The sequence below is a fragment of the Xiphophorus couchianus genome, chromosome 7 (assembly GCF_001444195.1).
Source record: "Xiphophorus couchianus chromosome 7, X_couchianus-1.0, whole genome shotgun sequence".
In the NCBI taxonomy this organism is placed as follows: Eukaryota; Metazoa; Chordata; class Actinopteri; order Cyprinodontiformes; family Poeciliidae; genus Xiphophorus; species Xiphophorus couchianus.
In genome coordinates, this window is record NC_040234.1 from 29,297,372 (window position 1) to 29,581,771 (window position 284,400).

Below are 284,400 nucleotides of genomic sequence, written 5' to 3' on the forward strand. Positions count from 1 at the left end.
AACTGCAGCTGTGAGTCATTAGAGGTAGTGTCACTGCCACTAATGCACATCAAGAGATTTAGGTTTTTGATAAACCTTCCTCATAAAATGTCTTAGGCCAAGTCAAATTGGATGGAGAACATCTGCAAACATCAGTCTTAAAGCAGAATATAGCTGATTATTTAGCATCGTTCTACTAGAAGGTCAACCTATGGCCTGCTCTCAAGTCTTTTCCACCCTCCAGCAGGTTTTCTTTAGTTCTGTCAATCTTCCCACATATGTTTTACTTTGCCCAGCTTCCCTGTACCTGTTGAAGAAAAGCATCGCCACCAAGTTTCACGTGGTGCGTTCAGGTTTATGTGCAGTTGGGCCACCACTTCTTCAAACTCCTGCCCTCAGGGACAAACGGACTAGAAACAGTTTCTACCCAAGAGTTGTTGTTGCCCTGAACACAACTGATCCATCTTAAACATTTATGTATTTATTTATTTATTTAGTCTTAACATCCCACTTGCTCTGTTTCTTCGAGACCTGCTATTTTTTTACATTTTGTTGTGTTTTACTTGTGCACAATGACAAAAGAAATTCCAATTCTGAATCTGATTCTGAATCTGAACAGTATTTTGAGTTTGACTAACCAAACTCTCTTCTTTCGCTAGTTTTCTGTCTCCCCTAAATGCTTTGTAGAAAACTGCAGAACATACTTTTTATGGTTTCATTTCAACAATACTTTCTCCCTGCCTCTTTTCCGCTTTAATATTTAATATTCTACCACCTTTGGTAAATATCTCTGCAGCTCCTCCAGAATTTTGTAAAAATTTTTAAAAGCGCTGTGCGATGCCACTTGAGGTGTGTTGATCATGTAACATTGACCTAAATAACTTAGTAAATAAACTCAGTGAAACCGTTGATATTCTTGGACTGATGCTGTAAAAACAAGGACAATTTTCAATATTTTTCTAACTCGTTCCTGGGTTGGACCTTGAACATATTCATCTTCAAAATCTATTTTAGTTGTGGTCATTGCTACATTGAAAATGCTTCTGTGTTTTAATGAACTGAAGCTTAAATTCTTGTTTTTGCTTAATATTTTACACAGCCTATTCACATAATAGCTTTACGCTGCCTTAGAGTCTTCCATTTATATGAAAATAAATAGACCATTTCAGGTCAGATAGTGCACTTTATGATGAAATGGAAGGAAGTGACAATATGCTGTGCCACGTTTTCTTATTTGTTGAGCTGTTAACACAAATCTCAAATCCTAAATTTGATCACCTTTAAGCCCCAGTAGGCAGTAATTTTTTTTGCCTGTCACATTTCTTCTGGTTTATGAATAATGAATCAGTGGACAAGTTGAGAATTGTCCGCTCTGGAGAGAAGTCATGAATGTGCAGCTTGCGTGATCTGTGCTGAACACCATCTGTCTTCTGTCACTGAGCTCCATGTTTTCAGCTAGAGAGCCAACATGAGGGAGGTGGCTGTCATGGAGCGCGCAGCTAGGGTTAACATAGCTGTTGCCCCAAACAGTGCTGCTTTCAGGAGATGACGGACTTATCGTTTTTCTTCTTTTTGATCATCTCACAGTTGCATTTAACTGTGCTGAACACGAAGCACTTAACATAAATATGCAAACACGTTTGAAAGATACTGCCAGAGATGTTGGTCAGGGAATAGTTTGAGAAAGTGATTTTTGGTGTTTCTGGTCTGTCATTGTTGGAATTAACTATGCGCCGTGAGTCAAGAAATTTTGCTCGGGAATAGCTACTGATATTCACCCATATAAGTTACATAATGTAAGCATGACTCATGGAGCCACAGCAATATCACTGGGATATGAACCAGGTTGTTACACAGAATTTATCAAACATCTCAGCGTTCATTCAGTGGCCAGGCAATAACAGCAACACGAATGTCAGCGCAACAATCAGCTATGATTAGTATATTTACAGACGTTGGTCTTCTTGCAGCTTCTTGCTTTGTGTTAGAGATTTCTTTCACAAGCAAAAATTTAAATGTAATTCATGAAGCAGTTTCTCACCTTTAGCTTCCAACTTAAGCATTTGGTATTAGACGTGTGAAAAAGCACATTTAAGGAAAAACACAGCTAATAATAAAAAATTAAAAATAAAGACTTTTTATATAATAAAGGTTGTAAAGTTTTTAATTATAAATTAGCAATATATGTAACAATATAGCGTGAGTATTCTAAGGGGCTGGGAGCTACAAATACTAAATCAACTTTTAAAATACTATTTTCTCTCAATAAGGTGCTAATAAGTTTCTATTTCCTAAAATGTGCTTTAAAAATCTATATTCCATAAACTGATACTAGGAACATCCTGATCAATCTCTTAGCTTCCCAGATTCCAGAAATTTAAGGTTAGATTTGCTTACACTGGGCCCACCACTAATATTACATTAACTTGAATGAAATCAGTGTCCTTTACAGTGTGCTCATAAGCATGTCCTGCAAAATTTACTGACACAGCTTTTGTCAGCTTTGTTTGGAGTAAAACCTTTCCTCCAGTATTTTCTCATAACTTGCTGGACTCTTCCTGTCATGCATTCTTACTAAAACCTCTCTGGGAACTTTATAGCACACATATTCCCAAGGCTTTAGCGATCCACCTCCATGTTTCACAGTAAAGTTTCACTCCTCTCTTAGTGTAAATATAATGATCGAGGGCATACATTTAAATTTTAATGCTGTTTTACATAGTGAACAAACATCTTTATGGCATTTGTACAACACCGGCTTTCATCTGGCGAACTGACCTTACAGCCCATTTTTTATTCAAGTGCCTCTCATTGTCCATTTTGAAACAGCCACAATTCTCTTTTCAAAGTTCTCTAATTCTGCTTAAGATATTTGAAGGTCTTTCTTTCTCTTCATTGCAAAAAGTTTTAACTAGAAGATGTGACTCCATTTCTTTGGTCTACCTGACCTGAATGTGGCTCGGCGTTTAACAGATTCTCTCATTGTAACTCAATTTAATTTCATTTTACTAAGTAAAGGGTGGAAATTGTTATTTGGCATTTTCAATTCCTTGAACAAAAACTGTTTTGTGCTTTTCATTTATATTCTCAGAAAAAATTCTGATAAATTACAGATTCTGCTAGGCCAGGTCCATTAGTCAGGTTCAATAAATGATGTGTTCCGGTGAGGATTGTTTGTACGTTTTGAAAATAACGTCTAGCCTTCTAAGAAATTAAATGTCATGTTTTTATTAGATCAGCATTATAATAATTCTAATTAACAGAACCATATGCTCTAAAACGATAGCGTGTGTGTAATTGAGCCTGACAACGTGTCTTAATGACTTACGAAAATAAGTGTGCTCATTAATAACATTCTAACTTGACAATCCATCCATCATTTTGAGATAGAGGAAAATGACAGACTACCAATCAACAGCATTACATGATCTACATTCATACTGTGATGGTGTCCCACTGAACACACTCACGTTCTGGATGTGGATGTGTCCATTTTGTTGACAGTGACGGATATTCTGTCACAACTAGGAGCTTCTGCAAGTCAGCCTCAAAATTCTGATCCGACGTGACATTAACTTAGCTCAGGAAGCAACAAACATGACAAAACATTATTTAGCTTATATGGGATTTTTATTTGTTTAAAAACATGAAGCTGCCATCTTCATAAAATATGCAGCTCTGGAAAAAACTAAGAGCCCACTGCATTGACCCCATTGAAAACCTCCTGGTTATTCCACCAATTATTGATTTCTGAACTCTTCCTGAGTTAAAACATTAGTGTTGTTGTTTCTAAATGAATATGAACTTGTTTTCTTTGCATTATTTGAGCCATCATATACTAAAGTAAATAAAAATATGCATTGCTCTTGTTTTCTGACGTTGTGTACACTAAAGACAATCCAAAGGTTAAAAAAAAAGAAATGAAAATAAAAGAAGCTGCCGGTCGTTTTTTGCAGAAAAAAAAAAGAAGAAGACGGATTAGATGATGTCTGCATATGAGCAAAAAGCCATACATTTTTTTCTGCTACTTTGACCAATAAATACTAAATCTTTGCTTAGAATTTCAGAGACATGTTGTCAGTAGTTCATAAAATAAAAGAACAATGTTCAGTTTACCCAAACATATACCTATAAAAAGTAAAATCTGAGAAACTGATCATTTAAAGTGGTCTCTTAATTATTTCCAGAGCTGCATGTTGTTTCTGCTTTTATATTGCTAATTAATCATTTGGCTCATAAAGTATTATAATGCAGTTCCATTTAATTATGGATAGACAAAACTTTTTTTTAAAATGTCGTGCATGTTTTAGATGTGTCCCTGCTCTCACGCAAATGAATAATTAATTCCCTCCTCAGCTTGACATCACATTCTGCAGAGGCCTGGCAGCGAAAGATTCATCTGATGCAATGGGTACTGAACAAGGAAAAGATCTAAAACATGCAGACCAGAAGCCTCGAGATCTTACTTCGGACACAGCAGATTTAAGGCTGTGGTTTAAGGGAAAGAGAAGTTGTTTGTCAATGGGAAGGTTAAGAGTTTAGTTCAGGGCTTCCTGCTTCACTTTGATTTCTCCTAAATCTTTATTGATGTATTACTGAAGAAAGACTGGTGTCTGGTAAGACGACACCAGCACTGGCAGACAGTTTAAATGTGTGTGAAAGTTGAATTTGATGTGTAGTTTAAGAGAGCCCTGAGCGCTCCATGAAAAAAAAAGAGCAATACTGATGCAGGCCATTTAACAGATGCTCTACAGGGTTTATGAGGTTGAGAAAAGAAGACTGATATGCACAGATATGTTTGTAGGAATAACAGGAAAGAGGTGTATCAGTAAGAAAGATGGTTATATTCAATAACCAGTCAGTGTTGGATGCAGAATACCACAGGTTTGTGGTTCTTAAACATTTAATATTTGGTAAATATGAAGTTTTCCACCAAAATATTGTTAGTTGCATTTCAAAATTTCACTGGATCCAGCAGCAGATTGTTTTTGAATTTGTTGTTTGTTTTACAGCATTCTTATCTTTGAAATGGCACCAGAAATACAAGAGAAAAGGCAAAGCTTTTTCACCTACCCCAGGCTGAAAATCAAATATGGCTGCTGTCTGTCAAAAACACAACAATAGCTGCAGCAGTACAGCTTATTTGCACGTCAGGCAGTTTAAATCAAAATAAACCTTTCCTAAATATAAATACATGTGAAACATACGTCTGTCAACATGTTCCTTAAATGTAGGAATTTATAAAATTCAGAGACAGGCTTTGCTTTGAGCTTTAAAAACAGTATTTGACCGAAGCAACACGGATTTTCTGACGTCCAGAAAATCAGACTTCAGTTGAGGGTCACCCAGTTACCCCCACTTTAGGGGCAATTGGGTAACTAAAATTCCTGAAAGGTAAACAGGATTACATTGGGTGGTTTAAAAGACGGCACCCAGACTGGTGCCATCTTTTAAAGACTCGTGTCTCCTGCTCAGCACATTAATCCAGGTGGTTCGACGGATTTTCAAAGCAAGATGTCTGAAAAATGAAATGGAACTGCATGAGTGATATTGATAGATAGCCAAGTTCATGGGTGAGTTACTCACTGTCACTGCAGTGTCTGTGTAAATCAAATTAGACATGAACCATTTTTTCCTTCTTATCTGGCAAGCTCTATCCTGTCTGTCTGTAAATATAAGGATTAGTTGCTTCATTACAGGTGAATTTGATAGACTAGACTTCAGATTATAACAGACTAAAGAAAAAAAAAGTTGAAAATGCCACAATGTACATTGATTGACATTTCTTAATAAAATTGGCCCATTTTCAAAACACATGTCACATGCTTGACAATGGTGAGCACAGTGAGATTTTTTAGGCTTTGATTATTCATCCCGGTGCCAATTTAAATCTCAAACCGCAGCGCATTATCTACAAGGCGCACGGAGTGGAACATCTGATCTCTTACCTCTGTGGTTTCTTTTGTCTTTCCTGAGAGAAAGCGCCCTGCTGAGCTTTGAATGTGAACTTGCTGAAATGCAGTGCAACTAATACACATGATTTTCATCTGCTGTTGTTTCCTTTGCAGAAACTTCCTGAACTGTAACAAGGCTTGAAGCGTATTTTAAGTTATTTAAACTGATACACTGACAGATACATTACTTCCTTCTGGTTTCCTTCTGATGCAAGACTTCAGCGCTCGCTCACTTTGTGACGCTCTTGTGGTTAATCCATTCCCAGTCTAGTTTATGATACAGAGTTTTACATCCCAATTGTGGCAAGAATTACATCTCATGTCTGGTTTAATAGCATGTTGGTGTAACATTGCCTCTGCAGCACATTAAGTATATTTATTATCACCCTTTTCTTCAGGAAATAGCCTTGGCAGGGTGAAGTAGCGCCAGGAAGGGCACGTCCTGAAATTTAAGTCTGCGATTTATAATTCAGCATCTTCAGAATCAGGTGCCACATTTGTAATCTTACAACACCTCAGCGCCTTGGCTCAGGTACAGATGCCAAGTCCAGCTTAACGTCTTTTCATTGTGATCTATTATTGCTAATGGTGAGTGCTGTCAGGTGCAAAACAAGAGACCTGAAGCAGATGCTGTAATAAACCCTTTTCTTAGAGCTTCAATGAATTTGCTAATTTCATGGTACATCATGTAAGACTGTGTTATATTAGGTTTGCATATAAATGATGCTTTTAGCCATTTTTTCTTTGATAATATCAAAGTTTCTATTAAATTTTCATGGTAAAATGCCATACCTATAAAGTCTCCAGTGTTTGGTTAATTTTCATTCATTTTAAAGGTATGAAGGAATTCATGTAAGGTATTTCTGCAACAGTCAGGCAATAACGATGAAACCTTAAATAAAACTAATCTTTAAAAAAAAAAAACACTATATGGGGATACCTCAGTTATTGTAGAAAGCCAGATGGCAGCTGGAAGGAAGATCGTTGCCCTATGTGCAAAGCGTACCTAAAGACAGCAGAGATCAGGGAAGGCAACACATAGAACATAACACATCTGGAGGAGCAGGAACATTTAGCGTCTGGCTTTAGTGAAACAGATATTAGCATGTTACTGGTCACAACTTGCCTGCATGACTGTTTTGGAGTTGTTGGAATGAGCATTTGATTCATTTTAAGTGAAAGGCAAAAGCACAGAGGAACTTTACCTGATGATGTCATGACTTATGTGTGTGAAGTCCCTCATCACCGGTCAGTCAGCTCTGCAGAGGCCTGGTAGCGAGAGCTTCATCTGATTCAGGTATGTTGAAGAAGGAATTAATAAACGTTTCAGGACAGTAGCTGTTCAGGACTGGACTTCAACCAAGTGTTCAAATACACTTAAGATAAACTTTTAAAAAAACGATTACAGTAATTTTTTCCATGGTTTAGTGTTTAATGCTAAAAAGGCAGAAACATTGCTAATGTTACTAATTCAACCCTATAATTGTGGTAAAAGGTAACCTCACTGAACATTACAGTTACAAAGTAATATTCTTGAATGACATACAAATGATTGTTATAGCTAATATTTAAAACTCTACAAAATTCCCTTTAAAAGTACAATTTATATGTGGACATCTGGCTTCACCCAGCAGCCTGTTGAAAAAGTCGGTCATATTTATCCTGTATTTCAAACATCTGTTCAGCAGGAACTCATGCGATCTCACACGGTCAACTAGATTGCTTTGTTTCCATGTGAGCTCTTAGTTTCATATTTGACGCTTGCCCCAGTGTGTCTTATTCTCCACACCATGATATCATACCTTGTTCCCTTGTTATATTTTTTTCCTATTTTCACACGTCAGTCTTTCTTCCAGGCACACATTAACTAGCTGCTCAGATAGTGAATACTGCAGTGGTGCACAACCTTATAGGGAACGTATCAGAAATGAAATGGGACAATAAGTTGTCCAGAAACTGTCAAGGGAAAAGGATCTGCCGATATGGCCGATGTTCTTCAGGGACATTGATTAAAGCAATATATTTTTTTCAAGACAGAGCGCAGAGCGTGGAGTAACATCAAACATCCACTGAGTGGGGAAAGCTTGTTGTGTGGAGGGCTTGGAATAAAACAATCGCATTTTCATTGCAGCATGTGGTTACATTTAGTCACAACTTAAAGCTGTAATGCTTCCATTTTTGTTCTTAGTTCTTCACATGCTGCACTCCAATTTGCAATTTGCAAGAAAGTTACATAAAAACAGAATGCAATGATGTTCTTTTCATTCAAGTTCTGAATTTACAGAAAGTATGAAAGCTGTGCTTGACGGTCCACTCAGGCAAACGGTATAAATTGCTTTATGACATGTCTTATCATGATATTTCCTGATTATCATTATTTTATGTTTTGGATAAAACAATAAACTTGAATATTTCAATTAAATACCAAAGGGATAAAACAGAACTTTCTGGCCTTCTCTGCGGATCAGGATAAATTCAGTTACCCGAATTGTGTCTCTTTCAAGCTTAGTGGTTATTATTTGAGTTAATAGGTAAATTTAATGTATAATAGTGTTTTGCCAATGTACTAACATGTACAACATATACACGCACAAAAATTTTTTATTTAGCAACGTTTTTTCTGTTTGTTGTTTTTTTTTTACCAAATCAGTCATGATTCAAATATGAAACATAATTATTAGGATTTTGAGACTGTATTTTAAAAATCTTGAAATATTGCAAGTCCATATTAACTTTGTCATAAGGTGCGGTGTGAGGTGGTGAGGCAGACACGGTAGACCCAGGTATAATGAGAAATAGAGATTTAATTATGAATAATGCTACAAAAACAGTCCAAATCCCTGGCAGCACTGCTGAGCGGAAGCTGAGGCTCAACACAGGTAGCAACAGAGAGCACGAATGGACTAACCGGACACAGGGCAGAACAGAAGCCAAAATGAGACGAGGACCCGACAACGACACAGATGCACAGGTGATACTAAATACACAGGAGATAATCAGGGAACGAGACACACCTGGGAACTAATCAAAGGGAGACAGGACAACACGGAGACACAGATACACAGAAACTCGAACTAAATACACAGAAAAACACGGATCATGACAAACCTTCTGACCAAATCTTTGATCAAAGTGTATTTTTTTTTAATACAGCAAGTGTCCAGTTCTAACTATAAAGGTGCGTCTTACTGCTACATTTTAAAAGCTGACTTCAGTGAACTTATTCGTTATGTGCTGTGTGTGAATGAGTCGTCTTCAATGGCTTTGAACGTTTTGAAGCAAATGAGAAGTGACAAATACTAGGCTGATCCCACATGAACTCCTCTAAAAAAGGATTTGGTTGCTTTTGCTGTCTTCTTTGTGCACCAGATGAGCTTAACACTTACATTTCTCTTTCCTCTGTTTTATTAGTTGTTATTTATCACTTTTCCAACACAAATCTTGTAGCAACACATACACTGAAGAAGCCCAAGTTGGCAAAAGCTCAAAGTATGAAATGCTTAGTAATGGGGAGCAGGCGAGTAGGTGGCAGAGGAGGAAAAGTCACACTGTAATTCTTGATGAAGGTACTGTAAATATTTAATAACAAAGGGGAGCTCTAAATGTACAACATTTTAAATGGGAAGAATCAAAGAAAATTCCTGCAGGAAATTGCATGTTCAGCTCAAGACGACTTTCTCGGGAAGTCGTCTTTGTCTACAGTTTCACTTTGAGCTCCGGCTGACAGGACAAATTAGGCTGCAAATGTGAATGTCTTGCTGATTCATGGTAAAAAGACTATCACATTCTTTCATTTCTGAGGCTTCAGCATACAAATAATACCATCTTAAGTGCTCTGAAAGTAATTCCAATTTGACTTTAAGCACAGAAAGCCATAGCACTCATTTTGTGATTATTTACAAGATAAATTACTACCTTACTTCATTGCATACTTTAGGATGTATATATCTATTTCACAGCTGTATTTCTTTTGCACTTTTTCATGTTATTCTTAATAATTGCATTGTAATATGTGCATTTCATTGTGGTTTAATTTCCTATAACTTTGGTGCCACATAATGTAGATTTCCACATGTAGAAACTTGTTTTCCTGCCCTAATAAATTTTAAATAGCCTTCAGGTGAATAGCATGTAGCTCTCCATTAAAAATTTCTGCTTAGTCATATAGGGTTTTAAGACAAAACCACTGAAACCTTCTCGTTTGATTTTAAGGGGACTGAGACCATATTCTGTAATTTTTTAAAGAAACACTAATTCTCTCAATAAAAGGAAGGACATTTTGATTCTGAGGCGCTCATGCTCGTCAGACATAGCGAGTATTTAATACAAACAATTTTCTGGTACATTGCATTAATTGGAGTGCCTGGAGATTGTTTGCTGTAAACACATTTGTAATCATTCACACTCAGGAAACAGATATCTGGGTCTTAGGCTGTAAACTACAGCCCACTGAGACTGAAAGCAAATGCAAACCCCTGCTGCTTTGAGGATCTTTGAAAACTACCCATTGATGGTCCAGGGTCTCCTGAAGGGTTCAGACGTAAGCTATACCACATGAGGATATGGAGGTTTGCCATTGTAGAGGGCAAGGAAAGACATTAGAAAGCATTGAGGAAAGCTGTGAAAATAAAAAGGCTGTAGCTATTTGTCTTTTGCAATTATTTTTATTTACCAACACACAGAAATTTAAAGACAGTGGGCATCCAAACTTTATTGTTATTTTGTCTGTCATTTGGGCAATAATTGGTTGCAACATTTTGAATATTCATACAGAATTTCTAAATTATGAAAGCCTTTGTATTTAGTGCACTATGACTGAAAATTCATAAGGGACATTCATATCATGTGGGCAACATGGATGGAGCATTCCAGGCTCAGACAGAGGAGTAAATCGCTGTTTTTACTCCACACTCTTTTTCCAACTGCTGCAAAGAGAGGGAGAAACAGAGAGAGAGAGAGAGACTGCATAATATTTTAAAAAGTCCTCTGGATTGACGAGGAGTAGAAGAAGTAGACTTAGGACAAGAGCACGAAACACCATAAAAAATGCAAAGAAGAAAAGCTGCAACACATTTTACTGTACCTTCGGATAGAATCTTTTTAAGGTTTTATAAACTCTTATAATTTTTATGACTGGCTTTTTTTGACTCTTCCTGGATAAGAAGCATCTATTAATCCTGGATGTACCTCCAGGTGACCACTGACTTCTAATATATGTTGGAATATGAAATGGAATATAAAAAATATTAAATAAATTTGGCATCAGAAAACCTCATTTCTAGCATTGACATACAAAAAATGAATTTCCATTTTGAAAAATGAAACAGACGAGGATGACAACATACATCTTTCATCTAAAGGTAAAGATTTATGATAAAGATTAAAAGCAATCTGGTTTATAATGTGATGTCATTGCATCTGAAATGATTATTGATGATTCTCTCCATTGTACTTGTAAAAATGTAAAAGCAGGTATTTATAATGATGGATTGCTTGCATCAGCACCACAATCTATGCAAGATGCTTCTAATATGTCTCTGAAAACAATGAGAAAAGGTGTTAAGGTAACTAAATTAAACATTTAACTGTTTTTTTTTTGTTTGTTTGTTTGTTTTACTAAGTTCACTGCTGTGCAGTACACCGTCCTGGACCTCAGCTTATCACTCATGTGACTCTGTCTGTCAACAGAACATTAACAGACAGTTAAGTCTTTCAAGAGGAAGTGAGTGTACGGCATCTGAGAATGGCTAATCTAAATGTAAATAGGAGCAGCATTTCTGGGTGAGCTTATCCTTTTCCCAATACTCTCAGCTGTAGTGGATAAGACGGCCAAACCTTCAATTACTCACTGTCTCTTGCCAGCACTGCTTTCATTACACCCTTAGAGCAAGCCCCCAAAATGAAATGAAATAAAATAAAAGCAGTGCTGTTTACGCTGCTGATTTGATACCCTTTTTGACATTCCAGCAGCAAACTGGAGGCCTAGGGGCCTACGACTGGTGTTAGGGTGCCCAGATGCATTTACTAACTTATATAAGACTAATTTAGTTGGTTTAGTTATGATGACATTTATAAATGTGTTTTCTCTATTGACTTTAAACGTCTCAAAGCTGCACAGGAATTTGGCAGGCTTTACCTTCTTATCAGTTCTGGGGCATCATATATATCTCATTTAGAGAAAGTTTATTTTGAGATTCCACTGTTGTTGTTCAAACATAAACGTAGGCAATCAAGGCAGTAAGAAGAGCATAAGAAGCTGCTGCCTCTCGCACTGTACAACATTACTGGGTTAAAAATAACCTAATTTAGGTAATGTTGCTAACCCAGTAAAATATGGACCAACCCAGCCTGGGTTGACTGATGACAGCAGGATGTGGCTGTTGCTTTCACCCAATTTAAAGTAACTAATGTCTAACGCAGGTAGACATTGTGCGGATGTGGAGTGAAATGTTAATGTAATGACAAGGGTGACCAGCAGGTGGCACTGTATTTTGGAGAAGCTGATGGTTGCCAGCATGGGTAACATGGCAGAGATGTCAAATTCATTTTTGTTTTGGGCCAAATCAAGATCATGAATGCTTTTAAAGGGCTGGTTGTGCCAGAATGTATTGATAAAACCTGTTCACAAACTGTTAAAGTATCAATGAATTCTTAAAATTAGATAATATTATTGCACATCTTTTCTGGGATTTCGTAATACTTTTTGTGACTTTTTTTTTAGCAATGAAAATCAAAGTGTTTGTGGTACTAATTTGGAAATATTTGTGATTATTTATGTCGGCAAAATGTGACTTTTTATTGCTCTCTGTATAGATTATGGACTATAATATAACATAATTTAAGGCTGAGGCAGCTGTTTAGTACAAGTAAGAAAGTCTTTGATAATTTTTGAGAAAAATCTACAATAAATTCCTAATTATTTTCCAAAAGTTATGTGCAAAAAAGTGCGGGGATTTGTTGATTTTGCATGAATTTCCACAATAATTTGCAAGAAACAGGAGGAACTCATTGATATAATTTGTCAGTAAACAGATAAAAACTGCATTGATTTGATTGATGAAATAATATTTAAGCACATTTAGTGTTTAGTCTTGAACTTAGAGGGCCACATAAAAAGCTACGGCGGGCCGGATTTGGCCCACTGGCCTCGAGTTTAACACATATGGTGTTGAACAATAAAGTTTGGAGTTGTTCTCATGGGTTAGACGTGTATCTTGTGTTACTTTTAACAAGTACTACAAGAACATACTGTATATACCAAGAATAAAACAGACTGCAATCACTAATTGTGTTTATCATGGAGAGCATAAAGCCTTCAGATGGACTAAAACCAGTGTTGAATGTGGACAACTGGCAGCAGTTTGAGCTGTATAAGTAACAAGTGTTGTCTGGGCAACCATGCTATGCAATATAAGACATTTAGTGGCAAAACTTAGAATTTGGGTAATGAGATTCAAGCCTATAATAAGATACTTTATGAAATATTACCCATTTATATTGATTTGAACATGGAACACAGCTTGTGACAGGAGAGGCCAGCTATCTTTTACATACGGTGCCCATATGCTTCAGAAATATGCTGGAAAAAAGGGGTCATAATGGTATTTTCAACAAATTACATCATTATTCTTATGCATCTCAAATGCCATCTAAACCCAGCTAAAATGCAAGATTTTGTGATTTATACAGATACAAAAATTATGAATTATTTCAAGATGTATCTTTTTACATTGAATAATATATATAATGTCTTGAAAGACATATAAGTCTGTTTAAAAGGAAAACTACAGAAAAATAAAAAAGCTGCAAAACCCATAGTGGCATACGTGTGCACACTCTTCAACCAATACATTGTGAAACTCTTTTAGGATTCTGTCTTTTTTAATTAACATCTACCATCAATTGTAAATAATCTGACAAACCAAAAATGAAGTTTAGCTGTCATGGTTGGATTTTCTGAACATTTTCTTACTTTAGCCAAAACCATAGTTTGCAGTGAGGTGATCATTTGTTCTAGGGTCAAACATTTTACCAAGATATCATTTAGGAATAAAATATGAAGACTTGGCAGCAATACATAAAACTCCGGAATAGTAAAAACAGTAATTAATGAATCCTGAAAATATGGGACAATAGTAATATTACAGAAACTGGAAGAGCTGCAGGGGTTTTATTTCACCAAATTCTTTGGGATTCATGTCACAAAATGTCCTCTATTCTCCATTTGTTTTGAATAAAGAGTAGGGATGCAAAACAGGAGCATTGTGTTGCACGTTAAGCATCCACGCCTGGTTAAAATGTGCCAAAGAAAAGATTTGTTATGGTCTGATGAAACCAAACTAGAAATGTTGAGCCACAAATCCAAACGACAAACAAACACTAAAAGCAAATCATGCCCAAAGTGAAATGCAGGATCAGCAGTGTCATTCTCTGGTGTCTCCTAGCTTAAGATCAAGATCTGTGAAATCATGAGCAACTCCAAACACCAGTTATCTTGACTCAAAACCTTCAGGTTTATCAAGGTGAGTCTCAGCTTAAATCTATATCAACAAAATAATTGATCAAGTTAGTAAATCTAGTAAAATCAAGACGTGCAATGTTGACTACTACCAAAACACGCAAGAAAGTGAATCGGAATCAAAGGGTGGTTTAACAAAGTATTCGTTTAAATTTGTGTAGTTTTTCCTGCTAAAAAAATCTTTTGGTTTTATAAATATCACATTACTAGTTTGAAAAACTAGTTCAGGGAAGATCAACCAGGTCGTTGTTCAAAATGACACCTATTAAAAAATTATGATGTTCTAGTCTTTTCTTTTGCCCAACAAATTAGTTTATAATTTTTAACCCTGTGTTAGCTCAAACTCTAATGTCTCTCTCTAAAGAAGAAAATTACATTAAACAAAAGCAGGGGAAAAGTGTCTGTGTGGGAAACACATGATAACTGTCTTTTAGCAGAAACTGTTTGACCTACACAAGATGTACTCCATACTGAAGGCTCAGAGGAAACCTTTTGCTGACTTCTGTTCACTCGCTTTTCAGGAAGTAGGACAAAAATAGTGATAATCTGGGTCACAAGAGTTTTACTTCAGAGACAGGATCTAAGCAGTGCCACCCCTTGTCACCTTCCATTTGGTTCACTGACATACATTTTTGAGTGCCTGTTACTTTAAGGACATCCTGAATGGCTAGCAGTATTTAACACATGGGTCTAATAGGAAGCAATTCCAGTGTGAGGCATTTACTCTTGTCTGACTTTCCTGTAAAACAAGCAATAAACCCTATCATTTCCACCGCTGTCACTGTTCTTTGGTGGTTTTTTGTGGCATTTAACTGACATTCCCTAAGTTACTGTTGTCTTTATGTTTTAACTTTGAAAGTGCTCTTCATAAAGATGGGTTTTCTCAGGGGAACATTACTTGTACTTTGGAAACAACCTGAAATTTCACAATAAACAACTAAAAAGGTTATCAAGAAGAGTTGAAAGACAGTACATGCCTGTTACCTTTCAGACCATCCTGCAAACCTATAATGGCTGAAGCTGTATGAATCATGTTTTAACAAATATTTGAGATAAATCTATCCATTGTCTACACCTGCTTATCCTCAAGCAAGTGTAGGTGGCAATTATTTTCCAGGGAGGTTTGGGTCCCGGTATTGGATGAGAGGCAGCGTGCAACCCAGACAGGTCACCAATCCATCCCAGGGCAGCGCAAAGACACATAGCAAGTAAGAATTAATAGAATTTTTAAACTATGGGAGGAAACCAAAGTACCTTGAGAGACATTCAAGCTTGAAGAAGAAATACCTGAGATTCAAACCTGAGCATCAGCTGACCACAGTTTGGAGAAATTGTGAATTTTTATTAATCTGGAATTAAGAGTTGTAGCCCAAATTGGGTGCTCGATATGTTGGCTAGCAAACATTCAAGTCGTTAAAGCTACTGTGCCTCTGCTGAAACATGAAGCTCAACAATTCCTATTACTCAGTGCTGCACCAAAATAACTTTTCCCCTGATGTGTAATCTTTACCTTTCTGCTCATAATCATCACAAAACACTTCTAATCAGACTACAGCAAACTGTTGTGAAGAAGCGTTCACAATGTTTAAATCTCCTCAGCAAAATGGAGATCAAATTAGTTTCCTTGACAAGCCGCACTAATTACAGTACCCTACTTTTACAATATCCTGCAGAGTGCAATTATTTTCCAATCGTATAAAAAACTCTCCAAACTTGCCTGTAATCCTGGTAAAGATGTGTAAAAAGCCTGAAAATATATTCTGCACTAACTACTTATATACTATCACTGAATTTGTTTCATTATTTTATTTCAATACATTTCATTCATTCTTCATTGCAGAAGAAAATTTCAATGTTTAGAAATTACTTTCTAGCTAACTAAAAACAATTGCTACCATTTGTTGCCTCCCTAATAATCCCTAAAAAAATAAAATAAAAAACACTAGCTGAAGCTGTCTGATCAAAACGTTTTTGATATTGACCAGGAGGGTTCAATTTGTGAACTCTCCTGGTTCACAAATTAAACCCACAAAACTCTCTGTTTCATGCAGGCCTGTCTGACTGCACTCTTCAAAATGGGAAAGACAAGAAAACATGCTATCTAGGTAAGGCAGATTCCTCTGAATAAGATAGTAAGGCAGTACAAAAATATTGGCCTAAACTTGTGCATGATCTGCAATTAGAGCAATGATAATTTTTTGCTAACATTGAACATTAACGAGAGGGCAGGAATTAGAAAGTTTGGTACATTTTCCAAGGTTGTAGCATTATTTTTGGTTTGATGTTATGGTAGTGCAATAAAAGTTTATTTCTGCTTCCAGCAAAGGAACTGAAATATCATCATGTCTTGTTTACGAGTAAGAGTACGAAGGACTGGAAGATGAATGAACGGTTTAGGAACTTTGACTTGAAAATACCTTGGGACTCCCTGAATGAGCTGGAGGGATGTTTGAGTTTCTCTAAATGGTAGATAGATGGACAGATGGGTAAAATACCATCTTAAACCATAACGCATTGGTTTGCGTCGTAAAACGCCATCAGTGCTGTATTAGTCAACACCGTATGAAAAATCTTCCCAGGCCATTCCTGAGGAGGAAGTTTTTAAACCTCACTAAACAGAAACAGTGTGAGTTGGGGGGAAGAGACAGAGGCAGGAGTGATGTTCATAGTGCGAATGAAGCCACACAAGTTCAAGCAAGGTGCTCTACTTACTTAGTAAAGCTATGGAGTTATTTGATGTGTTAATCTTAAGGATCACATGTAACATTTTTTTATTTATTTTTTATTGCTAAAGGGGAAGGTAATCTAATTTTTGCAGCTTTTTTACTTACAACCTAGCTTGGACTTAATTTTGCCTGCAAATGTCAAGGGCTGGGTGATATGTTCTACTTTATAAGTAGACAAGCTATCTCTGATGAACTATTTCGTTTCACAAAGAGACTGATAGCGAGGAGTTCCCATAGTGCCTAATGTGATAAGTGAATTTAACCACTGCCATTTAAAGATATGGAGAATTGTGCCTTTGGCTGACATTGACATTTGAGGGTAAACGCTTCTGAGCCAAAACAGACAGGCTACCTGATGAAAGAACCTGATTGGGAGTTGGAAAGAACAGCTTTAAATAAGATGCATAGTCAGATAGCAAGCTGCAGCCAGCCAGCCGTCGTACTTTGTGTGTTTCCATGGAAAGAAAAGAGCATCCCCAGGCGGAGATGCAATGAGTCAGCTATCAGCTCCGACAGCACTGGGTGTTTTTGAATTTACTGTCAGGATTAATGCCATCACCAGATTTCCATTTGGTATGTGTCTGTTCAATTTGTGACTGAGGATGTTGTACTGTTTGTACAGCAATGGGAGTTCTCTCAGTGCGCCCTTTTCAAAGGGAAAACCTCAAGAACAGGAATGACTTGAACTCACAAAGCCTAGTCACTCGTGAAGCTCAAAGTGAAATTCTTAATGATAACAAATGAGATGGGATGACACTGGAGGACGGCTCTGATTTTTCCAATCACCGCTAGAGGAAGATGGTCTTGCTCTGTTGTTCTTTCCAGTTCATAAATAAGCAATCTTCCTTTCTGAGGGAGTGAAGTATTTTGTACCCCATGCACTCACACAGTAGAAAGGCTCTTTAGCTGTCAAATTAATTGAAATTATTCTGTTCTTAAAAACTTGGTTCTAAAGTGTTACGGGTCAGCTGTTATGTGGCTCTTGTCAAATGGAGGTTTCCTGTTTCCAAAGAGTGGGGGGAGTTGACAGAGAGCACAAAAAAAGAATCTCAATTATTCTAGTTAGATTTCCATTTTAGTCGAGGGACATGATGGTACAAATCATGTCAGGGCAGAATGACAAGAACGCCAAAGGCTTATTATCAACACAGCCAATTACCTTCCACAGGGTCAGAGAGAAAATGAAGGGTCAAACCAATGGGAGTCTTTAAAAAACTCAGTTACAGAGTAAATGCCACAGGAATATAAGCTTGTTCTCAAAACAGTGATATAAAATAAACATTTACAACTAATGTAAGTATCGTAACAGAATACATTGAAGAAGAAATCCGACTACTGATTACTGATCCTTAAAAAAACTACCTTTGTTACTCTACTGAGTCCAAAATACCCCGTCCCCACACTCACCTTTTGTCAAAACTGAATTAGATTATAAATTACTTCTTTAGCTACATCCAGCAGCTACTGCCTCAACCTAAAAAATAACAACATATCTTGCCAATACTCACTTTATTGTTTTTAACAATATTTCTGTTGACATTTCAAGTTCAAGTTTAAAACTGTTTCCTGAAGAAAATATGTTTTTATAAAAAAATAAAATAAAGATTGTCTTTCTTGATTTAAGATGACATCATTACTTCTTTTCATAGATAAGTACAAAATACACTAACTGGTTTAGGACCAAAGTCCAGATTTTGTCGTTTTAGGGTGGAGGGCCTCTGGTATTAGTCTCAGCTTTTTGATTTGCACCACCTGGTGGATCTCTTTTTGATTGCCTGTGCCGTAGCGAAGGATCAAGCTCAAAATCATCGGTTCTAACAGCCGATTCAAAAGAGTCCCGCTTTTTTCCCCTTTTTCTGCTCAGCTCTCACTCTCAGTGGCTCCGCCCTGCTCAGGACTGATTGTCAGCAAATAGGGCAAATAACCAGGAACTGCACCGGGGACATCGATTGGTCATGGAGTTTGGTCCTGTTTCTGTTATGGTTCTGTTCAGTACATTTCTCATCAGTGTTTTGCTCATTTGTGTTTGTGTGAAATAAAAATTAAAAGTGAAATCAAAATTTTACACAAATGTAAGAATGCCTGATTTTGTAACAAAACAAATACATAAAATTCGGCAAGTATAAAGCTTCTCATAAAACCACTAAATCCAAAAGGATTTACTAACATACAAAACCTTCACATTTGCCAATTTAAGCTAAAATATGAGACTTTTTCTCATATTTTAGCTTTTCTATGCCTTTTTCTCACCCTTGTTTTGTATACATTCATTGACCATTCCACTTTATTAGGCTACATTTAATGTACGGAGTAAGTTTAATGGATTTCTTTATATGTGTGCATTGGTTTGGTTTTTCATGTTTTGTGAATTTATGTAAATAATCTGTGTTAGCATACTCAGTTTGTTCATAGTGTGACAAAAACTAAAGTTTAAAAATGAACAGAAATGAAATCTTGTAATTCATTGTAGTGTTTCTATTAAGTCCATTTTAATTTGACTTTTTTATAAAATTACTAAAATGGATTAACTTTTTGATGCTTTTTGCAATATACAAAGATGTCATGCTGCTCACTTGCATCATAACTTATTGACTACATGCATGATTTTTATTTTGTCTTACATAAGAAACACATTGTTCTCCAGAATATCTTTCAATAATAGTCAATGTGTGAGTAGGCGACATATTACTCATAATTACTGATTTTATTCAGTGATGCCACTTGAAACAATAAATTGATTTATACCAGGTTATTTATCAAATTTTGCCTCCCACACGTTTGAGACAGCAGCTAAACATTGATGATGGGTGAGGCTAAGCAATTTACCGTACACCTAATAGGTGGTCAGAAGTTCATGGAACTTTGAAGTAAACAAATAAATAGACAGAATAATTCAACATAGTATCATCAAAGATAATTACATGGCCTTTTGAAAGAAAAATTAATACCCCGCCCCCACACTCACCTTTTGTCAAAACTGAATTTCATTATCATCTATAGTGGCTAAAAATGTTCTGTATTGGTTAAAAATTCTCCATAGACATTTTCTTGGTTTGCAATCTTTTGGAAAAGGCTGGAAATATCTTATAAAACAAGACAAAATTGGAGGGGAAAGCGATTTTTAGCTGAAACACAACTACACTTTCTCCAACAATAGTGGAAAATGTCAATGCCCCTATGGAGGATCCCCTCAGAGAATAAATAGATGTCACCATGTCAAAAAGCTGAAAGAGGAAAGTGAGGACAAAGGCTTGACGGAGACTTTCTTTTTAGACTGTGCAGAAGAAGAGGTAAAAAGAAAAACAGGATTGTGAGTTTGTGCATGCATTTGCATACCTATATGCTGTAGGAAATGAGGAGTGGGTGTGCTCTCTTGGAGACAGAGGGGATGGCTTATTAGGAAATCATACCTCTTAGCCAATGGTTTTAAAGAGGGAGGCAGATGTCATTTGCCTGAGCTGCAACACCTCCCAGAGCCAGCACATCCCCTTCAGAGTGTCGGTGCGCTGTGTGAGAGCACTGCTATCACTGCTCTCTCCACTCAGTCTGCGCTCCTCTCTTGTTGTTCACGGGCTCTCTCTTGCCGTCTCTCAGATTTTTCTCGCCTCATCTTTTTTTTTGCTGTCCACCTCCACCCCTCCTGCTCCTCTTTTCTCCTTCTGTGATTCTGCCCCACAGGGAGAGAGATAGGATCTGTTACACACCGCAGCTGTTACACATCAAGAGCACAGGTAAGTCTCTCTTGTGTTATTTGTACACTTCAAATTGGGGGGCTGTAACACTGGAAAACAAACACAAGTAACCTTGATTGCTTGCTTTCCACTGTGCACAAATTGATTTCTCCACATTTGTAGTTTCTCCTCGCTCAGTTTTTTTTTTTTTTTTTTTTTTTTTTTGCAGTGATGAATTTGAAGTGCAGCTCTGACTGTTTTAAAGCAGAGCAGTGGGTGCTAACTTGTTTCATATGTTTGTTGCACTTATATCAGATTTTTATAAGCACTCTCTCATTTCTGCAAAGTTTATGCACTAGCAGCTAGGAAGAATTAGGCTTAAATTGCAAGGTTGTTACTGATACATGCTTTGGAGGCTCTAGTCTTAATTTAAAAAAAAAAGGAGACACTCTAGAATATTGTAATTTAGGAAAGATAAATAGAGGTAAGCAGATGTGCTTTGTTTCTGTGGTCAAGGCTGGTGGCAGAAAGTAAGTGAAGAGTTGCACCATGAGCTTGAGCTCAAGTGTTCACACATCAGAAGGGGACAAGCGGACTCTCTATTGATCCGAAGATGGCATGCTCCCAGAAGTAAGCTGAGGGGAAATCCAGAGAGACTGATGGAAGATATTTATCTAGGCTCTCTCTCTTTCTTGCCTTCTCTCTCTCTCTACATACAGCATATATAACTTTTTTTTTTTTTTTTTAAAGTCTATATTTTTATTGTATTACATAAACTATTTGTAAGATTTTTTCCAAATTTTAATTAAATTATCAGCATTTTGCATATTATTTACAGAAAATAATGGGACTATGAGCATTTTTTTTCCATTTACTGATTCTCCTGTTTGGAGTTACTCCTCTGCTTCTTTACTTGGTGCTCAGAATTTGTTTATATTTCTTTTTTTTTTTTCTTTAAATCCCCTGTGTTCACTTAGTTTGTTTTTATCCTCTGCCATGTTTATATAGCTTTACTCAGTTCATGGTCCCCCCTCAGCTGTAGCAGATTCCCTTAATTGGACTCACCCGTTCATTGTTCCACAGTCCAATCCTCCCAGTGTATAAGATGTCTTTATCATTCACTCCTTGCTGGATTCTTCGGTTGTCATCTCCATGTTTCTGTGCTCTTGGACCCTTGCATGTCTTTTGAATGGCATGGATCTGTATTTCCTTTTGTTAAATTACACTTTTCCTGCTACAAAAGGGTCCTACACAACTCCAATATACAGCCATGTTTTTAAACTTTAAAAAACACAAAAACGTTCATTTTCAGACAACACTATGTAGTTTAAACTTAAACATTCAGAAATCTGTACTTCAATAAGCAACCGTTTTTTCAGTCACAGCTCTCATGGATTGTGGCATATTCTCGTCCAGACTTTGACATTGTTGTTGGGTTCAGGTGAATAACCCTTTAATTTTCACCATTAATGTTTACATCTACAACTATTTTATAGTGCATAGCGTAAATCTAAGGTACCAATGCAGATTATTTGCTAAACTGCTATTACGTATTCATTACTCACTTCAAACTTCAAGCTTTCTATTTCTTCCCTCATTTCTAGAAATTAGCGATGAGTCTCATGACCAAATTATGCATCTCCTTTAACTGTTTAATAAACAAATAGGACAATGTAAATTCACATTTGCAATTCAACAGCAAGCACATTACTGTCACTTGGATCATGTCTCTTGGTGGCTTTGACTATTTTACAGAGACGCTTTGCAAGATGGCTTTTACTACAGTGATTGATGTTTAATTATTGCACAGTTGAAAGGTGGTCCAGGCTGATAAGTAATCTCTGGAGTTCATCTTTAGCTAATATTTTTCTCAAGGACCAATGCCCCACTGGCTGTGGTCTGTGGTGTAAGAATAATCATCACGCTGATGAATTTAAATGAAATCTGAAAATAGCTCTGAGCAAAAGTTGCGTTAGGTCTCATAAGTAATACAGCGGTGTGCTTATATTTCATTCATGACATAGTTTGCTGCACTCTCTTGGGCTGCGGAGAGAAATGAGAGAAATAGCTTTGTGATGTGAAAAGACACTGGTTGTTGAGGTGAGAGAACATCCAGACTCACTGCAGTGGAAACACTAACAGCAAGAGCTGAAACAGCACTTTAATGGTGAGGATCCACACAGAAAACTTTCTCATTTTACCTGACAGGCGACAGTCCATAGAGTCGCGGGATTTATGTCACTCGGTGGGTGTTGCATCCCACTCTGCACGCAGCTCTGAGACTAAGGAACAGTCACTGGACGCCTAGTAACGACACATTCTTTACTTTGAGCTGCAAAATAACATCAGGGAAGATAAGTGTTGCTTTCTTCATGCTTTGTGGCGTATGCACCGTCAGAGACGCTGTGCACAATGTCTCCATATAAGACAAAGCCTGATCTTATCCATAGCAATAAAAGAAGCTGCTTTAGCGACTTGCCTGACAGGCTCTGTCATTAACCCACCACTCAGTCGGAGACCTGCAAAAATATCTGCAATTTGAGGAAATTAGAGCCCGAGAAATGGGAGACCTGGTGCCTTTTCAGTCCACTGAGGCTTCTGTGCTGACAGCTACACTCCGTCTTTTTTCTCTCCCTTTCCCTCCGCCCGGCTGTGAGCTGCCCCAGGTGTGACAGGCAGCCGGAGTAATGGGGGACATTTGACAGATGCATATTTCCAGCCTTGAAAGGTTCGTATAAAGAAGATAGACGGCACGGATTCAGACCGAGGTTGGGACAAACTGTTGGGCTGTAAATCACCTCAATGAGTGTACCACCTTCTCCTTCAATTGATCCGTCACGTGACTCCCGCGATCCCTCCAACTTGCTAATTGCAACCCAACCTGATTATTGATTGAAATATGAGGGCAGCATATTGGATGCCATGTTATGCTCCATTCAGCAGCTGGTAAAGTTCTACCCAGCATGACCTGGGAGTGTGAGTAATCAGTACTTCAAGAAATTAATATTTTTTTAGTGAGAACAATGCCTTTTGTGGAATATGTATGCATCTTACTGTGTGTTAAAGTTATTTTGAAGACTTATTGATGTGATTAATCTTTTAAAAGGTTATCTGGGCACATAACCTCAAGCCAAAGCAAAAGGATTACATTGCAGTTTGTACAGTAGGGTGCAGTATTTCTTGGCAAATAGACTCTGCCAGACTGTTCAGGAAAAGACAGTAGACAAATGAACTTTTCCGTTTATTATAATCTCTTTTGTATGATGTCTGATTCATGCAGATATCATCTAAAATGTCTGCATGAATTTAAAGCTTGTTAAGTATTATGGTGCTCAGATGTTTATCTGTGAATAAAAGGGGTTTTCCTGTTTAGCAGGTGAAATGTTCTCAGCTTAGTTAAATGGAAATAAACCACATGTACCTTATGCTTTTGAGCATGCCGCCCTGTTTTTCTTAGAATAAAAGCATAATGTGACAAGTTAACATCCTTTCACAACTTTTCAAAATTGGAAAACACAAAAACATGGCCAGTCCAGGAAGTTCTGAAAACTGCTGTTCAACTTATTTGACCATATCTACATGTACAACACCAAATAAAATTTAAAGACATGTACTTGTAGCTAATAAGACTGGATGTAGATATGGTTTTCTTCTGATCACACATAGTGAGGAGGATGGTAACCGGTATTTTGGAGCTCTCAAAGAAGTATCTTAAGAATTTCATTTTTGAAGTTACAGATTGCGATCGCTTTGCCAATTAGTACCCACGTTTTGTAGCAAACCATTGCTGTTGGGACTGAGAGCTGGCAAAGTTGATCCCAGACAGTGTTTGACTGCGGTTCTCTGTGTCTGACTTCTCTTCTCTCTTCTGCAGAAGAGTAACTTGTGTTCTTGGTTGATTCCTTGCAGGTTGGGAGCCAAAATAGACCCAACAATTGCCACAACTTCTCTTGAGTATTTTGATAGAAAACCAAGATAAATAAAATGCTCAAATTCCATTTATGATTTGTTTAATGTTAAATTATCTTCTGGAGATTTTTTTTTTTCACTTTTAGATAAATATGGTTTTAATTTGGACAATCAGACCCTCTATAATACAGGAAATTTTGATTTATGACAAAACCAAATTAACATCGTTTGACTTTCTGTAGGTAGATTTTAAGTACTAGTCACATAATTGGTTTTTGGAAACATGTACAAAATGTCCCAAAGGTGGTGATGAACTGACGATACTAACCGTCCTGTAGAGGATGGCTTATTTTCTTGCTGAACAAAGACAGGTACGACAAGACCACAACTACAATATTGAGAAACGCTGAGGGGTAACAATGTGCTGCACCCTTCAATTATTCATTTAAAGTCATGTCTGTTATGAAGTGTTATGATTTTACAAAATAATTCTAACTTGAAATAGAAAGTCAGTTCCTCAACTTTGTTTTCAATTCTATTATTGCAGTGTGTGCAAAAAAGGTAGCTGTTCAGATTTGACAAGCTTAACAAGTGATTTATGAAACTACATAAATTTACAACTAAATTGCTAAAATAGGTAGAATAAAATATGACATGAAAAGTAGTAATAATGTAAAAAGTGCAAAACCATTTAGCACTCTATGATAAACTCATTTTCAGCTTACATAGATTTTATTTTGCCTTTGGCATTCAGCAGCAGTATCACAATATTTGCAGTCTAATTTATGCAGTATCACTGGATCAATCATCAGCAGATTTTCCGATTACAACTTTCCTGGAATCAATCTTTGCATTATTGAAATGAGAAAAGTTTTTGTAGGCATTTCAAAGAACACTCAATCTTTAGATTTTAGTGACAGTTTGTGTGATTTGAAAGCAGTTGCTGCCTGATTCGTCATGAACTGTTGGCAGGTGGTCTTGCCAACAGAAAATAAAGTTTAAAGTTTCTAACCACCTCCTTTGTTTACACAACATCTTATATCTTAAATGAAAGAAAAAAATGACTAAGGGATAAATGCTGATTCTTTGCACGTTTAATAGTAGGAGCTTTCATATTTTTATTCCGACTGAATCCTCTGAAAGTACAAAACAAATAGGAAGCAATTTGTCAATGACATTTCTCTTCCAAAATGATGAGTTGCAAATGATAAGCTACTCAAAGCATTCCATATGGTAAATATGTTTGTCAAAGCATAATAAATGGATAAAAACACATCTTGGCAAGTGAAATGTCAAACAATTTCTCTTATAATTGCCTATGATGTGTTTGTCAGGTTGTCCGATTTCGTATGGCTTCCTAATGTTTGTGCGAACGACAGATTTAGTTGAAACACTTGTTGCATTTTTGTGAAGCTAAATAGTTTTGAAGTTCAAAATAATCCGTTTTTTTAGCTTCTTAATTCTTATTTATAAGCTTCTTTGGTCAAAATTATATGCCAGGCGATGTAATTATTGGGCTCTTTGTCCAATGAGTACAGCTCAGATAAAAAAAAAGTGCTTAGATATAAAAATGGGATGTTATGTTTCTCATTTACGTTTTTATTAAGAGTTTGGATTAATATTCCCCATCTGTTCAATGCATCAAATTTCAAACTCACTTTTAGCTTCTGAACATAAATTCCTAGTTCAAAAGCTAAAACGTTGGTTTCACATCAATACTAAAACAGTTTGTCAACTGTGGAAAGGGAACTGGAATCCTGCTGGATGTGCTCATGGTGCTGGTAGCTAACTTCCTTTTTTGCAGATGATGAAAATTTTTGAAAAAAAATATTAAGTCCCTCAGCAGTTTACCTTTTCATAGCAAACAATCTGGATGGTGTGCTTAATGATCTATGGATACTGGGGGATTGGGGACAATGGAGCTTCTTCTCAATAATATGACATGTATAATATATATTAAAAGGATTATTCCATTGTACATGTACAGTGGAATAGTCCACTGTGTGTGTGTGTGTGTGTGTAAGGCACTATGTACTTCCATAACCCTCTAAATTTATTAAAGTTTGTTAAAGTTAAATAAGAAACATTTTAAGCTCCTTCAATGCTACAAATTTATCCTTTCATCAGTTTAAAAGCCATATATCATCTATGAAATTCATAAGTTATGTCAAAGTAGCAGCAATAAGCCATGCATTTTTCTAGCAAAGATCTGTCCAAAAACAATGATATTTTCAAACTATAAGCTACCAAAGTTGCAGTAATTAACATTCCACATACCAGTCTACTTGTTTCCACAAATGTTATTGGCAACTTATCAGGTGAGTCATCTTTTTGTATCTGTGACTAATACATGACTACCATAATAATATTCCTCTAATCACTGCCTGTTAGATCTCTGTATGAATCCTCATTGCTTTCTGAATTACCGTCACAGGAGATGTAGTTAAGAGGTTTCTGAAAAACACGTCTGACACTCACAAGCATCATCTACATAATCTTTTATTCACATTCTGGAGCTAAACTTAAACTACAACTTATCTCCATCATGTCTAGATGGCTAAATGGAATAAGTTTTTGTCATTTGGTTAGGTGATTAGCTTTTGAACAGGTTTACACTAAAAAGTGACCAGTGAGTATTCTACATGGTTGCATGATGGCGGGACTGATAATACCCAGTCACACAAAAACTGGCATCTTTTAAAACATGTCAATCAATGAGGACATGTATCTTCTTTATGTGCACATTCTTTACATCTTTTAAGATTGCATCTCAAACTACTTGCAAACTGGCATCATCCCAGAATAAGCACTTCATATATTTTCATTTAAAAAGGTTCAACTAACAAATGAAGACTGTTACCTTCAGGAATATAATTTTCCTCCAGTTAGACTTTTCTTTCTTTAAAAATAGCTTTGGAAACAATGAAAGGTTACACCTGGAACTGAACCAAGGAATGTTTTCATGTTTCATTTCCACTGAGGAAAGATCCTCTCATCATATGGGAATCATACTGTGTAAATACACTGCCTAGAAAGACTCTGAATTACATCACTGCTTTAATATTCAGCTCATCCATCCAGCCTCGCATGGTTTAGGATTAGTGAAATGTTCAGTATAATAGTGCTGGAATAAATCTGTTAATTTTATTAGCAACAGCTCTTTTGATTTTCACATCTATTTGCCCTTGCGGTACTAAAATCTGAGTGAACATCAAGTCCCGCCACACAAATTTTAATGACCGTGGAGCTTAGCACACTAATAATAGTCATCAATGAAAATGTGGTTTTGTTTCAGGCTGAAATCTACTTTAAGAGTCAGCTCACCAAGTGATTAACCATGATAGAAGCGACCTGGGATTGCTTGATCTCATTACCTCTACTTGACACAGGGCAGTAAAACATCCAGCTGACAGCTGAAGAAGGTCAATATTCTCTATAGAGAGCTTCAGTCATGCCCTTTTTGAAGGATTTTTGCTATCCTGTTAATTTATCCACGTTTCAAACAGTTTTGAATATTTTTCTATGCCTGCTAGTAGACTGGCAGGGTAATAATAAAGATTTGTGACAAAATATGTTTATATGATGTGAAAATTCTGCACAATGTTATGTAACATTTGGTAAAAGCTGGAGTATTAGACTCAAAATTGTGTTCTTATCCCATTACTGTGAGGAGTCGCCAAGATTTTTTTGGCTGTCTAAAGGAAAGAGGAAGACTCCTCCCATTAAAGCGACTGGCTAGAAGTATTTATGTTGTCAGAAAAATTTCTTTTTTCAGTTTACCTTTTTAAGGATCTGAATGAAATAAAATATTAGCAATTGACCAGACATGTAGTGTATAATACTGCTCTGAACAAAACATTATTTAAAATGTTTAAATAAGATTTATGGATTTGTGGATCATCTATTCAATTAGCCGCCCCTTCCCCACCCAAAAAAACTCTTCTTGGACTAAGACTAGCTCAAATTGAGACAATTATGAAAAATTCTGCAAAATATTGTTGAAATTGCCTTTTGTCTTGCTCCTGTGGACTCAACACTTATACGTTTTGTGTTTTTATTATATTTTATTACACTTGTTTGCCAAAATATTAATTATTAAATTCTACATTATTAAAATTTGTGATTATCACAAATTAATGTTATTTTAGCAGCAGCAGTACTCATTCTTGTCCTTTGTTCTGTTTCAAATGAAAGCAGAAATACGATTAATTTAATTAAGAAACAACAAAAGACAGTCCAAAGACCAGCTGAAGTAGTTTCAGCTTCGTCCCGTGCAGCTTCCGCTGAGCTGAATCCACTTAGAGAAATTTTCCTCTTTTAGCGTGGCATTATCATCGACATGGTTTGTGGCCATGATTTCACGCTCCTATATCCCGCTTTACGTGGGTCTAATGGAGAACAGGATGGAAGCAGTTATTTGGGGAGGAGAATCATAATGCTGAGCTGGGCTATTGCCGCTCCATATCGCAACTCAGAACACAAAACACTTATTCTTTTTCTAAAGTCTATTAAATTTGCCGACCCCAACACCCCACCAGTTTTCAATTACATTAGCCCCTACCCCACACCCCACTTGGAATACAAATGCAGGAGCTTGAGCAAGGCTTATCTTGAGGGTCTCTGTCAAGTATCCAGCTTATTTGTCCATTGCGCTTTCCAACTCGCCACACAGGTTGTTCTTTGAGTGCTATCCAGCTGTCAGGCAGCTGAAGGAGGCTGTCAAGGAACCTGGTCAACCTCTTGATTGCCCACTGGCCTTTTAGCTCAAATCCCCTGCCTCCATCACCCCTATTATCTTTGGATCACTGGCTGTATTCTCCAAATCATCCTTGCACATAATGGAATTAGTGCAGCAATACAATTCCCTCCTAATGGCCAAACGTGTGTGTTTTTGTCCACCTGCCGTACAGACCTTCTGTCTCAGTTGGCATTTCTTTGGTATTCTCCTGGTGTGTTTGAAGTGTCAGCAGTAATTACGTCTAATGAGAGAAAGGAAAGGAGTTGTTCACCTGAAGCGAACAACATTATCTATAGCGAAAATGTGTTACTGCCATCATGCTGATGAAAACGTACAGCTGCAGTCAATAAAATCTGATGCACTGCCACTTTGATTGTTCAGGGTTGGCAGCAGTGTTGAAATTCAAGCTCTTGTTTGTGTCTATTGGATTTAGAAACAGAAAACATCACACATAAAGGGATGTCACAAGTATTGACCGGCAGGTGAAAAGGTATGTGACTCAGGACTTAGTGATGTGTACTTGGGGGGTGAGAGGTCAGAGTGATATCCGTGGAGGTGCTTTATGGTGGTTTTCTACGAAAAGCAGCCGTCTTCCAGGAAAGACATCCGAACTAGATTAGCAAATGTCAAAAATAAATCTTAATGGATTCATAGAATATGCCGTTAATACTTTAGCATTATGTGTAATGGCTTTCACATTATGTGGTGAGCCAGAAGGGTTTAGATAAGTGTTTGCCACACAGTTAAGCTTTCTGTTGCCTTTTCTGCAGACCACCAACTATGAAATCAATGGAAGGCCCAATTCAATCATGCGAGAGGCGTAAATATGTGGAACAATAGGCAGTACAATCTATTAGTGGTTAGCACAGTTGGCTTACAGCAGTAAGGTCCTGAGTTCAAACTGGGCACAGTTTGACCAGCATTTGACAAGCAGCTATTTAGGGTGCATCTAGCATCGAGTCTTCTGAAACCCTGAACATATGAAAAATAAATAAATGAGTTCACAATCTACTATCAGAAACCAGGAACAGTTTAGAAACTGTACTGTACTGGTCAAGGGGAAAAAAACTATAGAGGAATTGGTCCAAACTACATATATACGTGCTTTGTAAGAGGTTCAATACACTGATGTTGCAATGGAGCCCATATTCACCAAAATCATTTAAATGGGAGAAAACATTGGTTCAGGACATTGCAAATTGAGGACGAACCAGCTGATTGGTCAAAATGTGTGTGGGTGTTTTTATTTTAGCCCATAAATAAAGCGTCTCAACACTGATGTTCAGCTGCCCTGATGGCCAATTTGGCAGTGAAACGTCAGACTGGGTTAGTCTAAAATTTTGTACACTGAGGACATATGAGCGGCCCCTCCCAATTTGAAAAATTAAAGAAAGAAAGAGGATAAGGTTAAATTAGCCAACGTGCCAAAAGGAAAAGAGACGAGTGGGGCTGAAAAACATGGGGGTAGGGGAGTGAAACCAACACTATACCAAGCAGCATGACTGCATCATTTTACCTACAAGGCTCTAACATCCCATTCCAGACTTGGCACACAGATAGTGTGACTGTATTTTTGGATGTGTTCAGGGTACAGACGACATATAAGGAAACCTATCAGCAATGCTACACCATGGGTGCATAAATAATTAACGTGCTTGATAAATTAAAATAAATCCTTAGGTCGATGCTGAGGGTCAGGAGAAGGAGAGTGGTGAAGAAACCACAAAAAAAAGTACAGATGCAGAAATCAGATTAGGTTGGCATTACATCTTTCCCTAATATCATATTAACCTCTTAAGATCAAAGGGTTGTAGTTCAAACCTCGGCTTTATGAAATCTGAAAACAATCTAAAAAATTAATTTCCTTTCATGAAGAAATAGGTCAGTATCATTGGGGGTTGTTTTTTGTTCCTTAAAATGTGCTTTGATTCTTACAAGCTGCTTATTGAATCTTGTTGAGCTAACCTTTGTTGACCAATTTTTATTTTATAATTGTAAACAGGAGGCTAAGGCCATGTAGAAATATATATATATATTTAAGCTTGAAATCATGATATAATGTTATTTCGTCATCAAAAACATACCCAGACTGGTGCTTCGATTCTTTCATGCACGTTTTAGGACAAGGGAAATTACCATCCCATTACCAAACATTGTGTTGGTGCATCTTTTTATAAACAGACTGAAGAGATGATGTGATGGAGGAACCGTCACAGAGCTGGGACTTAATTAGAGAGTCCGTGTCAGCATGCGAGCACGCCCGCACACACAGACACACAAATACATACACAATCGCTAACTTACTTTTTGTTGCAGCTTAAACTGATGCGGTTCATCGTGGGTGCACACGCGGTGTTCCTGCTTCAGTTAACATTCAGCCTAACCTGTTATTTTCAGCATCAAACATTTTCCCGGTTCTGTTTTCAAGTAGGGTTGTTTCCGGATTGTGGTGTGCCGGGAGGAAGTCACATGATGTCATCAGATTCTTACCTTAACCTCAACATTTCCAAATACTGTTTGTTTTATGACAAAGTGGGGAAAAAAGAAATAAAGAATATAACAGAGTAATACCACCTTTCATCTTTCATGCAATCTGATGATCTCTTGTTCTCTCTTTTAAAGTAGTATCATTTGAATACCTTCTTCCACATTTCCTATTTCCTCTGCTTTATTTTCTAATACCTTTGTGAACATAGCTAATGGTATTCGTTCCTCCCATAGCAACAACTTTTCAACCAAAATGTGTGAGTATTTAGTGTTCCTTAGTAAAGGCTAGTAAAGATGAAAATTGTCTGACTGTGGTCACCATCTCCTGTGAAGATCACATTAAGGTATGCTATCTTTCAGGGAGCACTACAATCTATTTACCATTTTCTAGAGTTCTTTCCCTCCAGCCAAGTCTGAGAAGTCAGACATTTCAGTCTCGCAAAGCATGACATTTTGACATGGAAGATGTGCAGGAATGTTGAATTTTTCACCGAAAGGAGCATGTTGATGGCATTAAGCAAGAGGGTTAATGTTTTATTTTTTTAAAAGCTACTGTGGAAGTAAGGTTTCTGTTCCAATTAATCATTCACAGTTAAATACAATCCACATATTCTCATATGCAACTAAGTGTATGCACAACCTCACACTTACGTATACTGAATTTAATTAACAACCCTTACATTTTCTGACTATGAAAACACCTTTTGTATGTAGCACAAGGTGATAATCAGAAAATGGTTTTGAAAAAATATAAAGGTACTGTTATAACTTCATAACAGTAAAGTTATAAAGGCTCTTATATAAGTAAAATATGGCAATTTGTTCTGTCCCCTGTTCTATTAATATTTTGTTGCACTTTGTCTCCATTAACCTTGTCTGTGTCTTTATACATGAATTGTACATTAGTTTATATCTAACTGGGCTTAAAAACAGCAACTCCCAACTCCAAGCTGCTCAACTTTGATCCTCCAGGATGGAAAAAGACTCCTGTATACATGTAGAAACGTCTTCAGAAAAAACTGAGCAAAAGTCTGGTTGCCTTCCATTTAAACCTGTTATAACCTTATATGAATATGAAAGCATGTCATAATTTTTTCTAACAATCCTTCATTTTAAGAAGTGCAGGATAGAAGTTTACAAATTAATTAAAACCCTGAAAATATTAATTCACTTAATGATTAATTTTAACTATTGTGAAAGGGTCACACAACATGTAACTTCAATAATTTTTAAAAACAGCAGTTGGAATACACCACTACCATTGGCAGTGAAAGAGACCCTCAAGAGGAGCACCAAATGTTTGGCATTTTGTTCAGTGTTCTCTAATTTAAGCCTTCCAAAACCACTTTTAAATTATTCTGCCTGAAAACCCAGTCTTTTGTACGTTTCAGTCATCCAATGGCCACTGTCACATCTGAAACTGGTCACGAACTTTAAGAAAAACTCAGCAACCGCCCAGATTCGAGCAGATCATAAACTGAATATGCTAAAACTTCAGGAACACTGTCCACAGCACTGATCATAAACGTAGGTTGAGAGGGAGTAAACTACCAAAGAAAAACTGCTGAAAATGTCTTTGGGAGGTATGTTTTATGGTCATATGGCACAGTTAATGAGCTACCACCATCCAACTGTAGATAGGAAGGCAACATGGCAGAATGACGTGGAGAGCTACAGAGAAACAAAAGAAAAACACAAATCAAGTGGTGAGGAAATGTATAGAACAGGTTTTAGGGAGAAAACCTGGAACAAACAGAAAGATGTGACAAAGGAAAGACTAAGAGGGAGTAATATACAGTGGAGTAGTGATTACTGGCATGTGACTAACACACACACACACACGTGTGAGTGAGAGAGAGTATTGAGGGCAGCAATATCTTTCAAATGCTTTGAAGTCTTGTAAAATCCTCATTTTCTGGTTTAGCAATTTTGATATTTAAACAATATAAAATCCTCTTTAATCTGCTGGCGAAACTGATGAGAAACTACAGATTTCTTCAAAAAGCAAGAACAGTGAAGACTGAGGATTTTATAGTTCTTAAGCAAAGTCTTCGCCACCTGACTGACAAACAAAATTAAAACACGCAGAATGTGGTGGTCGAGTTCATTGTTTAGTGTGCTGTGAAATACTGAGACTCTCATAAAATGCAAATAAATCGGTTATTGTGACATTCTGTCAAAGTAGAAATCAGGTCTTGCTTTGAAGACACTGAAATAATGCCTCCTGAGAAGCCTCGTATAGAGAGTTAACTCAGAATCAGATTAACATCCTCTCATCCTTTGAAGAGCATGATGCTTTTATTTACTACCACTTTCTGTTTATTGCTGCTTTGGCCCTGTAAGGATGTGCGGATGAGCTGCCGTAAGGATCAATGTTTATTGATCATTTTTCAGCCTCATGTCTTGACACCCAGAACACAAGAATCAGTCTTTTTTGTGATGGCCTTTTGCTCTCCACAGTGGGTGATAGTTTTAAAAGGCTGCCTGCTCATGTGACTCACGTTTTACAGGAGTAGAGCCTGCGATGCTTCGTTATTACACTACTATCGAACCAGCAACAGCAGCTCCTGAGATGGATTTTCTCTACCCTCATCTTCAGAGCCACTGTATACAATTTTCCTTCTCTTCTGCATTTAATTAGGACAGGCTGTGTTTCTCTAAACAAACAATGAGATAATGAGTGGCGCTGGCGGGTTCTGTTATGATGGCTGCCTCCTGGCCAAGCACCAGAGCCTTGAAGTAGGAATCACTCCTTAAGTAAAATGTAATACAGCTAAGAGTGCCAGGTCCTGTATCAGCAAATTGGTTATGGATATTAACTTATAGATGTGTAGGTACTTTGTGTTGCCTGGTCCTTCAACTGTTAAATACTTCCCCAAGACTCTCTACATTAAATAAATGTTGCCAAAAAAATAAAATATTAGGTCTGGCAATGCACCACTCCCATGTTAATGAATTTTACCAATTATTTTCTACTTTTGATTCAAGAAATGGCTGAAAGTTTTTTTTGTTACCTGTTGGACATTTTTCTTTTTAATTTCATCACAGATAAAACACAAAAAAACACATGCAGTAATTTTGACTTATTTTATATTTATTTCTGCTTGAGACACCATCGGGCAGCAGTTTTTAGAGAAGAATTATGTTCTATTGTATGTCAGTCAGTGAATGAATCTTTAAAAAAAAAAAAAACAGCCCATGTCAAAGAATTATTTAACTTCATATGAAGCCAAATCCTAATTTATTGTGTCAGCAATCTGCAGACTGTCACAGCCAACCTCTGTAACTCATATGGAGATGTGAGGATTAGACTCTCTCTCAGATATGGAGCCCTGTGGTTTCTTCCTCAAATAGCTGTGTACTCCCTGGAGCAAGTCTTTTCAAAGGTTCATAAATCCTTTATTTTTTCAATCCAATATTTAGATAACTCTGACAGACATTTGAAAACTAAACTGTTCTGGTCTCCCGGAAATTCAGTGCATATAATTCTGTCTGTAGCACACAGAAGAAAACCTTTTCAAACAGGGATCAGTGCTGCCCCTTTAGATAGAGCGCCTTGCAAAAAGGAACTTTCTACCTTTTAATGTCACAGTGTATTTTATTTGGATTTTTGTGGCATAAAAAAAAACAAAGCAATTCACGTTTATGGTCTAAAAGGAAGGGGATACACAGTTTTCAAAGACTGAAAAATGAAATCTAAAGTGTGCTGGGTATTTGTTTACAGCCTCCCTGAGTCAATGCCCATTTATGGTACTATCGCAGCTGCAAGTTTTTTGGGGTATGTTTCTACCAGCTCTGCACATATAAAGACTGACATTTTTCCCCTTTTTCTTTGCAAAACTAGTCTAACTCAGTCAGGTTGGAGTCAAGTGAAGTGATTTTGTCGTCTCCAATGTGAAGTTACCTATTACACAAAGAAATCCCTGTTCTTTGAGTAAGATTGGAGATCATCTGTGATAATAAATGTATAAGTCTCTCCACAAATCCTGAACTGGTTAGATCTGGGCTTTTTTTAACAGATCAATCTGACCCACAGAGTCACAACTCCAGTGTAAGTGGAGCTGCACTCCATGGGTTCAGTGTGTACCCATTAAATTAATGGCTGAAAGACCAACTCAGAATGATTTTATGTTCTTCATAGGGCCAGGCAATAAACCATTAATTTGACGCAGTCGTGTTTAGCCGTTTGAGCATTTTAACCATGAAGACACCTTATCCTCAAGACTGGGGAAGGACAACCCTGACTGAAAAATTTATTTTATAGCTCAGGCTGTATATTAAGGCTCAGAGCCTTGCTGACTGATCAGCTTTCCAGTCTGATGAAAAACTGGTCCCTATAAGTTTTTTTTTGGAAAGCTACAAATTTGGCCTTTGTGGATTGCTCAAAGAAAGTTTTCCTGTACTCCAGACTTTCCCTCCTGAGCTGTGTGTCTTTGCATCCCAAGAGTTATAATTTGCCTTCTTTCTGCTTATCTGAATAATGCTTGGCTTTCCTGGCACATCAGTCTAAAGCAGTCTTTCTCACCACCAGTGGTCCAGGGTCCACAGTTTGAGAAAGACGGCTCTAGATGGATATTCATGTCTTGGTAGATTTGTGTGCATTGATCAGGGCTCTGTGAAATGTTCCAAACTAGGATTATTATTTTACAATCAAACTTTTAACGATTCTACCACTTTATCACCGACTCTTTTGTAGTGTTCCTTGTTGTTCTTTATTCTGGATGTCCATTAAAGTTTGCTAACAGAAGTCTGAAGCATTCACAGAACAGCCTTATTATTACTGAAATCATAATAAACACATATGGACTCTACTTACTAATTAAGTGAACAAAAATATAATCACACAATCATGATTAATATTACTTTTCTTATCTCATGCAACAACAATAGGAGATGCTGAATTTAATATGTATATATATATATATATATATATATATATATATATATATATATATATACAGTATATATAGTCTTGTTACATGCCATCTCTCGAAATGTTGTCTTCAAACCTATTTGGTTTGTCATTTGGTTTACACAGTATTTTGTCTTATCGGTCGATTATGCTTAGATTGATTATGATTATTTTTAATGCAACAAATCTAGCAAGTGTAGAGATAATACTAGTGGCATCAATCAGGAAGCTGCTTACGCTCTGCAAACAGAGAAAGGAGGACTTCTCACCTGTCGATTTCCTGATGTGTTCATGAGTACAAACCATGTGCTCAAATTTCATAGCTGATAGTCTTCCATACTGCCTGATAATTTGTCAGAAGTGGTCGATATTTTGCCTTTACTCCAGTCATTTTATCACTAATTAATCATTTTTGGGTGATAAATAAGCCCTTTACTGTTATGAGGTTGGTCTTTATGTTTCAGCAGCGCTCATCTTGTCCAGCTCTACCACAGAGTCACTCAACCTGTGAAGTTGTGAGATGTCAAAGACCTAGTGGTGAATTGTTTGTTTTATTCTCCACGCTGCAACCAACATTAATCTGAACCTAACCATCTTTACAAATGGTTGCTGCTGATTTCATCACCTGCTGAAGCAGCAGGTTGGAATTTAGCCAAATGATTACCAGGTGTATGACAGCAACCATCTCCAGTACAGAAGCACCAGGGATTCCAGCTGCTGGAAGGGTGACCCTTTTCTTTGATGTGAACGTGGTTGTTCTGTTAGAGAAGAAATTTCTATTTCAAGTGAGTATATGGAGTTACTCTTTCAGCACTGAAGTACTCTTAGTGGACTAAAGATGTCATGGTTGTGTCAGCCTACTGCTCCCTCAAGTCACAATCGCCTCCACTGCTGCAATCACTGTGATTTCACTCATCTCTGATCAAAAAAGCTCTGTCATCAAAAAAGAGGAGTAAAAGTGGCCAGATGACTTCAACACTGGAGTTAAAGTCAACTTGCTACTTTTAAAATGTTGTAGTGCCTTGTTTTGCCAGTAGGTGAGATCAGAATTTCAAAAGACAATCCAGAGCGTAGCCAAAGCAATGCTGAGTCAAATATTGAAATTCAGACAAATATTCTTAACTAACTATAGTTTTGCTTTGGAGACTGTCCATAATCTTTCTCTCAATCCAAAACCTCTACAATACTTTCGACTTCCATTTGAAGTTTGATAGAAAGAAGCAAGACACAGTAAGTAAAACCATAATACTGCTCCACTGTTATTTCCAGCTCAAAATCAGATGAACTGCATGGGTAAGCATCCCTCTACAAAATTGTTTTTAACAATATTTGGCTGTTGTGCAACAGTGATAGCATTGTTACAAAGAACACAAGATAGTTGTTGTTGTTGCTGTTGTTAATTTTATTGCCGAGTGCTTTTACACGGTTAAACTGTAAATAAAGTAAGAAAAAACAAAACATCAATACTTAGTATTGCAGAATTCAATCAACACAAACTTAAACATAGATTTATTAGCTAGGTTTGACTAGCCAGTTATAAGGCAGTTTACTCTTAGAACACTTCGTCATATAATAAACATCGGCATTCAACTAAAAGTGCAGCAAACACAGCTAGCATTGGGCTAATTAGCGCTAGCAAGTTCAGCAAGCTCAAGCTTAGAACAGATAACAAAAAACTCATCTCCCCACAGTTTACAGCATTAATAACTCACCACGTCGGGCAACACTCGTGAACGCCAGTAGAATATGATTTTATTGTAGCTTCAGCTTGTTAGCTTCAGCTAACGGCAGTCTCGGTGCATTACTGGCCTGCCGTAAGTTTCTTCTCTTGTTTCACCTCCCCTCCACTACCAATGCAAAACAACTACAGAGCCCCCTAGCGGAATGGGAGGAGTGAATCCAACAAGCATCAATGTTTGTCTTATGTAACTGTTAGTAATTGTTATTACTATTTTATTATTCATAAAATTATTAATACAGTTGAAGTTTCTTTTAGTAAAGAAAAAAAAGTTGGGACACCACCAGGGACTCCAGAATCAGTAGCCAATAGATGAGTCAGACAGGATCAGTCGCTCATGAAGGAATGGATTCAACCCTGTTGACAGTAAACACTGCACTACACACACACCAGAACAAGCACAAACAACTTCTGTTTGAAAGGATGATAATTCAGTGACAAAAATAGATCAACCTTACAGCCATAATATTAAGAAAATAACCCCTTTATCAGAACTAGTAAAGAAAATAGCAGGACCAGTTTGAAGTCTTAGTGCAATAATTCAAACTCTGCTCTTGGATGCATTCATTTCAACATATGGCAAAAGTAACAGCAACAATGGGAAAAAATAGAAAAGAATAATCACACAATATTAAATCATCAACTCTTCAGAAAGCAGTTGGTATAGCCAGTCAAAAAAAACCTCAACATGTGAGGTGATCAGTCTCAGCGTTAAAATAGGACACATTGCTCAAACAACTAGATGAGCTCTCTGGATGAGCTGTTGGTGCAGTGATTGGATTACCATCCAAGAAGAACCTTGAGTTGAATGGACAGAAGCAGTTTCCAGGAAAACTTCTGCAATGCACTGGCCACAGTGGATGTTTCCCCACAGGTCATAGTTCAACCATAAAAAAGAACATGGAGTGGAGGTTTTAAGGTTTCTCCATCCTGCAGGCTAGGAAAGAACAGTTGATGTGGGCATGCAGGAGTTTCTCTGTTCAGACCATTTACCTCTGCAATGTGGTCATATTTGTAAAGTGTGTGATGTCAGCAAGATGGCCTCCAGCACTCTGGGTGCTGGTAGATGCAGTTTGATTGGTCTGCTTTGGAATATGGGGTCCAACATGGTGATCCCTTCCACACCAATGAATCTTGGTGTGTTTGCATGTGAATGGGAGGTACAAATGCTGCTGACATTTTTTATTTAGCAAAACATTGGTTTAAGTGTTTTTGCAAAAACTCTGTTGAATTTAACTTAACCATACATCCCAGTTTAACCACAATAAGTTCAACTGCATTATGCAGTTGCATATGCATTAAAAGTTTCTAGTCAACAAGGCAGTTTTGTTTCAAATCTTAAACATTATTTGTATAGGTAATCTCTGGGTTTTAGTAAGGGTTGAATTCCAAGAGGTAACGTGAAGATAATTATGCATGAAGTGTTCTGCGACTTCACTGTTTTTATTTGCTTACTGGTTTGTGTGCCTGTCTGGATGCTCATTACACATCTGCTGTCATTTAAAAAAAATCCATAACCATTCATGCAAACTGTTGACACCAAAATAAAGCTTTGCTAGAAGTACTTTACATTTGCTATAATCTCAATTACATCTTTCTCATAAACAAAAACAATGGAGCAATATACTATCATAGCCTTTAAGCAAAACAAGGAGTAGGTCAAATGAAGGCCCTCTCGGTTCTTTGCCACCCAGTGTGGACTCAAGGAAAAATGTTTTTACACATTAACAAAAACGTATACACATTTATTTGTGAAGTAGTATGGTTATTTTATCGTTTTTGATAGCATAAATGCTAAATCCTGCACAGAAACAATCTTTTGAGGAGAAAATACCTCTATTTTAGAAATGATTATGAAGCCCATAATGTTGCATTCTGTCTCCTGTCTCCTCTTGCTGAAAAAATTGTGTTTGTTTTAGTAACCCAAACCTCTGATTGCATTTACAGAAGTCAGGCTCTTTTTGGTCTTTTAACAGATCTTTAATAATCTTTTAGACATTCAAAGAATCTAGTTGATAATAAAACTCTTACATGACATCCCAGCCAAAACTATTGTGTGACATTCCGCAAGGAAAAATGGATTTTATGTTACCATAAAGGGAATAAAAGTGAGAGTTGTGTTGCAAGCAATTTGCCTTGCAGGAATGATGAAAATATTTTTGATTTATAATGTTTCAAACCATAAGGAAAGAGACAGAGAATTGAGAGACATTACTTGGTTTGATGCTACTTTGATTACTGGTGCTCTTTATTTTTCCACCAGCTCAGTATTTCCTCAGGAACCTCTTTAACTGTAAGCTCGCTTTCTAAATTGAAGGTGAGCGGTAACTAGACGATGACAGATTGAAGCTGTCACCTTCCAAAATATTTGATTGGATTTCGCCACTGTGAGGTCTCTGCTTCTGAGCCTTCCCGGCATTCTCCACAGAGACAAAATGTTCAATAAAGTCCCACTTTCGGCCTTTTCTTTCTCCTCCCTCTCTTATCTGGGAAGTGTGACCAGATAAGTGCCTCATCCAGCAGAGAGGATAGAGCACTCACACTGCGAGTCCATTTGTCATACTGTGTCTTTTTACCCAGGAGTTGATAGAGCAACAATTAGACTGAAGTGTGGGAGGTTAAATAATCTTTTAATTGTTATCAATAGCTAATACAGTCCTGAGGGCTTTCTATCAGTGCCTCAATGTCCACTTGTGCCTCAAACATTTCAATAATCTAGTAGATTTTCTCTTTTTTTGTGGATGCATTAATTCAGTTGAACAATTTCTGTATTATCAGCGTACTTCTGAATAGATTTTTCTTTGAAGCTGAAAGAAAGATTTAATATTTCATACATCTTAACTGAAATATTAAAACAGAATGCTAAAGAGGATCCTTCAGTGGGACAGCAAGGCAATTCTCTTCACTGAAATGAATTGGGAATATTGAGGCTCAATTGGTGTGTTTTTTGCAGTGTGCAGTGGCTGGATCTGTATATTTAGACTGGGTCACTGAGTGTGATGTTATCTTTTCAGATCAGTTCACAAATAACATCAAAGAGTATAGACATTATTAAGCACTCTTTGATTCTCATGTCTCATTTCTTCTTCTAAAAGCTGCTCAAAGACATCACTCATAAAGAGGTAAACAGCTAATCTAGGCACACAGAGCAGAACTATTCTCTGAGAGGCTCATATTTAATGAATGTCAGCACTGCTCACTATAATTTGCATGTTTATATGGAAATGTAATTTCTGTCACACCAAACTGCAACCTCTTGATCTTTTGCAACTTTTTTGTGAAACTGTGAAAGAACCCATAACCTTTGGTAGCTTTTTTCTAGTCCTAACAGTAGTTCAGAGTAAGAAATTAATTCTTCTAAGGAAGGCCCTTCTTACATTAGAATAAAACAGCACCACAAGGACAAATATTAGCCAGAACATGTATGATGTCTCCAAAAGTGTGGCCTCTTCCGGATGCATCAAGTAGTCAGTGAACCAAAAATGAAGAGCCCACTGCACTGAACCCCACTGAAAACCTCTTGATTATTGCACCAAATATTGATTTCTGAACTCTCCCTGAGTTAAAATATCAGTATTGTTGTTTCTAAATCAATATAAACTTGTATTCTTTGCGGTCTGAAATCACTGCATCTTTTTGTTATTTTGACCATTTCTCATTTTCTGCAAATAAATACTAAATTTTTCCTTGTAATTTCCAAGACAGGTTGTCAATGGTTCATAGAATAAAAGAGCAATGTTCATTTTACTCAACATACCTAAAAAAAAAGTTAAATCAGAGAAACTGATAATTTAAAGTGGTCTCTTAATTTTTTCCAGAGCTGTATAAGTGTGCAGATGTAGGATAGTTTGCAAAGACTACACTTGTAGTTCTGAGTACTACAAATGTATTTTTGCCTTATTGCTCCTCACACTGAATCGGGACAAAAAGAAACAGGTATTGTGAGTCCCACTAAAGAGCTGATTTATTCAGGGCAGAGCTTAAAATCTTTTTAGTAATAAAACTCCAATAGAACATTTCACAAGAAAGATTTTTTTTTTCATCTTTGAATTCTGATTCTTGTCTTTTACAATATGTTACAATCTGCAATTCTTACACAGTTTTGCTTGTAGCTTAATTTGATTTTACTCAAAAGTTATAAAAAATTATAGAAAGTAAATTATCTACCAAAACTTGACAGCATTTCATTTTAATTAGCAACTTTTATTACATTCTAATGAAGAATGCAACATTGCAAATGGCAGCATAAATCATTTTTATTGCTGCTGATTTACAGTGCCTGTATTTTAGACCTGTGTGTGCTGTATTGATAGCCGTGTTACTTGTCAAGATTTCAATTACTACCTAATTCACAACAGGCACTGCCCTCCTCTACTCCGTCTCACATGTCTGAGCCACATTGTTTTTATGAGGTATGCATTATTCAGTGCAGCAGTGACTGTCTGCTGTGTGTTGATCCAAGACTCCATTTCCTGTTTCAGATGTGATTATTTAAATTTGACAGTTGTTAAGAAGTCGTCTTGACGATCTGCCACTGAAGGTCCTGAATACATTACAGTTCCTGAAGAGACAGAGATGTATCTTTCCTGTGTGGCACAATGACGAGACGGAGACAAGCTGCATGCTGTTAGCGTCCTACAAACCCTGTTTTCTCTGAGCTTTCATTTACAGGCTAAATCATCCACCTTTTCTGGAATTAATTTGTTGCTTGAAATTCATTTTAAAATTTGTTGCTTATTCAAGATTTGTAATTGGACACTTTTTTTTTTTGTTTGCTTGGAAGCTGTGCGGACTGGGATGTTCTGCATCAATGTGTGTGAAAGTGTGAATATGATAGACTAGTTTTAAGTTGGCAGCACATTGCCTGCAGTAGACAGCAGTACGAGCAATCACATGCTGGAGAATCAGGGAGGCATTTTCATGGGGAAATACACAAATGATGCACATTTTAGAAATATATAGGATCGTTTTAAAGAGTGACACACATTGACAGTACATTTCAAAACGTGCCACAAGTTTTTTGGCAAAGAGCAACAAAACAGAATTACTTATGTTAACGTTTAGCACAAAGCATTTAAATATGAATCTAAAAACGATGTGGCAAGGGCACAAACATAAAACAGTCTTCCTTATTATGTTTTCTAAATAACAATTTAAAGAACATCAAGATGAGCTCCAAAAATTTCTGCTTTGAAACGCAAATTGTGAAAAAGAACGTAATTGTAATCGGGAAAAGAGCAGATAGGAAAAACAAAGAAGAAAGTTTCTTCTTTTAATCTGCCATCTGAACAAATTCTGCAAAGTTTGCATTCGAAGGAAATTGTTTGTTTACAACCTAAGCGCTACTGTGCTTTAGAATGCAACATTATATCTTTACTAACAGTAAAACTAACTGTCAAGACTGGGGAGTTATTTCCAGCACTAATGGGATCTGGACACTTTTATCTGGAGCTTTAATCAGTTGATTAACTAATGCATTGTTCTTGGTTGCCATGTAGGGAGTTGTTGCAGTCACCCCAGGTTGAAGAGGTCAAGCCAAGGTGAGATTAAATCAGGCCAGTAGCGCTGTGCCAGGCTGGAGGAGGCTGGTGTAATTACACTCTCCAAGCATCCTGGTGAAGCTACAGATAAGGTGTGGCATTGTTAGGCGCTTCGGGAAACCTTGTCTGTACAATCGTACTGTTTCACATTTTTCATGTTAATTACGTTGTCAAGATTTGGTGTAGCTTTGCATCAATGAGCATGAGGTTTCAAGGTGACTTTTTGGACTACAAAATATAGGTTTTAAAGTCAGGTGTGATAAATCTTCATAACTTGTGTTTAATACTTTGCTGAGTCTATATATTTTAATAATTACACGCACTGATAAAGCATCATGCAATAATACCTCATAACATCTATCTTAATGACAGGCAATGGCATTGTTAAGGGTTATGAAATAATTAGCCTTTGTAGCTTTACTATGCAGATGAAAACTCCCAAATTGCTCATTGCTAATGAATTAGTTGTGTAATTTATTTCTATCTATAAATAATAAATAAATAATTAAGCACAATGAAATATTGCCAATAATGCAAAGGTAATAATATTTCTCCTGGTCACAATGACGCACAAAAACAAAAATGATTTGTAACGTTTTAATTAGAAAGTTTATTTTCCTTTAGTGCACCTCAAACATGGAAATGCTATGGCAGCTACTGCTTGGTATAAATACCTGTTTATCTTGGCAGTGGGCTGGTGTTCAATCCATCGCAGGGCAACACAGAAACACACAGGACAAACAAGCATGTGCACACAAACTCACTCACACCTAAGGACAATTTAGAAAGATGAATTAGCCTGACAGCCATTTTTGGACTGTGGGAGGAAGCTGGAGATCCCAGACAGAACCCATACATGGAAAGGGAGAACATGCACATTTCATGCAGAAACACCCAAGGCCCGTATTTGAGCCCGGTACTTTCTTGCTGCAAGGCAACAGTTCTACCAACTGCATTCCTAAACCTTGCTTTAATGATCCATTTAATTAATGAAATAATTTAAGTCATCTAGCCATTCTCCCCCAAAAGCCTGTAATATTATTTACTATCCAGTATTTATATCTGTATGCAAGCAGATGCAAATACTGCTTGCATGCAGTATTTGCATCTGTTCTTCAAACCGCATGCTCCTCCTGTCCCATTTCATTCAATTATTTCCAGACTGAATAAATCATATTGCAGTGGTAAAAGTAGATGGATCAGAGTGTGTTAAAGAATTAGATTATAGTCAGCAATTCCTCCATCAATGATAGAGAATCCCTGTGAAGCTAACATGAACTGTTAGGATCCATTAGGTAAGCACATAGCCACTAATCAGGTTTTTTTGTGGCATGTGGAATTAAATTACTTTTACCGTGTAGCTCAGCATATTTCCTATGCGATCCTGTACACTGTTGGAGTATCTTAGTGCCTGTGCCATACTTTTCATACTTCCCTCTAAAAGCTTATAGTGCAGCAGAGTAAATTTGTTTCCCCTTGTGTGTAGGTGTGTCTGATTGGTAGATCAAGTTTTATGTCCCCCTGTCTGTAGCTCTCATTGAATTACCACCATGTGGGCTGCACAGCTGTTCCTTCTGGTCGCAGCAGGATGCTGTCGTTAATTGAAGTGTAATGGGCTCAACAGCAGGGAAGGTCAGATGGAGCACTCTGTTGATGCACAGCCCGTGTGTTTCTATATACAATATACTTAGACATTTTTCAGCTCCTCTCTGAGGTTACGCTCCAAGGCTGAAACTGATTTCACAGAGCTCTTATGCAAAATGTTCACATTTCAAAGGTTTGGGTTGGTTTAAAACAGGATGCTCTATCTCTAATTTGCAAGAATTAGCATTAGAAATGTAATGCAAAAACAAGTCTCATGGTGGTTTCTTGGATATACCGGTATGTTAAACTAACAGTTGATATATCCACATATCCCTTTTATGTTGGGTTAATCCTTTTTAAGGTGACTGGGGGGCTAGTGTTGACATTTTACTTTCTGTACAGAGCAGAATTTCTGGTTTCAATTAGAGCAAGTACCCTGTCTATCGCCCAATGGTTGTTGGAGATAGTCACCAACCCCTAGTCACCCTGCAGGGATAAATGGGTGGGAACAAAGAATGGATAGGTCTGGAGCATGCCCTTTAGGTCCTAAAGACACAAAGTAGACCACTGCCAAAAACATACATGGAGAGTCAGAGGTAATGATTTAACAAGGAAGGAACTTATATTTTAGCATCAGGTTGGTTTGAATAGCTTTTGTTCACTTAATTAGCAAAATATTAAAAGGGTGGAGGGTATTATGTATTTTCCAGATACATAGTCCCATTTTATAGCATAATAACTACCTTACCTTCAGTTGTTATAAAAATGCAGCATATATCAAAAACAACTTTAAAGAAACTGGATTTAGCATTTTTAAGTCTTGAACTCTTTAAGAAGCTCCTACTCTTTCTGATAGTCCACCTTCAGCACATTTCTACAACAGTGGTCCTCCAAGATGCCATTAACAACCGTTCTTAGGAGCGTTAGATACATCAGCAGATGTTTGCTAGCCGCTAGTCTAGTGGATTTGAGTGGGGAAGGCGTCGGCTTGGAGATTTCAGCTCCAAGGAGGAACATTATTTAAATAGACAGGACATTGTATGAGCAAGGGTCTATAGATTGGAGATCCATGAAAGAATCAAAGCAAATCTCCAAGTGTGTTTTTGTTGTGGGAAAGCCATTATAAAATGACAAACGTACATAGTACCCTCCTTCTTTTAACTTAATCTGGTTACTTTTAATAGTAAAAATTGTTTTATGTTTTGAAATATGTGGGTTTTACCAAAATACAAAATCTGAAGTAATTTGTATGACTGCATAGACTGTTTCACACTTCCTTTTTGGCAATGCTCTCTCTCAACCTGCATTAGTGCCAACCTGATTAATGAGTAGAACCTAATTTCTTTTTTCTAGGAGGTCTAACTTATTCATTGAAGAACTTGAATCTTACTGCATGGGCATAATGAGTTTTTGGTTAATATGAAATTTAGATCACTAAACCCAAAAGATTCAACATTCAAAAACCACGAGGAGGATTCTATGCTTTCAAAAACCTCCCAAGGTACACCACTGCACAGTTTCTCTCCAGCTGCTTTGGCAGATGAATTCCACTTTATTGAACAACATTTCCTGATGCATTGAATGAGCTACATTTTAATTTCTTATCAGACATCTGGACTATTGCAAATTTTATTGTTTACATTTGTTGCTCTTCAGCTCTTGTTGCATAAGAAGCTTTGAAACATACTTTGACCATGTTGTATGAGCAGGATGTAAAAACTGGTCTTGCAGAGCTTAAGTGTGCATACTTTTAATTATTCCTGTCTTAATATAATTGCAACAAAGTCTTTTTGTTGTCTTAGAATAAAGAACTAATGTCATGAATCATGCTACCAAAATTCAGTGCTTAACCTTTAACAATGGGGTGATGTCATTAATAAGAAATACAGTCTGATGTTGACATTGTTCTGTATGTTTACTGAGAAAGACTTTAAGACATAAATTGCCATTGACACCTCCTAACCTCAGGCAACTCTGTACAAATCACTTATATTTTTGAATCTTAGATACCTTCAGCAAACTCTGTCTTTGTCTCCTTTTTCACTGCAAGGATGGTTTGTTCACCTTCTGTGAAAGTTAGCTGTCAAGTTTCAGTCCAGTCTGGCTAGTTTGGCAGAGTAAATCTGCCCAACTGTGCAGACTGCTGCAGGGAGACAAGGGTGTTTTTACCTTCTGTGATAAATTACAGACTACAGGGACAGACTAGAGAAAAGCCATATTGAGAGCTGTTCACTCCAAGCATCCATCTAGCTGTCTGGTGATCCTTTAATGTGTGTGATTGATGCTTATGCTACATTTGCTTCGGTTAAAATTCAGGAAAATATGATGGTACAATTTTAGTCTTCAATTCAGCAGCAATGGTCACAAGTTTAAAAGTTAGTTGATAGTAATGTAGTCTAAACATTTCCAAAACTGAACAGATGGTTATGCAGTTAAAAGTGGTCAGGGTGTGTTGTGATAATAGGGAATATTCAGATCAGAAAATCTTTTGGTCTGCTGGATTGGTCCGGACAAAAAGTGAATTTTATTTTATTTTATTTTTTGTTTAGTGTGGTTTGCTTTCACATTGTAGTTTTGTGCAAGCAGATAATATTTAGTAAACAAAACCACATGGATAATGATTATTGTTCCATTGAACAGAAATGACAAGTTTGAACTGATGATGCTGAAAATTGCCTGATTCCAGTTGAAGTACATCTAAAGAAAGACTGACTTGTATAAACTAGTGGCTTAACAGCTTGCAGGGGATCATCATAAACAGTACAATGATCACAATCTTTGGGATTTAGGCTTGCAGTAGGATTCAACAAATTAGACTATTATTACAAAGTTAACTTATTTCAGTAACTCAATGCATTAACTGAAACTTTATATAGATTAATTACACACAGACTGAGGTTTTTAAAGAGGAGGTATTATCTAAAATCAACTTTTTTGAGCTTTATACCATGTTGTCATATTATTCCCTTATTAAAACGTACCTGAATCCCTGACTCTCCCCTGGCAGCAATTCAGTGGTGCCTAAATGTTTGTTCTCACCACTTATTTCTGCAAAAGTCATGTTTTGTGTAAATAGGCTGCAGCCGCAGCTGACCTTCTGTCTCACAGTTCACCCTTCCCCCACGTCTTCCCCATTAAACTCCACCATACTAGCAGCAGCAGCAATTAGGAAACACCTAGCGGAATTGCAAGGTAACGCTGTTACTTCATTGTGCTATAAAATGAGACTATATTCCAAGAAAATACATAATACCACCCTTTAAACCTTTCTTTATTAATTATGATGATTTTCTGCCATGTAAGATTAGAACATTACATGAAACCAACAATACACATTTCTAATACAGACATGTGGGCCTAATGAAAGCTATATTTAACACCTGCTTAAAGTTGTTATCTTCAAAACATTCTTTTAATCTGACAAGAAAAGGCTCATCCGATCATATATTGAACATGAGTGTAATAAAGAGCGCTGATGCCAATAACTAAATTAATGCTTGATCAGGATCCAATGCTTGGGACCAGATAAGGACATTCTCATTAAGTACAAAGCATTACGCAGCATCAGCCTGGGATTTGATCCTTTAAAACAACATCGGCTCTGTCAGAGTAAAGACATCTGTTGGTCTAATTGAGAAATTTTATGTTTTTCTTCAACACTACACCCAACAATAACAAGCAGTAAAACAAGTCAGGCCTCACATTTTTTGGAAAGTATGTTTATAGTAGATAGTTTAGAGAATAAGATCAGAGCTGAGGCTGTTGGAAGGTTGGCAGTAAAAGATGGCACAGCAACAAAAATGACTGCTAGATCAGCACAATGGACACCACTATAGATTTATCAGTGTACAACCCAGTTAGGGTATTGATATTTCAGCACTAAGTGTGAAACCATAGATTCTGCCATGGCATGCAGGGAGGCAAGAGTGTTTTTACCGTCTGGTTAAAAACACCCTTAAGTCATACAGAGTCAATGAGTCATATTGCAAAACCATTTAACCCCTGAATCTTTTCTTGTATATCTACATGGGAATGGGAGGTCAATGAAGGGAACTGCACCTTTATCCCTCTCCTTTGTTTTGTTTTCCAGCAAAATTGAATGTCAGAAGCTTGTGGATGTATAAATGAACAAATTAAATGAATGAGTCAATGAATCTATCAACCAATGCTTTATTTCAAATATACGAGCTTATAAACACAAACAAACAGTGAAGCCATCATGTTAGTGTGACAAAAGAAGCTATATCATCAAAATATATCATCAGTTATGATCTATAAATTATATAATATTTAAAAAAAGAAATCATAAGACTGATCTTTTTCTTTTTCAAGGAGTGTAAAAGGAAGTAAATGGACATTAGTTCCTGTTTATTTTTAATTCCTCCTGAACTCTCAAAGGTATGAAGTTAACACTTCCTTTAAATGTGGATAACTGCATAACTATCTCATCACATAGACACATAATAGGTTCACAGTCTACACTATAAACATTTGTTTAAATATTTGCAATTAAATGGTTAACAATTTAACCACATCAAAACAGGGTTTTCAGTGTTGTGTGTGATAACTGTAAACAACCGCAGAAGCCTGTCAAATCCTTCTTATGTGTGGTAGCACATTGCTATGGGATGAAATCTATTCTTCAACCAGCATTTTCGACTTGTGAGTTATTGAGATTATGTTGGTCACAATCACAACAACATAAAATCTGACAGTTGTCCAATGGGGTAGAAGACAGGACAGCTATTTTTGTGGAAAATATATCATATATCATATGTCATATTTAATCATTATCAATGTGAACCAAAGAGTGAGCAACCAATACACAAATAATTGTGCAGATTTATTTGTTTTTTATGCCAGATTTTCATTTTTACATCTCCTTCAGATATTCACTTCACTGACTGCCATGCACATTCTTGGATGTATTTTTATTTTTCCAATTTGTCGAGTATTTGACCAGTTTAACTTTTCATTGAAGCCATATATTGGAGAATATTTGTTTTTTAAGTTATTAATTTGTGTGCTCCTGACATTTAACTATCTTTCTGTGTGTATGTGTGTGTGTGTGTGTGTGTGTGTGTGTGCGTGTGTGTGTGTGTGTGTGTGTGTGTGTGTGTGTGTGTGTGTGGGTGTGTGTGTGTGTGGGTGTGTGTGTGTGTGTGTGTGTATAACATGGTTGTGTAGCTTCAAAGGAGATACTTAAGCATTGATGATCTGACACAATTCTTTCTTTCAAAAATGTGCTTGGAACTTAATTTTTATTCTTCCACCAGATACTTTTACAGATTTGTATTTATAAACTCTTTTGAACAATATCACATTTATCACATTTTATTATCACATTTCCAGCACCTGCACTATAGCACAATTTTTCATCTTAATGCTCACACCTTAAAGAGTTGTGAATTATCCTCCAATTTTTACTTCCAGTTGGGGGATCCAAGATTTTCTGGTTTACTGGCAGGAGATCAGAAAGTCATTCTCATGAATCAGAAAACCACGTTGCTTCTGAACACAATAAACCCAGTGCTGACATTGTTTGGCTTGCTGAAACAGATTTTGTCTTCTATAACCGGCATCACAAGCATTTCTCTATACAAAGACTTGCTTTCGTAAAAAAGATCAGTTGAAAATCTGGTTTATCCTGAGAGCGAAGCGATGTTAAAGAATTATGATGTTGCGGATCACCCCCAATGAGTGCTGAATTAGAGATGTAGATTATGCGTGCTTGTTCCATATTTTGCTGTATTCCATGCTGTTGGATCACCATGATGTCATATCCAAGTCTGATGTAGGAGTCCTACTTTTCCCATCAGCCTGAATACTTAGTATGATTTTAGAAGCATGAGGAACATGACCCAGCTTAAAAATTTATGTCAACAGAATTAAATTATATGTAAGACATCTTCTGCCAATGCCCTCCTGGCTCTTTATCACAAGGAAATATATTGCCAGCAAATGGCACAAGCATTCTTAAAAGCCAGGTGTGACATACTTTAGTATTAGGGTTACCACACTGATATGTATGATATTCAGAGTTTGAGAAAACTTTTGAGCTACATCATCTGCCGGTTTGGCAGAAAACATGTAGCTCAAAAGTAGATACTATTGCACTGACCTCAAACATTTAAATATTTTACAAGGTTTGTACATAACAAAATGTATGCATAAAGAATTTACAGCTGCTGCATTGTAAATGGACTGAACTTATTTAGTTCTTTTCCAGTCATTTTGACCACTCAAAGCACTTTACACTAGAGTCACATTCATCCATTCGGACACACATTTATGCACCAATATGCACAACTTAGGGTCAAGTGCCTTGAACAGGGCATGTGACAAGAGGAAGCTGAAGTTAAAACTATGGTTGCCCCAGTTTTATAGTTTTATATTTAAAACTTCTAAAGAGGACAGTGATTTGCCAGATGGCAGGGGTTTCTGAATGGTAAGAAAACAATAAAACATTTATCTTTTCCAGCACCAGTTGTACAGCGCTTACAGCTGTAAAACCAGCTGACCCAAAGTGCTTGGAGAGCTGTTCTTGGGTTGCTAGGTGAGGAGCTGGGCTCGGTTTTCATTGCTAGGTGACGGGCAGTGCCCGCTGATCAAAAGATTAGAGGAGAAGCATTTATTGTTCGGCTGTGGTAACACTGATACAAAATTATTATTGACACATTGAATTTAAAAGAATTTGGAAACCGAACATATGTACAATTAAAACCATTTTTAAACCATTACTTAATACAAATAGTTTAATATATGGTTAGAAATTAAGTTAATAATTATGTGCATTGTCCTGGCGGCAGAATAGAGTGGGTTGGATAAGTCACATTCGTGTGCGCAGTGGCGGCTTGTCCATAGGGGGCGCTGCGGCGCGGCCCTCCCGGATGTGGAGAGGGAGAAAAAGTAACCGCCTGTGATAAAGTTGATAATGGCGACGACGGTGGTCGAGGGATTTCACATACGATCGGTAAGCTATAGCTTTTGTTCCTCCGCGTGTTTCGTTAAGTTTTAGCTAACATATTTCTCTGCTCGTGTTTTACCTTGTTTAGTTTATCTACTTATCACTGCCGTCATTTGTTTTTCGCTGATAATCAGTATGAACGTTGCTGTGGTTTATTTGATACTTATATTGCTCTGGTTAGCATGATGCTGCTCTGGATAAATGTTCCTAAAATGTACATTTTACATTTGTACATAACTAAAATGTACAAATAAAAAAAATCTATATGTTTTTTTTATTGTTGTTAATAATTATGATGCTAATTGTTTGTTGCCTAATTTGAGTTTCTGTTGCAACGTTAATGTTTGCTTGATATCATGATGTTTGCGAGGTCAAATGGCCAATTGGCCATTCTGATGTGGTGTTGTAGGAGCTGAAGTCCTGTTTTCTGACTCAGATCTATGGACAGTCATATTTGAAGATTTTGTTGAGCTTCTAATAGTCAGATAAATCCAGGGCATTACTTGGTGTTGTGGTTCCAGCAGAACTTGGTTAAGTCTTTTGGATTTCTGCAATAAATGTTATTTCATCCTATGCCAATGTGTTAGTTATTTTAGGTTATTTAGGCACCTGAAATAACAAACTGATTTAGTTTGATTCAGTGTTGGCTGTTTGCACCTATTAAATGATAAAATACTGGATATTTTGCAAGCTATTACATATATTTTACTTTTAGCTCATCTAACCCTTTGTTATTTTGCTATATGAAATTTGTTATATTTTTGTGGAATTGTAGTCATTTTTCTACTGTATATTTGGTCCAATTTTCCACCACAGTCTTTACACCAGACTATTGGCACATCAATCCAGGCAAGATTTATTTTTCACCAAATGTTACAAAAGCATTCCTAGCAGCATTACTAATTTCAGACATGTTGTTCTTAAAACATTTTTTAAGCCTTATCAGGTCAGCTAATGTTATTTTAATCTTAAAATAATCTTTTTGACAACTTGACTGCATCTGGTGTTTGTGGCTGAATACAGAATTGTAACCTAATGCAAAATTCAATTCAGTTCATTTTTTTACAGATCACTTTAAGAAGGATGTATGGAAAAGTGGTATGTTTCTCCCCCAGCAGCCTAAACCTATATATAACTACAGAGTTAGCTCAGGATAACCCAACTCCTTAGAATGAGGCATGAGAAAGGCAGAGCCTAAAGTAGGTGACAGTTGTTCTGATCTGCTGAATTAATGCTATGTTTGCATCAGCATTTAATTTGTGATGTCCTGCTTGGTGAATAATGCAAAACAGTTGTGAAATATGGATTTCTTTTGTTCACGCAATACATAAACACACTTGTTAGGACAGCAGGCCACTAGTAGGCCACTCTAATTGCAACTTAGATTATGTGCGTCTGTCCTAGGTTCTTTTAAAAACTAAACCATGTTTGCACATTTAGTAGATAGGGGATGAGCACCTAAAAGAGAAAAGATTTCTGTACTAAGGTAAAAGTCTACCAATGCTGTTACTGACAGACAGAAGAAAAAACTCTTGTCTCCTGTATGACAGTTGTTCTGAATTTAAACTCAACCTAAACGCCTATTTGTGTCCATTTTTGACAACGAGATAGCATAGAATTTGAAACTTTTGCACAGTACTCTGTGAATGAAAGAAAAAAAATTACAAATGTAATGAAGAAGGTGAGGATGAGAAATGTCTGTTGGCGGCCTGGCACACCCCAGGCCATAGATCAATAGATTACATTTGAAGACAGTGTTGGAGATTTTGTTCTTGTCTCAGAGTAATTTAATGTGACTGGCCTCATTGTTTTTTTTTTTTTCTTTTCTGACTAGAGTTCTATCTTCTTTCAAAATCTGAATAACACTAAAAGAGTAACAAGACAGTGAACCTCAATCAATGTAATACCCTTCCAACATTTGACTGAATAGGAGAATGATAGGCTCAGTTTGTTTTCTTGATTTAATATGTTGACTTTCACTCCAATAACCTCTGGTATTTCCTTTGATTTTGCCTTAATTTTGTCGTTCAGTTTTTGGGACTTGCTCAAATGCAGGGGAAGGGTGCATTTGACCGTCACATCCGGACCAAAATGTACAAAGCACAACGAATAAATTCTGACCAGCTTTTTTTAGAGGCAACTTTATACAGCATTTCCTAGCTTCACTTTAACATGATGCATCTGAAAATTTTCAGTCTGCAAATGCATTAGAGAACAACCCCAATAGTCTTGCAGCTGTTATTGCAGATAAAGGTGTTTCTACAGTTTTGATTCAGCTTGATTGATTAAAAATTTATGATTTTCTCACACATCACAGTTATGAGTTACCAACTGTTAATCTATCCCATAAAATCTTAGATTTTATTTTATAATGAATTTGTAAGAGACAACTGATATGGTAGAATTACCAACACACATTGTAAACCGTTACCTTAGTGACAATATAAATAAAAACTCTTAATTACAATATATAAAGTTGATTAGTGTAGTAAAAACTAGTTCTAGTCCTGAGGAACTGATATAAAAAAATCTTTATCAGCATCACAATCTCATTTTCTTAGGAAGAATTTCTTCATAATGTGCTAAAGTGGGTGTAGCCGGCTTTTGTTTTTTAAGTCATGTAAGACATGAAGATTTTGATGCAATCACTACAAACTTCTCAAATTATTGTGTTTTCTTCTAATATGTTTGAGAAACGAATACAGCTCGGTGGATTTTGATCACACAGAAAAGAGCCTAATTGTCTTTGCCAAACAGAGTACTTATTCTCTTTCTTGCTACGCCTCTACATAAACACCCATAGCGAGTGACAAATTGGTTTCTATCTTCTCCATTTCCTGCTCATCAGCATTGGATGATACTGACACTCTTGAGTGATGAGCAACTTGCAGTGATGTCTTTTTTTTTTCTTTTCTTGTAGAGCATATCAACATCCGGGTCAGACACTGCTTTTAAAATAATTTCTATTTAAATTCACTGTGGTACCCGGCAAATCATTTGTGCTATTTCAGGATTTGTCATTATTTTAAAGAAATCATCTCATTTTATCTGCATTTAGTGGGAAATATAAGTGTGTAACTCCTAGTTAAGTCTCTCTTCCTGACACATATTAAACCTTTCTGAAGTATTTATTCTCTTAAAGTGAGCTGGCTCAATGAGGCATTCATCAGTCAATACAGGAAGTTGTTTATCTCAGTGCTCTTTCTGCCTGAAACCATAGTTCCCAGTAAAATGAGCTAAACAGGCTTTCTTCTACATATTCATGGATATACTATCATAATCTTTGAAACAACAAACTTATCATCCAGTCTCTCAGATGGTGCACGGCTCCTTCAGTGCTGAGAGATCTTATCTCTTAGCAGAATTATATATCAAGCCCTCCTTAAAACACAGCTCCACTGTGCTTCCGCTAATTCCCTCAAATTGTGAACTGGAGAGCTTTAGACTCATCTTTTAAGGTGGAAATGTCAAACATTGATTGTCTGCGTGAATTAAACTGATGTTCAGTCAAAAGTTTTTTTTTTGGTTTCCTTTAATGATGATTTGATGGTTTCCTTTAACTTTTCTCAAATAGTCACAGTGATTAATGCGCTTGTTGGATAGTGCAAAGAATTTTTTTTTTTTTTATTAACTGGAGAAATTAGAGATCCTCTGATAAATTGTAGTTTAGTTTAAGTGAGAATGAGCTGTATTTTTTCCCACCATCTTGCAGTTTGATTCATCCATGTCAGGATGTACTCAATGGTTCTTTGGAGTTACTCTAGAGGTTAACTTGCCCCTTTGTAACTATAGTTAGTTTCAACGAATTGCCATTGAACCCCATGTACTTAAATTATTGTCTATTAATTTTATTTGTAGTTATGTAATTCATAAGTTATTAGGATAAATAAAATGTCTAAATCTCACACATAGTTTCATTTTAGTACGTATCTTCTGTTCACCTGATTTTCTCTGATTATTGTTCTGAACTTGTTGAGGATAACTCAACTCTTATGAGATATTAGCGATTATGACCCCCGACCAACCAAATGAGCTCTTAAATGACCTTTTGTGGGTAGATACAATCGATTGGAGTCACATAGCCGCATTTCCTGACAGTAAAGAAGTAGCGTATAGAAAATTTGATTAGATCATTGAAATTTGGTTGCATCGCCTAAGTTATTATGGTCTTATTGAAGTACTTTTTACTTGTAAACCTTTTTTCAACTTCTCTTTCATTTTCTAAATTAAATATATATTTTACACCACAACAAATTTTTTCTATGTATATTCCAAAGTAAACAACTATTCTTTTTGCAAAAGAAAATCTCTATATTTCATCATGTGAAAGTGCATGTTGAGGACAACTCAACAAGTGCAATAAGTACAGTTTGCACTCAACAAGTGCAAACTGTACAAGTACAAATTGACCACTTGACATACAGTTCAGCTAAGGTATTTCTAAATGTAAAATTATAGGAGGCTTGACGTAACAATATAAATGTCATAAAAAAACTAAGTTACAGCACACTCTTTAAATAAAATATTAAGTCAGGGATTCATTTCCCCTATGTGCATGTAACATTGTCTTGCTCCGACATGGTGGAACCTGGGTTGAAAACAACAGAGTTTCTTGCTTTTGAATAAATAAAGAGACTGCACATCACAACTACTTATCACTTGCATCAGGGTTTTAATTTCACCATTCATTCCCTTCTTGCTCACAATTTTTTCCCTCTGCATATTGACTTTTTTCAGGATTCAGTCATCTCTGGATAGCCTCTTCGGGCTAAGCAAGTATCAGCTCCTCCTCCAGCCCACCCACACACGTATGCGAGTACACACACACACACACACACACACACACACACACAAACACACCCCTATACGTGAATACACATCACCACCACCACCCACGGTGCATTAACAGATATTTTCCAGAGGGACACCCGTTGCTTCAGGGTCCAGGTGTCTCTGAGACTACTGACCCATGTTATCTGCCAGCCTCAGCAAGCAGGCCTCCTCAAAAATTAATCCTGAAGCTGTCATGCTGCTCCTCTTTGCTCACAGTGGTGGCTCCCTTTCTGGGCAACAATCCCTTCTGGATCTAAGGCACTTGGGACTTAAATATGGTTACCCGAATACTCTAGCTGATAGGAGAAGAGCCTATCAGTTAGAAAAATGGAGATAGAGTCACCAGGATTACAGCTTGTACTGTGGTAATTATAAGTTTTTTTTTTTAATGAGAGGGGAGGTTGGAGCAGTGAAGCCTTGTGAAACAGCTGCACAACACAGATCTGATTAAATGGGACTGGACTTGATTCTCTCTCAAGTTGTCATTTTCTACATTCTCTTCTACTTTGTTCACTAATTTTGTAGCACTGTTACCTTTGCCATTCCTTATATCCTGTCTATCTAGTATGTCTGGTATCATGAAGGTGGAAGCTAAATAGATTTTCAGTTTTATGTCTTATTTAAAATATAATGATAAAACATTTATTTGATACTGCAAAAACAGATTTTAAATATATTTTTTGTCATAAACCAACATAAAGTAGAACATAATTGTAAAGTAGAAGGAAATGTTGTTTTTTTGCTATCAAATATCTCAATACCATGGCTTGCATTTATATTCTTGTACCTCTACATAATATTAGATGTAATCAATATCCTTTAAAAGTAAACTAATGAGTAGAGTTCCCTGATGTATGCTTTTGCCTTTTGGATCTAAACAAAATAAATAATTGCCCAAAAATAGATATTTTTCATAATTAAGTACAATGATTTATCTCAGCATGTTGCATTTTTGCAATGAATGGTTAAAATATGTTTAACAATATATTTACTTGATATAGCACATTTTTTAGAAAAGTAAAATCTTTATTAAGGAGGCAGAAATAAAAAAGCGCTGGTATTAAAGTGATATGTTTGCCTTTATAGAATGCCACTGTTATATGAAGAATTTTTTAGGTTTGCTTCTGACTCTCTGGGTTTCTTCAGAACATTATTGAACAAAAGGCATCATGAATATCAAAGATCACACATGATATATAAGAGATAAAGCTGTGGAGAAGTTTAAAGTAATGTTAGAATGAACAGCGTCCCAAAGAATTGAGAAAAATATGAACCAAATGAAAACCTTTCAAGATGTTCTGAATACAATCACAAAACACCAAATCAATGTATACAAGTTTGTTAAAACAAAAAAAGTTCAAGGGGGATTTATTCTTCTGCGAGGGAGTGTATTCCTCAAAACAGATAAATATTTTTTATTGTGGCGCTTTAGTGCTCCAATTGTTCCACACTGCTTTAACATCCCATATTTTTTCCCACATATCTTTGATGAAAAATTTATGGTGGGAAAAAATATTCAGAGAGAATTATGGCACTAACGAGACAGTGCTCTCTGACTTTGTTTTAGGCATTGCATCAATTAGCGTCAGATTTCCCCAAGGGCCATTGAATCATGTGCCTACATTGAGTGGGGAAAGTGTGTACAAGAGTAAATGGTGTATGACTGTCTAGCTGTGTAATTTAACACCTTTTCACATGCCTGAAGCAGCCTTGGTGCACCAAGGTGTTTTTCTCTTTTAAACATCCATGTCTGTTAACATTGAAGTACATCCACATATCTTTAAAATGCATGGCTGCTTCTGACTCTCTGGGCTTCTTCAGTATTTTATTTTTTTTAAGATATGAAGCTGAGCTGCGATCAGTCACTCTGGGCAATTATTCCTTTCTTTTTCTCATCCGAATGCCGTGTAGCAGAAGGGATAGAATTTTAATACAGCTTTGCTTGATTTATTTGTCTCTACCTCAAGTGAAACACTAACCAAGACTGAACAAGAATTTGTAAGACTTATTAAAACATGTATTAAGGCATCATGGCATAAATATTTTCTTTGTGCTACTATATTTGATGTGACTAATGTGATCAGTTTCACCGTTCATCTTCAGAGGACATGGGCCAGGACATTCATGTGATATAACAGTGAGCAAAAATGACACAAAGTTATACAAAATCCATCTCAAGAGCTTCCTTATTTAATTTAAAACAGAAAAGTATTCATTACTTGATGCTGCTGACATAACATATTGATTATTAGATGAATTGTTTTATTGATTCTCAGTACATTTAGTAAACATGTTGATTAATGCTTGCAATTTTTGTTCTTGTCTTATAGTGTAAGGCAGTTATGACAAGCTGATATTAGCTGGTTAATCAGTCAGATTATTTGCACAGGTTGCCAGTCTGTGGTTGGCAGGTTAGCAGACATACTGATAGTAGCTTGAAAACTGTAGTTTAAATTAATCTTATCATGCAGGTCATCTTTAATTTTTAGCTCAACCAATGTAAAATATGCTTATTTTACATAGTATAGCTACTATGTAAAATAAGCATTTCTGATGCAAACTGGGCTCGTATTTTGTGAAAAAAGTGAGCGATGTATTTCAATACCAGCCTACAATTGCCTCCAAACTGTTTGGGAAGTAAAATAACATAGATGTATTGTATACTGCACTTGTTTACAATGGAAATTACCAAGAAAAGTATCTAAGCCTAAACTAAGTGCAGATGTTATTGACAACATCTGGTGATGATATGAAGAAAATACAGTACCTAAATCCTAAGGGAGCTATAAAAATTATCTGTAATATTTCAATAGTGATTTGTTTAAAACATAAGGCAGAAAGTAGGGCATTCTGATTTAAATACTGAAATTGTGGTATAATTAAGAACTGAAGTACTCTTGCTGCTTCAACATTATGAGTTTCTGACCCTCCTGGAACTCGCGAGTTTATGCTGCAGCTGGGATCAGTCCTTACCGCTGTAGTGCTTTCTGCAGTTTCCCTCTCCTTACTTCTAGTCCAGGTTTCCATTTCTCACTCTTCTGAAGCGGAACTAAAGCTGGCACCCTTTATTTATCCATCTCTTTCTCACTATAAGTATGGAAAGTACCTAGAAGCAAAGACCTTTTTTTTTTTTTTATCTTTCGCTGCTTTTTGTGTTTCTATTATGGCAGTTATAACATTTGATTTTTTATTATGGGAATCTCGGTTCTTTAATGGTTTCAAGCTAACAAATATCTTATCCAACGTATCTCTCCTAAAGCGCAGGATGGTTCTTTAGAGTCTGAAATTACTTATTTTAAGTGTGAGTCATTTGATATTAAACTAAGCAGCCCAGAGGAAAACATAATTGTATGGTAGATATAGTAGCATATGTATATTATTGTTCATAGTTATTCTTTGCCTAAGGCATATGTACTTAGCAGAGGACATCTTGTGAGACAGCAGTTTCAAAATGCAATACCATTTTCTTTGGAGAGATGAGACAGTCTTGTATTATCTAGTTGTAGTCTCTGTGAATATTATGAGGTCTGGATGTTGAAGGCAGTCTTTTACATTTGACACATGTCCAAGTTTGGTACTCTTATTTAAAACCATAAAAGAAACAGTTGACTTTTCAAAATAGAAAAAGGAAAAAGAAGCTTCCCTGTAATGTAATGTTTGCAACCCAGAAATCATTCTTCCATTTTTTTTAATAATAAACAGAAACTTATTTGATAAATTTGCATTTATCTTTCAGGGTGCACACCCTGCTTGTAATGACACTCTGCTGTATCATTGCTGGGTATTTATGTAGGAAATAAAAGATGGCACCTTTAAAATATGAGCCATTTAACCTTATTCAGCCTGATTTTGTGTTTCATTTCATTTAATTGATATTTGTGGTTGGTGAGCCTGCAGGTGTGGAACATTTTAAAAATTCTTCTCCTGGCATCAGTCCTGCTCTTCTGTCTGCTTCTTTAATAGCAATACCCCTGCACCTGCAGCACAGGGAGACAGGATGAAAGAAGCATAGTATGTTTAAAAAAAGTGATAAACATGCAGCTGATTGAGTTGATAACCTCAGTTCCAGGAGCAGCTGCCTTCGGAAGGCGGACTTTTTGAGACTGGTAGGGCGGAGAGACCTACCCTTTTCAGATAGTGCCACGTGCAACATCTCAACAGCCTAGAAAAATTATTTTTGCTCTCAGAAAGAACTCCAAAAAGGGCCTGCAGTAACTATATGTGTTTTTTTGATAAAGCATTGCAACTAAGTCTTATGTGTGGTCTTGTAAAAATAAAAAAAGAGATAAGTTTAATGAAGAATTCAGAATTTCAAATATCATCTTTTACATACTGTATGTATAATACTCCTTAACTACTGTAAAACATAAAATTATTTTCTTCCATATCAAAACTGAAAATTCAGGAATATGGCAATCTTTATATAAGGTTTCCCCCAGAAAACTTGCTAAGCCCGGTGCTAGGGCAGACAGTCATCCAGCGGCCCGTCGTGTTTTTGAGTTAAATTTTTTTTTAAAGTTGACAGGAAATTTAAAAATATCACTTGATAATTATGTGTTTTTAAAAGATTTGAAGATTAATACCTGAACACCAACTATATAGTCTTAAAAAATGCAAACATTTTAAAAAGACTTAAATAAATAAGCATTACTTAGTCTGGTGGGAGCACAAGTAAAGCCTGGTCACCCACCAGGCTTATAATACTCTGGGGCAAACCCTGCTTGATATCAGTGCAATGAAGATTGCAATGATGCTTTTTGAATTCTGTGTTACTATTGTGTTCTTAATTCAGCAGCATATGTAGGTCTTCATTTCCCAGCGTGGTGCAGGTTACAGGAATATATCAGCTTCACTTTTCAGTCTGTCTTTACAGCTTGTCATATTCAAAACTAAAGATCTAACCTTTGCAGTGGGAATATTTTGTCAGCTTCTTGTTTACTAAGTTGGAAATTGAAACTAAAACAGAATTAATAATTTGCAACAGCATCACACGTGAAGTGAAAGATACCTTCAGAAAATGACGGGCGACATTGAAAACATGCACACGGTGTGATGAAACAGAAAACAACAAAGATACTGCAAAGCAAAAGCTCTGTTATTAAATAAAGCCAGCTTTTAACTCTCAGACTTCAGACTACAAGATGAAGCCACAGCAGTTAAACAGAAGCCATTCATATAATTATAGTAGAAATGTTCCAACGATGCTTTTTTGAGTTCCAGTCTGAATCTGGTGTCCGCTGGAATGGGTATGTTCCCACTGAGAATGCTTTTGCTTAAACGTCTGTTTTTGCTCAAGATATGCATGCTAAAATAAACCAAACCGACACAATGTGCAGTACTGCTATAATTCTTACATCTTCAGCTGCATTTATAATTACACGATTTACAATTAAAACAAAGTGTCATAATTATCTTTTGATGCTTATATTTACATTCTTCTCAGCTGCAGAGCTGCTAACTCTGAATACAGACTGTTAAGATGGAGTGGTAAGGCTTGAAAAAATGGGAACGTTATTTAACAAGTGTAAGGTTATGCATTTCTAAATTTTTTTTTAGACTCAAAACAACACATGGTCAGATGCAGTCATTATTCAAAACAAAACAATTAAAAAGCCCTTTAAATCTAGCATCAGTAATCAAATACATTTTGGTATGCTTTATACTGATATTAGCTTAGACTTATTTTATTTATTTTAATAGCAAACGGATAGATTAGAAATATTTTGTGATATATATCATAACATTAATACCCACAATTACTTTTGAAGCAAAGCTGTGATAGTGCCATATAACTTAAAGTATAAATCATCACTCTTTCAGTATAAGTAAATGACTGCAGTATTTGTATGTGCAAAGACTGCACATACAAAGTAGCAAACAGAAACTAGATTTTTGTCTTTGCTTCAATTTTTACAAATGTATTATTAGCAAGAGACCGATAGAGTTTCATGGTAATACACAGATTTACATTAAATTAACTATTTGTCCACAGCTGAAATTGGTTTGTTTTCATCTGATTGCTCCATCCTCAATAGTAGCTTGCATTCATCCTGTTTGTTAGCCATCTGTAAGCTGTGAAGTGCAGCTGCAGAAACAAGCTAATTTGAACAACAATAGAATGGCAAAGAAAATGCCCTTAAAAGCTTTAAGTAATAAGTTCTGGGTCAATGGGATCTGGGGACCTGAGGGCCATGAACAGTCAGGTCAGTTAGAGAGCAGACTGCAGAGCTTCTCAAAGTACTAGGGAGTGGATGGGACCTAAAGGCAAAGAATGTTAATAGAATCAGTTTCTTGTGGGTGAGCTCGATGAACAGCCTTGGCTACAGGACTGACAGTTAATCACTGAATAGCAAAGAGCAAAACCCCCAAAGCTTCAACTCTTGTCTTTGATATCAGAATGTGTTTTAAGAAATAAATAAGAGACTCTTCCTTATGCTGTTTCAGAAAAGATTCATAACCAACACCCAGAGCTTCATTAAAATGATGCTCAAGGGGCATGATTTGTCTCCTGTAGTGCTGCAGTAAATCTGAAACCTGAAAACATAATATTAATACTTATTTTCATGCGCAAACTCTGTGTTCATTGCACTAGACTGAAGCGTTATATTGGATGAGTGAATTGCAAATAGTCTTAGTTTTATTCCAGTTTCTGCTGATGGTGTACAAAATAAAAAAAAAAAGACACTGAACTCAGGGGTCATGATCATCTACAATCCACTTTTCATTCTTTTTTTCGACATTTGTAGCTTTGCAGCTATCCTGAAACAAGTTTATATCAACCATTTGCTAGTCTCTGGTCAGATGTTTATATCTGTTTTATTTTTCTCTGTTTTTGTTCTCCTCAGACTCTTTACAGCTGCCCATGCTTGTTGGACCATCCCCAAACGGTACTTGAGTGAGTGGGCGCTTGACAGAGTTAGCACCTCGAAGGTGCTCGCTGCTGCAGGAGGTGTGACATAGTCCCAGCCTACCACACATTCATTTGTAGCAGATTAAGCTATTTCATGATGCTGCAAGCAGAAGGCCTGGCACAGGCGATTTACCATCCCTGCCAGACTTAACATCTTCAGACGCCTCCTCTCTGCTCGGCTAACATCTTCTCGGGAAGGACTATTCAGAGTCATCTGCAACTCTACTAACAATATCACCCAAAGGGATGACTGGAGGTCACCTTGCACAGGTGGGTTTCATATATCATGCATTATTCCAAAATAGGACTGTGCCTATCTCCACCACTGGACAAGAGGCATTATGCATAGTGAAAATCAAAAATTTGATGCATTAAACATTTTCATTTGGACTTACAGTGTTTTAAAAGGTTAGAAAAGATTTGTGTTTTTCTGATCCCATCGATATCCTGATCTCATCCTTTTTTTAAATGAAAGTCAAGAGGGAAAAAAAAGCCCCTAATAAGTAAACAGTAGCTTTTTTATCCTCCTACTAAATTTAAGTTCACAATCATCTAGAAACCCATTAAATCTTTTTTATTTTATTATTATTATTATTTTTTTTAGCTTTTTCTTAGTCTACATTGTAAATATAGTAGCTTATGGATAAAGTAGAGATAGACAATATTTGTATATAGCAGGGTTTACAAAAGAAACTAGATGACCCAGCAATCAGTTCAAACTTTGATTTAACAGTAGATGATATTTGTACTTTATCCAATTCTCCTTTAACCTTGAATATCTTGGGTTTCAAACATCATGCTGCTGAGACAGAAAGAACAATAAAAGCAGAGAGATATAACTGCAAAATAATAAAAGGAACACAAAAACTTCAAAATCATTGAATTCAAAACAAAACCTAAAGCTCACCAAAGTCCAAAAGAAAACAAAAAGACATCGCAGTTTGCATCATAGTTGTTTCTCTGCTTCATGGTCATTCATGCATCTGTGAAGGAGAGATGAGGGATGGAGTGGGATGGGTTGCCGTGTTTTTATTGCTAGCAATCAAAAGCAATTACATGCACAACAATGTGGAAAAAATACTTACAGCCTTGTCAACCAGACCGTATTGAATGCAGACCAGAAAGACAAGATAGGAACAGAAGCGTGAATATCAACACAGAATGTAAAGACAGAAAGACCTGGTTGGCTAAATAATTTTGTGGAAATCCAGTGATGAAGGTTGCATCTCGGGCTGTAGTCAAATGTGTTTGTTTCCGCTTGAATTCAGCAGAGTGTTTGGCTTATTTAAAGAGAGCCTGGAGGATCACATGTTGATTCTTTAGAGCCTTGGCAAACCAAATGAGCTTTTTTCTTTTATTTGGAAACATCTCATCAAGTCTTAATTGTTATGACCACCTGTGAAACGGAGGGTTGCGGAGTTCTGCGCATCTGTTTCCTTATGATAACTGCAGGATTTTCGCTGACTGAGTCCAGTGAGTGGGCACCAAACCAGGACCACAGGAGACAGGGCGACAGATTGCATTCCATCAGATCATGTAGCTTCCAACGCGATACGCAGCATCATCCTGGCCATGCTGCTGATCTCCAGGTTTTTTCCATCCAATGAGAGCCTGGCATGGTGCCTTTGACCTAGATATTTAGCTGCTTTAAGCGCTGGTCTTTTCCAAAAAAGAAATTTAATCCACTTTAGCCGGTGTTTCTCTTTATAGTGCCTTGGACATTATCTGTATCCCTGGAACCTTCTCTTTTACCTTTTTTTTTTTGTTTGTTTTTTTAGCATTTTATCACACAATTAATGTTAGGATCTTAGGTCGTTTTGTAGTTTGATTTGATTCTAGTTTAATTATTATTTGTTAGTTTTTTATTTTGGTTAGACCAGTCTTGTTGCTGTTTTTTTTTAGTTCAGTCTTTTCTCAGTGATTCTAGTTTATTATGCTAATTTATTGTGTATAGTTATTCTTAGTTACCCGAGTTTATTATTTTTAATTTGCTTTACTGTAAGATCCCTGGTGTACTCTTCCTTACCACCTGTGTCACTTTGTCTCTCTCTCTCCCACTCCTCAGTCTGCCTTCTGCTCTTTCCACTCACACCTACAATCAGTTAACCAGTCAGTCCAGGTCCATTGTTTCAGCATTTTACCTCCCAGTACTAAAGTACCTCTTTCTCAATCACTCCTTGCTGGTTCCTCCCATCAATTCCTTGCTGTCATTTTTTCTCCTGGATTCCTGTTTTTATTTTGTCTCTGGCTTCATGTGATTCCTGTGGTTTTTGTAATTTTTTTCATAATTTTTTCATTAAGTAATTCTTTACCTACAACCTGCCTCTGGCTCTCTGCATTTGGGTTGTTCATTAACCAGCCTACAACATGACCCGTAAAACTCTTTTAGGAAGGATTTTAGTATAGAATAAGATAGAAAGTGGTCTGCAGTTTAGAAATAGAAAACAAAACAAAAAAAAAACAAGCTTTCAATTTCTTTGACAAATGAAGTGTAGTGCGTAATTGCACTCACCCTCCTTCAATCTAATACCCCCAAAGTAAAACTCTGAGCAAGCAAGAAAGCATTAAATTGAGGAACAGCCAAGTGATTCGTTGCAACTCTGGAGAAACCAAGGAGATTCACAGTGCATGCCGAAGAATCTGTTGATACGAGAACTGTTAGTCATGCATTACAAGGATGTAAAATTGATCAAAAAAAGGCTAAAAGAAAGCTATTGTTAAAATAATCTTCTGATAAGTCCCATAAGCAGTTTACAATAAAGCCAGTTAGGGACACTGCAAACATCCGAAAGGAGGTTCTCTGTTCAAATCAGAGAAAAATGAAGCATTCTATTCTGTATGCACAATGTTATATGCGGCAGAAAACTAATACTGAACATCCCCATTGACACACCATTTCTACCGTGAAACATGGTAACTGCATTATTTTATGGGGATGCTTTTCTTCAGCAGGGACAGGGAAGCTGGTTAGAGTTGATGGGAAGATGGATGGAGCTGAAAAAGGCTGTCCTGGAGAAAAACTCAATAGAAAATGCGAAAGATTTGAGACTGGGGAGAATGATTGCATTCCTACAAGACAATGACCCGAAACATACACCAGAGCTATGATAGGATAGTATAGAATGGTTTAGATCAAAGCACCTTTATGTGTTAGAAAAGCTTAAGACTGATTACTCTTAATTAGTTTAAGACCAGGCCTCAAACTAATTGCAAATACTGTTAAGACACAGTCTGACTGAGCTTGAGGAACTTGTTCAAGGAGCAGTAAGTGGGATACTTTGATTGAATGCATCTGTGCCTGAACTTTATGTGAAAAAGTTTGCAGCTAAATTTCTCCAAAAAAAAAAAAAAAAAATCTGACCCTGGGATTAAATTAAATGTCCATTTTAAAATAAAGTCTGGCATTCTTCCTGGACATGCATGTTTTTATAGGCTGTTTCTGTTCCAGATCTTGTTTCCTAATTAGTCCTAATGTGCTCTCTTAGCCTTAAAGAGAGAACTGCTTGTCCTGCGAATAGTCAAATTAGACAGACTGGAGGGAGGATGTAATCTAGGATCAGTCAGGTATGCTTTCCAAACTGTGCCGCAAGAGAGAAAGGGTTGTAATCAGCAGCTAGACGTGTGTAATTGGCATATGGGTGTGCAAGCGTCAGGGTGGGTTGTTCAGTCAACCGAACAAAGAGTACATTCTGGTGATAGAAATGTGAGAGAAAGGCAGCAGTAAGAAGAAATAGAAATTACTTCAATTACATGTAATATAGATGAAATCTTTAAAATACAGATCTGCAGAGCTGGTGGAAGGGTGAAGGCTGGCAGCTTCATATTGCTGCTAATAAGTTTGCTGGATTGCCAAATGTTGAGATTTGTGTGTACACTGAATCTATTTTAAAAATGACTTTGGAATAAAATGCCAAAGCTCGAACAAAATTAGACCGTCCATCAATAACTGTGCATCTGGGTCCCCACGTCCAGGCACCACGCCATCCTTTTCTCTACATATTTTTTCATTAAACAAAATTCAGCACCATGAAAACACAGAAAAATCACCAAAGCCAGACATTTAATCTCTCCAAACAAGATCAAGCAACAGTAATTCAAAGCTTTGGACTGCCACAGAAACACCATGTAAAAAAAAAAATCAAAAATATCAAATGCAGAATTATTTTTTGGCAGTTAATCCATCATTAGATCCTCTTCATGATTTCTAATCATTAAGAAAAAGCTTAGTAAACTCATTATTTTAATTTGATCTGCAAAATTGAAAACAAATACCATTTAAGCGGACATCCATGTTGTAAAGATGTATTTTATTATTATGCTCAGTAAGATAAAATGATTTTTTTGAATTAATATATACAGATATCACCATTAATAAATGATAAACATTAAGCTTTAGATGAAAGGATACTTTAATCTTTGTAAACACTAACGTTAATGTCTTTGTCAATGTTTATGAGGAAAGAGTTTCTTCTGTTGAGCACATAAAGCGCTTTTATGTTGGACTTCTGAACAGCAAAGTGAGAAGAAAAAACTGCTGGGAGAGCTCTTGCTGAAAAGCTCATCAACAATAGCAAATTCTTCAATAACCATGTGCTACAGTGCAACAAAATGTTCTTAGACAGTGAGTCAGTGACATGGATATCTCAGGTATCCCAGTAAAATCCCAAATAAATTGAGAATTAAAAGTAGCCGGAGAAACAACAAATTGCAAGTGAAACATGCAAATGTTTTGTTACTTTGTAAACTTAAATCTTTCTATAGGCCTGTCCATCTTGCTGTTCATGATATGCCTGCTTGATTTGTGTTGTCCGTTTAGCAGAAGAAGCTTGCATATTCCCCTACATGCATACTGTATGTAGTAAACTGAAATTGGAAATAAACTGTTTCCGTTGGGTGGAACAGTGTGCCTCATTTTGAATGGTGGCACTGCATATTATGTTTCTGAACTCAAAGTTCTTGGTTTTATTTCCATACAGCAGATAGTCTCAGTGACATTCTCGTCTTTTCCCTTATGATCAGTCCCTTCCCACCTCTGGTTATTCTGGCCCAGGTTTCTGGATATATTTCTTATTAAGATAGTGATGAATTTCATTTTATCCTCACAGGAGTAAGAGAGGCAGCAATGGGCTGGACTATGACTCTGAAAGATGACTTTGGGGTCAGCGCCTGGACACGGCACACTGGGAACTTCCTCAGCCTTTTCCTTCTCATCTCGTCTCTCTTTTCCATTCCAGCCCACTTGGACATTGTTCTTTCCAAAGCCCATCATTTTTCATGGAAAGCAGGTAAAATATTTTATGATTGGCCATTGCTGCTTTAACACTTATGATAACTTTTTTCTGTAAAGGAAAATTGGCTCAGTCAATTAAAAGTATTAACATTTAGAAAGTGAAATGTGTTGTATTTATTCCACAATGATGTTTTTCCACATTTTCTCAAATAAAACATAGAATAGGATGTATCTCATTGGAAATAAATGTCAACTTTTCGACCAGCTTCCCTGTCCTTGCAAAAGCAAAGTGACCTAACAGCATAATGCTTCTCGTGGGTTTATTTGGTTTTTTAGTGTCAGTTTTCTGCAACACAGGGTTTATCATGTAGGCAGAAAAAAGGTTTTGATCTCATTTGACCATAGCACTTGTTCCCTAAATGTTTGCTCTGTTGTTGCTATGCATGTTTTATAGCCTAGTTCTGCTCTAAACTCCTCCTGAACTTGATTCCCGCTCCTATTTCCTGATTTCTAACAGTTCCTGGGTTGCACCAGGCACAGACCTTGCATCATTTCTCCATTCAGTGGGCCACTGCTTCTGCACCAGATCCACTTATTTAAGCAGTTTTTTGAGAAAGCTAAGTTTCACAATAATTTTCACAAACCCAACATTTGTTTTTGAAGAATGAGGCCACATGATGCTATCCACCAAGTGGAAACTACTTACCCCTAAGCGTTTTTTTTAAAGGTAACTGGTTGTTCTACATTTTATTTAGGGGTATCAAAACCTTTCAGTCCTAATGATAGAAAGAAATTGAAAATTATACATCATTTTCCTCCCATTTCACAAGTAAGCACTACTTTAGTTTGGTCTTCTATACAAGATCTCAAAAAAATATATAAAAGATTGTGGTTATGGAATGACAATATACTAGCAGGACACTTTATATTGGCTGTCCTATATCTAGTGGGATTAAGTTACGATATAGTCAAATATACTTTAAATACTAGGATACCTCACTAGTCTTTACTAGTAGTAGTCTGAGTATTTATAAAACTCAATAAAACACATTTTTCTTTGAGTCTAGCATGTCTCATAAAAAGTGTCAAGTTGCATATTTGAACGTGCACACCCACCTATGCTTAGGTATGTTGCCTAAAGTGTAAGAGTCATTAACATATTTAGAAAACAAAGAAGCAAGCACTAAGCAAACAGAAAAAATACTTTTATTTTCAGAGAAACCCACTCTTTTTTCTTACCGACACAGGGAGCATAAATCTTAGTCTGCTTGACATCATCAAGCCTGCCGGTCTGTATGCCTCGATGGTTAGCATAATAATACTTTTTTCTGAGTGACTGTTCACCAACACTCCCATGTGTGACAAGCGGATTAGAAATAACAATGTATATAAAGCAGTTAAACTTCAGACTCATCTGTGCGCACAAATTTCGTCTGCTGAAATGGGTTGAGAAGAAATTCTACCCTGTTTAAATTTTTATTAAGAAATGTGTCAATACAAAAAGTACATGTACATTTTAGATTCCCTGGTTTTATTACAAGTGTGGAAGCTATAGGTTTTTGTTTATATGCAAAAATATATATTTTCTGAGAATCATATTCCAAGACACTTCCATGTTTCAATTTTCTTCACAAAGAATTTTGAACAAGTTCTGAATTTAGTCTCTCCTCGCCTCAAAAACTCAATTGAACACGCATTTGCAAGGCTGCCAGAGCGGGAAAACTTGGCCTTTCCACACAAAGGCCCCACTTGCTGTGCGATTAGCACTTTCATTTCTCACTCTGTGGTTGGGTAATGACACTGCCCGTGTGATAAAGAGATTGATTAATTTCACTTGAAAGCGCTTATGTTCAAAAGGGATGTAACCAGGACACTAAGCGTTAGGATTTGACACCCTTGCAGAGCTAAAATGGCTTATGAGTTGTTTCTTGACTGGAAAAAGGAAATCAATTCATAATCGAGAAAGAAAAAGTCAGTATCCAACTTATGTCTGTTTGCCTGCAGTGAATCAGTGAGAATAGAACAAATGGTACTGAAATGTCTTGAAGTTAAATCCTAAAACAAACTTCAGTCAGATGGTGCAATGTGGGTCGCTGGTGTGTGGTGTTGCAATAGGATGCAATGTTAGACTGAATAAAATTCCACAAAAGTTGCTCAAATTGACAAGGTTTGGTTTTTTTAATGAACGAAGCGTTTACTTGAGCTTCAGATTTTCTTAAAAAGGAAATGACTTTGCACCAGTTCTAGATTTTACATGATGTAAGCAATTGTTAATTGAACTTCAAATGTATCTTGATTAAAAAAGTGAAATGAGTTATGCACTTTCTTTATTTTCTGAAATAATAAAATATAAAAGGTTTTTGTTGCAAAAAACAAAGTGACTTTCTTATCAAGATTTTTCTCCCGAATACAGATTCAACCTATTTAAGACTAAATACTCCTAATTCAATGGCTGCATTAGGACAAATGTAAACACTACAAATTATGACTTGTTTTTAGGAAGTCATCAGTCGTCTTCCTGGCTCTTGGTAATTGTACTGCTGTATAAACCACTTGGATTCTCTGGTAGAGAACAGACACCTGGTACCATCAACTCAAGGTATCCACAGACTAAGAAAACAAAGCAGCCCATATTATCACATTAGCGCCATCGTGTTTAACAGCCAGCGTAATAATGCTACTTCTAAAATGCTCCATAAGTTTCAATTGTCTTCTCAGTGCATAGGACACTTCCAGTCATCTCACAATATTTGTAATGAAACAGATAACGGTGACATTGGATGACACCTTACAGCTGACAATGGCACACTTTCTTATCCCCCTTGGGTAGCACTATGTTGATTATGAAGTGTTGAGAAGGAGAAATGTACTGTGGCTCAGGCAACAACAAGAACACAATTTGGACATATTTTGTATAAATGAAATTATGTAATTCCTGGAAGCAAAGCTGTAAAGACGAGAAAAAAATAGGCAAAAAGCTCATTTGATTCCAAAAACAATATTGAAATCCAATATTACCATGACAACTACATTGTACTCGGCACATTTGAATTCTAAATTTGGCTCATAAGCAGCCTTTTTTTAAATGTGCAATAGCCTAAAGTTTGATCTGCTCTAAATTAGCACAGCCACACTATTGTGTTTGGTGTGCCTATCTAGGCCAGCAGCATTGTTGGCGGACTCTTTTGTGTGAGCCAGTTCCCAGAGCTGTAGCTAAGCTCAGAGTCTACGGCTCAAACAGGGAGCAGCAGCCATTTATGCTTGACCTTCATCGATGCCTTTAAGAACAGAATACAGCACTGAAACAGTGTGCCTAATGGACCTATTATTTAACTCTTTAAGATAACTGCTCACAGATATTCTCTTGCAAACAGCCTCACTAGCCTATTTTCAGTGCTGAGTAACACATTTACCACAAAATGACAGCGCGGAAAGTATTACAAGATAGAAACAAAAACACCAAGGTTGCCTGTTAGGGAATATGTGCTACTTTACAAAGGATAACAGTTTTCTATTGATTTCCGATTTAACATTACTGCTGAGAGGACATTATAAGGGCTATCGCTTGGAAACTTAAAAGCTGCACTTCACACCAGTGGTGCCACCTACACAGCACAGGGTTATCTATGCTCACCTGCATGTTGTGTGATTAATACGGTTACAGTCATGTTGTCTTAGGTGTATCTCGTCAAAGGAGTGTTGGCTCCTGATAAACATGATAAAAACAATCTATACTCCTTCCTTGTGTCATTCCATGATGATGGAATGACCTACCAAGCATGACCAGGACAGTGTTTTATATCATTAACAAACCCTTGCAGACCCTGCTCTTCTGAGAGCGTCTCTACCCTGACCTACTCCTTTACTGCAGCCTGTTTGTACAGTGTCACCTCTGACAGAACTTGACTATTGGTCATCCTTTAAAGTGGCTTGTGCTAGTTTGCATTGTCATATTCTCATGTATAAAGGCGAGGCAGTTTATTTGTACTACACATTTTCAGCATCTGGGCAATTCTAAGTACTTTAAATGATTAAAACCACAAAAGATGAGATGAAGAGGAAAACAAGGAGAGATTGAAAAATAGACAACAGTTCATGATGTTCCAGTTGTTACTAATCAACGAAAACGCTAAGCAAATGGGGTTTTAGTCTTCATTTAGAGGAACTCGGTGTTTCTGCATTTTTGCAGTTTTCTGAATGTTGGTACCAGATTAGAGGAGCATAGAAACTGAATGCTGCTTCTTCATATTTGGGTCTGATCGTAGGGACTCAAAGTATCCCTAAAATACTGAGCGTTCTAAAAGGTTGATACAGTGACATCACATCTTCATTGTATTCTGGTGCTAAGCCAACCAGTTGGTTTGGATAAAAGTGACTACCAAATGTATTGGCATAAATATAACTTCCAAAAAAAGTATTAGTTTCTTGTGAATCACAATTGTTTTGTCTCTAGATATTTCCAGTTTCAAAGACAGTCATAGAGATTATGATCTTTTTCCGGAGGGGATTTATATTTGATGCTTCATATAGGGACTCGTAAGCATAAACTGTCTTGTCAGTGGTAGAGGGTGGGAGGTGGGGAGCAAATGTCCAGATAGCACCCCCTAACCAGTCAGCCACCGGAGATGTTGCTTAAATAGTTTTGCACATCAAGCATACTCCTCATGCAAATTCTTGTTGAATTTGCATGAAGAGTTTGACAAAAAAGCTAAAGGCAAGGCCGTGTTGTTCTTTAGATGTCAATACAATTAATTGACATTGCTTAGCCTTCTCTCCTCACCTCTAAATCTGGAAAAGTCACAACTTCAGACACAATAGGATATATCAACATGGCCTTTTATGGGTTTCACTTCTCAGAACTAGGTCATATTTGTATTCCAAAGTTCAGTTTAGAGAGCAGGAAAAGAATTGCTTTTATACCTATATTTCAAGGCCTTTCTTTTTTTTCCAAAGAGCTTTATTCATTGTTATTTTTCTTTCTTTTTTTGCTGCAAAACAATAATCCAAATGCTGCAAGCTTCCTTCATGGCTTTTAAAATTCACTGAAAATTGTGTAGAAAAGTAAACAATATCATTAAAAGCATGCTTTTTAAATATATAAATAGTTTTCCTTTTAGTTTTCCTTTACAGGTTGCCTTGTTTGACTATAAAAAAAAATCTAATTTTATTTCTTCTGGCCAGATGTCCTGTAAGCTTTAGCTGAGTGAAGATAATTTGCACAAGATTGAGAAATCAATACAAGTTTTCCTTAATTAGGGGCCTCTCAGTGTCTGGTGGATTATTTAGAGATCTTCTGAAAGTTACCCACACTCAGTACTTTACTGTATGTAATTTATAATGCATTCACTAATGAAATCTTCTCTGCTGTCTTGAAAAACTGACCTAAATAGTATCATTTTATCTAATTTGTTCAGATTACTGTTAGTTAAAAACAAAAGTAAAGTAATGAATGAATAGGCCTTTCTTTGTGGAGTTTGCATGTTCTTACTCTTACGTTCTCACACCTGGAGGTATTAAAGTAAATCTGTTATATGCAAGGCTGCTCCCATGTTCAAGCTTATTATCATGATGTGAAAATGATTAAGACTGTTCTTTGAAAAACAAAATATATAAATTGCACAAAACATTGTAATTTCATTGTTTTGGTAAAATAAGATGTTCCAATTCTAACATGTAAAGGTGCTATTAAAAAAAATCTTTTGAATGAGTCAGGCAAAATATTCACAATGCGTTTCAGCGCCAGTGTATTTATTTGAAATATCGCCTCACTGTTGCGCCATCAAAGCTGAAATCAAATACAAGTGCTGCTTCAGTTTGTCTTGTTCCTTGAATAAGCTTGACGGAAGGCAGTGTGCAAGCCTAGGAGAAATTCAGTTTTAACCAAATACCACTGAATAATTTACAGAGGGATTTGTTTTAAATTTATGGTGACAAAGAAAAAAAAATCACATTAGTCAAATCTTCTCACAGAAGAAGCTGTTGGAGACATATAATATTAAATTACATTAATAAAGTTATTGTTCTATTGCATATATCTTTGAGTTAACACTCTGTTGTAAATGTATACCTTCTAATAACATTATAGTTTTATAACGTGAATTGAGATGTAACTGAGAGCAAGAAATGTATTAATTTGCTAAATATTTCTGATATATAACATGCTACAATAAAATATATACAACACATCTCAAAGCTCTTCCCATTTATGACAGAGATATAACTTCTAGTGCAACAAGCTTATGAAATATTTCTTATTTCTCTTATCAACCACTGCAGATGGTTGTAACATAAATATTGTTCAACATTGCCGCTGTTCCAGCTCTTTCAAACATCTTGGTTATTTCTCTGATATGCTCAATTTTTTCATGTTAGTTTTTCATTTCCTGCCTTGTGAGGAGTAAAGAAGGAGAAAGCTTCACATGCAGTGTCAGATACACTGCTCCAATCTATGCCTATTCCTTTAATTGTACAAGATCACCCACTACTTAGAGAACCTTTGAAGATAGATAGATCTTGATAGATATTGAACCTTTGAACCTTAGAACAACTGGCTTTATTTGGTGTAAATGGATGTTAAAACGATCTATCAAGTTGTAACTTCAAGTGGCACTACTTGCTTAATTTGATAGGCTTTTTGTGCAGGAATTGGCCAACAATTGTTCACGTGCATAGACAAAATTATACAGCATGTGTATATGAGAGATTAACAGAAAGAAAACTTTTACCTGTAATTACAGTTCTTAATGTCCAGAGTATGAGGCTCATCATTTGCTATATCAGAATGATTCAATTTTGAATTAACTAAATGTTATGTGTTGGTAAATAAATTTTTTCAACACTGACTAACTTAAAACAATAAGCAAATTTCAGTAATATTTTTGTTATATTTAATTTAGATCATTTGTTATGCGTGCTAATAACTGTAGTATTAGCCATTGTTTTCTATATTTTTAACTTATAATAAATGTATAACTAATATTTTATATATAGTTAATAAATATATAATGTATAAAATATATTCAGATTTATTTATATATATATATAAATAAATAAAATCATAATTACATAAGTACCCAAATTTAAGGTAAGATTTTCTACATTTTCCAGCATGAGATTATTCAATTGACAAAAAGATACATTTATTTTTAATGTTTTCTTTTTACCAGGTGGGCCAATGAATGTTGGATGCTGCATTTAGTTGGTTTAAAGCACCTCTGGAAAGAATTCTAAACTGTAAAAAACAAAGGAAGGATATTAAAAACAACCCGCCTCATTTTGTTAAAAATCAGGAAATCTGCTTATGTGACCCTGGCTACTTCCGTAGCCTGACTTCAGATTCAGGGTGTCAAAATGCTTGCAGAGAAAATATTAAAGGGACCTTCTCTTTGACCTTCAAAAACTGCATATTCAGTAAATTTAAAAATCTTTAACTCGGTTTGACATTGGATTTAAAAGTTTATGATACAGATTTTTGCCTTTCTACACTAAAGTGAAAATTTGATACTACTCCCTTAATGAGCTTTGTCATTTGAATTGCCTCAAGTGTAACATTTTTCTCATTATTTCATTCTTCGCTGTATCCTTGACTTCTTTAAACTCAAAACACGGTTTGATTCTGAGCATTACTGAACATACTAAAGACAACCACATGTAAAGGTCATATGCTAATAAAAGCAATGTGGTTCCTAATTAGGGCTCCAGCAGTCAGGTTGATGGAAAGTGGATAGCTTTCTTTGACAGCTTAAGGATGGGTTCTGGGTTGTGAGTTTGGTGGCAAGACTTTTAGCAGTTTATATAAACTAATAAGATACCAGACCAAAAAACAGTCTTCTTTCATAAATTTTTATTATTTAAATAAATTGTATTGACAAGTAGCTGAACCAAATATGTTATAAAATTATGTGGATTAGTTGTGAGGGAAAACAAAATTAATAGAGCCAATTAGCCATGACTGGCAGTACTGACCACAGAGAAAGAGGAATTTTGAAATTGGTGTCAACTTTTAAATGAATATTTTTTTAATTATGAAACAAACTTGTAATCCTAACATCCTCATCCATTTCCTGTAAACTCATTTGTTACTTGTAGGACTTTCAATTTTCAGTAAAACTGAATCAGCTCAGTTTTTGTAAGACAACTTTAATATGCTTTTAAAGAGCTCCTATGATGTCCTGACAGGTCTTCACCTGTAAGATTCAAAGCTTTATCATTTGTGTGTGACTTCACACATGACACAGCAGACAATACAATCTCCCTCTGAGCATTATTATAAATTGTGATAAACAATTGTTTTCGATGCAAACCCAAATATGGAGAACATGCGTACCTTGCTCAAAGACTTGAAGCCATCCACAAAAATCAGGATTTGATTTTTTTCAGGTACTTTACTGCATTCTTTTTCTTCTATTTTTCAGTGTGGCTATACACACCAAACTATCTTCTCTCAATCACAGAGAAGCATCTTTTTTTCATATCACCTTGAGTAAAACACCTAAAACATACATTCCCTCACAAACTCGTATTGTGTTAAATGTTATTCAACAGTTCGAATAAAAAATTCTTGCAGCATTACATAATATTTGTGCTTGCTAAAATGTGGAATGTTTGCTCTACTAAAATTCTGGTGCTCTCTGGTGCTGTTTTCATTCCTTCACATACTAAAATAATACAATAACACCTTGTTACATAGCACACACAGAACCTTTCAGAAATTGTGCACAGGCTCGATGCCATGCTTCTTCAGCAATGTAAGTTGACCCAAATAGGGTATAATGGACAAAACTGCCGTAAAGAGATACTCAGTGCATTTCACTTTTTTTATTTTGGCATACATGCCGTAGTTCTCTTTCCTAACCATAGGGGTTGGTACAAAAGTGTAGCTTTGATCTAAGAATAAGGGGGAAAAAAGACCATATAGAGCCCAAAGATATATTAAATTTAAGATTCATGTTTCATCTGAACTGATCAGGTTTTGTGAAGTTAACCTTTAAAAACTAATGTATGAAGATTAACTGATGCACTCTCTGGCTGTGGAAAGCCTAATGATACTCTCTTTTTGATCATTTAGGCAGCTTTTTATAACTGTTTAGAAAAAAATGATTAAATCTATTTTGTTGCACTTTAAAATAAATTTTTTGGCATGTTTATATGCATCTCTTTTGGACATGCCAAGCTACCCCACTATTAACATCACGTTTCAATATTTACTGTTACAAAAAGCCTAAATCAATAAGAGAATTTCCAAGAGAAATTTCTCCTATGGGAGACTAATAAAAATGATCTTATCTTCGCCTTCAAACCGCTCTGTGGTTTGTTCTCCCAAACCTGTATCCTTGAAACTGAAAACAGATTTAGTCTATTATGAGAGCTACTGGACAGGAATGCTAAAATTTTTATCCAACTGAAAAGTTAACGTTAAAGGTTAGTGCTCTATCATGAGAAGTTCCTTTCAAACAGCAGAGGCCTTTCACATCACCATTTTGCAAAATGTTTCATTTCGGGACAATTCTCACATTTTTTATTTTTTTTTATGAGCGGATTGCAGAAGGAATCGGAAATGAAATGGGACTACTTTGTAATTGGAGACAGAGTTAATTACAATCACCTCTTGTGACTACTGACATTATTCCGCTAGCAGTTCCTTTGTGTAACTGAAGGAAGTCCAAAGTAGGAGGTAATTTTGTTACTGAATGGCTCCTAGAGCTCCAATTAATACTGAGGCTAAAATACTTGAAAGGCAGCTCTGGATTTTTTGCCTGATTGGAGCCACATGGTAGCAGATTGTAGCTAACTCAACAGTATTTGTGGAGACAAAGTAAGTTTTGTAGCTTGTTGCTTTAAGCTAATGGTCTAAAGCAGGGGTGTCCAAACTTTTTGCAAAGAGGGCCAGTTTTGATCAAGTGAAGATGCCCGGGGGCCAATAGTTTGTTCGGACATTTTTTGATTTTTTTTTTTTACCCCTCCAGGGGGTCTTTTGTGGGCTCTAGTGTCCCTTATGTGACAGCAGGCTGACAGGAAACAGGGAAGGAGAGGGGGGAAGACATGCGGCAAATGTCATCGGGTCCGGGAATCGAACCTGCGACGGCCGCGTCGAGGACTCAAGGCTTCCAAATACGGGTCGCCCTACGCCACCACGGCACGCCCTGGATATTTTTTAACTACAAAAGTTTCATGCAAATACACAATTTTCATTGTCACAATTATCTTTATTTTTCAAATGACAAAAAAAACAAATATAAGCCACTCAGGCAAATGAGAACAACTCTAAAAACCCAAATTCTGCCTTTCTTTCATATCTGGAGAGTCAGATAACATTGAACAAACTGTATGAAATACCTTAAATTTACATGAGTTTAAAAATATCTTTGCCTCAAGAACATTTTAAACAGGAGTTATAAGTAATGCAAAGTTGTCTGTTATTATTAAATCTTAAAACAAGTGAATTTTGCTCGTCATTTACTATATCTACAGGTTCATAACCAAATCTTACTCAAGAGTTTAATAAAAATAAGTGCCATAAATCCAGGTGCATAAATGTTCTTTTGGCTCTTCACTGCTGATAGTGACAGACGTTGCCGTTCAAAACACTCAGTTTCATGTCCTCAACTCTCAGTGCCACACTGTTACTGCCAGGCAAACATTTTTCTCAAATTCTTGCTTCTTCTCAGGGCAAAATGTTCTCCACCATTTTCATAACACAGTTTTGATAAATGTACCTTCAGTAAAAGGTTTGCCATGTTTAGCTATTAACATTAACATCGTAGCTTGCTTTGGTGGTATTTTCTTTTGACTCACAGGCCCGCGTGAAGAATCGCTGTTGTGATGCCAGTGCAGCTTGGCGTTGCTTCACTTTTTCAGCACGGTCACTTCCTGTTAGCTTGTTGTATGTGTTAGCATGTTTAGTCTGGTAGTGTCCTTTTACGTTGAAATCCTTAAACAAGGCAACCGTCTCACAAATTAGACAAGCACAATTGCCTTGATTTTCAGAAAAGAAGTATTGTAATTCCCATATCTCTTGAAAGCGGCGGCCCTCACTGTCAACTTTCCTCGTTTTCTTTGCAGTGGCCATGGCAGAAATGAACGGAGAGCGGTTCGCTGCACGGAGGCAGACTGGTAGTATTAAAGTGGTGCTGCCACCATTTGGTGAAAGGAGGAATTACAGTTTCAAGTTTTATGATTTATTTATTCTGTTTCACAGTGCAGGCGGGCCATAAATAATACATTATAAAACCGAAGCTGCGGGCCGTATGAAATCTGACCGCGGGCCGTGATTGGCCCCCGGGCCGGACTTTGGACATGCCTGGTCTAAAGCAAATCTGTAATTGCTGTTTTTCATGACAAAAGTTGCAAAAAAAAGGAAGTGCTTGCTTCTAGAGAAATATTGACAAACGGTTTTATTGTGGCAGACAACTCAGATTCTGAGAACTCAGGCAGAACCACAAAATAAAAGCAAAAATAAAGGCAAACACAGAACTAGTTGCCAAAGTAAATTTTGAGTACACGGTACAACTGCATCACAAGAATGAGAGTCACAAATGATCCAATCAGATGTTTGAAGTCATCGTGGATATTGATGTCACAAGAACTATGGAGTTTAAAGGCTGTATTTGGACTACTCATTTTCCGGGGTGAAATGATAAGTAACCAGAATTACAAAATGGACACCTTCATTTGTAGCATGTGTAACCCACAATTAGCAAAGGACTTTTATTTTTGCGGGCCCACTTCCTGTGTTGCCCGAACGCTGCTAACTTATTTAAAGCCACGCCTCCAGTGCGCAGTAAAAGATCCTCACCTGTTCCACTGTGATTGTGGCTTGCTGTTGGCGTCTTCCTTAGGAATTCCTCAAAAAATCTTTGAACATATTGATTTGATTGCTGGGTGAGTTTATTTGTTAACAGTGTTATTTGTTCTATGTGGTACTTCTGCTCAATTGCTCATTGGAGCGTTGTTTTATTAGAATCACTGGCATTGTTTACCTGGACCGTCACCAGGATTCTGTTAGTGCTGATTGTGGCTAAGTACGCCCCACTCTCTTCAAAAAGGTAACTTGTTGCTGAAGTTTGTGCGTATTCTGACACCTTTACATTGATGCCGAGGCACTGAAGTTTAAACTAAAATTGATCAGAACAGAATGTAGCTACACTTAAATTGATATTGCGCAGTATATTTATTTATTTATTTATTTATTTATTTTTCTTCCCTCACTCTGCTTGAGTATTTGACAATTAATTTATTTTATTTTTCTTGATTGATATTTTGGAAGTGCACTTTAACTTTAGCACTTTAAGTTTAAATTGATTAGTTGAAATATGATAGTTTTGTTTTATTTAAATTATGGTTAGTTTAACCTGATTGAAATGTCTGTTTAATTATTAGGAATCTAATTATTGCATTTGCATTTAGTATGCATAAACTAGATGTTTAAATTTAATAATTATTTCCTTTGTATTATATTTGTTTCTGATAAAACACTTAATGGGTTTTCTGACCTTTTAGGTCGGGTTTTTTTTTTCCACCTGTCGGATCAGATCCTCATCTGGATCGAAAGATGGCGAGCTAGGAATGGACTATGGACTTTATGATTTGGACAATCAATTTATTCTGAGTCAATTCTCATGTGTCTCATTGTGTTATTGTAATTGTATGTTTTTTTATTCAAATCACTTAATATATATTCACCAAAACTAAAAGCACTGCCTCCTGTGTTTTTTCACACCTCAGGCTCCTTAAAAGGCCACTCTTCCGATGCTGCTTATGTAGCCGCAGTTAGCTGCCTAGCCCATAACTGTTACACATGGAGAAGCCAAACACACATTGGTTAAAAAAAAGAGAGCTGATAACATGGCTTAATGGTTCAAGCACCTGAAACCTGTTTAAATTCTGTAGAATTTGTGAAAACACATGCAAACATGTAATTGACTAAAAATTAATGGTCCCATAATGATTAATTAAAGTAACATGTATTCCATTCAATTGACTAATAACCTTCTTTCAACGTTGTAGTGTGGCCGCCATTCAGAAGAAGGAGCCGCCGGTCATCCTAAAGCAGAGTCTGTTGATAGTTGTAAGAGAAATAATCATTCCAGAACAGGAAAGTTAAACGATCCAAACATATATTGGTGTGGGATGCCAAATGCACCATATGTGGTTCTGTTTTTAAATATAAACATTTGACAAACTCCCTAAGTTTCACCTTATCAATTAATCATTAGCTGATAAGATCAATCAACTTTAGATCAACTAATTAATGGATTACTTGCATCCCTACTATTCTACCAGCTCTAAAACAAGCGGCTTGTGAACATCTGATTGGAAAAGTGACTTTGGTCAGACATCTCGAGATGTTTTAATGCAAATGAAGTAAACCTGCTGACAAGAGGTTTTTCCGTTCCACTGCTGAAAACTTGCTGAAGCTTCAAGTATTCCGTAAATCCACAGTAGGATGGGAGTACATCCTTCTTTTTTTTTGATGCCTTACGAGAACAGGAAAGAATTAAGTTCTCAGACCAATGTAGCTGTCCTTGTGCTTTGGGTGTTCAACGTCTGAAAAGGTCAAACACATAAAAAGAACATAAAAGCAAATTGTCTCTGCAAGAAATGAACAGATAGAGCCAACGACATTGTCTATTCCACAATGCAAAAATAAATTAAGCTTCAGCATCATTACACCTGCATCATACTCCTTTTTTTGCCAGGGCTTTTATGCTCTATAAATGCTCTTTAGTGAGGAAAGCTTCATGTATTTCAGGAAGCTACTTGCACCCTTTCTTACTCTGCATGCATGTTGTATTTGTAATTGTTTTAATTAGACAAACTCTTCTCAGCTTTGTAAAAAAAAAAAAAAAAACTCTGAACATGCAAACTTGATTGAAGCAGCATTAGCCCAGGGATAGACATTGGTATACACAAGGGAACTGAAAGCCTCATCTTTCCTTGGTGTTCATATTCTTCATGACACAAATTAAACATGAATATATGAAACATATGAAATTTGTTGCAAATTTCATGTTTTCTATTTTTTTCAATTAATGCCAATAATCTTTTAAATAGGCCCTGTCATTTCCGTGAACAGATCTTTTGCTTATTATGGAGGAAAGGAACTCTGTAAATATGCAGTATGTATGGTAAGAGGAAGAAAAGAAGTTAATTATGTTCTTTGTATTTGAAAGGAGGCCTCTTCAGAGACGGGTTAAAATAGCTTACTCTGTTTACTGCTCAGTCGACCCAACAGGAAACACCTGGAGAGACTGTCAGGTGAAAGCCAAAGGGATTTATTTCACTCTACCCTGAAAAATTCTCCACTATGAGTCATTTTTTGATAGCAGAGCACAGTCTATCAGAACGCTTGTTTTATTCCTCCTTTGAATCAGTGGCAAAGCAGAAACAGTGGTGAAAGCAACGGATCTACAATTAGAAAACGAAAGGATTTGTTGGTGGATAAGCTTAGTGAAAAGATAAACACTTAAAAAAAATAATGGCATACATCACTCAGTTGCACTATTTTGAGGTTACCTTGGTAATGCAGAGCTTTAAATATTTTTGTCTCTGACACGACAGGTTGTTAATGAATTCATTCCTTTAGATGTTTCTTTCCTTTAGATATTCAATGTCAAATGTGAAAGTTTTATGTTATAGAAGATAAAACGTATTTTTCCCTCCTCAAAGATTTTTTTTTTTTTGATGTTGCAAACTGTGTCTTCAAAAATTGTTATGAAGGTCACATCTGACGATGGTCAAAGAGGTGAAAATTCACTTTAGCTTTACTCAAAGACCTGATGGTTGACTTGGGCTCCATAGACTCTGAACTTGACTCAAATTTTGGCACTGAGGACTTGATTCACACCCGGCTTTGTAAACTCTATGCAGATGTTGTTTCTCTCTCACTGCACTGAACGTTAAACCTTTTTTTGTAACATTCAGCATGCATGTTTAATATTTAACAAAGGCTTTTATTACAATTCCACTTCCATTATGCATTTACATTTAATAGCTTATGAAATAACCCTGATTCTACTGACTATAAAAATCTGAAATGGGGGTAATAACACTTATAAGGTGTTGTCTAATTAGCAAGAAACTTCTGTTTGAACAACTTTTGTTTGTCTCTGCAGCATGTCATTTGTTTTCATTCATTTGTATTCCTCCTGTCTGGAGACAAGCGGCTATATAATTATTTGTTGTTGAAAGCAGTGAAAGAGCTGCATCCACTTATTGATTCGCTGGGTACAAGTAAGCAATTTAATTAGATCTAATTTCTTTCCCTTTTCGGAAAGGATAAAGGGTAACTGCTCAATCACAAGACTAAAATTAAGGTTTAACCAAACATTTTACGAAATTTAATGATTAGTATAAAATATATGTTTGCCCACGTCACTTACATTAAAAAAATCTGTGTTTTGATAAAAAATAGTAAGAGATTTTAGGCTAATTGTAACCACATCTGGAAATGGTAATGGAGCTGCCATCAACAGATAGCATAGTTTATTTATGATTTTAGTGCAATAGTTTCAGTTTTGGAATAGAAAAAGCAATCTAGTATCAAGATTCTACTATTAGCTATACAAGATTCATGGGTCCATGTAGGAACACCAGCCAAGCACTTTGGCTAAGAGTTGTCCAATGTTCAGCCAGAAATATTTAAAATCTCAGAAGGTTATTCATGTATGAATAAAACAACTGGGTAAGGTAAATTACAGCAATAGCAAGGTATATATATATTTTGTGGGCATGTATCATATTGAAATGCTTGGATCAAAAATGTAATCAATAAGCAGAAATTTTATGAAAATATTTTTTTATTCATTGCCGTTTAAACTTTTAAATTGATTTCCAAGATGAAAAAAAACAATAGAATAAATGCATCAATAATATCTCAAAAGAAAAAAGGCATTTATGACTGTGAGTGTGTAAACTTCGAAGTACAGTAGTAGTAGTACAGTACCTCTCTGCTCAAAAATTATACACTCATGAGGTAAAACATTTGGATCATATGTGTTTATATATCAGTAACAATACATAATTCAAACTGTACTTACATGAAAGTGAAATTATGCAAGCGCACATAATTATTTGTATTTCTGAACTGGGAATTGGGGGGGGGGGGGGAATTAAATTACATGATATAATCTCCAGAAGGTACTAAGGGGATTTTGTGCACATTTAGTACCAAATAATAAATACCAAAATAAGTGGCTTACACCAGGACTACATCCCCCCCCAGCCATCAATTTACAGATAATAGTAACCATATAGAAATATAGAAAGCACTCAAGAGGAATTTAAATGAGACATCTGCATAGAGGCATTTCAATAAGACGTAACACATGGAGAAAACAAACGCACAGTGAGAAAAAGACAATGATGGGAAAAGGGGGCTGTTGGGTTTTGCTGTAGGGGAGCTTGGGGGGGTTTCCTTGATCAGGAAGGATTTTCTGTCAGAGAGACTTTTATTTGGCTTTACGAGACCTGTGCATGAGAAGAAACTTAATGACAAACTAGGTATTTTTAAATATGCTCCCTTTTCTAAATGAAATGATTTACTAATAGTCTGTTGAGGTAGAAACTTATGAGCAAAAAATAAACTCATATTCTAACTTTTGCGCTCATGTTTTGCCAGATGGACAATAATCTCAATGGTCTTGTTTTGCAGCTCAACATGGCTGTCACTGTAATGTATGGGCAGTACAAGCTTCAGTTTAAGTCTTTTGTTCAAAGAGATGGTCATTTTAACGAAAACATATGTTTTGATGTTGGTTCTGTTGTTGTATATTATGTAAACTTGAACAAACAGTGTGTATGATACAAACAGTATCATACTCACTAGTAAGAGACACTAACAATGGCCCATAAGAGTAAATCTACGCTAATGCGTTACAGTTTTTCATAGCAGTCCCTGTTTCACAGCTGGGTTAAATATTGTGAGACAAGAAGAGACAAAACAAAAGAGAGTTAGGATGGGAAGCTATGATCCAAAGAGCAGAGTGGGACTTGTGAAGGAGGTCGGCTTCAACACTGACCAGCTGCTTTTAGCTTACTCTGGAGAAGTCAGTGGTGATTTTAGGTTATGTATACGAGTGACCAGCATGGTTTTAAAGTTACAGCACACAGTTTGATTTGTTTAGACGCTCATTTCCTAATTTAAGTCGGGCTTAACATCGAGTGAAGCACAACAAATGTGTGTAAATAAAATTCTGTGGTCAGTTTGGTCAGTCACAATTTTGCGTGATTGTGTCAGTAACAGATAAGAATCATATTTACTGTTCTTATCAAATTTATCATTTGAATAATTCAGTCTGTTCAGTCACTGTGACTTTTGGGCTCTTTTAGGGAAATCATGTGCTCACCCAGTGGTAAACATGACCTATGTTGACTGATGAAAGTGCTTTACATAGGCAGGCTTTTCTAATTTGCACAAAGCTTGGTTCTTCCAAAGTGGACAGGATCATTTGTTGTTGTGTAAAGTCCAAAGCAAGAAGGTAGATTTTGGTAAGTTTAGTTTTAAAACTAAACTCTTGCCACTGTTACCTTAAATTATTTTGTCTATTTGTTGGATACGTGTTCATTTTTTCCAGATTTTTATTTGTATGTACTTTGTTTTTGCTTTTTCCCCAACCATACATGTTTCAGGTCCCCCAGAAATTTTAACATCAGAAAAAGACATGAGTAAAAGCAAAGTCATTATTTAAAACGGCCGTTTTCAAGTAATTATTCCAGTTATTAATGGTACAATGCTATCGATGTGGGAAAGCTAATGGAGAAAACGCAAAACACTGTTGAAACTTTCTTTGAGATGATCAAAGCTACACTTACTGACTCACAGTGCAATCTAACAATGAGAAAATGATGAGAAAAATAGAAATAAAGTCAGAAATATGCAAATGTTTCATTTGAATTCTTACTTGAAGCTCCATTCTGATCACCTTTAAATCAACCAGTGTTTAAGGTCATTTTGACATTGAACACTGCCAATCTAAATTCATTGACATTAATGGATCCTTGAGTCAAGCAGCATTTTACAAGGCCAATTAAAAACTGACCTAACTCTCCACATGCTGAAGATGCAATGTCAAGTTGCAACAAATAAGAACCCTTTGTAATCAAAGTTGATATGAGAGAAGACTGTTTTTGTTTTTCACTCATCGTTGATTTTGCACAAGTTAATGAGACAGGTTTCAAAATACACAAACCTTAATTTATATCTAAGACAGTGATAATATTTAAAGACCTAAAAAGAACATTTTAACATTTGTCATGTAGTTAAATTCTGCTATGGCCTGCAGTCATAGCTGTAATTATGTTTGCGTCAGATAACCATCTTATTAAGCACAGCACTTAGAAAACAGACTATACTAATACTTACAGAGTTTGACTCCATGTCCCTGAATCCTTGTAATTAGATGACCATGTAGATACACAATGCATCAGAGCAACAAGCTAAGCTCATTATAAAACTAAAACGAAGGACCTTGTTAAATTCTCAGTTTCTTTTCAGCATCCAATAAGATAACAATTGTTGTGGAAATACATGAGGCAGCATAAGGACAGCTAGAACAGAAAAGCAGATCTTCTGTTTTTGCTTGTTTGCTAAACTTTAAATTTTCACATCTACAAATTATTATTTATTGTTTTCAGACAAAGATAACTTGAGAAAATATAAAGTGGCGTTTTTTAAGTGAGGATTTCAATTAGCAATTAGCATTCCTTTATAAACTACATAACTTGTGCCACCCTTTACTGCAGTAACCACTATGAAATCACATAATGCCATTTTCTTGACAGCCTTTATTCAATCAAAAATGAAATCATAAATTGAAATCTGCATTTTGAATTTGCACATTTACATTGTAATATAATGCATATTCGTAATTAGCACTAATTAGCACATATTGTTTTACTGTTTGAATTTTTGTTGGTACTTCACTTTGAAAGTTGGGTCGAAGCTAAGGTGTTGCTGGATGAAATTCTGATAGACCTAGCTAGTAATTAAAATAGTTGGATATGCCATGCATCATTTCCGTGCCTGAAACTCCCAGCGCTTAATCATCATGATAGAAGCCAGGTCAACTTTTAATTAGGATCTGTGGAGTGATGTTTGATCTTTTATTATCCCAGAGTAATTTGATTGCTTCTGACTTTCTGCGAATGTCAAACTTTGAATGTACATATTACTGAAAGGGGTCTTGCCTGCTAAACCCGATGCCTTCACCTGGAGGCCAACCAAATTATAACCATCCATGCTTTACATATTTTCTTGACAGTGAAACAAAGAGATTCAGAGAATTTTTCTGTCCATTTTCAGTTTATTTATTTCCAGAAGAAGGTTTTGTACCTGTTTTTATAAATAACTAATATTTTTAAAATGTTTCTTTTTTTAAGTAATACCAGTGGATTGCCTACTATTAAAGCAAATGTTAGTAAAGTCTTTCCTGTTTTTTTTAAAACAGGACAGTGACTTTTTATCATTAATTTCTTCAAACAGGTTTGTTTTGACAGGCTCCAACAAAGTGCAGGGACTCTAAACACTCATTTCAGTTTGTAAAGCTCACTGAAATGCAAAGGATTTTAGAAAATCCTTTGTTAATTTACTAACCTGGAAATGTTCCTGATTAATGTTTAGTCTACCCTAAAATGTCAACAGGAAGAACAGATTTCTTTAAAATTAGTGTTAGTTTGACAGGTTAAACGATGTATCTTTGCGATCAGATAAGCTGGCCAGACTAATCCTGACTAATGCATAATTTGCTCACTGTTGATCAGAAAAACTGTAGTAATTTCAAAAGTTTACTTTCTGATAGGGTACAAGTGTGTTATATTATGCTGTCTATAAAATATTTTTTTTGTTTTTGCAGGTTTTTATTTTAATAAATCGCTCCATGGACTTTAGAACCTTTATTTTAAATTCTAGCACTAATTTAAGGGCTTTAAATGAGACGGTTGCACCTACAATATATGTCAAAACCAGTGACTATGAACTGAACTGATTGCTTATATAGAATATAAAAATACCTTATATATATCATTATTATGCATATGGCATGACATAGGGATATAAGGACTAAACCCGTTTGCCTCTCTAATGAGCTCAGCTCATTATTGGAAGCAGAGAAGAATGTACATATGCCTCCTGGTGTTGGCAACTGTTTTACACAGCTGATTTATTAGATGTTAGTGTAAAAGGATATGGAAAATTTACTTTTAAATATGAGAAATAACCACCTAAATAACTTATACTTCATAAGTTGCCTGTTTATGAATATTCTCCCAGTTTTGCATCCTCTAAACAGTTTTTTTCCAGGATTGTCCTGTATTTAGATCCATCTAACCTTCCAGCAGCTCTTACCAAAGTCATGTTCCAAAAAAATAGAGGATAAAATAAAATCACTACACCATGGTGCTGCCATTTTGACAGGTTTGGAGTCTTTCTTTAAAAACCTTGGACGCTCTCACAGGACATCTGTGCTAAATTACGCAGAGTTGGAGTCTTCAAATGCTAAGTGGCCAGCATTTGTACCACATTTTATCAAGTCTAGGGACTCCACAACACCTTAATCTCCTATCTCCAACTTGCCTTTCATCTCTAAAATTCTTGAGAAGATAGTAGCATCGCAACTTCACACTTATTTATCCAACAATAACCTGTATGAACTGTTTCAGTCTGGTTTTCGTCCCCTCCATAGTACAGAAACAGCTCTCATAAAAATCACTAATGATCTCCTTATGGCAGCTGACTCTGGCTTGCTGTCTATTCTTATCCTACTTGATTTGAGTGCAGCGTTTGACACTATTTGTCATGTCACCCTGCTTAATAGACTGTCTTCCATTGGTATCACTCAGACTCCTCTAAACTGGTTTAAATCATATCTTTCTTGCCGCACTCAGTTCGTTCGGATCAAAACCTTTTCTTCCCAGCCTTCCTCTGTTACATCAGGAGTTCCCCAGGGCTCTGTCTTAGGGCCCCTTCTTTTTATTATTTATCTCCTTCCCCTGGGTAATATTTTTCGTAAATATAACATTGATTTTCACTGTTATGCGGATGACACCCAGCTTTATGTTTCCTGTAAGCCCGCCTCCAACCTTCCACCATCCTCGCTTACTGACTGTTTGACTGAAATTAAATCCTGGTTTTCCTCTAATCTACTTAAGCTTAATAGTGATAAAACGGAGGTCCTTCTCATTGGTACTAAATCTAATCTGGCCAAAATCAAAAACTTTAGGCTTGAAATTGATAACTGTTCTGTTTTCCCCTCCCCTCAGGTAAAGAGTTTGGGTGTTATTCTTGACAGCACCCTTTCTTTCCAGTCTCATATTAACAATATTACCCGCTCAGCTTATTTTCATCTACGCAACATCAACCGTCTTCGCCCCTCCCTTACTTCCCATTCCGCTGCCATTCTTGTTCACTGTCTTGTGACATCACGCCTGGACTATTGCAATTCCCTTCTGTTTGGTCTCACCCAGAAATCTCTTCATAAGCTTCAACTGGTCCAGAACTCAGCTGCTCGTATCATTACTAAAACCCCATCCATGCACCACATCACTCCTATCTTGCAAAGACGTCATTGGCTGCCTACCAAGTTCCGCATAGAATACAAAATTCTTCTGTATACTTTTAAGGCTCTTTACAATATTTCCCCACTATATCTTTCCAATCTTATTCATATTGCCACTCCCTCTCGTTCCCTCAGATCATCCTCCTCCATCCATTTGTCTGTCCCCTCTGTCCGTCTCACTACCATGGGGAGCAGAGCTTTCAGTCGCTCTGCTCCCCAACTCTGGAACTCATTACCACCTCACCTTAGAAACATAAAGTCATTCCCTAAATTTAAAACCGAACTTAAAACACACCTTTTTAGATCTGCCTTTTCAATATGACACAATTGGTTTGCTTGATTTTTATATAGATTTTTTTTTACATAGATTTATATATAGATTCCATATAGATACATTGTTGTGTATTTATTCTATCTATTTTTAATTGCTACATTTTATTGTTTCTGTTACTTTTGCTCTTTGTACGGTGTCCTTGAGTGCCAGAAAGGCGCCTTTGAAATAAAATGTATTATTATTATTATTATTATTATTATTATTAAGTACATTCAGTCATTTTCCCATTCATCATTACCTCATGCCACTGTTACCTAATCAAATTAGGTTATTTCTGAAGGCAACTGCTTATGCTGGACTTTATTTAGAGGTATGATAATAAAGTAAGTGAAATAAAAATGCACATCACAATTTGTGGTTGTAATGTTACAAAATGCATTTAAAACATTGGCTTGATTTTATTGACGAGAAGATCCAATGTATTCATTTGACCTTGTGCCTTGTTGTTTCTTGTTCCTTTTTCCTGAGTTCAGACTAAAATAAGAACATATTTTTTTCTGCTGTGAAACTAAAACACTAAAACATAATCTTTCTGTGATGCATATAAATGTACAGCAGTTAGTGTTTTTAAAGATTGCATTTTAACAACATTAGATATAAATATAAAGCAACAAATAACCTCAGTTATGATTGATTATTTTATTTATGCATGTACAACATAATCCATTCATCCATCTGTCTGTTTGTTCATTCATTCATTCATTCATCCATCTCAAAAATGGATATTGCTTAACCAACTTTATATCATTTATTTTCCTTCCTAATTTGCAGATTCTGAGAATCCAAAAATTACCTTTATGCATACATGAATAAATACTTAAAATGAACAAATCCTTAAAATGTTTTTTTCTGAACATATTTTAAAACCATATCAGACCTAAATCTTTACCCAAGTATTGTCTTTATCAAGTATATATCAAGTATTGTCTAATGGAAATGACCAGTTTCCTATTGTCATACATTATGTAACCAAATTATTAAGGATTTATAGAGTCATTGCTTGGCACACTTTACAAAAAATGTGCAATGCCTCATTTTTTAACACTTTACAAAAACGATCAGTATAATATGAAGTTAGATTAGATTGCCACAGTTTTGAGTGGAACTATATGAACCTCACATTAAAGGAAGTGTTTGAGTCTGCACTCCTCCATCATCCTCTTTGACAGCAACAACACAAACTCATAGTTTTGCTTTGATCCTTTATAAATACAGATCAAGTATTGTTTAGCTGTCTTTTATGGCAGAGTACTTTTCCACAGTAAAGTAGCTTTAAAGAGTCTTCCAAAACCTTCCAGGATCCCATAGGGAGTCATTATTTTGTTCTGCGGTGTGGCAGAAAAAGCAATGAGATGTGTTGCTTTGAATAACTCTGCAACGTTCACTCGACCTGTAATAGATGTAAACAAAAATGATAGCTATTCAAGACATTTTTAAATTTGACCTCCTGCAGATCACCATTAAAAGAGCAAGTGACTGATTAATTACTGAGGGACAAAGGGAACGCCAGTGACAGATGGAGAACTGGTAAAGTATTTATCCTCTTTAGGTTTGACTCTGCAGGCTCCCCGACTGGAGTAATCACTCTGCCCGGGGAGCCCTCCTGTCTTCAGGTCCTGTAGGGCTGGATTTCTGGCCTTTGATCACTTCACAGATGCCTCCTGGAGCATAACAAATTACTCCAATGCAACTTTGTACCAAGATTCTCAATTAATTTGTTAGTGCAAATAAATCACAAATATTAAATAACAATGAGGAACAGTAGGACAAGAAGAAAAGTGCTTTCATCTACACTTTGCACAAAATCTTAAACTGGAAAAGGTGACAATTAGACACAATGAACAACATTTAGACAAACTGAACATATTCAGTGTATTAAATAGTCCACTAAAAGGCATTTGTAACCCAGCTGAGTACAGCCATCTAAAAACAGAATATTGACATATTATGTTTCTACTCCTGTGTTTCACATTACAATTTGCCTACTTCAAGGATGCGTTGCCTTGTCGGTTTTTTTTTATTCAGGCAATTGCCGAGTGGTTTTATTTCCATGAGAATATGACCCTGTGTATGTTTTGCAGACTGAATAACTTTAACCACAATTTCACTGGTGAAAATATCTTAGATCTATCAGCTGCCCTTCATTGGAATCTGTTTCTTCCCCAACTTTCTGTTTTTTTTTCTTCACAAAAATCTAATTTATTTTCCACTAAAAGTTTTTTGCCACTGTATATTTTAACACTCAAAGAACAGTACAGTTAAAGAGCCTTGCAAAAAAATTCATACCAGATCAACTTTTGCATACTTTGTCACATTAAAATGACAGACTTGGATGGAGGAAGTGGAAGGAAATGCAATGCCACAAAGTGCACTCACAAGTGACATGATTAGCAATTTACCAATGTGTAATTTAGTATCAACATTATTATAGCTTCTATGTGAAGACTTCAGAGACTTGTTAAGGAATTGTATAATGAAAATATCAGCTTAAATTGTGGAGAAGTTGGAAAACAGTATTCCAAGAAATTGGTCACCATTTTCTCAAAAAATGAAAAGAGAAGGGCACAAAATGTAGCTATAGCAAAATATAGCCATCCACTTAATGCCTAGTTCAGAATAAATATGCTGATTTTTGACCTGATTTTTCCTTGCTGACAATCTTAATGATGATAGGATTATAACGGTGGCTCAAAACTTAATCTTAGGTTAAATTCAGGAGATAACAGATCAACTGGAATATCCCAGGAGAAAAAAAAATTTTACTGGTGTGTTAAGAGAGATCGAGTCCATTTGGAAGGACGTGGGGTGTTTCTGGAGTACAAACAAGCATGTAGTCTGGTGAATGTGACGTTAAGTTTTCAGAAAGTGATGGAAACACAGAGAGAAATCAAAAATACAGGCAAAACTGCCAGAAAGTCCAGTGAACATATTGTGTACAATTGTGTTCCAGTAAACACAATGTCCATTGTGTTCACCGAACATTGAATGCATTAAAATGCACTTTCTGGACTTCCTTTTTGGTGTTTTTTTTTTTTTTTTAATCTGTTAAAAACTGACTATTGCTTCTTTGTCAGCCATGTTTATTTACTCTGAACTCGTGTTTGATCTCTGGCGAGATTCTCCATCTGACATCTGAATGTTTGAGAGTGAAATCTGTTGGTTTGTTGTGTTGAATTTGTTGTGTGGCTGTACACTACACACTGTAGGACCTGTTTATATCTATGACTTTTTTTCTTTTCAAATCAACTAAGAATTTTAATCCTGCCGTGTGAACTACACATAACCTGTAGGGAAAGAAAAGCATTGATCAGAGAAGCAGCCAAGATTCACAACTCAATTTGGAGAAATCTTTGTCAGAATAACCATTTGTCTTACAATCTGCAAATTTAGCCTGTACGGAAGAGAAGGCGAATTCAGCAATTATCAAATTGCTGAAGTGAGATGGCAAACATATGAAGGAAAAAGCTCTGATCAGATGAGATCAAAGCAGAACTTTTGTGCAGAAATGAAAAATATTCTGTTTGGTAGATGCAAGAACTTAACATGCAGCTCCCAACAGTAAACATGGTGGCGGCACCATTGGTCTGCGGGATCATTTTCTCATCAGTACTAAAAAGTAGTTAAAACGTATAGGAAGATGGATGGAACTAAATACAAGATTATTGATAGTTTTGGCAGATAATCTGGATCTGTTATTAAAAAGCCAATAAAACATAATAAAAAAAATTAATCTGTTATGTTAAGCAAAGAAGTGAGTGTTTTACACATAACCTCCCTTTGGGTATGAATTTAGACAGTTGGCATGAACTCAACATTGAATTTGAAAACTATTTTCAGAATAATAAATATATTGCACTCTTCATGTTGTACTTTCACTTTGTCTCTGTCCGGTAATGGCCCGGTCGCCTGCAAAATCATAACACCAGGGTCTTCCCCCTCAAGTTGCTGCTTACAGGTATGGCCATTAGTTCAGCTCCTGTGCTTAGAGAAGTGAACTCCCAGGTCAGCAAAAGGCAGTGAAACACAGGAGTGAATGACATCCCATCCAATTACTTGTCACCCCTGCACATACCAGTGTAGGGACTCGAGAAGACCACATGAGACACGCAGTTACACTGAAAAAAGATTCTGATCACTGCAGAGCCATATCACACAACTGACTGCTCCTCGCTAACTTTTTATGTCTTAGAATTACACACAGTGTGCACTGTTTTAAAATTTTTTTTTAATTCCTGAAAGGTTTTTGCCAACATACATTCGAAGTTGGGCTAATGTATCTGAATAGAACCTAAAAGGCCATCCAATCCATGCTTAGCATTAATGCAATGGCACAGAAGGGGAAAAACAATATATATTTTTTTCAATGTATTCACCATTGTTTGAGCTTATTCTAAATTTCACCATGAGAATATTTCAAGCTAAAAAAGTGTAAAAAAAACGTTCAATAACTGCTTGAGTATAAAAGAAGCTAACTCCTTGATTATATAATTTTGCACATAACTAAGTTATTGATAATTTTTTTCATTGCTTTAAGAATTATGTTTTTGTGCTTTGATAAAATTAAAAACGTTAGGAAGCTCACAGGAGAAAAAAATTGAACGGACACAAATTTTTAACCAGCTATTTTCAGTTAGAGGTTTGCATAAATGCCATTTTAATTTTGGGGATTTTAATGATTTATTTGACCACTTCTTTTTAATATTGACTTGAAAAACAACATAAACTTTTAATAGTTTTTCTAAAAACAGGGTTATAGTGGAGTAAGAATTTATCACTGATGTTTAGTAGACCATGTTTTGTCAAGCCTTTACATACAGATTTATGTACAAAACATATTTAGATTCCCACCCCCGCTAATATTTGGTCAAATGTCTCTGTAAATTATAGAGAAACCATGTGGCTTCAGAAATGTGCAGTCAAGTCCTGCACATTTTTGACTGAATATTTCTCTTTCACAATAGGTCATTTAAGTTGGTTGGTTGCTGGTACAACTTTTGAGCACAGTCCATACATTTTTAATAGGGATGAAGTAGGGGCCATTCAGAAGCTTAATGTCATCTTACTTTATCTTTTGAAAAATTACCTGGTAATTATGGTGGCATAATTGCTTTAGCTGTGGCCGACCTTAGTCTTTGATCATAAAATACATTTTAAAAAATTTACTTGAACTTGTGAGGAGCTGCATGTTTAAGTGGAGCTTGAAGGTGTCGATTTTGGATCTGACCAAATGCTGTTCATTGACCTTTGTGTCCCAGCAGGTTCCGGCTTGTTATAATCTTGATGGTTCCTGGATCGTTCTTGAACATCGTAAGCTTTCCGTTTATGTCTCTTTGAGTAAAAGACAAATGGACTGAATTTATATTTGGCTTTTCTAGCTATTCTAACAATGCAAGGTGCTTTACACTGGAGTCAACTTCACCCAGCCATATGCATATTTTTGTCCATAGACAGAACTGCAGGCAACTTAGGGTTAAGTGTCTTGTTTAAGCTTTGTGAGAGGAAATAAGATAAGATAAGATAAATCTTTATTGTCATTGTCACAAGGACAACAAAATTCAAAGGGTGCCATCAGTCAGTGCACATGCCCAAATACTCATGTGGCACAAGAAAGCTGGAATAAAACCTTTAAGTATTCATTTGCAAGACAACTTCTCTACCCACTGAGTCACTGTCGACTGAACGTTTGAAACTTGGACACAGTTGGGTGTTTCACTGGCTTCCACTAGTTCCAATAACTCAAAATGTATGTTTTTTTTTAAAGCAAGCTATTATGACTCTTCTGGATTGGTCCTTTGGAATCAAATAAATCATAAACATCTAAAAATTAATATGACATTCATACCACTGGTGAGAGAATGTAAATTTTGGACTGTGTCTATATTTGAGTTCTAGTCCTCTCTAATTATTATGAATAAATTAGTTTTAAAGTAAATCTTTGGCAAAAACCATCTGAGAGCACTGAAATATTGCCCTTATGATGAACAGTCTGGCTCACTCATTAAAATTCAAGGAGTCGGCTACCCAGGAGTGAGTTAGTCCAAGATGTTTGTCACAGAACCCTGGGAAAATAATGTTCATGCCTACTGCCGAAACATTTTTACACCTGCCTTCGCTCGTTTGTTTTGTTGACTTAACAAAAATGAACCTGTGTTTCCAGCAGTCTCCATCTGAAACCTTTCTGACGGCCCACTGCTGGGGCAAAAGTTACACGGACAGAGTAAATACCCAAAGAAAAACAGAACTTAAGGAAAGTCAAGTTGAAAAATGTCCAGCAAAACAAGAGATTTCATTTAAAAGGGTCACTTTTAAATGCAGTGCAAATTATAATTTGAAAGAAATCAAAACCTTCTGATGCTGCAGGAACATGACTCATGAGGTTCTGTTCAATTCATAATAAATTAATGTTACATAAGGATCAATTAGTGCAGTACAGATTATTTTAAGAATACAAAGGCAATCCTAATAGATGCATACCAGTAAAATAAAATAAAACAAGAAACTATTTTGTTTATTTGTTACTTTCTTAAGAGTCTTATTTTACAAGAAAGAGTCAAATATCGTAAGTAAGTAAGGCCCCTGGTGGAGCTTCTTCAACCAGAGCTAAACAAACAGCATTGTTCCAAGCCATAAGAAGAACAATGTTGTTGTTTTTCAGCGAGTGTGATTATTCTTAGAAACACTGTTCCTTCAGGCCATACTTCTGTGAAGTTTGAATCACATCAGGGGTAGGTGGTTTATCAGCAGCTGTTTACTCTTCCAAACATGGCTGAGCTTGAGATTTTAAGCGTTCTGATGCTGATGACATACAAAGCTCTTAATATTTAACAAACCTAAAAAACAATGTTGAGAAAAATAAAATTTTTGCATGATGAAAACATTAGCATGCTGGGGTGTAGAGGGTTAGCACGCCCCACGTTTGGAGGCCTTAGTCCTCGACGCGGACGTCGCGGGTTCGACTCCCGGTCCCGGCGACCTTTGCCGCATGTTCACCCTCCTCTCCTCACCCTTCTTCCTGTCTGCCTACTGTCAAAAAATACGAGCCACTAGCACCTAAAAAACTCTTCGGAGGGAAAAAAAAGGATTACCATGCTGTTTTGACTCTTTTTGAAGAATATCACCTGCTTACCTCGAGCTATTCACGTTATATACTGTTTTACATTAGTTACAAGAAGATAACAAATATCGTAATTTTAAAATATACACTACACAATATGTCACTGTTGAAAGGGTAACATAGGAGTAACAACAAATGTGTAAGGAAGTGTCTGGTTAGTGGAAACCAAAAATGAACCTTTTGGCCTTTATGTAAAACCCTTTGTGGGGGAAAGCTAACACTGCATCCCTCTATATGTGATGCAAAAAAACAAGACTGCATATCACCATTAATTTACCATATCTGTCATGAAAGAGTTTGGAGCTTTCCTTCTCGTTTAGAAACTGGCTACTGTAAAACATTTATGTATTTTTTGTTCTCCGATTATATATTTTATCTTTCATTTTGCATCTTTTTTTAACATTCCATTTAAAAAGCTGTTCTGAATGAGCTGAATCAGGTCTTTTGGAGATGGATCGACTTCCTGATGATAATCTTATGAACTTCTACAAACATGAATGCTGTAATTGACGATGCACCTCATCACTCATAAATTAAAGCTGAGGGTGTGTGGCATGGGGGAGGGCTCTGCGCATAAGGCCTCGGCAGCACACGTATCATTTAATTAAAAACTGCTGTGACAAAGGAAGCATGTATCCAAACATTCAAGCTCAAGGGGAGAAGGTGAGGGTGGATGCTCAGTAAATGCAGCAAATGGGCGTTTGAGAACTGTAGAAACAGCGACATAAACACAAGAAACAAAATAAACACAACCGATAAAAGTGTTATGCTGTTATTGTGAGGTCCTGCACTCTGTTCTGATTTGATATGATGTAAAGGTTTGTCCTTTAGGTCAGGGTCTTCATGGATTGAACTTGTTTGGTCTGAAAATCCCAAAGTTGCTCTATTGGATTTGGATCTGGGAAATGTGGAGCCTAAGGTTTTGTACATGCAGCAGGCAAATCAGACCCTTATCTGACTTTTTCATGGCAGTCTGAATGGCCTGATTCTAATCTTTTTACCCTCCCAAAAAATGGTGCCATTGCCATGCGTGGTACTGTTTTAGCTTCCTTCATCTTGTCATTATCTTGTGACAACACAGGCAACTAACATTGCTGAATAACTTTAAAATAGATCCACCGACAGCAGCATCCATTATTACGTTTTTAACATTGCGCTGCTGTGTGACATCTATGTTCTTCTACACCTGTGGGTCATAAGCCATTCACATCATTCAGCAGTATGAACTACCACACAAAAAGTTGATTTCTTTGAGCATCAAGACCTGCTGTGTGAACGTTGACCGAGGAAACACCTGAAACTCTCTTCGGCATGTTTTTTGTCTTATTGCAGGGTGTATTATCCTGATAAGTAAGGCAGGAGGATACTGTTTCATTAAAGTTTACAGGAATGTAGCAGGCAGTTAAGTGTGTGGATCACATCCTCGGATGCTGTGACCCAAACTTTCCCAACCAACGATTAAAGATTGACCAAATCATGCCTCTGACTCGACCGGCCTGTTTTCTTCTTGTGGTGGATTCTGGAACCATGAGGTCAACCGCCGAATGATTTCATTTTAGGTGTGTTTACCTGCTTTGGGGGAGTGAAAGACTAACTCCTAGACCAGTCTGTCTGTTGCGAGCGAGGGGGGCATTAGCTTACAGCTACATTTCCTTTACAACAGTACAAATATAAGTAGAAAAACTTACCTTACTGTCTGTGAAAGCATGAACATATCTTAATGTCCTTATAATTGCAGAGTCACATGGGAGCTGATCCATGTCTCCAGTGGTCATTAGGGAAGGTTATAACTGGACAGGATAGCAGTACATTAATGTTTGATGTATTAATGTGTTTGTATTGACAGAATTTCTGTTGTTTTATTTCAACTGACAATAAAATGGAAGTGCAGAAACATCAGGAAGCATAAGCAGTAAGATAAAAACCCTAAAATCCTCCAATCATTCACTGGACCTCCCTCACTGATGCTTTGAGAAAATGTAATTAAAGGGATCAGAGAGGCATAAGACTTAACAGTGAGAGATTGGTTTTCTTTTGGCGCTGCACCGCTTGCTGAAAGTTTACTCTTCGTTTGTTTGCATCTTCTCCGCCGTGATCTATCTAGTTTTAATGTGCAGTGGAGATTGCTTTTGTTGTGCTGCTTGCTGTTATTTTACAGCCTTTTGGTGCAATTTATCCAGCTTAAGTGTTCAGCCAAACCTTGCTGAAAAGGACAATTCGTGTTTAGTCACGCTCCAGGAGCCGCGTTTAATTTCAGTCTTTTCCTGTTTTGCAGCAAGGTCTGCACACCCTGTTGCCCTCCCATTTAAATTCTGCTTTGCGGACATAAAATAAATAGTAAATTTAGCAGAGCCTCCCCCTTGGGTACCAGAGACCCCCCTGGGGTGCGCATAAGGCAGAAACGAAGGAGCTGTGGGGGACTGGTTCCTCCTGAGGGGTCAACAGATGCTGATGCCGACAGATCAAGAGAGTGATTATTCAGAGCGTAAGAGATTCTCTGGTACTTGTGTTTGTTGACTCCCCTGGGAGTCAAATCATCCCACATCACACCTCCATAAATCGCACACTCATAATTAGCACAGTTTGAAACCAGCAGCAATAGCAAAGGTGTTCCTGATGATGAAAGGTTGCTTATCAGAAAGGAGTGACCATAAGGGTGGTGCTACTGAGCTGAAGAAAGCTTTGAGCTACGCTGTAATGTGCGACTCATCTTATTTTGAAGAACTGCTTTTCATGTCTGTATTTAGATTATAGTTCAAGGATTCCTTTTGTGTCCCTTTCATGGCAATGACCTCACTTTCTGAGCTAAATTTTGGACTGGCATCTAAAGTAAAATGTGTCCAAAGATGTTTTTGTTCAAAACATGAAGCCATTTTAACAGTTAAATTGGAGTGATCCTCTCTTTGGACAAACAACACATTCATGTTTGTTCAAACAGCAGTGAGTTGGGTTTTTTTTTTTTTTTTGATGTCAACAAATAGTTTCTGTTGACATTGAATCAACTGAAGTTCACACAACAAAACTGGAATAATGTTTTTTGTTGTTTCTGAAAATGTTTTAGCCTTTTCCAAATTAACTAGGCTTCTGTTCAGAGGTTTGCATGCGCTTCTCATCAGCCTGAGTGTCATTTGTTTGGGAATTTCAATGCTGCATTTGAACTATTAATACAGCTTTCATTTTCTCTAATACACACAGCATCAAATTATATGTCTCAAATATGCATACACCTCTGCTATTATTTGTTTAAAAAAACTTTAGCAAGTTGCACCTCAGTCGCATACGTTTTATAGCCATTAACAAACTTCCATAAGAAATCTGACTGAATATTAGACCACTCCTCCTGACAGAATTGAGTTTTTTTGATTTGGTTGGTTGGATTCTTGTCATGAATCCAGTTTTTAGGCAGAGTCCAGAAATTCTCACAAGGCTGAGTTCAGAGCTTAACGTTAGCCTACCATATCTGTTCCAAAAGCAGTCGTGATGTGTGTTGAGGATCATTGTCCTCTTGGAACAACTGAGAGGGTTGAGAAGTGCTGATCCAAAACATACAGCTGCTAGTTAAAAACTCCTGCTACATGTGCGGACAAGCCAAATGCTGTATGGAAAAAAAGTGTTATCAAAGCCAATAGAAACTGAGATATTTGGCCACAGTGACAAAACAGTGTGTTTGGAGGAGTGAAACTGAGGCGTTAAAACTCTGTACTTGTTGCCAAGGGTTGTAGTCAGAGTGCTTGGAATAAGTTTTAATTTCAGATATACTATTGCGTTGTAAAAAGGTAAAGAAAGCTGTTAAAGAAGATGGAGTATTGCCCTAAAAATGATCAACTCATGTCAAATTACTATCAAGAAATTTTAAGCAATGATCCCACATACTGTATATCAGTGCTGTTTTATGTGGAATATCTCAGATTCGCATGAAGTGTCTGGAGTGACCTCACCAAAGCTCTGACTAACCCAACTGAAAATTCATGGACTGTACCTATAACATCATGTCAGTGCCAGGAAGCAATCAATCTAAATAAGTTCTACCTTTTCTGTTGAGGGGAGTTGTCAAATATCCAGTCAGAATTATGTCAGGTAATTTTAAATATTAAAATTTGTAGATAATCTGCATGAATAAAGCAAGTGATATCAAAATAGTAAACTATTAAGGTTTTTATGGACACAGTGTTCTGACATACTGTTCTGACCTGAACTGTATGTCCTTATAAGCACTATGAGAATGGAATGCAATGTTTGTCTAGTTTACCAGCCAACTATGTTTATGTTTTTCTTTGGCCTTACTTTTAATGAAGTTTATCACCTCATTAAGACAGGGAATTCTGTCTTGTGTAAAATCTGATTTCTATTTTTAAAGAAGCCTAAAATAAACAGGTTTATTTTAAAATATATGCATTCTTTTTTGAAAAGCCAGTCTTTCTTTTCAAAGGCAAGTCTCACAAGGAAGGATATTGTAATTCTGCTGCTACCTTGTAAAATACCATCCACAGCACAACTTAATTGTAAAACATAATGGTTAATATTATGTTTCTGAATAATAGGAAAATTGCAACTTTACAGTGTGGACCATAAATTACAGACCAGACAATAATTGGTTTGAGATTTCTGCATGATACATTTTACCTACTTTCAAAGCAATTTATAGCAGAAGCATGCTTCAAATTATAAGAGAGAATATGAAAAGCTTGCACCCCCCCCCCACCCCCCCTTGTCCCTGCTTGGACTGTCAGTTTTTTCTGATTAGAAATTTTTATGTTTTTGGAGACTGAGGAGGAGTACTAACTAAAATCTTAACTTTTGAAAAAAAAGGCCATAATATAAACAGAATGTCTGAATTATGTATTGAAAATGTAAGAAAAAAAATCGAAAAGTAATATATATGTAATTATTAGTGTTTGTCCACCTAAGTTTAAAGTTTACATAAACTGAGCACCATTGTGTTAAATGTTCCCTTCTTTGCTCTTCGTCCAGATTCAGATCAGTTTTTATTGATAGCTTGAGTTACAGTAAATCATTTATACCTTTGCCAAACCAAAACTTTCAAACTTGGGAAAACATTAAATCCATATAGTGTTTTATTCAACTATTTTAAAAAAATGACTCACTGAAACTAATGCTGTTGGGGTTATAAAATCTTTTCAAATATCTTTTTAAAATCACATCTTCACAATTTTCCACCCACAAATGTCATTGTATATTTTACAGCAAGAGTGCATTAATGTTGTTGTTACTCTAATTAATATTGCAAAGCCAGGAGGAAGAAAATTCAGCTGTACGCTTTAATGAACTTGTGCAATAATTCTGCACTGTTGGATTTCTCAACAAGCTGTTTTATCATGTTAGTTCTCAGCCTGGAAACAAAGTGTTAACAGCAGATTTCTCTGGCACACAAAACTCAGAGCAGTTTCAGTGTGTTGTCATTCAAAACCAATTTACGAAGCAGTAGGATCTCATTATTACACCAATTTGATTCCAATTAGAAGAAATGAATCAAATTATCATTTTCACGGCCGGCTGCAAAATAAGTGGTTGAGAAATGAACAAGACTGACATATATAACTACATTATATCAGCAAATTGATCAGAGCTTTTTGGTTTCAAACAATGATTGGTCCATTTCTTTTAAGTACAAGGACAAAAGGTCAAACAGTTTAATGTAAAATTTTATTCAACAGGAATTATCGTCCTTTTTTGTTTTATGTTATACATTAGGCAGATGTTTAACCATGAATCTGTAAATTTGTCCAACCAATTAATGGTAACAAAAATGTCTTAGTATTCAATAGGTATTGCGTACACGATCAGTTAGTGATCTCTGTTTATTAGAATTGCAGTTGAAGAAACAAGGTTTCTCAGTGGCAGAATTATGATCACTTCCTGTAAAGTTTTATTTTTACTTGAAGGACCACAAGCTTTTGCTGAAAAGGTACAATTTTGTACCTACTTTCACCTGTTTTTGTTCACATTTTCTTCCCATAACTTCACTTGCATATCCGTGTAAAATATTCAACAGTTTCCACATTCTGTCAAAGTCTGTGGTCAGCTTCAACTCCTGCAAGAAGCACATTCCAAGATCCAGTTCAAAGCTGACAGAAGTTTTTCCAGAAAATGTATCAGCAGTTTTGTTTCCTCTCTGCCCACATTCTGCTTTCCTCTGTACAGCAGATTTAAAAAATTAAACAACCAGACCCCTGTCACGAAAAAGCTGATGCTACTAACCGGCAACTGCCAAGTCCAATAGAGGTTCACCACAACCACATCATCAGCCAAATATAATGGAAAATATCTAAATATAAAGTTGCCATGGTAAGTTGTAAATTAACCGTGTGTGCATTTTACTTGAATGAGTGTTTTCATAAGTGAATATGTTTTAAACTGGGTATACAGCAGTTTTTCATTTGTATGACATGCAGCTTAAACTGACGACACGTTAAAAGAGAATAAGTGAAGGCTGGCAACTTTGTGATAGTGAGGAACGGTTGAATCTTCTAGAATTAGCACCTGGAAGTGTAGGGGGAAAAAAGGGTCTGCTTACATTGCATAAAAAATGTCCTTTTTGGGATCGCTCCAGCTTAATATTAAAAATTTTATAGCCTTGCCAAAACAAAAGTTTACCCTTCCTTGCTGGTGCATTCAGTTTTCTGCTACACTAAAAGTCTTTCAGGTCAGTTGACAGCTGAACCATTGACACCACTTTTGGTATTTTGTAGCTTTTAGCGAAAATCTGTTTTTGTCTTTCTGTCATTTTTTTTTTCTTCATGTTTTGGTTTTTATTCTAACTGTTGGTATGATTGTACAACATTTTATGAAAGGCTCTACTGACCACGACTGTGGGCAAGTATTTGTTTTCAGCTTGAAGTTACACTGGCTGAGGATATTGATGGGTAGTAAATAGGACACATTATCTCCACCATGTGATAATGTGTCATGTGAACATTCTGTATTTCTTTGGGGCTGTCAAGAGAATCATTGTGATGAATCAATTTATCTCTGAAACTAGAGTTCTTTCAGGGTCTTCCCAGGCTGCAGGGGTCAGCGTCTATCAAAAGTGATCCAAGAAGAGTACAGTGATGAACCTTTGACAGGATCACGGGCAACCATGACTCACTGATGCATGTAGTCTGAGCAAGCAAAGAAGCTACTGGAACCTGAACTTTTTAAAATAGTTTGAGCCATTTCTGAGTGATTTCTATCACTGATCAGCACTGTTTTGACAAAAAATGTGAAACAACACGCAATTAGACATTTTATCACAAAATTACGCCTCATTAGTTTATATGTAAACACAAAGATCGTAATACTGAATGTATGAATGCAATATTCACATGCCTATATCAAAGATTTTGCAGTGTTATATGCAAAACCAACTCTGAACAACACAGAAACATTATAGCTCTGGAAGAAAACCTAAAAAAAAGGTGTGAGAGAAACCAACTACACGCCCACTCCACACTTTTCATATTTGAATTAAAAAAGAAATAATTTGGATTAATCTATTATAGTTCTTTCATTTGACAATTGTTAACAAATTTGTGTTCGTCAACCCCATAAAACTGCAAAACATGCATTATGGTTTGTGACTGAAGTGGGACAAAATGTTGAAAAATTGAAGAAAAACTTAATCTTAAGAGAAAGCTACGCTACATAACTTGCTCTTTATTGAAAATATGCAAGAGCTTTTAACATAGTGAAGTCGCTAATGGTGTGCTCTAAACCATATTAGAGAGAAATTATGAACTTTGATCACACTTTTATTGAATGCTCTTTGCTCCCAAGTCGGTAATTACTTGTGTGCCATGCACAACATCCACGAAGTTTCATGCTAAAGATTTAGTTACTAATAGAAAGACATAGTTTCCATGTTTGCAAATATATTGAGGTTTTTGGAAAGAATATGGCAATATCACTTAAGAAATATAACAAGACTAATACCTGTGGTAGTCTAACATATTGATCCAATAAATTAAGTCCTTGTGATTAAGAAACTGACCTTGTATTTTTGTATTTGTTTGCCACCGGTTTGATTACTTTGTGTTCCTTCTTCAGTTCATGAAAAAAGCAATCATTGAGGTTAAGTGAATGGCCTTGAATTGGGCGTGATTGCAAACCTCCAGATACCTGCAATTTAAATCATTGCTCTCTTCTCTTCCACTTCCCCAAAGCACACGTTTTTAATGAAAATGTACTCTGTGTCTTCTTTTTTGTAGGCTCGTGGGGTCAGTGTATAGGGGAGGTGTGTGGCTCAGGTGGGGTTCAGACAAGGACGATATGGTGTGTCCACATGGAGGGCTGGACTACCCATAACTCGCACTGCCAGCATGTGGAAAAACCAGAAAGCAAAAGGCAATGCTTTAAGGTCTGCAACTGGCACCAAGATCTTTTTGAGTGGGAGATTTCTGACTGGGGGGCTTGTGTTCTTGTCCCTTTCTTTTCTAATGAACTCAAGATGAGGACTACTGAGTGCATTACAGCACAGCATGGCATTCAGAGGCGCAATATCCACTGTGTTCGCACTTCCAATCGAAACACTGTCAGCATAAGGATATGCGAGTTCTTTTCCCAGAAGCCTCCTGTGGAGCAGGCCTGCCTCATCCCCTGCCCTCAGGACTGTGTGGTTTCAGACTTTACCTCATGGTCGAGTTGCAGTAAAACTTGCAGTGCTGGTCTACAGCATCGGACTAGACACGTCCTGGCCGCACCGATGTATGGAGGGGCTAACTGCCCTAATCTAACCGAGACCAGGACTTGTACTAACTCTGTTGACTGCCCTGTTGCAGAGGGGGAGTACCAGTACAGCCTTAAAGTAGGGGCCTGGAGTAATTGCCGACTACCCCATAACAAGGATGCCGTCTTAAATGGAAGGACCACAGTGGACTTTGGTGTTAGCTCCAATGAGAACAACTCTATCACGACACAAACATTGGATTCTCACCACCAATTCCGTCATCACCAGTACCACCATGGTCAAGCCCACATAAGATACCCCATGTCATGGGAGCTAGAAGTGGGATATCAGACACGACATGTACGCTGTGCGAGAAGTGATGGCAAGAACGTTATGCTAAGGTAAGAAGACTGTATGTTTTTTTTTGTTATAAATGCATTTTTTACACATTTGAAAACATCACTTTCATTGGTTACTTCATCAGGTACACCTTGCTAGTACTGAGTTGCATCAGTCTGGTACTTTACAGTTTGGTACTATAGTTCATCTTCTTCAAGGTTTAACATGAGATATGAGATAGTGTTTTACATACATTGTTGTTATGCAGCTGTTTGAGCAACTGTTACTACTCTTCTGAATTTAAAAAATGTATATGGTAAAAAAAATGTAAGCAAAATGATTGACTGCAAACTGCCTATTTCACACGGTAAATATCATTTAATAGCAGTTCTACCAACATGATCCATCTCCAGTGTGATGCTTTCATCATTCTCTATTAATTTTCATTCAAGCATTACTCTCGTTGATTTATTTGTCAGGAATATATTGGTCCATAAGATGTGATCTTGACCCTTATATAGCAATTATTGAAAGACTGTAATTTAAAAAGACTTGTCTCACTCAGCCACATAAAATGAGCATAACTACAGAATATGACAAATAGGATAAGTAACACTGAAATGTTTTACTGCAGCGATGCAACAGATCTGAACATGCTTCTTCTGACTTCATTAGATACTTTGTGCTGTAATGAATCAACCACAGGTTTTGCAAAATGGTTTTAAGATTATTTTATGCATAGAAAACTAGAAAGCATAGCATTATCTCTTCTATACACAGCAAATTTCAAATCATAACCAAATATATGACTTACTGTGATAGATTCTAGGCAGAGGTGGCATATAATGACACATTACTTTGTAAAAAAAGAACACTTGGGCATGTTTATTTGTCACCTGATTATGAAGAATCTGTTAAAAATTTAGTTGCCTATTTTAGAAGCTTTGTGTTCAATTCGAATTGGTCATTTCTTGATGACAGTTTATTTGGGGAGGAAAAGTGAAATTAATTAAGAAAAAGGCTTAATGTGTTTGTCTGGTTGGCTAAATAAATGGCTTATTTTTAAATTTATTTTCTATATTATAGTCTCTCTTATCTAATTACATCATTGCTTAGTTGCTATGTTGCTGGCTTATTTATTGATTAATTACTTATTAAGTAGATTGTTTGCTTGCTTATTCACTTATTCAGTGCTTGCAATGTTGGTTACTTTCTCATTTAACTTGCTTACAATGTTACCTACCCGTATTTTGTTCTCTATGTATTTATTTCATGATTTTCTTATGTACCTACTTCTCTCACTGCTTAATAATCTGTTTGCTTACACGTGACTCCATTTTGAACTTAATTATTTACTTCATATTTCCCTCATTTTATTTATGTCCTTGTTTACTTACCTGTTTACTTACTTTATCTTGTTGACTAATGTAAATTCACTGGCTGGCCAAAAAAAGATGACTCTTAAAAAGGGGACACATTTGGTTGCTTTAAACAGGCCAGAGTCTTTCTCCCCTGTTGATCCGGATGTTTTGTGCGAATCAAGTGAACCTTGATGTGGACAAAACAACTCGACTGGGCTTAAGAAATGAAAAGCTACTCATTGCATCAGCTGGGGTTAAATAACTTGTTTGCTGGAAGTCGTTATATGACAATATCCAACAGGAAGCTCATACCTACTTGCTCAGTTAAATTCAGGTGGTGACTTTTTTTTAGCCTGGCAGTGTATTTACTTATCTTCTCACCTACTCACTTTTGTATGTACATACTTATTGACCCACTTCTTTACTAAAGAATTTGTTTTTGCAATGTATGTGATCCCCTATGGTTTCTATTGGCTGTTTTGTTCATGTAAGGATGGATTCAGTAACACAAAATGCTTTTTACAGATGTCTGTTATTTATTCCATTATAACTAGATTATGTGAGAGCTAGTGTTTCAGCAGCATGTTGGCAGGGAGGTGAGGTATTATTGTGTTAAATGTTAAGTGGTACTCCCCTCAATCGCTGCTTTTTGAGCTGACCCTGGTATTTGGATTTGATAAGAATAGATTTTGCTGCACACATTTAAACACAAAAATGGAGCACACGCACACGCAGTCATGATTTCTTTGCCCCCAACATCAAGGGAGGAAAATCATTACATCTATATTATGATGTATTGTCTAAATGCCACTAAATACTCTTGGTGTACAGTGACACCTTTGAGTGGCTGTTGAGCTCAATATCAGACAACCATCCATACAGGCAAGCATATCAGAAACAGTATTTCAGTTTAACACTGTCTTTTTGATTATAGTTATTGTTTTTGATCATTTTACTGTTGAGGTTATACACACTAAGAAATGTTTCTTATTTTCTGCCTGTTTTGGAAGGGAGGTTTTAAACCTAAGTGTGGATTCTTGGTCGTCCATGTCAGGTTGTGAATTCAAGGAACCAAGGAAGCATACATCTTACTCAGTTTAAAATCATAGGTCATCCTTCTCAATAGTTCAGTGGATTTACAGGTTTTGTACAAAGGGACCATTTGCAGTTTAGTATCCATTAACTTGCTTTGCTATTAGATACATTTGGAGTTTTTTAGCTTGTACTTTTTCCAAATAAGTCTCGTCTTATTTTACTTTAGCTTCGGTTTAATTACAAAATATAAAATTAAATATGCTGTGTGCTCACATCTTAATAACCTCATTATTTGTATTGCCCAATTAAAGAACTTAAACAGGAATTTAGTGACAAATGTACTTGTTTCACAAATTTAAAGGAGCACATTGGCTCAATGAATCTCTTATAAAAGGTGGACTTTTTACAGAAAGTAAAATAACAGATATTTTTATTTTTTTAAATACAGAAGTGGATGTTTCAGAGTTAATTTGTTCTTCATGGGTCTCAGTATAACTAGCAGATTCAGTAGATTCTCTAGGCATGTGGTATTTTAAATGTTACTTAATGAGATCTGTCCACTAATCCATTTAAAGCTCAACTACACCTGGGGTCTGCACTATAATTAAAGTTCAGTGTAACTAGCAGGCCGGTAGCAAAAGGGCTGCATGTCCTTGTACAAACACTAAATGCAAAACCCATGCTACTATGTGCATTTGAATTCATGATCCTTAATATTTTTATTCTATCCTCAGTGCTAGAACCTTTAAGGAATAAATAAAAACATCTGTTTTATATTATAGAAGTCAAATTAGTCTTTAAATGTGCAGGCACATTTTAGTCATGTATTTCAGGCATTTGCTATACAAATTACTACAACATTGCTTAATAGATGAAAACAATAAATCTGTGCCAACATGAGTAGTGGAACATGCAAATATTTTAATACATTTCTGTTTTGAGCAACTTTGGATCACAATGTCTCAGTTAGGAAAGATTTTTCTGTTCTTTTGAGCGAGCAACTGTGATAGCTGATTCTTCAGGTTCAGACATAACAATGTCAGTTTTGTTTCTGTTCAGCTATGGAAAGTTATGGTTAAAGATTGTGATGTCATCTCATGGCTGTGTGTATAACAATAAAAAGTCAACAGATGAACAGGTTGTTAGCACAGACGATTTGACAGGTTTTAATACACATAATGGACAAACTCAACTCTGCTGCTCGAGCCACACATACATTCTCCTTACCTAGGGGGAAATAAAGAGGCTTTCCAATAGTATTACATTGTTTGCATTAGAAGTATTGTTACAACAAAGAAATAATCACCAAGCACATTTTCTTGCTTTATTACCACATTTATTATGCTTTATTGGAACAAGGTAAATTGAATGAAATATTTTATGCTGTAATTATACTGCCATAACATAGTGACTGTTTAGGCAAGTATGCAAAAAGCTTCTTTCTTAAATAAAAGTTACATACTGCCACTTGAATGAAGACAAAATAAATTGCAGACAACATGATCATGAATCTGCTTTATTGTCTATCACTGCCTAAACTGTAACAGAAGTTAAAATTGTTTAATGTAATTTATCAAAGCCTGTTTAAGGTGGCAGACTTGGTAATGAAGTCTTCTCAATCTTCAGTTTATGTACCAAGGACACCTCCCCCCTGACCTTCCAGGCATGTGTAATGCCCAAAGACTGTCAAACCTCTGATTGGTCATCATGGAGTTTCTGCTCAAAGACCTGCCGATCCACCGATCTGTCTCCTGGGTATCGCGTCCGGACTCGGATCATGACACAGATCCCACATGGAGAAGGAAAACAATGTCCTGCACTTGAAGAAAAGGAAGCCTGCAACATCATAGGAGATTTACTTCCAAAATGTCCCAGGTATTCAAAATAAATGTTTGGTTTTATGCTCAGTGCACCCAGAAACCAGAACTCTGTTAACCTATGATCTTCTGTTTACAATATTTAGATCACATAGCTGGTATTACTTAATTTACTACATCTGGATTCATTTGAACACTTTATTGGCACAAAGCTCACAAGAAGCAAGTTTGTACTTTTTGCTGTTTTATTCACTGAACTAGTTTTATCTCTGACTAGTAACAGTAAGAACTGACTGGATGAGTTATTTTGACTTGGAGGGAGAAGATGCCTGATTCTCATTGCACTAAAGTTAGAATAGGTTTTAGCTAATAAAACAAGCACTGAACAAAGTACTCAGTGGAGAATTACATTCTCTGCTAGTTAGTTTTTTTCCCCCTTTAAATTTACATGGAGTGCCTGAGAGCAGGGGATTTACATGATTAGGGGAAAACTCATTACGGAAATTAAGCATTTGATAGATTACTAGGGGCTGTTGTTCCAGTAATCTCCTGAAATATTATTGCTTTCTGCATCGTTGCATATTTCATAGTTGAAACCAAACATTTATTTAAAAGTTCTGAAAACAAAAAAAAATATTACAGCCTCCTTCTGATGAACTGAAAGAAGCCTGTGTGTACACTGATTGTTGTTAATCCCCCCTAATGGTTTATTCTCATTCACATTCATTTAAATCTTTGTTTACTGGTTGTATGGCAGATTTACTTTTAAAAGACCAAAATGTAAAACATCTCTGGTGTAAATTTCATAAAACACTTATCCAGCCCTTTGCTAAATGGTCTGTGACACTTGAACCTTTTCACCATTGCAACCTATACTTTAATGCATATTTTTGGGATTTTTTGTGTAAAAGACCAACATGATATAGAGTATAGTTGTGAAGTGGAAGGAAAACAAAATATGGTTTCCACAGCTTCTTCTCCCAAAAGAAAGAGAGAAAGAAGGGAAGAACGGTCTGGCAGACCCCTTGACTCTGATACCCGTAAAAAAAAATCAGTTCAACCAATTGCCAAGACAGAGCCATTTACCTAACCTGAGTGGCCAGGCAAGGGGAACATTAATTAAAGATCCATGGTAACTGTGAATGAGCTGTAGCGAATTAGATTAGGTAAGAAATTCTGCTGACAGGACTGTTGTGCATTTCATAAATCTGGCTTGTGAAATCCTGTATCTTTTAAAACAATGCATCCTTGTTTTTCCATTTGGCAATTAGGCACTATTCTGGGTTGGATATTACATAAAATCCCAAAATATTACATTGATATTTGTGGCTATAAAGTGAACATATATAAAAATGTTCAAGAGGTATGAATACTTTTGCATGGCGTTGTATTTCCACTTTGTTGTGTTTACTAAGGTACTCCTGGAGGACCACTGACTGGGGTGAATGCCGCATCCGACCTTTACTGGGCCAGCAGGATCGACGGCGGGCAAACATCAGTTTGCTGTGTGGAGGTGGAGTCCAGACCAGGAAGACCTACTGTGTTCAAGTCCCTGATGATTTGGCAGCACATTACAAGAAGGAAGGTGAGACAAATAGCTTCATCCTATTTGAACCAGTACTTCCCAGGAGCACATATTGGCTAAAAATATCCACTGTTATGAAACAGAAATTTATGTAAACTTAAAGCTGTGATCTGCATCATCAACGTGAATTATAGAAACAGAGTTGGTTATGTGTATGAAAACAGGCCTTCTAAAGTGTGTCCTAATGCAAATTTGAAGTATCTTCAATTTATTCATTGTATGATTTACTGTCGCATGTAATGTGCCACAGTGAAGGCTTTGAACAACAGGGGATCCCTGCTCTGCATATAAAACAGCAAATCTTTAGTCTAACAGTTTAATTCCCAGGCCTTCAATCTTATTTAAATATCTTTCCAGGTAATAGTCATAAAACAAAAGAGAAAGAAGATATAATTCCACGTGCTAGAAAAAAAAATGCACCTGAATTACATTGTTTTATATGTTGTAATAAAAGAATCCACTGCTGCTGTTCAGGGCATTTTTCAGAGCAAGTTCATTAACCCTTTAACTCCTAACAATTTTGGTGCTTTACTACTTGATTAATATATTTTGTACTCTCAACAGAAAACTGATAAACTGAATGCACAGTGGCAAAGCCTGTTGAAATGAACCAAACATCTTAAAAAATAATTGTGCGATTAAATTTAAAAGCAGCCATTAATTTTTATTCAGTTGTTGCCCAGACTTTCTGGGAACAATTAGAGGCTTTTATTATTGCTTACTTACCGTAAATGCTTTAGAGAACCCAAATTGTTTTATTGGATTAGAGTATCAATTGTAAACCTGGACTGCAGGGTAAACACATTATTACAACTTTTGCCTTGCAAGAAAAATAAGTGTTATAGTCCAGGTAATGGCCTTTCTGTTTGCATGTTCTTCTTTTGTATGCCTGGGTTTTGTCTGGGTATCTCAGCTTCCTCTCACAGCCCAAAAACACACAAATTAAATTAAGTGGTCACAATAAATTGCCCTTAGGTGTAAGTACACTTTTTCTGATGTACAATGAAGGTGAATTTGACTGTCTTGAAACAACGTAAACAGTAATAAAACAATTGAAACCAAAGCACGACCTAATACAATCTTATTAATGCAACAGTATTTTCAAACTATAGTTGTCAAGTTATCAACTTCTTATGTTCCTGCTACTCTACAACGAATAGCATAACAATAAGGTGAAACATTCAGCCTAGAAAGCACTAAAAAGTTGCCAAATAAATTTGGCATGTATATATATATATATATATATATATATATAAGCCAAAGGAATAAGTATTGCTGTTCTGTCTTAGATAAATTAGATCATGGTAAGCATTTTTTGTGTAACTATTGTTGAATTGTAAATAATAATTACAATTCAACAATATCTAACCTAGTTCGTATCATACAATACACATATAAAAAGTATGTACTTAATTCTAAAGTTCATAAATGACCACAAATTAAGAAAAAGAGAATAATTAAAAAAGGAGAGTCAGGCTGTGCCATAAGTATTAACCATTTATCATTTTAATTAAGCACAGTGGGCCCCTTTTAATGACTATCAATTGAAAGGTCCTTTATTCTTTTTGCAAATCACACTCTTTCCTGCATAATGGATAAAACAATTTGTCAGTAAAAGCAGCTAATTTAGACATCTATATTTTGCCCTAGTGTTTGAGAGAAGCCATCCTTTTGAACAATGTTGGAGAGAAATATGAACACCTTAAGTGATAGATTTGTTACAAGAAGGCCTTACAATTTGATTCAGTAAGCCCTCAGTTCATTTGCCTTTATGTGAAGTTCTTTCTGGTTAGATGAAAACAATTTGTGGAACAAAGTAAAAATATCTTTGCTGCACTTTATCTCTGTGTTTAAACAAGCATGTCATTTTCACATAGAAGATCAAACACCATGTAAATTATGGTGGGTAAAATGGCAAAATGCTCTGTGGACATTAAGTAATTTTTCTATGGGCTCTCATTTAAATGGAAATTTGCCTCTCAATGATGTTCGAAGCTGCATCACCATGGAACATTAGATTGAAATCTCTCTGCTGTGGACAGGCAGAAACGTACCCTTTTACTCTGAGACAGAGACCCGTGTCGGTGCTCATTACCGGTGGTTCAGCTGTCTGTGATCTTTGGATGATGCCAGCCTTGCTTAGTCATAAAGGTTTCACTATGTCTTGATTTAACACCTCCTGGTTTTCGCATCAGTTGCCAACTGCCCTATGTTTTATGTTCTCTTGAGTCTGACATCAGATGAGCGATCCCCTCTGGCCTTTTCACTTGTTACTCTCTAATAAGCTTTGCTAAACTTCTTGCCACAGTGTGCAAAGTTTGAAGTGGTAGCCTTTAACAATAAATGTTATCCTGTCTTCCAAGTCGGAACTGAATTAAATCAATACTTTTCAATCTGACAGCAGCAAGGTTTCTTGATCTTCTCCTCTCTCTCCTGGCCCACATGTGTGTTACGAGTCCAATCCTAAACATATTACCTGGCAGCAGTTTCTATCACTCACACACACACTATACAACTGAATGTGTATGGTTTTGGTTGAGCACGGTTTATCCTTCTGTGTGTGCTCTTTTTCTGTTTGTTCAGTGTCCAGGCCTGTGAATGCTTGGCTGTGTGATGGAGATGATCCTCCATTGGCCGCTCAGAACTGCTCCATTCCTTGCCAGCATCAGTGCTTGCTGTCCAAGTGGTCGCCCTGGAGTGCCTGCCTTTATGAAAACTGCAAAGAACCCCAAGGGAAGAAAGGTATGTTAAAAAATAACAAATGATGACATGAAAACAGACAAACCTTTGCTTTTCAAAAGTTTGGGGGAAAAAAGATTGAAATTTAACAGATAATGGCACTTTAATGATTTTACATCAGATGTACTGTATGTGGGAGTTGTTTGTGTCAGCATTACCAACTGTAATATTGCCAAGTGTTTCTTTCAAAAGAATAGTTAAAATTAAACTCCTTGAGGACAATAAACATGCACTTTGCACAGAATCCATAAAAAATGCATGTTTATAGGTTTGCAAAAGTATTTTGCCAGAATAACATTAATAAGAATTTTGAAAGTTTTTAAAAACTTTCTTCTTAGTCAGACTCTCAAATTTACTATATTTCTTTAATGTTTGGTAGAGTGACATTTAAAATGTGCTTCAGGAAAAGTTTTTAGATATCCTACCTCAAGCTTACTATAAGTAGCTACATTTTAGTTCATTTATTCCTTACACATGTTGTGTGTCTGATTCAGGTTTATAATTCTGTTTCATTTTATGAATTGAACACTTTTTCAAGTCTTTGTACATGTATACATAAAATAATATATAACATATACATTTTCTGGGATCAATAAATGTGCTGATATATATATGTGTGTGTGTGTGTGTGTGTGCAGTGTATTATTTTTCAGTGTACAACTATGCTACTTCACTAAAGTTTAGAGCTTTGTTTTAAAACACTGGGTCTCAATTTGTTTTTAGAAACATGTTGAACAAAAAACAAATAGAAAAAGGTTGGCAAAACACCCTAAAGACATACAGCTACAACATCCCCTAAAATCACAATCTTTATTTGAACAGATGTGCATGAGGTGAAAATCCTATGTCTCTCAGTCAGCAACAATTAACTTTGTGTTGTATTGTAGACAGTGTATGTAAAATCAATAAAAACTGTTGCCCAAGCATTTCCAGTATGATCAACATGGGGCTGCATAACCCTGAACGCTGCTACTCATGTGTGATGGGTTTTTTTTCCAGATTTGTTTGCCAGTCCTGAACTAGTCAGATGGAGGAATATTTTGTCTGACATGGGTCATGAGTTAGAATTTTAACCGAATGGACCTAACAGAAAAAAGTGCAGAAACCTCTGGGTCAGAATTATAAACATATTTCAGCCGGAGGATAAAATAAGTCTGTTGGGATGTGGCACAATATGCAGTGTCTTACAAAAACAGTTGTACCACTCAAATGTTTTCACATTTTTCCAGGTTACAACCACAGGTTCCAATGTAAATAAATAAGAATAAAGTTTATGGTAATATTTATCAGCTCTCTTTAATCTGACACCTTTAAAATTCAATTGCAAGTCAAATTTAAATCACCTCTACATCACCTTTGGGTAATTTAACCCCAGTATAAATACAACTATCCCGTGAAGGCCTCAGAGATGTGTCCATGAGTTTTTGTAAACAAGCATGAAGATCAGGAAACACCTGGGAGACTTAAAGGAGAAATTATGGTGAAATGTAGAGCAAGTTTTGGTTGTAAAACTATTCCCCACCGTTCAATCCGTCATCCAAGAAAAGGAAAGTTGTGAGACATGCCCTGCCCAAGCTAACCTGTAGAGGCTGCAGAAAGTATGTAGAAGAAGATGGTCTAGTTTGGAGGGATCAAAAACAACTTTCTTCCATAGGAACAGGGATGATGGTCAGAGTGGAGGGAAAGATAGATGGAGCTACATTCACAGTGATTCTAAAATTTTTATAATTCATAAAATCCCCTTGTAATGTGAAAAACTGTGGAAAAACCAAGGGATATGAATATTTTCGCAGTGTCCCGTAGATCAACCACTGAAGCAATGAAAAACAATGAGACCACTCAGCCTACCTGTCTTTTCACACAGGTGAAAACATGTCGTATCTGATTGCTCTGAAAGACAGTGTGTGTGGAATGAAGTGTATTAACCGTTATTGTGTTAGAGCTGTGTTAAAGGGGCATCATAACCTCGTCGCAGCGGTGAGTAAATGTGCATGAAAGCCCCCTGGGGAGTGTCGTCATTGCAGATCGTTCAGGTCAGCATTGGTTCTCACCAGCTCTCTTTCGGATGAGCCGAGTCCTCTCACACACACACAGTCATTAATATATTTGGAGGAGCGAAAAACAAAAGCATCTGTACATTTTGTTGCGGCCTCTCCTGAGGCAAGCTGTCTTTAATGGCATTTATAAAGACTCAGAGCACACGGCAGGCAGAGTGTAAAGCAACAGAGTCATTCACAGTGAGCAGTGCTGCCCGCGACACATTGAGCAGATATTGAGAAGTTGAGTATTGTTGTGATCCATTTGCTTGTTGCCCCAGAGCTTCTGAGAATTTCTTGCTCTGATTGGACTGCCGTTATGCTTTAGAGTAAACTGATCCGCCTCTAACCGAAAGTCCCGTTATATCCCTGTTTCTGGGTGTAGGAGCCAAGCAGCTTTGCTCATGGGAAAATTGCAAATTTAGATTGCCTTGCTGTAGCTTCATGTCTTTTCATGTTATCTTGGCCTATCGTATTTGCAGCTGTACAGGGAAATCAATTGAACACGGGAGACTACTGGATGAATTCTCAGCAATGTCTCTACTGGAACTTAGACAGCTGGAGGGAAGGTATATTTCTTAAAAAGAGTGCATTAAGAAAAAAAAAATCACAGTTTCGGTCCTTGTTTTCCTGAAATAAACTTGGTATGTCCAAGAAACCTTTTAATTATTAATATCCTAGCCAAATCGTTTCTTGTGGCTTGGATCCGAGTAGCGGTAAGTGCTCTGGGCTACTCTGCAATCGATCCAGAGTGTCTTTGGTGTTCGAGAGGTAGCTGCGCTCAGATCAGGCTGCTAAACAAAAGCTTCACTTCAGTAGATGGTAGATGTCTGTAATTTGCAGACTGGTATTCTAAGGGTTAAAAGGTGCTACCCTCGAAATAAAAGAATTTGGGGCCCTTCAACTGGGTAGTTGGAGTCAGAGTAAAATAAAATGAGTATGTCTCAAAAAGACATACTCATGTCTGCTGCTCAAGTGTCACTAAGGGAGAGACTAGGGCTTAGAAATAACTATTTCATTTGTCAGCTTTTTGCCAGCAAGAACATTGTACTGTCATCAGGGAATTGGAAAAGCTTAGAAGTCAATTCAAACTATAAATGTGAACATGTCCAATCAATAGAGACCTTTTCATGGAAAAATGAATATTTTATGAACAATCCATCTTTAGGAAAATCGATATTGTAGAGTGAGGAATATGAATGACATTACAGGACACTAGGGTGATGTGGATGACTAGGTAAGTGGCGTAAAGATAATGACTCAACGTGTTCGTGTCATTCAATAATTTTTATGCCGTTTTATTGTTTGGCCCATCTTTATGACGTGCTTGCCATTCTTCGAGTCAAATTTTTGCTCATTCATATTTAACAGATTTTCTCTCTGAGGTTTTATGGTGCTACGACAGGTTTTATGGTCGCAGAACTAAAAATCACAGGAAAAAAAATATTGCTGAAGTAATTTGTTGATAGGATTGTGACAACTTGTCACAGACATAGTTGTCACTGACAGCTGTGTTAAACACAAAAAGAGAAACGTGATCTGGATCTCAACGGCACTGTCAAAGTCTGGCAACTTAATATTAATAAAATTAGTGGATCACAAAAGTTTTCATACCTTTTGAATTTTCTTCACATTTGATTGTGCTACTGCCCTAAACTTCAAAATATTTATTAGGATTTTACTATGATAGAAAAAATAAAAAGCAGGTCATGAATGCTAGTTTGATGAAAGATATAAAATGTTTTTATTTTAGTTTTTCACAAATGCAAATCTGAAAAGTGTGGCGTGACGTTTTGTATTTCCTTTACTCTCATGTTACTTTATTGAGTCCACCAAAACCTATTCCCTTCAGATGTTACCTTGCTAGTCAATAGGCTTCTTGTGTGTATATTATTATCAGTATAAATTAAAGTGTTCTCTGAATGCCTCAGATGTGTTTTACTGAACATTTATGAACAAACAGCATCATGAAGAATGAAAAACAGAGCAGCCAGGGATTAAGGACCATTTGTGATTTGTAAACGTTAAAGAAAATGTTCAAGGCATTTATATACTTCTTGGTAGTAGACAGTTGACCAAATTGGGAAATTTTCTTTCAGCCATTACTTTGCTGATTTGGCCCTGACATAGAATTAGATGACTCAACACCTTCTCTGGTGTTTAGCTTCCTACACATAAGGATCAATCACCAAATTTCTTGGAAAAAGTGGATATGTCTAATAGTTTAAATAATATATATATTCACAACAAATTTATTTTTAACTTAAATCATTTTACATTAATGATTAAATGATCTGCTCTTGTTGGATCTTGCAAAGGTTTCTTCAAGTGATGTTCCCACCAGGATTGTTTACTCTCCCATACTGACCATGTGTTTCATCGGTATGACAAGAGCTACACCAATATTATGATTGTGTAGCACTTGTTTCAATCACCAATTACTTCCAGGAAGCTGCAGTCTGTCCTGTTTCTTGAGAGCAAAGATTTTAGTTGTTACTGCTGCAGTTCTGCCTCCTCATGCTGCTCCTACAATCAGTTCAATTAATTACAGGATTCTTTGGTTTTAATTTGTTGGCTTTTGGTTTAATTCATAGGTTTGGTTTTAATTCAGTAAATTTCATGAACCCATTAGCTGTTAGACCAAGATGTACATGAATATGCTATATGTTGCAGTACATTTTTATGGAAAAAGACTCATGCTGCTTAAAATTACCATCACGACTTAGTTTAAAAAATACTGGCAGTAATAAAAAAGAAAGTGTGACTCTGTAATTGGAAAGACGGGATGCTATTGTTAAAAATATACAATCACTGCAACTTGACCCTGCTTCCTGGCTTTTGTCACACCGTCGCCTCTGCTATGTTATTATTTTCACCGTCTTCCTCCTTCGTGCCTTAGAAATACTTCTTCTGCTGTCTTTTGATGAACAGTCTCTTTACTGAAGTATCAACATTTCATTGAACGCGAATAAAAGACTCAACAGTTTTCTGTAAATATAAACAGTCAAGTCAGAGCAGTTACCTTGACGCTGAGAGGTTACTCCTAGGGCAAAATCCCACATGCAGTAATGTCCTCTACAGGAGATCGATTTCTGTCTGTCTGTCTGTCTGTCTTGGATGATCATTCTGGCTCTTTTTCAAAACTTCTTTTAATTTCAGTCTGCTGGTAAAAGAGCTCCTGTTCCTGAGTTTACAGCAGGATAAATAGATGTAACAATTTCGCCTCCATAACACAATCTCTTTTGCTCTGCTAACTTGGTTCTGAAGAAAGGTGAGAAAGTTTACAGATGCAGACTGATATGTATATTTTTTTATTATTTGATTATTTCCTAAGAATTGTTGAACCTACAGTGATCTGAATGGACAATACGTCAGTGTTTTTGTTTTGCTGCAGAGATATTTGGACTGACATCGAGGGGAAAACAAAATTGCATCTCTGCCATCTCTTCTTTGAAACTCCTATTTTGTATTCATTTTTATTTTTTATGAGAAACATGACAACTATTATCCCTGCCTCACACTTAGCTTATACAAAAACAAACTATCTATTCCAGTTAAAATATATCAATGTGACAATATAGAGAATTATTGTTTGCTGCTTAATCTATAAGAAAGGCAACATGCCTAATCCTGAACACAGAAAAATCTGTCATTTCTCTCACATTTTCTGCACTTTTTTTGCTGTCTGCCCTCCATCAGGTTTCAGACAAAGGAAGAGAGAGGTGTTGTGGGAGTCCAGTAATACTCTGGGGACTTGCCCTCATCTGATGGAGTTCATCCCCTGTGAGGATCCTGCCTGCTACCTGTGGCAAATCCAACAAAACGGAAAATGCATTCCCACCAATAGCTCATGTGGTCCTGGAACTGCAGTACAGAATGTGACCTGTGTCAACACTGAAGGTAATGCTCAGGAACCAGAACATACCTGCTATGGCTCATTTTAAAATGTTCTGTCTTTTTTGATTAAGCTTCCTGTTTTCAGCAAAATTTGAAAGATTACTACATAAACAACACTTACAATAGAATTGGAATTTCTCCGAAATGCTTTAATCTACAGTAACCAGCAAAAAGTATATGAATCTTTGATTGATTTTTGCCTTGAATATGTTTAAAAAGTTTTCCACCTATCTTACCTCACTAGAGGCCCTGTCTTTACATGTTTGCTGTGTCCTCTGCATTGCTTGTGACAGCCTGCAACCAGAACTTCTTCAGGTTTTCTTTTAACAAAGCCTTTTTTTTTCTTGCCTCTCCATAAAGGCCATATCTAAGGAGTGCATGACTACTACTTTTTGCGTCATCAGATTCTTTTTACCTGGGGTGTAGATAACTACAGCTCCTTCTGTGTTACCATGGTTACAAGCCTGTCAGATAAGGAATATTATCATGACATATAGTAGGTTGTATTTGTGACAATGCACAGTGCTCTGCATGGAATATTTTGTAACTTTATCCTTGGTAAATATTCTACATAGCCTTATCCATTCATGATACAATATGGTCATTAATATTTGCTGAAATTCTGAATTTATGTTGAAATTAACATAAATACAGGCAGACTATGTACATTCACTACTTCGGTGGCTACTGTCGGAATTTAGATGAACTAGATTTTATTTTGGGTGTTTGAGAGTAAATAGGGAGGAATACAAAGCCATGCCACGCTAAATATTTTTATTTGTAAAACATTTTCATAACATGTCTTATATCACTTGTTCTTCCACTTTTCAATTATGCTCTACTTTTGCTGGTCCATCAAATACAATGTAAATAAAATCCATTTTGAAATGCTCAAGCCATTATAAAGATGGTAATATGAGCATCACTAAAATGTTGTTCCATAATTAATTAGACATTGCAAAGACAGATAAACCTCATTAACACTGCCTGAAGTTAAAGTGCATTTCCATTTTTACACAGAAGGTGAGATGATTATTAACCTTACATTTAAAACCTCAAACTATACCTTTAACAATTTTTATACTTATCCATATAATTATTGAGTGTACAGTTTATTTTATACAGCCTAGTAATTTCTATTTAAATTAACCAAGCTACTAAGAACCTGAAATAGCTAATCCTAAAAATTCAAATAAATAAGGAGCTATAAAATTCATCAAGGTTACAGTAGTGCCAGCAATGCAGTGATGTAGAGAGACCTTACCATCAATTTTATTGTGACGCCTGAACCACCAAGTGTAATGTGATCTGTTGTGCTCAGGCGTATCATCAAGGTGGGTGATAGGAACATTACCATTAACGACGCATGCATTATTCATTATGGACCACTGTCAGCTTTATGGGCACAGAAAACATGGGCCTGATTAAAAGTCAGAATCCCTGCTTCCTACCAGGCATTAATTGCTCATCTCCATTGATTATGGGCCTAATTGGAGCCTTTTTTGTCCATGTTTTATTACTCTGTCACAATGGATCGGGTGTATGTTTGTCACGAATCCAGATGAAAGTCCAAACACATTAGCCATCCCGAGAGCCTAATGAGTTTTGACGGGGCGGGTAAGGAGGGAAGCTTTAGAAATTTGGTGGAAACAAGCTCATGAGATTATTTAGAGTGGATTTTGTGTTTGTGGCTGATGAAAGATTGAGCTATACTGTTTTTTTTATTCAGATTTTTGTCCTTCGACTTACCAACTACTAACTATTGTCTTAGTTAGGTTGCATACTTTTTTATGTCTGTTTTGAGTTTTTCTAGGGAATGTAGTTTCACAATTATACTTATTTCCAGATTTTCATTAGTAAAGGAAATAAATATTGTGTAGCATTAAACAGCAACATGGCCTTTATAAATGTTATGATTCTCTTTTACGTAACTCACTTACTGCAGTCTTGAAAGCCAGATATTTTGTCATAATTAACTTGTCTGCATGAAAGAAATGAGACTATAGTGACTTTCCTAGCAGCATTAAAAAGCTGTTTCAACAGTTATCCAAGAATTTCTTCTGTTATTTTCTTGTGGGTTTTAATTTTCTCAAGAACATGGATTAACTTTTAAAGTGAGACATAGATAACTCAAGTAAATATTAAATGCAGTTTTTAAGGGATGATTTTATTAATTTTGTTTTGTTTATTCATAAAACATCCTAACCATATGCAAGGAACTAATCACCCCGAAGCCTTCTAACGGCTTTTTGCAACCTTACCAGAAACAACTGCTGTCAGACATTTGCAATAATTGATCGATCTGTAGCTTAATGATGTATAAGAAGTTCTACCTTCTCTTCTCTAGAAAGGCTTTAACTTAGCCACACTGAAAGCCACTTTTCTGTCATGAAAGTCATTTCATAACGTCTCAATCAGATTTAAGTCTAGACTTTGACTAGACCACACCAAAATCATTAGTTTGTGCTCTTGAGCCATTCAGAAAAGAGCTTGCAGGTGTGATTTTGATTATTGAAATTTAGATGAATAACCCCAGTGATTTTCAGATAGAGAGCAAAAACTCATTGTTCTACCAAATACCTGATGAAGCAGAGCGGTCCCACACCATCACCTTACTGAAATCTCTCTACTGAAGTAAATAAGGTTGTCTCTAAGCTAAGGAGAATTGTTTCACATATTGAAAATTCAAGTTCATGTAGATCATAAAGAGTGTTAAGACACACAGGTTTTGAGCCCATTTTGTGCTATATGTGTCACAATTGGCTCTGACAGAAACGTGACTGACGGAGGATGAGCCTTCTGTTAGCAATGTGTATGTTTTATAACAGCTGCAATCAGAAAGAAGGACACGAATGCTCTGCTACTTCTGTTAAGAAAATGAATAGCAGTAAACCCATTGAAGAAAAACCTTAATAAATAGATTAACTTGGACCATGATGATTAGTTTTGCAGCCATGCAGTCAGAACCTACTTGACCAAGGTCAAGTTTCCGCCTTAGAGAGATGATTCTTTCGGCAGTTTTTACTGTTGTGCTTGAAATATAAATTTCGTAGACCTTGGAGAAAGCAGCTTCTAATTGCCTCTCTGACTACACATTCAGATTCAACACACTGAAGGTCCCTTTCCCAAGTGTTGCACAAATAAGGATGATGGACACTTTCTCTGTAGAGAGGAAGGCAACGAGGGATTATTGGTCCTCAAAAAATATAAAGAATAAGTACATTTGAAGGTTTCAAAGACTCTGGGATAATATAACTTCAAGTATTTTTTTAAGGTCAGGGGTCATTTAAAGCTCCTGCTACTGCTATACCCTCAAGGAATTGTGGCTATCATAGGATGAAATGACATTTTATATACAATTTCAAAATAGTACTAGACATGACAATAATTTTTTGTATTCTTCTTCCCCTGTTTGTGTGACAGAATAACTTTTTTTGTTAGAATTGACATATTTAGAGCTTGTTAATTAAATTCAAACAGAATGCGTAAGAAATAAAGAGACTGGCAGCACCAGTTATTCCCCTCTCACTGAATTATGCAAAGATTACCAGTAATATTATATTTTTGCTGCATTCTTGATGTGTTTTGTTTGTTAATGACTTTCTATAATGTTTTATAGAAATTTCACACTTTAATCGAGAAAACAATGTTGTGAAGTAGAAATAGTTTTGACTGATTGCAAGGTGGCATGTATACCCACAACCTTCTTAGCTTCTGTTATCTTTTTTCTTACAAAAGGAGAAAGACATAAATGTTATGTGAACAGACTGTTAGTACTAACCATTCAAATACGAAATAATGTGATACTTTACGATGCACCTGCATATATGTTGGAGCATGATCAATGATGGCAAGTTCAAGGATGAACATGTTTAACAGTGTGGGTGGTGTCTTCAGGTTCCTCTGACCAGAGCAGCTTCTTCCTCATGTTTGCCGTTTCCCTTTTCTTCTAATTGCAAACCTTTAGTAGCTTTATTTCAACAATGCCTTTCATATTCTCACTGTTCTGTAAAGGCCATTCTGGAATGCATGGATAACAGTTGTACTCTCAATACATTCTAAGGCTGGAGCTGTGCAGCTCCTCCAGATTTTCAATTGGCCTCTTTGCTGCTTCCATGAGAAAACTGTCATTTTAGGTGGATGACCATGTCTTTGTAGGTTTGCAGTTTAACCATTTTATTGCTTTCAGTTTGAAGTTCTCCATAAGGTGCTCGAATTTTGGGCTAGCTTGTTTTGGAAACTAATCCCATTTTTAACCTTTCCACAAGTTTACAGCTGACCTGTCTGCTATGTTTATTTGTGTTCAAGATGCTGTTTGTTCACAGTTTCACTCACAAATCTCTGAGGCATCAGAGGACAGCTGTGTTTTCACTGAGATTAAAATACACACAGACACAAAATGTGCATGGAACTGGTCGTACTTTCACGGCGAGTATGAGAGTAAAGGCGGCTGAAAAGTATTGTTGGAATAAAATAAAATGTGAAGAAGTTCTAATGGTGTAGATACTTTTGCAAAGCACAGAGTGGTAGACAAAAAAAACAAAAAAAAAAACAAAACTGTAAAGTGGGTTGTTCCGAAATTTTACAGGTGAAGAATTATTTTCTTTCTTTCTATGACATCAGCTTTGCATCAGCGGCTATTTAATCACATCCAAAATGTTGTGGGAGGAACCTCTGTTGATAGCTCTTACTTTGTGTTATAATGACACCTTTTCTGGGATTTTTGCATGAATTATTGTGCACAGGGTTTGTACAGCTGTTGTTGATTGCCGGGGTGTGTTTGAGGGAAAGGTCAGCAGTAGAGACCGTTTCTTCATGGCAGTTTTGTTTACATAATACGTCTTCTATTAAAAACCTGTTTTCATGTTGTGTTTTTCCCTAAAGTATTTTGTCAAATGAAGAATAAATTTGCTTCCGCCGTGAAGCCCATTTGAAACAAATAAAAGATTAATCTTCTATATAGATCATACTCAGAGGGTGCCATTTGAAGACTTGCAGGCTTCTCTCTATTTTATCTTCCCACATAATGTAAGCTTTTTGTTTGCAGTTTTTCTAGTATAAAACCAGAGTGCTAGACTGCTTTTCAGACCTGTAAAGGTATGAAATTGTCTATGTCTCTGCTTTTGAGGAGCACAGATGCATCACTTTTCAAACAATCTTAAGATGATGGAGGTTTGAGGAAGCAATCATAAAACATTTCCTATTACCAAAATGCCAGGTTGTCTTGCTTAGATAAAGTAATTCATAGAACTACTCAGGGTCAGATGGAATAAAATGAATTGTTCAAAGACATTTTACAGTTCAGCTAGAGAGGCATAATACTATGGAGTGAAAATAGTGTCAAAAAGATTTGTGTGTGCGTAAAATGATTTGTGTGTGCGTAAAATGATTTGTGCGTGCGTAACAGGATTTGTGCGTGCGTAACAGGATTTGTGCGTGCGTAAAAAGATTTGTGCGTGCGTAACAGGATTTGTGCGTGCGTAAAAAGATTTGTGCGTGCGTAAAAAGATTTGTGCGTGCGTAACAGGATTTGTGCGTGCGTAACAGGATTTGTGCGTGCGTAAAAAGATTTGTGCGTGCGTAACAGGATTTGTGCGTGCGTAAAATGATTTGTGCGTGCGTAACAGGATTTGTGCGTGCGTAAAAAGATTTGTGCGTGCGTAACAGGATTTGTGCGTGCGTAAAAAGATTTGTGCGTGCGTAACAGGATTTGTGCGTGTGTAAAACGATTTGTGCGTGCGTAAAAAGATTTGTGCGTGTGTAAAAAGATTTGTGCGTGTGTAAAACGATTTGTGCGTGCGTAAAAAGATTTGTGCGTGTGTAAAAAGATTTGTGCGTGTGTAAAAAGATTTGTGCGTGCGTAACAGGATTTGTGCGTGCGTAAAAAGATTTGTGCGTGCGTAACAGGATTTGTAAACCTTAAAAATAAAATACATGTTGAAAAAGTACACACAAATCACCTGGTACGCACACACAAAACTGCAGTTACACACAAATCCGGTTACGAGTGCACAACTATTTTTGAGACTCATTTCACGCCTCGGTGGAAGCTCCAAGATTTGTGTGTAGATGGTGCGTTTACATGCTAGTAAAAGCTGGGACATCTGAGTTTTCTTCGGACCTGTTTCTTTTTTCCACAGTTCAATACATATTTCTCTCTTTACTTGTCTCGTGGCTTAGACATATTTTTGTGAGAGAAAAATACATATGTCATTACACCCACGTCTACTTTTTAATACTATAAGATTGTTTATATATGAATCCGCATTTGGGACCTATTCAACTGTAATTACTTGGGTAAAAAATTCAACCACTAGGTGGCGGAAGTTTATTCCGCTCTGACTGGGAAAAGCCTTCATTCAAACTGAGAGAAGAAACAAGAGGATGGCGGGTCAGCCAAGTGATCATGTTCGTGGTTTACCGTCCGAAGTTAGTGGATGTTAAAATTTGCACGTTTTCCTGACCGTTGTAATGCGTATTTGTTAGATTATTTCAGATTACGTTTTACGTTTCAAGTAGTTCGACCCAAAGTTCTCGCCCTTCTATAGCAATAGCTCATGTCTACGTTAGCTAAGCTACTATTAGTCCTCGATTAGCATCGGTCCAGTTTAAAACAGTATCTTCCTGGCCCATTACAGCCATGTCTACGTTTATCACCATGCTCAGCTAGTTTTATGATGCCGACAATAATGTAGGCTTAGGTGACGTCTTTTATTATTTGAAGGATTCATCCCAGTTCTCCTCACTAATTGTAGTTTTTGATTTAAATTTTTTTTTAGTTCTGCTACAGACTTATGTTTCGTCTATCACCTGTATATTTTATATCTTACTGTAATCACTTAAGATTTACTCTTCTCTACATTTCTTCCTGGAATATGATGGTCATTGCTTTCGTACCAGAAATAAATACGTAGAACATCTCTTAACAAATGTACAAATGTATTCTATGCCATACATATACATCTGCACCGTTTTTTATATTAGATTCATGCAGATCATCAATATTTCAAATTTTGAAAATATAACCTCATCCAACACTGAAGCCTTTGTAAGCAGCTGAATATAAGTGTAGTAACTCGGCTGAATCTTTAAAATATTAATATTTCTGTTACTTCATTATGAGCAAACCACATTTCTCATTACTTCCATGTGATGACTTACATTTTTGGACAGATAATATGTTAAGTTGTGCTTCACATTAACTAAATTGTAATTGTAGCCATCTAGTGAAATTATATTTCTATTGTCCCCAAAAAGTGCTAATAATGTATGTGTTTTCCACATTTCAGTCAGTGTTCAATTTTTCACTTTATAAATTGCATAGTTGAAAAAGGACATATACAAATTAAATATGGAATATTTTATTAATTATCTGCCAGATAATTAATAAAATATAATTATAATAAATTATAATAAAAGACGTCACCTAAGCCTACATTATTGTCGGCATCATAAAACTAGCTGAGCATGGTGATAAACGTAGACATGGCTGTAATGGGCCAGGAAGATACTGTTTTAAACTGGACCGATGCTAATCGAGGACTAATAGTAGCTTAGCTAACGTAGACATGAGCTATTGCTATAGAAGGGCGAGAACTTTGGGTCGAACTACTTGAAACGTAAAACGTAATCTGAAATAATCTAAAAAATACGCATTACAACGGTCAGGAAAACGTGCAAATTTTAACATCCACTAACTTCGGACGGTAAACCACGAACATGATCACTCGGCTGACCCGCCATCCTCTTGTTTCTTCTCTCAGTTTGAATGAAGGCTTTTCCCAGTCAGAGCGGAATAAACTTCCGCCACCTAGTGGTTGAATTTTTTACCCAAGTAATTACAGTTGAATAGGTCCCAAATGCGGATTCATATATAAACAATCTTATAGTATTAAAAAGTAGACGTGGGTGTAATGACATATGTATTTTTCTCTCACAAAAATATGTCTAAGCCACGAGACAAGTAAAGAGAGAAATATGTATTGAACTGTGGAAAAAAGAAACAGTTCCGAAGAAAACTCAGATGTCCCAGCTTTTACTAGCATGTAAACGCACCATCTACACACAAATCTTGGAGCTTCCACCGAGGCGTGAAATGAGTCTCAAAAATAGTTGTGCACTCGTAACCGGATTTGTGTGTAACTGCAGTTTTGTGTGTGCGTACCAGGTGATTTGTGTGTACTTTTTCAACATGTATTTTATTTTTAAGGTTTACAAATCCTGTTACGCACGCACAAATCTTTTTACGCACGCACAAATCCTGTTACGCACGCACAAATCTTTTTACGCACGCACAAATCCTGTTACGCACGCACAAATCTTTTTACACACGCACAAATCCTGTTACGCACGCACAAATCTTTTTACGCACGCACAAATCCTGTTACGCACGCACAAATCCTGTTACGCACGCACAAATCCTGTTACGCACGCACAAATCCTGTTACGCACGCACAAATCATTTTACGCACGCACAAATCCTGTTACGCACGCACAAATCCTGTTACGCACGCACAAATCTTTTTACGCACGCACAAATCCTGTTACGCACGCACAAATCCTGTTACGCACGCACAAATCCTGTTACGCACGCACAAATCATTTTACGCACACACAAATCATTTTACGCACACACAAATCTTTTTGACACTATTTTCACTCCATATAATACTCACTGAAGAACTTGCATAACTAAGAAGCATCACACTAAAAACCAGCTTGTCAAAGTCTAGCTCTCTGGATAAAAATTCATAATATAAAATTTGTAATAATAAATCTTATTGGTATGAAACTATCCACATTTACCACTCCATTTTTACAGATAAAAATGTATATTTGAGAGTTTTGATGGCAACAAATAACTTAAAAAGAGAGCTTGCTTACTGAAGGATTTTGCTTTACTCGAGAGTTTTGTTGTTTGATTATTGATATTACAACACAAGTGTCAAAACCTCAAACATTTCTGTAAACTTTTCGAAGTTAATACCAGCCATTACATTACTCGGTAACTACTTGTCATAAAAAATATTTATATTTTGATTAACAATAATAACAACGTGGGATGTCCTTTTGCATCAGTGTCAGGCATTCTGCAACAATCAGTATTTGAGGGCTGATATTGATCTCTGTCTGTATGTCAGTCTTGCAAAATCCCAGCTTGTGTTCTCATGTGTGGCTAATGAAACTGTATAATTTTATGTGCATGTTGTTTTGTTGATCCAATCGGAAAGGATTTTTTTCAGTCTTTGCAAGAACGTATACAGTGAAAGAGAAATTGCAAACTGTTCCAGCTTTTTCCCGTTTACGTATAGTATTGGTTGGATTATCGCCAAGTCACATTAAAACAGAGATGAAACTGCATCTGTAAGCCCAGCACGTCTACAAATTGCTTTTCATGACAGTGTGAGAATGAGAGAGTAGCGTCCTTCATTAACTGTCTGAAATTCACCTAGTGTTGGAGCAGCAATGTTAAGACTTTTTTGCAGAAACTTTGATTTAAACCAAAAGATTTTCACTGTCGAGAAAAGGGAAATCAAAGCCATAAAGATTACAGATGATGGGAGTTAAAGTGGGGGTATTATATAAAATTGACATTTTTTTTAGCTTCATGTCATGTTACAATGTCATTTCCTCATCAAAATAAACAAAAACATTGCCCCGCCTGTTTGCCCAAAGCTTCTCCTTGGAGCTTCAGTCTCCAGTCCCTGTTTCTTCCCCTATATATTTCCACCTAACCAGCAGCCACAGCAATTAGCCAACTCCTGGTTGAAATGCTCGCATGCTAAGCTTATTATACAGTACAATCTACTTTTCAGTCCAACACTACTTATTGCCATAGTTGGACTTACATCTTTTATTTATTGGACATAGTTTTTCTGGCCCCTGTTGTTGGCCCCAACTAAAGTTAATACCTGGTAAGGAGCAGAAATTGTCAAATGATGAAATGTTGTGTAAAACCTTAGAAGGGAAAGTGTGCTGCTACAGTGTGTTGCAGAGACGCACAGGACATAAACACAAACTGGGAGTCTGGAGTTTGTCAAGTAAAAAAAAAAAAGAAGGTTTTATTAATAAAACAAAAGGCATTGCAGTTCCAGGAAATCAAGAGAACACAGAATCAAAATTAATCTGCTGAGCGTGACAAGACTGAAAGTGAGACTTGATAATGCATTCACACAACATAAGAAAGGCAAGGATTTATTAGCAACCAAGAAGAAATCCTCAGTCTACATGTACTAATGAAGTAAATCGGGGACAGAGATATTTTATAAGCTAGAACCTAGTGCACTGAAATCAAGGAATTGATCAATTGAAATAAAAACAAAACAGACTACAACAGTACAGAATATTTTTAAAAAAAACAAGCAAAGAATATCTGCATATTAAAACAACTTCAAAATTACAAAAACTACTTAAGAAATCTGTACATCCCTTTCAGTTTCCATAAAACATTACTTCTTATAGAAATGTGGCGTTACTAAGCTTTGGTTTACATTATATTTTTAAAATTAGGGTTTGCAATTATAGATCCAGACCACTTGACCAAACAAAACATTGTTTAGGCAAGAGCAGGACAACAGATTTAACAGTCCCCCCCTTTTTCTTTTGCTTACATATTGTTATGATATATTGTTATTGGTTATTGGGGCTCTAAACTAGCATAAATAACTGCTGAGATGGCTTACCCCCTGGGTGTTTGCCCAAGGCTGAGTGAAGTTGTTTTGACACCTCGTTCAGCTCCTTCTCCTTGCAGAGTCAACGCGGAGGCTGCTGACTCAAATATACTCAGTTTATGTGTAACTGATGGCTGACATGACTGATTTTCTACCTGGTGTACTGCACTGGATGGTGACTAACCCAAAACCTGCAGACTCTCTGACATTTGTGAAACTAACAATAACAACAACAGTGTCTCTCTCCAACTGTCTGTCTCTTTCCACCTAACTGGTCAACAGTATGTAGTCAATGACAAGCCCAGAAAAGCCACTGGAAACATGGACATATGGATGTCAGAGGAGATGAAATTATAAAGGAATATGTTTGGCAAGCTGATGTAGCCCAGACACTAATTGGTCATCCAGGCCAGTTTGTCACAACCCACTTGAATGGTGATGGGATTTTGTCCAATTCACCTTATTGCAGCTTTCACCTAAAAGCTCCCCCGATATGTGATTATTAACGTTTAAGAAAAGTCAATGCCAATTTTTTTTTCTATGGATTTACAGCAGAATAATAACAATGAGAGAGATTAATTGGTCGGTGGGCGTGCAGAGCAGAAATCATGTTGAAATTGCATGCAGTAGGCAGCGATATTATTTCTGAGTAACAGCCCTAACTACAGATCCCTGTATTAATAATGCAGGAGGACCCCAGGGGCAGCCATCTTTCCGCACAACAGTACACCCTCAGACGCACACGCCCACACACAAGTTGTAGCTTTGTGCTGTTATGTCATTTGTCCTCAGGCAATGGTTCCAGGCAGTTTTGTGGCTTTTTGTTTGCTATTATACTCATTAGGCCCTTTTGTTTTCAGAGTAATTCATAAATGAATTATTTTAATACAGTTTATTAAAGAAGAAAAATAATCCCATACTTAGAAATAAAATTTTACCATAGAGTCCTTAAAATTATTTTTTAGCCTGTAATGTTTTATATGTCAGAAGATTTTTTATGTGTGCAATTGAGTGCAAACATGTGAGGTAACCTTGCATATGTTTTTTTTTTAATCTACGAATAAACTTGCTTATTGTGCCCTTTCAGACAAGATAAGAACAGTGGGTGCTGGATAGCTGAGGGCCTTCAGGTTGATTAAATTCCAACTCATGAAAATCTAATTCCCATCTTGTGTTAGAGCAAAGTGGCTGGAAATAGAATTAGGCTTTCATTTCTGAGAGAGCAGCAAGAGTATTCATGGGTCATCCCTGGTGTCAAGATATGCCAAGGTTTTAGAATGTTTTGGTTTGAAATGGCAAACATTTTTGATTATGTTCTTTCAGTTTTCACTCATTTTAATTAGGAAACAAAGGAATAAAATTTTTTCCTGCTGGATAGAGCATGAAGGAGTGCAGCACAAACCCTGCGCTGCACTCTGTGCTCTCTGTGCACTGTCGGTCAGTTGGCTGAAACAAAGCTTCTTCACTTTTCTCCTGTTAAGAGGAAACAAAAAAAAATCATTGCTTAAAAATATTTATAATCTCGAATAAACATGGACATTGTGAATGTAAAACTGTTTCACAGGAAGAGTTAGCAAGATATGAGTGACATTTGTGATGACAGAATGGCAGATAGCATCTGGCACATAGCTAGTGTCTTGTACGTGTGTCAAAATGTGTGTTGAGAGATTTCCCAAAGGTCAGCACTGGGCAGACAAAATCACATGAAAGATTTTTTTTTTTTAAATAGGACTTGCATTAACAGGAAACAGGAGAATATAGAAATTGCTGAATGAAAGAGAGAGTAAATCATATATGTGCGCACAAGGGGTGATTACTGGATCAAGTGAGAGTTATTAACATAATGTGGAAAAGCTGGGGTTAAGCACTGACTGGAGGATCTGAGTGGAGAAATAATAAAACAATTGTAATTACAAGGAGAACACAAAGAACATGTGAATAACAACTTGACTGAACATGACTAGACGACAAAGTATCAACATGTCAGGGCCAAGTGCACAAAAAAATCTGGCACAGTAACTCACTGCAGGACCTAAACTGACACATGAACAACTGAAAAAAGAAAAAAAAAACCTCACAAATGAAGTTACACTAATATGCATTTGAGAACTATATCAAAGTTAAGAGAATAAAACTTTCTGCTTTGTTTTTCCCATTTAAACTTTTTATGTTTTCTGGCTGCATCTCATTTTTTTATTTAGGTTTTTTTATCACACAAAGGTGAAGGTCAACTTATAGAAATGTGTATATGCAGTGTTTTATTTCATTCTCTCTTTGTATAAAGCGTTCCAGTCTGAAATAATTACATGGGTTGACGCGATGGTGAACCATGACAATGAATACCCACGCAGCGTAAAATCTCAGTCAGTTCAAAACAATTATGTTAAATGCAGCTTCGATTCAGGTGCTGCAGCCCCCAGATCACTGGTTGGTTAGCTGCACTTTGGAAATGTATGCATATGAGGAAATGTAAACTTTTTCTTCCACAGCTTTCTTTGATTTTAGACTTAATTCTAACCTTTCACCTTACATCTCTACATTGACTTAACATTGTGATTCAGTGCATTGCAGTTGTGTAAATATTGTCTGCTTTAAATTTTTACTTATTTTTCTATTCTTATTTCATCAAAAGTATACGGTGATATGTTCTTGCAATATATTGTTGTGTATTGAGGTTTTGGTGTTTTTTTGCAAATGCATTTATTTAAAATACATTGTGTTATCACCTAAGTTTAGTGTATATGTTTTGTAGCACCATTAGCAAAGTGTTTTATGCTAAAAAAAAATCCCATTTTGTAATTATTGTAGACCTGCTGTACTGAGTTTGGAGTAAAGCATATTAGTACATTCCTAAAGTGTGCTAAAACTAAATCACTGGATGCAATGGCCACGAGCTTTTCTCCATTATTTCTAGACAATTTTCTGCTGCACACATGTCAGATATTTTGATGTAGCTTTAGATGCTTTAACTCTGCGGGCAAAAGGTTTTCAAACTCCCTGAGGGAATATTTTACATTTATCTCATGAGGCGTTACCCAGGCTCGTATTTTTCTGCATTAACTGTATCCTCCAATATTAAGAGTGCATCCTTGGGGACAACAAAACAACAAATTGATAACAAATATGCCCTAGAGTTGTTATTGTTAAACTATATATCTTGTTGTTGTGGCAAGTTCAGCAAAGTTAATGACACAACGCGGTGGAAGTGTATATCTATAAAAACGATGCCTGGGCTGCTGCTGGCATTGTTTTGACAAGTTGATGACATCACATTTTTGGTTTTTTCTGTTTCTCTCTCATTTTATAGAGAACACTGTAAAAATAAAAAAAGTAGATATTATTTTGAGGCAGGTATTATATACTGCAATATTGATGAATAGTCGCACGTGAAATGTTTAGTTTATTTTGAGTCAATAGTTATACTGACTTATTTGCTTGACTTTATTAATTGAGAGAAGGTTTACAAATTTCACTACATGCCTGCGAGTTGAAAGCTGAGAGATGACTTAAAAAAACTATCTTGTATTACCAAAAAAACGAAACATAACACAGCGGACTATTTTTTCGATCCAACTGTATTCTCTCTGTGTTTTACCAAAAACTTTGAAGGGAGCTCTGTCAACTACAAGAAGTTGTTAGAGTTACTGTAAATCCATTATTACTACAATGTAGCAATATACCTGTGTGCAATGTGACTTTGAATCCTTTAGTTTTCATTATGAATATCATACACTGCTGGATTGAATGTAATATTTGTTGTAACAGAGAGAATTACATTTCATTTGGTACGTTATGAGTTTGAAAATGGTTGTTTTTAAAAAAGCAAAAAGAGCATGTTAACAAACCTGACTCCCAACAATGAACTCTTAAAAGATTCATGCTGAAATATTGAATCAGAACTGACTTAGGCTGGTGTCACACTGTTTCTCATCACTATAAGTACATTATTATGAAAACATATTTGCACCCTTACATATTTCTCCGGTTTTTACTTTTCTTGTCATACTGAAATCTTTCAGGCCGTCTAGCAAATTTTATCATCAGACAAAAAACCTGAGTTTATACCAGTGGCAGGCTGTACATTTGGTACTAGTAGGACTTTTAAATTTTGCAAGTCCTGAATCAGCCCCTACCACTTTGCTACCACTACCATGTTTAACTGTCAGTATTATGTTCATCAAGCGATATATTAAACTTATTGACACAAAGTCACTTAAATTGGGTCAGAGACTGACTGCCTCTTTGGTTGAAAAGCATAGCCTCAGACCTGGAGGAGCTGACTCTTATCCTGGCCTTTTTCCACTTGGCTGTGATCCACTCCAGTGCACACTAAAGGTCATGGCTGGAAGATGCAGCTCAGAGACCCCTTCTCTCCAGGATTACACCTGTCCATTGTTTTCCATTGCTCAGTTTTTAGTTCACACACATACACTTACACAAAGAATCAAGTTGGTTTATGGAAAAGAAAATACATTTCTAGGAATATAATAATTGAAGCTGTAAAAAGTGATAGATTCTAAGATGAAGCCGAAGGGTTTCATAAATAATATATGGATATGAATACAAACTAAAGAAAAATAAGCCAAATTTGACCCACTTCACATTATGCACATTATAAGGGTTAAGTAACATTATTATTGCGCTAGTACACCCGTATTTGCAGAATATGTTATATATTTCTTGTCAGTGGTGCCCATTTGTTGGATATATTGGAACTCGAAATTGCAAAAGAAATTAAGAGAGAAAATAGAGGAAGATTAGTTTACCTGTTCTGCTTTATCAGATGTATAAGAATGAGCATTTTTCAGATTAGTGAAGGCAATCTGAATAATATTGCTGATGCTGAAAAATAAAAGCCGAGTTTGTGTAACTAATAGTTGCTCAGTCTTTTTTATATGCACACTTACACCTGGACACAAATTGATTTATTGTCACACTTTATTGCTTTTAGTAAAAAGGAACTGTGTTTTAGAATTACATAATCTACCATTGAGTTTGGTATCACATGGTTGACATTCTTATTTCCGTTTTGTCAACTCTCAAATAAAATAAAAACTAAAAATGACCTTTTTTCTCCCTGTATTGCCTTAATAAAATGAATGTCAGTTATTGCACATAACTCATAATTTAGTCACAATTCCAACATTTTCATTTCAGCTGTGTTACTATGCCATGTTTAGGAGGTGATGTGCCTGACACCCACTGTGTAGATGACCCTCCACCCACTGAGGAGGCCTGTGATGTTGCCTGTTCTGCAGACTGTGTGGTGGGCTCCTGGTCCTCCTGGTCTTCCTGCTCACACAGCTGCGCTACAAAGACCGCAGAGGGCAAGCAGAGCCGCAGTCGCACAGTATTAGCCATCCCAGGAAAAGGTGACCTGAAAATCCCTCTGATTACTTTGACTCTTCTCCATATGTGGGAAATGCACATTTCTTCCACACATTTTACTTTACAACTAGTTTGATTTTTTTGTTTAGCAATGACAGACAAAGCAACAATTAACAATAGGTCTATGGACAATAAAAACATGTTCATTCATGTTTATCCACAAATTCATTCTCAGATGATAATATTTTAGTCTGGTTGGTTCTACCTATTTTGAGTCCTTTCAGCCATTATATAGCCTCTTGTCAGTTTAAATCCAAATAAGCCACGCCCCCCAACTTAACATTTACACTTGGACATGAAAATGACTGCAAACAGATGTGCAATTTTACAACTGCACATCTTTGAAAAGCAAATGTAGAGCCTCCTGCACAACCAACAAAACTGCTGCAAGTGGATTCTGGATGGGAAGTCGAAACCAAAACATTTGTGTTTTCCAGCAGCCATTATACAACAAATAGTAGTTGAACCAACCATCCAAATGTACTGAAGCTCAGCTTGAGTTGTTTGGTGGGAGGCGGTGTCTGCTGATTTGTGACGATAAATTCCAGAGGGTTTTGAAATGGGTCATTTTTCAGACACAAGAAACATTAACTAACTTATTGCCAACATTAACCTATTAAGCACTTGGTCTGTTTTTAGAAGCATTTAAGGCCCAAAGGGAAGCACAAAAATGTGCAAAATGTAAATTTTGTGTTATAGGTCCTCCTTAAAAATAGGCTAATTTAATTGACTAAGATTGAATATCAATTAAATATAAAAATTAACTTATAACAGTATGTATAAAAACCATATAAGATGTATTCATGAGTAAAGGTGCAGTGCCTAAGCTTTATTTTGTAACTAGAAATGTTAAGAAGTGTTTCAGAGTTAACTGAAAACTAAGCTCAGCAAATAGTAGATAAAGATTGATTGAGCTGAAGGTTTTATCAGAGTGGTTTCACCAGCATTGCGGCCCTTTTGCCTGATTCCCCAGATTTAAGAGTGTTATACAGACATTTTCCTTTCAGAAAACATTTGAGGTTTGAGCAGATCATCCATTATCAGGAGCTGTTCCTCTGGCAAGTGTTTCTCTGAATACTTCATGTTTCCAAGTCAGACAGCTTTGGCTGCCTTGGCAGGCGGCTGCTGCCCATTAATCCCTGTAACTAAACACATATCAGCAATAACAGCTGATGAAAGAAACTTGCAGTTTAAACCCAATTGCTGGATATCTGTTGGCTGGCAGAGGAGGCTGTGAAAGAGCACGTTTGTGTGAAACCACAGTACAGCTGTGGAATGCAAAGTAGATCAGAAACCGTAAGTATCTCCTTGGTTGTAGTTCAGTAAAAAAGTCATGGTCCTGGTCGCTGTGGTCCTCAATATTCTCCAGTTAACACATTTAGCACATCATCAGTTAGGCTTCTATCATTTTACTCCATTCAGATTGAGGAGCTCTTGTAATCAGAAATCACATTAACAACATGAGACAGTAGACTCAGTACTGTCTTTAGAAAGTAAGTGAAAGTTGGAATTTAGAATCACTTTTTGATTATTTTGCTCTTATAGCCATCTTTGCTACATGTTAGCATCAGTGTAGCCTTTGAGTTTGAATTGCATCAATTTTTTGAAGTCCTTTTGCATCATTGTTTACCAAGCTACTTCAGTTTATTGAGATTAGTGGACATCTACTGTTTTACTGTTATCTGAATATTATCGAATGACATTTTCAGAAGTGTTTGGGATCATTGTCAGGATAGATGACTGAATCTGATCATGTGTCATCTGTCAAAAAATAACCTTGTATTTGAATGCAGAATAATTGGGTTTACAGACAACCTCATTGTCAACTCACTGACTGCAATATGTCCAGTCTTTCTTTATTTTGATAATCTTCTGCTCCAAAAATTGCTCAAACAAACCAGCCTTGCCCTCCCTTAGAGAGAAACTCACTCGTATTTATGTACATTTATGTACATGTAGATCACAGCCATAACACATTATTATCTATTCTCCAAAACGAAAGCTGTTTGAGTAAAACAAATTGTGCTTAAAAATGACTGATAATAGCTGCTGTTAATTTTGGAAAAAGGGAAGAAAAGCTGCGGAAATGAAGCAATAGCTTACTCAAAACATTGGGAAACAAACAAGGATATTGCACTGCTTCTTAGTCTTTAGTCTTATTGAACTAGCTGCTGTGAATTATGGCTACTTTGGTCTCATTTCATTGGATATTTTGCAAAACTGTTTACTAATTGTAACAACTGGCAGTTGCTTCTTTTAGCAATGCATTTCTTAATGTATTTCCTTTTTAGCATTGTGTTACACACACCTGAAAGCTCCAGATCCTCAGACTGTCAAAACCAGTGCTGCATAAAGGTGATTCATCTTCTCTGAGCATAAGTTAACCAAGTGATAAGCAGCATCTGTCTGCTACTAAGCAGTTGCAGTGTAAAATGTTTTCTCAAAGTGCTAAGACACTTCATCTTTTGTGAAATACACTGCAGGTTTTAAAAACCTGAATATTTATCTGACATGGCCGAAGGCAGCTGGGTTTTTTTATTGACTGGTCAAATCCCTCTGAAATTTAGGTGATTAGTTGAAAGATTTATTAGCTGTTGGTGGAAATTTCAGATTTTAAAACTGTTGTAGACACATGCAGCAGATATATGACTGCCAGCTAAACAAAAAAAAGCCAAATCAAGAAAGAACTGTTGGTTTGCGTCCGAAGACAGCTGTCGGTTATCCTTCAATAGCTAGCCCCGCCCACTTCATCACAACCCTCCGGGGCTGACTACTGACCAGTTCTCTATCTAACAGGTCCGGAAAATCTCTAAGACCTGGGTATTACCCTAGACGAGATCTATAAGAGATAATCTATTCAAACTGGTGTCGAAAGCGATTCGTCTAGCTCTAACTACCTTAAATCCAGAAGCTACGACCCTTTTCAGTTAAGGAACAATCAGCTGAGTAGCCCTCACAGCTGCATAATTCCAATAACCACTCCTGTTAACGGTAGATCGCTTTCTAAAATATAACTTGCTCTTGGAACCGGCTAGATTAAATTTAGTGACTTGGATGTAAGTCCCCGGGTCATTATTTTACTCTCACCAAAGGAAATTATGAAGCCTCCTCTTTACTAGAACCCTGTACATTAGTTTTACCTTTATTAAAAGAACTGAAAAATGAGTAAATGACTCAATTAATTCCAATGTCCACCAACCTCATTAGAATTTTAGAGTATGAATTTATTAAGCAAGCTTAAGCAGGGATATGTGACATACAAATCAATAATCAATTGTATATAATTCAAGAGCAGTGTAATAAAATCAACATGTATAATCATACCATCCTGTCTCTTTTCCCTAACTTATGTCGCAGATTCTGAGATAGCTTTTTAGGAAGCAAGTTCAACTCATACCCAGTTGGAGGTGGATCTTTAGCAACAGGAACGTCCGAAAACCTTGGTATGAATCTTTGTCCTTTGTGTGGAAAAATCCTCTTTAGAATAGAATCAAAGTAGAGAGGGTTCAATTGCTTTGAAAACCCGACTCTTTATCCCTCCGGAACCTTTGTCTTTTCTCCAAGTCTGTTGCAATGTTTGGGTTGAGGCAAGACCGACGATCGAATCAGGAACCCGGGTTGGACGATTGGAACTTGTCTCCCTTTGGCGGCACGAAGCTTCAGCTTTTCCCGTAGCTCCAAGGTGTGGTCTGCTGTTGTCTCCTCGATCTGCTTCTTTGTGTCAACTCTACTTCGGTGCCGCAGACAAAGAACAGTTACTTCCTCTTTCCCGTCCTGTTTTATACTTTTTTCCTCCATATGTGTGTATGGGCAGCTCGGTTTACTATTTTTTTCTTGAACTTCTGCTTTTCCACTCCCATATGTGTGTAAGGCGAGCTCCTGTGGCTTCCTGAACATCTGCTGCTCATTGTGTAATCCCCGGTGTTCCCCACCCTGTTCACTGAGTCTTGCGAAAGTCCCTTGCTTCCCCAGCTTGCGACATCTTGTCAGCGAGGCCTCACTCATCATGAGACTGTATCCTTCCTGACTTCGCTATTTTTCCTGACTTCGCTATAACTCACTTTATCATCTGTTACAAACCTTTAACCATCGCATTAAAACCATAAATCATCTTGGCTTCGATATTCATTAAGTCCTTATAATTAATCACATTACAGATCAACATATTATAATTAATCACATTTTTCTCTTACTATAAGTCATCAATCATCTTCATTATAATTAATCACATTACCGATCAACATTACATTTAGAAATACAAAGTTATATATTGATTATTGATATACATATTAAACTGAAATGATTTATTTAAGTAAACCACTAAATTGCTTTATTTCTCTCAGGCCTTCATACACCTTTTCTGCGTGTACCTGGAAAGATCTCACAACTCCATGCCAGTTTACTTGACACAGCGTGTTAATCTGCACTTTTTGAAGGGCTACATTGTGACATGTTTTTATTTTTTGTTTTCTTTGTGTTCACCTCCAGATGGTAAAACATGCCCAGCAGCCCCGGTCCTAGAAGAATGGCGAGTCTGCAATGATCATTCCTGCACTGTATTTTACTGGGAAGCCTCAGAATGGGGACCCTGTACTGAGGACGCGTCTTCTACAATCAATGAAAGTAGCTCCTGGAATGAGACGTCCGCCTGCCCTGTTGGAGTTCAGAGCCGTAATGTCAGCTGCATGAGGATGAATGCTGGTCCAGTCATAAGTAAAAGGTATGTTCTCTGCCACAGGGTAAATTTGTTGTCATCAGGACATTTTTAAAGCATTTCACTACAAAAACACTAAATCTTACCACAGTGTTTTGGTCTAGTTTCTAGTGTGAATCTCTCAGTACACTTGAAATATGGCAAACTAACTTACAAGTCACTTTTCAGCAAGATGTAGGAACTTGTTTTATGTCAATAATTACTGGATGAAAAAGTACAAGTTCCACCAGCAGATTGTTTCATTGATAACACGAGAACAATGTCTTATAATCAGTGGAATTAGTACCTTTTTAAAAATTATTATTAAGGAATTATGGAGTTAAAACAAGCTTCTATATCTTGCTGAAAAGTTACTTGTAAGGTAGTTTTGTCTTATTTCTAGGGTACTAAAACATTTGGACTAGAAACAAGACCAGACTTGCAATAGATGAAAAAACAACTAAGATTTCATAGTTTTTTGTAATGTTTTGACTTTATTCTGAGTTGTATAGTTACTTTTTTTACTCCTGCATTTTGATCTTTACAAACCAACATATTTGTTTCTGCCTAGAATAGAAAGTCATATTTTCTTTTTATCTTTTCTTTCCATGTTTTTGCTAAAGGTACAGTAATCTATACCTTTTAAAGATTGTTGGGAAATTATGTGCAAGTAGTCAAATATATGAATACTCCTTATAGACTATAATTTCTAAATACACAATGTTCATTTAAAAAAAAAAACACAAAAAAAACATGTCTGGACTTAAGTATCATATAGATATTTAAAGATGACTCAGAGGACGGGATGCTCTGTGAATTCACATCCCAAGAGTTTTGTGAAGTGTCTCTCTTCCTTTATACTTTCACTCTGTGTTTTTGCTATTCTTTTATATATATTTATATATATATATGAGTGTGTGAACCCGAGATTCATCTTGCATCTGCTCCCCCATTATCCTTCTCTTTCAGCAATACAATATCAAACACTGCTAAGGGCTTTTGTGCTGTCACTTTAATGATGTTAAAGCCCGCACCAGAAAGACAGATTTATAAATAATTCACAAAGTTTGCCCTTCTTTAGCTCAACATATTATTGACAGGGCCATAAAATGGATTATAGAGAGGCTTTTTTCTCATGCGCGTCCTGTCTGCCACCACAAAAGCTTTAATGAAAGCTGTCATTTCTGCTCCTCCAACAGATCTCGCTCATACAGTGTGCTGTGAATTTAATCACTTCGCCTCTCTCATATCCCTGCAAAGTGTTCATTTATTTGAACACCACCTAAAACTTAGACCTGCATGTTGCTATTCATCAATAATGATTGTGTCTGTCAGTAACTTCTGAGTAAGAGCTTTCAGTTACTTATTAAATGAAGCACATATACTCTTAGGGATACACAACCATCATCAAAGGACATTGTTTTTCTACTTAATAGCAAATGTTCAACTGAAAATGTCTTCACATTTCTGAACAGAAATTTCAAAACAAAAACCAATGTTATTCGTAAAAAACAGGTTCCTTCAGTCAGCAAAACACCTAAGCATTTCATGGTGGGCAATAATCTCTGCAGGGATCTGTGGCTCTACCAAAAGCTTAGTGGGTTTTCTTTGGTATCAGGCCAGAGCCTGCAGGAAAAAGTTTGATTGATTTTCAGTTTTATTTCTGTTCCTTTTTTCCACATGCCGAGAATGGCATCTATAGTAACATCTGTGAACTCTATTCAATATTTCAACACTTTGCTCAAATACTACGTTCAAAATAGCACTTTGTGGCGATATTTTCTAACAAGGGCAATATGTATGAGAAATAAATAACATACTGCATGTCATGGTTAATAATTTAAACAAATAATTTTGCCACAATTGGTCTTCAAAATTGCAAACTCCAAGCATTTACAAGTAATAGAATAATGTATACTGTTACAAAATAGTAAAATATAAGTAAAATGATACATGGCTTTCAATTATTACCATCAAAAATCTGAAGTTTGAATTCGTATTCAACCGTCTGTACTCTTCAATCCTTCAAAATAAATCCAGTGCAACCAGTTACATCCAAAAGTCACCCAGTTTGTGAACAAACCGTTTGTGTAACATTGGTACATAGCAGTGGTTCACAAAGATTTTCTTCTGGGCCCCCCCATAGATTACAATAAAATCCCCCCAAAAAAGAAAAAAAAAAAATCAGCTGGGCACACACATCGTTCAACCAGACATAAACCTATTTTGTTTTCAAACTCCACTGAAGTTTATTTCACACTTCAGGTTGCAACAAAACACACTTCAAATCATCTTTACAAAAAAACACTTTTGTGTAACTTTTTTTTTCTTTCTTTTATTCATCCATACTGTTTCCGACAACAGCTACCGATAAATATGTTTGTCTCTCGAAAAAACATACCTGCACCGCGGGCTTTAGTAGAAAAAGACACTAGAGAGCGGAGTGAGGCTGCAGCATCACAGTCAGAGGAACAGTGAAATACGCGAGTCACAGTTTGTCCTACTGTACTTCGTATTGATGATTAAAATGATTATTTTACTGTAGTTATTTGTAAGAACGTGTTCTATTTGTTAAAAAATGCTTGGCCCTGAAAACAGGTTTTGTTCTTTGGTTCAATGTAGAGTATTTAATTATGCTGTATAATAATTGTAAAAAATAAAGGTAACTACTTCACGGATTTTGCCTATCACCGGTTCGTTTTGGAACGTAACCCCTACGAAAAATGAGGGATCACTGTATAGTATTTAATGATATAGTATTTGTTGGTGTGAATGATGAAACCTGTTCTGTGAAGGTCTCAGAGGTTGCTTAGAGAATGTTAGTACATAAATAAAACTATGAAGACCAAGAAACACACCAGACAAGTCAGGAGAAAATTACAGTCGTCTCTAAGCAGGGTTGGAGTATAAAGCAATATCCTATGCTTTGAAGATCTCAGGGAGCTGTTCAATCTGTCATCAAAAATTGGAAAGACTTTGGTGTAATTCTATACCTGCTAAATGTGTAGGCCATGGAAGAAAAGCATTAGTCACAAAAGCAGCCAGGAGGTACATGGTAATTCTAGTGGAGATGCAGAATCCACCACTCAGGTGGAAATTTTGTTGAAAAGATGAGTCTTATTTTCAGTCTCCTCAAGTCATGCCTTTATGGAAAAGGTAAGGCCAAAAAGCCTCTGAAAGAAAGCAATAATAGTCTTTCCTAAAGAATGCCACAAGCCATGTAGGGGACAAGGAAGGACCTCTAGTCATGTGAGATCACAAATTAAACTTTTGACCTTTTTAACAGGCATGACCAGTGTTTCCTGAACATTTTTTTAAACTCTTTTTTGCGTTCATTTTTAACAAGAGTTTATGTAGATTACATCACCTGACACAGAGCAGTTCCTGCTACTCCTGGAGTGCAGCTGTCATCCCCATCCACTGCAACTGTGGAGTCCAGAATACAATTTAAAACAGTGAAATCAGACTAATACAGTATTAATTGTTTCATAGTCACTATGGTTTAAAAGCCTTTCCAAACTGTACTGTGAGGGAAACGCGTAGATGGAGTGAATTTTACATGAACTGCACCAATCATAATTCTTGGAATGAAAGGGGGAAAAATGAGAGCTCTAAACAGGATTAAAGTAAGCTATCTAAAGTAATTATTTATTGCAATTTAACAACAGCTAAGCTCTAAAACTGAATTCAAATCTGCTTGATATTCTCCAAAAATCTTTAATGTCTGCAAGATGTGCGTCATGGGAGTAGTAATGATGCAGACACATGCTGTGACAGCAGCAGCAGCATTTCTGCTCCATTCAAACTGAAAATCAGTGAATGATCAAAAACCCTGGGCAGTTGTGATGGCTTTTTCATGTTTCTCAGGACATGAATATTGACAAATATTCCAACTTCACCAATTAAAATCTCTTAGAAAGGTTTTGATGAAAGCATTTTTCTCTGTATATCCTTGGAGACACTGAAAGGGGACGTTGACTTGTCCTTTAATTAAATAATCCCACTAATTTTGGTGGGTATGATCAGTGTGTTTAAATACAAACTCTGTAAAGTCCTGTGATATTCAGCGGCCTTAATGTTGTTTTCAAAGAAATTTACAGAGATAATGTCCAATATTATAAATCTACAAACACAAAAAGGGTCTGCAGAGTAGGACAAACCAGGAGATGACAGAAAAAATGTGGATATTCCACAAGGTAAAAATATTTTCAGTTATCCCACTTCATAGTGCCACCTTTAATTCAGAGTCCATCCTACAAAGGCCAATTTCAGTGTAGTTTTCTGTCTACTGTTGAAAAGCAATATCCACAGACATTCTGAGAAATTAAATAAATTCAATGATTATGGAAACTGTGGTGATATATTTTGCTATAAAGAGTACTTATCATTTTAGTATGGATTACCTTAAACCATGACAGCAATTAATTTGGTCTTTTACTGCACTCTTTAAGACATTTCCAAAAATATCTAAAAGACCTTCAATCCTTACACTGTTGTCACAGCTGAACCTCATTGCCTTAACTTTACGTCTGACATCCTCATTTTAAGCAAATCCCACAATATTCCCCCAGCTGCTTTGTTGCTTTGCCATGGCCTCTGGCATGCATCATTGCAAAAAGGCAGAGAGAAGAGAGGGGATAAAGCTAGGGAAGGAAAAGGCTTTATATATCCTGCCTTCTCATGCTTTGGTGTACTTTGATCTCATTCCTGTCCGTGCTGGCTTCTGCAGTCGGAGGGATGTAGCACCATGCTGGGCCTCCAGTGAATCCTGGATTTCTGGTTGTTGGGGGAAAAGGAGTCAGTCAGCCTGAAATGAAATTTGGAGATCTATGCATGCCTCTGCGAGACAAGGAGGAGGAGTGTGCCTGTTGTTTCATCAAAACATCAAAGCTTATGAATTATTTTATTTTGCAGAATGTTTTAATCCCAATCATGTTAAAACTCTACAACTCAGAGAATACAACACGGCCTATGGGGTGTGTGACAGAAGAAATGAATTTGCCTAAAAAACATTAAAAGATGACATAAAAAATATATTTTAGAGAAAGAAAGTGTTTGAAGGCACTAAAAAAACTTTAACAGTTCCTTTAACATGCCAGAAAGGACGTAGTGTTAAACAATTTTCATGTTGAAACATTTTCCCCAATTTAATTAGCACCCTTGTTTTAGCCTTTTTTTCCTAGATTACACTCAACAAAATGCTGAATTAGCTTTTCTTGTTATTAGAGTTGCACACTTCTGGCAGCTGGGTGTTATCCAGTTTCTTATCTTTGACACAGGTAGACCAAAGTGTATTTTTTGAAAACAAAAATGCTGCTGAGAGCTGCTACTTACTCCTTCTACACTGTGCCTCATTGGGTTATGGAGGCACAGTGGTTGTGGATCTCAAAAACAATTAGGCAATCTCACATAATAAAAATGTGTAACAGCTATCTTGGTCCTCTAATTAGCAGTAGAATTCATTAGTGACAAATGTTATTAGTTCAAAGTTGAGGCAGTGCAATTACTGGTGGATATGCTTTCCTCTGTTTTCACTGGTCTTGTGTTAACAGTATAATTCAGTGAAGTTGCTTAGTTTTTTTTTGGTAAAGCTACAGTAGATGAAGATTTGCATAAGGTGAGGTGTCACTGGGCTTTCACTGAATATCTCTTTACCTCTTTTAGCAAATTCATTGCTGCTTCAACACTGAGTTCTCTGACAGTTTTCAGGATTTGCATGAATAAGTGAAAAAGCAACAAGAAGGAGACCAGGAGAAGCAGATTGTAGAATACAGTTGGAATCAGAGTTCTGAGTACAGGAAGAGGGAGAAAAAAAATATTTTTAAAGGTTAGATTTTATACTTCAAATTGATGTACAATTACAGATCGGTCTAATTCCAAGGAAGATCTGTTGCAGCTCTACAAAGAAACTAGCATCTGTCTCTGCAATTAGGACAGATTCAAATGTGAAAGAATGAATGCACTCAGGGGTGAACCTGTTATGTATATTTATGTAATCTAGATGCAGAACGAGTAATGTCGCATTCTGAAAGAGCTGAGTTGTTTCTGTCACACTCAAGAAAACAGCATTGCTGATTAAAAGCTGATCATTTTAGTGAAATTATTAGTTTTCTGTTACTATATTTCAACTTTCTGCTATACATTTAGAGTAAATGTGTTAATTTTAAAATATGATGCGTACTATCTAATACTAAATGTCTAATATTAAACCCCTGTCTAAACATGGCTATATAGACATGTTGAAACGTGACATCACACACCCAGCTTCCTGCTGGGTGGCAGAAAAGTTGCTGACATTGTTTTTAGCTGTCAACAAAACGTACAAAATCTTAAATCTATGCATAATATATAAAAGATAAATGGATGGATGACTTATTGTCCCCACTATGACAACTAGATAGCAAGGTATCACATTTCAGTAAAATATTTTAATATAAAAAATAGCGCGAGAGAAGAAGTAGTCCAGCTATGCTTAACTTCAATAACCTTAACATATAGATGTTAGGATGTGCTGTGCAGTTTGGTGGGCTTCTGATCAGTTACCAAAAAAAATGAAATAAAAATAAGGTGACACACACACACACTTTCTGACAGATTAATAGTAGCACAATTGTTTAGCTAATCAACCTTTGTTGATCATTTATTAATAATTGTAAAATAAAAATCAACTGTAACGAACTGAACGTTCTGTTTTTTGTGTGGGAAATGTTGCATGTATACACTCAAATGTAACCTCAGCTTTCTAGGTTAGCGGAGGTGTTGTCATTCGGTTACCACGGCAACAAGTCTGTGTGTGGCACGAGATAGATGGATATGTGGCTCTATTTGACCCTGTGTAGGGAAACTGGTTTAGCTGGTACATGTGGGTGCTGGAGAATTGGCACCTATGTTAATGAGATAATTGTAAATGTTCACATACTGAACTGGCAGTCAATTCTGAGGACTGTCAACCCACAGATCATCAGCTATTTGGAATGGGTTTGGAAGCTTCGTGCTCAGTACAGTTAGCTTTGCTGTGTGCCTTTTCCAATCCTCCGCACAAAGACGATCTAAATGAATACCTACATCTCCAGGTTTCATTTTGCTAATGGAATTGTTCTACCGCAGTAGCTTGGCAATGGGTGGAAAGCAACATATATAAATGTGTGTGTGTGTCGATCATCAGTGCTGACAGTGTTATTGTCACAAATCAACCTATTAGCCTTCTTTGAAGTTAGCTAATACTAGTTATCTAATCAAGCTAGCTAACATTACTGCCTATACTTTATTGTGTATGTGTTTTATGTGTGTCGGCGTGTCTCTGTGTGTGTCTGACACCCTGGATAAGAAAACCAAAAGAGAAAATGTGTTGAATGACATGCAAAACCTGTTTTGTTCAATGTGTTCAAGGTTCTTTCTTTTATTATCTCAATAAATAAAACAAAAATCATATCTAAATAAATGCATAAATAAATGAACTGAAAAAGAGTAGTGCCTTCTCCAGGTTGGGGAGGATATCCTGCCCAGAGTGGAGCAGGAGATCAGCAGGCGGATTGGTGCAGCATCTGCAGTGAAACAGGTGTTGTACCGGTCTGTCGAGGTGAAGAGAGAGCTGAGCCAAAAAGCGAAGCTCTTAGTTTACCGGTGGAAGTTCCTACCCTCATCTATGGTATGAGGTTTGGGTCATGTCCGAAAGAATGAGGTCACAGATGCAAGCAGCCGAAATTAGTTTTAGTTTTTTAGGGTGTCTGGGCTGTCCCTTAGAGAGAGAAGCTCAGGCATCCGGGAGGGAATCAGAGTAGAGCCACTGCTCCTTCATGTCGAGAGGAGCCAGTTGACTTTTTGTCCACATTTGCAGGTGTTTAGAGTCTTCTCGCCCAGAAACTACCCGGCCCTGTTTGTTTCCCTGCAAGAAGGACTGTGTAGTGACCCCTTTCAGCGAATGGACAGCATGTCCAGCATCTTGTCTCCCAGGTAGGTCTTTGCATGAAGGATGATGTTGTTAACCTATAAGACTGACACTATGTAAAATAATATTCATATGATGTGGAAATAATCAGTATTAAATATCAGTAAACCTGCCAGTGCACAATTTGAGAGTTTGTTTCATTAACAATTTGTTGTGTTGTGAGGGAACAATTGATCAAGACAAACCAGAATGAACTGGCACATCAAACTAGTCCAGCGTGCCTAATAATTACATTTAATTGCAGATGACACCCTTAAGTGTTTATTACATTAAGCTGACACATCAAGAGGAAAATGAGTATTTAATGGTTTTTCCATAGGTGTACTGTAGTATCTTGGAAATCAAAAATTATGTAATTGTTTTTTTGTAGAAGTGAGCAGGCATAGCATCACTGTAAATATGCTGTAGTCCACTGGGCCTGCTGACGATGTAATCACTTTCTTAATTGCAGCATTTTGAATGTTTTGTAATTAGTTTTGTGTAATGAGCCTTGGAGCCCGAGCCAAATGAAGCCATTACATTGTGGTGTGTCCGAAAACAGACTGCAGTGAACTGGAGGACATCACGAGCATCAAGGGCATGCTAATCAGAGTCGGATCAATTTTGAGATCACTTGTTTCTTTGGCTGTCTCTTTGAGATGTCAGACTGTGCTGATGATGTCTGATCTTTGTTGGAGATATTTATAAGAAACGTGTGCTCTCATCATTTTAAATTCACTGTCCTTTACAAGGGTCTCCTTCATTTATCTGTTTAGACTTTTTGTGTACTGCATTATAAGAAGATACTTTTTGTGAAATTTGTGTTTTGTGTTGAACAGATAATTCAACTGCTGCAATGCAATCTCGGTACAGAATCATCATTCAGAAGCCTGCTAATGGAGGTCAAGAGTGCCCTGACACACTGTACGAAGGAAGGGAGTGTGACTCAGTTCGTGTATGTCCAGTGTTTAGGTAAAGACAAAATTTATAGTTAAATATCTTTTCTTTTCTTATCAGTAACGCACCGTGTGTGTAATGCATTGTGGAACGTGTTAAGGGCGACAACCTGATAAATAACTCTTGTTGTAAGAATTAGTTGATGTAAAATATTCAATAGCTACATTTTGTTAGTGAGTTAGATAATCCAAGTAAGTAACCTATTGAACAAAGACATATATTTTAGTTTGTCATGTTAGGTAGCTGCATTAAAAAAAAGAAAACTTAAGATTCAATTTATCCATATAGCTGTTATAGTAGGTTAATAGATTAACCTGATTTAATAGATCACTGATTTAAGTGAGCACCAGTGCCTGCTGTCTCAGCTATGCTATCCAGACTGATGACATTATCTGTAAGGTCACAGATGATGAAACCATAATGTCTTTGATGATATGGCCTAGCAACGTGGGTGAATCTGACTTTGATCCAACATGCAGGAAAGCAATCTCTAAATTACACAATATACTCATTGGTGCATAAAAAGGCTACACTTTTCTTTCTCAGGTCTCTAATTAGGTAAAACTGAATGACTTCATTCTAAGTTTAGGGTGGACAGACTGATGATTGGCTGTTAAACGTACAGCTTATACACTATCGTAAGGGTACTTAAATATTCATCAAATTTCCCCATAAAAAAACTAAAAGGGGGCTATGACCAATCCTTCTCTGTAGAATCAGGTACCATGACTCATGGGGGAGTCAAGCAAGCAGCTACTTCAAACAGGGCCTCTAGTCAAGGATATCTGGCTCTAACAGATGTCCTCTCGTTTCCACAGAAAAATGCATTTCAGCTTCACTTTCACAATCAATCATTTTCACTCTGCTGTTGTTGCTGTTTTTGGATTAGACGGGCTCAACTGCCAGTCTTAGCTAATTAATGTCAAAATCCTACTGCAGTTATATAATTAGGCTAGCTACTGATATTGTTTGGTGAAAAAAAAATAGTCATAGAACAACCAACTAACAAAATTTGCAACTATTTTGTTTAGCGTTCACACATAAAGTTTGACCTGAAGTTTTCTTATAATTGAAGAAAAGTCACCTTGCAGAAGCTAACAGCTAGCTAGCTGTTAGCTAACATAACTGGCTCATTAAAATTTCTCCCTGCTCACCACACCTCTATCTAAAAAGAATAACAATTTCTTCAGTTTCCCTCAGGTTAAATATGAAAAATAGTTGGTCCAAATTGTGAATGTATTCACTAAATATTTGCAACACTGCAGTTCTTGTTCTTGACCTATGCAAATCAGGTTGCCTATGCTATTCATAGAAAATTCCATGAATGGACTTTAGTCATCAGAACTCAACCTCGACTCAAAGGAAGAAGGTTTTTCTGCTCAGACGATGTTTTTATTTACTTGGTTGGTCAGGTATGTGTGTTTCATCTATCTGTGGAAACCACTATGAGAGGAAAGCATGGCAACAGAGACAGGGCGATGCTTTGGTCGGTGCTCTCCTGGGAGACCAACCATTTCTGTGGTAGGCTTCTCAAACAAGCCCAGTCTGGGCGGATGGTCATAGTGATCTGTGTATATATTTAAACAACACTTATCTTTTGGTTTAAACTCTTGAGCTGTTTCAATTAGAACAAGATATATAAATGATCTAAAAAGGTTTATTGCTGTTAGTATTGGGAATTAATGACAGTATCACCGTACTGAGTCAGATTTATCATAAAAATGAAGCAGGAGATGAAGAGGTTGGGAAACACAGTAGTTAAAAGGAGTTTCATGACTCCAATGATTAAACTATGAATCTCGTTTATTGTTATTTAATTTGGAGCGTTTATAATTTGCCACCTGCTAATCTAAATATGAGAAATAAAACATCAAGGAAAACAATTATTCACAATTGGTTCTCATTGTTTATCTGCCTTTTTAGAATGCTAACTAATTATTCTACAATGTTGCACAATGCTTCACAGTATACATGCAAATTAGTTATTTGGTTAAAAGATTCGAAATGTATTTGTGTTTGTTTGATGTTACTGTATGTTTGATCACCAATATGTATAAAATATGTATATAATTCTATTATGTATCCTATTTGGTATAGCAGTAATTTTAACGGGACATATTGCAACATAAACATAGCAAAATGCATCATGTAAACATTTTCTGTTAAACAGAGAATATGCTAATAGGACAAATTTAAAAGCAATAATAATGTTCTTGTTGATCTCTACAAGATGAGTAATGCTTCATCAAAGTTACATCAATTTACAAACTGAGTATAAAAAGTTATGATAAGATATAAAAGATATAAGATATGTGTTAAGATATAAAACTGCATTCATCCTTTACCAAATAAAACCTTTGTGTTTGTCACCCTATGTAGGTGGAGGATGCACAAGTGGGACAGTTGTACCCTGGTGCCTGATTCTGTTAGACGAGGATTATCGGGATCAGGAGAAGCTTGTGGAAATGGTTTAGAAACAAGAGGCAAGTATTAACCCTGACCTGTTGTCTTTTCCACACTTTCTGTTCTCCACACAGCTGCTGCCACCATGTTTCACCGTTCCACCCTTAAACTGTCTGTGTTTAAAAAAGATTAACTATCTTTTTCTGTTGGGCTTCTTGAACAGGAGATGTGGAAAAGAAGTAGACAACTTTTTTGATTTGTTTTTTTTTTTATAACACAGCATAGGCTTCCTACTAATGTATTCTGCTAATAAGGTACACTTTCAGTACTACTGTATTAGCACTCCCTTGTTATGTTACAGGAGCATGAATAAATATTTTGCCATTTAGTAATGGAGGTTGATTGGATCATCTTCAAATAATAACATTTCATATATGATATACAGTATGTTGTTTTTTATTCTGCATATTCAGGCTATGCAAAATAACATCAGAATGCTGTAAGGAGAGATTTAACTCCCAGCCATAAACAGACTTCAGGAAGAAAGTGGAATATCAACTGTGAAAAATCTGTTTAAAATCTATTTTGCATAAAGAAAAATGGCAAGCAAGCTGCATTTTCTTGTTTTAGGTAATGAAGTTTGATTTATATGATGTAATATTTTTACCTAATCAGTGTTTCCATGCAATCCATCCTAGTATGAAACCTAACTGTTTGTTTTGTTTGGCTTCGTCTATGGTAAAACCTGAGTTGCTAGGATTTCTAAATAAAATGGATTATTGTTGTCATGGTAATCATTATTCGTTCATTGTTGCATGTTTTAGGTCAGGACACACAGAGCATCTTGTCTCTTTCAGCTTGCAACACACATTTGCTGATTTCAAAATTATAAATATCACATTGCCAAATTTGCATTGAACGAGCTGCTCTTGACATTCAAAATGGTATTTCAGTTGTGATAACAGCACAAGTGTGCACAACAGAACAGCATTAGACAGGACTTCCACATTTACTTTCTCTCTCTGTCTGTTCTCTTTCCCACTCCTGTCATTTCTATTCATTGGGAGCAATGTTCGTCACCTGTTTACAAGTTAGTGAACTTGCAAAAATACAATGTGAATGCAAACTGCAACCAAACGAAAAAAGTAAAGTTTGCATCCAGACCAAATCGGCAAACACATTGGCTGAAAACAGCCCATTCCGTCACTTAGGCTTTTAAGCCTCATCCTGTGAGTGGCACATTTTCTGACATTTATTTCTGAAAAATGCTATGTGTTTAATAGATGGCTTTTATAGAAATAAACTCGTTGCATAAGTGTTCTTTATTATACTGTTAAGAAGAGTGTGAATACTGTTAAAAAGAGTGTTAGAATAGACCATACTTTTAAAACTAGATGTAATGAAAGATGTCTAAGGCTAGACTGTGTCTATAACACATAAAATGATTACACCACATTAACGTGTACTAGGAGGAGAGTGCATTTGCCAGTTGAAATCGTTAGAACATTTGATCTGAAAATTCCTTGCTTTGAAAATTGTAAAGCACTGCTGATTTGCTCCAAAGTAAAAAGGTTTTTAATTAGCATTTTAGATTCATCAGTGGAGATTGTTTCCATTATCTATATAATTAAAAGACCATTATGCAACATTATATGGATTTACAGGTTAGCAAACATCCAGTAATACATTAGCAGAAGGTTGGTCTGTTTAAATCTGTGTGATTAAATGAAGTGTTCAGCCTTGCTCTGTGTTGCCTTGAGAAGTTGAGCAATCCCGATCTCAGCAAGCGTCTCTCTTCGTAATTATGACTGACATTTCTGAAGTGAATTTTTAACGAGCACAGTGAAAGTGTTTGTGGCATTCCCAGGTTAAGAGCAAGCCTCATTGACCTTTGGAGCATCCTATTTGAATGTGATTAGAAAATGGCTAAGTTAAATACCTGTGACATTTCAAAAAAACTGAAGTGTGAGATGAAAATTTGTGATTAGTAGAAACACGGAATTTAAATATAGACTTACGAATGCCAAAGAACTTTGAGTTACTTTTGCTCCATGGGTGGCAGAACTAATTCACTGGGCAAGAATACATAAATGTCAGACTGATATATAATTAGGGCATAATAATTGGGAAAAGGACCATGGTAGAGGAAGGAAACAATTGACAAGGGCGTATTTAAGACTTCAGAACTGAAAACTAGAATTCTTTATTTATTCACAGACCTTTAAAGACTATCCACTTACCTCTGTATATTTGAAAATGTTACGTTATATAGGTAGTATTCGGTACTTTGTTCATCTTTGATTGTATGGATATTTATTGATGTTTGTAGTGTGTGAAAACCTAGAAAAGTAACAAATTTTATGTTTCAGACCTCTGGTGTGAAGAAAAAGATTTAAAATTACGCATAGTGGTTAACAGACCAGATTTCTCGGTGTCTCTATAAAGTGTGTGTATATTTGCACACAATGCAGGGGCACAAATACAAACGCATGCAACATTGTTCTGTTTTCTTTGAAAACAAAATTTCCTTTCACTACTCTTTCTGATTAGGGCATAAAAATAAAGATTTTTTTGCGTGACAAATTGAAAAAAGAGATTATTTTTGCAACACAAAGGATTTATGCCTAACATAGTTAAATGACAATGTTCAATATCTTGTATGGTTATTTTCTCAAAATAAGCGACGTGTTAGCTCGTTATCTCCGGGGGGGAAACCCAGCAGAGATTAGCATCCTTGATAAAGTCCCGTTCTTATCTAATTGCAACCATAAAAACACTTCTTATCCTTGAATACTTCCTGAGGATAGTAAAATCCCAGGTGTGGGAAAGAATATTTTAAAAATAACTTTGCTACAAGTAAAACAAAGCAACACAATGCTCCATATTTTCATTATAGTTGTAACAAAAATTTGACTTTATTTGCAGTATAAATTTGTCTCAAACTTTTTTTTAACAATCTTCTTTTTTTCCCCCACATAAATGAAAAAAAGCAGTCTTTGAGAGGGATGACAGGGAAATAAAACAATAAAATTAATTCAGAAATGTTCTACCCTATACAGACTCAATGTTTTATTAAAATATATAAAACTGCAGAGTTTTTTTATCAGGTGGAAAACAGATTATGTCAGTCTTTGTGAAGCACTTCCTCCTCCAAATAGCTAAAATTTAAAGTTGATCGTAGTAATAAAAACCTGAGTGGATAATCGCATAAATCTCCTGAGTATGAAAACAGCAACTCAGTTTTCAAGAAGCCACAAAAGCTTTCAGAGCACAAATCTTTGTTTCAAGAAAGCTCTGTTACTACTATTTTATTCCCGCGCTGCAAGACGTTGAAAAGAAACGATTAGTTACTGACACCCATAAAAATCTTCTGCAATTTAAGAAAGTATGCGTTCACATATTTCACCCACAACATAGTATCTAATGCATGGTTTATGTAGCAAAGATGGTTGTGAACAACATGTTAGAAAAAAAAATCTACATGTCGTGGATATAGTGATTGATTATTGGTAAAGCAGCCATGAAAACTTTTGAACCATTAGGTACACCTTCCCAGTTCTGGTTTGGATCCCTCTTAATCTTCAGAATGTCTTGAACTCTTCATGAAAGATTGTAGTAAATTATCAGAGATTTTAGTGCATGTTGACTTGAAATCAATGCACAGTATATTAAAAAAAACTTTTTGAAAACTTTGTTATTGACCCTGTAAAAATTATAGCATCAGTTTCCACTTATAGCTGACATTCAGAGTGACAGTGCACCTATAAAGTGGCTACTTTTTGCATAAAAAACATGCAAGCTTATTTTATTCTGTAAAATGAGCTATGGTGTAATTCTCATGCATTCCTCCTCCAGTAAACAATTGCATCAGCCATTCCTACTTGCAGGAGGTTTACTTCATTCAAAACAAGGTCAAGTGTAAATGTCAACCTTTCGAGCTTTAAAGCATAACATCAACTGTAGATTAACCTTAAGGTTTTTGTACTGTACACTTGGAGTGTGTGGAAACCTGCACTGAGCATGTTCAGCTGTACTGTCAGCCTCAATGCTTTTTAGGTGTTAGTCTACAAGCTGGGCACATTTTTTTTCTTACTTGTTTCAGGCAGATCAATCAAACTCAACAAGTTAGAGAAGGGACTTGGTTCACTGCAAATCTTCCCAAAAGACCTCACACTGCCTTAATGTTCAAAAACATCTGAAGTCACACCAAAACGTTTTGTGTTTTCCTCAGGCTAGGCTGTGTGTTCTTTTGTTTTGGTATTTTTAGCTATTATCTTGCTACAATATAAAATCTATCCTATATATATATATATATATATATATATATATATATATATATATATATATATATATATAAAATTCCATCTCACAGCACTGTCCAAGAGGCAGAAAAAAATCCCAACATAAGGATGCTGCTATCTGTCTGCATAAGAGCAGGAATGGTGTTAATGAGCTGATGCTGACTGCCCTGTTCCCCCTTGCAGGCTGTTTGGTTTGGAGGCCAGATAGTCAAACCTTCCAGCCCTATTGGCTCAATTTGGCTTGGAGGACCAAGTATAGGAAAGTGCATGTGGGTCCCAATGTCTTCTACATTAGAGTAGTTGGAGGCTAATAGAGTAGAATAGTGAAAATGGCTTTTATTGACCCCACAGTGAGGAAGCATCGTGCTTCTTGTATGTTTTCTTACAAAGCTGCTTAAACACCAAGTTTTTGTTTTTCACTTGATATTACATTAAATATGTAAACCTTATAGAAAGTCATTTTAAAGAGGAACACCCTGACAAACAAACAAAAAACATGATTCAATAGCTTTTAAAGCTCATTTACTTTACTTTCTGTGTTTAAAAGAAAATTTAGCAAAATGTGAATAAAATGTGTTGTGATATAGTTACTGTGGTAGCATTAACATGAAGATTGCTTTATATTAGGTATTTAAAATATGTCACGGTCCAACTTTATTTGAAAACTCTTAGAAATCTTGGAAACGGAACAGAATCCTAATCTATCTGATATGAAGGAGGCTTTACTACTAAATTCATAATAAAACATAATGAATTAACTAGTGCATTTAAAAAAAGTTCAGGTTAAAACCCTTAAAGAATATTTTAATTTTGCAGACTGTATAATGCTGTTTGCTTTTATAAGTTTCCCAAAGACCAGATACATATAGGATGCACCACTGTTCCCATGTTTTTTTAATTATGTCCTAAATAATGAAGACCTTCGATTCCACTGAATTATAAAACCATCATAAAACACATTGTAATATGAAAAACCAAATAGAGCTTGAACTCATCTCATCGTTGAATTTTTTAAAAACTTTACTACCAATGTTAATCATCTGGAAGATAACAAGCAATTAAAGAAAATCTTCATTAAACAACAAACAACTATGCAGAGTTCAGTCTTCCATTAACTTCAATATATTGTCACAATCCAACTCAGACCTGGCAGCATGTATTATGAACCTCTCCTGGTAGAACTGGAGCTCCTGGAAAAGATTACTCTGTGCAAAATGAGTTTTGCTGATGTGCAGGAAAGATGTGGCTTAATGGCTCTGATGATTCCGGTCTATATTACTCTTCACAGTACTTTATGAAGAACATTTCATACAGAATTAAAATGGAAATTATGCTTGATGGTGAGAATATGAATATGAAAAACCTGCTATTAAAAGTAATATTAGAAAGTGGATCTTTGGTTGATAACAGAAGGAAACCTAGCTTTGATCTTTAAAGAATACCTTTTTATGTGTACCCCACAACCATACAACAAAGATATTGACAACATTTGGTAAAATGTCTCCTTCGAGTGATTACCAGAGATGCTTACCTTTATCTAGTAATCTATAGTAAAAGATGATCCTTGCCACTGGTGAAGAAAGTACAGCAAGAGTATCACAATTGCTGAGAGTTTTCTTTGAAAAGCCACACAAATGAGCTTACGTAACAGACAGAAATAATTATTCTTAAATTGGCTGGTTGACACTTCAAAGTCAGAAAGTCAGAACAGAAATGCTAATAAAAGTCACAGAGAATGACAGAATGAGGCTGTCTGTGGTTGAGCTGGCTCTCTAAGTGAATAGGTGAAAGGATGGAACTAAATGTCACTGAAGACAAAGTAGTCATAGTGATAATAGCTGGATGACTTCTTTGCAGCTTGTGAATTTTTTTCTTCCTATAAAGTTTTTACTAAAAAGAGGAATAAAGCTCCCTCACCAACTATCAGTTTCCATCCCTTTTTTTAACAAATGTCTTTTGATTTTAGAGCTTTGTCTTTTAGTGTTATGTAAATGGACCTTAATACCGGTTATCATCGCCTTTGCTGGGCTTTCTATGTAAATGTCCGCCCCAGGCACCCATAGCAAACCACACAGCTTTTGTCAGAGGGTGAAATTTAAAAGCCAGATATGAATCAATACAATAGATTGTGTGTTTGTAGGTTATGCTCTTGTACTTGTCAGTGAATTCTCTAAGGCATCAAAGTTTTAGGATTTTCCTCGACAATGTTTTTTTTTTATCCCAAATGTTCATGAGACAGGTCTCTATTTTTCTATATAGTAACTGTCTCTGTTTCTGATTTGAAGAAACCTGATTCTCCAAATCAGTGGTTTGAGCAAGTGCCATTCTTTCTCAATGTCAGAATTAACTTATTTACTCACAAATACATCTGGATCTTACTACTTGCAAAAATAAAATATGTATAATCTATGCCCTTTTTCTATTTAATAAAAAAAAGTTATGTGGCATCACATCCGTTGGTCTTTATCAAGGGAAATGTTTATATTCCAATACAAATGTACAGAAGAGGATTAAGCCTCTGAAAGAAAATATATATAAATTTTGCCTCAAATACTGACTTTAATTAGGTACTTGAAAAGAAAATCACTTAAATCCAACATATTTTTCCAGAAAGTTTGTTCTCCTGCATGACTCACATCTCTGTCATTTGCATTCAACTCAAATTTATGAAATTTTTTCAGTGGACTTAATCATCTTCCATACAAACATGATCATGATTAATTTTTATTCTAAGTACTGTATATTTATAAAAATATTTATATGTATTATAAAAAAAATATGTAGATTGTTAAAGCTTAATCTAGTTTGAGAATTATGTGAAAAAACTGAAAAATAAAACATCTTTACCACTGCTACAGTTAAGCATAATATTATTTATATCTCTTACAGATTTGGATTTCAAATTATTTCATGTACCGTAATCAAGAAATTTGTTTCTGATCGGAATTGAGAGATATTTCTCAAAATATGGTGTAGATGAGGGATTACAAACAGTTATTTCTACCCTTCCCAAAACTTTTTCAATTTTTTTTAAATCATCATTTTTGTTTTTACAGCAAGCAAAGTCTTTTTTAAATTGCTGACCAACTTTTTGCATGTTTCCACTAGTATATTGACCTTTAATCTCTTATATTAGCTTGCAGTGTTAGAAATTGGAGGGCCTCTTTGCAATCACTCTAATATTTAGCTACCTGCTAAGCCATAACTCTAGTTGGATCAAAAGGTTCCTCCCGATCAAAACTTACGTTTCAAAGTTCTCAAGAACTTGGGGAACTTAAAAATTTGTTCAAACATACATCCTCCAGGCATTGGAATAATTAATATAACAGTGTATATGTCATAAGAATTTGTTTAGAGCTTCTACTGTTGCATCACTGTTTTTGAAATAGTTGCATATTTGAAATTTACATAAAATTGAAAACACCTAATAGTTACATAGTTTTGAACTTCTTTGGAAATGTAAAAAATAATGTTTGTGATGCATCAGTTAATTTGAAATATACCTCTCAGTCCTACTAAAGTCTTGACAAGCTATTGTGTGAATATTAGTCACCATGTAATTGGAATTACTTCCTCTCCATGTGTCTGCAGGAATCAGTTGTGTCGAGGAAGATGGGGAGCCAGCCAACATGACAGAGTGCCTGCAATGGGCTGGACCCTTTCCCTCTCAGATTAGAGAATGCCGGGTGGCGTGCAAGGACGACTGCACTCTGACTACTTGGTCCAAGTTTTCTGAATGCACCGGATGTGGCAGCTCACGCACTCGCAGGCGTTCACTTGTAGGTACGGACTTTTCTTTTACTTTTAATCTTGTGGGGACATTAGCGTCATACAAAAACAAATGCTTCATTCATTACTCCAGAAACAATCAAATCTTCCTCCGATGTCAAACGTTCTCACATTGCTGCTGCATGATTTCATTGATATGGCTGACTGTGACTTTAGAAATAAATTAAAGCTGAGAAGATGAAAGCTTTTGTCAAGCCTGACTATTGAGTGAGAGGTTGCAGCTATTTCCTCAAGGAGACCTTTGGACAGCCTGATCCTTATCGATCTCACCAAGGCAGCAGCAGACAGGATTTATTTGTTGCTTCTTGGACAGCACTAATTGCTGCATATTCTTCACATACTCAAAAGCATGTAGACTTTGATGTACTATTTGCAATAAACATCGCCTCGGCTGTAATTCAGGTCGTCTTACTATAACTTTACACTGTCCCTGTTAGCATTTCACCAGGTTGAAATTAGCTCTTTATAGCTTGTTATCCCCAATTTCCATGCAGATGGCAGAATATGAATTGCATGTCATGGTTGCAGACCAGACTGGATACTATTTGTCCTCATGAATATTTAATCTAATGCTTAAGGGGTTGTAGTAAACTTAGCCTTCCTCCCCTGATAATGCTCTGAGAAACTAACACATGACATCCGACATTGCTTTCCGGTGGGTTCCCCTGGGAATAATTTGTTCTAATTCTGATCACCCTATGCCGGTTATAAAAGGTCTTTTGAGCATTTCAGCTGATTATTGCTTAAATTTCTTTTTCAGAGAGGTTGATGGGTAGCGGATGAGCTGTTTTCTTGTAAAGCTCCAGTCTATGGTTAAGGAAGATGGTGGCATTCTATGGCCTACGCTTAGACACTTCATCTATTTTGTAAAGCCTCCTTGAGCTCGATGCTGACTACTTTCTCTGTATCTGAAGTGGAAGTTATTTTAGAGCCAAAACGCTCTTTAACAAAAGACTATTCAGTTGTACCATGTGGCTATTCAATTTCATGAATATCAGCTGAAGTCAGTGTACTTGAGTGGACATCAAAGCTGATATATCGAAAAATATTCCACACTTAGCTCTTCAATTCAGACAGAAAATTAAGGATCTAAAAATAATATGGATGAGGTTTACACAAAAAAAATGTAAATTTGAATAAAAATATATATATTTTTTATTTGCTTCTCCATTTACTTCGCTCCTCCAGTGGTCATGTCGGATAAATATGAAAGAAACAGAAGTGATTGCCACATACAAACTAACCAAACAAAAGACTTTGCACCTGTGCACTCAAAACTAAAAATATGTTTTTTCAGACTGTTGAAGGATGTCAAGAAAAACCAAGTATAGAAAGAAAAACTGCAGTTAGTATTTTGATACATGACATTTACTATTTAAAAAAAAAAAAATACCACTGATAAGGAATTGGCAGTGAAAATAAATCAGGAATATTTGAGCCACTAAAGTGCACTCTGAAAAAAAATTAATAAAAAGGTCACTTTGTTAAATTCTACTTATAAAAACACTGGCTGTATTAGAGGTTATGCTCTGCTGAAAGATAATAGGCAGTTTCATGGTAAGTGCATATTGAAATAATTCAAAATATGTTAATGGATGTTTATAGCATTATTAATATGATGAATTTAGTATAAACGTTCAGTACCTACAGATAATTTGTGATATAACAGTTTTAAATCTGTGGATCTCTAATCCACCAGACAGGTAGATGTTTGCTATGTGTGCTTAACAACTGGAAGAAAAATGTTCTCTATGTCATATTCCTTATAACCACAGTTTGTATAACACACTGCCCTGGACTGAAACAAGAAGAAAAAACACAAAATGAGCAGCCGCCCCTGCTCTGTGTTTTGTCAACATCTGACACATCCACCTGCCTGCTCTCCCACATGTCTGAAAGAACATATAAATCACTGAATTTGTACCTTACGGTTTTGAAGCTATACCTCGGACTTTAGGCTTTGGGGAATTAAAAACCACAAATTACATTTGGCATGAATAGAAGCATATGCCTTTCTCTGTCAGACACTAGCTCTATTTGGGTCTGGTAGGGTAGCACAGTCATTTTCTGACCTGCTGGTTTTCTTTGTGGAATTTGCATGTTGATGGCTTATGGAGCGTTGATTCCACAAAGCCTAAAGACATGCAAATTACATGAATGTATGGCTGCCTGTAGGTGGTGATACATTAATATATGTACGATGGATTTGCCATTATGTAGTGCATATCTGCTCATTAGTAGCAGTGCTGGGGAGTGTTTTACTGCTTGTTAAATTCGAAATGGGTTAAATCTAATCTTTAATCGGCATTGATGTGCTTATGTAATTACACTGAATAAATTTTTGCCATAATAGGGGTGAAAAAGCTTTTATGTTACAGAAGAAAAGACTAAAATTCAAACCATTTTTTTATGGTTCCTCTTTCATTGTGATTCATAAGCCATGTTTCCGTTAACATTTTTTTATTCACACTGTAAAGTTTTGCATTCGAACACGTTTATCAAGAACTTTACACTGTGAATAAAAAATGTTAACGGAAACATGGCTTATGAATCACAATGAAAGAGGGACCATCAATGCTTCATAAAAAAATTAAGCATTAGAAAAAGTTGATGGAAAACATTTTAAATAACTCCCCCAATTTCACAAAAATACTTTTAAGCTCGATTGTAGTGGGTTTTTAACTTTTTTGCAAAAGAGTTAGTGCCGTACAGCAGAGATGAAAACCCCTTTTTTTGAATAAGTTCTGATTTAGTGAACTTTAAAATTTAATGCTGGATTTGTGCAACAAACTCAGAAAAATTGGTGCCTTAAGAAAGCAAAGAGGCTTTCATGATGGTTTTAAAATTTTTCTGTCACTGTTTTTTTTTTTTTTTTTAATGGTCAAATAGGGAAAATGTTTTGTTAACACAACCCCTGAGTGGGTCTGTGCCTTAGAGGCACGAAGCTAATGTCAAAGTTCTAACTCCCAGCTGGGAGGGGAGGACTCTCCATTTTTTTTTATGTGTGGTCCATGCTACTTTGCAGCCTCTTCATCTTGTGGAGTCAGGAAATCAACAAATATTGATGCTTGACTCAACTATGCTGTGCATAGGCTGGTCGATTCACTCTAAATCAGTAGATGGACAGGTTCGCTCAAAATTTGCATGACAATTGGATGGAAGCACGGCTATAGTTGGAAGCTTTGGTAGCCTAAATTTTTTTGTCAAAACAGTCAGAAGCAACAAAATATGACTCTGTGTTTCGTATTATTCACTGAGGTCTTAAAACAGTTGCACAGTGTTATACAGCCAAATTTAATAGCTTAGAATATTGAAAGTTTTTTTTCTGTATCAATTGATAAAGGGAAACAAAATATACAAATTACACAAAATGATGTTTTCAAGCCTTTATTTCTGTCATATGTGATGATTTGTCAACTATAGCCAATGAAAGTAAAACATTAAGAAATTTGAATGTTACATCAGACCAATAAAAATAATTTTTATACAGAAATATGGAATTAATAAAATATATATTTTAAACCTATTTAACCGTTCTTACTAGTTTATTGAATATGACTGCATATCTTTGATTTTTAAATACACAGATTTATGCTTAGTAAACTGATCAGACACTGAGATTATTTTGTCTGAAATGAATATTTTGTTGATTTGTAGCCATATTCCCCTGCAATATGTTGTGATGCATAGTGATTCAAACAGGAATTATGTCTCCCACTGATCAGAGATTAGATGTGTGTGTGTTAGAGCTTAACTGCAGATAAATGGTTTCTATCCAGCATTGGAGCTGTTTGCAATTGCTCTTAGTCATTGTAGTTAGAATTAGCTTTTAAATCTCTGAATTATGCTAGAATAGTTGCATTTAGAAATACTGCAGATGCTATTGACAATGTCCCATTTAGGTTTGTAACTTCTTTCACTTAACTAAATTTTATGTCTTAATTTGTTGTATTTCTAATAGTTATACATAACCTTATTGTTTTCATTTTGACTAAAAATTTTTTAGTATAAATATATTTTTGAAATCTTGTGTTTGTTGTTTGCTTTAATATTACAGTTTAAATTTATATTAAAGAGCAAAATTGACACTTTCTAACCAGTGTAGACACAGTCTAATTTGTTTGTAAGGTAGTTTATCCTTGGCCACGATCTTACAAAATTCCTCTTTCACAGATGTAGTTTTTTTAACCCTCATCTGGCAAGGCTAAACAGAATTGGGTCTGCATATTTCCAGGTGCAAGTTGTGCATTAGTCGAACACACCTGAGTAATTTAAGTCAGAAATGATACACGTAGTTTCAGAATGAGCTGAAAATTGCTGATTTCAAATGCTGACTCTTTGTGATGCCTGAGGTAACACGGTCGCCATCGATGTCCTTGTCGAAGTTAAGTAACGTCGCATTGGTACTTTTCAATCAACCACCAGCAGTGGTGTAGATTGAACAGATTGTTAGTGGATTGCGATGTGACAGCAGCATATTCTCACTCTGGGAGGAATGTTTGCAATCAGAACCACTTCAGAAACAGATGGGCAGCTCAGCGGCTGTGAACTCAAGAGGATGACGACACCCTGGTTCCATGAGACAAATATGGCTGCATGAGAGGAGCAAGAGTTCACTTCTTTCACTGTTTCATATTTTTACTTCTCTGTCTGCTCTTTCCTTCTGGAGCAGGCCAATAAATTGCAAATAACAAGTTTGTTTTACAGTACACAAAGTAATTACTTTGATTGTGACTGTTATGTTGTAATTAGTATATTCTTAAGGGATTTGAATTCATTAAAGCTCTTACTATTTGGTTCTTAATGGGTATGTGATATTCTTTTTAACTTCACAGCCAGTCCATAACAATCTCCATTTCAACACTATCAGTAAGCAAACAATATAATGCCATCTGGTGCTTCTTTGTGAAGGTGTTAATGTCTAATCTGTTTCCCATTCAGGCAATGAGAAAAACACAGTTTGAACCTATGTTCATATGCATAGGTTCAAGAAATTGAGTATTTAAGGGGTTGAAAACTTAGAAAGACTCTATATGCTACTGCAGTTCCTGTTCTGTCAGTCATGTGACCATCTCTGTGCTCTGGTCAGATATTCTCAGCAGATATATCCAGCATCGACCTTCACAATGTTCAAATAAACTTCTATGTTGATGATGCAGATATGAATTTACGTTAACAATGCAGGGTTCACTTTTTTGTCAGTTTTGTCTTCCCAGGATTTCCTGATACAAAAATTATTTTGGTGAAAGAAAGCATACACACCAGTTAGGACAGTCTCTTCTAACAAGAAAAATGTCAAGAGACTGCAGCATCCTGACTAACATTAAAGTTGAACATTTAAAACCGAACTAAAAACAAATAAAATGTTCACTTTGGTTTTAGCTGTCTTTCACTAGTTATGTTTATTTTTATAAAATGATTTTATATTAAGCTAGCCATGTCTTTATTTTATTGCATTTTTAGTTTGACTTGATAAAAAAAAATCAAAAAATTTAATTTAGTTAATTTTTTGCTGAGATAATATACAAGTTGTTCAAGTTAAATATGACATTTTGTTTAATTTAAATTTTTGCCCTAATATTTGTTGATAGTTTTATTATTTTTGTATTATTTTACACAAGTTTTCAAGCCCCTTTCTGAATAAAACTGCTACTTCTGCTATATCTGGTATGGCTAAAAGATGATTTATAAGAATATTTTATTGATGGATCAGTTTATTTAGATGGTAAAAAATCATGTGTGTACAGAAACGACATGGAAACTCCATGCAGAAAGGCCACAGGCCGGGAACACAGGACCTTCTTGCTGCAAGGCAACAGTGCTACGAACTGTGCCACTGTGCAGCCTCCAGGCTAAAACAAGATAGTTTATTAGCTTGTCTCTCTAAATGAAAGAGGAGATTTTCCCAACATATACTCCAGAGAACAGAACCATATTTATTGAATGGCAAAACATTTATTTATTTTAAGAGTCAAAACAAAGATCAAAGTGTTTATTTTTCACACGTATCTGCTATTCATCATGATGATTAGAATATATTTTCTATTTTATTTTTTGTAATCAAGGTCTTACATACCCATTCAAATTGGCTCATGTATTATCAGATTTTCAGAAATCCTGTGTTTGCATAATAATCCTTCCAAAGTCAATACCTGCTTATCTTTGATCAGTAGCAAAGAGATTGGTCCTTATATCCAACAGTCATTTGGTTAGAGGGTTGGTAGACACTTACCAAGTTACCAGCCAATCGAAAGACAAAACAGGACAGACAACCAAGCAGACACTCACTCATAAGTACAATTTAGAGCTACCAATCGACCTGACATTCATGATTTTGTATTATAATTAGCCTATCTCAGTGTTTGTTGTTTATGGGTTGAATTTTTGACCACAAGAAATGAGCACAACGATCTTAAATGACGGTTGTTTTATTACATATTGACATTTCCAAAAGTATCTTAGAAATGCTATTTAGTACCTTTATTAAATAGCATTTTTGTTGGTGTTAGCCTAAATGAAATTTTCCTACAACAGGGTTCTTGAGTTTTAGGTGATGATTATACATTTGTCTTAAAATGCATCCAAACAAGAGACATTACAACTGGAAAAATCATTTCTCTTTTTAATTCTTACTGAAAATAAACCAAAGAATTATGTGAGGCTGTTTATGGTCATTATTTAATATTTGTATCTAAAATACACTTTTTGTATTTTAGTTTACTGAAGGACAAATGCCAATGACTTTTTATTCATGTCTTTCTCCTGTGGAAATCTTTTGGGTTTTATATTTTGAGAAAGCTATTTAACAACGTAGCATTACTGTATGTTGAATAAATGCCTGTATGGCAAAATATTTTGCTTTTCAATATCAAATTGAGCCAGTTGCAGGATTTTATTACTTGCTATGCAGAGTCTTGAAACCCTGTCGAGAGTGTTGTCCTTTCATCAAATCAATTATTTGCTTAATATTGACAAGGACATGAAGAGAAGATGACAGCTGAGTTTTTTTTAAACATTGCCCTACAGCCTTGGTGTGTCACTGAATGAAGAATATTCATAAATATAAACCAGCATGTCTGTCTTTTGTGTGCATTTATGTGTCTTTTGTTCTGTAGAACACTAGCCAGATCATGCAGGTGAAGAACATGTAGGGAAATTTAATTGTATCAAAAATTGTTTGGAATGAAGCAGAACATCTTATGCAACATTTCAATGTCACTATGTTTATTTCTTTGCCAGAGCATTTTAAGGAGATATAAAATAGTAATCAACCCGTAGGAAACATGATGTAAAAAAGTGAGATCCCAATATGTTATTTCATAACTTTGTTCATCTTTAATATGGTAAATGGACTAAATTTATTCACCACTTTACTAGTTATTCTGACCACTCAAAGCACTTCAGACAGCTTAAGGTTAAGTACCTTGCCCAGGGTCACATTAACAAGAGACGAGAGAAAGCTGAAATCAAACCCACAATGTTCCAATTGCAGGACAACTACAGTACACACTGAGCCACAGTTGCCACATGCACAGTTCAAATGGAAAACAAACCGTGAGAAGGAAATGAATAAAACAAATAAACAAAAAAAAGCTGCACCAAGCTGGTTGCAGATGTGTTTACAAAGTTAAACTAATTTTTTCATGATTCATCTTTTTGTTCGATTTCAGCACACAGTTTCCTTTGCTTGGAATCATTCATCATCCCACATCTTGACTTGACAATTATTCACCAGTTTATTTGCTCTTGGTTACCTGCTTGTCTTTCAGTCAATTATCTAAAAGGAGTTTTGTGGCTGTTTCACTGTGCTGCTATAGCACAGTGCTGAGGATGTTGCACGGAGCCACGTCAAGCTTTTTCCTGTATAATATCTTTGTTACAATGGGATCTTTTTGATCAATTATGACAGTTTTGCTCTACATTATTCTTTTAGTTTGCCTACATGTTTCTGTAATCATTTTAACATGGCTGGAGTCATTTATCACAAAGACTATTATAAAAGACGCATATTGACGTTTAACATTCACTGTATACAGTATATTTCATGAGAGAAGAGAAACCTTTCAAACTGAAAATTGGTGGAGTCAAATTATGTTGTTGAGGCTAGTATACACTTCAAGTGTTTTCAATCAGTTTCAGTAGTGACTGAGAATGATTGCGAAGTTTGTTAATGCCTTCATTCAGGTTGTTGTAAATCCTGAGACATATTTTATTTTTTGAAGGAATTAAATGGTTGAAATATCCCCTCAGTAGGTCATTCAGTTCAGCAGACCTCTGATAATGAGCTATCAAATTAATGTGTTTGTGTTGAAGTAGGGAAACATGAAAGGCATAAAGGGTGTTGAGTCCCAAAGACCTGGACAGGGAAAAAAATAAAGTCAGAACCTCTTCCTGCAGGCATTGAGATAATTGCCCTATTGATAATTCTTTAACCAAACAACACTTTGCCCTGACATTGCTGACAACTATTTTCAGGAAGCTCTATAATCATCTCCTTTAAAATTCATGGCTAAGTCAATTAAAAGGCTACAGGAAATTGCTGGTTGTCTAAGATGCATTAAAAATGTTGACATATGTTTTCAAATTACACTTACAAACATTAACGCATAATAATCTCAGAATAATGTTTTTTTAATTTATTTATATTTTAATTAAACAAATATTTATAGTGGAGACATGAAGAAAAAAAATATTTATGCAGTTAGTTTTGTTTTATCGCAAAGGCCTTTTAGTAATTACTTTTGAAATTAATCTATTATATGTATGCTGATATTAAAAAAGCTTTGCAGATAAATAACAGACTGATGCATTCTAAGTGTTCAGTTCTATAATTTTTGATGATTAAGACTTGCATTTAAAGAAAACACGTTTCTCAAAAAATCTGAAGGCTGCAAAATACTAATAAAGTTCAATTTATCCTTTGAATTGAAGCCTTCCCAAAGATATTCAGTTCAATTCAGTTACTGGTAATTGAATTTAATATAGAGCCAATTCTTAACAAATAGAGACAATTGACTCTTTTCCAAGAATCTATGAATCTATGTAGTCAACCCTTTTACTGGATTGTGTGTCTCTGATCATTACTGATAAACTACAACTTGGGGAAAAGAGGTGAACAACAAAGAGAGAAATAAAAGCTGAAAACAACTAGAAGAAAAAAACTAATTTCTTGTGTTCTAATTATTGTTTATCATTGTGAAATATGGAATTTGTTGTTTATTTCCATTGTTGATTATATAAATATTTGACAAAGTAAAGTATTTACATGACAAAGAAAAGAATTTTCAGCTACAAACAAAATGCAACTAGACAAGTAATTCTTTAGATTCCCATGGGTCCAGTTCTCTGTGGTGTAGCAATATAAGAAAAACAAGTATGTGCTTGCCCTTGAGGTTTTGAGCATAAATTGAAAATTAAAATTTTATATGCTTTCGAACAACACCAGTTGTTCTCTCAGGTTATTTAGGGATCTAACAGAAAGGAAGTATACTTTCTTTCACCTAATTACGATGCACTAAACTGATTTGGAATTCATTTATTCTACTTCTGCTGAAAAAAATTACATTTCGGTTGATAGGAGCTGCAGTAAAGTTGATCGTTGAATAAACTGACAAACATTTTTCCTGCCACTATTTGCTTTTGTGAAATAAGAAACTGAAAGATCTTCAATTACATTAAGCAACACTTACACTCCAACATTTGCTACAGGAAAATCCAAATCTTTCAGATGATTTGATGGTCATTTGACAGCTAGCATGTAGTTTTACTCAAATAAACTCATTCAAACAAATCTTAGTGAATGTTTAATTTAAGATGCTAATGTAACACTGCTTCCTAGAAATGCATCATGCAAATTTCTAAGCGACATGAATATAAGAAACACACTTTATGCTCCTGGGACATTTTGATGCATTTGAGAGTTTCAGATGTGGTTTACATTTTTGAGAAGTTTGAGAATGTGAAGTAGCTGTATATCCAAAGTATTTCACATTCTTGCAAAGTCTGCTGCAGAACTCGAACCAGTGAGTCTCACCACAGTGATTATATTAGCTGAGTCACAATACAGGTGGCTTCTGTGGACATATTAAATAAGTAGAAGTTGTATAATTGTAGAGATATTTCCCACAGTGGCATTAATTTAAACAAACATTTCACCCTCAATAAGTTGCTAATGTGTATTCTAGTCTCTCCACCTGCCCACATTGTTATATTAAGAATGCATGGCTATGAATAAATTAGCAACAAGTTGGTGTAGTTCAAATTGTTATAAATATTTAATATCAATTTCACCATTGTGTTCCCCAATTGAAAATCAGGGTTTGTTAGCTCCCTACCAATGAATACAAACTCAAAAAATAAACTGTTTGTGTATTCAGAAGTTTATACCCTTTTTGTTTTCTTCAAACTTCATTAAAACTTGAGTCTTGCTCCTGTTGTCACAACGTTTCATTGTTTTGTCTATTTTCTGCTTAGGCCGTAGCAAAAAGAAGGAGCGTTGCCTGAATGAGAATATGTACCCGCTGGAAGAGAACCAGACTTGTCCCTGTAATGAGTTTTTGTCTCAGCCATTTGGGAATTGGTCTGCATGCATCCTTCCAAATCCTCCAGTTTTTGAGTCGCTGCACGGTTGGATGAGGCACCGAGAGGTAAAAGAGTGTGGCCAAGGTCTCCGCTACAGAGCTGTGGCCTGCATTGACCAGCGGGGACATCTGGTTAACCCCACGCTCTGCACAGACTCAGGTATAATTGAATATCAAAAATTATCTGCTATATGAACTTCATAGAGGGTTTCCAACTTCTCTTCTTTTACAAATGAATCCTGACTGTTTCAAGATCTGCTAGTTCTACCAATTAATTATTTTTTTAGGCAAACAATAGGCTGAAGTTGTTACTTGTGGAGGGAGTCGTCTTTGCAACCATCAGTCTGGAAAAATATGGGATTTGATTGCTCCTTCTTATTCTGAATCAGGCTGAATTTTTTTGTTCAATTATAGGCTACATCGTGGAGGTTTGTCACATCCCTTGCCCCCTGGACTGTAAGCTCAGCGATTGGTCTTCTTGGTCGGCATGCAGTTCCTCCTGTGGCAGCGGGCTGAAAATTAGGTCTAAGTGGCTCAGGGAGAAAGCCTTTAACGGCGGACGCCCGTGCCCCAAGCTGGATTTGAAGAACCAGGTAAAGATGGCTTTGTGCTTTTATAAAACACGTCATTTATATAGAAATAAAACGGTCAAGCCAACAGTTATTCGTTATTGCAGTTGTTCTTGAATTTCTTTGTTTTAAAACATTACTTCAGAAAGCCTTTGCGTATTTCACTGAGATTATTAATGTGATAGACTAAAACTATGCACCACAAAATGGTGCATTGTTTTTCTAAATGTTAATCTAAAAAGTATGCCATTCATTTGTTCAGCTTTCATCCTCACTTGCCATTGACAATACTTTGAAAAATCACCTTTCACTTTACAAAATAGCTTGTCTGCTTTCAGATTGAAATATCCTCTGTTAAGATAAATTTTATGTTTTTTTCGTTTGGATTCTACACTTTGAGTGGACCATTCTAACACATGACCTAAACCAGTTCCAGTGTCGCTCTGGTTGTGTGTATGTAGTAATTGTGCTGCTGGAAGGAAACCTCTTTCTTAAGACTTTACGCCCTTTATTTTTTTCTTTAATTGACCTATGATAAGCTCTGCATCTCCTATTAACTATGATGAACAAAAACATCTCTACAGGATGCTGTGTTAGTTTTAGGCCAGACATGGCCTTTTACAAATAGGCTAAAAGGCTCAATTCAGAGTACCTCCTTGAAAATGTTTCCTGTTAAGTAATAAGTGGGTCTATTTGTGGATTTCATTCAACAATGATTTATTTTCTTCCCATGCTTCCATTAAGGGGAAGCTGCTTCACAGCTTATTGGTATGTCTGTCAGTTTAAGTGGAGGATGAGGTTTTCCTGTTGTGTCTTACCCCTTTTTAGATGGTTGGTTGAACATTTCAGCGAGATTTTCCTAAGCTTGGAAATTGTTTTACTTATAAAACCCTGTTTTAACTATCAGTACGTTATTCCTGGCCTTTCTGGTGTGTTACTCAGCATTCAGGATGTTACATTTTTATGTCACAAATTCTAACCAACCTCTTAGGTCTTTTTCAGAATCGTTGGAAAAGGCCTGATATCCTTAAACTTTACTCTGATATAAGGATATCAGAGTAAAGAATGCTGAATAGAAATGCATGCTCCACTTTTTAGACTTTTATTTGTACACAACTTTTTCACTCCACTTTTCAATTATGCATTACTTTGTTACTTTTTTTATTGATGTAATAAGACTAAGTGTGAAAAGATTCTTTTGCAAATCACTTGAAAAAGTGCTTCTAACTTTTTCTTAAAACTAAGTAAAACTCAAGATTTTAGCTTACATAGAGTAAAGCAATTTTTTTAAAATTTCTCTTCTTTATTAACATAGTTTTCTAAAATCCATACAACAGAATCCAGATAGGACAGACAGTAAGCCTACTTAATGCTAAAATTGTCCGGACATCATATTTTACAAAGACATGCATAACATTATCTTACCGGGTACATTAATATGGCATATACGTCAGTTCCCATCTAAATTCATAACATATTTGCAGTATGTTCTTTGAATATATTTCTTCATCCTCTTTGTTTTTAATCTAAACGCTATCTCAGTGAACTTGTTGCATTCTGCTCACACTTCAATGACAAGCTTTATTGCCCGTCAGACAGTGGGACTCCTGGGTGACCTGTTCATTTCCTGGAGTCTTCAGTCAGACTAAATCATTGGCCTTGCACGACATGCCCTTCCTGTGACATGAGAACGGGGAAAAGGCAGAGAGTGAGGAGAGAAGTGGACAGATGGGAGGTGTTGATATTCCACAGTCAGGTTTTCTCTGCATTTCAGAATACTCCGCAACAGCACTTCTCTCATGGGGGTCATGGTTTAAAGCGAGGAAGGGTTTTATGAATGCTGCCTTTATGCTTGGATGGACTGGAAAAGGACACTACCGCTCGTGGAGGTCACTATGGAGATGAGGCGTGGCTTTGTGAAAAATATTCATACGCGTTCCAGTGGAGAGTTGTGTACAGATGGTTAAGTGCCCACTAACAATGTCTGTGTGGGCCCTGTTTTAATGCCCCGTAATAACCCCTCCTCCTGAAATATGAGCTCTTTGTTGCCCTTGAGCTCGTAGCGTTATCCTGAGGGTGGAGTGCAGTATGTTGTTAACATTACCAAATTGGCTATTTGGAGTTAAGCACATCTCCCTGAGACGTGGGTGGAAAGACAGCCCAACCTTTACACTAATGCACTAAGCATAGATCTGTAAGGTTATTTGTCCATTCTGCTACATTAAGCAAGAAACTCCCTCAGGCGGCCCAACAGGGTGCAAGAGAAAGCAGCTTGCTTGAAATATCAGTGAATTTGCTCAGATTTCAAACCTACATTTAGTGTCTACAGTCTGCCCCTCTTATGGTTTTGGAGTGATTGTTAATATTTCTATCACAAACGGTTGCCTTCGTCTTTCACAGACAGTTGCTCTGCTTTTGCTGACTGAGAAGCAGTCATCGGACAAAGACTAGATTCCCTCCCACCAGCAGATGTTCCCCCTTGAGCCGTAGCCAGAAGTGATTGGCTTGACAGAGATGAAATTTACAGAGCACCACAAGTCATCCTCTCGTCTAATGGTTGAGTGAGCAAGAAAGATTAGGAGAAAGATAAGAGTTGGAGAGATGAAGGGCCACATAGAAATAATAAGCAAAAATAGTTGCAGTGTCAAAAGGGCTGCATGGAATACAGGCATTGAGTTTAAATGTGATTTCTATGTAGCGGCCTTTTTTTAATTTTTTTTTCTTTCCAGGAGTAAAAATCAGACAATTGGTAAATTAATCCACATGAATAATTCATCTATGTGAAACGCCCCCTCAGGTCTTCTTTGACAAATGGAGAGAGAAATAATTGAAAGACTAACTTTAGTAGAATAATACTAAATACACAAGCCACCTTTATCCCCCAAATCTGCATATTTTAGTTAGTTGTATTTGTGAAGGTTACCGAAATGTCATATTCCTAATTTCACAAACTCACCTGTTGTTTTGCTTTCTGAAGTTCAGACATAATTCTTTGGCAACATTGCTGTTATCTTAGAAACCAGGAAAACTTTCTTTGGCGGAGAAAAGCTGTCTACCGTGGGCAAAACATTACATTAGGTTTTTTGTTGAAAAATATAATAATCTGATAAAATTTCCTTGTAAAAGAAAGACGGAGATACGGAGATTTAACCTCTTTTTAACTGTATTAAATACAGTCACATATATGTTTCTCTTTGTTTCAGTTTAATTAGGAAAAACTATTTCTATTTGGTAAATGACACAATATTAAGACTTTTTTTTTTTAACTTTTTGTAAATTTCAGAATGTTCATATAATTCTTTACTATTTTCTTAAACTGCCTTTCTAAACAGAATGATTTTGGTCAAACATTTTGGATATTCTTTCACAAGTTTCACCTTTTCAGCTCTGCCCTGAGGGTTTTATGATGGCCTCTCTAAAACGCTGACCTTGTTGTCCTTAAGCCACTTTGTAACAAGCTTAGGGTACTTGTTTATCCAAAACATCCATTTGTGCCCACGCCTTAACTTCCTATCTGATGTCTTTAGATGCTACTTCAAGATTTTAGTTGAATGTTACTTTTTGTATGAAGTGCATCAGCCCACCTGCAACAAATTAACCTCACATCATAATGCTTTTTTTTTTACTTCACAATTCGGATTTCATGCTTATGTGTCTCCCCTTTTTCCTCCAGTGTACTGATGGTCATCATATTAAAACACTTCAATTTCAGTTTCTTCAGACCACAAGATATTTCTTAAAAAAAAAAAAAAATCCCCCAGACTGCATATGAAAACAGTAAACTGTCTATTTTTGCTTAGCTTTTAAAATTAGGACTTTTAGTTTTTTCAGCTTATGTCAGTACAGGACTCATGGATATTAATTTTTACCTACCAGCTTTAACCATCACATTCACTGGGTGTTTTGCTTGTAGTCTTAAATGCACATTTGATACAAAAACACCTCCTGAATTCCTCTCATTCCCTCTAATTCCTGTATGATGTGATGGCAGATGAACGTGGCATCTTTCAACATTTGGAAATCATGTCCAATCCTGAGCATAGATCTTTTGCAGATTTCTTTTCGTAACATCATGCCAGTTTTATTTTTATCATGATGTGCCACTAAGAAGAAATGTGTTTGACATGTTGCCTTAAAATAGGTTGTCATTTCTGCCTCTAATTAACAGAGATATTGTGAATTAATCTATGATGATGTCATCATCTGGGCCGTCTCAACTTGCAATTATAAATTATGAAATTTTAAATGGGTGGCATAATAATCTTGGTAATATTATAAATTTGAGACAAGTAATATAACACATACAAATAAAAAAATGCACATTATTCTGCTTACTACTGTTTAATTTAGCTATTCTGTGTACTATTTAGGAAACAGAAATAATTTGGGTAATCCTGGCTGAACAAAAAAAATATGTATATATTTTGAATAGTTTTATGTAATGAAGTGTGGAAATAACCTTATTTACCTCATTGAGTTGCTGTCACAGATAATAAATACGTTTTTGAACACTATCACATTATAACATGATAATTATACTGCAGAAAAGTGATAATATATTTCACAAAGGTGATAAATTCACCCGGGTGGTGGTGGTATTTAGACTGCACTGACAACACGATTCAACAGTAGGAAGAAGTTGGCATACAGGTTAATTTTGGATACGTGTGAGAAATGAATGGCTAGTTAGAACATGTCCATGTTGAACACATTTAAGGTGGTGAAACTTATATCCATGTAGCCTTTCATAGCTCCGCTGCTGGTCAATGAGGAAGAGTGCAACATCTAGAGGATTGGACTATCTTTTTTTTCCTTCTGTGCAGTGTCATTCTGTCTAGGATCCTGATTTCGTCCACAACTCCATGAGATACAAACTTCATGTTTGTATCTGCTTTTTGGGACTGCTCATTCTGAAACAGGTCAAATATCCACTGAGAGCTGCACTCCTTACCAAGTTTCAAGCCAACATCTAAACTTTAGGGATTGTTGTAATTCTGCCAAGCACATCTTCTAGCATATAATTACTTTATACATACTGTAATACGATACTTTGTTATGCAACATTTTTTGCAAATTAAGGTCTTACTTCCTTAATAAGATCAATTTAACAATACCCAGGACATCTAGATCATTGCCTGCACCCAATATATGTTTAAGACTTTTACATCTGATACCAATACCAATATTTTCTCAGATTGATTCCATCTAAAGAGATAAAGTAGAGAATTTACAATTTATCTCTTTAGTTTCTATTGCTTTGGTAAAGCTCTCCCTGAAATGCAATCTTTATCATTCTCAATTTGCCCCTTCACTGATTTGTGTTTGCATTTCGCACCCATACAACAAACCATTATTTACTAGTTTTAAAATAGCTTAAATCTGACATATACATGTCACATATAATATTTGATCTTGTTCTACTTGACCTCATGAGTGCACATTAGCTGAAACAGCCTTCTCCCACTGCACTATATACAACAATGATTGGTATGTTTTTTTAATATTACATGGATGATTTAAATGTATATGCACCGATTAGAAGGCTGTTTGCCAGATGATAACATGCTGGCTGGTTTTTATCATTTGGTTTTGGTAGAACAAAGGCTATAAAGCACTCCACAGCCAGCAAGTACACTCATTTCTAAACTGATTGTGATGCATTGAGGAAAGTTTGCATGGACAAATGGATGTGCACACTTTTACAAAATCAATTACTTTGTGCATTAATAGTATGCACAATTTTCTGAGCAAGGTCCATGATCCTGCAAAGCCCCTATTTATTTGAAGTGAGCACATGTTGAGGATCATCCACAAAGAGGGCCTTATGGCCTAGCAAAAACACCACTCAGATTCAGATTTTTCAGAGTGTAATGGTTTTCTTAAAGTATTTTTTTTTACAATTTAGACACACAAAACATTTGGCATATAAATGTAGGCCACACACTCTTATTTTTGCAATCCCAGTCAGGAGACACAAGATGCCCTAAGAGATTATAATAGAAGAATCACAGATGTCAAAGCTGAGCTCCCAGAGAAACACACAAATTGGAACTATAATTACAGGAGACATTTGAATTTCATCATAACTCCCACATGTGTTTCCTGTCAAGCTATCCAATGGTGGATGCACATTCCACATAATACAAAGGAACTGTCTGCACTGTCTGGCAGCCTCTGTGCCAGTCACATAGTTATTTTTTAATTCTGTTAATATCTGCACTCCATCGAACCTGGAACTGTCCTAGGTTCCAGGTTCGATGGAACCTACAACATTCATTGTTTGTTACCTGAGTTTTGTCATTTTTGTGTCTTTGTGTATTTTGGATTTTTTTTTCACGTGTAGCATAAATCTCTAAACAGTTTTTTATGGTGTTATCATGCTTTATATGTAAAACAGAGTTTTGCCAGTTGCTTCCCTTCTCATATGATTTCACATTTAACTGCTGTGTTGTGCAACATTTCAGTTCGCATCAAGATTTCATGGATATTTCACGGGCTTAAATTGTTACCACCTGTACTTTTCTGCCATGTAGAACTAAACTCAGATAAAACTGAAATGTTACTAATTGTCAGCAGTCCGCCCTCTTTAAAACCAATAACGTCTCCCTGATTGACAGTCCTCAATCTCCTCCTCAGGTATATGTGGGTGTCATCCATGACAGTATCGTCTTCTTTCAATCCCACACTAATAATATTGTCCCATGTGCTTATTTCCATTTTTGTTCCATAAATTGCCTCCGCCCCTCTTTCAACCTTCATTTCATCGCTGTCCTTGCTCATAGACTAGTCACCTCCAGTCTTGAGTATTGTAATTCTCTTCTCTACGGTCTCCCACAGAAGTGCCTCCATAAACTTCAAACGGTTCAGAAGTCTGCCACCCGTATCATCACCCAGACCCCCTCCTTCCATCCCATCTATTCCATTTTACAACACCTACACTGACTTTCCATCAACTCCAGGAGCCAATTATCGTATTATTGATTGTATTATTATCATTAATATTCCTACAGTATTAAAAATCTAGTAAAAAGGAAATATATATATTTTTTTGTGTGCTTGTTTATTTTTGTTTGTGGTCTTGGTGTTATTAACAAATATATATAAAAAACCCACACTGTCAGCTAGATTGCTAAACTCTGTACCCTCATAAGTAGTTGCCATATTGAGATAGTTAATACTGAAGGTCCTCCTGTCCTTCACCAGAACTATAGAAATTGGTTCTCCTTGACCTAGTTGTGTGACAAAGTTGCATTATCTTGTTCTCAGGGAGGGATCTGCCTCCCCTTCTCAACACCAAGTTTGGTTGAACTTGGTGTTCAACTAAGTTGAACACCAAGTGTGATGTGTTGTGTGATTGGTCAGAGGTTTGTGAGCTTGTTTTATGCAGTAATGCCAAAAAACAGCAATGATATTTCACTTCATCTAGTTCACTTCTGTTATACAGCTTTTGGATCCACAGAGTACATAAATACTTTTAAGGACTGTTTGTCTGATGCGATAAGATGTTATGTACATTCACAAAATATCACAAAATACCTTCAAAGATAATCAAATACCTAATAACTCATGGATGGAAAATGGAAAGTCATTGTCCCCAGAGGAGGCTGTCTGCAAAAAGGTGTGGCATTTTCTCTGTTAATCACTCACTTAGTTATCTATCTAAGGAGGTGGGGTGATCTGAGGTGTGTGTGAAAATGAATATCCCACAACCACATAACCGTACGCCTACTACTTAGTTTTACGTCCAGAATGGGAGAGTCTTAAGGAGGATAATTGGGGGATAATTAGAATTTATAGCATCCCAGTGGTTTAAGAACAAATGATAATGCAGTTTATCTTAAAATATTATTAAAGAAGGTGGTACCGTATAGCAGAGTGGGCTACTATATTACATGACTGTAAACAATTTATCTTGACACTGTGTCTCTCCTAAATGTCTCAAATTGTAAACACAAATCACAGCATGTCTCTTTCTATGGTGGGTTGAAACAAACTTTTCTTGATGTGTTAAGTCAGTTTTGCTCTGCTTGTTTTTTTTCTCTTCAGAAATCTTTATTGACTGAGCTTGAGATTTACCCGTCTTGTCATGCCACTTCAGCACAGATCCATGGAGGCAATAATCATGTCTGAGCAACATATTCCTCCACAGCTGTTGACAATATTCTGTGACTCCAAGCAATGACAGATCTAATATTAGGGTTGTTCACAAACTAAAACTTCTCTGTTGATACCGTTGGGTTTTTGCTGATGTGCCTGAATGTTTTATTATTTTTTCTACTGTTTGTACGTCTGTTGTCAACAGTCCTCTGTCAATCTCCCTGCATCAACAAATTAAGCATTTGGTGCTTTCATGTCATGATTCGATGTCTTGGCTCCCTTCACTGGGCTGTCGGTGTGCCTGGCAATTGAGCATTAAGGCTGTTGGTGCTGTTGGCAGAGTTTCCATTACAAGAAAACATGCCTGAAGAGTCATGCATTTGGTCATATAGATAGATTTTTAGTATTCCAACATTTTTTTTTGAAGAACATTAACTGCACATATGATGCTGTTTAATCATGATGAGATGATATTCTGCTTTGTGTCATCCTTCTGGATACAAGACATAAATACATGATTCTTTGTCATTTTTAGCTTTATTCTGTTGCTATTGGGGGAAGTTCTGTGTAGCAGGCTGATGTAATAAGCTCTGTTAAAGATAAGCTTATTGATGCACAAGTCTTTGGCATATCTCTTGGGTAACAATAGAACCACCAGGGTATGCAGAAAATAACCACACACAGAAAGATAAATCACATAAAACATTCACTAAAACCAGTCAAATCTGGCAATTGTTTTTTCTTGTTTCCAAATGTTTTAGTAAGTCATCTTCAAGACAGTAATAGTTGATTTTGTCACGGTCATGTCTTTGTGTCATGTTTTTTTTTTTTTTTGTTTAACAGCGATCAAAGCAGGACAACATAGGGTAAAAATGTTGGAAGCATTGGTATGTTCACAAACAAAACAGTTTTATGTATGCAGCAACACACACACACAAACAAAACATTTACCAGTACACCCCATTTCAAGCGTTACATTAGATCTGCAACAAGAAACGACTGTTCCCATGTCGATAGTTGCAGTTAAGGCATTTCTGGTTTTGTATTCCATTCATTTACTCTTTGAATTCGTCCTTGTTGTGTTATTTGCTTAGCACAGATATAATTTTGAGATCATTTTGTGTTGAGCCAAGAACATACTCAGTGTATAATTGTCAGCATAGCTCACAAATGAAATGATTCTGCCATATGGCCACAAAGAGGATCAATCCTTTTTCTACATCGATACCTTTAAGCAATTTTACCAGCTTTGTGGGGGTTTTTGTCAAGTTTCTAAGGCATATTTTTTTAACAGTTTCAATCTTCCCTATCTATTTAGTTCATATCTTACCACACTATGTTCTAGGTATTTACATACAATGAATAAAAAAATGCATACACATTTTTCTTCACTGTTTGAGGTTAAATCAGTTCATAATTCTCTACTTTTACATTAGTTAGAATCACCAAAATGTTGCCAGAAAACTTAGGGAGATCATCTTTAAAGATATTTTTGTAACTTTCTTCAAATTCAGAAGATTACATACATTTGATCAGTGTCAGGGATAATTGTCATAAACTTGAGACTCGGAACAAATCTTTTGAGCGCAGTTTGTTTAGACTGCATTTGGTTCAATACATATTTAACAGTCAATGCACTTCATTTCTCACTGGTTCTTTTGAAGGTATGAAGCATTTCTCTGTCTTTCAAAATCTCTATCATCACCTATTGATGAAAATGTCCTTTGACAAGATTCATTTTGACAGATGTTGCTCTTTGTGTTTCAAGTAAAGCCTCATTAGAAAAGGAACTTCAGTTATTGGTGTTTGCGCTAATTGGTCAAACCTGCTGAACTTGATGCGTTCATTTACTGCAATCTGGTTGGGAATCCAGTCTAGAAGAAGATTATGTTGTTCTTTAACATCCCTTCCCTTGACATTTTCTAAAAGGAGCATGGGTGAAAATTAAGCACTTTTTGATGCTCGACAGCTCTTTTGTTTTTACTGTAATGAGGGCTTAAACATGTTCCGGAAGTCATTACCATGTGCTGTCAGAGCTATTTTATAATAAATTGTATACATTCTAAGTGGAGAGCTCTGATGTTGTGATGCTAATTAGTCGAGAACATCAAGAACTTTTAAAATTACCCACATCTGAGAGACAGACTCTTCTGAGTTCAGTGGTAGAATTGCCAAGGCACAGTACAAAACAATTTTCCTGCTCTGACAGGGTGAATGAAGTGGTCACTTTCAATAGACTATCTGAAACATAGAAAATTACAAGAGCAAATTGGTTCTCACAATTTTTGCAGATCATAGAACTCCTTCAGGGCAATCTGTTAAAGGTACTCTGAAAAATTCAACCTTTAATATAATACCGATATAAACTTGTTTTACTGCAAATTAAAGGGAAACCACAGATTTAGAGATAACATATAATAATATAGAATCTTTCGTGACTGTGTGATGTCAACACATGAAAAGAAAAATAATGTCCAGAAGCATTTTAATAGCTACAAAAAGCTCAATAATGCAAAATTTCATAAGTGGAGAAAGACAGCCCAGATTTAGAGCAGAATTGTCGTTTTTTTCACTTATAAATCTAAAACTGGAAAGAATAAACATGTTTTTTCATTCAGCAGCCACAACGTCTATAATGTCTACAACTTCTTAAGGCTTAACATCAAATTCAGTAATTTTAGACTTTTTAATATCTAAGCTATGAGTGTGTCTTGTTATCATGTTACTATGACAACAGGCAACTATGAGTCATCATGCAAAACACTGAATCATGTGGCTATTTTTTTCCCCATTTTTTGTGGATTATGTTATGTCTGCTTTGCATAAAATATCTGACTTTATGGTAAAAAGCACAAAAAACTAAATTGATGTTGTAAACCTTATGTCCGGGGATGCTGTGACATCCAATATATCAACTTATTCTTTTTTAATCTTAAATACATAGTGAGTGACAGAGAGGACAAATGTGTCAGCCACATGCACCACTTTTTTTTTACTATGTGCACCGAGAAGTGCTTTTGACAGCTGCTGTTATGCCACATTTCACCACCTACAGAGGAAGAAGCAGCTCTTTCCTGCTGCTTTGAAATATGACAATCATCATTTCCTTTTCCTATTTATAAGTTTTAGCAGTCCAACATTTTATCTTGACCTTCTCTGTTTGGATTTTTGTACGCCTTCCTTAGTACAGCTGACATGACAAGGGACGATAAAACAGGAAAGAAGCAAAGCTCCAGGATTATAACGTCATTCAAGCTTCATTTGCTCCAAAGTTCAGGTGACATTACTGATGTATTCATCATTTAATTTATAGTTAGCTCAACACACTAGCGGAACAAGTCAGAGTCTGGCGGGGGGCAGGGCTAATGACCGGGCCCTTTATACCCAAATAATAAAGCTCATGATCATTTAACTTTACAACATAGACATGCCCGCAGTTTCACCACCACCGAGAGCGAAATCTATCTGACATGAAGTACAACAAACCAAGAGAACAACAGAAACATCAGGCTACTGGTCACTAATTTTTGAAACAACACACATTCAAAGTAGATCAGAACCGCGGATAGCGATCGGATCATTTTGACACTCTTATCAATTTCAACTCAGAGCCTGAAGCCTGGTTGACTCGTTGAAGAAGGTACGCATCTGGAAGATGCTCTTCCAGTGCTCCAATGTAAACCTTATAACCAATATTAACGATCCACTTGTAATTTTGTGTGTCATAAAGTTAAATGTAAGAGTGAAAATAAAGTCAGTCATGTAGCACAACATTTTATTCAATATTTTCCACCCACTGTGTCACTAAAATCAGTCAGTCTTGTAAAGTTTTTAGCAACCATGAGTCAACAGTAGGGGCAGCCTAATATATAATCTACTGGGGCCACCATACTATATAATCCATCATACTCAACATGAGGGTATGCCCCCACCCCAACATGACCAGGTGAACTGGTAATGTTGATAATGTACTGTAGTAAATAACTGAAGTCAATCTGAAAAAAGTCAAATTTACACAAATATGTTATACAACTAAGTAACCTGTACAGTAAGCCGATATTCAACAATATTGGATGTTTATTGTTATTTAAAACCTAATTTTATGCGGTTGACCAAAAATGTTGCAGATCATTTGTGTAAAATGTCTAAATTGTCTAAAATGATTGTACATTTTAAGTTGTGGAGTGATCAATTAAAAAAATTTAACATAAAAAAAACAAGTTTTTGTTAAATTGCGCAAATCTGGAAATACCTCTGGTCTTGAGCAGTGGCAGACACTAGTGAAGGCATGTTGCATTTTTCTTCTGTTTGCTAGCTAATAAAAGATTTCTTTCTACGGGCATAAGACATTCAAATTGGAATAATACTGACATTTGCTCTTCAAAATATTTACACTTTACAGCGTCTTTAATTCTTTGAGGTATAGATGGTCTCAGCTTTAAAGATCAATAGTTTCTATTATGTGCTAATAAGAAAATATTTCATTACACGTAGGAGTGAACATTAAAATAACATAAGAAAGTAACATCACTGACTTTAATATCATGTTGCACTCAGTGTTTGTATTTTATTACCATAATAGCTACGTCTCTCTGTGCATTTCAGTTACCATGTGGCCTTTACATGCATTCCAAAGGGAGAATTAGCTAGATTTATGTCTTTGAAAATAATACTATCCGAGCCTTCTGTATGCAATTCTGTCAGAAATTGTATATAAATTACAAGCTCCCAAATGTATAAAAGAATAAGCGTAAATTGTTGGTGCTAAATTTGTATGTACAGTATAAATAAAGACTGTATTTAAATCCAACAGAAAGTGTGAGAACATGCAGATGGTTGCCTATTTCTCTTCTTTGAGAGAGCAAAGAAGCAAAAAAAACTTATGTACAAAATATATACATAGGGAAACAGACAGATTTTCTTGGTAGGACTATCACATCCTAAAAGCCTTTATGTTGTGAGTAGGTGTGACAGACAAATCTATCCTCTCCTTTAAGCTACTTCACACCTGTCGAGATAAAAATGACCAGAGATAGCAGACACACCTCGTACAAATGCAAAGAAAAACAGGCAGAAAACTTCAGATAATGATATTAAGGTATATATATATATATAGCAAACCTTAATATATTTTTTATTAAGGTTTGCTAGTCTCAGAGATGCTTTTTCACTGGGAAGCACTTATTTGTTGATTTTACGAATAGATGTAGGAAAACAGCTCGGCTAAATAGAGATGTAGACAATAGAAACCGCTGAGCAGATTGCAGGGGGAAACCATGATCAAGTTTAGCAGCAAGAGGAATGGTATGGTTTTAGAGGATGAGTGGGGGATAGTGGAGTCAAGCTGGTGAAAAGTGGTCGCAGAACGAGGAGCAGGGTTAGGAAGAGCACGGGGAGATTCAAAACAACAAATGGTGGCAAGAATGGAATGAACTGGCAACTGAGTGTACAATCTTGCATTGGTGGAGATGAAGGTCTGTACAAATAGAAGAGGGGGGTTGGAAATGAGAAGCAGCCTGCAGCTTGACATGTGGTACAGAACTCTGATCTCTGATCCTTCCATTTCTGGTAACCAAGCACAAAACAGGCACTCTTATACAGAGTTGGGAAAAATGCTCTCCAACAGAAAGACGGAGAGGTGAAAGGAGAAAGAGCTCTGCAGAGTGCAGCTGAAAACATACATTTACATCACTGTTTAAAGCTGCAATATGTAACTTTTATTAAAATATTATTTTTCTACATTAAAATGATCATTCTGTCATTACAGATTTAACCAGGTAATCTGTGAAAACAAAATGAAGCTCTTCCGCCTTCTCACATTGTTCCCAGTACTAACTGCAGAAATACCGTTGGTCAAAAACAACCAATCAGAGCCAGGAGGAGGGCCTTAACATTGTCAATCATTCTAGTGTGTGTGCTGCTTACACCCTCCCGCCTTGCTACAACTGGCTTACCACAACTGAGCCTGCCATGAATGCTCCAAATATTTAGCATGGACACTGATGACAGTGGATAAACACTTTTCCTGGGACAATAAGTTTCTCTACCATTAGTAAATTAAGGAGCATGTACATGAGCATGATAGTCAGCGCTAAGAATTTCCTCCTGGCTCTGATTGGTTGTTTTTGATCGGGAGTGGTGCATTTCTGCAGATGACAGCTCACAAAGTTGGAGAAGGTGGTGAGCTAGATTTTTTCACAGATTACACATTTTAGGTATGTCACTGTCTTTATACACAAATGTTTACATGTAACAGTTTCTGAGCTTTAAATGTTTCTTTATTCATCATTCATTTTGCAAATGTTCTATGTTCTGCGGAATAATGCAATGACAGTGTTCAGGAATTAAGCTGTATGGGTTAAATCCAGGTAATTTTAGAAACACAAAGAATATGAGTCTATATATTTATTTATTTTTTTCTTTGCCATTCTTTCTCTCATGAATTTAGGCTGTTTCCAAGACATCAACATTACAAACATTGCTGAGATCTACTTTATTTGCATTGCATGTTGTTTCAATTGATGTGTCAAGTGATTGGGTTTCCAGAGATCTCTGGCAAATATTCAATTTCTCTTCATTAACTTGAATTTAAAAAGTCAGGCAGGCTTGACATCATGTGTTAAAGATGTTTGACCACAGTTGTTGTGCTACAGGGTTAAGTGCTTGTAAACTATATTTGCTAATGTATTCAGGTCTTGTTAAACTGACTCACCATAATAAATTCAAAAGCAAACAAGAAAGGGGAATTATTTTATGGGCTTGATAGCCAATCAGTTTTTGTAATTACAGAAAGTCATGCTATTGCCTCGCTGGAGAGCAGCTACAGACCTAGGTCTACGTTAATATTAAACATACTGTAAATAGTGTTGGCCCGTGTTTGTTCCACATCCTGGGTGATGACAAATCTGACAGGACGACAGTAATAAAACAGAGGCAGTCACGTAGAAAACACAAGGACGAAAAGCACGTTGTGTGGCCAAAGACGAGAACAGAACGTCATTTGGGTTGGAAAGCTGTGCATTGTAACTGGTTCTGACTACCTTTAAAGTAAATAATACTAGAGATAGTATTTGATATGTTACTGAGAAAATATGAGACAACTTTCAATCTTCATTTTATTCAGTTTTCAGTAGAGTTTAGTTTTGTTATGTAAGTTCACAACAAATGTCATCTCAAGCCAGTTCACAACATAAAACATCACAATTCTACCCAAATATATCAAATCCAATAAAGCTAAATTCAGTATAGATTAACATATTTCTTTCTTTTTGATACCAAATAGTCCGATTTATATCCAGTGGCATACCGGGAATGGTACATTTCTGTTTGTGTGGGTCTATTCATAATTCTCAAATACTAATTGTCCCTCATACAGCCAAATATAGTAGATCACATAACACTAGTAATTCAAAAGACTTATCTGCGTATTCCTTTATTAGATTTTATTTAAGGACTTCAGAGTAAAGGGGTCACATTAAAATGCACTTTTCAAATTTTTAGTAAAAACACTTTTAAATTCCATTTATAATTTTTATACCACTTCAAAATTAGATAATACTTTGTTGCTTTATGACATATTTTTTAATGAAAACAATTATCAAACTTTGTGAAAAGCTTTCAAACAAAAACGCAAAAAAAAAAAAAGGTTTTATTTTCACAGGAACAGTTTTGCTCTGAACTCAAATGTATATATTTTCTGTAAGCTTTGTCTAAATTATTTATCTTGCTCGTTTGTTGATTATGTTGAGAGGTCATCATTGCTGGAGAATAGATACCACCGGGGGTATTTTTCTCCTCTGCATCATCCTGCTTACAGCAGAAGCAACAGACTTTTAGAAGTCAGTCACAATGACAGAGATCTGAAGAGAAATCCTCTACTTCAAATCCCTGTGTCCCATTTTCGGTGTTTGCACTGAAACACAAACCCAGCAGTGAAACCTGTTTGCACTGCCAAGCACTTTTCATGTAGGTATTGTATACATTTGTTTGTGTGGGTCTATTCATAATTTCCCACGTATCTCTGCAGACATATATTGTGATTGCAAAGCAGTGTGGCAAACTAAAAACCAAATAGGCATCCTTGATCTGCACAGTAAAGGGATCTCACAGTGCCGGTGTGCTGTGGGGGGCAGATTTGTGGATTGGTTTAGGCTGCTGTCCTTCTTAGATAGCAGTCTCACTGTTGATCATGTTGTTCTGAGCTGATACCTTGCTCACTGTTTTCTTTTAGGATGACAGTACAACTTAGTTGATATTATTTTGGTTTTGTTAAATTTTCTTTAAACCATTCTTCTTTCAGGGTGACATAATCAGCCAATGATTTCAGTTGCTTTTAAAACCAAGAGCTATGTATACAAGTGTACATTAATTGTGGATTTCCTTGGATCTACACAGAATCAAGTAATACACACAGTCTGAATTATAGACAAGTATAATATTTGGTTAAGTGTCACAAATCAGAGGTATGAAGTTTCTGTAGAGAAACGTCACACATTTTGTTGACTTTAACAAGGTCAACAAAATGCTCCTCTCTTCTTTTTAAAAAACACTTGCTAGAGTGCGGTCAGCTTTAATTGCCCCACTTTGACTGAGGCAATTAAAGCTGCCTTTAAATGACAAGTGTTTCATCTTGTCAGATGGTTTTATTTTGTCTCATCACATCATACAACTTCAGTCTGTACAGCTGGAAATTGAAGTCATACTTGAAGGTTTTTCTTTCGGAGCAAATACTTTGTTTTTGTTTGGGGTCTTCATGGCAGTTTAAGCCACTTGTTCTACACTTTGCTCCACATAAGCGGTATGGACCGTCTGCTTTGGGAAATTATTGCTTGCATTGAACAAACTGCAACCATGGCAGACTACAATTTTAAAGCAGCTCAGAAAATTGTCATCATTGTTCATGAATCCTATTCCTGTTTGCTGATTAGTCCAGTTGAAATTGAAACACAGAAATTGAGTTCAATGGAAGAAATCCCAGAGGGAGCACAGAAGGGAGATGAGAATCTAGCAAACTTGCATAGGAAGGCGATGACAAGGTCAGGCTCAATGGAGCCTTTGAGTTCGTAGATTGCTCCTGAACATCCTGACAAATTTTCTGTCATCTAAAAGTTTGGGCCAGATGGTTGAAAATTCAATGTGCTTCAGTTTCCATAAACAAAACAGTTCAAATAAATCATCAAATATGCAAAGAAAGTTTACATTCATGCCCTTGACAATTAATGTCAACTTCTGTCCAGAATTGTTTCATGCGGGGAGTTAGTATTAAGTATAAAATAGAAAATAACATAATTCCAATCATAAATTCTCCTGTAAACAATCCATAATAGCAGTGAAGTTAATTTAGACATTCCCTAGTTTAAATGTACTGCTAGGAACCTTGTTTTTAAATCGAGCACACAGCCTATATGAGCAGATGTTTATTCACGCTCACCATCTCCAGACAAATTAGTTTCTTGGAGTTGCCCCTCAACTGCAGGCACAGCCAACGCACAGCTGTTACAGCTAACTGTGGCACTTCAGAAATCTCTCAGCAGTATTGAATCACTGTGTTTTGACCAAAAGAGCTGATGAAGCACCTAATCATCCTTTGCCCTCATTAACGAAACACTGAGCAGAATGCAGTAGCTTTTAAAGTTAAATTAAGGCAAAGCTATACATTTATGTCACTGCAGGCTAAATCTAAACTAATGATCATATTGTTTTCTCTCCCTCCTCAACTTCTGGCTTGTCATGCACTGCTAATATGGACATCCACGCAGGCTCAGGTCAGTGCCATTCATTGTGTACATATTCTCTGCTTCAGCTAATGAGGACAAAATGCATGTCAGATCTGTCAAATTCACCAGTCCTGCTGTCTTCTTGGTCCTTTCGTTACAAGCTTAAAAATCAGGCTTAAGGAATAGTTCGAACCAAACCTACTTCGAAAGTCTCTATATTCGTTTTACATTTTCTTACTCTCCTTCAGAATAATAGTTCTTCATTATATTCTAAATTGCCAGTTGTGTTTTTGAAAGTGAGCTCAAAGAAACTAAGCCAGGGTAGAGCACTTGTATTGCTTATCAAAGAAAATTGATTCCAGAACATTTTAAAGGAGAACAAAAGAGCGGAGGATAGAGACACTCAGGGTGTGATGAATAACTGCAAATTCTACTTTATTCTGTAAATGTAACCTTTGATGTACTTGGAAGAAAAACCAAAATTTTTCTCTGGGTTTTGCTCAGTCTTTGTAGTTCACCAGGTTTAACCCACCAACATTATTTTGTGTAGGATTTTGTTTAAAACGTTTCCCTTTTCTGTTATGTTCAGCCTTGTAGAATAAAACACTTATATTCATTACCATATGCACAATTTTTAAATATATATATGTACTGTATATATTTAAAAGTTTGATTGAAAACAAATAATCACAACTGCGACCAAAGAGTGACGGTGTTATGTTTGATGCATAACGCAGTGTACACTCAAAGGAAGTAGTGGTTTCAAATCTGCCAGATTGAACTTGAGTTAATAAAGTCAAAATTAATATTGTGATTTATTCAGTTAAGATGAAGATGTCACAATATTTGCCTGTGTGCAGTAGTTTGTAGATTTAAGGAAACAGCATCCTGAGAGCCTGAGTCAGTCTGGAATTCATCACAGTGGGGAATAACCACCTGTGAATAAAAATTATTCAAAATACAGAAAAACCATAGGGTTCAGATAGGAGTTGTAATTTCTGCTGCTGTTCTAGCCTGCATTATAAAATTGATGTCCATTGTGTCAGAAATCCTTTTTTTTTTTTTTTCAAATAAGTGATTTTGCAAATCTCACTTTTCTTCACGTAATCAGTCAGTGTTTTGCTAATGAGGGTTTATCTGCACTCCAGTAATGGACCTCTCAAATTCCCAGTATAATGTCTATCATATCTCTCAGACTTAAGAAGTCCAGATTAAGTTTTTTTGCATCAACATTTTATTTGGCCCTTAAAAGTTACTTAATGCCAATGCTACCTGTGGTTTATAGAAGAAAAAAATTTAAATTTCCAGGCAGCTTCTACAGTTAAATATTTTCTCCATCAAGCTCAGACAGAAAAAAATACAACTCTGATACAGCCAGTTATTAAAGTAAGCATTCACCATGATAGACTTCATTTTCACAAAGAATACCTGCAGTTACCTTATTGGTCTGGCTGTTGATTTCCTGCTCAAGCTATCTCTCCTAGCCACGGGATAAAATGTGTTTTGCTGTCATCCGACAGATTTGGATTGTTCCTTCTCTAGTATGAAAGTTTTCTTGTGTTTTCCAACAGAGAGACTGTTTTTATTAGGTGAGGAGAAATCCATCCTCCTACTGTTTACTACCACGGAGCTCACTCGCAATTCCTGTATAATCTTTGTTGCAAAACTTCTTACTGTATTCCTTTTCTGTGTTGCCACAGATTCATTGAACATTTTCCACTTAAAATGCACCTTTTGTTTATAACACTGTGGTAGGTCTACAGATTTGCAGAGATTTTGTCATCCTCAATATATGAAGGAGTGGGCATGACTTTGGGTATTGTTTTGTTTCAGAAAATGTTTTAACCCTTGCTATATCCTTTGAATAAAATGGTTTCAAAATGATTATGTTTTGCGACTGTAAAGTATAATGATGTTTCCCGTTTCATATCCGATTCATTATGGAAATTTTGACATTTTCATAACAGGTGTTCCTCAAAATCCAGACTTTAGTGGTCAGTAAACAATGTTTATAGTAAATGACTAAAAGTTCATTTTTTTTACAGATTTTTACAAACTATCTATATGCAGTGGTAGTGGTGAAAGTGGAAGTAGGGAAGTTGCCAGTTTTCCCAGCAGGGGCATCTGCAGTGACAGATGGGAGATGATGACGGTGTGTAATAGGCATCTGTGTGGCCCGCAGGGAAGGGAATACTCGACTCTCATTCCCACTCTCTAGTCTGAGCACACAAACACTCAAACGCACACGCATTCTCTGACACACATTACAGCTTGTCATAGCTTTTCCCACAAACTGTCCTCAAGAGCGTACCTTTTACCGTGGCAGACAGTTACATAGATTGAGAGTAAACATGTGTTTTACAGAAGCATTGTGCCGACTGCTCCCTGGCGTACACACACATGCCAGATTCATCGGCAGAGAGGAGAGAAGTGAATTAGCTCAAAATCCAGCCAATTACATCGTTGGCTGGAGGGGCTGTTGCCATGGTCATTGCCATTTCACACACCCCATGCTGTTCTCGCCATGTCTTACATAGGTTTCCTTCGGTATGGACAAAATAGTCTTTATCCCTGTCTTACTGCAGGGGTAAAGCTGCAGAATGTTAAGACTCAGAGGTACCGTTGAGCGTCTTTGTACAGGGCTTTTCTCATCTTTTATTTTTGGCATCTCAAAACATATTTCAGAGTTTCTTTACAGTCAGGCATACTTTGACAAAAATGGCCTCATTCTGCCTCTTTTATCTAATATACCAAGAAGCAAAAAAATAACTAAAAATACAAAATAAAAAAAATAAAAAAAGCTTTTAGCACATGTGTAAAATTTGACGAGAAACAAGAAACATGTTTGCAAAAAATACAAATTTTCTCTAAACTAGTCGTACCTTTGCATTTGGTATCAGAATGGTGCAAAGATTCATGTTGTGTCACTGCAGATATCTGTCACAGAGTAGCAAAAAGACCCCATGCCTACTGGGAATCCTATTGGGATTCCTGAATAAGCATACATTTTACATCACGGAAACTTGAATGTGTAAAACCAATTTTTTTATTCAGTTTATTTTTATTTATATACAAAATCAAGGAGGTAGACCCCTGCAAAACATTTAAAAACACTTTTTTTTTTTTTACAAAAATGCCATTACATTTTGAATGAGATTTACAATCAGAAGGATTAATGAAGCAATACATAATTATGGGTAATAAAAAGTTAATTATGATAAACCCTGATATTTTTAGTATTGCCTAACATTTTGGACCAGGTCCCTAACACGACACTCGCAAGCTTGGATGATTCAGCATCCACTTTTTGCAAACCTCTCTCTGCCAGTCCTTGAAAATGACTCTTGACCAAAAAGAAAAAAAAAGACAAATACGACATCTTTTTTATGAAGTCATAACGAGGAAAAGAAGAGAGAGTGCATCATGGGAGACGGCAGCAACACGAGGAGGCTCCAGGGGGTGCAGCAGGCTTGCTTATACACTTCTATCCCTATCCAGCACATTTGTGTGAGGAGCAAAATGTATACTTAGGACATTTAAATCCTGCTAAGATTTAAAAAACAGAATTGCGGCAATATGTGTTTTCATTTAGGGGTTTGATTGAAATAAAATGCACAAAAAACTGTGTGAGTAAGATGTCTTTGTGAAGATGTTTTGTTCAGGTCTGCAACATTTCATTCCACATCGTGGCACAGAAAAGAAAAGTTACTGCAACCTTTGAATCATAGCTTTACACTCTGAAGTTTATGAATTTGCATGCCACAAAAAACAGGCTCTTAAAGGCATCCGCTCTTTTGTTAGGTTGGAAGAAACAGTTCCTATTGAGAGCAGGAGCCTTTCGTTTCTGATCAATTCCATAAAAATCTTTGAAAGTCGTGTTGAATATTTTCTGCTCATAGTGATATAAGCGAATATCTTGTATGTTTATGTTCTCTAGTGAGCTGATTTATATGCATGATTGTTTTTAAAATCCCACATATTTTGGTTTTATTTTTCATGCATTTCTCCTTCATTCTGCTCACATCTGTGTTTTTTCTATGTGTGTGTGTGTCTGTTTGCTCATGCATGCATTTAGGTGTATGAGGCCGTGCCGTGCAACAGGGAATGCAGCCAGTACGAGTGGCGGATCGAGCCCTGGTCCATTTGCACCATCAACACTGTGGACGACTCGCCAGCCTGTGGAGAGGGAGTCCAGAGTCGCAAGATCAGGTCAGTGAGCAAGTTATGCTTGGCAGACAGTGGGGCTGTTTTGGCAGCACACAACCAGAGAAGTTGGATTGGCAACAGCACTGTAGCACGCTCACTCACTTGTCATTCACACTTACGCACTCAGGGGAAACGGTCACAACAAGCTATTGCTTCACAATGAATGCTGATAGATAATTTTCACATTCTTTGCCTTTCTTTGGCACTTAAAAAGCAACAGAGGAAACAGAAACATAAATAAAGCTGTACTGTTAAGAATAGACTGTTATCACAGCTGTTCTTAAACTTTTACTTGAGAAGCAGAAACAAAATCTACAATATCTCTACAATATCTAATAAAAGCATTCATTCCCTTTGGATGAACTTTTTGCATATTTTCATATTACAACCGCAGACCACTTTTATTACTGTTGTAACCAAAGTATTTTATGAGATTTGTTTTTGTAATAGACCAACACAAAATGCATAATTATGAAGTGGAATGAAAATGAAAAAAACTTCTTTATATACAAGGTCAAATTTGCCACTTTTCGTGCAGTGATATTTTTCACAACAAAAAAATCTGTAAACTGCACAAGGAGCTGCATTCACTTCAGTGAGCTAAAACCTTTTAGAAACTTTTGTCTGTTCTTTGCAAAAAAAAAAAAAAAAACAACAAAAAACCCTAAGCTCAATAAGCCTGTCTGAAGAGCATCTCTGAACAACAGTTTTTAAGGTTTGGAAAATTTGACAGGGTAAGACACTGTGTAGGAGATAATGAGTTGTTGAGACTGGAAGATTCTATATTGATGAAATCATATAGGAAACAAAACCATGAGTGATATCTATGAAAAACAATAGCAGTCACTTTCTTGCAAACTTGTTTATGATTAGCCACTTTACAAAAGTCATAAATGGATAATAGCATATTCCTTAATAATAATAATAAATAATAATGAGCAATGTGATATTTTTAATTTCAAAAACTTGTTCCCCTTTGGTCAAAAACTACCATCCCTCAACAGAAGCATACTAGGAATTATTTACATAACAAGAATATAAATCGATAAGTGAATAAATTATTCTAGTGTTTTATGTGGAAAATAAGCATTTTGACCTCGTGTTTCAGTTTTGATAAAAATATATTTTTTAAAAAAGCAGGTAAAACTCAAAGGCCTGATATAAACTAAACACTTAAAATAAGATTACTTCAATTTTTTAGCAATCCACTCTGAGTCAAAATCTTTAAGATGAGTCTACAAATTCCACATGGACTGAGATGTCAGCCCCTGGAGACTTGTTATAAAGCTGCTTCAAGTGCTATATATATATATTTTTTTTGTAGGTGTGTGATGAGGGGAACAGCAAGCAGGGAGGATGGCAGCCCAGACAACAGTGTGTGTGATCCAGAGGAAATGCCTCCCAGGGCCCAGGTTTGCTATTTAGCCTGTCCTAATGACTGCGTTGTGTCAGCCTGGGGAGCATGGAGCAACTGCCCTCTGGTAAGAGGCAAAAATTGTTTATTTTCTTTTTACCAGTGTATTGTATATATAAATAAAAGTTTTACTACTACTATGTGACTTAAATAGGAAAATAAATAAAACTAAATAAATAAATATCATCTAAAATTAATTCAGCATATCAAAATGTCTTGATATGCTGAATTATGATATCCATTTACAGGAACTTGAACTGGATTTAAGCCCAACTCTTAAAAAACAGTCCTGAGCTACAAACTCAGGACCAAACCTGAGCTACAAATCTTACACTTGACTTAACCAACAAAGGACAAAATTGTTCTGTAACACTTTATTTGACGGGTTGTGAATAAGACAGTCTTGACACCGTCATAAACATGATATAACACCTGTCATGAACATGAGTAAGTCTTCATGAATATTTATGACTGTTGTCATAAAGTGTCATTCGGTAAATCAAGACACTTTTAATACAAAGTTGACATTATTCAAAATGTCTTCGTTATGACAAATTGACATTAACCAAGAAATTATGATCTGACATAAATTTGTTATCAAAGTATTACTGATTAAACTTTAGCTTTGATAACATAAAGCTACATATTTTTTAAAGTTTATTTTTAACCAAGAAGTCACACTTTAACACTGATTCCATAATTTTTGGTGAAAGTAAATTCATGTTTTCATTCTCTTCTGAAAGGTAGGCCTCAGGCTTTAACACAACACAGCGTGTTCCCCAGTGTTGTAGCCACAGGCTAGTGGTTACACGGCCATGCAGTAACGTTATAGGTTTTCTGTCAGAAATAGCAGTTCACTGAACTGGAACATTGGAGTTAGAGAAAGAACAGAATAAAGAGAAAGGACCAATAGAGATCACTTAATTAATCTGAGGGGTTTCGTTTATGTTTTGGTCTGACAGACATGTAATCTCATTCAGACATTCATTCTGAAACCTTCAGCAGCACTATAAGACATGAGAAATTATGCTGTAATCTGTCCTGAAATATAATTACCACAAAGCAGCTCCAGATGGAAAATAATGTTGGATTAATTACAGTTATCAAAACATGGAAATGGAAGAACATGTATTTACTTATCTGTTTTTTCCAGCAAATTTGATCTAGTTTCTGCTTAAAGTGGGAATATGTACATATACAAAAATAATGATTGAAAAATACTATTTTTTTATTTGTAGTATTGATTTTGGCACATGAGTAGCTTTATAAGGTCTTATTTATAACATTGTTTCAATTGTTTAATGGCTGAGGACGAATTTGTGACACTTTCTTACTAAACATTACTACATTACTACATACATAACATTACTAAACACCATGTATAGAGAAAATAAATGCGTGACATTGAGGCTGTGTGACAGTGTGAACACATAAACAGAACAATGACTCTGTCCGATTTATGAGACCCACACAGAAGAGTTCTCATTAACCGGTGACATTGACTGCGGTGCATCTAGTCGTGAGTCAGGTGCAAAGGGACAGACACAGTTTGCTGCAAACTCTTCAATCACTTTCCCCTTTAATCAGAAGCCCAGGTACGATACGCATATCCTCTTCCTCGGGCAACGGACTTCCATGTTCTGCTAATGTGACTTTAATTTATCCTACCATGCTATTTCTTCCTGAAGGTAGGGCTGTGCTCTGCTGTGATAATTGCTCTCTAGGTAATTATCACCCTCACATTCATCTGGCTGCAAAGTTCTCAGATGGTGAGATTTACCTCAGATTAGTATCAGTGACTTTGTATTTGCATAAAATGCCATTAATCTTCAGAACTGATTTCTTGTAATAATTTTGAGAATTAATTTTTTTTATAATTATGGGTATATATTATGCTAATATAAGATGTCACTAAAAATGTGCCTTTGTATTTAATTTGGTATCTGACAACAAAAGTGATACAGTAAAAATAGCAGGTTCAATTCAATCCGAACAAGCTAGATTCAGTTGAGATTTTATCAGTTTGGAATAAGAGTTGAAAGAAAAGAAAATCTCTGCACTTTCCAAATTATGTACATTATATTTAAAAATATTAACAATTACACATTCAGTTCTTCAGTAAGAAATGTTTACAGTGTGATCGTCCAATAGAATTTTCTGATCTCAAGAAACTGATTCAATTTCTCTTTTAAGTCACTGTTCCAATACATTTTGAGTGTCTTATAATACTTTTTAGGTTTTCCTTCATGTACAGCAATGTGCATAAGTGTTAAGCTAATCCCTCGCTGCTTTAAGACCCCTACACATCGGATTTACTCTGTGCTGTAGAAAGTCAGCCAGCTGGTCTTTGTAAGGTGTTTTAGAGCATAACAAGGTCATAATAAGCTTCCCATTGCTTTTAATGGAGGATGACGAGTTGTGGAGGATTTTGAACAAGCAGTAATCGTCGTTAACGATGCTGTGATGGTGTGTTTTCATGCTACCACTGTATCAGGGCTCTGGGTGGGGCCAGAGGAACATAGAGGCATCAGTGTGACCTGGAGCCTACAAACATCTGCAGAACTTCTGCTGTGAGCACTTCATGCCCCCATTGTGTTGGTACGGCTTTCTTAGGAATAAATGTGGCTTCTCTGCCTACCATGCGGCTGCAACAATCTCACTACAACCAATTAGGTTGTCCCTCACTCACTTTATTTTTTTACACAAGAATGGAGCATTTGTTCCTGTCATGGCCAGGCCTTCTGGATGACAGGAAGAAAGAAGGCTGGTTGAGTTTCTGCGCAGAAAACCTTTCATCTGTTCATCTTTATGCTGGTGATAATGTGATTGTGAAAGCTGATAGTTAAATTATTAATGATGATCTGATGGCCCCGTTAGGTATGAGAAGGAGTTTTGTTTTTTTCTGTATTGCTGCTGAAGTTTACACTGGCAGCTCAGAAACTTTCTGTATACTGAGGGAGAATTGTGACAAGGTCTCAAAAAATGTCTACCTCATCTTTTATAGCCACGGTGGTAGCATTGTGTTTGCGATATGTGCTTTTGTAGCAACTTGGCGCAGTCTTTGAGAGTGATGCTCAGGAGTATCCTGGGTATGGTCTAATCACGTGCATCATCAACATCTCTCTATACATAAATGTGCTGCTCATACATGCAAAGTAAAGAGGAGGCAGAGTAGAATGCAAAAAACATAAATATTTTAGGGGGACGCATTTGCTTATTTTTCATCTAATTCTTTCAAAGGATCGTAAGGGATTTTGAAATAAGGATGTGGAATTTGCACAGAAGCCAATGATTGAATAGAGTTTGGAAGAAGTGATGATCTTACTGCGGGAAAAACATTACTGTATACTTTCAGAGTAACTGTTTGATGTTACCACACTGTCCCCAGCCTCAGTTTCAGATGTACAAAAATATTAGCTTATGTGTTATATACTGACAATTGTAAAGGTTTTAAATATCCCTCTCTTAAACTACAATGACTTGATGAGACTTGAGTTGTCTTAGATGGTAGAAGTCTGATTTGGTCTTCACTTGTCCTGAACTAGGTTTTAGCCTTAGGACTAAATCAGCATTTATGCTAAATAAAATACAAACAAACAAAAGAGCTTTACAGTATAGAAAATATATTAACTGCTTAAAACCTTTGAATCACCTTTTTGCATATAAAGCTATAAGTTTTTACTTTACAAACTTTGAGAGACCTTCAGCAAGCTATACAAACCGCAGCTCAGCATTGATAACTAAAACCATTTACTTTATAATATGATGACTTGATTCATGTGGTAAAGATTTACCTTTTCATATGAAAGTAGCTTGTTCTTTGGACTAGCTACGCTTTTCTAGAATGTTAAACATTACAAGTGCCTCTTTGTTATTCAGATCGTTTCAATTCAACTTGTCTTCATAGCAACATGGTTCGTTTTTCTTTTCAGATTTGTTCTCATAAGTTTTTATCTGAAATGTAAGAGTGAAATGTGAACATCATTACAGTAAGAAGTCTTGTCAAGTTTTTAAGAGGGTATTGAAATTATTCTCACAACAACAAATAAATTAACATTCATTATATTGTGTCCTTCGAAAATTACTTCTTCAAAAGAATGGCAGCAGGAAAATATATTCAGACTCTGTAAGGAAATGATGGATCAGGGGGATTTGCTCCTAAAGTCTGTGACAAATTACCATAGAAATAAATTAAAGTTATGGCAGTAAAGTGCAGTTATCTTGATAGGATGAATTTCTCATTTGTTCCTTCACACTGTTTTCAAAATTACCTACTAATCCCAGCGTAGCAGCAGTGAATTTCCTGAAATGGAGGGTAAGAGAATATTAAGAAACTTAAAAAGCACTTGCACTCAGATTTCTGAAGTGATTCTCTAAGGCATTTTTGCAAGATTCGAGCCAGCTTGTGATAAATCTGCAGGCACAGAGCAGGTTTAATTTCAGCTGGCTTCATCCTTCAACTGTTGTCTCTTAAACTAAGCTACTTTTTTTGGGTGCTGTCATTGTTGTGCAGCAGTGCGACGCTGGCAGCGTGAGGAACAGAAGCAGACAAATCCTCCGCCTCCCCGCCGTGGAGAACGCGGCCTGTCCAGAACTGGTCCAATCAGAACCTTGTCTTCTCAACAGTACCTGTTTCACGTACCAGTACAGAGTCTCGGGTAGGGTGAGCTACACATGCCTGTTCACGTTGTGAAACTATTGAAACACTTTTTATATACATCTTCGTGCAATCTGTTTTCATCTCATATTCATTTACTTATGCTCTCAAATATAATTTTGTGTCTCATGTGTCTGGAGACTGTATTAGAAAGACGCTTGCTTCCTGTGTCTTTATTTTCGCCATAGATCAGACAGTGTGTCCCAGAATAAATCATTCAGGTTTGCAGCCTCTAGTGGCTCCTAAAAGGGTTAAGTGCTACCTGCTTTAACAGCCATGTCTGTGGATACTCTCTTAAATTCCAAATGAGCAGCTGCCTTGTAGTCCATCTTCGTTATATCGCCGTTTGAGCCACAGTGGCTGACTAAGACTATAAATTGTGTCAATGAGGAGCAAATAGTGTTTTGTTAGTTGCAAGCACAGTTGCGAATTCCACTTTTTATAAATAAACTCTATCTCTCTTGCATGTTGATGGCATAGAAATATACTTTGACTTAGATAAATGATGCTCCAGCATCAGCTTACCTGATATGCATACATATACCGCACATACAGATAAAACAAAATATTTACATACTAAGGACAAATAAGCTTTTTTCTCAATGTCTGCACTGGCACAAACCAAACACTTCATGTTTGAGGTGAGTTAAGATTGTCGTATCTGTTTCAATGCCACATTACTGAAAGCAGTTATTCAAATTCAAAAGTTTACATACACTGAAGTAAATAAAACTCCTACTGCCAAAACTCACCTTTGAAGACAACTCATGGTAGAGAAATGGACAGTCGGTTCACGTCCAGCAGCTCTGGTGGACAGTCCTGTGCTCAGCATGTCAATTGCATGTTCCTTCAAATTCTGTGACATCTCTGGCAGAGGGCTGTGTGACAAAACTGCGTATTTTAGAGTAGCCTTTTATTTTTCTTTTAATGTATGCTAGCACACAAACTTAGCAGCAACCATTGAAGATGTTTTTTCTTTAACAAATGCGTAGCTTGATGGTAGATATCCATCACGAACGCTTTTTTTAAAGTATTTCTATCGCACATTCCATGTCTCCATTTCCTAATATTTATTTTTCTTAACTATGTTTGGGTCTGTCTCTGTAATTTCCTTCTAAAAAGTTCTCTGATCTGTCCATAAAAAATAAAAAAAAATGTTTGTACCCGCTTCAGTTAGTCATTTTTGTGTGTATTTTTTTTTGTAAGCTTTCATTGCCAAATTTAAAAAAAAACCCACAAAAGTGCTAATGCAGATGTAATGATGCCTTGTGTGTAGACTGGAGTACCTGCCAGCTGAGTGAAAATGCCATCTGTGGTCCGGGGTCACGGTCACGTCTCCTGGACTGTGTGCAGAGTGATGGGAAAACAGTGGAGTTGCAGAAGTGCCAACAGGTAATGGTCCTATAAAGAATGAAGAGCCTTAAATAACACGCCTGCAGGTAAAGGTTGTCTGAGCCCATACTTTGTGGATGTTAAATCTTTGCTTATTCTCCTTAATACAGATATAAGGGCTTAGGTAAAGGTTTTGTTTTAATCCTTTATTTTTCAAATTTATTAATTATATCTGGTTAAAGCCAAACAACTGCAAAGCAAATCAAATTGCAATGATCTTTTAATTTGTTACATTAAATTATTTAACGGAATATTTTAGTATTAGAATAAGTGTGATGGTTCTCCTTTCCAATGAGGAACTATTGGCAGCTAATGCATATCTGCTGCTCCTGCTCTGCTGCCTTAGATTACACATTATTGAAAGGCTTGTCGTTTCTTGCTTAGGTGTAAATGTTGCTTCTAATCCTGGAACCAATGTTTCAGGAAGCAGTTTGCCAGTAGGTCAACGGAGCTTAATGGTATTGTTATCTCAATTGTGGAAAGACAAATGGTTTTCTTACTGCGATGAAGCAAAAAGCAGAGACTCCCTCTCTGGATTTGCAACTATTAACAGATACAGCAAATTTGTTGGAAGTTCTAATAAAATATATGTATAAAATAAGAAAAGATTGAAAGAAAGAACTTTATTTTTAACTTTTCATACCCTTTGTTTCATCCAGTTTTATTTTATTTTATTTTTTTTAATAAATAGAAATAAAATAAAATAATTTACTTATTAATTATTTTTATGTTAAAGAATGTGGGATCTCCTCATTAGAAATCTATGATTTTCTGACACACAACAGTATGAACAGAGGCCAGTTTTGTTTTAGTAAGTGGCCACTAGTTTGGACAAGGACCAATGAACAGAGGGAACAGTTAAGCCCAAATCATTCATAATCCTGAATTATTTGGATTTAAAGCGTTTTTCATTCAACTAAAAACTTTATTTTTAGGAATAAAGAGTTAAAATGAGAATCCAAAATAATTTTTTAGCAAGTTGAAAGTTATTTCAACTACCTTTATGTCGTTCTCAGTAATCATTGAAAAAAAAAATCTTAATTTATAAATATATGCCAGGTTATTCTTATGGTTCAGATCAGATGAAAGCAAGATTTTTTTCAATTTTCATTATATTCATACTTATATTAAAGGCTTGACATGCATTTATCAGAATGCACAGTTAAAGTTTAATAACTGAAGACTTTATCATTAGTTGCATCCATTAAACTGCTGCATCTCCGCCATCCTACAGTGAGCCGCAGCTTCATTAGAAATGTGAAAATCTGGCTGTTTGTTTTTACTTTTCTTGTTGTTGCTGGAAATAACTAGCAGGCCCTCCACTCAGCTCGGCTCCTGTTTCCTACAGTTTGGTCTGATCAACAACTTGCAGATGTTGGAGAGCTGCGTTGTTGACTGTCCTGTCAGCTGCATCCTCTCCGACTGGTCGCCGTGGGCGGATTGCTCGCACACCTGCGGTACCCAAGGTAAGTATTATGAGAAAACAAACTTCAACCTAGTTAAATAAAAAAAACAGCAATCAGCGCAACCTGTTGAGCAGACGCACGGTGAACCACATACTTAGCACTTAATTATTTCATCTACTCAGACAGTCACCAAGATGCTGAATTGTGCATGAATACATTTAAATGCATTAAAATATTTACAAGCTGATGCTATCCACAGCCTTATTACATAGTAAAACTATCCACTGTATTTTCTTCTAGGAATTGGTCTGTTTGTCATTATAGCATACAAATCAAAATTCCCTTATTAACATAGGAACTTCTGAATTCTGTTTATATTTAATGAGGTTAATTACAACTAAATCCCATGCAGTTCACCTGTTCAGTTGCCATAAATTATGTAGCATGCTTAAAGATGAAGTCCGTAATCACCAAGCTGGCTTGCTGGCAATCACTTTGAGAGTGGCGTCTTGACCTCATGCAATATACAAAAGTAATGATTTAACCCGGATCCATATATTGTTTCCTTGGCTTCCCAAAGTCAGCCTCCCAAAGAGAAAGCTTGTTATCCAGCTAATTAGAGGGGCTCAGCACTGCCTCCTCAAGTTCATTAATTTTAATTTGTCCATGGCTGTCTGTCAGCTCAAACTTAACCCCTCACTCCTAAAGCTCACACTTGCAGCTGTTCTCGGCTGGGGATTTAAACTGGAGGCTTTCTCTCTCACTGTGCCTCCCATAGCTCTGTCACGTCTGCTGTAACTCTTTTTGCCACTCACCCAGCTCCTTCTTACAAATAGACAAATACGACTTTCAGCCTTGATGAGGGAATTGTGTCATATCTGTCAGGTGATGCAAAGATCATGTTTTGTTTTGTTGGCACACCAGGGAAACATCAGTGTTTTTGGTTTGATTCTTTTATTTTCTTCCTGTTCTTTTTTGGTGGAGCTGAACTGCTCTTTACTGTGTGTGTCTGGGGCTTACAGAACAACAAACCCCTAAAAACACACAAATATACTTTCTGTTGAATTGCCAATTGAAGAAATTCTCAGCCTCCTAGGATTCTGTAGACTAAGGAATGAAGGTACAGAAATTATACAGATAAAAAGTCACAGCTGCCCTTGTAAAGTAGAAGCAATGGACCTTGAAAGTAACAACATTTTTGATGAAACAAAGTGATAGCAGCATCATGCAAAGCTGAATAGAGCCAAATCCTCTCCAGTCCTAGAAGATTTCAAGTTTCAACTAAGAACTTTAATATTTCAGTCAATATACCACCTTAGAGTCCAAAGCTGTGTATCAGTTTGACTATATTGTATGGCTGCTATGACTGCGTCTACCTTTTCTACCTTTGAAGTTAAACAAACATTCATATCTAGTATCTGAACGACCATTACTGGAAGAAATAAGTTACGGTACTTCTATGATAAATGTACTTCTTAGGATAAAATAAAAGTTTTTTTTCTGTATGTGTTTCTCTACAACACACTACTCCATGGCTGGTTGCCAACAGTTCCCTTCACATATTATTAATGGCTCTCTTGAACGAGGCACTTTGGTAGAAAACTGCTAGTTCTGAGGATAAAGTGGCAAAATGACTCATGTGTTTGACAGTTGTGCTAATTCTTCTTTGTAATAAAAAAAAAAACATTTCTTGTAAAAATGAGAAGATGGAGCCAGCTTTTACTTCTAAACAATTTGATTAACTCGTACTTAATTAAGATTCATGTTTTTGCACATCTTTAAATCTTAATTTTTTAAGGATGTAGTTAAGTCTAAGTCCTACATTGTATATACTGTATTTCCAGCAGATGCATTTATTCATCCTAACAGTAGTACTTCAAAATGTCACCGCTGTGGAGTTTCACAGTATTTAATTTTGAAAGTAGGCTGCAGCTTGCAGATGTTCTCTGAATCCGTGTAACTGTTCTTCAAAATGTTGCGATGGTCTTGATGTTATGTAGGTCACTCTGTCCGCACACGGAGGATCCTTCAGGAGGCTCACGAGGAGGGTCGTCCCTGCCCCAGCCAGCTCTCCCAAACTAAGCCGTGCTCCATAAGGCCGTGCTATATGTGGCTGCTGAATGACTGGTCTCCGTGCGCTGCAGAGGTATGACCTACTTTGATATTAAAAAATGTTCATTTCTCTTAAGTTAATCGTGCAAAGTGGTGTAACATTGTGACTCTGTATGGCTAAGTGGGTTAAAAATATCCAGCTTTAAGTTTAGCAAATTTAACAAGTTTAAAATCAAAAGCTGTGGAACTTAATGAGGCTGTGACTATGTAACGCTCTCTTTTGCAAGTGTCATATCTTGTTATCACTCTTTGAAACAATTACAAACTTTAAGGCACTTCAAAGCCTTCCTTTTCTCGCTTTTAGTTCTGCTGTTTGGAGACTTAACAGATTTTCAGTTATCCATCTATGATGGGACTTAAGAAACCTAATTACACCAAAACAATTCGACTGCCTTCAAAATTTACTTAGCCTTTATATTGAAATTTGTATACAATTTGATCATTTTTAATAAAACTATATCAAGAAGAGAAGAAGTTGTATGTTGTCCTATTAATACTAGATTCAAAAATTGCTGTCACATTTTTAGAAAAGGTGACAATTATTTTCAGCCATTTTGAATCAACAGAAAATGATTATATCTACATTTGTGACACCAAAAACATACAAATAAAAAATAACATTTACTTCAGAACTCGAAAAGTCCCACACATTTCTGCACAGTATACATTTTTGCTTTGCTAATGACACTTCTCTTTTCTTAAAGCCTAAATATCCCCATTATATAAAGACGTTTACCATTTTGTTAACGTGTTTAATTAAAAAAAACATTTTTTAAAATATCTTTTTCCATCATCTTTTATCTACATGTGTAAAATTTACTTTTTAAAAGCTCATTTTTTAAAAAATTAGATTTTTATAACTTATTCTGTAACTTATTTCGATGCCCCTGAACAGTGATTCATTCAGTCCTCCCTTTATAGTCTGCAAAATCATCGTCAGTCAAGCAGGGGGTTTTGAATTTTCTTTCCCGCAATCTCTTGGTAGTTCTCTTTGAAAGTTTTCTTGGACTTGCAGACCTTAGCTTGACCTCTGCAGCTCTTGCTGTTACTTGAATACATTAGAAACCAAACTGGGAATACAGCAACTTGAAACTGCTTGGCTATCTCCTTTGAGGCTTTGCTTGCTTTGTGGGCACAAATTAATTTGGTTCAATGCTACAAAGCTGCTTACAAGAAGTCTAAGCAGGAGATTGTAGTTCGAATATTTGTAGATTTGATGTATTTATAAAGTTTTCTAATTTGGTAACTACAAATATGCGTTAGTTATTAAAAGCTGTAAATTAACTTACAGTGTGCTTTATAGTTTTAGAGACTGCAAGTCTTTTTAACAAATATATGAGCAAATAAAATGCCAAATGGTATCTGATCTTTACATATATATCTTAAGGAAATAGCATCAGTTTTGCTCTGTTTTTTTTTTTTTTACTAGACTTTTGCATGCATTCATTAAACATTTGGAGATCTGTTTTAATTAGAAAAAATACATCTGTTTGATTATTGTTTGGTGGAGGAAGGAATGTAATTACACTGAATTGTTTGGTCTCATTAAGAATAATGTGAAGCACTATTTTTCAAAGGTTTTTCCTAATTAGTTTGAATATGTGAACATGTGTTCTAATGGTTTCTCGCTTTATAATGGCTTACAAATGGGAAAAACAAACTGCAAGCCAATAATGCACCAACAATAAACAGAGAAAAAAAACTGACTGATGCCAGATGGAAAACGTGGATCGGCAAATGTGTTAGAAATGCAGTGCAATGTTTGCTAAAAGTAGCCTAATGGTTTGAGCAGTAATGTGCATAAAGAAAAAAAATATATGTTAGTAGAAATTTTGATATTGAAATGTATTTTAAAAACTGTAGAAATCCGTCTTTTTATGCCATAGTTTTTTTTTTCCCCCCTTGTAGTTAATGATTATCTCACTGTTTAATAGTCGATCATAAACACTGACTGGTTAAATGGAAAAATATGGAATTGACTTATAATATGTTTAATTGCTATCTTTACCTATTTAGTAGCTTGGGACTTTTGTGTTTTTTAGCAATTAGAAACAGAAGCAAACAAAGATCTCACATGGAGTTCCTCAAGGCTTCATTCTAGTAATCTTATATATTTTATATACAGTATATATACATATATATCTAATGTGTGTGTTTTGTATTTGTATTTGTACAGGGTGCAAAATGCGGAGAGGGAGTCCGGAGAAGAAACCTGTCGTGTGTTGTCCACTGGGGGAACTGGCAAGAGTCTCCTCCCCCTCAGCCTGTAGACAGAGAGCTGTGTGGAGATGTGCTGAGGCAGCAACTCCTGCAGGAAATGGAGCAGCCGTGCTTCGTCCCTTGCCCAGGCAAAGCCGCTTTACTTTTATTGGATTCCCATATTTGCTCTTTTAATGTATTGGCATTTTGTTTAGAAGAACAACCAAACAGCTTAGGGAGTTAACTCAGATGGTACGTAACTGCATGACTGGAGAAATAATTTATTAGTGGATCAGTTATTCCAATAACTGAAAACTCAATATTTTTTTATAAAGCATTTGTACCTGTTTTCTAAAGTATGGCCCTCTCCTTTGACTAGTTGACATTTTCAGACTCCAGGTAATTGCAAAATCCATAAAAGTCATAATTTCACGAATGGCCCGTTTCAATGAACATAATCCGTTTTGTTCTCCCTGATAAACACTAGAAGCCATTTCTCTCTCATAGAAATGACTGGGAGAATTTTGACTTAAAAACACAGCTCTAGAAGTTGGTTACAGTCTTAACAATTAAACAGATAAGACATTGTGATCAGTAATTTGAGATGAGTTGTTTCTTCAATGATTAGTGTAATAAGCCACGAGCAAATTAAGCATGAAAAAATATTCTGTGTTAATTGAAATAATTAACAAATCATTCCGCCTCAAGCAATCACCTAGTCCTTGGCAATCACTCCACTTATCACAAACACACAATTAATGCCAATGGGAGTGCTGCATGGGGAGAGTGTGTGAATGTAATAAATTTCCATTTGCAAAAATAAAAGCTACATCAGAAGCAATCTAGTCTGGAACAGAGGTAGATTGGACTGAATATGTTTCTTTATTAAAGCTAAAATTATTCATACCCCTGGCAGATTTTGATTTTAAATTGAATTCATTCAACCAACATCTTTATTTCTCACAGGAAATGAGATCAGCGTTTCTCAAAAGTTAATAAAACTGTGTAAAAGGGTTGTCAATTTTCAAAATGATATATATTTTATTGAAAAATGCCATGGCAAAAACAATTTAAACCCTCATTCATCAGTGGAAAAATTATTCTTGTCATTACAGCAATCAAACCTTTCCTATTATTGCTGAGTAGGTTTTTTGCATTCGCTACTATTAAGGTGATTATTTCTTCAGTGAGGAGCTACAAATCTATAAGGTTGGAATGGCTACTTGCCATCACCCTAATCTTTAGCTTTGTTCACTGATTCTGAATGTGTTTAAAGTCAGGACACTGGTTGGGCCTTTCCAAGACATTGAGGTTTCTTCATAAAGTCAGAACGACACATGCTGGTAAAAGGTTACTTTAAACTGGAACATGTCCGAGGTTTACTGTAATGGATATACCTCTCTATATACAGCGTTTAGAAAAAATTAAGAAACGCTATTAAATGCTTAGTTTAAAAAATTTATCTGATTCTAAACTTTTTTTCAGTGTAAAAGAAATTGATGTAATTACAGATAAAAATCTTTAAGGCAAAATGCAAATTGAAATACTCTCAGAAGGATTTTTTTAGTTGTTTGATGATTTTATCATTAAAGCTCTGTAGCACTTTTTATTATTATTTCATTAAAAAAAAGTTGTTTGGCCTTATTTTGTTGTTCGATTATTTTTACTGTATTTATGTTTTAGAAACTTTTTCAAGGGAGAATAGTTTCAAACAAAATCAGCATGATGAAATGTTTTTTTACTTTTTCAAGATGCAGCATGTTTTTCTTTAAGGACAATGGTTCTGTACTGTTTTACTGGTGATAAAATAGTGATCTGACTACAAAACAATCATCATATGATATTTTTGCCATATCGCCCACTTGTGCTTCCATGTCTCTAACTCTACTTTGGGTGGCTCAGTATAGCTGTTGGCATGCAGTGTCCAATTATCTTAAAAGATGGTTCATCTTTCAGCTTCACTTTCTCACATGAAGGTGGTGTATGCAGACTTATTTTGTTTTTCTGCCCATTTCCCGCTAATCAGCATCTGTGTTGAGCTATTTCACATCCAGGCTTTGATTACAAACCAAAGAATGATCGGTTCCCCAAGATCATGTGTATCACTGGTTTTAGACAGATCAAAAATATTATTAAAAATATAATTCTTCATTAAACAACAATGACAAAAGAATGTTTTAAATTAGTCAAAAGGTCAGGCTTCCAACAGCAAAGACACTGGAAGACTTGTAAAAGTAAGTTGATGGTAGCATCATGCTAAGGGCCGGTTTCAAAGCCAGGAACTGGCAATGAACATTAGCAGAGCATTGTGCTAATGTTCTGCTCAAAGTCTATAGAACACTGACAAAGGAGGACAAACTCAGAGTTCTTCAGCTTAACCTCAAATCAACACAGCTGAAACTCGGATGTAGCCTGGTGTTCCAGGAGGAAATTACCCAAAATACACTTGACACTAATTCTGAAAGAGGTAAAGCAGAAAATAATCTGACATATTGAGTTTAGGTCTGAGCTCATCCCTATTAAAACTTTGTAAACTGTGCTTAAAAAGTCAGGAAAATACCACTTTCAATGATTTCTACCACATATCCAGATGGAATACATCTATTAACTTCTTAGCTGAAGTGTAAATTAATCAAACATTTTGTTATAACTCGATCATTTTGTTGAGTAAACAAAATGATCAGCCATAATCTTTAATTGAATCTGTGCATGGTAAATAATCAACCTTTTCATTAGAATAATCACCATAGAAACAAGGAGACGGCATCTCACCAATTTGCTGATGTCATTTAGTGACAGTGGAGGTTTTTTATTTATTCCTTAAGCCAAAAAAATGAGCATTTAATTATTTTCAGAGATGCAGCAGCTGACCAGCTGGCAGCTAGTCTGCTTTACTGTCAACGTTTATCCCTCTACAACGAAGCTTTACTGTGAATCTTTGCATGGCTGCTGCACAGGTAGCAAAAGATTTTAGTTCATTTAAATACTTGTCATTTTTACAAGACACAGTGATTATCATTGATGAAAAGGATTCTCAGACCTGTGTTCTCAGTCATGTTGCCTTGTGAAGCCTTTTGTAAGGCTTTGCTATGAAGAGTAAGTGGTTGCCTGTGCTCATCTCTCTCCTCCGTGATCCTCTGCTTGATTCATCACTCAATCCGCCGATGCGGCGAGTCTTGGCTGAAGATCAGAAGTGTTTGATGCCAAGGGCAGACATGTGTGGGCGTGTGTGTGCGTGTCTTCATCGTGCATGGGTGTGTTTGTTGGTGTGAAGGTGCCAGCAGGTGAAATGTAAGGTCCAGCAGAAGTGCAGTGGACATACATGCGAGATGCAATGTGCAAACGCGGCTTAAAGCTGTTTAATGCGGCTCCAGCCGCAGCATGTTCCCGCAGATGAAGCTGTGTAAGACAAGAGCTGATGGAGTGAGTGTCTGTGTATGCAGATGAAAGATAATGAGATGCCTGAGTTCACAGATAGTCACTAATGGATGTTCAAGGCAGAGAATCAGAGGCTTTCTCAAGCTGAGAGACGGTGGCTTTGGATGATATTATCGTTGCAGGAAAACCCTACCAAGCGTCACAAAGGATATTTGTGTTTGACATTCAAGAAAGAAAGTCTTCTGTATCATTTATTGGCTCACACACAAAAAACATCAACCAGCCTTTGTCAGACAAATAATTTCCTCCCCTTGGAGACCTGTTTCAGTTACCTTCATCGGTTTTACATCTTACTTTAAAGTCTGACTGTGAAGGCCATATCCATTAATCTGTTTTTGTATTTTTAACATACGTTCTCACAGATGTGTTGTTTTTGATTCCTGTTAAATTTTGCATTGCTGCATATAGTTGGCAACAGGACAGAAGAAGATTATTTGTGGATCAGGATCAATCTGTGACTTGATGTTTTTTTATTATTATTATTATTTGTTCAGGTGATTGCCATTTGACACAGTGGTCCACCTGGAGCTCCTGCCAGCTGATCTGCCTGGAGGGCCGCAGTTTTGAGTCCACCGGTCGCCAGGCGCGATCCAGAGCTGTGATCATTCAAGCCATGGAGAACCAAGGCAGCTGCCCCAGTCAGGTCTTTGAGACCCAGCCTTGCAAAGGTATAAAGGAAGATTGACTTATACTTATTTTCACCAAAATATTGATAATCGTATTCATAATATAATTAATTCTCTTTACCAAAGCATATTAAAAGTTTTTTTTATATGAACGCCTTTAAATGCTATTGTATATTTAATTTAACTTTATAAAATGGAAACAAATATATCCATTGATCCTGATAGTCAAGGTTTTGTTGTATTTGTACATTTGTTTCTGTTGTAATAATTGTTGCTTAAAGTGGCTTAAAGTCCTCCATACGACTGTTTGGAGTTCGATTACCGGTTCCTGAGTTGTTTACTGCATGCCTTGCCCTTCTTCCCAACCAGTTACTAATGACTACTGGTCACTATTACCCTAATAACCTTTAAAAATGGCAGAAAAATTGTTAAAACAAAAAACTCTGTGTGTGTATTTATGAGCAAATACCTTTCCTGGAAAACTTACTATATTTTTCAATGAACTTTAGCATTTTTTGCTTGATGTTTAGACAATTTAAATGAATTCGACAGCATTTATTTTGCTGTCCAATAAATGTCCATTAAACTCCAGCTACACACATGAGGGCTGCGATAAAGATAAGATATTTCAACCTTTGACCTTTGAAACTATCCTGAAATGTTTATTGGGTTGCATCATGGCAGTGTGGAGTTGTGTTTGCTACTTGAGAGAACACTTAGGACTCAATATGGATTGAAGATGTCTTCTAGGGTTTTCTAAACTATCTGATAGAAAAATAAACTAAAAGATTATATGATAAAGAAGGTTTTCAGATTGTCAGATGTATTGTAAAATGTAATTTTAGGAGTTGTATTGTAGTGTTATCCCCTATCAGACATCAATCTGATTGATGCGTTTAATGCTAAAAGAGCAGGGGTCTCAGTCCTTGAGGGCTGCCAGTTGAAATGAGTCCCTGGTCTTGAATCAAATAGCTAAATTGCTTCTTTGGCATGCAGTGAAGCTTTACATAACTCTGGTATAGAGCAAATAGTTGAGACAAATGTCTTGAAGGAGAGCGGTACCGTTTCTACTTATTTTGGGTCAGCCACAACACAGAGAGAGAGACTCAAGAACGTATTGTTATGTGTCTGGAAAATAGTTGGTGGTATGTCTCACATGTGTTGAATTTAGAAAGATAAAGAAGAGAGACTTTTGATCAAGAATCCAATGTCTTTAATGTCCCTAAGTGATTAATTAAACAGATGTTGTTATATTTAAATCTCACTTCTCATTATTTTTCCGAAACAAGCATTATTGTTCTTTTTTCTTATTTTGCCTGTAAGCCATAATTGTCTGTTCTGTTTTATTGCAGAACACTTGCGTTTGTGTTTTACTGCCAACAGAGCTTGAGATTCAAATGGTTATAAAATCCTTGGCCGTATCCGGCCCCAGAGTGAAATTCCTCATCACAAAGGCCATGCAGTGTTACACATGGTCAAGCTGATGGTTGCGTGTATGAGCTTGAATCGGACATTATCGGTTTATGTTAGTTATGTGGGCTTTTTCTTGTTCCTGCTGATGACTCTTCTATTCTCACTCCTGGTCATTTAATCAGCAATAAAGCGGCTTTCATGCACTTGGATACTAGAAAAAAGGGAACCTTATAAAAGAGTGATGGGAGAGAGAGGATGCAAAAAAGCTTTGGCAAGGAATATTAAAAAGCTCCAATAAATGATTTAGACATAGATATTATTGTGATTTTTTTATTTTTTACCTCTTTTTAATTTGCTTTACATTTATCTGAACCCAAAGAAATCTATTTAAACCAAGTTTTAATCCAGATACTTAATACTCACAGTGAGCAGGTAGCATCAGTTCTAAGTGCTTAAATAGAAGTTGCTGGATTTTCATGTTTCTTGAAGGCATTCCACCTCTAACCCAGAGGCTTTTTCTCTTCTGAACACGGCTTGCTTTATATGTAAGCACTCTTTTAAGCACTTGTAATGTCCAGGATGGCTGAGTGTCTACACCAACTTGGACAGAAATAACAAGGTTAGTTTTAGCTGCTCTTATAGCCAAAGTGCTCCGATGGTAGCAAGCAGGTTCCAGTAAGATTTAGAGAAAATATATTTAGGGAAGCATTGGATTTTACGTCCGATTTCTGGTCTCCTCTTGTTGTAAAGCTTTGATCCTCCGAGACCAAGTTTAATAAATACAAATATCCTTTTAGCAAAATACAATTGTTTTTTCTTGTCTTTCTGCTGCGAGCAAATTTTTGTTGTTTTGTCTGTGGTCAAAGGTCACACAATATAAATAAATAGACAAGGATTTTACTTTCTTAAGCAGACTCTCACAATGACACTTACCTCAGTCACTCTACTAAACATGACTTACTGATGAAGAGAACATGCTACATAAATAGGCAGAAGAAGAAGAGTCTACAGTGAGTACACCCTTTATACATAAAAGCAATTTTTTAAGCCTATTTTTGAATGATTTACAATTAATTTGCAGAAATTTATTTTGCCAGCATATTTGGGGTATTCGTCCATACCATAATACCACATAATAACTGAATTGCTACATTGCTAATGCAGAGGTCCCTGCAGCATGTACATCACTACCTTGACTGAAAGGTCCAAAAGGCTGCCAACATTTCAAAATCCAGAAAATAACAGAGGTTGAAAGCTTAAATAAACAACTTTGTCTTTTTGTTAAAGCTGCAGTAGGGAGTTCTGAGAAAAACTGTAGTCTGAAATTCTGAACAAGGTTTTCCACCAACAATACAGCTGCAGCGTACTGGCAAACTTGAGCTTGATGGTCCACACTGAGCGGGGGAAGGGTGTGAGCATCGCGTAGAAGAGTGTGATTGACAGTGCAAAGACTTTCTTCCTGATTCTAATTGGTTGTTTCTGACCGGGAGCGGTGTGTTTCTGCAAATGGCTGCAGGACCACTGGGCGGAGCCAGAGGAACCTCATACTTATCACAATGATTTGTGTTATATTCTACTGTAGGAAAGTTGATTCTATTGTTCTCAAAAGCCATTTTGTCAGTTCATCTCTAAATTTATTTCTGTTTACTTTGTGCTTAATGTTTTTTTTATCACATATGGTTTTAATGTTTACCTTTCTTTATACTAAAAACTTTCTTTTTTCTTATATTTCATGATCAATTTTGTCAGTTTTTGCTGCTTTCATGGCCATACCACAGCAATTTTATTTATAAAGCTCTTTGAAAGAGCAGCAGCAGCAACAAAGTGCTGCACAAAGAAAACTATAAAAATTCAAAAATCACAATCATGTATAAGTAAGACCTAGGAACAGTAACAATTTAAATACAATACAGCAAATTAAAATAAGCAAGGTCAAACTATTTCTAGCTAATTATTGAAGGCCAAAGAAAAAGAAAAGGCTTTAAGAGGAGTTGTAAAAGTAGTGAAGGAACCTCTCTAATGTGCAGCAACTATTGTGAAACAGCAGTAGAAAAAGCCCTGAATACCTTCATACACCCAATAACCATAATAGCCTTCATTTTTTTCTTTTTAATCTGAACACATAAAACTTAAAATTACACATAAGTTCAAATATATTTATTTTAAAATTGTACCCACCGCAGTAACCCTTATGTGTAACTTCAATTCTGTATTTTCTGTGGTGTTACTTTGGTTCTTTTTGTAAGTTTGTCCTAAATTGCAGCTTTGTGTGGCTGCGATTTTTTCAGTCCGACAAATCAGTTCTATCTGTCTTTGCTTTTCTCTTCAAATCAACCTTTCTGTGGACTGTCCCTCAGGAAAATAAGAGCTTTGATTGCAAAAAGAGGCCCATTTCATATATTTTCAACCAATTTTACCTAATTTTATCCAAAGTTGCCACTGTCTCGCATGCTGCCTCAGTTGAGGGATTTCTATTTTTTTTTTCCTTTTTGTCCTGTCTTTGTAATCATCATATGTCTTAGCTTTATAATATAAAGGTGTAGGCCTGAGGAAAATGGAGGTTAACATCTATAGGAGCCTGAGAACAGATGTGGATACCCAATATAAACTGCTAATGAGGATTGCATCTATCTCTCTGCCATTGCTACAGGAGGAAAATGCCACAGTTACCAGTGGAAAACAGGGGGATGGACAAACAACAAGAGGCCAGTGTGGTGTCAACGCTCAGATGGTGTTAATGTCACAGGTGAAGGCTTACAGTCTCCAGTGACTGCTCATAGATGGGTTACATACAATATCTCCTAGGAAAACGGCGATATTGCCTAATTCCTACATGAGTCCAGCGGCTGAACGTGTGCTATTTCTGTTTATGTTCCCCTGCACTGACACAGTTGAACCCTTTTTTATTTCATTTTGTGTCATATGGATGTGTGCCACATTAAAGAATAAGTCGGTAGCTCTAAAATAAAATGTGCAGCTCAGACACGAAGTGAATCTCCTTTCATTCTGAAAACTGTCACACTGAAAACTTTTTTTTCCAGAAGTGGCTGAAGCAGGTGGTTTTGAGTTACATTTAGAAGAAAAGAGCACCTTATTGGATCAGGAGATAATAGGAAATGCAACATCTGCTAAGATCTGACAGTGCTGAATTGCAAAAGTATCATCTTTAGAGATTCCAAAACTATTAAGCTGTCAGTAGGCTTTGCTTCTACGGATAAGATCTTTTCCAGATATATAACAAAACTAAGATGAGATTGAAACTTTCTGTGCCAGCACATGGACTGTGCTTTCTGTCAGTCACAAATTCAGACAAGCATGGAGGCAGAGATGAGGATCCGAGTAGCACTTAAGTTGCAAAAACAAAGATTTTAGGCTTCAGATTCAACTCAGGCTCAAACTCTTAAGACTAAAGTCTCATGAAAAATTCTTATCTCATGTTATCAGGAGTGAAAATAGACCAGGAATTGTGGCTCATTTGATTCATGATTAAATTAAGTAATAATTTCCTGATGGATGTCTTTCAAACTGAGCTATGTATTACAGTGGATCCCCATTGTTCAAATTGGTTAGGGACCACAGCCGCCCGAAAATAGCTAAAATCCACAAATACTTGAGAATCACTTGAAAAATTATTATACCTGCCAATATTAATAGTTAAAAAACCAAACATTTGTTAAAATGCATTAAAAAGCAAAGTGAAAACCATCTTAGCACTACTGCAGAAGCTGATATCTACAGTTTTTCTTATCTCCTCTCATCAGCCATGTTTTAAGTTGCATCGTGCTTAGCTGTTTCAGCGTTGTGAAAACTGATCATAACTGAGGTACAGCCTTTCCACCAAACAAGTTAAATCAACATTTGAAAACTATTTTGTATTTATTCATTCAAAAAGTAATTTGAAGCTCTGAAATAATTAAGAGTGGCAAATCAAGCAAAAAGGAAATAGATACATTTTGCTAAGTTTTTTTCTGCCGTTAATGAAGTTTGCTTTGACATAGAGGCATATTTATGTCTTCAGAGGGTAACTGTTGTATGTTTTGACAGCCATTCATAGTGTCTTTGCATGTTGAATGTTCTGAAAAAGACAAACAAGTAAGTTATCTGTTGAAATAAACTGAAAGATGGTCATTTGATTTCATAACCTACATATATTTCTAGGCAGGCTAGACGGCATACATTTGATGTGAAATATTAATTTTAGTCGCTAAAGACTTGATTTGCTTCTGACTTGGCCATGCTGACTTCTACCAGTGCTTGAAGATTCACTCACACAGAGTAGTTTTAGTACAGTGTTCTAAGAACATTTTACACTTTATTTGATCTGCCTATTCCCACACCAGGGTCAATTGATTTCTTTCTTTTCCTCCCTTTTTAACGCAAGTAATCAATAAACCGCACTGAGCTGGGATGCTTTCAATCCATATAAATATAATCACGCATTTGTATTTATAGGAAGTAAACCAGCCTCGGAGAAACAGAACAAAACTACGACTGTTGTGGGAATAAAAAAGCTTTAGGCAGGCTTGATATGCTGTAAATAGCAGGCGAATGTGATCTTATCACTCCAAGGAAGTATTTCTGGCAAATATGAAACCAGAAGGGGGAAAAAAAATGAAAACCTGCTTTGGCAGGGAACCCAAAAGCCCATTGCATTACTCTTTGATATTCTGACATGCAATTTTCTGTGTTGGAATTAAAATGTTCACCAATTGATCAGGGACCCCGATAGGAACCTGAACTCATTAATCAGCTGTGACAGAGCATTAATTTACTGATCAATGGGTAAAGGAACAGAAATAAGAATGTGTTGTCTTCTCAGGGGGGTGTTTCCCACAGAAAAGGCCCACTACCCTTCGACACTGCCATCCTCCGTGCACAAAACCCTTCTCGCATTGCACGCCGGTAAGATTGCTGTGTTTCGACCAGGAAGCTGTGGTCTCTGCAGAGTTTTTTTTTTGTTGTTTTCTGCTCTCATACTTCTTGGTGGGAAGCTGCATGGATCGTGATAGATGACGTTTTTAATTTCCTAAAGCAGGCCATTAGAAGCTAATCGGATTCATTTAACTTTTTGTGTCAGTTAAGATGTACACCTGTGAGGTCATTTAGGGTGGGAATTTTGGGGTGGGGATAAGAATTAATGGCCACAGATTGATGTTATACTGCCCCTAAGAGTATCCTTACGTAACTGCACTGCACGTCTTGTAAAGTGTGAAGTAACAATTGCAGTAAATGATCCTCTACTGTTTTTGGTACCTTTTTGTGCAGAGTGGAGTGTGTGGGTGTGAGAAAGGCTACACTGAAGTGATGACCTCGCATGGCTTCTTGGACTACTGCACCAGAACCCCCGGGGTGGACAACAGCAAGAAAGCCGATGTGAAAACTAACTCTGGAAGATTAAAACCCCGGCCGTCTCAGTCCAACGACCTCTTCAGCGAGTGGACCTTAAGGCCCGTTGGCCCAGGTACTGAAATGGAAATTATCTGCAACAATCAATCAGCATGTCTGACATTGTTTCTGCTTCTAAAAATACCCTTCTTCCTGTAAAATAAATGGACAAAGGGACGAGCAAGTGTCTCTTTGGACCTTCCATAATGGCTAAACATTAATAGGGACCAGATAATGTAATAACAAATTAAACACAATTTACTGAATTTCCACACAGAATGTACCAGTATTATGTTTATGTTTATTTAATTTCCCTTTGGGATTAATAAAGTATTTTTGAATTTGAATTATCTTTATATTAAATCCTAAAATTAGAAATGACAAGAAATTTTATAAAGTAGATATTTGTCTAAAGAGTCGTGACAAACGTGTTCAGTTTGGCTGTCCTGAGAGCAAATGGCTCTTTAGGTTGCACATCTTGTTCTAGGTCAATGTCTTTGCACTACTCCTTATTATAATCTGTGGGGAAAAACACAACGGACTTCATTCAGTACCTTGTAAAAGTATTGAAACCTCTTGAACTTTTCAACATTTTGTCACATTGCAATCACAGGATTATGTGTATTTTATTGGGATTTTAATCCTGATAGATAATTTAGAAGTTGAAGAAAACTTCTAAATGGTTTTCAATGGTTTATTTTGCATTTGCTTTTATTTTGCAAAGAAGAATGGATGACGTTTTCTGTTAATTATGTGCAAAGCTGGTAAAGAGGCACATCAGACGACATAATTTTCTTTCCACTGGACAAACATCCACTTATTTCAAATGGTGTGTCACGCAAACTCCTGCTAGCGTTGTAGTATGTCAAAATGTGCAAATGGTTTGGACACTTTAGCAAGATAATTTGACCACATTAAATATCTTCATGGTGGTGTGTGGGAGCAGAGTTTCATGAACACCTAAATAATCTTTAAATGTCTTTATTTAAAATCTCCCTTTTGATTACACAGATGGAAGAGTAAAGCTGTGGGTTTATGCTGTAGCCATCGTTGGATTCATTGTAGTACTTTTCATCATCACGCTGTCATTCCTGATCTGGTATGTCCAATTCCACTCTCTTCAAAATGTTTTGCCACATACGATTGTAAAAACAGGAGCTTCTTTGTAGGTCTCTCTCTCTCACACACGCACATACTTGGTATGAGAAAAGCATAAACATGGAGAGGCAAAAAGAAATTTCTTTCCTCCAACACAGCCCTGTCAAGTATGAGTTATACTCCTCCACACTACTTTGTCTGTTGTGAGCTCCTGTTATCAGTTAATGAAATTCTTTTTAAAGACTGAAATCAAGTTGGACTGCCTTGTGCTGCACCAAGCTACATGCTTTCTGAGCTTTTTGTGTCTTGTCTCTTGGTGTTTTTTAGCAAGCCATCAAAAACCTCTAAGGCATCTCCTCCACCGCAGAAGCCCTTGACTCTTGCCTATGATGGCGATGTGGATATGTAACCTGGCTGCTGTACCTCATGAGGACATGACGGGCCTTGGGCAGGATTCTGACCTTGTTTGCATTGTTGCCAAGCACGTACCCCGACCTGCTTGAGCCGGGTTATGTTTGCTATAGTAAAGCGATTTGGTCTGCTGTTGACGGCGCGGAATATTGGCCAGATCAAACAAGCGGAGCCAAAGCCAGTTGAGCCAAGACCGAGACATGGACCTCGAGATCCTTTTTTCTATAACTGCCTGCAACATGAACACACGGTCCAAGCACCATTTGCAAATGATGAAGCAAGAAGACTTTCAGGCACTAAAGACAAAATGAATCCACAAGTGAATCTACTGTGGAGGTTTTTGAAGTGTCAACAATCAGAAGGGACCACGTTTCTTTGTTTTATTTTTTATTTGTTTTGGAGATGCTCCAGTCTGTAGTTACACATTCTACTGAAAGGTATTTTAATTTTTCTCAATAGTTACTGAACTTTGTAAAAGGTAATGTCACAAACTCTTTGGATAAACTCTTTTATTTCTTATTTTCAAACAAATAAGATGGTTTATGCACTACGTTAGTGCTGATTCTTTTTTTTTCTGATGACTTTTCTAGTGTTTTAACTGTAATGCAAGTCTTAATTTATTTTTGCTGTCTGATTGTGTATTATTGATGATGCAATATGTTGTGTATATGTGGAAACCAAAATCAAAGCCTGCCTCGAGTTTAAGGACAAATGTAATTTGGCTATTTCTCCGTTTTCACGTGACTCCCAGACATAGAAAATAAAATTCAGCAACAAGTTAATGTCATTTTTACTCAATAGGATACAATTTTGGTGCATTTTAGAAGAAAATAATAATTAAAAAAAACATGTAAATGAAAAGATTGGAAACCAGCATGATTGAAATCACACCTCATACACAGTTTTAATGTAATGCAAAGCAAAACAGCACTTATCTCTTAAATATAAAGGAGAATCACAAAGATGTTGGCTGGATTACTCATGGCATCAGGCATAACATTATGACCACAGGCAGGTAAAGTAAATAACACACACCCTTTCTGTGTGAGGACACCTCTAAAGGAGAAAGATTTAGGTGGGAAGTGAAAATGTTTTCCTCCAAATTCATCAGTTAGAAGGAGAAAAAAAGTGTAAGTGAGTGAGTTTGACAAGGGCCAAGTTGAAATGGCTATTCAGATCGGTCAGAGCATCTACAGAACTGCAGCTTGTGTAGGATTTTCTCAGTCTGCAGCCATCAGTATCTATCAAAAGAGGTCCAGAAAGGGGACAGTGGTGAACTGATTGCAGGCCCATCAAAGCAGAAGATTGGCTACTGTGGTCCAACACAACAGATGAGCTATGATAGTCAAAATTGCTCAATTGTTGTGTTTCTGTTTTTGTATCTCTGAGTAATTTTGGAGTACGACTCCTGATAAAATCCTAATGGGTATTAGAAATATTCTGCTTGTAGATATTCATTGGCCAGTGATCCCTGCCATGTGATTGGTTTTTCCATGAGAATTATTTTTTTTAACCTTTATTTTACCAGGGCCAATGAGAATAAAAACTTCCTTTAACTCGCCTTCAAGCAAATATTTGTCTTTAGTGAATTATTTTGGAAATACGGTTGTTGTGCTCTAAAGTGACTCTCAGTTGTTGAGCCTGGCAAGCTGTATGAATATTTTTTTGGCTACACTTCTGTTTGTTTTAGGCTCCTAAACTCATTTTCTTACAGTAGAGACCAATAGAATATTTCAAAAAATAACTTTAAACCATCAGTTGTCAAACCGTGAAAATGGAAACAAAGTGCAAAACATGTGCAAAACAGCAAAAATAGAGAACTGGATCACAGAGCAATAGAAGAAGGTGGCCTGGCCTTTGTATCAGGTGGATGGCCAGGTTAGTGTGCACTGCTGTATGATGTATGTTCCACCAGTGCTGCAGACCATGAACACCACTGGTGCAGCCTTATGGCTGTGACATATTTCAGCAGCATAATGCGTCCTGCCACAAACCAAGAATGGTTTGAGGTGCTGACTTGGCTGCCAAATCCCCAGATCTCTGTTTAATTCAGTATGTGCTGGACAAATAAGTCCAATCCACGGAGGCCTGACCTGCCATCTTACAGGACCGAAAAGAGCTGCTGCTGACATATTGACTCCAAATACCAGAGGAACCATCTAGAGCCCTAGTGGAGTCATTGAAAAGTTCATTATTTTCATTATGTCAACAGTTTAAGGCTGTTCTGGCAGCAGAAGGGAGACCAACTACTATTAGCCAAATGGTCATAATGTCATGTCTAATCTGTGTCTATTTGTTTTCAAGAAAATTGTTCAAAAATCTTCTTTTTTTAATCATTATTCCAGACACTGTTTCAATTAACTAAAAAAAAGTAAATATTTTGTTTCAGCCTGAAGAAAAGATTGCAAATACCAAATATTCATGAACACGTTAACTAACTTCACTCTCAAATCTGTGGAGTTTTCTGTCATTCAACCCAGTTTTATCTTTTTCGTTTATTTTCTCTTGAAGCTCAGTGCATCAATGATTTTTAATAAGTTTTCACCTTCACTTCTCTTTTCAACTCAGTGGAGGATCCGTATTTCCTGTGTTTGGTGATTTTCACCAGGTATTAAGCTGTTTCTCATTTGGCCTCCAATAATGAAAGAGATTCACATGTGCATCTCAATAAGTTCGAATATAATTGAAAAGTTACTTTATTTCTGTAATTTAATTAAAAAATGTAAACTCGTGTTTTATAGATTCATCAGACACAGTGATATGAGTGTTAATGTCATTCATTTTAATAATTATGGCTCTCAGCTAATGAAAATCTTTTTCTTTAGAAAATAGAGCATACTACATAATATCAATAGTAAAAAGCAAATTGCATAAATATAATGGCATGGCAATGTTATGACCTACACAGTCATTGTGAAGACTTGACAGTCTTCTTGCCGAGAGTCACTGAAACTCTCCACAACAAGGTTGGAGCTGGTAATTCAGAGTGCCATATCAAAGCGGAAAGTTGAATGTAAGAAAAAGTGCACAAGCAGCAGATATTTAACCACAGACTTCAGAGGAGTCAGAAACAAAGCCTGCTCAAAATTTGAGATTCAAAATCCTCTTCATGCCACACTACATTAATCTAGTAACTCATGTTACAAAAGAAGTGTTGACCAAATATTAGGCCAGTCACAGTAACAAATTTTACTTAATAACAAATAGTCCCTAAAATTATAGAGATAAACAATAAAGTTGACTTGTGACCATTTTCAAGTTATATATTGATAATGGCACAATAATTCAAGTTTGCCCTCTCAAAGTCTAATAAACTTTCATTCTGGAAAGAATATTTTATAGTGTCTTTCAATTACACTGTTAATATCCAAAATAAAAAACAGAACCAAAAACAAAAATAGTAAAGGAAATAAAAACCACACACCACCAAAACCAGATTGTAAAAATGCATTATGTACTCTCCCTAAAAGAAAATTGCCCTTCAAACAGTATTAGCTATCAGAATAGGAATTTTCGATCTCATTTTAATTTATTATGCGATAAATTGTTTATTGGGACGGGCTTAGCATTAAGTGCATGGCCTGATCGGCACATGGACACACTTTTCAGTAAGATCTCAATTTTCTGAGAACTTCCATTTTAAATTTTCAGTAGTTGTGCCATCAAAATAAGCAGAAATTATTTCTTGAAATTTGTCCAGCTGTGTATCGAATCTATGTAATCCTCCAGTTTCATCGCCTGTAACTGAATAACTGAAATAATCTAACTTTTCGCTAATATTCTTATTTAATGAGATGCACCCGTTCTTGTAGGTGACCTCATTTTGAATGTATTTATTCAGCCACTCTATAATCCTTCTGGTTGTACAAATATGATTGTTACGTGTCACAACAACTGTATTTCGGCAGCTGTCTCTGTACGTAGGCATGCTTGATCTATTTTGGCAGAGAGCGCTCCTAGTGGCCTTGCAAAAAGACTCTGTTTCATAAGTTGCCAAACATTTTTAGAATAGTCTCTTCTAGGGCAGTGTTTCTGAGATTTGGGAAGCAAAAAGCACACATGGTAAAAGTTGGGTACGGAAAAACCCAAATTTTAAGTATTCCGATGCTTTTGACAACATATCATGAGCTAACTAGAAACATTTCTGTTCTTAGATGCTTATGAGATCTCCTTTGGGTGTGTCCGACAGATTGAAAAACATCTTTGCCTACTGTTTACAGTACCTAAGCTATTTGTGTTACTATTGTGTGTACATGGAGAACTGGACAAAATGCAAATAAATTGTGAAATCATGTGAAAATCAAGAAAAGGGCCTGCGTTTCTCTCACTACCCCCTCTCTGAGAGGAATATGTATAAGACAGAAGCTCCAGACCAGCAAAGATCTTTCATGGCTCCTTGACTTTCAAGTCCTGATACATCTGATATATTGTAATTACCGCAGGCTCTAAAGCAAAGCCCAGAACAGATAAGCAGTTGATAAGATTCATTTTGCCCTCCAGTCAGATTTCCAGTCCGATAGTCCCAGGATAATCCCGGGCTGCGAGCGAAGCAGAGTTTAAATCTTTGTCTCATCTAATTCATTTATTTAATCCTGTCACTTTTGCTTAAGACAAGGCAGAATTAAAACGCTTGTGTCACGGCCATCTGATCCATGGCAAAGACGGGGGCCAATCTTGTCATGTCCAATTCATCTCATTTGCGCATCTTTCAAGACACATTTGGAGGGTTTAGTTAAGATTTATGAGCAACGTGACAGTTTGATTTTTTTTTTTGTTTTGTTTTAATTTATTAAATTTGTTCCTATAAGGAAACAGGAACACTCTAATAAAATATGGTTTGGTGAAATTCGTCAGAGCAGGGAGAAAAATAAAACTTCAACGTTTGTGGGGCCATTTCAAACAATTCATGTTTATTGCTTTTTTTTCCTTTTTTTTTTTTTACCTAGAAAGAGGCCTGTCGCGATAAACAATAAATCAATTAATCGTACCATGAATTAAAACTATCAACCTCATTTTAATTATCGACTTTATCGTCTCTTCCGGCCTTTTTCTCTTTCTGTTGATGACACTGAATGAAAAAAGGCTCAACTCCGGTGCTCTCCACTGACCCTCCCTTCCTCATTTCTTTAGTGAAATGCCCAGGGCACACTACACGATCTTAGAGTTGTCGGCCGATTGTCGGCCCACTTTCAAAACCTGAGACCAAACATTAGCCGACAGAAATCCTAGATATAACAGTTCGATTGTGTTGTGTGGTGTCCAACAATGGGCGCAAAATAATGGCTACAAGTCCAGTGAACTAATTTTAAAATCCGCGCTTTCTGATTGGCTACCTGTCACATTCAACAGGCTGCGTTAACGATCCCAGTCGGGGAAAACAACTGATTCAGATCGGAGCGGCAACGACGATCTACCGTAACACACCACACACTACAGGATGATCGGTTATGAAATCGCAAGCGACAATCTTAGAAAGACCAACGTTCTAAGATTGTCATAGGGGGAAAAACAGGGGCAAAAATCGTGTAGTGTGAACTATTGCATCAGGTAGAAAATATGCCCATCTTCTCTATTTAAATCTAATTATTACTGAAGGGCAACATAATATACAGACTTCATAATCTGCACTCTTTTGGTTGAATGCAGTATTTATTTCCACTTTTACTTTATGTTGTTTAGTTTTTATTCAAGTGCGTATTTTGTTAATGGAGACTGAGAATCCATTTTATTTTTGTTTTTGGTTGTTTTGTTTATTTTGTTTATCAGTTCCAGTGTTAAGTGTCCTTTTGAAAATAAAGTGTATCTGTCTTTGGCAGGAAATCGCATGCATTATTACGTCATTTATTTATTTATTCTCCGAATAGTTTTTGCGGAGAAAGTGGCTCGTATTTTTTCGACAGTAAGCAGGGTGAGGAGGGAAGACATGCGGCAAGGGTCGTCGGGACCGGGAGTCGAACCCACGATGTTCGCGTCGAGGACTAAGGCCTCCAAACGTGGCGCGTGCTAACCCCCTGCGCCACCACAGCACGCCCCAATATTAGCATTTATTGCAATAATTTTGGAGACAATTAATCGCTCAGCAAAAGTTGTTATCGTGACAGGCCTAATCAACGGTAGATCACTGGTTTAGTGTTGTTTATTTATAAATAACCTTTGGATGACCACCATTATGCATCCCTTGTGTATGCGTAACATGTGAAATTTTGATTGCCTGGGATTTCTTCTTGCAGCCAGTTTTAATTAGACTAACTGCTGAACTCTTTCAAATTATATCACTTAAAACTGTTCATATTACTGTTTTATTAGCAAGTCAGGCCCAATACTTCTTAATAAACTGAAGAAAGCCTTGGCATATGTATTTATAGTCAACCTTTTATGGACTGCATGAGAGGCATAAAACCCAGAAAAGGAGCATGGTAATTTGTAAGGAGAATTGTTATCCAACAGCAGCTACATTGTACAGCACCTTTAAAAAGGTTTTATAAACACAAATTTTACTTGTATTTGGATTTCACATTACTGGCCAAATCAAATTTGTACATGATTGGCAAACTTTTTATTTTATTTTATTTTTTCCAAAACACTGCCATATTTTTGCATATAGCTACAATGAATGTTTAAGGACATTCATTGTAGCTACAACGTCACAGTCTGAGTGCTTCTGCAGCCTCTAACATTTTGTATTTTGAGCCATCTATTCTTGTATTGTCTTTGACCACACAGGAAAGGAATCTCCACAGTAGGGTGCTGCTTTCAGGCTAACCTGCACTAATCATTTTCTGTTTCTCATCTAACCAGAACACCAATATTCTCTAGGCAAAGTTAGGACTATGTAATTCCATCCATCATATCACTTATAAAATATTTCATATTTCTTTCATAAAACTCATAAATAAAGTAGCAGTGAGTGAACCTCCATTCCTGTTACATCTCTCTGCACCTACATAAATTATTAGAGTTCAAAGAATTTTGGGATTGGTTTTCTTTAAGGTTTTACTTTACACAAGGAAGTTTGTCAGAAACACATATTAATAAATATTGAACATACAACTTCCTCCACATACTGTAGAACTGTGCATCATGGGGCAGAGTTATGAAATTCATATCCTCTTTAAATCAAAACATCAAGCCTTCTCATATTCCAATAACATCAAGTTTCTACAGATATCACTATAGGTTTCACTTACGTTACAACTTAAAGGGTCAGGAGGAATTACTTTTTATAAATATCTGAAATAGATGCTGGCTAAGTTGAACAAGAGCTAAAATCAGATGCCATTCCCATTTTAAAGGTATATAGTTAACAGCTTTCCCACTTCTAACATATACAATCCCGACCCCGAAGCTGCAGGAGTTAGCCATGCAACATGCAATGCACCTTAAGTAGTTTCTCTGTGAGTGCTTTGATAGGAACTCAGCACTCTCTGCATCCTTCCATATCAGAACCGTATCTGGTTTTTCAAAGAGGAGCGATGTGGGCTTCCTCTGCAAACCTTCTTTCCTGAAGTTCTTTTACCAACATGTCTCTGAGCCTAGAACTGCATCGGCATTTGCTGATACATTAGTGTTGTCTACTCTTTCCAAAACAATTGTTGATGTGGAGGAGTAAGTGATCAACCATTCTACCTTTTTTTTTTATCTTCATGCTCAAAAGTGTCGACATTCTCCACAGAAGAAAAGGAGGGACTGATGCTTTAGACTGAGTAAAGCAATTCTTGAAAACCTTTAAGAGAAATATCAATACGTTTTCTCTCTTATCTGAAGCTTTTGGTATCTCTTCCTCATCCATTTAGGGGCTCTCAAAAGTTACTTGCTCTGTTATTCTAATTACTCTGTATATATCAGTGGTTCCCAAAGTGTGGGGCGCGCCCCCTAGGGAGTGCGCCATGCCATTGCAGGGGGGACTCGGGAAACATATGGATGAATGCAAAAAAAAAAAAAACAGTTACACAAAAGTATTTCACTGTAAAGATGATTTGTAGTGTGTTTTGTTGCAACCTAAAGTGTGAAATAAACTTCAGTGGAGTTTGAAAACAAAATATGTGTGTAGGTTTATGTCTGAACGATGTGTGTGCCCAGTTGATTTTTTTTCTCTCTCTTTTGCGGGGGATTTTATTGTAATCCATAGGGGAGCCAAGAAGAAAATCTTTGGGAACCACTGGTCTATATCATTATCATTATTATGTTGCACATGGAAAAGCTGTATTCTTTCCTCAGTGTTTTTGACCGTATTTGGTAGTTATATTGTTTGCTCACAAGAGGGCAGTGTAGTGCCAGAAAGGTGTGGTTACCTTGTGTTAAGTCAGAGTTAGAGGTTTAATTAGTTTCAGCCAGACACCTGTTTGTTTTTCTTTTGCTCAGTGTTTGGCAACCACAGAAATGCTTTCGGTATGTATGTTTTTGTTTTCTAACTTACTTTTTATGAATTGTAAAGAGAATTATTCTTCAATTTCTTCCACCCATAAGATTATGTGCATAAATATTTGATACATTCAGATTGACTTTTTAAAAATGCACATAAAATCTAAAGTTAATGTACGTATTTAATGATTCATAAGATGATTAAATTGATATATTGGAACATGGATTTGAATTTAATTTATATATTTCTGCTTGTTGTTTAAGAAATCCAACCTATAACTAACAAACCAGCCAAAAAATAAATAAAAAAAGCAGAGTGAAGTCATCCAGAGTCTTGTGTAGGGTGATGTGCTTAGTCGATTTTGGCCAAAGAGAAACTAATTCAAAACTGAGAGATTTAAAACAAATGGATGAGATAAATCTGATAAAGCAATTACTGTAAATCTGAGCAGGCTAGTTTTGTTAATTTTAGCTCAGAGCACCATTTCATCTATACAGTCATTGTAGCACCTAACATCTGTGAGGTTGAAGAACTAATTAATGGTGATAAACTGAGTGTTGTGAGCTGAACTTGTGTGTGTAATTTTCTATTGAGTGCAGGTAGGTGTGAGAGTGTGTGCGTAAGCAGAGATAAAAGGAGAGAGGGAGGTTTTAACAGTGCTCTCTAATGAATATATGGCACAGAATTAGGTGTAGTTAGTCAGACTAAAAATCTCTTTCATCATTTGCAGGAGGGTGTTCATTCCAATTAGATGGATCATGGCTGAAAAGTGCTAACTTTTCCACCCCCTGATTTTTTTGGCTCCTTTTTAACCCTGTAACTTTGTGTCTGACGGAGAAAAGGTGACATGGAAAACAATGAGACCAAAGAGATAAGATGGTGCAACCTTGTGTAATTAATGAAAGGACTTTGAAGTCGAGTCTGACATGAACAGTGACCTGGCAGTTTTTTAAAGCATATGGAAAACTCAGTGGGACTCAAAAAAGGCAATAAATGATTCTCTCCCTGAACCCAAATAATGTTTGTTTCATTCCCAATTCAAATTTTTCAAAAGCTAATTGCAGGACTAATGAAAATGAGTTTATTTGAAGCTAACAGTATAACATTATTAGCATAACTCTGTGTCCAGTAATGAATGAAGTAGAAGGTTGGACTCATCAAGAGACCGGTGGGACAAGTTGCTGCCTCTCCAACTGTCTCCTTACTGCAGTGGTGCCCAAAGTCGGTCCTTTTAGGGCCGGCATCCTGCATGTTTTAGTTCTCTCCCTGGTTTAACGCACCTGGATCAAATGATGGCTACTGACATGCTGAAAAGGTTGTTGGTACTACAAGGGAGAGAACTAAAACGTGCAGGATGCATGCCTTACGGAAACCATCTGTGCCAGAGGACCTCTAAAAGCTTAACCCTTTATGTCCTAAATTTAAAATCTTTGCCTGGATATTTTTTGCTTATTTTAAATGTACGTAGTTCTTTAAATGTCCTGTGAGTAAATTTATTTGCTCATATGTCCGTAAATACTGGAACTTTCAATATCTAGCAAGTTATTTTTGCAATTTACCGTCTATTAAAAGTGCCACTCCCTGCTACGGCGGGAGTGAAATTACCGTAATAACCTGATTTTGACTGGAAGGCGCAACGTCTCCCCTTTCAGAAACTGTTGACATTTTTCAGGTAGCGCAGTGTGGTGGAATTACGGTACTGCAAATTTGGCTGGATTGTCACTGTTGCATTGAGAGGTTTAAACGCTAAATTATTCAGTTATTGAACATGTCAACAAGTTAATCTTTATTTTTTTTAATTAAATATATTGTGATTATTTGTGACATTTATCCATAGGTTTCTCTATAGAGTTATAGACAGAAATGAACACTTTTTAAATGCTGTAGTTTGTATTTTTATAGATAGATCTTTTGCATTCAAGTCTTGAAAATTTATTAGATGCAATTCTATTGACTTCACTGTAAATAATTTCAATTTTTTAAATGTTTATTTTGAAAACATTTTAACAAACTTTAAGTATGTACAAAAATATTAATACCACTAAATCCCACCACAGACAATTTAAAACTCCAAATCAGGCTGAAGTTCTGCTCAAGCGCCCATTAGACCTCGGACCCCCTGTGAACATGACATTTTCCTCTGTTTTGACCAAATCTATTACAATGAAATCTAAGGCAGTAAAGTCAGATTAGAAAGTCGGGTCTTTCATATTCTTAAAATAAACGCTTATCTCAAAGGAAAACGCACAAGTTACAGCACCCAGGCCTCGGGAAGACAGATTTCCTTTGACGGATTTCCTCCGCCACCTTTCGCCCTCCCTAAAGGGAAGAAGCTGTGACACATGTGGGAGGGTTCAGTCCAGCCTTCCACCTTCCCCGGACGCTGTTCTGCCAGAAGACTGTAGTAAGTGATCATCGTCACGATTTGCTTTTCGCGCTCATGACGGAAATCTTAGCGAACGATGAAACTTGCTCTTTGACGTTCACTGACTGGAGGACGGACGTGTTTTGTTCGTTTTCTGACCAGCTGCACATAATTATGTCGAGGGGACATGACAGCGTCTGTCTGCATGTCTGCCTGCGTGCAGCTCTGTGTTTCCGCGGCCGCTTAAGTCATTTTTTTGTCAATAAACCGGCAGCTCTGTCGTAATAAAACAGGGAAGAGAAAAAGCGAGATAGATTTCCAGATTTAGCGTTTCAATAAAAGAGAAATACGCTTTGGTGTGTTGACGTGCAACCATACATGACTGTTTTAAAGACAATAATAGTACATCCCGTTTGACAAATGTTATGTTTTTGTGTTTGTACTGTTAGGTGTTTAAGTCAAATTAAAACCTCATACAGAACATAGACGGTATGTTTCCAGTTTTATTTGTAAGGGAAATTTGATTTATACTTTCTTAGTTTACAGAATTTGCCAACTTGACTGTACTTTATTTGGATTTTTTTTGTGATGCACATCCCGAGTCAACATCTGATTAAAACACAGTGGCAGCATCATCCTGTGGGAATGGTTTTGTAGTAGGAATCAGGTCAAAGTTAATAGCAAGATAAACTGAACTAAATAGAGGGAGAACACCTGTTAGAGGCTGCAGAAGTCTTGAGACCTGGTGAAGGGACTATCTTCATTACAGGATATAAAGCATAAAGTTAATTTGATTAAAGTGTACGGCCCAGCCAAACCATAAACCTAAATGAATTGCCTCTTTTCCAGACAGGCATCATGGGATCCCCACTGAAGAGTCTGGTTCATGATGATGATAGGTACCAGAGATCCTTCCACCTTTTTCTGGAGCGATCCTCTGAGCACCAATGCATGCGGGACTTCATCCACAATAAACTACCTGACATTCTGTCCAGGTAAAGCTCCTTTAAAAATGAATTAACAAATGGACAACTGAAACTATTACGGTCTGTGGCTGCATTTTCTTTAGAATTTTGTAGACATGACCAATGATAAAAAAAAACCTGTGAATAGGTGAATTTCCTGTGAATAATTTGGAATAATTCCACATAAAAACTGAATTGTGAATATAGTGAAAACTGTAAAGATAAGTACGATACTAATAATCCTAACTTTCACCATCCTTGCCTGCACCGTCATTGTTTTCTACAAAAACATTGGTAGAGAGAATATTTCTCGACAAGATAATTGTAATTTTGACATGTCTTGACAAAATTATGATTATGTAGAGTTTGTTTGAAAGAGGAAAAAAAAATTATTAAAAAGTATTAAAGTATATTGCTTTGCATGAAGGAAACAAAACTTTATTAAATGACTTAGTCATTTTGCAAATCTTGCTTTTGGTTGGTGATTTTCATAGAAAAATTATTTGAAATTTAAATAGGAACTGACTTTCAAAAACATGCTGCCCAGTGCTTCAGCTGTGTTACAATTGGAATATGATCTTTTGGATCAAAAGTTCAAATGAACCTCTCACTTAAGGTTGTGAAAAAGATATTTATTTTCTTGTTACATAAAGGCTTCATTAATGGTGCCAAAATATAATTTGAAACAATAATGCTTTTGTTGAAGAAAAACAGTACAATTCATTTTCACTTGAAGATCAGGATTAAGATGAGACAAAAATGTATCTTGGCTTTTAAAATGCTTTAAGGGTAAACTATGTAGAACGTGATATGGCATCAGGGTTTTTCATTAACTGGAGTACCATAAAGCAGGAGATGGTCTTGAACTTTAAGCAACTGGTAGGTAAAAGAAACAGAAGTTAGTACTTGACCTAACCAGTGATCTAAAAGTAGGTTATGACTAATTCCACATTTGAAAGTTAATGCACAGAATATAAAAATATCACCTTGTGCTATAAAACTTGTTGGAAAACAGAATATGTGAATTTCATTGCAATGCATATAATTTGTACATGTCAGTTTGCTGTACGAAAAAGCAAATGTCTTATTAATTAGAGTGCATTGATTCATGTCTGAGACACATGAATCATAAAGATACAAAACCTGTGAAAATCAATAATCACAAACTGTGGTGCTTATTGTCACAGAAAACGGTTAACAGTTTCTTCTAACTAAACTTAAGTCCAAAGTCTGTTTCACAGATTAACAATGCTTGCCTGACAACTTAAAGGTATGTTTTAACCAGTCAAATAGTATGTGCATGGTTGTGAATTCCCAAAAAGTAAGTGCGTAAATGGTCTCTCTGCTGGCACAGGCTGTGGGAGGTGACTGACATGCTGCAGAGAACCGAACCAAACTCGGCTCTTTTTGACCTTTTTTTCAAGCAGATCCGTCAGGGAGCCGATGGGATGTGACTCGCAAGTTAATTAAAAGGTGTAATAGAGTTAATAAAAATGTACGTTGATTGACAGAACGCGCCACAGCAACATCCAAAGCCTAAGTTCTTGCAGAGGCTTCAGTCTTTAGATCAGAACATCTCACATTCCCGAGTGTCAGGCAGAATTGTCAGTTACAGGCCCAAAAAGATGTGACCCACATTTGGCAGGTTGGAAGCTGTGAATTTCAAGGCTGCTCTGAAGACACTCTACTTTTTCTTTTTTTCTGCTCTCCCCGCAGCATTGGAGATGGAAAGTCCCATCTAAATGTCATTGGAGTTGGAAGCGGAGCTGGTAAGAGCACAAACTATATGGCGCTGACACCGCTGAACTTAGCTTATGTGCAGCGTGACACGGTAAATAGCTGAATGACCTCTGCAGCAGATAGCTAAGGTGAGGGAACGTTGGTGAATCAGTCGGCTGCTGCTGAGCCGATGGGAGAGTTTATTCATGGCTGCTATGAGAAAAAGAAAAGACAGTGTGGAGGCTTTTTTGTTGCCATCTGACCATTTTATCTACTGTTAGTTTGTCAAAATGACCTAAACACTATGAAGCTTTACAGCACCAGGTTCTATTACAATGCAGTCATTTCTTTTCCTGTGCAAACTGAGCACTTGCCCTCAGAGTACTGCTGCCCTTTAACTATGTCAAAGCCAATCCTTTTACTTTACCTGAGCTGTCATTTCTGTATCATAATGGATTCTCTAATGGACTTGAAAATCCATTAAAATGGCTACAAACTTCCCTGCAAGGTATCATTTAACTTAAACAATTCACTGCATCTTCGCATCGGCTCCATGGCTTAAATTTACTCCTCTAGTCGTGGCAATTTGTCGCCTTTAATAAGAAAGAGAACAAAATGTTCTCCCTTTAGTCAAATGTTACTGACAGGATAATAGTTAGACTACCTGCTCTGGTTTTTAATCCATGTGGACTTTATGAGGTTACTTCACTTTGAATGTAAAATTTTCATCAAAATCCATTGTGACATTAAGTATTTCTTACATAACAGAATAATTGGGACTTTTTAATCTACTTTTTTGTGGTGACATCATAATGTTGTATTTGACACTGGGAATTATAAAGTAATGTCACATCCAGTATAAATGAGTTGTAGCTGCGAGGCAGAACTCCAGAGTGATTTACTAAATGCGCTGGTCCTGTCTACTGTTAGCATTACAAGATGATAAACAGTGCTTTTTTTCAGTTCTTTCTATGCAAGCACTAAAAGATATAATTCATATTTTTAAATTAAAGCTCTATTAAACACCTAGAAAGAATTTGGGTAGTACATAGTAGAGCAGACAGTCTATATTCAGATGTAAGTTGCCCTTGATGTAGACACCTAGGCTGCAAATTCTGATTTCAGAAATAAAAAGAAAAGTCCAAACAACATTTTTTACCTTCAGTTGATGATATTCTTGGAAAGTAAGTTTATAAATTCAAATTAGTTGGTCACAGAGGTTGAAGCAAACATACTTAAAACACATACAGTCTATGGGTATGGAATTAAGTTTATCATTCAATTTCATATTTTGCTCCCAATGGACACAAAGCTAAATATAAAAAATATATTTTAAATTGCCTTTGTCTTGTATTCTATGCTGACTGATGTGCATTTCTGCTTCTTTTGAAAGATTAACTTACATTTCTAAGTGTGGTGGTGTTTTTAAAAGTCAACACAAGTGAATATGAGATGTAGCAGCATTCGTTTAACAAAAAGGTTCAGTTGTTTCATTTTTCTATGAAAACTTTGGATCCAAAGCCAGATGTGGATATAAACTAAATGATGTGCAAGACTTTCTACTACGTGGTGCAACAGAACAAATCTGTTCAAAAAGTTGAAACTTAAACACAGTCACAAATGAGCGGCAAAAACAGAAAGTGGCTCAAATTTACATATTGGTCAATGTTCCAGTTATTGTGGGTCAAAAGCAATTCTAAACAGCTATATCGGAAATTTAACCTATGATACAATTTTTCTGTGGTTTTCTTTTTGTAACGCAGCATTATAAACACCAAGGGATTTCAGCAAGTTGACATTTATTTTGCCCCTACCTTTTTCTTTTCTTTTTTTGTTTTTAACCGTCTTGCTTTTTTTTGTATTTTTAGGTGAGATAGACCTAGAGATGCTCAACGAGCTACATAAGAAGCATCCAGGGGTGACAGTAGATAATGAGGTGGTGGAGCCAAGCAGCCAACAGCTACACAACTACAAAGGTACAGTCTTCTTAGGGTCACCCTCTTCTTACAAAATGTATCCATGTTCACATGATTCTAAAAGATGTTTCAATATTTAATTTTCTGGCTGGAAAAGGTATGTTTGTATTTTTAATGCTGAAGCATTGTGTTAAAACTGCCTTTGACCTTCTTATCAATAAATTAATAATTACTCCTCTTTTAGAGAAGAGCTGATCATTGAACCACAATGGCCAATCAGTAACCGACAACCCCTCCGTCTGCACTCTGATGCTTAACACAGTTGCAGTTCAAGGCTTCTAGTTTGCTTTACTGTACTTTCAGATATCCATAAGCTTCTTAAAATCAATGGTCATTTAGGTCTGACTTTTGGAGACAGACCTATCTTAGCGAGGAACAAACCAGGCTAGAGTAAGACTTGGCGATGGAGAAAGGATTTTAATGAGCAGAGAATGATGTTTATCGTGTGTATATGCTTACTGAATTCATATTCTGGCATGCGTTTACCTCCGTGTCTGCTCTTGCAACTTGACAAAGTTTATATAAAAGAGCCACACCACCAGCCAACCACAGACTGGTCTTTTTCATCCCATATCCATACAAATGCTGCATTCACTATTCCTGAATTTTCCTTAATTTTTCCACTGTGGGAACAAAAAGCATATTTCTTTCTTTTTTGACATTACTCCAAAAAGTCAGTGGAACCAGTAAAATATCACTTGATTCAGTTGTAGTAGAATGACACAGATTTATTATTTCCCGCTGTACAACTTAAAGGCTCATTAATAAATTACATATAGGGATCTTTTGCCTCATGTATAATAAAAAAATAATGATTAAATAAATATGAATGAGATACAAAACAGTCAAGCAGAGAAAGACATGTCTAACCTGAGTTTAATTGTGTTTTGTGTTTACCACCTTTTAGCTTTTTTCAACTGAAAAGAAGACATTTCCAAAATTAACTTGAACTTCACTTCGTAAAACAAGAAGTGCACTTGGCCTAGTTCTTTTTGAATTACTAAAAAAAACATTTTACATCAACATTTAGCAATGGCATGGTTTCTTAAAAAGAGTCAATTTGTAAAATTAAAATAAAATTATTTAGAAACATCTTGTGCAATTAAATTAAATCAAGTTATCAAAAAAATGTAAAAAGAAATGTAAATAGTGAGCATAAACTGCACATCCCTAAACAAATACACAGCTGTAGCACCTTCTAATTACAGTTGTAGTTATACAGAACTATGCAAGTCCCATCAATTATATTGAATCAAATTAACATAAAATCATGTTCAAATGGTCTTGCAGGATTTATTTTGGCACATTTGAATGTTTTAGTTACAGTCTTGGTTTTCTGAGAAGTTACACCTGAGAATATTAATCAAGCCAAGTGTGCAAAAAGGTTCTACAGCATTAAAAAATATAATGAAACACGGTAAAGACAGACATCAAAAAAGCAGAGTGGCATTGCAAAGAGCCTGATGCTTTTGCAAGATTCATGAAAAACTAAAATGGAAACTGGTCAGAGAGGCTGCTGGGAGACCTGCGTGAACAATGAAGGAGCAGTAGGAATTTTTGGCAATTGCTGGTTATCTTCTGCATGTGACAATAGAAGATCTGTGTGGAGGCATGAACACGGCTGCACTCAAAAGATGTCCACAAAATCTGACTGAGTTTGGGAACTCTTCCATGAAAGAGTGGACAAGTTCCAAGTCAAAATGTGAAATGCTGACAGACTCCCATCAAAGCAGATTGGATGCTGAAGCTGAATAAAAAGGTGCTTCCACAAACCTTCAGCTCAAAGGAGAGTGCAAACAGGAAATTGTACACTGCCTTGAACAGATTGTTTCCTCTTTCTAACCAATTTGTGTGTTCTTCAGATAACACAAGGTGAATTGGAACATTAAAGATGGAACAAGTTTGGAAATGATTTGTCATGGTCTCCTTTTTTTTTACATCAATAAAACCTGACATTTTGGAATGTGTACACTTTTCAGCTCAGTGCATATCGTTTCTATAAAAGGCTAAACCTCCCTACATAAAAAAAACAGTTGTTATATTTGTTAATTATCTGTCTTAAGTTTTAGTGTCGCAGAAACCTGAGTTAAACTACATCAAGTTTACCTGGAACAAGATGACAGCCTCGGAGTTTGAGGAGCACTGGAAACTGAGCAAGACGACACAGAAGGCAGACTTCATTCACATGATACAGGTTGGTGCTGAAGTATTGCCAGCCCTGGTGCTGTATTTCTGACACATCTAGGTCATATTCATTAGGTGGCACTCGGCAGCAATTAATCCCATTAGAGCATCTGTCTAGCATAGCAATATAATTAGGTGCTCCATGAATGCAGTTACCAGCTCATTATGTGTGGTGAAATCGACAGATGCTGTACTATGTGAAGGATCCCGGTGCTACCATCAGCTTCTTCCAGAGTCTCCTCGATAAGAATGGGAAGCTTCTCATTATTCTTGTGTCTGGTGAGTTGATTGACGTTAATTTAAATTAACAATTGTCCTTGTTATTCCTCGCTGATGTGAAGGAAACTGTTATGCTTCATTTGTTCAAGGGGAAATACAGTTGCAAACTTTTTCACATTTTGTTGTGTCGGAACCAAACATGTCAGTGTATTTTATTAGGGTTTTATGGAGCAGATCTGCAAAAAGTAAAGTAATGCATAAATATGTACTGGAAGAAAAATGAGAAATATGATTCACCTATTTTACTCTGATGCCCCAAACAACCAGCCTTACGTTTCACTGTCCACCTAAACTTTCTGTCTGTGCAAGGAGAGTATTAATCAGAGAATGAGCAAAGATGACTTGGGGGAGCTTCAAAGATCCATAGCTCAGGTGGGAGTCAACAACTATCTGCCATGGCAGTGATAAAGTGAGAAGAAGCAAGTAACTGTTGAGACAAACCCTGTTTGCAGTTTCCCACATGACAGAGCAAACATTATGACAAATTTGATATTGTCAGAAGAAACAAAAATCAGTATTTTGGGCCTTCATGCAAAATGCTATGTGGCAATACACTGACATAGCACATTGTTGTTATCACACCTACCATTCATGGCAGGAGAGATGGTCAGAGATGAGTGAAGATAGCTGGAGTTAAATCTAGCTTAGTCAGACAAGATGACTTCAGACTGAGGTGGAGGTACAAAAACCTAAATCCAATTGAGAATCTATGGCAAATTTGGTTTAATATTGAATTCACAGAGCCTGGACTATTTTAGAAAGAAAAATTGGCAAAAAATTATGTTTTTAGATAAAGCAAAGCTGGCAGGGACATATTCCAAAAGACTCACTTCAGTAATTGCGGCAAACTGTTTATTACAAAGAAGACAGTCTGAATATAAATCCACACAACACTTATTTTTCACTAATAAAAAAATTTTGACAACTGTGCATTATTTCTCAACTGTGCAGTGCTTCCTGTTGGTCTAGAACTTAAGGTACTTGTAATCATTGTCATCATTTGTTACCATGCTGACGATAGCATTGTTTCTGCTCCACCTGTTCAAGGGGAGAGTGGCTGGGGGAAGCTGTGGCGGAAATACAGGAACGAGCTCTGCAATACAGAAATAAGTCAATGCGTGACCACTGGAGACATCAAAAGCCTCCTGGACTCAAAGGGAGTGCGCTACCAGAGCTTTGACCTGCCATCTCAAATGGATATCACCGAGTGTTTCACGGAGGGAGATGAGAAGGGGGAGCTGCTTCTTGACTTTCTCACCGAAGTGCTGGATTTTAATAAAACGGCGTCACCAGAGCTGAAAGATGGCGTGCTGGAGCTGCTCCGGCATCCGGACTGCAGCACGGAGTCTGAGGGCAGAGTTATCTTTAACAACAACCTTGGTGTCATAGTCATCGATAAACCACATTAAAAACAGATCATAGCTGGAGTGAAGGTTAAATTAGTTATAGATGATGAAATATTTTCAAGCACATTGAGTATCTTCAAGCTTTATCCTGTATTAAATTTAGTTTTGTATACATGTTAATGTTTTATGAATTCTACAGTCCTCTAACATAGAATAAATGTATATATTCCTGTCAAGTTTTATGATTAAATTTATTTTATTATGACATCAAAGATAATTCTTACTCCGTTACAGACATTAGCTTCAGACTTTTATCCGGTCATTACAGCTTTTAATGAGCTGCTCTTGGCAGGCTGCTGCCCAAACCCCATTACACTGCTTCTTTCTCCGGCAGTGTTTTATTCCAACTGTACAAATAAATATAAAATTGGACAATTAGCTTTTCATTGAGAATCATTTTAGATAAGCTTAAAGTAATTGTACATTATGTTTTAAAATGATTGAAAGTATTATTTCTAGCAGGACTTGAACTGGGTAAGTGAAAACACAGTTGCTCCTAGGAGCCTTTTCTTTAGCTGTCAGTTAATTTACTTGCAAAATAATCTGGGTTTGTTGCTAATAGAAAAATTATGTTGCAGATTTTAAGCAGCTTTGTTGTAAGCTAATTTTGTATTTCTGAATTCAGATAAGCTTTGGAGTCTCACAGTGATGAATTTTAACAATCACATAGAACTTTTGTTTTTTTAATACACTTTGGTTTAATTTTTGATTCAACGTAAATGGTCAATTATTTTGGTGAGTAACCTGTTTTATTTGTACATGGAAGGGAATAAAAGACAAAATGACTTATTTAAGTAGGATGTATAGAGCAATATAAAGATACTGAAGAAATTTTCTTTTGTATTTTGTAAAGTTTTCTCTACTTTAATAACTCTAAGAACAAGTTTGTGCTGCTAATGAGTGTTGTGCAAAATCTAGTAGAAAAATCCAAAATAAAAACTACACTTGCCTACTGGGAATATTGCTCCACTTTCTTGTGTATTAAAAATTTAATTTCTCACTTTTATTTCTATTAATCAGTAAAAAACACACAATATTCAGAAAAAGGCAAAACACTGCAGTATTTTACAGTGCTAAAGTTTTCTTTGAAATAGAAGAAAAGACAGAATCCTTCAAATTACCTGCATTATCTAGTTTTACAATTCTTATCTTAGGAACTCCTTGTACCATAGAAATGTTATTTCAATGATGAGGCCTTGGTGAAGGGGTTCTTGTATATTATATTAATACATTACCACCAGAGTGATACATTTTAAGAAATTTTCTGTCTGTTCTGATGTTTGTCTTACAGTTAAGAACACAAAATTCAGTCTCTCAGAAGTTTATCATTTTTACTTGGAACCAATAAATAATGACAGTTTAATGTCTCTGCAATTTGAAGCAATCCCACACAGTGAAAGAAAATGTCTTCTCAACATTTAGTACTATAATCTGAAATGCTGAACCTTACTGATGTAAACACCACCAGCCATTCGTACTGCGGCTACATTATTCTTCCATTGACTGTTTTTGAGTTTTAACACAAGATGCTCTATTGTGGAATGTGGAATCTGTTTGGATGTTCATGAGTTTTTGATGTAAGATACATAAAATGTGGATTATTTATATAAGCATGAATTTCTTTCCCTCCACATTTACAATGAACTCAATAAATGCTACTATTGAGGATCTTGGGGCAGATGTGTGAACTTCTGGCACCATCTTGAGGGCAACAATAGTTACTGGAGGAAAAATGATGATTTTCCTGTACTTTAAAATTGTCATCCCGATAATTTTAATCCTAAACTGCATAATCACTAAAAACAGAACTAGTTTGTGTTTTCTCTTAGGTTAATCTACAGCAGTGTTTCTCAATTCCAGTTCTCAGGCCCCCCTGCCCTGCATGTTTTAGGTGTTTCCCTTCTGCTACACACCTGGATTGAATCTATGGGTGATCAACAGGTTTCTGCAGCACTTGATGGTCATGCAATCATTTGAATAAGCTGTTCTGGAATAGAGGCACATCTTAAACATGCAGAGCAAGGGGGCCTGATGACTGGAATTGAGAAGCACTGATCTACAGTAACTGTTCTAAGTTCTCACCAGACAAGCATGAAGTAAAATTTGATTTGGAAACCCCACACCTAAATCCCCTCAGCATGACTAACATCTCTTTTATTGTCTAAGCCTGTGTAATGCACAAATGAGTAACAAATTAAGCAAACAGATTTTGTCAGACAGACAGCAGTGGCAGTGGAATTACAATTATATAAAATCAAATAAAGAAATAATTAGCCTCAACAGGCAAGCTAAGTTTTTTGCAAAGCACATTTCTGTACAAAGGCAAGTCAAAGAGCTGATTATGATAAAGACATGAAACATCAGACAAATGTTACACTGCAGTGGTTTAATCAAGGGAAGGAACTTGTATGACAAAAACGGAATACAAGTGAAATCAATAATGTTCAATTTGTTATTAGAAGCAAATCAAAGAAATTGGCTTTTGCTTGAAGCATTTGTTCAGTTTTCTGAAAGTTAATTCGTAAGACTCATGCTGCTTTTTCTGTGTTTGGTTTTGACTCTTGAGATGCAGAGCAGAACCAGAAGACTTGAGTGATTTACAAGGTTGATAACGAAACTTTCCGTGGTGATAAAAAGACATTATGTGGGACCAGACCTTCTAAGTAAGTGGAAAAAACAGCACCTCCTACTATTATATATTATTACAGTATATAATAGTCACAGAAGTGGGAGCAATTTTTCTGTTGTGATTTTATTTTGTGAAAAATGTATGACAGTCACACTTTTATGACAGTAAAGACTATTTTCATGGCAATTAAATTATTAGTATTTTAAAAAGTAAATTAGATAACCACGTTTTCTATTGACGATTTCTGACAAGAACCTACAATTACCAAAACATAAAGGACCAAAAATGTTCAGGAGCACATTTCTGTCTAAGCAGAACAGCTGCAGTGACTTTTTTAAAATTTTTTTTAAGAGCCATAGTTCAACAGTTACATAACGCAACAACGAGCCTTCTGGGAGGGGAATCTGTCCTGCAGTGTGAAAGCAGCGCAGCACTTTGTGTTCCTCTTCCTACCTCCCAAACAACACAGATTTAAGGTGATTTTTTATATTATCTAAATGAAAAAATGTAATTAGTCTACAATGTGGATAAAAGTGTTTGGTTCGTGTATTGCAGGGTGAAGTCATGAGTGCAGAAACACACACTTGTTATGAAGGCTGCAATGTCAACATCTTTCAGTTCTACCTGGAAAAGTCCGGCGAGCACGCAGCCATCGTCAAGTGTCTGCAAAATGTCCTGCCTGCAGAATTTCAAAGGTATTACAAGGAATAATCTAATTACTCATTCATGCATTTTTCTCATCTTCAGAGTTAGTCGCGCATGCGCTTTAGAGCGCTTTGGTCTGCAGTGGAACCAAAAAAGCAACTTTATAATGTTTGCTGATTTAATGTTTATTTATCTATTTATAGAAAATTGGGCATTGAAGCACTTTCATTTAAAATTCATTATTTTAGTTGGTTTTATATGTTTTACAGAATTGGAGCTAGCTAGGGCAGTCTGGATGTTCTTGGTGTTGGGAGTGGGGGAGGTATGTGCTAAAACATTTCACATTTAAACTACAAATTAATTATTTATTCAAAAAGATCCCAGTGATTGACAACCTGTGAGGGGCAATGAAGTGAGTGCATGAAAACGAACCACTGATTAACTTCTGACATTCACAGATCAATATTGGCCAAGGGTAGCTACGGTTTCAGAGCAAAGGCTGCACATTTAAAGATATGGATAAGAAGAAAAGCAATATGCATGTTCCTTAGATATTTAACCGACTGCTGTCAGCAAAATTTACAATTCAGTCATAAAGTAAAACAAAAGACTCATTTTAGATTAATAAACGGGAACCTAAGAAAAAAACCTCAAGAAGCCACAATGAAAGATGACCTGTGAAGACACTGTTGCAGTAATCAATGCTACTATAGACAAACAGTAACTTTCTCTAGATCTGGCTTGGACATTAGTACTAATCCTAGCAATGTTCTTCAGGTGATAGAAGGCCGACTTTGTAACTGTGTACATGTCTTTGAAGATTCAAGTCTTTGAAGCAAGAGAGTTGTGCCATTCACCGAGCTGAACTGTAACATTTAATTGAAAAAAAACAGTTGTGTTTCATGGTCTGTTCCAGGTGAGGTGGATGTTCAGATACTCTCACTTCTGCAGTCGGCCTTCCCTTCTGTTCCCATAACTGCTGACATTGTGGAGGGCAGCTCTGAGCTCACAGCCAACTTCAAAGGAAATGAACTTGGCCTTTCAGAATTTTGTGTTCTGTATTATTAAATATACTGTATATATAAAAAACAAAGCATTTATTAGATGCACTGATCAGAGTTTTGTGGCTAATTTCCAGTCTCTGGTTTTTGAAAAGCTTCGACATGCTAAGAATGACTCTTAACCCAAGAATCAAGATGTATGTGTTGCTGAAATCTCTTTGTATGTCTTGAAAGCTTTGGCAGCCAAGACTGCTGACCTTAAGAAGATCCAGTTCTCTTGGCACATCATGTCCAGTGAGGACTACGAGAAAGCAAAGGGAGGCATAAAGAAATTTGACTTCATACACATGATCCAGGTAAAGTTGAAGAATGGTTTACCTTTTGTCTTCTATTCCCTGAGCTGTCAATGCATCAAATGTAGTGCAGATATGAATTAAGCTAAACTGTGACTCTTACTAAATAAAGGAATGAATCACTTTTTTGTACTGTCAGTGTTACATTTATAAAAGGAGTTTACATGTTTTCTAATGTACATTGTTTTGCAAAAGTTAAGCAATTTCACATTGTGACCATAAACAGCAATTTATTAATTTAGGATTATATGTCATAGACCAACAAAAACTACTTCACAAGTGCAAAGTAGAATTGAAAGGATGCAGTTGAGTTCTAGAACGTATTGCCTCAGGCGAGCTGAAATATAAAGGCACACCACATTTTTCAGAATATTAAACATAAGAAATGTAGACAATCGTGTCATTTCCCTTGTACTTCACAAGTATGCATAATTTTGTTTTGTCTCCTAAAATTCAAGTAAGGTTGTGATTAAAGAAAACAAACATGATATCTATTTGGTGTACATTTTGTAGTTGAAGTGATTTCTGTTGTTTGAATATAAATGAAAGCAAAAAAATAAATAACACTTCCTTGTGCAAAAGTCAAGCTATAGGAACAAATACGTTTTCTCAACAGATGATCTACTATATAAAGAGCCTGGCTGACAGTATCAAGTTTCACCATGAGCTCCTCAAAAACAATGGCAGGCTCATGATCATTGTTGAAGCAGGTAAGCAGACTTGGACTGACTGGTTTGCCACCATTTAAATGTACAAGATTTCTGTTATTACTCTGCTTATTCAGTATTCTTTAACAGTAATCTTACACAATGAAAGTAAGTTCTGACTGAAAAGCAAAACTTTAAACCAAGTTTGTCTTGTTACTTGTTATGGAAGAGAAAATTGCATGTCTTTCTTTATCAGCTTGGATCATTCAACATTTGCTTTTTGTTTTCTCTACAATCCAGCCAACAGTGGTTGGGACATCCTGTGGAAGACTTACAAGAAGGAGCTGTGTGTTGGAAGCATCACCGAGTACCGTTCATCTGGAGAGATCATTTCCTGCCTTAAGGACCAAAGCCTTACATTCGAGGAACATCCGGTTCCCAACAGCTTTGACATCACAGAATGCTTTGACCGGAGCAGCGTAACTGGAGAACGTCTGCTGAGCTTCATGACAGGAACAGAGCACTTCTACGAGTCCTTCAGCCCAGAGGTCAGAGCAGGCATCCTGGACATCCTCAGAAACAAGTGCAGCACTGAAAAAGACGGCAGGGTGTTCTTCAACAGCAACCTAACCTGCATTTTTGTTCATGCTTACGTTTCCTGACAAATATGCTCTTCTGTGCATTTTATGTCTTTTTGTTCAGCATGTTTGCCTTTTGGAACCAATAAACTCTAAATGGGTAAATTCAGCTTCTGTTCTCGTTTTAAAAGGAACGCTCGCTTTTAAGAATCAATTATGCTCAAATTCTAAATTAGTTTGTTTTTGAAATGTTTGATCAGCAAGGGAACAGTTAATGTCGTGACGAAGATGTGTATTTAAGTGTAAGCTTTTGAATAAAACTATTGTAATCAGTAGTGCAATAAAAATAAGAAGTTTCCTTAATGTTGCAGAGGCAACTTCTACAATGAGCCAATAGGCAATTATTGCCTAACTCTTGGATTTACAATCACTGCAGTCTGGAAGATTAAAAGACTCAAACAACAAAATACTCACTATCTGGTGAAAAAAAGTGGAATATTTAGTAGCAAAATGGCCAGATGTATCCTTAAGGAGTAAATGATTAAAACTGGTAGTAAAATGAGGGAAATGAATTTGCATTCCATTGATTTCATTCCTAAAAGCATGACAACGTTTCCTCACACAGTGTTGGATGTAAAGGTCATTACTGGTTTGTAAATTTGTGGATTTGCTAACATTAAAGGTATGTATGTTGTTTCCTCAACTCTTGATGTTTATAAGTAAAAATATACAGACATAGTGAAGACATAGTGAGAAAAAAATTATGATTTTTTTTTCTCTTCTTTCTTTTTTCAGGGTCTGCGATGTCTCGCATGTCTTGATTCAGTCTTTGTTACTCTGATACCTTTAATAAACACTTCAATCAGTGCCTTCCGAAGTCATCCTGAGTGTTTTATGAATCCAGCTGGACAAACGGCATCATGAAGACTAAAGAACACAGCAGGTAGGGAAAGTACTGTGAAGTTGAAAACAGGGTTAGGTTCTAAAATAATATTCCAAGCTTTGAATATCTCATAAAGCAGAAAAAGGATAGCAAGGTAACCGAGGGAGGCGTTAAGCAGAGAAGCCACATCATGATATTTCTAAAGGAGCTGTGGAAAGTCACAGCTCAGAGAGAAAAATCTGCCAACAAGACAGCTATCAGCTGTGCAGTCCACAAATCTGACATTTGAGGAAGATTGGCAAGAAAAAAGTAATTATTGAAAAAGATCCATAAGAAGCTCTGTTTGCACTTTGCCCAAAGCAAATATTACAAAATGATTCCAGTTTCTAAAGTTGAATGACTTAGCATTCAGTAGGTGAAAGCAAAGTGTAAAGAAAAAAATATTGCTGTAGCTGTATTAGGGCAACATGAAAGGCTTTTGTCAGCATAACTTAACACATTAACTATTTGCAGCACCTGTGTCCTACAACTACTTTCAGTAATGTAACTCCAGATGTAAAATGTTTTCCTCTTATGGTCGCATTTTGATTTTGTGATGCATGTAGAAAAGACAAGGAACGATTTCTGAGCAAGCTGCTTCAATACTCTGTCCTGGATGTTCTCTATGGCAAAATGGGAGTGGCCATTTGGAAACATGTTTGTGTAAAGGGTTATATTTGTATAAATCTTGGCATGAAAAGTCAAAATGAACGAATGGCAAGCCAGGACAAGTTTATTTGTCAAGCGCTGTTTGCACAAAAAATGCCAAAAACTACACTACACTTGCACAATTGGTTTACGTTCATAATATTAAAGGTTCCATGTTAATGTCATTATGCAATGTTTAGCGAGTGCTACAAAGGTGTTTGGGGTTTAAAACACGTTTTCTGAGCTTAAGATGCAACAGATCTGCAGTCATAGGTATTTTATAACCCTAAGATGTTGTGGAACTTTACTGCAAATGCTGAATATGGAAATGCCTATGGCAAGATTATTCTATCCCGATTTTCTGCAGAGATTATCCTGCCATCTTCTAAATTCAAAGTGTAAATAACATTTGAATGAGCCTACGGGGCCATGGAGCATAAAATTGTGTATGTGCAAACTGAAAATGTTTTTTTTTTTTTAAATACCTATTGCTTTTTCTTTTCTTTGTTTATGCTGCCGATATTTTGAAATGCATCACTGATATCAAAGCTAAAACAATCATCTTTGAAAATGAACTGGGGGGTTCATCTATTACCCTTGATGCAGTAAACAAAACATTGTTTCCACTTTGTCAGTGATGTCCTCTCTCCTGAGTGCTTTTCTCAGCTGACACTTCAAAGTATCTCTATTTGCAGGAACACATCTCGAGTACAATCTTCAGCACATGCATAAAAGGATTTTTTTCTCCATGAGGATACTAGGATAATGTCTCTAAAATAACAGAGAGGGTCAAGCTCAGATTTTTTAAAACAGGCAGTAAAATGGAAAACAAGCACAAATACACAGTTACAGAAGCTTTCCCCCCCTTGTGTGATTGGTGTGTGATTCCCCTAAGTAGAAAATACTTCTTCGTGTGTTTTCTTTAAGAAAATGTGCCTGGGGCAAAGGACTTTTTTTTCTCCTTTCGGAAAGCAACCAGTGTTGCACCAGTTTATTGTCATCAAGAACTGGCTCTGCTTTCATATTAAATATAATGAGTTATATAAACTGTGTTTATAGGATTTCAGTTCACAACAACTCTTCATGAAACAAAATCTGTAATAGATTACAGATTACAGATGCATAATAGATTACAGGCATAATAGATTACAGATGCCTTTTTGTTTCATAAAACAAAAAGGCATCAGTATCTGATGCTACACAATGACAACATCAGATACTGTCATTGGGTAGGTTTTGCACATGGCCTTTGCCAGCTTATTTTTTTATTATTATTATTATTATTATTATTTCTCCCCTCCACGGGGTCTTTTGTGGGCGCTAGTGTCCCTTATATGATAGTAGGCTGACAGGAAAGAGGGAAAGACATGCGGCAAATGTCGCCGGGTCCGGGAATCGAACCCACAGCGGCCGCACCAGAGCACGCCACCAGAGCATGCCCCTTTACCAGCTTATTTAAATGTATTTATTTATCTCCTGTTATTTTTGCTCACACATACTGTAATTCAATGTGACCAAACTCTCAAAAAGCTGCTCTTCACAGCACATTTTCTTGTTTAAGATATGCTTAAAAAGCAAAATGAGCCTGAAATTTGGGAAAAGATTTTGGAGATTTTAGCAAATGTCCTGCTGAAAAATGAACTGCCACTCTAAAAAATAAAATTGACTTGTAGTTTACTTCTACACTATTTATTATTGTCTACTTCTGTCTGGAAGGAGTGCAGTAATCAATGCAAAATTGAACAACAAACTCATCCAATTTAAGGACATAAATATGAATTCAATTCAGACAAATGAATCCAATCATTTGAAGAAAAGTGGGAAGAATCTGTTTCACTTAAACTGCATAGTCAAATGTATTATTAATATTAGTAATATTATTATTACACGATAGCCACCATAATGTTATTATATGAACAATACAATTGGAGAAAGCTACATTGAAAGCCAAACTTGTCCTACTGCCTTTTCTTTTAAAACCAGCAGATGTCAGTGTGTAGCAAACATTCATGAAACCCTTTGTGTTGTATTACCTCCAGCAGATGGCATTCTGACATTATATTTCGAAATAACAGGTAACAGCGAGAACACCAACCATTATTAAAGATGAAAAAAGTGTAACAAATAATTAGTGTACATACAGCTGGATTTTCAGCAAGCAGAAAAACATGTCTAACATCTTTACTGGCTGCTGTGACTGCAGAAAAAAAAAGAACAATAAAACCTCAGGTCTCGTCTCAGGCTATCTGACAAATGTATTCTGGCTGCCCATTTAGCTCATTAGCTTTAATAGATCAGTAATTGAAATTCATCAGAAATTCTTGTCAGTGCACTCCCCCTTGATGTCAGTGCGCTTTCAACACCTGCTCAGGCTCCATTACCGGGGGTCCTCGCTGGGCTCTCTCACACTACAGAGTGACAGAGCATTAGTCACTGAGATAATCAACCTCAATACACTGTTTCTCGCTAATGCTCTTCAAGAACTATTTAGCTCACGTGCCAATTGGTGTCTTATCACTTTAAAGTTCTCAGCTAAATAAATGGGTATAGTTTTTTTGTGCAGATCACCTTGTTTTTCAGGTGATTGATTACACTTTAACAAACTGAACAGCTGGACATTGTTACATTGTTAGCAGGATATTGTATTCATTTACTTCCTGTCACTTGCTTGTTAGCTGCCTCTGACATGACAGGCCGCACCTCTCAGGAGGATCTAAAACACTTTTCCAGCTTATGAACTTCATCGGTTTCATATAGTACTGGCAATTTGGTGCAAGCAGCCTTAAACATGGAATGTATTATTACTCACAGGGCGCAGCACGCTGGTTGGATGTTGCAGCTGTTAGAAGCAGCTTTTAGTCGTAGCTGTTTAAGTCATTCGGGTGAAAACACATTCATTGAGCATCTGGCTGGTGATGAGAGGTGAACATCTGACCTCTGGATTCTAAGACGCTCATCAGTGTTGCCTCACTTACCTGTGGTGGAATGAAGAAGCAGGGAATGTGTCTGACACCTTAAGTAAATATCATTCAATATTGATCTGCTTAAGTTATTTTTCCACATAAGCTGCTCATCATATGCTTGTGTGCCATATTTTCACCCTGGCTGTGAATACAGTGAATACAGTCACTTAGTTTTCCAATGTTTTATAATTGAAGTTAAAAGCAGTGATGAAATTTGACTTGTATTTGTAATATTAAGTAATACAAAGTGGTAATATATAATTCTCACTAAAAGCAGCCTTATATTATTTCCAAATAAATGGAAATAATTTATGATTGAATTTTTTTGATGATGTAAACGTGGGACTGCTGTCTTGTTCAGTTTGTATATGTCGCTGTATGTCTGTCCCTACCAAATAAACCAATTAAATTAAATTAAATTAGCAGTGTCAATGTATAACAAGATTTTAAAAAGTTAGTTTCACTGTACAGATATTGACTGATAAGTGATAGTTATTGTTTCTATGGATTAAAGTGTTATCGTAAACATGCTTTTGTGTCAAAGTTCTGGTTGGATCCTTATTTCACTGACCAAAGCACAGAGTAACGCCGTCCTGTCCCTCCTACACTTGTTGCCATACTCAAGCTGACTAAATGAAAGCTTCTAAACATTTTGCTTATTGATAAAATAGCAACAAAAAAAAATAGACAATAATAGCCAAGCTATTAACCAACAATTTTTCATTTGTAATATTCTAAGTACAGAGCAGATTAGCAAAAAGTAGAATATTCAGCTCAAAATGCAATTAGAAACTTTTAGATGATTTTGCCAGTGGTTAATATTTTTGTTTAAGTCTGTGAATCACAAGCATAATAATAAAGCATAACAGGTTGCAGACTGTAATTATCCATATGTCATAGTAAAACCTTTTTTTTCCCATTTAAAATAAAAGTAATTAAAACACATTTTCTGTAAATACCATAATATTGCAGACCTGAGGCCTTTTTTTTTTATACCAACATATGTCTAACCATAACCCTACCTTATCACCTTAAATTAACCCCAAACTGGATTGGTCTATCAGACCTATAACTAAGTAGCAAATTAACCATTTCAACCTACTCAACTTATTCTTTAAGGAAAAGCAAAGAAGCTGAATACAAAGTGTTTTGAGGATTCTCCTCTTACTGTCATCGTATGAAGAGTCAGACTAGAGACATCCTCTATCAATGTATAACCCTCTCTGAGACCAGAGCAGCACATAAACTGGCCCTAAAATACATCAGACACACTTTAATGGGCAGAGGATGTGGCCGGCACTTGAAATATTGCTCTGATAACCGTCTTGTAAATGGTCTGCCCCCTTCGGTATATTTCATTCCGGAGAATTAGTCCTGTTTAGCAGCTGCTGCTTTATAGCCACTGTCCTCAGCAGGTCTGAGTAAGGCAGAATATGACGATCTAAATGATGATTTTTAGGATTTTTCTTTTCCTAATCTGCCTTGTGAGTTACATCAGTGAGCAGTCAGTACAAAGCAGAATGTAGGTTTCAAATGTAGATTCTTTGATTTAGTATTTGTATTTTCAAGTGGATGAATTCAGCAGCATAATAATAAAATGTGCAAATTTAAATGATTAAATCAATCTTACAGCAATTAACCAGAAATCAGAAAAAGTGTAATTGAGTGAGTCATTGCTAAGTTTTTCTTTGTCACAGTCATTAATCAGGGGATTCGAAGCACCGTAATCTGATCCTCTGTATTCTTCCTGTGGGTGTGAATTTGAGGAGTTACAGATAAGAAAATTCACCATATTTATTCTGCATATCATCTGTATCACTAATTGACCCTCTCTTTTTAAACATTGATCCATTTCAGATGCAGTGGCTTGTAAAAGTATTCATGTCCTTCGAATGTTATTTTTTTCTTTTCAAATTACAAACAAAAATTGTAATTTGAAACAAGTGAAGATGCAATTCTTCACTTCTCCGCCAGCAATACTAACAATATTAGCATCGTTTAAATTGGAAGAAACTGTCAGATTTTAATGAACAAAAATCAAAAGCCTTCTTAACTCTGACACATGAAACAAAATTCAATGCAATGGAGTTGTAAATACAGTCTAAAGTTTATTCTTGTTAGAAATACTGCTGATCTGTGATGAGCATCAGAGGATGGATAGAGGATATTAACTGACACACAGCATCATAAAGACCAAGGAACACACAGTGATAAAGTTGTGGAGAAGTTCAAAGCAGGATTATCACAGAGACACTGTTCAAACTATCATTTCATAATGGAAAGAATGTGGCTCAACTGCAACCTTAACAGCAAATGACCTCCAATGTAAACTGACAAGCTGAGCACTGAGAGTGTTAATTGGCTAAGCAGCCGAGAGACCGGAGCGATCAGAGGAGCTGTTGCGGTGCAGGGTTGAAAACCAGTTGCGACCAGGCAGGAGAAGCATCAGCTCGACTCGCCGCAGCTCTACACAGGGAGCGGAGAGGTGTGTAGAGCTGCGGCTTTTCTCTCTCAAAACAATGACAGCAGCGTAGATTCAATAACGGGGTGAGAGCGTAGATTCAACAACGGGGTGAAAAGTGTCTCTTTTTGGGGATTTGATAATTCAAAGATTCCCCCTTCAGAATTTCAAATAAGCCAGGGAAAGATTTATTCTTTGGACTGAATTTAGTCACCGATTACCCAGAATATTTATTTTGGATCCAGTTTTGCTTCAAATGCAATTCCTCACTTCTCAGCAAAGAAAGGAGTCTAGCGTTTGTCCCCCTTGCGGGATACTGGATGGAAGAAAGGACAGCTTCTATGTCAGATATTCACACAGTGAAACTAACGCTGCGTTCCAGTTGTACTCAGAAAAATTTCCCAATCGGAAAAATCAACTGGAACTCCTGCCAAGGTCAGATTTCCAACTGTGGAAATGGGAGCACCTCCAAGTATCTCCAAACGCAGACTTTGCATTTCAATATGGCCGCTCCTCGCATCAGACGTGGTGGAAACGTTTATTTTACAAGAGGCACATGCAAAAGTGTGTCTAAAACCAATGTTGCAAGTAGCGCCTGCAACTCTAAACTGAATAAATTAAAAGTGGAGTTTGTTATATAAATTAAGGTAAAAATACGTTCACAAGAGCTATTGCAACAATGTTTATTGCCATGTTGAAATTCCTACTTCTTAACTAGAACGCTGTCAGAGCTCTGAGTTCCCACTTTCCAAGTAACTGCAGCACAGTTATGTGTTAAATGTGAAAAAGTGTGAATACTTTTGCAAGGCACTGCCACGTTGCACATTTAGTCCATTTATAAGCAACACGTTTCAGTCTAGACGTTTTTTTGTTCTATCACCACCACTGTAAAACTTTCACTGAGAGAAAGTGTTCAAGCAAAAAGAGACTACTTCAGAAGAATTCTTTATGTGCCTGAAAAACTGTGATAACATTTTTGAGTAATAACTTGATATTGACTCTAAGCCATGCTCTTTTAAGCCAATATTTGCTTGAGAGATAAAAAAGAAGTCGCTGTCACTTGTTCACGTAGTCAACCGGGAGAGTTTCTGAGGGCAAGATCCCTCATAATTACACTCGGTGACGTTTACCCCCACCAAACACCTCTCTTATGGTTTAGTGTTTGGGGCCATGCTTGTCATTTTCTGCTGCTGGCATGTGGAGGAAAAAAACTGTCTGCAGTTGGAGTTGTTTGCTTATGAGGTGCTACTTTGATAAGGTGAATGTCACAACATATATTAGAACTTTTCTTAATAAACATGAGCACAAATTGATGTCTTGTTGCATATATCTTAAAAGGCACAAATCAACAGTTTTAGGATTGTTTTTTTTTCTGTTAATTTCATTTGAATTTAAAAATTCACAATTCATGTCCATATCCAAAGTCTAGAAAAATTAGAAAACACATAAAAGAAGAAACTGAGTATAACACAGCTTTGAACGTAGCCAAAAGCAGGTAAACAGTGATAATGTTACTCAGACATGATTATACAAATGAAATGCCACCAAAGATGAAAGCAGTAAAAGTTGAGTACCCATCTACAGTTTGACTTTGTAGGATAAAGATTTATTTGGCTCAATTAATCCAAAGGAGGAGGAAGTCAGGAAAAATGTCTGAGCAGTAGCTTGGAGATTTATCAGACTAGCACACTACGCAGGGATTTAAGAGCGTTCTGTGACAAATCCATTGTGATGAGTGGTGACAAAAATTATGTTGTTCAAGATGTTGCAATCCAAACATATTAGCAATCATTTTGTACTGAAACTCTTAGAAAAAGTGTGTTTATGATAAAACAAACTCTTCTCTAATTAAGAAACTTTAATCCCATAAACAACACTTAGAGTTGATTTGACTGTTAATGTCACCTGATCTGTCTGATGTCGCCATGACATGAACTGTTTTGTCCTCATCGTGTGAAACTGGGTTGTTTTGATCCTTAAGCAAAAAATTCAATTACTGTATTTTCCGAACTATAAGTTGCTCTGGAGTATAAATCGTATCAGTTTAAAAATGCATCATAAAGGGGAAAAAAACATAAGTTGCACTGGACTATAAGTGGAATCTGTTTAGAAATTGTCAAACTTGAGGGAGATCTCGTCCATGTTGATATGATCCAGTGACACTTACGTGCTTTTCAACAAACTCACGGAAACTGTCAACTTTGTCTTGGAAGTTTGTTGGCAGTTTCTGACGCACTGATGTCCTTGCTCTATATTAAGGTGGTCAGAAATGATTTTACTCTGGTGAGCATTTCGCTGGCGGAGCGGAAACTCATGCAGTGTAAATCCGGGGTGACAGATCAAAACGAGTGCGTTGCATGAAGCGGTAACACCAAGAAGGTTTGCCTGCAAAGTAATTTATATTTATCTCCTTGGCCACTACCAAAGCACAGAGATGTAACTGCACAGCTAAGCCTTTCTCATTAACGTGTTCTTCAAGCACCCATCATTTGTTGGACTTGTTTCTCTGACCATCTTGCTTTCGGTAGCTACAGATGGTAACTCCTTGGTTCATGTCAGTCAGTATTAATCTCTTTAATAATTTCTGCATTTATAAAGTAAGAGCCATTTCCTATGCCTGAATTTAATAGTAAATAACCAAAGGTGACTTAGAGATTTTAGGAGTGAAGTTGCTGTGAAAGTAAAAAATCAGAAAGTATCAATAATTGCACCAGTCATTATGAGTAAAATTTAATCTCCTGAATACTGCAATGCTAAATGTCAGCAAAGTATGTATTCAGAGAGGCCTTTAAAAGCCTCTTATCCTGTGAGCCTTGTTCATAAAAATCAGTTGTTTCGTATTGCTGTTGAGAATGTGCAAAAGAAAAGAAGTTTCTGAAACAAAGCAATCGCACCAGAAGTTAATACCAGTCAGTGATATTTGTACTTAATCCCTGTCACGAGTAAAAGAAAATAAGACCTTACATTTTCCAGCAGGTCTACTGTGGCTTTATTATATTTCATTCCATTAATCAACCAGCTCTTCCTTTTTTCGCTGTTGCTAAATGCCTGCTTCACATCCATTCAGAGGATCTTAAATATCCTCCCTCTCCTGGGCGCAGGCTTGATTGTGCATAGGAAATGAAATTGGAAAGTTTAGAGCTCTATTTAAAGTGTTCGTCCCTGGAGTGACTTCATCCAACCTTCCTAACTCAATATCAGGATTTGCGCGTCCTCGTGTTTATATTTGCCCCATCTGGTATTTCTGACTACAGCACCGCTACAGCAGCCTTGTTTTTCATCCAAATAGGGTTGATTGCAGCTATAATACCAACACCTTGTGAGTCTCCAAAACGGCACAATACAGAGTTGGGTGTTGGCACCTTTCTCCTCACAGATCCCATGCTGGAGTTTGAACTCAGGACAGTTTTGCTGCATGGCAACAGCGCTACTGTTCAATCATGCAGCCCTCTGCTCTACCATACAGGCTTCCTTATGATACCACTGTGAGTAATATGGAAGTTCTACTTCTTGAAATCACATACAGCAAAAATTACATTTTCCAATCATGCAAGTCTTTTTTTTTTTTTTACTTAAAAACTGTGAAACTCTTTTTGTCTGCTTTGAGACCCTCTGAAGCAGATTCAGTTCTGTAAAAAGTTGTTATATGTATCAATTTAAACAGTTTATTGTATGAAAAAACAAAAAGTGAAGAACTTACAGTTTATTTTTGGGTGTATGAAACATTTAAAAAGTGGGCAACAGAATAATGTGTCCCTTTGCAGCTGGATGCGTTTGTTGCATATGCCCAAATACAGGATATGTCAAGCATTTTATTCCCGTTCTGTTCTCACACATTTTGATTTTACTTGCAGATCAATATGGGTATTGATGGGCATCAGATACAAACCATTATGACTAACCAGCTCTAATTCTTCAGCTGAATTGATTTCATTCAGAAGATCCATGTACATGCGTCAGAGCACTGCACCGCCGCTGTGAGTGTGCTTTACCTTGACTTCATACGAGAGAGACGTTATTCATCACCAACAGAATGTCCCCTTCTTCACACCCCAATAAAAAGCAGAGTAATGAAGCTTCTCTGGGTGCTGTCAACCCAAAACTGCTTTATAAAGGATGACACAATTATATTTTACCAGCTCACCAAAAATGCTGACAAGCCCTAGCTCAATAAAACGCAATTCCTTACCCAGAGAAGCATGGTGGGTTTCTCTGCCAGGGAGTCATAGCTCATGAGCTGCAGCCTTGGAATGCTTCTCAGATAACATGTTCTTTACAATTAAGCTGATAAAACGTTGCTGCCTTAATAGTTGGAGTGCAAAGTGATGTATAACTTCTTTACAGTGGATTTTCTCCACTGCGTACACTGTGCAAACTTACTTTTTCTTGCAGTAAAACAAGTTTCAAAAGTGTGACAGACAAATTTGAAATCCATATTTTCTCTGCTCTGAAATGCATAAACAAGTGTGAAGTTTGCCTCTGAGCAAACAGAAGCTAATGCTGCATTACCGTCAGTCAGTCAAGTTGGAAAATGTTTGTCTAAAGCATGATGGATGAAGTGTCGCTGACATTAAAAGACAGGCGCTTCCTAAACCGGAAATCTTGCGCTCTCAGAGACAGACGGTGTGAAGCTCCAGACAACTGGCTGCTGACGTCCCAGCGCTTGACGCTTACCAGCAGCAGCAGGAGGATGGAGCTGCTTCTTAGCGGACTGTGTTTTTTTTTTTCCCCTTGGAGAGAGACACATCTGGCCTTGGATAATCTCTCTTCAGTCTCTGACTCTGTAATGCATGCAAAGCTCTGCTCCATGTAATTCCCCAATTGCTCTTTTTTCCTTGACAAGGGTAGAAAAGGCCAGCAGTGTGAAGTGTAGTGATTGTTTTTTCTAACTTACTGTGGATTTAAGCGGAGTCAGTAAGTGTTAATTTAAGCAGAGTCAGTAGTTTGTCCACACAATAAGTCTTCTGGTTTGTTTGTTTTTTTTACTTCTACATGAAGCAGAATCGAGTTATTGGAAAGAAATCTACTTACAGACATGTTTCACTCCTCTTTAATGTTCCTTAAAATGTCAGGATAAAGCAGTGTTGAGCTTACCTGAAGAAATAGCAAAATCTTCATTTCATAACTTCTCATTTTTGGCAAGAATGTTTTGATCTCAGCCATTAAATGTTGTCTGGTAGAAGGTGAATCTATCTTCCAGGAGTCATTAATTTGTGTTTTTAATGATGGAACTCCATTTTGCTCCAACTATGTGCCAATAAACTCTCACCAGATTCTCAATCTCTGCCAAAGAAAATCATCCCCACAGCATGATGCTACCACCATCTTGTTTCACTGAGGGTGAATTGTGTTAAGGATGAAGGAATGTCTACCTCACATGGTGTTTTGCAATATTTCCCAAAAGGTATATTTTAGGATCTGCTGACCAGAGTAACTTTAACATGTTTGTTGCGTCCCCTCATCTCTGACTGAAGTTCTTGTTTTTCCTCTCAAGCTAATGTTTTATAAAATTAACTTGAGGCCTTTACAGACTAGCTTGGTTTATACTGAAGTATATTTGGGTTCTGTTTATAGATTGCATGATTTGCATTGGCATTTATTTAAGAATATGAAGTAAACCGGGCTAAGTACAAAGGCGTGCAATATTTTAAAAATTATTATATATAAAGAAAATGTAAACCGTTTCCACTTTACGATCATGTTCCCCTTTCTTTGAGTGTATCATATAAACATATACTACAGGGGTTTGGTTAATTTTGTAAAGCACTACATGGTAAAAAAGAAAAGAGTGGTATTCTATAGATGCTTTGTAACAAGAAAACCAGAAAATAGAGATTGAACATCATGCCATGTTAATGGTAATGAAATGTTCAGTTTGTCGCAAAGAAGCCGCAAGCATTCCTGATATAATATTTACTTGCAGTGCAGCACTTGTGTATTTATTAAAAGAGGAATTGTGTGCTTCACTTGCTATCACTGAGGCTTGACAGCTGCAGAGTCCAGGTGATGCATGAGCCAATATGTGGACTGGAGAGGGCTCAACATCGCACATCAATATGAAAATCAGTTTCTGGCAGAAATAGCCCCAGGCAGTACATCCAGCGCCGAAAAAAGTGACTAATCTTTGGGTCATAAACCCTGCACAAGACGCCCAGGGTCTTTTAAAGAGACACAGAATTCAGAAATGCCATCATTTTCCGTTCCACAAGCCAAGGACCTCGCTCCTTGCATTAGCAGATTTCTTTTAATAGTGTGTGAAATAGCAGGGTTGCCAGAACTAAGCAAGAGCAAATAAAAGAGGGAGAGGAGGGGTAGTGAAAGGTGACCTTAGTCTCTGGAGTTCCAGATTAAAAACTTCAAATACTCAGCCCGTGGCTCTCCTAAAGAAGCAAAAGACTACAGGCACAATGTTACAGTAGATGGAGGTGGCTGCCAAATATCGTCTTCTTACAGAGAGGGATTATACATTTCACAAGGCAATGGTAGTCCCATTGGTGGGAATATAAGTTCACATATTATTCTTCTGAATGGATTATTGTGTTTATTTTCTTCTTTTGCTTACTTTCAGAAGTTGCTTTGAATGATTAGGTTCTGGCACGGGTCACATGAAGAAGTATATTGGAATCTTAAGTACCTTTTTGCTTAGTACAAAATTAAGCAATACATGGGATTATTTCTATATAGAACAAATTATTGAAAATTAGACAATATATTTGACAAGCATTGTTTCTTTATGACTTTAGCTGATAAATATGTAAGTCACACAATGGTTAAAAGTTCTGAATTAAGCTTTGAATCAGCTCCGCTAATAGTGATGTTTCATGATGTTTACTGGTGGTTTTGTTGTGATTGAGGTGACTCCTTGCCCAATTTTAAATGCTTTAAAATGGACTTTGTCTGGAAAGTCAGCCAAAACAAAACTGCACAGGTTTTATTTTTGTGGAAGGTGTTCAAGAAAGAAAACTTTTGCTCTCTAAGAAAAACATGAAGGCGAGATTAAAGTTGCTAGACTGAATGAACACAAAGATTAGGAAACATCTTAATGTGGGTAAGCCTAGCTATGCGAAAGGTGTCCTAGTTGTTTTCTTAGAAAACTTAGTTTTGATTGATTTTTTAAAATTAATTAAAGATAAATTTTTAGTGTTTGCCTGTAATTAAATGACTTTTTTGTCATTAGGTAAAAAAGCTTAGGTATTACCATAGGATGATTCAGGTAGTTTCAAAATGTAGATTTTTTTAGAGGACTATTCTAGCACAGTTCAAAGGATTGTTGCCTTTCCAGTGTATGCAGAATGCTGCCAGATTTTTTGAATGAGGGGCATTCTGCATTATAGGTAATCAAGCATAACTTCCTCTTCCTCAGGCTTGATACTAACTTGGCTCGCCTAATTACCCAGTTTGGCAGAAAAAAGAAAGGGTAAAATGATTTTACTCATGAGAAGAGAGAAACAAAGGCTCGCCAAATCCTTGAATGGATTTCTATCTCAAAGCGCGTGGTGGAGACATTCTGAACTGTAGCATCGGCGGGAGCTTTAATTACTGTTCAATGACTTCACTCTGAGTCCTTGACCCAGTTTAGATTTCTTATCAAAAACAGCCATGCTCTGAGAAAAGATTACTTTTTAAACTTTGTGAAGAGGGGAGGGCAGACAGAAAACAAGCTAATGCTACTGCACAAATACATGGGGAGGGACACAGCCTCGAGTAATTTGGAAAGCAATAGCCCATTTTAAGATGCGGCATTGGGCTGGCATCCACACGGCTCTTAAATTCCTTTTCCCTAGCAAGATGGGTATGGAATTACACATTTTTTAATCTAAAGCTTCAATGTCTCTTGGCTTGGGGAAATCTTCTTGGGAAAGCCGTTTTGGATTTATTTGCAGAGGAGACTGTGTCTTGCCCTGAGGGCACTTAGTTAATATGAAGTGTAACACTCAATGTCCTGAGTCCTTGTGGTTAGACTCTGAGATACTGTAGGTCAACCTTACATTGCTTGCTGTAAATGGAGGATGAGGATTCTGTTTGTTCAAAAGATATACTTCATAGCTCATAGTGATAGACACACAGACAGATACACATTTATTACCAGTTTAAATGCTAGACATATTTTATTTACTAGTATTTATAGCTATAGCTATATATAGATATAGGTAGATAGAAATAGATATATACTTCCAGCTGTATTCTATTTTAATTCAGAGGAATTGGACTGTGTGTAAATAAATATGTATTCGCCCTGTTTGCTAAATTTGGTTGTGAGCTGGTGCTACGTAAGTAAAATGAACTAGTTTAGTTTAGAGTAAAGAGGATCTTATCTTATTAATGCACAACAAACACACAGCCATTCTAATATACAACATGGGTAAACACACGTCACTCATTTGCTTCCTGTGTTTAATTTATGCTGTCTGAATGTTTCTTTGCTCTGTATTTTTTTTTTTTTTTTGATGTTTTTAATAATAAATATTCCAAGTATTGTTCAGTGATCAAAATAAAATGCTAAAATGATACGGTACATGGAATACTAACTGATGAAATTGCTGCAAAGATATAAACATAGCAACTCTTTTGGGCCAATATTGATCCATTTTGCACATCAGAGGGTTAAAATATGAAAAAGCACACCTTCCAAAAGAAGGTTCATTCTTTATTGTTTTATTTGTCAGATAGGTAATCATGCTGTTCAAAGTAAGCGTGACATTCTTGAGTTAAATATCAAAGATAATCTCGATTTGTGATCTCCAGGTCTGTGACTGGGCTATACATGCTGGATCAATACAACATTGTTTAATTTTGGAGCAAAACCAAGATGACATTTTGCAGTTTGGATATTTTACAGCATCCATGTAAACCTCTGACCTGCAGACTGTGACATACACTCCAACGAATCCTCTGGAAGCCATTTCTGTTTTTTTATTAACTCAGAGAAATATGAGTCCAGCAGGTACTCACTGTTCTTTACACAGTAACCACAGCATCAAATGATACTTTTTCTAATTAACCTTTATTTGTATCTCCTGTGCTGAAAACAAATGGTACCAAAGGTTCCCTCTGCTGGCAGACGAGTTAATCTATGGCAGCTCTCTTTGCTGGTCCACCTGTGATCTGTCTCCGTCACTCAACTGATAGTCCCCCGCGGGCCGCCGAGGGGATACGCTCCATTGCACCATTGTGACTAGCCTGCTAATGAATACAAAGGAGTCCAGGACATACATACGCCCACAAAACGTCTGTGAAGACTCCTCTGGCTGCTTCGATCATTCTTTGGCTGGATGTCGGCTCAAATGAAGCGGAACAGGGCTGCTAGACTGAGAGTGCAGAGAGAAGTGCCACTCAACCAAGACAGTGATTGCTCTGATGTTTGAGATTCATTCAGCTGAACCTCAGTAGATCCCTGAGGGCGACAGGATAGCTTGAAGTCTGTGGGAAATCGAATGTGAACGTTTAATTTGTTTGAAGATTAAACTGATTGAACTGAAGATGGGTAATACTGGAATCAGGTGAAGAAAGGTCTTTTAATACATACGGGAAGTATTGAGAACACATTTTTATCTGACATTAGAGGTTTAAATTCAGACCAAGAACGTTAGTGGGTAATAAAATTGATACCTATGTACGTTTTTGCTCAATCTCAGGAAACTGTATCAGATTTTAACAAATCATTTTATTGATGGTGTGTAGTCTCAGCAACTTGCATGCCTTCCAAAATATAATTTGGCAAAGGTTCAATAATATTAAGGGGATTGAGACCTGAAAAGATCATGTATTTATTTTATAGAAGTTGCAATGGGCCTGTTCCATCCATCCATCCATCCATCCATCCATCCATCCATCCATCCATCCATCTATTTATTTATTTATTTATTTATTTATTTTCTTACACCCTTGTCCCTGTTGGGATCTGAAGGTGCTGGTTTCTATCTCCAGCTAATGTTCGGGCGAGAGGCGGGGTCACCTTGGACAGGTCACCATTCTGTCGCAGGGCAACACAGAGACAGAACAAACAACCATGCACACACACACACACACACACACACACACACCTAGGGAGAATTTAGAAGGACCAGTTAACCTAACTGTCTTGTTTTTGGACTGTGGGAGGAAGCCGGAGTATCCGGAGAGAACCCACGCATGCACAGGGAGAACATGCAAACTCTGTGCAGAAAGACCCTCGGTCGGGAATCGAACCCAGGACCTTCTTGCTGCAAGGCAACACCTCTTATATAAGTGTCAGTAAAGCTTAAATATGACTGTTGGCATTTGTAGCAAGTCTCCAGGCAACCTGCTAGGTTCATCTTTCACTTTCCAATTCTAACATTCACTTGAAAATGGAGGGAATCTGAAAAGCACAGCAGGCTTTTAACTCACAACATAATTTACTTGTCACATAGCCTTTTTTACATTTTTTATCAAAGGAGTCAAATTTATTCATATCCATCATTAGTTTAATCAAAGCTCTACCAATACAATTTCTTTAAAATTATTCACTCTGACGATTGTTAAACCAGTGCAGTGCAAAACAAAGTGCAGATTCAGATACTGGAGATTAACATCAAAAATATTTGAAGAGAGAAAAAAAATCAAAGCTAATGTGAGGCTTTTGTAAACTATTGATCATTATAGTTGTCTTGAAATGTTTATGAGACAGAAAAAAAGTGAATGAGCACCAGAAATATTGTTGACAAGAGCCATCAGATCAAAACATCCTTTGATTTCAGAAAACAGCCGATCTATTGACCTTTCTTCAAAGATGCAGAGAGTAGAAAAGTGTGATAAAATGCAAAATAAGACGATCATGAAGAAAATTGACTGACAGAAAAGTATTTTCTCAAAGCATAGCTGCTGTAAGTCTACAGGTTTACAGGGGAATCAGGATATTATTTAAATGATTGAAACTGAAAAAATACTAAACCTTATAAAGAGCATAATATACTTATGCATTAGAGAGAAAGAGGTTTCATCCAGCCCTGTTGGTTAGACAAACTCAGTATAATATTATGTATTTAAAATGCATACATGTTCCAAATCTCCCTTGAAAAACTTGCCTAAGATATTTTGATGCCTCTGTCATTTCTATTGGCTCTGTGTTTCAGTCAGAGCCCTTTTAGTACAGCATGTAATAAGTACATATGTTCGTCACTAGGGCTGCAGTCACAAACTGTCCCCAGAAGACCATAATAATTTTCCTGTGAGTGATAACAATCACTTCATTTAGTTCTACATTGCCTATGATAAGGCTCATTCACTGTGAGCCTGAAATGACAGTATATTAGGAGGAACACAGGCCAGTCTGAGGAGTGACAGCCTGGTGGTATAAAATCTTGTCCCCTTTCATCAAAAGAGTTATGATCAGTCAAGTTGGGCTCGTAACAAATAGCAGGCTTTGCACTTTTATCAGCAATGCCGTGACCCTCAACGCTGTGACCTCATCATTAATAAGGGAAAGCCAGATGATAGATCAGAGCATGGTTCAGTGGAGCATCCCTGGGCCAGAGTTGGCCTTGAATCGTTCATCACACCATCCCTGTGGGAACTTTACGACAGTCCGGAGAGAAAGGACGATCTCTTGGCTGTCACATTTGTTTTACTGCTTTTGATAATGGCTCGTTTTTAAAAGATGGTACACAGGAATTTCTCATTAACACCCAGGTCTGATTTTAGCTGTGATGACACCCAGACGATGGGAAACACTGGAGTTTTTCTGAGCGGGCTTCATATTCTGTTGCATGCTTTTTAGCTGACACAGTCAGTTCAGATGTCTGAGTCTGCTATTTGAAATCATTTTCGTTTGGAAATTTTATTTGAAACCATAACAACTATACATTTCAGAAAAATACTGAAGGAAATTGATAACTCTAATATATGTCTGCAAACAGAAGTTGTGTAGTTCTAGATTTTTTCATTAAATATTTTGTCTACACTGAGTAACTGTCTCTGGGGATATAACCTCAGGACGCGAGTTTTCAATATTTTTTAAATCATCATTGGAGGAAAAACCATGTATTTTTATTTATTTTGCACATTTTAAATATTTATTTGATCAACATTTTTTGCCTGCTCTCGTTTTTGTTCCATTTGCGAGGGAAAAAATATCCCATATATGCAACACAGGCTTTAAGAAGAACAGCTACAAGGTTTGGTTTGCATTGTCATACCCACATTGTTTTTAACAACTAAACCTTTCATGTTTCCATTTGAATGAAAGAACATAAAATATCGTTGCTGAAAGATAATCTTCTTTAGGACAAATCACTTATAGGGATTGCTGGGGATAAAGAAAACAAACACGTTTGTGTGTAAGGATGGCCTGGCAGCAGTTCCTCACCAGATGCCAGCTCATTAGTAGTGGGATAAAAGGGGGAGAAAGTTGTGCTGGCGACTTTCAGATCACAAAGATAGCTAGACAAAGCAAAGCTAAAACCAAGAAATGTCCAAGGTAATTGTCTCTCTGTTCCTGTTTTCTTAGGAATATATATGTACATTTGCATATATAAAACTCTTGTATTGTGATTTCATAATATTTCTGAATTAATTTATTAACATTATACACCAAATTTATGTGGATTATTATTTTTTTTATTTTTTAGCAAAGTACTATTTGCTAATTAAGATAATTATTTTATTGCTCCGGAAAAACTCGTCTCGTTCATCTGGGGTACTGAGATCACGCTACAGCAAGGCAACTAGCAGAGTTTCTCTTGTTTGGAATATACACTATTTGTCCTATACAAAGATAGAGTTGGATTCCGACTTAATAGCCTGATTCATAAGCTAATATGAATTAGCTTATTAGTTTGTTAAAGTTGTTAGCTCCTGATTATCGCATATTGGAATAATAATACTAATAATAATCTGGTTACATTACAAAGCAGTGGTTTTTGATAAGGGCAACATAGCACAATGCCCAGGGCATCTTGGGCATTGTGTGTTTCCTTTAAGAATAAGGAAATTGTCTTAGTTGTACCACCATTGAGATTTTATTGCTTACTTTCATCTTGTGTTACAGTGTAAACACAAGATGTTTACACAATAAGAATGTATGGCTGTACAGAATGGAAGCTAAATTTGTTAAAGTTGGTGTCTGATTTATAAGTTCTAAACATTTTTATAAGCATTCATTAATGTAAGTTGGTTGGACTATGGGAAAATCTGTGTCTCTAGTCAAGCAATTTATTAGCTGAATTCAAATACAATCTCATTCATCTACATACAGTTTTTGCTGTGCCCCACAGTAAGCAGCAATGTGATGGTTTGTCAACTATCCACAAATAAGGGCAGAGGACGAGAGAGAGAAATATGATTTTCAAAAACAACAGTATCTTGCCTTTATATACATATTTTTTAATTATTAATTATTTTGTTTTCTTGTGCTCATAATCTAACCTCTTTTTCTCTGTTTCTGCTGTGGATTTGGCAACACCCATTGAAAATAGTTGAACTGTTGGACAGACAAGCACGGTTACATGGGCTGCATATGGACTTCAGTAGAGATTCCTAGTACAAACTAGTGGGCAGCTACAGATAATGACATTTATGTTGTACAGGCTGTGCACCAAAACCAACAGCAGAGGGGACTGAAAGTCTGATTTAGGTCTTTGATGAATCAGACCTGTTAACATTTTGCTAGCTCAGCAGCAAAATGTAGTGAGGGAAGGTGCTGACTGGTCGTGTCAACCTGTCTCTGTTTTAGAACTTTAAAAAGCAGCTTAGTCTGAATGTGCAAACTTTGTACTTCAGATGGTTTTTTGAGTTGGAAGAGAAATACCTACATATTGAGTGTGTAAAGTTATCTACCCAACTCTAAACTCTAAAGAAAAACAATGACAAGGCAACAATGACTACAGGACTTAGGAAAGTGACGATGTTATCGCTTGTGCACTAGGGTATTTTTGGAACAAATTTGAACTTCCCCTAATAATTTTGGTTGTGTGTTTTAAATAGTGTTGCAAAAACAAAGTCAAAACTCCAGATGGGTATAAACTTTTTTTGTCACAGAAGTCATCCAACATTTCTTCTCACTGGACATATTTTGTTATAGTCCAGTCAGTCATATCCCTCTGGTAGCTTTTGTCCAACAATCATAGGGACAGTTTCTTTCAGCTCAGAGAGATATACCTCAGCTCCTACAGGTAGCAGATGACATGACTATTAGTCTTTCTTCTGATACTTGCAGGTGTCAGACTTGCCGGTGCTCACTTGTCAGTGCTGCTCTGTGTGCTGTCTGAGGTGATTCATCTTCTTGCCAGCATCATTAACTTCCTTGTGAAAGGACTGGCAGAAGGAGACTCAAAGCAAGGCTCCAAAGAGTTTATGTGCCTTGTCAGAAGCTACTTTCCCTCCTCTGTAATCAGATTGAAACTTCTCCCTCTTCAGTGTACTTTTTTGCTTGTAATTTATTTATTTATTTATTTATTTATTTATTTATTTATTTATTTATTATTTTTGCCGTTTATATATCAGGCTAAAAAACTGCTTGCTGAAAGTCCTTAACTTAAAACAGGAAGTGTATTATTTAGATTATTTTGTACAATTTCATGAATGAATTAATCTAATTGTGACACCGTTCAATAATAGAACAAATGTTGCAATTATGATAACAGAGTTAAAATACAAACAGAAAATGTGGCCATATCATTAATGCAAGCACATTTATCATCAGTAGACGCAAACAAACGGACAATGGCATGAAAACACCCTCGGCACTTTGCTATTTTGTTATTTCCCCATTAAACTAATGAGTTTCTGTTCCCCATTAATTGCTTCATTTCAGTTCTGTTGCAGATATTTATTTCTGCAACAGCATGCCTGCATTGACTGTTTGCCTTATTTGGGCTCCAAAATGAAATAACTTAATTAGTGACCATAAATATAAAGACCCTTCAAATTAACCTTTGTTACACTACATTACACTTTTGCATTAAGCCAAAATTATTTTTTTCTCACAAGGATGGCCGTAGATATTGTAGTATAAGTCACAGTTGGGGAAAAATTATATTTTGGGGATTTGATAAATCTTTCAAAAAAGAGTACAATATTCAAAAATGTTACTGTAAAAAAAGTAGTGATGATATATTCCAAATATATCTTACCCTGTTAATAACAACAAAACGCTTGTCAGTTTCAAAGGATCAAAATTAACCAATAACTAAATAAATTTAAAGTGTGTGATGAATAGTTTACTCATAACATGGGCGTGAATTTTACATTGAATCTAATGAGTGAATAATAATGCAACTACTTCATGGGGATTTTCTGCAAGACGCGCAAGTTGAAAATTATAAACACCATAGAAGTAGTTGGTGAAACATCCCCTGGGAAGATGCATCTCCGAAAATACTTTTTCTTTCCATCAAAAATTACTGCCTTAACTCTGGCTTACTAGCAGTCCATTCTTTTAGGCATAAGTCTATTTAAATTTTTAACTGTATTTAGGTTGATTTTTCAAATATTCTAATAAAGTAATCCCAGAAGCTTGTTGAGAGCTAAAGATGTGTTCAAGGCACAATTTTTCAAAGCACATTTTCCCAACACAAAACAAGCATACTTTATATAACTTTGACCCTGTGTGAGTCAGAATGAAAATCAAACTATTGAAATTTGTTGAAGTTGAGTGTTAACATCAAATACTTCAATACCCCAACATTAATATGACATTCCTGGTCTTGACAAATGCAAATAATTGATCAGTGAAACTGTAAATTTTGTTACAGATATGTTCATGTTTCATTGTGTTTGTCCACCTTACCTGCTTTGTGGAACTGTCTCACCAAGATTTTTTCTTGTGCTAAATTTCAGAGACTGTTCCTGTCAGCAAGAAAATAGGAAGAAGCTCACCCCTTGACCTTTTTTTCTGAAGCATACTTCTTTTTCAGCTGCTTGATAACAAGTTATTATCCAATGTGGCAGGCTTTAGAGAGCTTGTGAAAAGTGGCGAGGGTCTCTTTTGAGATGTTATTAAGCATGAGTAGAGACTCTTAAGGGCCTCAACAGGCTGTCCTTCCACTTCAAAATGTTTCAATAGGAAGCTACACAGCTAAAAAAAATAATCAGTTTAGGTCTCATCACCTTGGTTTTTTATAAAGTCATCTTTTCACAGTTTGAGTTCTTGAGTTCCCTAGCAGCATGGAAATCAGAATTTAAACAATAAATTTTTTTAAGGTTTCTATTTCACCATTATTGTATGTTTTTCTTTTGAACCCAATTAAGAGACAATACTTGTTTAATGTAGTTGTCCACTTCATCCAGGGTATGCTATGCAGAGGATTACAGCAATAATGTTGTGCCTATAAGCACTGCAGAGCTATAACACTCCCCAGATGATTCCCACTCCTTGTTCAGTAATGCAGCTCATACAGATTGCACACCCATTTGTTAAGCATCATTGTTTGTTATGTTGCAGAGAAGTGAGCTAGCAAACCTCCTCCTTGGATTTACGTTAATAGGGTTATAGGGAGGCAGCAAGAAGGGGGGAGGAAAGGGGAGTGCTAATAGGAAAAACACCAAATACACAGGGAGTTTCATCTCTTGTGTCTCCACATGATTAGTTTAACAGCTCCTTTGATCTTTTGCTGTGATTGAAGTGTTTAAGTGGAACATGGGGGGCAATGGCAGAGCCAGAGAGCAGCTGCCGACTACTGCGCCACAAAATGCCTAAGAGGCACAACATCTTAATGTCAGAGGGAAATTAAAACACTTTTCCATTACCAAGGCCCTTGAATCTTAATTCATTTGTCCACACACAAAACAAAGTAGGTGACAGGGTCAGTAAATACTCAGTGAATAAGATGTGAATGTTGACCTTTGAGAACAGGTAGAAAAGAGAATTATTTTAACATATACATTTATATGTGAGAGGGACAGTTCACACTGTGAAACCTTTGGAGGGAGAGGGAGGTTTTACACTGATTAAACAAACATTTTGTTTCACTTCTTGGTAAATCATAAAACACTTAAAATAGACAACAGATGGCACAAAATCTTATTGGTTTAAACTTCTTTCATGTGTTGCACATTTACACATTATTGCCAATCATGATTTAAATATTGTTATATTTTTTTAAAACAAAAATAAATCTACATTTAATAATAAAAGTTTTAACAAAGATTCAATGTCCATCTAAAACATAACATATAATCCAGACAATAGGAGGCAGAAGTGTATAAAAGCTTATACCATGCAAGTCAGCAACATAATGACATGGTTCAAACTGGGCGAAACCACACTTGTTCATATAATAGATCAATTGATAAATTTTCATAAATTTCTATTAGGGTGGAAACCAGTGCATCGGGTAAAGTCTCTAAACAAAAAAACACAGACAAACTATGATATATCTGGCAAAACGTGGATGATTTTCTCTTTTAGCTCCTTGCATTGTACTAGAGAACTTGTTAGTCATTGTGCTTTGACTTGTGCTCTACTGCAGTTACAGACAATTGCACTGACAGAGTGGGTATTCATTTGAAGTTGGAGCTGATTTTGAGATGCCTTTTTGGATGTTGCCATGATCTTACCTGTTATCCATTGAACTGTAAAAAACCACACAAGAAATTGTTTAGTTTTATTAATACTTTCTGTAAAGGTAACACTGAATCAATGAGCAAATAAATTGGTAGCATCTTAATTGAAGGATTTTTCAACCTGGCCTTTGTTATTAATACGTATGAAATTCATTTAAAACATGTTCTTTCAATTTTTTACAGATGCTTTCATACAAAAGAGTGGGTTGCCACAAAAGAGTGGCAACTGACTGACAGAGTTGAAGCGGTCAGTCTTTGTCATAAGTGAAGGAGTTTAAGCATGTTGGTGTCTTGTTTATGGGTGATGCTGAGACGGAGCAGAAGATGGATGAATGGATTAGTGCCTTGGTTGCAGAAATGCAAGTATTCTTCTGGTTTGTCATTTTTAGGAAGAAGCTGAATCAAAAGATAAGCTTTCTATTTACCACTCAGCCTACATTCTAACTCTAACCTGTGGTCATCAGATATGGATCATGATGGAACAAGATTCCAGCTAAAATCACCAAGCTGGGTTGTGTCTAACCTGGTAACCTGGGCTCAGCCTTAGAAACAGGGTGAAGACTGGTATCATCCAGGTGGAGCTGCTCCTCCACCTCCAGAGGAACTATTTGATTTGGGTATATATAAATATATACATTTCTTTATGTATTATATTTGTATATGTATTTGTATATGTATTCTCCTCTCTCTTCGTAGAAAGGGAGAGGAGAGTTTGGGTGTATGTGACAATTGCAATGCTGTCCAGCACAACAGGTTTAGCTGTGGTTAGTGGAGTGTAAACTTCCAACAAATCCAATAAAGAACTTGACAGAGGTACTAACGACACTCTGATGTAACAGTAGTACTCAGGTTGCAGTGCACAGTGGAAGAATAAATACCCTTAGATAGAGAAAAGTTTCTTCCTTGAAGTGATTTTCTTTTGCACATAAATATGTTTCAGCAGTTAGCATTTTAGCAGCCAGATATCAAAGCAAAAACTGCTACCTTGAGAGCATCTTATTAAATCTACTCTGTCAAAAAATAGTCTCACCACCATGTGATGTTTGTCTGCTTACAAAACATCAGCCATCAACTCTTGTAAACCCTGACACAGTTCGCAGCCGCGATAGTCATAAGCTTGAGGTATCATCCAGACACACTTCACAACACAAACAATTTGGTACCTGTAATGTCGTGTCAATACCGCTGGACACAAGACAGATGTTGTTATTATTTTGTCATTTCGACTTTGTGCACCAGTTGGAGAGTCTCAGAGATCCCGCTGCACCGTAATGTCAGCTAATGAACGGCGTGCCGGAAAAGCGCAGCAGATTTGTTACCACTGACAGAAAGCAGTGATGGATTCAGGAGTGAACATCCGCAGCACAACAGGCTGCAGACTGTCTGAGAAGCATGGTGACACAGAACCAGTGAAGAGTGCAATTGCAAGTGGAATATTTGTAATGTGTATTTTCATTTAATTTAGAGTGCACTTCTAATCTGTGAAATATGTGAGAGAAGGAGGTGAAAATGTAAAACTCATATAGATTTATTACACATAGTGTGGCTTTACTTTTTGTCTTTTTTATTGTTTTGTCACGTTGTTAAAGAAGATGCTTGTTCAAAGTGCTGTATCTAATTGTATTCATAGAAAGTTGAGTGGAAGGAAGAATCTGGTAGGAAGAGGTGCTCCAGCAACGCGAATGACCACAACCTTGAAAGAATTGACAAAAAAATCCAGTTAAAAATTTAAGGGATATTCACAGCATGGTCTAAAGCTGAAGTCAGCACATCAAGAGCTTGTATGCACTGATGCTTTCAAGCATTTATTTCCATCAATTATGATGATTTTCCACTTAGAACTAAGGAAAATATGAATATAATCCTAACCTGATGGCTGTATGTATATGCAATATACAATAAATCTTTCTCACAGAAAATATGGGCCAGTTATTAAAATATTTCAGACTGTAATCCATGTTTATAACCTCAAAGAATTTATTGTTGGGACATATAACATAATTATAATTCCATTAAATGAAATGAAATCTGAAACTTTAAGTTGTCATAGAGATGATCATGAACATCTATAACAAGAACCATGTAATAGAGGGGAAGAAAGATTAAAATAGGTTGAGGGAACAATAAAACCGATGCAGGCGAAATAAAATTATAAGTAAATCTTAGTAAAAAATAAATTCCTTCATACTTTGTTACTAACGCAGTAACTTTGTGCCGTGCAGGATCCCTAATTAAAGAAGATTAAAGGCTCCAGTGTTTGTCACTTCATTCTTGTGTGACCGTTTTTCATCAGTGCTAAACAGGGAGAGATAAAACCTTCACTCTTTCAGTCAGACGGGTAGACGACAGACCCTGCCTTTGATTAGGGTCCATCATCTGATAAACAAACTCAATCAAAAATCATCGTGGAGTGCAATTATTTAAACTCTGTGCTTCCATTTAGACGTTAATTTACCATTAAAAATTAATGAGCCCAGACTTGAAGCAGAAACTGTGTTTTTTGGGATGTTCATTTAAAACTAACAATGCATAATAGACCAGTGTAATGTAGTTTCTGAGAAGGTAAAGTGAACATATGTAGTCGCATTTCATCAAACCATCCCGAGTGAATGATTCTGACGTCCACCTTCAGCTGCAATAACAGCTGAAAGTCCTCTGAGGTGTGTATGTACCTATACCTCTAGATGCTGTGTACATCTAGAGATTGAAATTTAGGCCCATTCTACTTTGGAAAAATAGCTCAAGTTCAGTAAGATAGGATAGACATTTCAAGTTTCTCATTTATTTGTTTAACCTTTATTTCACCTGGAAAATCCCATTGAGATTAAAAATCTCTTTTGCAACAGAATCCTGATCAAGACTCTCCCACCTGAGCTTTAGCTCTCTCCAGCTCCTCCTCTGAGTCTTTTAGATAATAAAATTCTGAAGATTTCACAGAACAGCTGTTTAAGATTACATTAAACTGCACTCAAGTGGAGTAATAGATGGCGACTGATTTTATCATGTTGGTCCATACCATAAAATTTCTCCAAAATATTTTGAAACTCATTGTAATATATGTAAATTTGAATGTGAAATGTGAAGAAGTGTAAGAGATATGAGTACTTTTTAAAGCACACAATATTTTATTGTTTGTAAGGTTTTGTCAGTTGTTTATGCTATTGTGTGTGCAAGCACATGCTTAAATTGGCACAGATCAACCACTGATTCTTGTTAGAACTATAATCACATCAATTACATGCACCCCAAAGTGACTTTTCCCACTCATCCGGCCAGGGATTTCTTTACCCATCAATTAGAAATGTCGTTTCTAATCTGAGCAGGCTTCCCAGACACTGGTCATTTCCCATTAGAGTCATTTTCCCCAGGATCCCATGGAGCGATAGACATCTCCGCAGCTCAATAGAGGAGAAGTGGAGGAGACCGTAATTAAAGAGGTGGCATTTACTCTCAGTCGGGCCCTCTCAGAGATCTGAATCTGCAATTACCTTCCAGAAAATAGCATTGTCAGGACAGGACCCGCGTTAATAATGGGCCCCCATCTCTGGGGCAGGGTACAGAATGCAATCATTTCCAGTGAAGCTGCACTTTGATTGTTTATCGCTTTACCCAGGGTTATCAGCCACTCCACTGTAGTGAACGTCCACAGAGGGAAATAATCCTATGGGCCACAAGCAGGCCTGTTCAAGCATTTTGCTGAGTGGTGAGTGGAGTCATAAAGGGTAACTTTTAAAAACTGCTCTCAAAAAGGTTGCAACATCATGGATAAAATTCAACAAACCACCATTTCTCAGTTTCACTATCTATAGACTTGCTTAACTTCCTGTTTTGCTCCCTCCCTATTCTTACACATGCACACTCACTTTCTATTTCATTCACACACTCACTGCAAGTGCACAGACTCCCAGAAGTCTCTACCAGCTCATGCCAGACATTCCAGATACTTTATCAAGTGCATAAGGACCATTTGCACAGAAGGCAATTAAAAGCTTTAGTGGTTCCTGCAGGCAGAGGGGTAGTTTGGGGGCCCCAGTCGACATATGAGCCAGCACCTTATTGGAGGGGGCTGGCTTTGTGCAGCAAAATAGCTTCAGTAATTTATACCAAATAGGCTGAAGGTAGAGTACAAGAGCCAAGAGGAGCGCATCTGCATTAATCAATATGAAATTATCCTGGATGCAATTTGTGGATGGGCAGTCATGCACCTGCCCAGAAATGTGATTGGGGGAGGCTGGCTCATAAATAAAGGACTAGATGCTGCTAAAATTTGATAGCAAAGATTCAAAATCCCAAAGAAAAGATAAACATGAAAATTATAAACTAGAGTTATCACAATACTCAACTTTTACTCCTGATATCGATACTAAGGAAAATACTCGATAGGCTACTCAATATCATATTGATGCAACCTTTCTCAACGGCACAGAGTTCTTTCTAATAAAGAGTAGAACATATTATCACTTACATATGATAACATTTCTATTGCTTTACTCAAGATAAAACCAACAAGATGCAGGAAATTTGACACCCATTTAGAAACAAAATATTTAATTAACAGTTGATCCTTCCCCTGGTTGGTGTTTGTATTCTTTTGAAAGTATGTGCCTTTGATTCTTTCCTTCAATTTAATCATTTTTATTTTATAACTTTAGTGTGTATCTTTTTGTTCTGACTTGCACTGTCAATACACATACTGTATGTTTTCCAACTGAATGGACAAATGAAATATTACTCCTGTCTTAAAGAGTTTTCTTTTTTGAGTTTAACGATAGATCGTAAAGATCTGTAAGATTTTCCGATTTTACAAGGATCTGATCCATGCAAATGTATTCACAAGCAGGCCCCACGCCTCCAGGACACAAATGTTTTTCTAGCCGAGGGTCCAGCCCCTCTGAACGAAGCAAAGCGTAGAACAATGGGCTTTCACAAGGCTAAGAAGACTGCAGACTACACTTAGAGCTCCACTCTAAACTCTTGAAACTCGACTCAGATTTACAACAGATTGTTATTTAATCAGCTGTACAAGTAAATCAGTAAGTGCTGCAGATTATCCAGTTACATTTCTTCAGAAATTCTTTCCGATTTAATTCTTTCCGATTTACCTTACTCTTCTTTTGTAGTTTATTGTAAAGTGGTGTTAATATATTTATGTTTTCTTTTAAACAGAAAAAAATAGCTTTTAGTGGGGTATGCAACCACTGACACTGTTGCATGCAGCTAGGCTGGGAGTCAAATCCACTTCCTTCTATAAACTGTACTGCTATGAAGTCCCTTCTGAAATGATTTCTGAAAAATCTAAAGACATTATTTTTCATGTGTAAAATTTGACTCCACAGAGTAAAAAAATATGTTTTTCTCTGATAATTGGACTTGTAAGACATGCATCCACAAACAAATGCAAATGTATGGGGCTGGTAGGATCCTCCACAGTTGTAAGGAAATAAATCTATTAGCACATTAGTAGAGATAAGAGTGTCCTTAAAATGACCATATGCACAGGTAGCGATAGGGAGGGTGTTCAGCGGATTTGTACATTTGCATATCTTCTAATCAATCCACTTCCAATCTGCATTCAGACGTAAAAGGCCAAGATCATTCTCTCATGTTTTCAGACTAGTCAGTTCCTTACTCTGTTTTTGAAGACCCGACTCAATGTGCATGTTCACAGCAAAGGTTTTTTTTGTTTTGAACAAAACATGATTTTGTGTCTCTCCTGAGACACACCCAGGCTGCAAGCTTCCAATGTCATTAGTGTCAGAGACTGGAGGAAAAACTTTGGACATTCTGAAGACCGTCTGGCCCTTCTTTGGCAGCTGGTGACCTTCCTTGGTCCATGCGTTCCACGGCTCTCTCTAGCCTCTTTTCTTTTTTTCTTTTTTTTGCAGGTTTCAGACAGCCCGGCTCTCTTTATCACTCCCTAGGATCAGCAATTGCTCACTGACAGTCTCAGTGATGCCATGCTGTATCTCCTTAGTGCACGACTATGTGCTTTGCAAATGCAATGCACAAGCAAGTAATGAATACAAAAGAAAGGAAGATTGGTGCAGAGCAAAGCTCAGAGCATTTTAAGGACCATAGTAAAAAGACACATATTTAAACTGCACCAAAAAATATATACATATTTTTTTTCAATGAAATGGTATCACCTGTTTTTAAGCAAAAGTAACAGAGATGTGCCAGATTAAACCATCTGTTAATGAGAATATGATGCTAAGGGTACTACACAGTTGGAACTTTCCATCCGTCCATCCATCCTGCCTTTATCTCCAAGTTCTATATTTAAAACTTGACCACTGCCTTCAATGTAGAGCAAAGTTATGTGTTGGTATATTTATAAAAAATTGAGAAAAAAGACTAAATACTCAGAAAATCTGAGCCTGAAAGAGAAAAACTGTGTTGTGATGAAACATTCAGGAAAATTAATCTCACTTCAGTAACTGTCAGAATGACAATGACAAGAATTCAAAGGATAACAGGTAAGATCATGCTGCGCTGTTGTTACAGGCCAGTGCCCGTAACAAAGGTGGGTAATACCGGTGGCCGGTATTACCCACCTTTCCTTTATTCACTCCTCTCTGAATGCTCCAAATAAAATCCATGTACCTGGTCCATGTGATCGACTTGCTTTGTAAGTTCTTGTTTATTTATTATTTTTCATTAAACTTTCTAAACTACTTGCTGTTTCCTCCTACTTGCATTTGGGTCAAACGGCATTTAACAAGCATGACAGTTATCCTTTCAGAGAGTGAAAGAACATTGAAAAGTGAGCTCTCCCATTTATACACACATAACAAAACAGTACCAACATTTACATAACACAACAGGTTGTCATTAATGTCACCATTTTTCATCAGCTATGGCAAGACACTTGCCAATTATTCAGACTAAGATTCTGCAAAAACATTTAGAGCCCTTCCTCTGATGCATGGTTCATAAGCATAGAACCAGAGGCTTAATTGGTTGAATTTTTCTGTATGGAAGATGGGAAACTGTATCCGCAGGCACAGATAAAAGCCTCCTAAACTCTCTTTTGTGGAGCGAGGAGATGAAAGGGCAGAGAAGACAAGAGCTTGTCAGAAAGACGCCAGTTCCAGCGGCCTGTTAGTGTGCAGGTGTAGCAGACCAGAAGAACGACAGGTTATCATCAGCTGCCTGCTTGAGCAATGAGATGCCTCATCATCAAGCTGTGATGTCTTATTTCTTCCACCCAATCATCCTCTCTTCTGACATGACGGTCGGCATGTTGTTTGCAAATCTAAGAAGCCGACTGTGGAAATTTTTCTTCACACTTAATAAGCTTTTTTGTCAGCCATATTGTAAGTTCAATCATTAAACCAAATCTCATCGAAGATTCTACAATAACCCTATGATGTAGTGTGAACATAATTAGTTGCTGTAAGTTTAGCCTATTGAATGACTTTGCTCATAACTCTTCTAATCTCAAAAATCAAAGGTCATAACTTACTAAAAACAATGAATGCTAAATTAACAAGATCTTTATATTTAAAGACGTTTTAGACATTTTTCTTTTTGCTTCACAGGTATTTCAATGTTAAATTTTATTTATTTATTGTTTTATTTAATTACATGCAATATTGTGTTTTTTTTTTCTCATATAAAATCTCAAAAAGAGTTCTTGACGTTTGGAATTTGGAAAAGTTCATCAGGTATGAATGCATTTGCAATTCAGTTGCACAGACACTAAAACAAGCAAGCTTGGGCAACCGGTACTGTTCAGAAACAGCTTTTCAAGTTATCACTTTAGATTTGTTATCTCTAATCAACTGAAACTTGGCTGAATGTTGCTGAAATGGACTATTATCAAAACTAATAACTAGAATACATTTCCAAGAATGTCATAGTTCATGTGATAATCAAACCAGAACAAAAATTGTCTATTTTGGTTAAATTAGTCTCTCATTTGCATATCAAGCGACACTATTAATAAGACGGAGCCAGTATGCAATTTCTCTCTCTTGCTCCCTGGGAAATGAGCTATGAAGAATAGCAATAATTGTCAATGGACATTTTAGCAGCAGAGCATCTGCTTCGTACTACATAATCAGCCCTGTCAAATTTGTGAAAAAGGCTCAAAGATTGTCAAGAAACATGGGAAAAGCTTAATCAAGAGGAATGAAATTGGACACAAGTGTAATTTAATCTTGTTTAGAGTTGCACTCACACTACTGCACTCCATTTTCTGCCACTTTTGAAGGGAGCTTTGGCTTTTCAAACACTTGGTATTCCTTATTTATGGAAATTCTTTGATTTGTTGTTTTTTTAGCTGTTTGAATAATTACAAATTCTCTTACCTTTTTAAATAAATATAAAGTAATCAAACTCTGTCACAGAATTAGAACAAAATGTGACTTTTTGCATGCATTTATCATGTAAGATTGTCAAAGTGGTGTCATGAGCTCATTTCTCTGTTTAGTTTTGATGCACACTGACATAAGGTAAAGGACACCTTTACTGCAGGGGAAAAGAAATCATGCTCGTAATGTAGGAGAAGAATAATTTGCTGCTCTGCATATTTTTCAGGAAATAATCCACACATTCTTTTCTCAGGCTCTGTGATTAGTTTGGGGAGGTGTTTCAAGGTTAGATTGCATATAAAGTGAAGATCAGGCCACGGAAAATTGACATTCTTTGTGGTCGACTTCAAATTAATCATGCAACAAGATTATGTAAAAAAAGAAAAAGAAAAGAAACTCCAGCGTCTAGTAATACCTACAGTCTCTAGTCTTCTTTATTTGTTGTGCAGTACAATCAAGATTTTAGAAATGCCCAAAACGCTTTTCTATAATAATGGCTTTATGCAAGTACTGATTGGACTAAACATTTACAATATCACAGCTTCTGTCACTGGTCTCAAAATTAGCACTCTGTGGCATATCTAATGTATTATTTTTAAAATGTTCTAATGGCTCTTGTTTTTTTTCATACATAAAAATGAGGTTGTACTAATTATTTTCTTAATCTTCTTATACCCAGCTATATTAAGGCACATAAAGTATAGATTAAGGGTTGTTACCTAAACACTGTTTAGAACTGAACTGCTTGGTTGGCCAAATGGATTATTTACATCTACGGGTACACAACAAAAAGAAGTTGTTATGCTTTTGTTTATAACCTGCTCTATTTTCTAAGTCAGCTGGAAGAACTGTTGGCAACTAAAATCTTCTGCAAAATTGGATATGTGACTAAAATCTCAAAGCATTAATTTCTCCATTGTGCAACAAAAAAGAATATTTCTATTCTATCGCTTAAACGTGTCACTCATTACTCAGTAGTTGGTATCACGGATATCTATGAAATGACAAATATTCATCTATGCAAGAGTGTCTTCTATATTTATATGTATTTACTGTTTTAGTTAGATTTAGGTTAAAAAAAACTATTTGATTATGTTTAAGAATTTTTAAGAGCTTGTTAAAGTCCAGATCTTGTTTTATTATTGTTGTTCCTAGGCATACAGTACTTCCTTTTTACTTTAACAGAAAATGTGAACTTGTGAATGCTGCGTTTTGAACAGAAAACATTGCTTTTTAGAATAGGATGTCATTCAGACTGTAAAGTATGGTGGGAAGTGTGTCATAGTTTTAGTCTGCTACCCAGGTAGGGGTTAGAGAAGTCTGCTGTGCATAACTAAAAGAAATTCTTATAGCAGAGAACCATACTATATGGGATGGGCTTTTTTGAAAGTGGACCCTAAAACAAACTGGTGCAAAAACATAATGAAATAAAAATGTACATACTTCAAGAGAAAAATGGCAAATAAATAATTTTCCATATGTTAAGTTTGAAATGATTACAAAAACATTTTTAGGTACAGCAGTTGACTCCAAATCCTTAAATGTGTCATTTGTTCAATGAATGACTTAAAAAGCAAATTTTCTTTTAAGCTTATTGCAAGTAAACCAAATTTATTGTACTCTTTCATTTAATGTGCAACTATTAAACCTAATATTTTTTGTTTATGGTAAACGTCAGAATAATGTTGAATATAGTACATTTAACCCATCCCTGAGAACTTTTGTAATTTGCATAACGTGAAAGATTCCCACAGACTGAGCTCTTTAGAAAAAAAATGATGTATTCATGCTATTGATTATTTCAGAGAAAATTTAAATTACTTCATGAAGAACTTTCTCAAGAACTACTCATCATATTTTATCGCTGGCTATTTTTCATATCAATCTAATGAATATTTGGTTGTTCACCTATAGGATATTACTTAGATTTGATCAAATTAGATGACAGTGGCTTTTTCAGCTTTTCTTCTAACTCCTATTGTTTAGCTTATCTCTCTATTTCGAAGACAGCGGAAGAAAGTGTGACTAATGTCTAAATCAGTTTTCCCTGACGACATCTGTATGGCCATGTTCTGATGAGGTTCTGATGAGGTCACCGGGGTTCACGTTGTCACGGCAGCCTTTCTTCATGCTCATAACTTCTGTCTGGATCAGTCTCCATCACTTAAGGCCCTCAATGCTTGTCAGGAACAATATCAGGGTTGGTTTTTGATTTTCTTAATTAGAGTATTGTACATATGAGGTAAAAAAAAAAAAAAACGTCAAACTCATTGCTCAATGTGTATTCATGCAGAGGACTATTTATACCTGATGAATACATTAAATAGCACAAAAGAGTGATTCAGAGCTAATAATTTCATAGTCTAACTTGTAATTTAAAAAAATCATGTTCTTCCTTTATTATTTAAAATAATATCAAAGTATTACTGCTTACCTTGTGTATCTTACTCTGGTGTACAAAAACTGTAAGATTCAGATTTTGTTTTGGATAGAAGCAGAATAAGAACTCAAACACCCTTGACAAGTATTTGTTAATTAAGCATCCAAATGAATTGATCTGTAATGTATTTTTATAGTAAGATCTCACCCTGTAAATTTGAGAAAAGTCGAATATTTCTTTAAATATTTTCAGTAAAAAAAAGAAAGAGGCTGCTATTATATATAATATTATATATATATATACACAATATATATACATATGTATATGTATTTTTTTTCTGTCCCATCATCACATATGCAAACATATGAAGTTTGTTTAACACCTTAATACTTTAGTGGAACAAAGTGAACTGAATTCATTTGTCTTAATATGAGGTGCCAACTGCAAATTTAGCTCTATCACATCCATGGATTTTGTTCCCAACAATCAGTGTCAGAAATGATTTTAAATTGTGCAGCATGACTGCTACAGCAATCAACATATGATTCTCCTCTTTTTTGCTTATCACAATTTTACCAAATTGAATTGTGACATACTCAAGTCCTGTGCAACTTTTGATATTGCACATTGTGAGAATGGTGTAGGATTGAGATTTTCAACAAGAAAAAACTTCAGATGGGTTTGGTGTGAAACAAAGAGTGAACATTGTAAAAAAAAACCTCATGCCTGCTGTGAGGTATGCTGGGGGATCTGTGATGCTGTGGGTCTGTTTCACAATCTGGGCGGAAATGGATTCACAAAATCACCCTTCTTCAATTACATGGGCATCATCTTAGCATCGTAACATCTTAGCATCCCATTCATTAAAAATTGTAAAGAGTGATGAAGATAAATGTGATCCAAGACTTTGAACTATGTGGACTATTGAGAGATGCTGCTTTATCTGATAATCCAACCCCACAATATTTAACGATAAATGAAAACTGATAACCAACTAAATGGTGAGAACTCCATTGTAATTGAACTCTAATGAAAAAAACAACAAAGAAACAAAAATTACTATTTAATATTGACAAGTTTTAAGTACCAAAATGCACATGGATATGTCTTATCTGAAAAATGTTAAGGGTTTTAATAGAACTGAAGATAAATGGACCCACTCCGTTTTGCACCATTTTGCAATTCTAAAATCAAACTGATCTAAATGTGTGATAAGAATTCCTATATCCTCCCCATCCCCTTAAAATGTGATCATATCAACAAACGTTTTTACTTCAAGATAGGTCAGTGCACCACTGCTGTGGCATTAAAGGCATTTGATGTGGTCAGCAAAATGTGACATTTTACTCCCCAATATTTGACAGCAAAAATGCTTAAGCATCAACAAAAAAAACTTGAAGGGTGTGCCATACTTTGCACATGAATCAAAACTGGAGCAGAGATAGTCATTTATTGCTCTCTCTGCAGTCCATCCTTCTGAGAGGGAATTGGTTATCACAAGCTCACAAGAAGCCTTTATGGGGTATTGTTTCAGAGAGAGGCTTACAAGAAGCAGTATTGTGTTTGACACACCAGAGAAACCAGAAAGTGGCACATGAATCACAGGAATTGGGCCACGTATGGAGAATTTTACTTCCACATTTCTTTACTTATTAATGTTTAACAGTCCAACACTCATTGGTTGAACATTTCTTCATGAGCTTTCTAACTAAAAGTAAAGTGTAAATGTGAACTAGGGGTGCCGTCTGCAACATAAACCCTAAAAAAACCCTTGCCTGATTACCCTGCCTGTTTAACTCAGATCTTCACAGAGTCTCTGGAGCCGAGTGAGGTTCCTTTCTGCTTAACCATTATCCTGGTCGCCAACAAATGCACCATTTCCGATTAAATAATTACAAGCCTGTTCTGGTGTTTCTGATTATGAAATCTTGTGTGAGAATGGTGTTAAAGCATCTGAGGGACATCCCAGGCCCCCTGGTGGACTCCCTGCAGTTCACCTGCACTTCATTTTGCCTCACCTCAACCACCCAGGATCATATGGGACTTCAACTCTTAACATCTTAGTTCCACTTTTGTCCAATCTGACCTTAAAACATTTCTTCAGAAAGCATTTGGGTTAGCTGTGAGTAGCTGCAAATTTCAGTCAAGCTTGACTTTGTTGATTTTAGAGGAAGAGCTTCTTTTTTGGTTGGGAATCCTTTCAGCCTAAGATGATATTAAACTCACTTTAGTTTGTATAGTGACACGGGTGCTCCAGCAGTTTCCAATTCATGGCTATTTAAAATGGTCCTGCAGAATGATGCAACGGCTTTATTTGATATTTTCTGAGTTTTGTGGCTGTGTTCTGACCATAAAATCGTTGTATGTCAGTTTTTTGGTTGTCCCTGGGGATTATTTGAGATTGATCTCAGTGATACTTGGTAATTTCAAAAAATCATAAATAAACTGCAGAAGCTGCAATATAAAGATCTAAATTAAGATTTAGGAGTAAATCTTGTGTGATCTACAGTATGTCCAAACAAAAAGAGCTATAGAATGTCACTTACAGATGTAGATGTTTTGCTCTTGCTAATTTTTGAAATGAAATCAGCTAACCCTGCTTTTTCATACCACCAATAATGAATTGCCTGTTTGATTTTACAATTGTCTGCAATGCATTTTTTTGGAAACATATTAAGTCAAAAACAGGAATAAATGCAACATGCTTTAATGCAGAAATTGTGTGATGAAAATAGACAAGAATTTAATTTTGAAACATCTACTCCTCCGTTATAGTAACAGTATCTAGTTGCAAGGCACAAACCACCAACTTACTTTCAGTCAGTAGGGGGAGGGGATGTTTTCAGCAAGTGATAGTGCAAGCTGAACGGATTTTAGTCAGCAAAACCACACAGTATGGCTTTTTTGCTTAAGTGTGTTGAAATGTACTTTTCAATGTAAATAAATTAGTAATTTCCTATAAATCAGTTTGGAATATTTTCATGGATTTGCCTTATGCATATAATGCCCTTTGTTTCAACCTGTAATATTTATTTGTTTGAAAAACAATACTTTTATGTATATTTG

General features: G+C 36.3%; 3 protein-coding genes across 5 annotated transcripts; all 3 read left to right on the top strand.

Annotated features, from left to right (window-relative positions):
• Positions 1 to 20,669: 20,669 nt before the first annotated feature.
• thsd7ba (thrombospondin, type I, domain containing 7Ba) lies at positions 20,670 to 225,320 on the top strand. 3 transcript variants are annotated; one of them, XM_028024090.1, is made up of 31 exons: positions 52,664 to 52,729; positions 57,461 to 57,531; positions 64,402 to 64,736; positions 69,572 to 69,751; positions 106,903 to 107,761; positions 111,722 to 111,970; positions 113,328 to 113,497; positions 116,081 to 116,239; positions 121,972 to 122,172; positions 138,020 to 138,211; positions 142,716 to 142,947; positions 150,758 to 150,873; positions 151,687 to 151,819; positions 154,184 to 154,287; positions 162,100 to 162,291; positions 172,771 to 173,037; positions 173,292 to 173,470; positions 191,302 to 191,307; positions 195,335 to 195,468; positions 196,790 to 196,946; positions 201,393 to 201,537; positions 202,813 to 202,928; positions 204,277 to 204,394; positions 206,335 to 206,480; positions 208,623 to 208,794; positions 212,578 to 212,751; positions 216,773 to 216,868; positions 218,942 to 219,024; positions 219,388 to 219,583; positions 220,519 to 220,606; positions 220,933 to 225,320. In XM_028024090.1, exons 4-31 carry the CDS (start codon positions 69,589 to 69,591, stop codon positions 221,012 to 221,014), a joined length of 4,929 nt encoding a protein of 1,642 aa, XP_027879891.1. In that variant the 5' UTR covers positions 52,664 to 52,729; positions 57,461 to 57,531; positions 64,402 to 64,736; positions 69,572 to 69,588; the 3' UTR covers positions 221,015 to 225,320. The 3 variants fall into 3 exon arrangements, with proteins under 3 accessions (XP_027879890.1, XP_027879892.1, XP_027879891.1); XM_028024089.1 differs by lacking the exons at positions 52,664 to 52,729; positions 57,461 to 57,531 and adding an exon at positions 20,670 to 20,908; XM_028024091.1 differs by lacking the exons at positions 52,664 to 52,729; positions 57,461 to 57,531; positions 191,302 to 191,307 and adding an exon at positions 20,670 to 20,908.
• Positions 225,321 to 231,627: 6,307 nt separating this feature from the next.
• LOC114148898 (histamine N-methyltransferase-like) lies at positions 231,628 to 241,231 on the top strand. Its single transcript, XM_028024404.1, has 7 exons — positions 231,628 to 231,782; positions 232,593 to 232,738; positions 234,425 to 234,477; positions 236,296 to 236,403; positions 238,467 to 238,597; positions 238,773 to 238,866; positions 239,914 to 241,231. The coding sequence occupies exons 2-7, from the start codon at positions 232,602 to 232,604 to the stop codon at positions 240,273 to 240,275; spliced, it is 885 nt and encodes a 294-aa protein (XP_027880205.1). The 5' UTR covers positions 231,628 to 231,782; positions 232,593 to 232,601; the 3' UTR covers positions 240,276 to 241,231.
• Positions 241,232 to 243,249: 2,018 nt separating this feature from the next.
• LOC114148899 (histamine N-methyltransferase-like) lies at positions 243,250 to 246,687 on the top strand. The gene is given in 7 exon segments (XM_028024405.1): positions 243,250 to 243,377; positions 243,457 to 243,596; positions 243,816 to 243,868; positions 244,463 to 244,570; positions 244,782 to 244,903; positions 245,517 to 245,610; positions 245,848 to 246,687. Coding segments are annotated over 6 exon segments (870 nt in total). The 5' UTR covers positions 243,250 to 243,377; positions 243,457 to 243,465; the 3' UTR covers positions 246,210 to 246,687.
• Positions 246,688 to 284,400: the final 37,713 nt, after the last annotated feature.

Bases quoted from the DNA above. Each gene is read 5' to 3' on its own strand.
- thsd7ba (XM_028024089.1), top strand. From the start codon at position 69,589: ATGGGCTGGACTATGACTCTGAAAGATGACTTTGGGGTCAGCGCCTGG. The intron at 142,948-150,757 runs GTATGTTCTCTG...CCACATTTGCAG, and splicing joins GGTCCAGTCATAAGTAAAAG to GTGTTTAGAGTCTTCTCGCC. The intron at 206,481-208,622 runs GTATGACCTACT...GTATTTGTACAG, and splicing joins GGTCTCCGTGCGCTGCAGAG to GGTGCAAAATGCGGAGAGGG.
- LOC114148898 (XM_028024404.1), top strand. From the start codon at position 232,602: ATGGGATCCCCACTGAAGAGTCTGGTTCATGATGATGATAGGTACCAG. The intron at 236,404-238,466 runs GTACAGTCTTCT...ATCTGTCTTAAG, and splicing joins ACAGCTACACAACTACAAAG to TTTTAGTGTCGCAGAAACCT. The intron at 238,598-238,772 runs GTTGGTGCTGAA...TGAAATCGACAG, and splicing joins ACTTCATTCACATGATACAG to ATGCTGTACTATGTGAAGGA.